This window comes from Podarcis muralis, chromosome 17 (assembly GCF_964188315.1).
Source record: "Podarcis muralis chromosome 17, rPodMur119.hap1.1, whole genome shotgun sequence".
Classification (NCBI taxonomy): domain Eukaryota; kingdom Metazoa; phylum Chordata; class Lepidosauria; order Squamata; family Lacertidae; genus Podarcis; species Podarcis muralis.
This window is the reverse complement of record NC_135671.1, coordinates 23,321,289-23,575,469: the sequence shown is the minus strand read 5'-3', so window position 1 is coordinate 23,575,469 and position 254,181 is coordinate 23,321,289. Positions and strand designations below refer to the sequence as shown.

The following is a 254,181-nucleotide window of genomic DNA, read 5'->3' as shown; positions in this document are numbered from 1 at the left end:
AAAACAACTGTAAGGGTATAAGAACTAAAAGACTCACAGTTAAAACAGCTATAAGAGGCTGCAGAGTAGAAGCCTCTCAAATAGAGGACAGTCACAGCATTAGAAACTGATGTGCAGATATGGTTAAAACAGACAATTAAAACAATGTGCAACAATAAATTTAGAAACAATGTGCAACAATAAACTATACCAGGGAGTTGACTCAGAGTCACCCATGGAACCGAGTTTGGGGATTTTCATGCCGGACTATTTTGAGTTGGGCGATGGTCTGCGCCTACAGATTTGTACACAGAATCTGGCAACCATCCAGATCTTCTTCTGATCTTTGCCTAACAGCAAAAGGTCAAATTTTTGCTTTTGCGGGAGGTCAGCGAGCCTCACCAGTAGGGGATCAATGAACTTACTACGTGCCTCTTCGTAAAAGGGACATTTAAAGAACAAGTGTTCTGGGCTTCCTATCTCTCCCAATGGACAGGTGCAAAGTCTCTGGGCATAAGGGACTTTTCTAAAGGCTCCATCCAGGACCGGCGAGGGAAGAGCCTCACGTCTGGAGAGTGTAAAGGCCCTTCTTGCATTTCTAGATACGAGAAAGAAGAGATATGCTGCCGGTGCGGATATGTATCTCTCGATTTCTCCAATTCTATAGTCGGGGCACTTTGCGCAGTCCTGTTGTCTCTCGGTATCTAATATTCTTTGCCTGACCGTGGCTTTTGCCTGGCCCAAGCCCAGACTTAGAAGGGCTTGAGGGGCAAAACCCAGTTTCTGGAGGGTGTTCAGAACTGCAGTCTGCCAGCCTGACTGGAATTGGTCGCAGAGGATCAGTGGGGTTATCCCTCGGGGGAGCAGATTCAATGTCAGCCATTTGTAGATTGATGTTAAACAAATGCTAGCCTCCACTCTCATCATCCCTGTTTCCAATCTCACCCATGCGTTTGAGACACATCTGGGGACTTGGAGGAGAGCTCTAAGAAGTCTAGATTGAACTCTCTCAAGGGGGTAGAAAGCAGAGGAAGGTGGACCCAAAAAGGAACCATACAGGAGTTGTGCCAAAGTTTTGGCCTTGTATAATTTTAGAGCTGTGGGAACGAAGAAGCCCCCTTGTGCTCTGAAGAATTTAAGAATACAATTTGCGTTTTTCCCCACTGAACTCCTGATGGAGTTTATGTGTAGTTTGTTGGTTCCTGAGGCCTGTACCACCATTCCTAGATACTTGTAGTTTGTGACTTGTTGTAATTTATGGCCTTGGAGTTCCCAGCTTCTAAGCTTTGGTTTTTCCCCAAAAGCGAGTATCTTGGTCTTTTGATAGTTGATTTTGAGACATTCAGATTCACAGTATGCTGCGAGCTTTCTTAGTGCTCTTTTGAGTCCAATGGGGGTTCTAGATAGAATTACCGCATCATTGGCATATAGCAGGACCGAAATATGCCGATTTGCAAGCTTCGGCAGATGGAGTTCTGAGTCATTGAGTGCAGATACTAAGTTATTTAGGTAGACATTAAATAGTAGAGGGGCCAATAGGCACCCTTGCCTGACTCCTTTGAAGGTTTTAATTGGGTCCGTTAGGTGTCCTAGGCGGCTGCACCTGACTCTTAAGAGCCGTGTTTGCGTTCAGTGCCTGAATTAAGAGCGTATAGTGAGGCCTGCCCTCCTGATTTGTAATTGTCAATGAGATGTTGTAGTGTTAGGCAGTGATCTGTTGTGGACCTTCCGCGTCTGAAGCCCGCTTGTTCTATTGCCAGGATATCTTCATTCTCTAGCCATTCTGTAAACTTATTAAGGAGGTGCTTTGCGTAGAGTTTACTGATCACACTTAATAGGCTAATCGGCCTATAATTCGCTGTGTCGCCTCTGTTGCCCTTTTTATAGATTGGAACTATTATGGCTGTTCCCCATTCCCTTGGGATGCGGCCAGTGTCATCTATATAGGTGAAGAGGGTGGCTAAGAAAGGTGCCCACCAATCCGCCTGTGCTTTTATCATTTCTGGCGTAATGCCGTCTGAGCCTGGGGCTTTGGCCATTTTCAGTTGGTTTATATATGATTTCAATTCAGTTACTGAAACAGGCGGCCATTTAGCCAGTTCTATATTATAATTCCGTAGTGGAGGTTCAGCGTCCTTGTACAAAGATTGGAAGAATGAGACCCACAGGCTAGGGGGAATTTGTGAGGTTAAGGGGGAAATAGCTTTATGGGTGCCAGAAGCTACCAGTTTCCAGAATAGTGTCTGATCTTTTGCTTTTGCCGCACTAATTAATTCTAGCCAACATTTTCTGGTATAGGCTTTCTTTTGGTGGAGTATTAGGTCTTCTTTTGGTGGAGTATTAGGTCTTTATACTCTTTTTTTTAGGGCACGGACAGCAAGATAGGCTTGATGTCTGACAGAATTTTCGGCTGTCAGGGCAGCTTTGTAAGCATTTTGCAGGGCTTTCTTTGCCTCAAAGCAGGTGTAATCAAACCAGGGTTTATTTGGTGTTATTGGTTTAGTTGGCCTTTCCTCTGTGGTATTAAAAAGATAGGGTTTTAATTGTTGGAGCAGGCTCTCATACTTGGAAACTGGGTCCTCAGGCCTAGGATTATCCCCAAAGCCAGTTAAAATAGTATGGAGTTTTTCAGAGGTTAGAATCTTCTTCAGTTTGGAGTCAAGTGCAGGGGTCCATTTGACTGGGCAACCAGGTCGCTCTAATGCGGTGATCTCTGCAGGGTATACTGTTCTCAGGAAGGGTGACTCGTTTAATGGAGACACCTGGAGGTGCAAAGGGAAATGGTCCCCCTCTACTCTGACATGTGATTTTCCCCCTCATCCACTGGCAGATTATTTACACAGCAGTTGCCTTCCAGACCATATTGGACACCCAATAGGTTTTATTTTTTTGTAAAGTGAATTCATGTGTACCATTTGGTTAACTTGAGCAAAGTGAGAGCACTATTAAGAAGCGAAAACACACATATATTAGCCAATTTCCTGCTCAACCTGCTAAATCTGTTGCATTCTGGGTTTTCTTTCCTTCATATTACAATATATCTAGATAAGACACAACAGGATTTGTATAGGCCTGAATCTGTTATCTAGGGGAAATTCCCACTAATATCTCTTCCTTCCTTTTGGGGAGAGCTTTCAGTTATTGCAGTGAGAGTCTTCCCCCCCCCCTTTTTTTTTTTTGCCGAGGTAAAGTTGGTGTCTAATATCCTCACAGGCATCTTCCTCAGCCGCTCAGTTTGCCCACTGAAATCCCTTCGCGTTTAAAACAACACGTTTTGATGAACAATGGAAAGAACCCACCTACTGAATAAACATAAGGAATGAAATTCGCTTTTGCTCTTCTCATGGGCTCCTTACGACATGGCACTGATTTTGCAAAATAGCATGGGAAAGTTCACCAGCTTTTGTTCTGTCCTTTGCAGGACTTCTACCATAAACAAAACCCTGCCTGTAGAGTTATATGTTCCTATTTTCTTTTCCTATGAAGCTTTTCTCATTAACCTATAGGTACTTCAAGACTGACTGTCCATTTCCTCCCTCAAAACTTCCCTCCAAAAGCAACAGGTTCTGAGGCTCTAGAAACAAGCGGTTTTGTGTCAGTGTAGCCCAGAAACCCCTATTTTGGACATAGTTATCTGCATAATATTTGAGACAGGAGAGTGGGGAGGAGTTGCTCCCCACAAGGCTTGCCCTACTCCTCCCCACCTAATATTTTTTTCTCTCTTTCTAAAATTTAACTTGTAGAACATAGTTCATCCCCTCATCACAATATGCCCCCCTATTAATTTACCCCCCCCCCTCCACCTGGCCTGCATATATTGCTGTGTAGAACCACATATATGTGAAAGGATGTGTGAAAATTCATATATTTTAGCTCTGGGCAGCAAGAATTAGACAAGTGTACAAATTTGTGTGTGTGACAAATTCCAGAGGGGCCATCCTGTTAGGCTGCATTGGATTGCATTGGATTGTTTTGAAAGTCATTGCACCATGAGGTGGGAAAAAAGACGCTCTCCGTCCTGTCCTGTATTTTGCCAGAACAAAGATGCCAACCTCAAATGCTTAGGAAAGCAGTGTCTACTGCTGCAGCAAACTGCTGGGAGAGGACAAGAAAAGGCACTATGGGACTCAGTAATTTTAGATGACTTAATGGTCTTATCCGACAGGTGCTCTTTAGAAGGTGATGCATGGGGATTTTTTCCCAGCCTCAACTGTTTGCTAAGCATTTGTTCTGATTTGTTTGCAAAGAGGTTAGACAATGTTTCAATCAGTTGATGTCCAACCGCTTTCCAGTGCCTTTTCCCATGTTACCACAAAATAACCTGGGCATTGGAAAGGTGTGTTTGTGGCCGCCAAGCGCCAAATCAGCTGGAATTGCACAAGCTGAATTTGCTGGTATGCAATTGAATCCCACCCCAAAATAGGAACAAGTCTTTGCTGCATTTAATAGTAATAGTAGTTAGTAGTAGTAGTAGTAGTAGTAGAACAATTTATTACCTACCTTGCTGTGGTCTCAACCACTGAGCCTCTTGGGCTTGCCGATCGTAAGATCGGCAGTTCGAATCCGTGCGATGGGATGAGCTCCCGTTGCTCTGTCACTGCTCCTAGCAGTTCACCTAGCAGTTCGAAAGTACGTCAAAGTGCAAGTAGATAAATAGGTACCGCTGCGGCGGGAAAGCAAACAGCGTTTCCATGCGCTTTGGCTTCCATCATGGTGTCCCGTTGCACCAGAAATGGTTTAGTCCTGCTGGCCACATGACCCGGAAAAAGCTGTCTGCAGACAAACGCTGGCTCCCTTGGCCTGAAAGCAGAAATGGGCACCACACCCCATAGTTGAATTTGACTGGACTTAACCGTCTGGGGGTCCTTTACCTTGCCCACCCTTCACCCAAAGGTAATTTTTTTTACAAAAGAGTCACATTTTAAAAAGGTTTGGGATGTTGATCAGGTCAACCAAAGGGCTGGTTAAAAAGGAACATTTTTGCCTGGCACCTAAAGGTGTTTAATGAAGGTGCCAGGTGAACCTCCCTGAGGAGAAACAAAAAAAATTCCTTCCAGTAGCACCTTAAAGACCAACTAAGTTAGTTCTTGGTATGAGCTTTCGTGTGCATGCACACTTCTTCAGATACACTGAAACAGAAGTTGCCAGATCCTTCTATATAGTGAGAAGGTGGGGAGGGGTATTACTCAGAAGGGTGGTGGGAATGGGTGATTGGCAGATAGCTGTGATGAGCCTGTTGACGACTCTTAACGACTGCAATAGGTCTTACAGGAAAAAGCAAGGGGTGAAAAGGTGAAAAATGGCTTTGTCATGTATAATGAGATAAGAATCCAATGTCTTTGTTCAGACCAGGTCTCTCCATGGTTTTAAGTTTGGTAACTCCCTGGGGAGAGCATTCTACAGATGGGGAGCCACTGCAGAGAAGGCCCTGTTCTCATGTTGCCACCCTCCAGACCTCTTGAGGAGGAGGCACATAAAGGAGGGCCTCGGAAGATGATCTCAGGAACCGGCTAGGTTCATACGGAAAGAGGCAGTCCTGAAGTATTGCGGTCCTGTGGGTTTCTGTGACCTGTTTCCGTGGAAGGCAGCAAAATGTGATTTCTGGAGCTGTGTAAATCTGAATGTCAGTTGCCTTCCCCACCCCTTCCCCTCGGCTTTCTAACCAAATCACCTCAAAATGCCAACTATTAGTCAAATCTCATTACTTCCAAATGATAGAAGAGAAGCATCTATGCAGGATTTACTGGGCTTTGGATCGACCTTGAACTTTAATTAATGTGTGTGACTCATCAGCCACCAAATTAGTAATTCTCTCTAAAAGATCTCAGAATTTGCCCTTGTAGTTCCAGCCTTGAAATTTCCCAGACGTGCCACATGAAGGAGGTCTATCGTTTGACCTATCTGTTTATTATATGCATGCAAATTTGAGGTTTAGGTGGGGTGGGTGTACATCGGAAACCATAAAGTCAGTTTTGCAACTGGGCACATCGCAAGAACTTGATGTGCCAGTGAATTGTTGTGTACAGAGGTGGCCATTCGAACCAAGAACAATGTTGAGACATTAATCAAGGAAGTGCCAGGAGAGCATAAATGAACGGTTTCCAAACCAAACATTCCTTATTTTTGCATTAAAACGGGAGAGGGAAGAATGAGAAGGGAAGGACGACGTGTTTCGCCGTTATACAGAGCTGAGTTCAAATTCCAGCCTTGAAATGACACACAGCATATTTCCAAAGCTAAGTGGCTTCCGGCTCTTATTCACAGCCGGCTGCAGGACAACCAAAAGCAGTAGCTGGAACCACACAGTTATGAAAAAAAAGCAGTATTTTGGCTAAGAAACAAATAAGGGCAGCCTAGGTTTTCTGAGCACAGCTTTTCTCCCCACCCCTTTTTTTTCTTTTGCAAAATGTCCTCCCCCAATTTACTCACCCTTTACATGGCAAAGGCCCTTACCCCTCCAACATTTCTCTGATGAAAATCAGGAGGTCCTATTCTATTATTATTATTATTATTATTATACCTCACCCATTTGACTGGGTTGTCCCAGCCACTATGGGCGGCTTCCAACACATATAAAAACATAAGAAAACATTAAACATTTTTTTAAAAAAACTTCCCTATACAGAGCTGCCTTCAGATGTCTTCTAAGAGTCGTATAGTTACTTATCTCTGGTTCGGGAGTCACATAGTTCCATGACCGATTAAAATAGGGACATCCCTTCCATGCCCCCCAACATTTCTCCGATGAAAATCGGGACGTCCTAAGGAAAAGCGGGACATTCTGGGATCAAATCAGAAACCGGGATCCTGTAAATGCGGGGCTGCTCCTGGGAAATAGGGGCACTTGGAGGGTCTGCAGGCAATGTGTCCTTTTCCTCCACCATGACACTGATGTAATACAAGGGTTGCCAGTACAGTGGTACCTCTGGTTGCGAACGGGATCCATTCCGGAGTCCCGTTCGCAACATGAAAACAGCGTAACCCGCAGCAGCGTGTCTGCGCACGCGCAGGTTGCAATTTTGCGCTTCTGCGCTTGCGCGAGCAGCGAATACTGGAAGTAACCCGTTCCGGTACTTCCAGGTTGCCGCAGGACGTAACCTGAAAGAACGTAACATGAAGCAAATGTAGCATGAGGTATGATTATGATGCTCACAGGTGCCACCAAAACATCCTATGGTGCCTGCAAAGGGTCTCCAGAAATTTCCAGTTCTGTGTCATGCTCCTACTGGATTCATTTTGTGATATGCCACCCCCCCCTCCACTCCCCCACATGACAGCCATTTTGTGACTGGCACCCATAGCACTTTTTTTTTTCTTTTTCCAAAATTCCAAGTGTTGCCACTGGTCAAAAAAGCTTACCAAACCCTGATGCAGTGCCAGATTTACGTACAGTGGTACTTTGGGTTACAGACGCTTCAGGTTACAGATGCTTCAGGTTACAGATGCTTCAGGTTACAGACTCCGCTAACCCAGAAATAGTACCACGGGTTAAGAACTTTGCTTGAGGATGAGAACAGAAATTGCGCGGCAGCAGTGCGGCGGCTGTGGGAGGCCCCATTAGCTAAAGTGGTGCTTCAGGTTAAGAACAGTTTCAGGTTAAGAACGGACCTCCAGAACAAATTAAGTTCTTAATCCAAGGTACCACTGTATAAGCTAAAAAATATATAGCTTGGGGCCCCACTCTCTTGGGGGCCCCCAAAAAAATTAAAGGAAAAAAACAACTGGATGTATATTTCCAAAATACAGTGGTACCTCGGTTTACGAACTTAATCCGTTCCGGACGTCCGTTCTTAAACCGAAACCATTCTTAAACCGAGGTGCGATTTCCCTAATGGGACCTCACACCGCCGGTGCCCTTCCACCATTCGGCTTCCATTCTTAGACTGAGGTAAAATTTGCAAACCAGGACACTACTTCCAGTTTTGCAGAGTTTGTAAACCGAATCGTTCGTAAACAGGGCTGTTCTTAAACCGAGGTACCACTGTATAAGGTAAAAAATAAAACCTGTATACAGCAACAGTGTTTTGTGTTGTGTAGGCTCCTATGATGTACGTCATGGGCCCCGCCTGCTAGCCTGCTCCCTAAAATATCACTGGTTTGCTCATTTCTGTATATAGGGTGCCTAGGTTCTGCATGTGCAAATGACTTTAGATATCTATGAGGTCCATAAATTATCATATAGCATATATTCAACACAAAAAACAGCAACAATTTGTTGTTGACAAAGGACAGCTGGACATACAAAGGACCCCATTACCTTCAGTAGAATAGAATAGAATAGAATAGAATAGAATAGAATAGAATAGAATAGAATAGAATAGAATATTTTTCCCCAGCCACTCTGGGTGGCTTCCAACAGAGTATTAAAATACAGTGGTCTGCTAAACATTAAAAAGCTTCCCTAAAGAGGGCTGCCTTCAGATGTCTTCTAAAAGTCTGGTAGTTCTTCTTCTCTTTGACATCTGGTGGGAGGGCATTCCACAGGGTGGGTGCCACTACCGAGAAGGCCCTCTGCCTGGTTCCCTGTAACTTGGCTTTTCGCGGTGAGGGAACCACCAAAAGGCGCTCAGCGCTGGACCTCAGTGTCCAGGCTGGATGATGGGGGTGGAGACGCTCCTTCAGGTATACTGGGCTGAGGCCATTTAGGGCTTTAAAGGTCAGCGCCAACACTTTGAATTGTGCTTGGAAATGTACTGGGAGCCAATGGAGGTCTTTCATGACCGGTGTTATGTGGCCTTGGCGGCCGCTCCAAGTCACCAGTCTAGCTGCCGCATTCTGGATTAGTTGTAGTTTCCAGGTCACCTTCAAAGGTAGCCCCACGTAGAGCGCATTGCAGTAGTCCAGTAGCTTAGGGCCTCATCAAACCTAAATCCAGCCCTGCCCTGATGCAACATATGGACCAGGCACTCGATATCAAAACTGGCTCAATTTGACTGGGCTCCATTTTTGCTACCTGCCACCACTATGCTACCTCCCTGGCCAACAATTTCTGCAGGGCCAAAGGTTCCCCATCGCTGGTATAACCCAGTTGGTCTTATTATTCTTCCATTCTTTATCACCTTCTCCTCCTTCTTGGCTGCGAGCAAGAGTGAGCAAACGCCTTGTAAACTGTCCATCTTTATTTCCTCTTAGACATACTGAGGAATACTTGCTTTTTTTTTTTTGCCCTGGGGAAACTTGGACAACTTTGCTGTACAGAAATAGGATTCTAGGGCACAAGCATTTCTCCGAGCTCTCGAAAAATCTGCCTTTTGTTCTCTTGTGGCTTTTGGCATTTGTTACTGTTTCCAAAGCAGGATATGCATAACGCCGAACCAAACTTAGCTTCTTTTAACTTCTCGGAGGAGATAGTAACAGGAGGAAATGAGCTGGGGTAAACCTCTTGGGTCCTCTTGAATTATGCCGTGCAAATGGAGCATCGCATGTGGGTGTCGATCCTGCAAATTCAACCCACCTCCCCGCCAAAATGCAGTTTATGGGTTTGCAAAGCTTTATTCTACATTCATCTAAGGGCAGGTTCCCAAGCAGAATAGTGCATAGTTGTGGATTCTCACAACTGTTTACTTCCCCAAAAGCAAAAACTTCCATTACAAAGATTGACTTATTCACCGGACTAACTTACATTCTGATGGCTGAAAAAAACAACCACTCATAGGAAAGATTACCTGTTGTGCAAAAATTCTCCTCTGGAGTACTTGCAATTTTTTAAAGAAAATAACAACCCCTTTAAACAACACAACATCAATCTTCTTGAAAATAGAGATATGCTCACTGAAACAGACTGCTGTCCATTAATAAATTGTATGTAAATTTAGTAGAAGACACTCCAGACGATTTTTAACGCTCTTATTTAGCAGATCATTATAATAATTCGGCGACTTCACAGCTCAATATTCTCGTGCTTACACAGAAATAAGTCCCACTGTGTTCAGTGGGGTTTATTCATTAGTAAGCATGTTCAGGAGTCCAGCCTTTGGCTTCGATCCTATATCCACTTATCTGGAAGTAAGTTCCACTGCATACAGTAGGACTTAAGGTAAAGGGACCCCTGACCGTTAGGTCCAGTCACGGACGACTCTGGGGTTGCGGCGCTCATCTCACTTTACCAGCTGAGGGAGCCGGCGTACAGCTTCCGGGTCATGTGGCCAGCATGACTAGGCCGCTTCTGGCAAACCAGAGCAGCGCACGGAAACGCCGTTTACCTTCCCGGCGAACGGTACCTATTTATCTACTTGCACTTTGACGTGCTTTTGAACTGCTAGGTTGGCAGGAGCAGGGACCGAGCAACGGGAGCTCACCCCGTTGCGGGGATTCAAACCGCCGACCTTCTGATCGGCAAATCCTAGGCTCTGTGGTTTAACCCACAGTGCCACCCGTGTCCCAAGCATCTGGGTACAGTAGGACTTACTTCGGTGTAAATGTACATGGGATTGCACTTTTAATGTGTATTTAACCTCCCAGCGTCATTGTAGCATCAGAGAATACTATTGACCTAAAAGGAAAAATGGAATTGATCTTCTGAATCACCTCCATCACTAAGGGAGGAAGAGGTGTGTGGTGGGTGCGGTGTGCCTTGGGTGTCATCCCTGGGGGGGGGGTGACATCACCGCCCCCAGGAGCACAGCATGTGTGCCACTCCAGGTGCCAGAGCAGCTAGCGCTGCCTCTGACCTCCATGTCCCCAAAACATCATGTTGGAGCAGTTTATAGACACATCTGTTTGGGAGAAATATATCTGAGATTTGCTGCTCTGCCCAGCCTACAATTCAGGTGAATTGCTGCCCACCCACCCACCCCAAAGCAGACATAAATATCCAGAGAAAATAAAACCAACCCTCGCCAAATTAACAGCTTAATTATGCTCACCCAAAGCCAACCAGTGCTGCTTAGAAACATCTGACAGCTCTTTGCTTATCACATGTGAGCTCAGTTCTCAGCTGGAAATGTAGCTGGGGAAGAAACTGAGAGGAGGGGAAATGGGATGGGAAATCTGTGAAAAGAGCATGACTGGCTGACTGGAACAATGAACAAGACCCTCCATGCTGCAACATTTTGTTGCAGCTCTTTGTCTCCTTTGCTAATCTCTTGAGCGTGGGTAGGCAAACTAAGGACCAGTCGCCTTCTAAATCTGGCCCATGGACGGTCCGAGAATCAGCGTGTTTTTACATGAGTAGAATGTGTCCTTTTATTTAAAATGCATCTCTGGGTAATTTGTGGGCCATAGGAATTCGTTCATTTTTTTTTTCTTTTCCAAAATATAGTCCGGCCCCCCAGAAGGGCATCTTTGCTACATTGCTTTTGTTTGTTTTTTAAATATTTTATTAAATTTTCTTTCAAATAGCCAGAAATTTACAGAAATAAAAAGTAAAAAGTAAAGAAAAGAAAAGAAAAAAAAGAATGCATAAACACCAACTTTCCAAAGTACTTTAACCGTTCCAATCGGACTTCCCCACATCTTCCAAATCCTGCGTTCTTTGCAATTAAAACATCAGCAATTTGTTACCTTATTTCATGTCTTACTGTATCTTTCAAATACTATGTTTCTAAATGTAAAATACTGTATCTCAGTTATTTGTACCTTAAAAATAAACATAGTATGGTTACTTCATGTTGTCCACCTCATCTTTCTTATAACTTAGTTTCCAATTCACCTATTCAAGTTGCTGAAGCAAGAGTTTCCTAATCGTACACATTCTTAACATTCATACAACTTATAATGTTTTTGCAAATAGTCCTTAAATTTTTTCCAGTCCTCCTCCATTATTTCCTCTCCCAAATCTCGGATTCTGCCAGTCATTTCAGCCAGTTCCATGTAGTCCATCAACTGCGTCTGCCATTCTTCCAGCGTGGGTAAATCTGGTGTCTTCCAATGCTTTGCGATGAGAATTCTTGCTGCTGTAGTAGCATACATAAACAAAGTTCTATCCTTCTTTAACACTTTCTGGTCTACCATGCCCAGGAGGAAGGCCTCTGGTTTCTTGGGAAAGGTATACCTAAATACCTTTTTTAGCTCATTGTATATCATTTCCCAGAAGGCCTTCACTTTTGGGCAGGTCCACCAGAGGTGAAAGAATGTCCCTTCAGCCTCCTTACATTTCCAGCATTTATTGTCAGATTTGCTACATTGCTTTTGAAACAGCGTGAATGCTGATCTTACTTCTAAGGTGATCTTTCAGGAAGCAGCGCATCAAACCACCCTCCCCTCCCTCCCTTAGCCCTTAAAAAATCAATCTCGCACCCCCACCCACCCACTTTTCCCTCTCAGGTAGCTGAAAAGCTAAGAACTGCTAAGTATGGTGCCAGCTTTGCTTCTTACAGAACCTGACCATCAATGAGAGCCCTGGGGGATTCCAGATCAGGTTCTGGAGACTCGAATGACCCCCGAGAACCCAGAAGTTAGCCATTATAAACAGATAAATCAAGAAAACAAAAGGATTTCCCCCCCCCTCTACCACACCCTAAAAGCCTTTTATGGGGGCCTGAAAGTTTGAATAGTATCTCTGGGAGTAATTAGAAGAGGAGGTGGACTGGCACATTTTCACATACCACACATAGGCGGAGGGGCTTGTTATTCTCTTAATTCTTCCTATTAGAGGATGTCCCTATTGTTTCTGACAGCGCTGGCCGTGACCTGCTGGGGGTTCTCAAAGTGCAGTCCTCTTTCCCGCTCCCCAGAGCCGCAGATAAGTGTTTAGATGTAAGAGATGGATGGAGCTCGCAGAGAGCCTCTCGAATCCTGCTGATGCATAATGCCTTTAAGATCCTGCCTTTCCCCATCCTAATCTACAGAGGAAACAGGAAAAAGGAACTTAAAACTCCCTTTGCTTGCTCAGACAGCCACAGAGTTTTGTTCTAGCCCACTCTCGGTCTTGCAGTTAACTTGTTGCTTCCTGGGCCGGCGAGCATCGCTCTGACGATGCAAGCGAAGAGCAACGACTAAGGGTTCTTTTACCACTGAAAGGGGCATCTGTTATTCCGTGAACTGGATGGATATACTTGGCAAAGCAGGGACTGTTTTGCCACTTCTGGTTTTCTGCGGGTTCAGCTTCATGCTTTCAGGTAAGGCTCCTTCAGTTACTCGGGAGGGTCTGTCAGAGGATGTCAGTGAATTTCTGTAATGCACCAAGGAAGGGTCAGATTGCAAAATCCTTCTCCCTTGTCTCTTTTGATCCTGGAATCGTCTGTTCATTTTGTTCCAGAGAAGTCACCCGGCTGTGTGCAGCTTGTTATGACAGACTCCTGCCTGTCACATTATTATTTTTTTGAGAATTTGTTGCGGAGAGGGTGCAGGCAGATAACTTTGCAGGTGTTTGCTTGAGTCCAATATACATTGAGTCCAATATACAATATACAATATACAATATACATTAGATTGGTGTAATAAATCTTTTCGATAATGGTGATATTGATGGCGATAATGCGACTGTTCCTAACTCGGTTCAGAAGTAGCACATCAACCGTCTGAGAATTTGCTGAGAAAAGGACTCCCAATTTTGTTCCCCGGGGCGCTTTGCAAATAAATTTGACACACCTACAATATCAGGGTGTTTTTTTACTTATGAAATCTCTCATTACATCCCTTTCACTTAGCGAATCTAGGCACTAATGGGGTGAAACATTGTTGTGATAGATGCATTTAATGTGAGTGCTTACATTACAAACGGATTGAAATCGCTGCTTAATGGCAGAGTTAGCATCCATTGTTTATATAGATTTGTGAGAACGGCAAAGTATGGCATTTATTATAATTAGTGCTTGGCAATTAAACGCAAGCTTTTAATGCCTGGAGATGTTTTGCTACTTCAGTCAAAGATGATAGTGATACTTAAAATGAGAAAATGTAGCTCGTTCCTTTTCCTTTTACCTTTTCTCTGTTTATCACAAGTATTGCTCACTTCCCTTATCTCCAGGCAGTCTTTCTACACAGCAACATTAAGGCTGTAATCCTAAACAAACTTGAGATGGGACCAATTTTATACTCACTTAGGAGTAAGTCCCATTGAATTCAATGTGGCTTTTTAAAGGAGCTGTTTATAGGGATGCACTGTAAGGAAAACTTTGCGAAGCAAGGCAAGTGGAATAAGAAAAGTAGAGCGAAACTTGTGATAACTAGCATGTTGACTTGGGTGGTCTGGGTTCAAATCCTCCATAGCCATGGATTCACTGAATGAGTTTATCCAATACATTTTTACTTACCTCACTGGTCCATCCGTACAATCGGAATAAGAGGAGCCCATTGCACAGTATGCTTGGGAGGGGAAATAAGAAGGGGAGGGAGCAGTTTTTTTCACACGCCATCACTTATTGCTAATCATTTACACTGGAGGGTTGATGCCCAAATCATTGCCGTGTTTATGATATTTCTATTATGTTCTAGTCCCCTTTGTTAAAAAGAATACTTGCGCGTTGGTTCAGGAAATTTGAAAACTAGGTTGTAAAACATGCTATAAAAAAAAAAGTTTGTGAATGAGTCTAGAGTTCAGCTCCAAAAACTTTCTATTCAGTTCTTCTGGGAGCAGCAAAATCTGTATGTGATGAGCTGCTAGAACAGCCCTTCTCTAACTTGGCGCCCTCTAGATTTTGTTGGACTCCAATGGTCAGGGATGTAGGAATTTGTGGCACCAGGCGGGCAAAGGCTTTAGAGTACTAGAACATCATCCCCACATTAGCTTCATTGAGCGTCAAGCACTTGAAGAGAAAATACGGCAGAAGAGTCCATAACAAATGCTAACCTTCATACCTGTCTGAATACACAGTGGTTCCACAAGTATGGTCTTTCTGTAAATATCTGTACAATGGGTACAATCCAAGAGAAAATGAGATGAATTTCAGCCCGTTAAAAATCAACAGGTTTAAATATGCCCGGCTCTTAGCTTGCAGCTTGCTTGGTGATTCACAAATGAGTTAGGAGATCCTGCATCTAGAGAGGCCTCAAATTTATTCAGGCTAAAAAGTTGCTATTGAACAGACGAGAAAGCAGAAATTGTAGGATGCTTTGTGTCGTATTAGGTGGTATGTTAAAACGTTATAGATGACCAGCTGCCAGCATACAGAAATCCCATATGTCTGAACAGAGGTAAGTTTTGGAGAAAGGAAGTGCACTTTTTGAGACTCCATGGACAAGAGTGGTCAACTTCCACCAGGGAGAGCTGGGTTCGAGTCCTGCTCAGCAGCCATGAGGTTCATTGTATGACCTTGGCCAATCACTGTGACTTTCTCTCAGCCACCAGGGGTAGTGTGGTGATAAAAGCAGGGGGGAGGACACACCCCATTTTCCCCACTCGGTCCTCTTTGGAATAAATGGAGCTTTATTTAGGTTTTTTAAGTGAACTTAGCACACCTGCAGCTCTTTATATAAAACAACAACAACAGCTACTGTACCCCTTCTGTCCCCCCCCCCCAGTGAGAATCTTTTCTCTTGTATGATGAGCAGCTGCCCTGAAGATACTTATTTTGGTAATTGTCCCATTGGCTCTTGTCCTTGAAACCTCAACATTTAGCCCTTAAAATTACATAGGCATAGGTGGGAATGGGAGAGGAATGAAGGCAAGGAGAAACCCTAGCGCTGAAAACCCGCCAATCCACAAAGCTCAGCTGCTTTAGGTGTGTTATGTAGCCACACCCATCTCAATAGATCTGTCAGCTTTCCCGCTTTTGTTCAAGTGTGATATCATGTTTCCTGGGGCGAGCCGTGGAAGACAATGCGAATACGCCTTCCTTTAGATACAACAGGCGGAGTCCAGGAAAACAGTATTGACATTCCCCCTGAGCAGGAGAGGCAGGAGAGTCAATGGCAGAGCTTTTAAAACTCGCTTAACCTTGCCCCCAAGTGGTGGTGGGGAAGGAAAGAAGGGAGGAGGTCTGTTGCGGGTGTTGCCACAGCCGAGAAGGCGAAAATCAACTCCACCCTTGTTCCAAGGTGGGGACAAGGCCTCTGAGCACGGCTGCCAAAGAAATTGCTTTCCCTCCCTTTCCTTGTGTAACCCCATAGATCTGCCAAAAAAACTGCTGCTGTAGGCAATACACGAAGGAATGTATTCCCCATTCCGACATAGGTGTAACTCCGATAAACAAAAATGCCCTTAAATGACTTGTGAAAGCAACAGAATGCAAAATCTACCAGCATAGGTAAAGGTAAAGGGACCCCTGACCATTAGGTCCAGTCACGGACGACTCTGGGGTTGCGGCACTCATCTCGCTTTATTGGCCGAGGGAGCCGGCGTACAGCTTCCAGGTGGCCAGCATGACTAAGCCGCTTCTGGTGAACCAGAGCAGCACACAGAAACGCCGTTTACCTTCCCACTGGAGTGGTACCTATTTATCTACTTGCACTTTGACGTGCTTTCGAACTGCTAGGTTGCCAGGAGCAGGGACCGAGCAATGGGAGCTCACCCCATCGCGGGGATTCGAACCGCCGACCTTCTGATCAGCAAGTCCTAGGCTCTGTGATTTAACCCACAGCGCCACCCACGTCGTGGTTTAAACTCCGTATGCCACGACATGTAGCAATATTATTATTATTACTAGGGTTTCTTATCACACTATAAAGCTGTGTTGGAAATTAGCCAGGTGCCAGGCGCATTTTGCACCTGGCTGTTGACCACTTGCAACCAAGTGAAGTTGCCTGGGTGCCAGGATAGTGCCTGATGTCTCCACCATCTGGAGGTGCATGCCTGGGGTTCCTTGGATCGGGACCGTTTCCACATGCAGTCAAACCTCAGTTGCTGGACGTAATCCATTCCAGAAGACCGTTTGGCTTCCGAAATGTTCGACAATCGAGGCGCGGCTTCCGATTGCTTGCAAGAGCTTCCTGTACTCAAGCGGAAGCTGCGTCGGGTGTTCGGCTTCCGAAAAACATTCAAAAACCAGAGCATTTACTTCCAGGTTTTCTGCGTTCGGGAGCCGAAACGTACCAAAACGGAGGCATTTGGGAACCAAGGTTTGACTGTACCAGCAAAACATCCTGCAGAATTCTATCGGTTATATTTTATTGGCACAATCCGAATGAATTTTGAATACAGTGGTACCTCGGGTTACATACGCTTCAGATTACATATGCTTCAGGTTACAGACTCCGCTAACCCGGAAATAGTGCTTCAGTTTAAGAACTTTGCTTCTGGATGAGAACAGAAACCGTGCTCCGGCGGCGGCAGCAGGAGGCCCCATTAGCTAAAGTGGTGCTTCAGGTTAAGAACAGTTTCAGGTTAAGAACGGACCTCCAGAACAAATTAAGTACTTAACCTGAGGTACCACTGTATTGAGAAATACAACTTTCGAGCCGTCCGGCCTCAAAATGGCAATGAGGCATTCCGTTTTGGCAACCCTAACCCTGGTTTAAGGAGCCATTTGGCGCCTAGCTTATATATCTGAGTTTCTAACCCTGCCATAAAGTCCCATGAGGTTCCAAGGAAGGTTACAACAATATAAATATACATTTTAAAATCAGTTTAAAAATGTACACACACACACAAATAATAATCAGAAGAAGAGAGTGTGGCTTAAAAATACCTTTCTTGAGTGTCCCAGGCTAAGCGAAAGAGGTGGGTATTCAGCATACGACAAAAACTATGCAATTGCATTACTAGGCACAGCTCTGTGAAAAAAGAAATTCCACAGCTTAGGGGCTGCCACAGAGACCGCCCTCTGCCAACCTCAACCCCCTCTCACATTTCAACAACATTTGCTTCCTATATTTGATAGTGGTGGGAGAATTAGCAAGGCAAGGAACCAGAAGTTGTGACTAAGCAAACACAGTTACACTTTAGCCATCTTCATAAATAAATTATGTGAAGGCAAAAGGTAAAGGTAAAGGTAAAGGTAAAAGACCCCTGGACAGTTAAGTCCAGTCAAAGGCGACTATGGGGTTGCGGCGCTCATCTCGCTTTCAGGCCGAGGGAGCTGGCGTTTGTCCACAGACAGCTTTCCGGGTCATGTGGCTGGCATGACTAAACTGCTTCTGGCGCAACGGGATGCCATTATGGAAACCGGAGCTCATGGAAACACTGTTTACCTTCCCGCTGAAGTGGTACCTATTTATCTACTCGCACTGGCATGCTTTTGGACTGCTAGGTTGACAGGAGCTGGGACAGAGCAACGGGAGCTCACCCTGTCATAGGGATTCGAAGTGCCAATCTTCTGATCAGCAAGCCCAAGTGGCTCAGTGGGCAGTCATGTCCCATGCATTGGATATATGGGCCTCTGTACGTGCAGCTCTTTGTGCATAGGCTTTTGTATAAGTCTTGCACCATTGGTGCTCCAGCTTCCACTGAATATTTCATGTACAGAAAGGTCTGTATTAACAGAGTTCCCCTGCTCAGTTGTCCACACTCAACACACAGCTGTTGGGGGGCAGGAAAGCCACGCAACACCAGGGAAAGGCGGACCCATGGTGCATTGCATGTCAGCTCCCTCGGACAATTAACACAACAAGGCAGCTTATCTTTCAGCCTGATCTTAAACCTACTTACAGAGAAGTACAGTATACACCACTGTGTTCACCAAGACTTACTTCCTAGTAAATGTGCATAGCATTGTAGCCTTAGACAAAACAACAGCAGTCCCAGCAAACAGACTGGGCAAACTATGACTGATAGACACCTTTGCACAATATATTCATATTGCATACCATATTTTATAATGGTACAGTGGTACCTCGGGTTACATACGCTTCAGGTTACAAACACTTCAGGTTACAGACTCCGCTAACCCAGAAATAGTGCTTCAGGTTAAGAACTTTGCTTCAGGAGGAGAACAGAAATCGTGTGGTGGCGGCGAGGCAGCAGCGGGAGGCCCCATTAGCTAAAGTGGTGCTTCAGGTTAAGTACGGACCTCTGGAACGAATTAAGTACTTAACCTGAGGTACCACTGTATGCCATTTTTAAAAAATAGTCTGCAATGTTTTCTCTCCTCAGAAAACGTTAAATACGTTTTTCGAAATCTCCACATGTCACAAGGCTATTGGACAAGCAATTTTCTCTTAATTTTGGGTCAGGGTCATACAAGCACCGCAACCCCATGGGTAGGGGGGTTCAAACAAGATGTTAGTAAATTTAACGAATGCATGGTGGGGGGATCACAGAGCTGCATGACCCTAGGCCTTCTCTCACCAGGCACAATAAGAAAGCCCCCCAACGGCTGCCCACACATATGGTTAACACCCAAAGGGAATCTGTGTGTGAAATTATGCACACACCCTCCAAATGCATGATGGGTGGGGGCACCGCTAGCCTACGTGGTTCCTCAAGCCCCCTCATGCGTTCTTTCGATGCATGGTGTGCAGTTTTTGATGGTGGCTTGACACCTCCTCCCTTGGGTAGGTAGCAAGGTGTATTGTCTTGCTTGCTTCAAAATGTGGTAAGCTAACCCTACTGCATTTGGTAGACCACCCTGCATATTCTGTTGGGTGGAGCCCAGGACATATTGTCCACAGCCCTAACCTCCTGAGGGACACGGGTGGTGCTGTGTTCTCAACCACCGAGCCTCTTGGGCTTCCCAATCAGAAGGTCGGCAGTTCGAATCCCCGCAACGGGGTGAACGCCCATTGCTCTGTCCCAGCTCCTGCCAACCTAGCAGTCCTAAAGCATGCCAGTGCAAGTAGATAAGTAGGTACCCTGCAGAGGGAAGGTAAATGGCATTTCTGTGCGCTCTGGTTTCCGTTACAGTGTTCCGTTGCACCAGAAGCGGTTTAGTCATGCTGGCCACATGACCCAGAAAGTTGTCTGTGGACAAACGCCAGCTCCCTCGGCCTATAGAGAGAGATGAGCGTGAACCCCAGAGTCGTCCGCAACTGGACCTAACAGTACCTTTACCCCTTTGAAATACAGTTTGATGGGCGTTTCCCCTTTCAAACTGGTTAATCTTAAAGGTGTGTCACACAGGACACCTTAAAGCTGTTAACACGGGATTCCCAAAATGGGAAATGATTATTCCCCTCCCCTAAACATTCCTGTATCGAAATTGATTTTGCTTGTAACTTACTTAAAACCTTGATCCTTATCACCTAAGTGGTGATACGTTACAAAAACCAAACCTTTGACTGGACTTAACTGTCCAGGGGTCCTTTACCTTTACCTTTTTACCTCCTGACAGCACCACTGCAGGTACAGGTTGATTCAGCTCAGTGCTATTTTTCTAGAAAAAGAGGGGCCGGAACCAGTGGCGTCGTCTGGGGAAGGCCAGTGAGGCAGTGGCCAGGGGTACATTTGTAGGGGCATATTTTACTCTTTGCTGCCCTGCCAGCCCCACGCCACTTTGCAATGCCACAGGGCTGGCTGAGGAGGATGCGACAAGCATGTGCCCTCCCTCATCTGGGCGTATGCCTGTTGCAACCTCCTCCCACAGCCTTTCAGCATCACAAGGCAGTGTGAGTGTGTCCTTTGGGTGCATGTGAGTTCTGCTCACCAAGGCCTGCGGGCGGGAAGGGGCGCAGCGCAGCCCCACTTGGTGGTGGGGAGCTGGCGGCAGCATGGCGTGGGCACGGGCTCCATTCACCCTCCACACTCTGAGCCCTGCCACCTGGATACGCGCACCCCCCTGGGCGCATGGTAGGTGCCCACAATGCCCACATGCCACTGGGCAAAACTCACTACAATCACTTTGCTTGTTCTCTTATAATGGCAACGGTGCCCACCTGAGAGGTGACGGAAATGCATTCAGGTGAGTTCCAGGTGAAAAGAAGGCCTGATTGGTCTCTTCAGTGGACAGCAACCATATGAGAATAATCATACTCCAATTTTCTGGATCATGGATTGGCTATATTATCTACATATTGACAAAGTGGCAGAAGAATACCTTTTTCAGATTGGCTCAGACAACTGTATCTGTTGGGGGGATTTGAATATTCACTGAGGGGGTTCTCAACCAGCCCATGCAAGAGTTTCTTTTCAAGTAATAGTAGTAGTAGTAGTAATAATAATAATAATAATAATAATAATAATAATAATAATAATTATTATTATTATTATTATTTATTATTTCTACCCCGCTCATCTGGCTGGGTTTCCCCAGCCACTCTGGGCAGCTTCCAACAGAAGATTAAAAATACATTAAACCATCAGTCATTAAAAACTTCCCTAAACAGGGCTGCCTTCAGGTGTCTTCTAAATGTTATGTATTTGTTTATTTCTTTGACATCTGGTGGGAGGGCGTTCCACAGGGCGGGTGCCACTACCGAGAAGGCCCTCTGCCTGGTTCCCTGTAACTTGGCTTCTCACAGTGAGGGAACTGCCAGAAGGCCCTCGGCACTGGACCTCAGTGTCCGGGCAGAACGAAGGGGGTGGAGATGCTCCTTCAGGTATACAGGGCCAAAGCCATCAGTTCAGCGCCAACACTTTGAATTAAGCTCAGAAACGTACTGTGAGCCAATGCAAGTCTTTCAAGACAGGTGTTATATGGTTTTGGCGGCCACTCCCAGGCACCAGTCTAGCTGCCGCATTGTGGATTAGTTGTAGTTTCCGGGTCACCTTCAAAGGTAGCCCCACGTAGAGCACATTGCAGTAGTCCAAGCGGGAGATAACCAGAGCATGCACCACTCTGGTGAGACAGTGCGCAGGCAGATAGGGTCTCAGCCTGCGTACCAGATGGAGCTGGTATACAGCTGCCCTGGACACAGATTTGACCTGTGCCTCCATGGACAGTTGCAAGTCCAAAATGACTCCCAGGCTGCGCACCTGGTCCTTCAGGGGCACAGTTGCCCCATTCAGGACCAGGGAGTCCTAAATCTCACTGGTTACTCAGTTTTGTGGCCTTCCAGTGCCTTAATTGTGGTGCTACAGCAAAAATGCCTGGTAGGTCTCCCTACACAACAATACATGTGTATTTTACATGGAAAAGTTAATGTGAATTATTGTCTTGCGTTGATTTTATATGCATGCCAAGATTGGGAGTATCATGCCCAAGTTCAAACAATTTTATCCATGAAAATAGGGGTGGGGGGCCTGTGACCCTCCATATGTTGGACTACATGTCCCATCAGTCCCAGCCGGCATGGCCTGTGGTTTGGAATGATGGGATTTGTAGTGCAACAACATTTACTTGAACATGAACTGATACTTCAAAAAGTGACAGAAACCCTCCCCTCTCAGTGACACCCGTGAGACTCAGGCCAGTCACTTTTAGATAAAGTAATGCATAACAATCATTCTCAAAAGTAGCCACGTCGATTTCCGGTAACAATTCCACAGCACCGCAACACAAAAGAACCTAAAAGCCTAGAAAGCAAAACAGCACCAAGAGAGGAAAAATATAGCAGGGCAAAAGGAACTAAGAGCAAAAGGAACTGCTGTTTGCAACTTTGCTCTACTTTGCAAAATCAAGAGGCTACACAAGAGGTGAACTAAATAGGGGACTGTTTCAATGGGGGAAAATAATAATTTAAAAGCCCCGTCTGTTATCTCTCTTGGAAAGTACACGGTGAGTTGTAATCTGTTCCGCCTTCCATACGAAGCTGATAGGGAGGAAATGTGCAGTTAGAAAGGAAACTTAATGATTATTCTGCGAAAACATGTCAACAGTTTCTTAGGCAGCATGATTGTGTTCCATAATTTTATTTTGTGAGTTGCACGTGCACGCACGCACGCGCACACACACACACATGTTTTTTATTCTGGTTGGGATATTTTCTGAGCTTAAGCTATTTTCACACTGGAGGCAAATTGGTAAACATATGGGCAATGCTCTCCGTTATAAATAGGGAATACTGCTTGACCAAGCATTGGCAGTTTGTCCCTGGTATTCAAATAGAAGGGCATAGGCATGGTTCTCTCATTTGGTCTTCAGCATTACCTGCCGACAAAGTGAACTGGTGTGTGAATCAATCGGCGAGGTTTTCTGTGACCGAATGCCTCAGCTCTGCCAATCCCAAATATGGTACTTCCTAGGAAAGTGAGCAGAACATGTGGACGTACTGAGACAGAAAATCTCTTTGGGTGGGAGACATTTTTGTGTGTTCTGGAACTGGAAGACAGTAAGAGTGGCAAATTATACTTGGAGAAGCAAGCGGTTTTCATGAAGCGCCACAATATGCGTGGAACATGGAACCCCAACAAGAGGATCAAGGTCAAAGTTCTAAAACTGGATAATGGCCTTGAATCTAGGTATTCAGTGAACTGGGTTTACAAGGACAAGGTATAGTGTGTGTGTGTGTGTGTGTGTGTGTGTGTGTGTGCGCGCCTCATAAAAAGGGACACGGGTGGCGCTGTGGTCTAAACCACTGAGCCTCTTGGGCTTGCTGATTGGAAGGTTGGCGGTTCGAATCCCTGTGACAGGGTGAGCTCCCGTTGCTCGGTCCCAGCTCCAGCCAACCTAGCAGTTTGAAAGCACACTAGTGCAAGTAGACAAATAGGTACCACTGTGGCAAAAAGGTAAACGGCATTTCCATGCGCTCTGGTTTCCATCACGGAGTCCCATTACACCAGAAGCGGTTTAGTCCTGCTGGCCGCATGACCCAGAAAGCTGTCTGTTGACAAATGCTGGCTCTCTCAGCCTGAAAGCAAGATAAGCGCCGCAACCCCATAGTCGCCTTCAACTAGACTTAACCATCCAGGGGTCCTTTACCTTTACCTTTTACCTCATAAAATTGTCTGATCAGGTAAGATGTGTAGCTGTGGCATTATTTCAAGTATGATTCCAGTATTATTATCAAGCTGAGGTGCAAACCCTCCGAGTGTCCCTGTATTCCAGGAATAGCCTCAGATTTACAGAAGCCACCCCGGTTTCTGATTTGATCCCAGGATGTCACGCTTTTCCTTAGGACATCTCTATTTTCATCAGAGAAATTTTGGAGGATATGGAGGTGGTTGGACTCTTTCATTCAAATCCTTGTTCCACAAGTGGCAAATTGTCTTCATAGAGAGGTAAAAGGACAGAAATAACATCTGGTATCAAAGGTCTGTTTGAAGGAGACACAGAGGAGCTTCAGCGTTTTGCAGACAGTTGCCTCCCAGCTTTCCATATGGGTTTGTTCTGAATTCAGGTCATTTTGCTCCATGTTCCTGATAAAATCCCAACACTCAAAACATATGATAAATGAATGTGTAGGACACCAAGTGACGTGTCTGAGCTTGCTAGCTGGCTGAAGTGAAATCAAAGTATTAAAGCAAGAATGCTGCCTTGGAAGCCCCCAAAAGTGATGTTAACTTTCCCACGGGCATTGAGCATTTGAAGCAAGCTTTTTAAGTGTGTGGAGTCTGGAGCAGGAGAGATACCCACAATGCACTTCAGTGCTCTCGGGTCAACATATTTTAATCAAGTGCGTTAAAACAGCTGCCTGCTAAACAGCTGTGTCATGTGCACAAATATATACAGTTGTACCGATTTGCAAACGTTCTTTGCAAACCGAATATCTGACATGGCTTCCACAGCTTCCGATTGGCTGCAGGAGCTTCCTGCATTCACTTAGAAGCTGTGCCTTGGTTTCTGAACATTTCGGAAGTCGAACGGACTTCCGGAACAGATTCCGTTCGACTTCCAAGGTACCACTGTATTTCAGCTTTAGCTGTTTGCAGCATGGCTATACAATGATTGGGAAAGTTTCAACTCTTGAAGGTTTTTTTTGTTTTTGTTTTTTGCCTGAGATGCAATTCAGAAGGGCACACTGACCCTGTAAGAAAGGAATGAAATGTTTTATTGGAAGGTGGACTATGGTTACATTAACGAGGTGTTAACTGTGCTTACAAAGAACCATTTGCACACTGTAGGGTTCATTTTAGAGGCTCGCACCAGGGCGCTCCTCACATCGTTGCAGCTCGACCTATCCCTGGGGGGCGGGGGAAGCCAGCTAGCAATGTGGCACACAGGAACTCCCCAGCTTTGGCCAAATGCAGCAAGAGCCGGGGAGCTCCCCAATCGTTGCCACTCATCCGAGGGCAGGGAAGAAGAGAGGTAATGCCACATGCTGGAACACCTCCCTCTCGGCAGCAGAAGCAGCCGGACTAGCCGATTGGAAGGTCGGCGGTTTGAATCCCCGCGACAGAGTGAGCTCCTGTGGCTCTGTCCCAGCTCCTGCCAACCTAGCAGTTTGAAAGCACACCAGTGCAAGTAAATAAATAGGTACCGCTGCAGCGAGAAGGTAAACGGTGTTTCCGTGCGCTCAGGTTTGCATCACAGTGTCCCATTGCATCAGAAGTGGTTTAGTTCTGCTGGCCACGTGACCCGGAAAGCTGTCTGTGGACAAATGCTGGCTCCCTCTGCCTGAAAGCGAGATGAGCATCCCAACCCCATAGTTGTCTTTGGCTGGACTTGACCGTCCAGGGGTCCTTTACCTTTTACCTTTTTTCCCTTTCAGATGCCACAAGGGCAAATATATTGAATCTTCCCCTTTCATTTGCTAATCCATCCTGAATTTGCCCCGTTGCTAGTAAATAGTAGGAATAAACCAGCAGCAAAGAAGACATGACTTCAATAAAAGAAGTATTTCCATTAACGTATGATGAGAGGCATTTCTTTCGGCGATCATTTCTCTAGAAAGTATTAATATATTAATTGACTATGCATGTTCTTTTCCAAAGGCTTTCTTTGTCCATTAGGTAATGCATAGCTATCTGTTCAAAGAGTGTGATTGTGAGAATCTCATTGGGAGTGGCCAGGATAAGTGTGTTTCAATGTGCTTCATCCTACCCCAGTGGAAAAATGCTGATACATAAATGTGCCCTGCTCCCTTTGATAGAGAGCCAAAGTGCACATGTTAAAAACCTACAGTAAGCCCTGGCTTTCTTCATATTCTGCATCTTAGAGCATTACTTCTATAACTCAGGAAGCTCTTTGAGAACTTGACCACATTTAGTAGGCCTATGGAGGGTCCTGCATATGCAGATTGCAGCTCACATAAAGGTGAAACCAAAGAGTAATCACATACTTTACTACCCAGTGCATTCAAAATCACATATTAGCTGGAAGCACACTTGACATACCTTGCTGGGGCAGAGCAGGATCTCTCCAGAAACAACCTCAATTAACACAGACATTGCAGCAGAAGCCGGCTGTGCACAGCGCTGATTGGCAAGTACCTGTGATGTTCTCAAGAAAGTTTCACCAGCACTGGAGCCGTTTGGCAGCTCGGTTAGAGAAGGACTGTGCTTTGAAATTTAATAACAAACTTTCCCCTTTCTTTGCCAGGTAATGTGGAAGGAGCATTTGACTTGATACTGATCAATTCCCTCCCTACCGTGGCTGATTCAGAGACGTCGCTGACCTGCATCACCTCGAGATGGCGTTCTCGGGACTCGATCACCATTGGGAGAGACTATGAGGCCTTGATGGGCCAGCACCCGTACCCCCTGGCCGTGGCTGAAGACGAGGCGAGAGGGGCAGCCAAGAAAGTGGTATGGCCAAGGGAAAAATCCGGCGAAAGCATTGGAGCGTATTTCTGTGAAGGAAAATTCAAAGAGAAAGCGATGAGGGTACATACGATGAAGATGCAACAAACAGGTACCTTATGCATTTGCAAAAAAAGGTGTGTCATGCTTGAAAATAGACTCTAAATAGATAACCGTAGTTACCCATGGGCAAATATTAATTCTAAATAGGATAAGGTGCTTCTCATGGTTCTTTTGAAGAGCGCCAGTTTAGCTTTGGCCTGGGAATGGTGCATTTTATCAAGGGCTAGAGGCCTAGCCTTGACTGCTAGCCCATAGCTCAGTTGGTTAGATCATGGTGCTGGTAACACCAAGGTTGCAGGTTTGATCCCCATATGGGGCACCTGCATATTCCTGCAAGCTTATTTCCCTGAATTTGCATATTCAGATTTGCTGGACCGAGTCAGAAACAGTGCTGGAGCATCTAACAGTCTGAACAAAGAGGTGTAGACCTAGGCTCTCCTCTAAAACAGAGAGACCGAGAATTTGAACTTTAAATTTGTAGCTGAGAGACTGAGAGACAGGGAAGGACATACCTTCTAACATTTCTCCAGTGAAAATAGGGAAATCCTAAGGAAAAGTGGGACCTTCCTTTTGCAAATCAGACGGATAATACACAGTCCTCCTCTACTCAGAAATTAGTTCAATTGAGTCAAATGGGGCTTACTCCCAGGTAAGTGGCAAAAGAATTGCAGCCTGAGTATTGGAAGACCAGACAAATCTTTAGACCGAGTCATCCCTAGACATTAAATTACGGGAGCTAGCAATCTTATGCAAATGGACGTGATCAACACAAGCTCATCAAAGGTCCATGATAAATTAAAAGTTTTGAAGTAGAAGAGTTCTGAAACTTCCTGGAACCCTTGACAAAACGAAGTAGCTGGAAACCCTTTTCAGTTGTTGGAGTATTGTGAAAAGCTTTGTTTCTGTGCTCCTTTGAAAGTTTTGGGCATGTTTCGGCATGGACTGCATACTACGTTAATTATATATATATTTTTCAAAAGGACACCAGCCCATCCTCCAGATTTTTTATCAGAGCAGACAAAGCTTTCCTTGTTAATTTTCTCGAAACAGACAAGGAATTGTGTGTATAGCTGAATGTCTTAATGTTTAGGACCAAAATAGAACCTCAGAATGATCTCGCTCTTCTAGCCTGAAAAAGACATTTTGCCATGTGTTCCAGGGGCCGTTTGTCACACATCTGTTTTCTCCCCAGTAGAGTCTTCTGTGTTATATGTCCTTCCCTTGGCTGTTCAGCAAAAAAAAAATGTAAATTAATTGTACTTTGGAAGCGACATGTCGTTGATTTGATTTAGCCCCATCATGTCAGCCAAAACCAGGCCAGCTTATCCCAAGTTTGCAAAGTGTGGAAAGTCCTATTCGGGCACTCCCGTGATGAGGGACAAGGAGATCCACACACCCTTTTTGTCATCCTTCTCTGCAAGAAGGTGGGATCACATTGGTAGCGAGGAGCACTGAATACTTCCGCAGGTTCCTTGCACGATGGTTCCAAACATCTGCCTCCAGCTCATTGATGAGCAAATATGATAATAAAAAAGAAAATCACAAACTGATTGTCAGGGGACTGCCATCGGAACAGGGAAGGGAAGCAGAGGGGCAGTTGGGTTACAGGGAACCTCCGAAAATCTTGCAGTGGGGAAGAGGGGAAGGGACCAGAGGATGCTGGTGGGAGCCCCAGCGCCGCACCTTGTCAGTCTGAGGGTGGGGAAAGCCACACCTCCGGGGTAAAGGACGGGAAAGGGCTAGAGGATGCTGCTCAGCACCGCTCCTGGCCAAGCCAGCCAGGAGGGAAGCACGCCTCTTCCGTCGCCCACCCTGTGCAGAGGTGTAAAACGCAAAGAAGCAAGGAAAAGGCTGGGGGTGACTAAGCTATTATGTTGGAGGAAGACCCGGAAACGACCACTCCTGGATTCTGCTAGCGATTGAGGCAGACATGAACTTGTGGTTCTGCACTGTAAATAGCTTTGCACCAAAATAAAACCTGTAAAAAACAGGTCGGAGTCCAGACTGGTTACTCGCGAGCAACCACCATTGCCATCTGACACTGATGAAGAAACGTGTAGACTTAAGACTGGGAGAACGGAAAACTGGGAGAGACCAAAATTGACACCTGTGCCCAGCCCTAGTTGGTGGTGATGGAAAAAGGCATCTTTGCCCATTATCCCAGAGAACAGCTGCTACTCAGAGTGGATAACAATTCATGTCCCTCCAATAACTCACTCACTCAATCTTTATTACGGTCCAGAGACCCAACAAATCATTACAAAACAATACACAATTCATACAGCCTACCTCCAGGTTAAACAAGCATTTTGTTTAGAATATAGGGCTCATTTGATCTTGCAACCACCGATAAAAACTTTGCCACTGTTAATGTTCTAACATTTGTCCGGTCTTTCAGTAGGAACCTGACATAGTGAGCTTCTGATTGTCCAGGGAAAGGTACCAGCAAGGGTAATATCAGTTCAGCCCTGGCTTGCTCATATTTTGCACAATGCAACAAAATATGTTTTATGGAATCAATGTCTTGAGCACACGAGCAAAGTCTGTCCTGGTAGGGAACTCCTCTCAACCTGCCATCCAACACTGCAGAAGGAAAGACATTTAGTCTGGCTTTGGTAAAAAGCCTTCGATAGTTTGGTACTGTCAGGTTTTTAATGTAAGATGTTAACTTAAAGACATACCCATATTGAACTCCTACTGCCAGCAGACTACAGACTGCGTGTGATCGAGATTGCAAGTCACTGTGTGCATTACTTCAATAACAGCAGGTGCATTTGAAATAAATAGAGGCGGCAAAGAAACTGCTTCTGAAATAAGCAGGGGTGTTTTGGGACCACCGTTTCAAGGCAAGGGGAGGAGTAATGGTTGGGAAAGCCAACTCCAGCGAAACTTCATTATGTGTGGAAGTGCTTGTGTATATACCTCAAGGAACCTTTGTATCCTTGGCCAAGATGCTAATCGACATGTGATGCAAACAGCCCTCTGCTCCAAAGCCCAGTTATTGTTCCTCTCTGAATAGTGAGTTCCAGGCCATTTGTAAACTAATGAATTAACTCAAATATAGGCCACGAGCTAAAAATACGTTGGAACAGAGCCCACTAAAGAAGGTGGATTCCTTTCCAGTCCAACAATACTGTGAACCCAAGAGTTCGCAGATAAACTAAACAACACCTACAAAAGGACTAGGGCTTTGGGGTGGCTGGGTTGGTGGGTGGGACTCAAGGAAGCCCAAAAGAAACATGTTTTATTCCAAAGTAATTTTTTTGTTAAAAAAACTAACTAACTCCAAACAGCCTTCATAGATGAACCCTGCAAGGTTGGCTTGTGGAATCATTTGCAACAAACTTGTTTATCTTTTCTGCTGATCACTGCCAAAGTATTCATTGTTGTTATGCTTCCGCCCCCTGCCCCCCTTTCTGGAGGGTTTATATGAGTTTCCAAAAGAGAGAGCAAGCTATGAATTTAGTTGCCCCATCTTTTCACATTTAAATTGCTCCCTCAGTATATCACATTTCCATCTTCTGTTCTGAAGAACTAGCAAAGAGGTAAAGTTTATTAGAGCGAATCCACATTTCATTCAAACCTTCCCCCCCCCCTTTATTTTTTCATTTTAGCTACCTTTCTTCCAGTGGCTTTAACCATTACCACAAACCGCGGAGAACCTGTTGACATTCCCTTCATCAGAAAGGTTGTTAAGGAAGAAGATGCAGTTATCTATAAAAATGGTATCTACCTTTTTTCTGCTTTTATGGTTAACACGTAAGCACCTGTGTTGATATGACGCAGGGTTCAGTCTATGATCTGAGAAGACTCTTAGGTGGCCTCTTATTAAGAGTTCCTCAGGTGTCATCAGGTGTGGGGAAGGAGCAGGTGTATTGAAAATGATGAATTATGAGTGCATGTCTTAGAAAGGAGAGGCACTCCTTTGTTGGGGAAGTGTCTGAAATGAGCCTCTTATCTCTCTTGATATCTTGATTGTTGCTAGTTGAATGTGTGCTCTTGAAAAGTTTATCTTATGGGAAGTCTCGTGTTTGAGGTATGAGGCACCCTGAAGTCCTTCAGAGAGTCCTCACTCCTCTCCTTTAACCTGGCAAGTCCTTTTCCTCCGTCGATCTTCTCGTCAGTTATGTTTTTATGGGCTCTTCTCTCCACTACAGGTTCTTTCATATCTTCTGTCCTCAGGCATGAAGTCCCAGAAGTGCTAAAAGTGTCCTTGCAGAATGACCAGACTCAAGATTCAGCGGTGTATTCTGTCAGATACATAGGAGGAAGCCACTTCACTTCAGCTTATACTAGGCTGATAGTAAGAAGTAAGATTTGATTCACTTCTTCTTAAGTTAAAACTACAGACAGAAAGCCTTGGACTTGTGCACACAGAGGGCCTTCTTGGTAGTGGCGCCTGTGCAATGCCCTCCCATCAGATGTCAAGGAAATAAACAACTATCTGACTTTTAGAAGACATCTGAAGGGAAGTTTTTAATGTTTGATGTTTTATCACTATTATTATTATTATTATTCTGTTGGGAGCTGCCCAGAGTGGTTGGGGAAACCCAGCCAGATAGGCGGGGTATAAATAAATTATTATTATTATTATTATTATTATTATTATTATTATTATTATTATTACACAAAGAGTTGGATCAGGACTTAGTCGTGCTTAGAGCAGACCCACTGAAATTAACGGGGCTGACATTTAGTTACGAGCAAAGTTGTGTGTTTATTTATTTAATTCAACATTTAAACTTCCCTTCGTCCGATCCGAATCCCAGGGCGATTTGGTTAAATACTAGTTAAAACACAGCAAGGTAGAAACAATGAAGCGACACCCCAGAATTTAAAGGGAAAGGGGAAATAATGAATAATGATTCTCCAGCTGCTGCTATAGCCTTTGTAATAATGGTAGTAGGTTGGCGCTGTGGGTTAGGACCTTGCCTAGGACTTGCCAATCAGAAGGTTGGCGGTTCGAATCCCTGCGAGGGGGTGAGCTCCTATTGCTCGGTCCCTGCTCCTGCCAACCTAGCAGTTCGAAAGCATGTCAAAGTGCAAGTAGATAAATAGGTACTGCTCCGGCGGTAAGGTAAACGGAGTTTCCATGCACTGCTCTGGTTTGCCAGAAGCGGCTTAGTCATGCTGGCCACATGACCCGGAAGCTGTACGCCGGCTCCCTCGGCCAATAAAGTGAGATGAGCGCCGCAACCCCAGATTCAGCCACGACTGGACCTAATGGTCAGGGGTACCTTTATCTTTATATGTATCTTTCTTAGATGGAGAGCTGGAGGAATGTAGAACTGGTACGCTGCCAGGTGAGGGAAATAGGGTACAGGTGGGTCCGATTTTGTAACTTGCCTGGCAAAGGAGCAAGTGATGGTTTGCAGAAAAAAGCTGAAACGTCAGAGTTCTCTTTTTATTTTTACCGAAACCGTGTAGCAGGGGAGGCACAACTGTTAGTTAGAATAAAAACAAGGCCAAGTTTAAATGGACAGGAAAAACCATGCTTGCTGGTTTGTTCTCTCATGTGTTTTTTCAATTTGTATGCCATTCCCCCCCCCCCAGTAAATAGACCCAAAGTCACACATGTTTAGGGGGGGAGCACAGCTGTAAACAGTTCCGAAGGAAACGTACGTGTAAGGAACTGTTCTTTCTGAATGCTTAATCAATATTTAAAAACAAACAGCAGAAGACAACGGGGTTGATCTCAGAACACATCAACACCATAAATTTAAAACACATTTAAAAGCACTCCTAGCAGAGGAGGAAACAGCAGCGCTTGGTGGTGCTGTAGAAGCTTTTACATGAGACACCTGTTTAAAAAAACCACACACACACACACACACACACACACACACACACACACAGCGCTGTATTTGGCTCAGGATCTCCGTATTATTTCCCTCACTGACTCTTATACTTTTCCACGAAGGGTGTGCCTCTCAGAAATGGGGACCTGACTGTAGCTCTCACTGCCCAGAGTGCAAGAACAACGGCATCTGCCATGAAGATACTGGGGAGTGCATTTGCCCCCCTGGATTCATGGGGAAAACGTGCGAAAAGGGTAAGAGACGTCGAAACATTCAAAAACGAAAGCATACGCTGCAGATAAAATCTTCCTTTCTTAAAAGTACAGTGGCACCTTGGTTCTCAAGCTTAATCCGTTCCAGAAGTCTGTTCCAAAGCCAAAGCATTCCAAACCCAAGGCGCGCTTTCCCATAGAAAGTAATGCAAAACGCATTAATCCGTTCCAGACTTTCTAAAAACAACCCCTAAAACAGCAATTTAACATGAATTTTGCTATCTATATGAGACCATTGATCCGTAAAATGAAAGCAATGAGCGATGTGCTGCAGCCACACAAGCAATCCATCAGTAGCTGAACTGGGTTCCACACAGTCACGAAAACAAAACAAAAAGAGCCGCAAAAACGGAAACACAAAATAAATAGCAAAAACAAACAGGCCTCAGTGTAACACTCAAAACAGAAGTGTGGCACTCAAAACGGAGCACATTCTGCTTCCAAAAAAAGTTTGCAAACCGGAACACTTGCTTCCGGGTTTGCAGTGTTTGGGTTCCAAGTTATTTGAGTACCAAGGCGTTTGAGAACCAAGGGACCACTGTACAATACATTTATTCCAACAGGTAGAACATTAACCTTCAGCCGTTCCAAATGTTTATGACCAGGCATAGGCAAACTCGGCCCCTACAACTCCCATCAACTCCCATCAACTCCCATCATCCCTAGCTAACAGGACCAGTGGTCAGGGATGATGGGAATTGTAGTCCCAAAACATCTGGAGGGTCGAGTTTGCCTATGCCTGGTCATGCCCTACTTGACAAAGTGTTCGTTATGGAAATTACTGAGTTCCACATTTCATTCATGCATTCGCCTGGTTTGCGAGTCATGGTAAACCGTAAACTGTCCTTACCATGAAGCAGCAGTGAACTGGTGCATGCTGCTCAGTTGAATCTGCCCCTCTCCTACATGTGGTGCAAAGTCAGGGCCGGCCCACCCATGAGGCAAGGTGAGGCAAGTGCCTTGGGCAGCAGGGTTCATGGGGCAGCAGATCCAGCCTCTGAGGAATGCATTGCCTGCTGCTGTGACATATGCCTTGGAGGCCAGATTGGCTGCCTCATTGGCCACCATGACAGCTCTACAGTGGCCTCTTGACGAATCTGAGGCGCTGCTGGTCTCCTTCCGCCATTTTGTACCTGATGTAGATCCTTATTCCTGCTTTGTTTGTGATGTAGATCTTTGTTCCACCCTTGTTCCTGATGTAGATCTCTACTTGCCCTCTCTTCTCTGGTTGGGGAGGGAAGCGGGCACCATTTTGGTGTTCGTCTCAGGCACCAAAATGTATTGAACTGGCCCTGTGCACTATGAAGAAACAAGCCAGTTAGCCCAGAGATGAAAGGAAGACCAAGTTCCCGCCAGAGAGGAATGGCAGACCAAACTGATGGGCTTTGCGGAGATGGCGAAAATGACTGGAAAAATCAGAAACCAGGAAGACCAGAATTTCAATAAAGAAGGGGGGGGGGATTTATAACTTACCTTGCAGAGTCTTAAGAGGGATACTTCATTGGTCTGACACTTTTCTTCTCCATTTACAGCTTGTGGAGAAAACAAATTTGGCAAGGCTTGCCAAGAGAGCTGTAAAGAAAAGTCAGGTTGCAAATCTTTTATGTTTTGCCTGCCTGACCCATACGGCTGTTCATGTGCCTCAGGGTGGAACGGACTGCAGTGTGATGAAGGTAAAATCATATACACGCTTTTACACTGGTGATGTGTGAAGGTGTTGGGGGGGCAGTGGGAGTCACTTAAAAGCAGACTGTGGGCCAGATTGCTAGGTTTTTTTGTCAGAAATTCAGAAACCAACAAGCCTGCTATCCCAGCTATCCCCGCCTGGTTAGCCCTCTAAAAACTCTGATAAAGGTAAAGGTAAAGGTACCCCTGCTCATACGGGCCAGTCTTGACAGACTCTAGGGTTGTGCGCCCATCTCACTCTATAGGCCGGGGGCCAGCGCTGTCCGCAGACACTTCCGGGTCACGTGGCCAGCGTGACAAGCTGCATCTGGCGAGCCAGCGCAGCACACGGAACGCCGTTTACCTTCCCGCTAGTAAGCGGTCCCTATTTATCTACTTGCACCTGGGGGTGCTTTTGAACTGCTAGGTTGGCAGGCGCTGGGACCGAGCAGCGGGAGCGCACCCCGCCGCGGGGATTCGAACCGCCGACCTTTTGATCGGCAAGCCCTAGGTGCTGAGGCTTTAACCCACAGCGCCACCCGCGTCCCTAAAAACTCTGATACCCCATAATTAAATACAATATACTCCCATAGAGACTACCTTACACTGCGTTTAAAACCAAAATCGGATTTGAATAGAAACTGTTTCTCAGGCGACTAGTCCTAGTCTTTATAACCCTGTACCTTCTTCCAGAACACAGAAGCTGAAAGAGATCATTTCCAGGGTGCACGCTATCCTGCACTATCTCTGCAGCTTTCTTATGGCACCTGGAAGCATAGATTTGATCCAAGGCGCTCATCTCGCTTTCAGGCCAAGGGAGCTGGCGTTTGTCCACAGACAGCTTTCCGGGTCATGTGGCCAGCAGGACTAAACTGCTTCTGGCGCAACAGGACACTGTGACGGAAGCCAGTGCGCACAGTAACACCATTTACCTTCCCGCCGCAGCAGTACCTATTTATCTACTTGCACTGGTGTGCTTTCAAACTGCTAGGTTGGCAGGAGCTGGGACAGAACAACGGGAGCTCAGCCCATTGCGGGGATTCAAACACCAACCTTATGATCAGCAAGCCCAAGAGGCTCAGTGGTTTAGACCACAGCACTACCCGCGTCCCCAGTACACACAGAAATGCTCAAAGCAGATAACTCTAACAATCTGATGCAGTCACCTGATTCATGAAATCCAGAATGATCCTTGTATCTGATGCCACACGGTTAATTCTTATCCCGCCTGTGTGTTCTTGCAGGTTGTAAGCCCGGTTTTTATGGGCCCGACTGCAAAGTGAAGTGCAACGGCTGCAGCAACCGGGGAACGTGCGACAGCTTTAAGGGCTGCATCTGCCACGTGGGTTGGCACGGTCTGGAATGTGAAAAAGAAGGTAAAGCAAAGGTAACACTGTAGTGCAACAAAAGTCTTTTGTGCTTCGTACTAAGGTTGTTATCTCTCTCTCTCTTTTTGCCAAGACTTGCTTGCCATAGCTCAGTGGCAGAGAACATGCTAATAGCCTCCAGCATTTCTCCGATGAAAATAGGGATGTCCTACACTAATCAATAGTAATAATAATAATAATAATTTTATTATTTATACCCCATCCACCTGACTGGGTTGCTCCAGCCACTGGGTGGCTTCCAACATATATAAAAACATAATAAAACATTAAACGTTAAAAACTTCTCAATACAGGGCTGCCTTTGGATGTCTTCTAAAGGCTGTATAGTTAGTTATTTCCTTGGCTCAGGGGTTGCAGAATTCTGTACTCTCCAACAGGGATGTCCTAGACTAGACTATTATTATTATTATTATTATTATTATTATTATTATTATTATTAATACCCCACCCATCTGACTGGGTTGCCCCAGCCACTCTGGACAGCTTCCAATCTATATAAAAACATCATAAAACATTTTTTAAAATCTTCCCTATACAGGGTTGCCTTCAGATGTCTTCTGAAAGTTGTATTTCCTTGGCTCGGGGGTCACATAATTCCATGCCCTCCAACATTTCTCTGATGAAAATAGGGACATACTAAGGAAAAGTAGGATACTCTGAGATCAAAGAAGAAACTTGGATGGCTTCTGTAAATCTGGGACTGTCCCTGGAAAATAGGGACACTTGGAGGGTCAGCTATCATAAGTTGATTAATCCAGTTAAACCTATCAACCCTGGTTTCTTAGCTTCCTGGTTGGAAATAGGAAAGTGTGTTTTCCCCCAAACTGAGCCAGGGATACCAGGCCAGACCCCTTCTATCTCTGGCGAGAATGAACAACCTACATAGCATGCTGTAAATTCTTTTATCTCCCTCACACACAGGTGCAGCAGATGAATCACCCGAGATAAAGAACTTGCCTGGTGCTGTGGAGCTCAATGCCGGTTCGGAGTTCAAATCTAGCTGCATAGCTACCGGCAAGCCACTTCCTACAAAAGAAGAAATTAAACTGATAAAAAAAGATGGGGCGGTCCTTAAAGTAAGTTGCTGATCGGTTCCCTCTTTTGAGTGTGCAGGAGTTGTATTATTATTATTATTATTATTATTATTATTATTATTATTATTATTATTATTATTATTTATTAGTGTACTGCCCCATACCCATAGATCTTAGGGTGGTTCACAACATAAAATTACTATATAAAAAAACACAAATTACATAATAAAAATTAAAGCTCATCCTGCACTTTTAATAACGGCATGGAAAAGAGGATTTCAGCAGATGTAACTATTAAAAGTGTGGTAGCCCTATCCTACAGCATAGCGATTCCTCAGATACTGTGACCAAATAAACAAGATATCCTTTTAAGTGCATTACTAAGCCCTCAGTTGATAGGCAACATTCAAAGGCTCCATTTGCTTTTGAATGACACTTCCCACCCCACCCCCAAAATAGGATGAAACCAATTTGAACAGCAGCAAAATTCACCTAAATGAAATTTCTAGGTGAATTTTTGGAGCGACCTGCTTGGTCAAAATATCTAAGGAATGTCAAGGAAGGCAAAAGAAGAAGAAAAAAGAAAGAGGTTTCAGTAAATCCAGTGAACTGTTATGAGTGAGGTCTGCACATGTTTAATTTAAATAATTTGTTTCTATTGTTTGCTGTTTTAGCCTACCCAAGTGGCAAATAGAAACCAGTCAGAAGTTACAGAAGCCACATTTCATGTTGAAAAAGTCCAGCCTTCTGATTCTGGAACGTGGGTCTACATTGTTGAGACAGTGGCAGGCATGGTGGAACAACCTTTCCAAGTCACAGTTAAAGGTAAAGATAAGCGTCTGACTTCAGACTTGACTACACCAAAATATCTCACCCAAATCAGTGCGGCCTAAGTATGCACTTAAATGATGTTGATTGCAATAAAAAGGTAAAGGTAAAGAACCCCTGACAGTTAAGTCCAGTCGTGAACGACTCTGGGGTTGCAGTGCTCATCTCGCTTTACTGGCCGAGGGAGCCGGCGTACAGCTTCATGTGGCCAGCATGACTAAGCCACTTCTGGCAAAACCAGAGCAGTGTACGGAAATGCCATTTACCTTCCCTACTTGCACTTTGAGGACTAAACTGCTTCTGGTGCAACAGGACACTGTGATGGAAGCCAGTGCGCACAGTAACACCATTTACCTTCCCGCCGCAACAGTACCTATTTATCTACTTGCACTGGTGTGCTTTCAAACTGCTAGGTTGGCAGGAGCTGGGACCGAGCAACAGGAGCTCACCCCATTGCGGGGATTCGAACCACCGACCTTCCGATTGGCAAGCCCTAGGCTCAGTGGTTTAGACCACAGTGCCACCCATGTCCCATCACTGATTGCAATAGGCATGCATTAATTAATGGGTTGGTAAATCTTTGTTGATACTCCACGGTGATACACCCTTAAGAGTCAGGTGCCGTTCCTCTGAGGGCAAGTCATGAGTTTTGCTGAAATGTTGATTTGAAGTAGAAAATGCCCTAAAAGAGGAGGGAGGAATTTCCCCCAGAATCCAGTCTGGTAAACACTATATGACTTTGGTGCTTGGTTTCCCATACTAATGAGAATGCCCAGAAGCAGTGGCCTCTGGAAATAATTTCAGTTGTCAAGGAAACCAAAGAACTGAGAAAGCAGTCAGCTAAATCTGACAGATGTAAATATCCACAGATCTTAAAGGCCCTTTGAGTTTTGCCTGCATAACAGGAGGACAAAATGAGTCACTGGCAACGAAGATCAACAACAGTCACCCAACATTGACTTTAGTACAGTTTTCGGTTAGAGAAGAACAGTAGCTTTCGACCAAACGACATGGAGCGGATTGCTGTCAGGGAGTCCCATCAACTGTAGGGAGACTTGATTTTCTTTGGAAAGAAAAATGGAATGAGTATGAGAAAGGGAATGGGGAGACAGAGGGAGGAGAACTTTGCCTGAAAAGGAGGATGGGCAATCAATTCGGCCATGATGGCCAATGGGAAGTAAATGACACTGTCTCTTAGCTGTGGTGGCATTAGTCACGTGACCGAAATCGAGAACGCCCTAAAATGCATCGCCAAACCTGGTGCTTGAAACCAGAGAGGTCTCTTATCCATGGTGGCTGATGTCTGTTGGGTGTAAGGCAGGAGGTCAACAGTAGGTGGCGACTGAGCCAAAGAGAGGCAGAGCCAACTATAGACCAGTCTCCACTGCTCACTAATGTCACCCGTTTCAAGAGCTGTTTCATAAGTTACCGTTTCTGATGGGGAAACTAATCACTCTGCCTTGTAATGTATGAATAACAGGTTTCTGTAGATTCCATACTAGGGGCTCACTTTCTGAAAGGATGTATCAGGACAAAATGACATGAGGATTACTCCCTACAAGGCAGAGCAGCAGAATAAATATAATAATCATATTCCTCCATTGCATGCCTCCTGATAATTCAGGAGACACAAAAAAAAAGCTTCATTACTATTTTTGCTGCTGTTTAAACAATTCATCTTCTTGACCAGTTCTTCCCATGCCTCAAAAAGCTCCAACACTGGTAGAAAGAGGACATAATTTTCTCCTCATTGATACGAATGCTGATATATATAGCGGGGATGGACCGATTGTCTCAACGCAGCTTCTCTACAAAACCGCCAAATTTCAGTGGAAGACCTTGGAAGGTAAGTGTTTATCACAAGAGTTTCTGCTTCTTCATATAGGCCACATGTAGGTGCTACCATCGTTTTATTTTCCCCAAAACAATCTGGACACTTTGGTCAGTAGCTTCTGATCATCATGGCTGCTCGCTACTTCCAGGATCCTGTCTTCAGCCACCAGTTGTGGGGGGACAAAAACTGGAAAGGGGGTTAGGGCACTCATTTCCTGCTTGTGAGCTTTCCAAAATCATCTGTTTGACCACTGAAGACAAGACACTGATGTGTCAAAGTTCTTCTTACAGTTCCATGAAGGAGAATTTTAGCAGAGGTTCTTCAGTCCCTCACCAGCCTACAATTCCCAGGATTCTTTAGGGAAAGCCATGACAGCGGTCTACCTAAACGGCCTCAGTCCAGTATACCTAAAGGAGCATCTCCACCTCCATCGTTCTGCCCGGACACTGAGGTCCAGCACCAAGGGCCTTCTGGCGGTTCCCTAAAATGCGAAAAGCCAAGTTACAGGGAGCCAGGCAGAGGGCCTTCTCAGTAGTGGCAACCGCCCTGTGGAACGCCCTCCCATCAGATGTCAAAGAGAAAAATAACTACCAAACTTTTAGAAGACATCTGAAGGCAGCCCTGTTTAGGGAAGCTTTTAATGTTTAATAGGTTATTGTATTTTAGTGTTTTGTTGGAAGCTGCCCAGAGTGGCTGGGGAAACCCAGCCAGATGGGCGGGGTAAAGGTAAAGGGTAAAGGGACCCCTGATCACTAGGTCCAGTCGTGACCGACTCTGGGGTTGCGGCGCTCATTTCGCTTTATTGGCCAAGGGAGCCGGCATACAGGTTCCGGTTCATGTGGCCAGCATGACTAAGCCGCTTCTGGCAAACCAGAGCAGTGCATGGAAACGCCATTTACCTTCCCGCCAGAGCAGTACCTATTTATCTACTTGCACTTTGATGTGCTTTCGAACTGCTAGGTTGGCAGGAGCAGGGACCAAGCAACGGGAGCTCACCCCGTTGCGGGGATTCGAACCGCCGACCTTCTGATCGGCAAGTCCTAGGCTCTGTGGTTTAACCCACAGCGCCACCCGCATCCCTGATGGGCGGGGTATAAATATATTATTATTATTATTATTATTATTATTATTATTATTATTATACCACAGACACGGGCTTTGCAGTGTTAAAATGCTGATGCAGTTAACCCTGGTTCGGGTGGTGGGCCAATGGTTAGCATCACACGTCGGTACACTGTTTGTGTTTAGCAGAGTGCTCGCAGTTGATGCGCCGCCTTGCCTTGGTTGAGGTTGCCTTGGGGCCGCGCCACGCGACCCCGCTGTGTGTGCATGCCCTGCAGCATGCGTGCATGACGTCAGCATGCCCCATGGTGTGCTGACGTCACTCACGTATGTCGGGGGGTCATGCTGACATGTTGTGCAGACACCGCGGGGGTGTGCCGACATCATGCACGTGTGCCTTCTGCTGTGTTCTGAATTCAGGTCGGGGTGCTGTTGTTTATTAGAGAGAGTCAAAGGCAGTGTGGTGTAGTGGTTAAGAGCAATGGACTTGTAATCTGGTGAACCGGGTTCGCTTCCCCACTGCTCCACATGCAGCTGCTGGGTGGCCTTGGGCTAGGCACACTTCTCTGAAGTCTCTCAGCCTCACTCACCTCACAGAGTGCTGTTGTGGGGGAGGAAGGGAAAGGAGATTGTTAGCCGCTTTGAGACTCCTTAAGGGGAGTGAAAGGTGGGATACCAAGTCCAAACTCCTCCTCCTCCTCCTCCTCCTCCTCCTCCTCCTCCTCCTCCTCCTCCTCTTCGTATTATATCTTTATTCATCACAATACATCCAAAACTGTCTCAACACGGTTGCAATTAAAGCACAAAACTTGTATTGAATCCCACAAAGGCGCTGCTTGTGGTGTGTCTCCAGTCCTACCTCTGGGCAAATAGGTTTTTCCATTGTTTCCCAGAGCATTAAAATCTTTAAAATGCAGAGTCCAAACAGAAAAATCCCGATAACACTTTACTGAGCAACCTAGTTGAGAAGAAAGGAGCAAAGAGGTTTTGTCTTTCTTACATCAGGTCCTGTACGTAGCAGGGAGACATATGACCAAACATACAGAGGAAAACTCCCTCAGAACTACACAGCCAACCAGAACACGTGCTCCTCAGTAAACATAACGCAACCTTTGAGCAAAAGAAGTATGTTTGTTTACAACTCTATCTTCCCTTATTCCTTAGCAGTGCGTGTAATTCCGTTGTTGTTCCTCCTTTCAAATGCAGTCACTGAAAGGATCTGGAAGTTAAGCGATCTGGAACCCAAAACAGAATATTCCTTCTGTGTCCGGCTGACTCGCAGAGGAGAAAAGGGCGTCGGGCATCCTGGGCCAGAGGCCAGTTTCACTACAGCTGCTGTTGGTATGCAGAACTTTTTCATAAAGGTGTTAAGTTGTGGGTGAACATATCAGACAACACAACGATTCTTCAAACAGCTCTTGTTTATTCACAGGCCAGGACAGAACTGAACTGAAGGGTTCAGTCAGCCTGCTTATATAGAGCTCCAGTACAACGCTACTGTAACAACTTTCAATTGTATCCAATCACTGAACGTCACTTTCGATCCCTTATTTGCATAACTATCTACAGTATCCCCCTGCTGGCCCAGGGTGAGAACTTCAGTACATAACAAAAGGGGATGCTCACTATCTTACAACTGTCTTCCTACCTGTGGCTACATTGTGCGCATGTACAGTGGTACCTTGGTTCCCGAACGGCTTAGTTGTCAAACAAATCGGCTTCCGAATTCCGCAAACCAGGAAGTGAGTGTTTCGGTTGTTTTTTGGAAGCCGAATGTCCGGCGTGGCTTCGAATTGAGTGCAGGAAGTTCCTGCAGCCAATAGGAAGCCGCGCCTTGGTTTTGGAATGGCTCCAGGAGTTGAACAGATGTCTGGAATGGATTCTGTTCAAGAACCAAGGTACCACTGTATAGCCAGTTGCTTTTTTTTCAGCCAGAGCTCACTGAACTCAGCTCTGGCACCTCTCAGGTGGGCGCAACTGCTATTCTGAGAGAACAAGGGAGAAAGCTCATGGTGAGCTCTGGCACCCCTTTTTCTAGAAAAATAGCACTGTGCATAGCCATTTGCATGTGGAAAAGGTATTTATCTAAAAGCGATAAATTGAGCATTCTGGTGTGTGTTTTTAAAGTAAAAATAACAATAATTTGAATTAGAGCCATTAAAGAGTACATTATATACAATCTCACTCTTTGTTACTGTGCCCTAGTGGCGCATCATGCTAAGTCAAACTGGTTTTGACCTATGAAGCCTTAAATGGCTCAGGACCGCAATACCTCAAGGACCGCCTCTTTCCATATGAACCTACCTGGACCCTGAGATCATCTTCAGAGGTCCGGAGGGTGGCAACACGAGAGCAGGGCCTTCTCTGCAGTGGCTCCCCATCTGTGGGATGCTCTCCCTGGGGAAGTTCGCCTGGTGCCTTCACTATACACCTTTAGGCGCCAGGCAAAAACGTTCCTTTTTAACTAGTCCTTTGGTTGATCTTACTGACATCCAATACCCTTTTAGAATGTGGCCCCTTTTGGAGGTTTTTTATTGGGTTGTTGTTTTTAATTTGATTTTATATATTGTGATCTTATTTGTGAACCACCCTGAGACCTCCAGGTATAGGACAGTGTATAAATTATAATAATAATAATAACATCCAGGTGTGCAAGCTCCTGGGGAGGAGATTGTGACAACTTTGCACCTCCTTCATCACTTTGCAGCTGTACAGAGCTGACCCGTGGCTTGGCTTAGAGTGTCATCCAAAACAAGCTTGTGGTTGCGCATTCTCCAGACTAACCAATGAGCTGCATTATTTCCTTGACATCTGAAGGGAGGGCATTCCACAGGGCAGGCACCACCACCAAGAAGGCCCTCTGCCTGGTTCCCTGTAGCTTCACTTCTCGCAGGGAGGGAACCACCAGAAGGCCCTCGGAGCTGGACCTCAGTGTCCGGGATGGACAATGGGGGCGGAGATGCTCCTTCAGGTATACTGGGCCGAGGCTGGGTAGTGGTGGGTAGTGGTGGTTATCTTAAATAAAAATAAATATCCATGATAGCTCAATGGGCTCTCAGAGGCTAAATGCTAGGGACACAGAGGAGGCCCTCCTCACTTTGCTACTGTGCTTTCTGGAAACCCCTGGGTGGCCATAGTGAGGAACAAGATGGCGGACCACAAAGGACTCTTGGCATCATCTTGGCAGGTTCTTCTTTTGCTCTGAGGGGTTCCAAAGACATTAACATTCCTTCTCACCACTCTCCAAAGGCCTTCCTCCGCCAAGGGGCCTCTCCCTCGTTCCTAAAGGCACAACGGCGCTGACCTTCTCTTGGCAGCCGGTGGGGCAGCAGGTGGGAGAGGACGTCCAACTCGAAGTGGAATGTAAGAGCGTGGATGATAAGAACGGGGGTGTCCCCCCGACCCATCAGCTTGGGAGAAACATGTCCGCCCTGGTCATCGACAATCTAGAGCCCAGGCGCCACTACAAGTGTCGAGTCCGCGTGAACAGCAAGTCCGAAGGAGAATGGAGCGACTATCTGGACGCGTGGACCTTCAGTGACCGTGAGTGAAGCGAGAGTCTAACAAGCCCACTTTGGATGACCTAGCAGGCCTCATTTGTAATTTGTACAGCATGGTCCACCCCAGGGCTGGGGAACCTCCTTTGCTCCTGGCGTTGTGGATTCCAGCTCCCATCAGCCTCAGCCAAAATGGTCAATGGGTCAGGGAGGTCAAATGGCTCAGGACCGTCATACCTCAAGGACCGCCTCTCTCCATAGGAACCTCCCTGGACCCTGAAATCATCCTCTGAGGCCCTTCTTTGTGTGTCTCCTCCACGTGAGGTCCCGAGGGTGGCAACACAAGAATGGGGCCTTCTCTGTGGTGGCTCCCCATTTGTGGAATGTCCTCCCCAGGGAGGCTCACCGTTCCTCTTCAACCAGGCCTTGGGTTGATTACATCCAAGACCCTTTTAAAATGTGTTGTGGAAGTGGGGAGAGGGAGGTCGTAGGTTTGTTTTTGTTTTTATTATGTATGTTTTGTGGGTTGCCCCCCCCCCCCTGTATTTTTATGTTGTGAACAAGCCATGAGATCTCATAATAACTGAGTGCCTGATGACACCTTGTGGCAGCAAAAGGCATTTCACCCTCTTCACTTCGTTCATCTTGATTTCCACCACTAAAACTTATTTCAGGGATTTACGGAGTTCATTATTGCATTTCCTCACCAGGGCCAATACTATTCCCTAACTTCTAAATCTGTCAGTTGATTAAAGGATTCTTAGGTACTTTTAGTTCATTATTAACCTGCCTTTTAAATCCACCAATCAATGCAGCTTAAATAACTTTGCATACTGCCAAAACCTCAGCGGAGGGGAGGAGGGTTTTCGGTTTTTGTTTTTTTTTAAAGCGACACTGATTTATCGAAAGCATTTTAAAAACTCTTTTCTTTAGCTTAAGAAGGTCCAAGAGAAGCTCACAAAATTATTTAGTAGGGCTTGCATCTACAAAGCATTTTATTCTAGAATCAGTGGAGACTGTACGCTTGTTTTTGTCTACATAGTCCACACACAATGTAGAGCTATTGCATTATTATTATTATTATTTTGCCCCTGAAAAGCATTTCCTGAGAAACTGGTTTCTTTCCTGGAACAATTGGTTCTGCGTTTCAGACTAATTCTGCATTAGCCCAGATGTGAAACAGGCTAACACTTTACCTGCAAAACATTTGGGGGGGGGGTATTATCCCACATGAAGTTCTTGAAGATGTGTCAGAGTGCTTGCTGAAATCATCAGTTGAACATGCTGCATCCATTAAAAGTTAAAGAGAGGAACATGGTGTAAGATGCAGCTCAGGGAGCTGCGGATTAAGGAGTGCATCAATAGAAATGGCAGAACAACCCCTCCAAAAATAAAGATAAAATCTTTTGCAAGCTAGGGCTCATAGTATTTTAACAGACTGAAATCAGGGGCACCAACTATAGGGGGCAGAAGGGGCTTCACTCACCTTAATATTTGTGGGCAGGGGGCTGAGCCTCCCCAATATTGAGGGGGGGGTGCACCCATCCCCCTCTGCAGGGGGGAATGCTCACGCACCGGCCAGGGGTGGGATGCTCAGAGGGGTGCATGATGTCATGTGTATGATGTCACACAACTCCGGGTCCCCTCAATGGGGGGGACAAGTCAGCACCCCTGGCTGCAATCCTATGCACACTTCCTCAGAAGTAAGTCCCACTTATAAGTCTGGTACCTCGGTTCTTGAACGTCTCCGTTGACAAACGTTTCAGAACCCGAACGCCGAAAACCCGGAAGTAAATGCTTCCATTTTCGAATGTGCCTCAGAAGCCGAACGGCTTCCACTGCGTGTTTTTCAATTTTCTCAATTGCAGTTGCAGACCGCCCTTTGCACCTCAGTTTTCAAACATTTCAGAATTCAAATGGTCTTCCAGAATGGATTACGTTCGAGAACCAAGGTGCCACTGTATACTATTTTATTTGTTGTTGCCAATTTTTGAACTCACAAGGCCATCCTGTCCGGCTCAAATCCTGATTCATTGCGAGTGATGAAAACAACTCCACGTGACTTTTCGTAGCGGGTGAGCAGAGTGATGCGAAACGGAAGCTAATACGTTTGTTTCTTTGCTAGAACGTCCCCCTGCACCTGATAACTTCACAATTATAAATGTCACCGATTCCTCGGCTGTCATCTCTTGGTCGACTGCGGTAGGGCATTCCATCTCCTCCATCATCCTCAGCTACAAAGGCCGTGGCAAGACAGAGCACAACCACATCGATGTCACCATAAAAAACACCACCATTACCCAGTACCATCTCAAGGGTCTTGAACCAAACACTGAATATGTGGTTCAGATAAGGGCACAGAACAACGTTGGGCCAAGCGATAATCTTTCGGCTGAGCTGAAAACCCTCCCAGAAATGAAAGGTTAGTTTTAGCAGAGATCAGAGTATCTCATGTACCGAGCAAGTTTGCACATGTTTATTCCAAATGAATTGAGTCCCAGCAAAAGCTGCAAAATGCATGCTGTGGTTGATAGGATTTCCATGGTGATGCTTTAACTGCTGTTGTTTTGCCATTTGTGTGTATGTGGCTTATGTATAATTTGTGTGTATGTGGCTTATGTATAATTAGGACATTATAGACCCTCATTTCCCACGAGCAAAACTCCACTCATGTGAATGGAGGGAAACTCCTCTGCAGAACTTTTATCAAACTTTGCTGCCTGTGGTCTGCAGTTATGCTCTCAGTACCGATGCTTTCTAGAGCAGGCAATTGGAAATAGAATATTGTCAGCACTAGATACAAGGACAGGGTGTAAGAAACACAAGTTAAAGAACTACAGGAAAATTATGCTGTCAGGGTGAATGCGGTGTTAGGACCCACTTCTGCCAAAATGGATTATAAACCACAATCCAGAGAACCTAAAGTCCATTGAAGCATGTGAATGAGTCCCTTACATCCCTCTGGTTTCATAAAGGCGTCTAGCTTTAATTAGCTAGCACCAATATTCCCCTGCCTTTGATTTTATGCCTGTAAAATTTGGGTTCTAGTATTTGTCGACTAGGTCTGAATTCAACTTTTGATTTTTTATTTTATTTTAATGCATATAGTTCCGACAGTTCCATTTGAGCACAAAGGAGGGAGAATGCTACTGATTGCTATCTTGGGCTCTGCGGGGATGACCTGCCTGACAATTCTGCTGGCCTTTTTCATCATGCTACAGCTAAAGCGTGCAAACTTCCAGCGGCGAATGGCCCAGGCCTTCCAAAACGTGGTTGTAAGTCCTTTGGTTTTCCTTGAGGATAGATCTGCAAATGAGGCATTAAGCGAAGAGTAAACGTGGGTGGCACTGTGGTCTAAACCACAGAGCCTAGGGCTTGCTGATCAGAAGGTTGGTGGTTCGAATCCCCAACGATGGGGTGAGCTCCCGTTGCTCGGTCCCAGCTCCTGCCCACCTAGCAGTTCGAAAGCACGTCAAAGTGCAAGTAGATAAATAGGTACCACTCCAGCGGGAAGGTAAATGGCGTTTCCGTGCACTGCTCTGGTTCGCCAGAAGCGGCTTAGTCATGCTGGCCACATGACCCAGAAAGCTGTCTTTGGACAAACGCCGGCTCCCTTGGCATATAGAGTGAGATGAGCGTGCAACCCCAGAGTCGTCCACGACTGGACCTAAGGGTCAGGGGGTACCTTTACCTTTACCCCTTTCAAATACAGTTTGATGAGCATTTCCCATTTCAAATTGGTTAATCTTAAAGGTGTCACACAGAACTGTTAACACAGGACTCCTAAAATGGGCAATGATTATTCCCCTCCCCTAAGCATTCCTGTATCGAAATTGGTTTTGCTTGTAACTTACTTAAAACCTTGATTGTTACCCTAAGTGGTGATACTTTACAAAAACCAAACCCACTGACAGATCACCAGATGGGTGGGCTGCGGCTAGTAAAAATTAGGGGGAATTATACCAATTCATGCAGATATAATAAAAGTAACCAGATATAACAGGATTATATCCTGCAATGCAGGTTCATATTATCCCTGGAAAATCTGTGCCTACTTTCCTTCGGTCAGTTAAATTGACTATATGTTTATGGGTGCTTTTAAGCCAAGGAAAACCTATTCTGCTGCACACCAATACAAGTGTTGTTGTTTTTTAACTCATTTTAGAGAAACTTCATCTTCACAGAACAACACCACTTCTCACAACAAGATTACATAAATATGCTTTTAATGCATCCCGTTCTGAGTTGTTGTCTTCTTCTGTACCAACCACTAAATAGTGTTTGCCTAACTTTCCCCCCCAGAGAGATGAGCCGGCTGTGCAGTTCAATTCAGGAACTCTTACTCTGAGCCGGAAAGCCAAAAATAGCCCAGAACCCACAATCTACCCAGTTCTGGAGTGGAATGACATCAAATTTCAGGATGTGATTGGAGAAGGCAACTTTGGCCAAGTTCTCAAAGCACGAATCAAGAAGGATGGCTTGCGAATGGATGCAGCCATTAAAAGGATGAAGGGTGAGTCTTTGCGGGAGCCTCTTAAGGCAGCAAATCTGTAGGAGAGATTTGCAGGTTGCTAATACCTGGCCTCGAATCATGGTCTTTTAAATGTTGGCTTAACAGGCCAACCGTATTATATGCAAAAGCGTGTAACAGAGCCTGGATGCAGTTCTTTTTTTAAAAAGTGGGAATGAGCAGAGAAGCAGTAGGGTCAGGATCTGCCTTTGTTTTTGTTTTTTAGGACAATTTATTAATTTTCCAAAAAGATAACATCAAAAATAAACATAAAACAACAATATATAAAGGAAAAGAAAAAACCATCATAATCAAAAAAATTAAACCATAATTTTTGCTTGACTTTCCTCCCCTCCCCCTCTTAGTTTCATTGTTTAATAATTGTTCATGCACGTTCATGCAAAATAATCCATTTTTTAGACCTTGTTCATCTTAATACAAGTGAGTCTTTCAAAGTTATACTAACATAAAAATCTATACACAAAGCTTAAAAACTGGGCATCAAACCTTTACCCCCTTTTTTATTATTCAAAGTCCTCTTTCTGTCTGTAGGGTCAGGATCTGCTTAACCATTTCCCTGTGAGGATATTGTTTGACATAGCGGGCTCTCCAACAGCTGAAAATCCACATTTTCCAAATACGTTTTGTCCATCGTTAATGGGAATGCAAATTTAAACTTAAGAAAAATCAACATGCCACCATTCCAGCAGGAACATCATATGGTTCTCCCCTTCCAAAAAAATGGAAGGCGCAAGTAACATACAAGGAGGATCAAGGGAGAGTGTGGATGAGCCCAGCGTCAAACAATTCTTAACCCACGCTTTCTAGCGAATCTTCCCCATCACTTTCCTTACTGTAGGAAGTCCACTTGGGGAGAGGGGTATTGTGCAAGAGGGTAAACCTGAACTTCCAGGCATGTGACCAAATCTCACCTGGAAGCACATTTTAAAAAATACCGTATTTTTCGCTCTATAGGACGCACCCAACCATAGGCCGCACCTTGTTTTAGAGGGGGAGAACAAGAAAAAAAATTCTCCCCCTCGCTGCTCAGCACCCCTTCAGCAAAGCGGCAGGAGAAATGGAGCCCCTTCCATTTCTCCTCCCGCTTGGCTGAAGGGTCGCTGCGCAGCTCTCCCTCTCTGCTGAAGCCAGGAGATTCTTGCTCTCCCGGCTTCAGCAAAAGGAACCTGAAGCCTCCGGAGTGCAGAGGGAGCCCTCCCTCTGTGCTTCGGAGGCTTCGCGTTGCTATCGCTGAAGCCAAGGAGCCTGCATTCGCTCCATAGGATGCACACACATTTCCTCTTAATTTTTGGAGGGGGAAAAGTGTGTCCCATAGAGCAAAAAATATGGTAAATTATTATGACATACGGTTTTGTGGGCTAAAGCCCATTTCATCAGGTGCATTAAACAAACACATGGTAAAGATTGTAGGAGTAACTGATGCACAGCACTTTCTTTTTTAATTTGCAGAATATGCCTCCAAGGATGATCACAGAGATTTTGCTGGGGAACTGGAAGTACTTTGTAAACTTGGACATCATCCCAACATCATAAACCTTTTGGGAGCATGCGAACACCGAGGTACAATGCTTTTCTTTTTCAGTTTTGTTAAGAGTTTTCAACATACAGTAGTACCTCGCAAGACGAATGCCTCGCAAGACAAAAAACTCACAAGACAAAAGGGTTTTTTGTTTTTTGAGCTGCTTCGCAAGACGATTTTCCCTATGGGCTTGCTTCGCAAGACGGAAACGTCTTGCAAGTTTGTTTCCTTTTTCTTAACACCGTTAATACAGTTGCGACTTGACTTCGAGGAGCAACTCATAGCACGCAGTGTGGTAGCCTTTTTTGAGGTTTTTGAAGACTTTGGTGATTTTTGAAGCTTTTCCAAAACTTTTCCGACACCGTGCTTCGCAGGACGAAAAAAATCGCAAGACGAAAAAACTCACGGAACGAATTAATTTTGTCTTGCGAGGCACCACTGTACGAGACAATAAAACCCCAACTAGTTTAAAAATGATTTTAAAAATACAGAAAAAGAAGTAGGATAAAAGAGGGAAACAGAAAAGGAAGAAAAAGGGGGAAAGAGACATAAAACAACAACAACAACAACAACAACAACAACAACAACAACAACAACAACAACGGTGTGTGGGGGTGTATGCGTGTGGGGGTGTGGGGGTGTGTGTACACACAGAGCCCTCAATCACAATTATAACTTAATTTTCAATCTACATTCTGAATCTTCCCAGCTCTCACCTGTTACAATGCTTCCCTGTAGGTGTTTGTTTTAAAGTTCTGTGGCTACAACTGTTTTAAAACATATTCAAAATAAGATCAGCTGGAATTTGTGCACAGGTAAACATGTTGCACAATTTTTAAAACACAAAAAAGCACACACACACACACACACACACATATTCCTGTTTGATGATGTACTTTAGTCACCACACACACACAGGCATCTCTTCCAGAATATGAAAGCACAGATTTTCGAGAAGAATCCTTTCTCTCTGGTGAGGACCCGAAAACTGTCACTTCCCAAAGTAGGAAAGGCTCTTTCTCAACCAGTTGTGCTTCTGAGAGTGGCGAGATGCATAGCCTATACACCTCTGATGCAGAATGCCTTGGGTGGACAGGATCATATGGAACGAGGCAGTCCTCCAGATATCCTGGCCTCAAGCCTTTGACGGCTTTGTAAGAAAGAAGCATCCCTTTGGATGCTGCCCAGCAATGAACTGGGAGTGTTGCGGCTTTTTGCCCTGTTTTAAAGTTTCAGCCAGTGCAGGTAAAAAAAAAGAAAGAGTAAAGGTAAAGGACCCCTGGACAGTTAAGTCCAGTCAAAGGTGACAATGGGGTTGCGGCGCTCATCTCGCTTTCAGGCCAAGGGAGCTGGCATTTGTCCACAGACAGCTTTCGGGTCATGTGGCCAGCAGGACTAAACCGCTTCTGGCACAACAGAACACCACGACGGAAACCAGAGCGCATGGAAATGCCATTTACCTTCCCATTGCAGTGGTACCTATTTATCTACTTGCACTGGCGTGCTTTCGAACTGTTAGGTTGGCAGGAGCTGGGAAAGAGCAATGGGAGCTCACACCGTTGTACGGATTCAAACCACTGACCTTCTGATCAGCAAGCCCGAGAGGCTCAGTGGTTTAGACCACAGCGCCACCTGCATCCTTTCAGCCAGTACAAAGTGGGATTGGCTCACTTCCGCAGTTGTGGGCCATTGGAGGTACATTTCTCCAGTACTCCAACATCTGCACTGACTCCCTGTTCCAATGTGAGCACAGGCTGTCTTGGCTGCCTCAGGATTAGCACTTGGAGAATTAGTTTCATTTAATACCTAGGGTAGGGAATCTGCTAGGTTCCTACTCTCATCATCCCCCAGCTGGCATGGCCAATGGGTTGACAAGAGTGGTACTGAATTATCTCTGTTATAAAATATGGAATAGCATTTCCCAGAGTAGAATGAGTCAAGAAGACTTGACTTGCTTTTGCCATTTCCTTAGTACAGACTGGGTACAGTGGTACCTTGGTTCTCAAACCTAATCCATTCTGGAGGTCCGTTCCAAAACCAAAGCGTTCCAAAACCAGGGCACACTTTCCCATAGAAAGTAATGCAAAATGGATTAATCCATTCCAGACTTTTAAAAACAACCCGAATAACAGCAATTCAACATGAATTTTACTATCTAACGAGACCATTGGTCCATAAAATGAAAGCAATAATCAATGTACTTTACTATAAAATAAACAGTATTGTAGATGATAAAAATATAAATTTAATTTTTTTTCTTACCTGCACTGATGATAGTCATTGTTTGGATGGGAGGCTTTTATCCATTTCCACAGTCACAGAATCAATCAATAAATCCACCAATCAGTAGCTGAACTGGGTTTCACACAGTCGCAGAAACAAATTAACCGAGAAAGCCTCAAAAACAAAAAACACATAGTAAATAGCAAAAACAAAAGCACCAAATATAATCTCCAAATATCTCCTCAGAACACTGCAATCAGAAATGGAAGGCTTGAATTACAATGGGGGGACACAAATTAGCAGCGCGGCAGTAAAAATGGAAGCTCGGGACTCAAAACGGAGCACGTTCGGCTTCTGGTAAAAAGTTCGAAAACTGGAACTACTTCCAGTTTTGCAGCGTTCGGGTTCCAAGTTGTTCGAAATCCGAGGTACCACTGTATTGGAAACACCAAAGGCAAGAGAAGTTGTGGGTAGGATAGGATTTGCATTAGAGCCTTTCATCCTGCAGGGATAGCATAGAGAGAACTGACAATCTTTGGTCAGCTTCATTTGGGGCTGGGGTGAGGAGGGGGTAAATGCTCTGAGGCCCCCCAAACCCTTCAAGAAGCCCTGCTCCCAAGACTCCTAAATTTGGAAGGCCAACATTTTTTGCACAGGCTCTCTGAACTTCTCGCTGTTTTATGCCAGGGTACCTCTACCTCGCCATCGAATATGCTCCCCACGGAAACCTGCTAGACTTCTTGAGGAAGAGCAGGGTCTTAGAGACCGACCCGGCCTTTGCCATTGCCAACAGCACAGCCTCCACACTGTCCTCGCAGCAGCTACTGCACTTTGCAGCGGATGTGGCCCGAGGGATGGACTACCTGAGTCAAAAACAGGTAGGCTGCTTCGTTTCATTTTGCTAATGCAAGTTATTTACTGAGTCTTCCACTAGGGTTGCCACCCATCTTGTGTAATATTTCAATGTAAAAATGCTATCATGGAATCGATATAGGATAGATGAATCAAGACAGGATACAGTTTTGCTGATTCTCCCTCTGTCTCTCTGCCCCATACTCTCCAACACTTTGAAGCCCAAATCCAGGACGCCATCTTGCCGGACGCCATCTTGCTGTGTTTCTTTGTCGCAAGAACATGGTGCCCATTTTGCACCGTGCTCCCCGCACTCGAAAAAAGTGCTTTTTAATGCACAGCACCCACAAATGTGACTTGGGGGGCACTGCACGAATTCACATGCAGGGGGGGGACACTTTTTGAGGCAGGGAATTGTGCCACGAAATCACCTGAGATCATGGGAACCCAAATGGCCAACGTGCTCTTGCGATAAAAAATGGGTTGTCCCAGTCTGGGACACTAGCAAGGTATGCAGTCCCCCCCCCCACCCCGTTCTGCCCTGTATTTTGCCAGACCAAAGGTAGCAACCCTATCAGTGACAGGGGTGGGGGAGTCTGTTGACCTACTTCCTAGGTGCACTTATGCGGTGGGGCACTGTCACCTCCCGCCAGAGCCCCCCGACGGGAACTGCTTGGCCGGTAGATTCCCGGCTCCCCTCTGACAGCCGGCGAGATCAAATACTGCCTGCCTGCCTGCCTAATTGGCCAATCACACGCAGGCGTATGGATTGTAACCTGAGGAAGGGAGGGCCTGACTGAGCCTGCAAGTTTTACTCAAGTCTGGCCCCCATGCATTTGAATGGCCTGCCTCTTCCCCTACAACAGGCATAGGCAAACTTGGCCCTGCAGATGTTTTGGGACTACAACTCCCATCATCCCTAGCTAACAGGACCAGTGGTCAGGGATGATGGGAACTGTACAGTCATACCTCGGGTTACAGACACTTCGGGTTGCACAATTTCGGGTTGCGCACCGCACTGAACTCAGAAGTACCGGAACAGGTTAGTTCCAGGTTTTGGTGCTTGCGCATGCACAGAAGTGCCGAATCGCAAGCCGCGCGTGCACAAACACGGAGCTGCGGGTTGCGGCCGTGCTTCCCGCATGAATCACGTTCACAACCCAAGCATCCACTGTAGTCTCAAAACATCTGGAGGGCCGAGTTTGCCTATGCCTGCCCTACAACAACCACACCTCTCATCATCCCTGACCATTGGGCCAAGCTGTCTAGGGTTGGTGGCAGTTGGAGTTCAGCAATATTTGGAGGGCAATATTTGGAGGGCTACAGGTTCTGCGACCCCATAATTACCAGCCAAAAGCCCGTGAAGTATGCACAGGGCTTAAGTTGCAATAAGCCTTTGTGATGTGTGATGCACACATCAGAAAGATAGGACAAACATTTTCTATTTTGGGAAGAGAGAGAAAAAGCAATAATGTTTTTGTTTCCTTTAGTTTATCCACCGGGATCTGGCAGCAAGGAACATCTTGGTTGGAGAAAACTATGTTGCGAAAATAGCAGATTTTGGACTGTCTAGAGGCCAAGAGGTTTATGTTAAAAAGACAATGGTAAGAAAGACCAAAATAAATGTGTCAGCTATGTTTCATGTGCAGAGGTAACAACTGCCCTTTGATATTACCTGTATAAAAATGAAATTCCTCTTCGGAAGCGGCAGAAATTAAAAATGGAGCTTCCTATAACATCTGAGAGGACAAAGGCCTCAGTTCTATTGAAACCACTGGGACTTAACCCTAAAGTCTAGTTGTTTAGGACTGAGACATTGGACAATTAAGGAGGAAGTTTTCAGCTTTTGTTATTTGTAGATTTCACCCATTAAGAGTTGGAGAACCAGCTGCTACCATTGACAAAAGTTGAGATGAGTTTTGCATTTGCACAAACCTCAGAGTTCATTAGTGCAGGAGCAAGATCAAAGTGCAAACTTCATAATGTACAGATTTGAAAACCTTCACCAGTGCCACTCTAGATGCATCCCTGGTTCTCTTGAGTGTGGGGGAACAACAACAAACAAACAAAAAACACGGGGGAAGGATCCATCAATTTTAGGGCAGGGAGCCAGTCCGCAAAGGGCTGCTTACAAAGAGGTCTAACTATTGAAATGAAGGGGAAAGCCATTCTGGGTTAGGGAACTCTGGTAATGCATCAGAACAGAACTGTTGTGAGAGGCTGTAACACCATTCTAAACTCATTGTTTTAGGGAAGGCTTCCAGTGCGATGGATGGCGATTGAGTCCCTAAATTACAGCGTGTATACCTCAAACAGTGATGTGTAAGTGACTCTTTATGTAGGTAGTTTCTGACTCTGTAATGCTAGGATTTAAAGTGACCTTTAGTAATGCAGATGCATTGGAAAGGTGGGATAAAAATTCTTAAATAGATTTGTAACAATACAGTGGTACCTCAGGTTAAGTACTTAATTCGTTCCGGAAGTCCGTACTTAACCTGAAACTGTTCTTAACCTGAAGCACCACTTTAGCTAATGGGGCCTCCTGCTGCTGCCGCACCACCGGAGCACGATTTCTGTTCTCATCCTGAAGCAAAGTTCTTAACCTGAAGCACTATTTCTGGGTTAGCGGAGTCTGTAACCTGAAGCGTATGTAACCTGAGGTACCACCGTACAGTGGTACCTTGGGCTAAGAACTTACCGTATTTTTTGCACTATAAGACACACTTTTCCCCTCCTAAAAAGTAAGGGGAAATGTGTGTGTGTGTCTTATGGAGCGAATGCAGGCTTCGTGTTACTTCTGCTGAAGAGGGATAGATCCCTCTTGCTCTCCTGGCTTCAGGGATAGCCTCCTGAGCAGAGCTTCACCCCGGTATGGCTCCCCTTCGTCACATACACAGCCCAACAAGACAATGACAAGAATCCACCAACAACATACGAATCAATATGGCTAACCCAATTCAAACACACACACACACACACACATATACACACACACACACCACTCACACACGAAAACAAAGTTCAGCACAGCCAATCATGAACAAACAACCGCACCCTAGGCCAACCACAATTTCTCTCACCACCAAAGGAACACAAGCGAATAGCAAAGAGAACCCACACATATATTAAGCAAAATAGAAATATCGCCTCCCTACCCCACCCCCACCCCCCCGGCCCCCTCCACCTCTTCTCCACTTTTTTCTTCCTAATGTAACCCTAATGTCTCAACAAATGAAACTGACCTATGGAAAATGTAACATGAAAAAAGAGACATACCTTTGTAAACCAAGAAAACTTTAATAAAATGTTTAAAAATAATAATAATCTGCCTTCCATGGAATTCAAAATTGTAATGCAATAGAATGCAATTTAAAAAAAAATATGGATATTTAATGCGGACATGCCTCAGGTCACCCGATTGAAGCTTGTGGACCGCTAGCAGCCCACAAACCACAGTTTGGGAAGCCCTGCGTTAGAGGTTTTAAGCAGAGGCTGGTTGACGGGTCTATCTGAGATGCTGTAGCAATGGATTTTCTCCATTAGTGGATTAGAGGACCCTTGATGGAGAGGTCCTGTCCTGGTCTAGCATATGATGCAAATGGGAACATATATTCCAATGGTTACCTGGACATTCCATTGACTTGGCTGGGACCAACTACCATTGGTCTCCTCCTCTAGGATAGCATACAATGTTTGTCAACCCTCATGCTGACAGGATTGGGCAGCCAATGCAATCCCAATGGTTTTCAGAGCAATAGTTGAGCCTTAAATGCCATGCAAGCTCCCTGTATCAGCATGTTTAGAGAAAGGCAAAGGTTTTACATTTTAAGAAGCGATTGTCCAATTGTGTCCTTTTATTTCTATTACTTCTGCTTCATTTCTTTTAAAATAGATGTGTTCATGCCAGTTTAACTTGAAAAAAAACCAACTTATTTTCAAGCACATGGAGGTTTATTTCTGGTTTTGTATTTAGTTGTCTTCTTCATAATAAAAATAGGGAAGGGGGAGGCAAAATGAATGTTTTTTGTAATGGCGCATGTATCTTGGACCTGATTTTAGCTATAATAATTATAGGTGTGTGCCTGTTTATCTAGCACTAGATATTTTATAATACCCAGTCCTATATACAGTGGTACCTTGGTTTACAACCATAATCTGTTCTGGAAGTCCGTTTGTAAAACAAAAGAGGTTGTAACCCAAGGCATGCTTTCGCCAATGGGGCCTCCAAAAGAAATTTGTTCGTAATAAAAAAAATGCGTTGTAATCCAAAAAAAGGTTGCAAACTGGGACACACACTTCCTGATTTGATGTGTTTGTAACCCGAAACGTATGCAAACCAAAGTACCACTGTAAAATTGTTACAGCTTTTCTTTTTATTCTTTTCATAGGTGGTCATATGGCGTGCTATTATGGGAAATAGTTAGCTTAGGTAAGTAATGTGTGTGCTTTTAGCATTATTATTTTGGTTAAGAATATGAGAACAGCATAGCTGGATCAGACCAAGGGTACATTTTGTCCATTGCAGTAATTTCTTAGCTTATTTTAAAGATACACTGCCTTTGAACATGGAAGTTCAAGTTAGTTAGAATCGCTCAGTGGCATTGACTGACCTCTTCACTATGAAAGCCAGCAGGTCTTGGTACGTTTGAAAGGGTGAAACTTCATCATGCCAAAATGCAAGAAGCCCCAACTGTATTGGCATCCTGCTAGCTTTTGAAGACACACCTGTTTAGACAGGCACTACCTGGAGCTCTCTACCCGAGTCTCTGATTTAATTGCTGTGTTGTTTTATTGTTTTAATTATGGACTTTCATAATGTTTGTGTAATTGGTTTTTATACTTGAAAACCACTAAAGTCTGTGAGCACTATGTAAATTCTTAATAACACAGCTAAAGCCTTTGTGAGAGCTCTCAGCCATATATGATTGACAAAGTATAAAATGCAATGACAAAATGATACAAATCACTCATAATTCAAATCCATCAAACCTCAGTACCATCACTATCTCTGGGGGCAAGGAGTTGTGTAAGCAGATTATGTATTGTACAAAGTGTTTTCTTTGGTCAGTTCTGAAGCTACTGGGTGACCCTGATTGGCTTAACCCACAACTACATATAATATTTTTACCAAATACTGGCAAGCCTTCATACATTGTTACTGGGCTTGGTGCAACAGTTATTTAGACCATGCCTAGACTAATTACCTGTTGTGGTTTCACTGCTGATAACTGTCATGATCCGGTTCACGGGCAATCAAAGTCCTGGCTGGGGATGTTGGAACTGGGGGCAAGATGGCGGGGTGGGAGCAGAAATGGGAGTCCAGAAGCCAGGAATCAGGACGCCAAGAGTCTTGAGGGTCAGAGAGCCGGGAGTCAAGAAGCCAAGGGTCCAAGGATCAAGAAGCAAGGAGTCAAGGAACCAAATGCAGCAAGGCAGGGAACGTGTTGCTGTGGCAAAGAGCCGAAGGGAAATGCTGACCTTATATCCCTTCCCGGCTCTTGCCATCAGGTGCTGTGAGTTACCAATTGGCCTCACCTGTGGGGCCACACCTTGCCTCTTCAGAACAAACTTAGGAAGGCCCCAGGCCTGCAAAGTCCTACTGGCCACAGGGCCTGGCTCCTGCACGCACTCCTGACAATAATACTGTACTGGCCTGAATATAAGCCTCACTTTCCCCCCAATTTCTGACCGTGAAGTTGAAGTGCGGCTTATATTTGAGACCTTACGGTATGCAGCCAGGAACACAGGGCAAACAGCGCCAGGAGCGTGGCAAAGCGGCGCCCACCCTGTGCATAGTCCTCCGCCCCCTCCCTCAAGCATCCTTAGGACACTGACCTGTTGAATCTTGTGTTCTAGGAGGGACACCATATTGTGGGATGACTTGTGCAGAACTGTATGAGAAACTACCCCAAGGGTACAGACTGGAGAAGCCTCTCAACTGCGATGATGAGGTGTAAGTAACTCAATCTCACTGAATGCCCTTTCCCCCTGTGCCCTCTTTGGCTGACGACCTCTCTTAGAAAATGCATGTCATTGACAGGTGTTGAATATGGGGCAATTTGCTTTTGGTAAGTTAGGAGATGACTCCTAGAATTAATTATACTTTGACCAATTTAGTTTGGCAGAAGGAAGTTGCTAACCATGAAAGAAGTTGAAGTTCTAGAGTGATTACCCTGGAGCAGAAGCCACAATTTCACCTGTCAATTGGCCCTATAAAAATTGATTGTGTAAGAAATGCTTTGCTGTTTTGATAATCTCTCACTTAGGTCAAGAGAAAGCTTCGCTCCTTTCCCTACACACACCCGACCTGCTGTTTCTCTTGCTTTAAACCCTGTTGAAATGAATTGTGAGGGTTTAGTTTACATCTTCTTTTAATAACAAGGCCGTTTGTCCAGGAAAACCTCCCCCAGCCTCTTGCCATTTGTGTTTCTACTCCAGGGATATTGGAAAGCCTGACTTTTCTGCTTTTTGCTATCACAATCATCGCCTCCCGTTTTTAAATTTTGGGCTGCTTGCTGCGCATTTGTAATGGCTGCTTGCTGCGCTGTAATGCCGTTATTCTTCTTCTTCAGTTATGACCTAATGAGACAATGCTGGCGAGAAAAACCTTACGAGAGGCCATCATTTGCCCAAATACTTGTATCACTGAACAGAATGTTGGAAGAAAGAAAGGTAAAAGATGATCACGGTTGTCAGGTTGGGGTCCAAAAAGTATTACCAGCTCACGAGTTTGCTTGGTTGCCACTGTAAATCGTTCCCCTCTGGTCAGCTCCTGTCCCACATGAAAACTTTGCACGTGTTTGTTTGGCCATATTCACATATGATTCTTCGCATAAAATGTGATGAGTTATTTGGGTGTACAGTCGTACCTTGATGTTGAATGCCTTGCGACTCAAACGTTTTGGCTCCCAAACGCCGCAAGCCCAGAGGTGAGTGTTCTGGTTTGCGAACGTTTTTTGGAACCCGAATGTCTGAAGCAGCTTCCAGTTGAGTGCAGGAAGCTCCTGCAGCCAATCGGAAGCTGCGTCTTGGTTTTCAGATTCCATTCAAAAACCAAAGTATGACTGTACCTAGGGGTTGCTGTACATCACCAGGTTTTAAAGGAGACTTTTGTCAGGTGGTCTAACACTGGTCTGCAGCTAATAGCTTATGTCCTGACATAGGAGGGTCTGATCAGCAGGAGCATCAACAGTATCTTTTTAAAATAGGTTTGTTTTTTCAAGAGAAAGAGAAAGCATCAACTAGGGCTAGGATACCTGTCACCTGACAATTGTTGTTGTAGTCCACGATCAGGGTCGATGCAACTTGTTAACCAAACAACAGCTGAAGGTCCTGCAGTTCTGGCATAAACTGGTAGCCTAAAACTGTATTCGAGTCCTGTGACCAGTGCAACTCTTTGTGACGTATTAGGGATAAAAGGACACGATTTGGGCTTGGGAGCTGGATGTTATCTGCAACAGAGAAAATTTCTATGTGCTGCTGAGGGCAAAGAGAAAATATTGAGCCTATTCTTCTTAATTGTAATTCCAGACTTATGTGAATACAACCCTGTATGAGAAGTTTACCTATGCAGGCATTGACTGTTCTGCGGAAGAAGCTGCTTGAGATGGAAAATCTTCAGTTATTTATCGTTTTGAGCAACCTCAAAGGAAGATGAAATGTGCTGATGTACAAAACTGCATAGAACGCTTTCTGTACAATACCTTCTTAGCTATATACACACTTTTTGAGTGAGTCCTGAATCAGTATGCTGTAGGAATGTGTATGTATGTGTGTACATAGGTATGTTTGTGTGTTTATGTGTATTGTGTGCATGTGCACTATATATATCTATATAAATCTTTTGTCTGCCTATACATGCACTCACACACACGTACACTTTTTGGAAAGTGACTGAAATAAATACATTTTACATTTCATAGACTGTTGTGTATTTCCCCCCCTATAATGTTGGAATTTACTGCAAGCAATATAGTCACTCTGCATACTTAAACCTCTGCCAATCCTGTGAGCCACTGCAAGCAAAACACAAAACACGGTAGGAATGTAAAGGAGATAGTGATTTGTCATGTATATTTGTGTCGTAGTGTTCTTTCTGCACCATATTCTCAAATATTGTATATTTGCTTATTTTCTTATCAAATTTATATCATGTCCCTCCTCCTGAAGGAGTCCAGCGTGGCACACACATGAATAAGAAAAAAACCATTTAAACTTCTAAAAACAGTTTACAACTGCTTTAAAAGAATCATAGGTTATTTCAGGATTGGCCTTTAACAGCCATATGGGCTGTTTTTAGATTCTTCCTAAAAGTTAGTGAGAGACTTGCTCCAATCCAGCTTGGATGATCCAGTGTTGCTCTCCTAGGCTCATTGGACTAGCTAGCTAAATATTTTAAGTAGTGCTGTATGCTCATCTCAAGCTGATATATACAACTGAGAACTGGAACATGGACTTGACAGAAATTTCAGTAATGGACAGCCTTTGACTCTTTATTTAAAAATAAAAATTTTCACTGCTGCCTTTAATCTCTAATTGCAATTTAACCTACTTTGTTCCATAAGATTAACAAATAGATCAAAGCCATAAAGCAGTGACAGTGACAAATTGCTTACCTATGACCACCTATGCAACTGCTAGAGAGATCTGCTAACCAAATGAATGGACTGCATAATGTTTAACATTTGTTTTATTTATATCAGCTTTTTTGAGTTTTTATTTCAGCAGACAGTGACAGCCAGAAAACAACTTTTTTGCTTAGGACACACAGAAGTTTCATAAAAGGAAAATAAGTATAGGAGTCTTCATAAAAAGAAAGCAAGTACAGTATTCTTTCCAAACTGCCAAAATTGGGAAATGTTCGCTGTTTACATTAACAATTCTGACTAGCACAAAGCTCCCATAATCAACTCTAATATTATATTGAACAAAAATATCATAACCCTGAATAACATTAACATTAACCCAAACTTCCAGCAAAACTAACTAGTGCATATACTTATACTCTTTTGAATTAGGACAATAACAGGGGCAGAAAACTGTCTTTCACTAGGCAATGATGAAGAAAGGCTGTTGTTGCAAAGCATTAATATCTTCTGCCTTTAGTATCCTCTTTTACTTTCCAAAGCATAAGTTCCATACAAGCAGTTGCATCTTCACTACAGTCATGACCACCAACTAGAAAAAAATAACATTCATGAATATGCATAATATTTAAAAGATTAGAAAGTTGGTACTGAATATTTAACATTAATGGTTGTAGTAATAAACTCAAGTATTTGCATTTGTTTCCAAAATTACCCTCTTAAAAGAGCAAGTTTGGAAATTATCTTGAAGATAATGAATCGCTAAGGCAGTCTGTACACTATCTCCTCAAAGCACATTCTTTCCCTCAAAAGAATTCTGGGCACTAGTTTGCTCCTTGGAGCTGTAATTCTGGGATTACTGTAATTCTGCACTAAAGTACAATGCCCATAATTCTTTGAGGGAAAGAATGTGCAGCCAGATGGGTAGGATATAAATAATAAAATTATGGTTATTTCAAATGCGTACACAGCCTAAGTGTATTGAGGGTGGATAATAGTATAGAAAAAATGTCACAGTGTCACAGAAGAAACTTGAATAGGTTTCAAGGTTTCAGATTTCAGTCACACTACAATATGATCTAGATCTGTCACAGAATAGGACCTATACTCAACTAGATCAAAAGCTGCCAACTGGCAGCTGATACTGCTGGCACTTGAAGCAATCAGACACCTTTCACTCCAAAGTATTGGTTTTGTAAGGAAAAGCAGAGGAAAGTTTACAGATGCAAGAAACAGGTAGTACACATTTTATCGCTACATCACTTTTGGATTTTTAAAAATAAGCATTTGTATGCAAGGCTATGGCCGAACATACGTGTTCCATAACAGTAGATCATTCACTATTTAGAACTTCATGTGTGATTGGAGCTCGTCAGATAATAAGAATTTGTTTGTGCAGCAAAATACACTTCAGGGCCTAATACTGAAAAATAGCATAGCCTGTAAAACAAGCGCTAGATAGGCTTTGAATATCTTCTCTAGGGCTCCAAAAGGGGCAACTCAGAAGGTACAGATAGCCTTTGGCCTTCCCAATGTTGTGAGACTCACTCCCATCATTCGTCTAGCTGATTGAGCTAAAGAGAGTTGTAGTACAACAGCATCTGGAGGGCCACAAGTTCCCCACTCCAGCTCTGAATCCTGAAGAAAGGCTTTTGAACTCCTGATGACTCCAGCATTACATCGTAATGGAGCAACTGTATGCATTAGTTTTCTGTAGCTGTAACCCCACAAGATTTAAAAAGACAACATGCATTATGTATTGGTGAATAACTCAATTCAAGAACATGTATCAATCATACAAAATACACCCAATGTTTGGAGACCATCTATTTAGAACAGGTGAAGATGCTTTAATAGCATGACAGCGCTGCAGGTGAGCACAGATTTATACAAACTAGACATGAAACCACCAATACTATTGCAATTTTAGCAGTGTAGCTCTTGAAAATGATGAGAGGATTGAAAGCTGTCTTCTGAGTGCTATTTGTTCTAACAGTACATATTCTCTGTGCATTCTTCCACTTTCTAGCTCAACTTATGAATCCTACAAGAAGTTTATGTGTAATCCCATACCTCTGTAGTCTTAATTTACATTTAAGATCTTAAAATCACAGAGGAAACCAGCTAACTTACCCTCTGCTACGGCATGCCTCTGGCCAAGTTTTAAATATGTAGTATCTGTGTGATTAGTTTTAATGATACCTGAGGAAGGCACATGCCACTAGTTTCTTGAATTAAGGAAAAGAGGACAGCTTGTGAATCTCTTCTAATACACAGCCTATACTATTTAATTCTTGTGAACTTACAGCTGATTCTTAGATACACATGCTCATAACTTAAAAGAAGCAATTGAGATATTATTAGCATATGTGAATAGGCACCAGAGACCTGACATCACAGGGAGAACTTTCATGTCATTCAATATCAGCTCAGAGACAGTTATTTTCAATCCAGTCAGTTCACACACTCAGCTTCCAGTGATCAAACAAGGCACATGACCAATCCAATCCTTATTTTGGGAAACCTGGATCGAACTGGAAAGTCTGAGTGACAACATAGGTATTGCTTGCTTCTTGGTTCTTCTCCATTAACTGTAAAATACACTGTCATTTTCACCAGGTCTTACCATTATCTTGAATAATTCTTTGGAGATAATCAGCCATTAGATTTCTAAGTGCTCTTTTATGAGGCAGGCCTAAACGATGAGGAAAAACTACAGATGTATCCACAATCTTATTATGAAACAGCTGGAAAAGAAACAAAGCTGGATGATTCAGTGACACTTCAAACTGGATTGTGTCTTGCCTCCTAAAATATTCTTGTGGTTAAAAAACACACTATCGCTTCAGTTAAAGCTTTAAGACTCTGATGTTGGGAAAGATTGAGGGCACAAGGAGAAGGGGATGACAGAGGACGAGATAGTTGGATAGTGTTCTCGAAGCTACCAGCATGAATTTGACCAAACTGTGGGAGGCAGTGGAAAGACAGGAGTGCCTGGCGTGCTCTGGTCCATGGGGTCACGAAGAGTCGGACACGACTAAACAACAACAACAAAAACCATATCACATTAACTTTTTCACATAGGGGCCTCTGAGCCACAGCAATGCCATTGGGAAGTGGTGAAAAGGCTGCAGCTACTTTGTGGCACCATTGCCATGTCTCTCCAGTAGCACAGCATCCAATGGCTGGGAAGCCCTGGCCATTCTGAGGGCGAGAGGGCAAGGTACTCTCACAAGGGTTTGGATTTTGGCCCATTTGGAAACTAGATTTGGGGGAAGGTTATAAAAGGCATCATACTACGCATCCTAGCCTCTTTCCTGGCTAGCAAGCTACACAACCCATCCTCCCATTCTCTGTAACATGTTTACCATAGCAGTTCTTTCTCAGAGCATAGTTAAACTATAGAATTTACTGCAGCAATATACCGTGATGGTGACTAGCTTTGCTTATTTTAAAAAATTAGTCAAATTCATCAAGTATACAGCCACCCATCAATGGCTATTATTCATGATGACTATATGCCTGCATGTCACCTCTAGGACTAGAGGCTTATGAATATCAGTTGCTGGGGAACAACAACTGGTCAATTTCAGGATATACACCTAGTGCCAAAACCTGCTGAAATCTGTAATCAATAAAGTTATGGCTTCTTTAAATTTCAATACTCCTATCCTGTTTTATTGCAATTCATGTTAGATCTATCCCTCACCCACACCACACCAGTGAACCTGGACCCGCAAAGGAGAGAGTTGTTGTCCTCATGTTCCCAGAGGCAGTGGGTTAATCACTGTGGGAAACAGAATGCTGCGCTAGATGGTATAAATCCAGCAGGGCACTTCTGTGTGCAGTATTAGACAGTACACAGAAGTTAAACCTGAACAGGTTTTAAGCAAAACATTTCAAATCATTATAAATATATTATCATTCTGTATAATATACCTTAAGAGCAAACAAATCACTCTCTAAACTATGTCCAATTAAAATTGTGTCTGCACTAAACAAGTTTAACAATATTGCCTGCACGTCCCGAATTGATGTTACAGTATTCTTCATGTCTTCTGCCGTCACTCCAGAAAACCTAAAGCAAATCAGAGTGTCAAGGGAAGTAAAACAATAGGGAGACATGAATATTTTAGAAATACCAGATTCACTTATCCCACAACTGATACAACTGAAGAATTTTTATTTTCCTTTTGGAATGAAAAATTTAGGGAAGGAATCAGACCATGACAAAGTAATAACATTATCCGTCTATTATTTGTCTCAATCCTATTCTCTGCTGGTATTTTGCACATATTTTACCTACACTTAATTATTACTTATAAAATTCAATTAAAAAATAGCAATAAGTAACTTAACTCCAGAGCCCTGATGCACTTCTTATAGAAATACTACAGCAAAAAGCAGTGATGCTATACAAGTAGCCCATGGGTTATATATCACTGACAGCATTCACATGCAATGCTAATCAAAAATCCTGTCTTAATGAGCCAAGTTATGCACAAGGACAGCCTCCTTCTCCCTTTTATGCACGCAGCTGATAAAAGTTGGATTTAAGCACTTAAATAATAGCTTATCATTTACACGTGAAGATTAGAATTAAAATTTTTGGCTTCAAAACAACTGAAGATATTAAGCCAAACACAGCTTCATAACCTAGTTGATTTGAAGCCATTTGCCATTACACTTCGGAAGCTACGCTTTAAGGTATGCTTAATATCTTGGGTTGATTAGAAACAATTAATTATACCTTAGGTTCACATGATTAAGAATTAAAACCTGGCTTGTTCAGCTGCTCACACAAAGGGAGGAGTGAAGCAAATGCAAAGGAGCCCTATTGCACTCATATGTAGCTCATGCAGAGCCTGACCTATTCTCAGGATTTCTGGTTTTCTGTTGAGTGTAAACACAGTTACTTATCTTTAAACACTTGATGTTTTGGTGTTTGAATAAGACACATACCTATTATTAAAATCTATTATTTCATTATCAGGCTTAACAAACGTGTCATAGATGACATGAAGTGAAGGATCAACTACTGTCACTCTGGAGAGTTCCAATCCACGTGTTGTGTAACACTAGAAGAGAAATGTGTTAAATAGAATTTTCCACAATTAAGTTTAGTTCCTGATTATGTTCTGAATAAACTGAAATGAAAACTAATGTAATTTTGAAATGGTGGAGATAGGTGAACACATCTTTGCTACTTTGTAAACATATTTTTTACACTGAAAATCATCGCAGTGCATGGTGTAGGTATATACTAGAAACTTTAAAATATAAAAGTAACATTTTTCTCTGGGAAATTCCTAGAAATTCCTGTCAGCTTTTATGATAAAAGATATTTTCAATTCATCAGTTACCTCTTAGTAAGCTACTTGATTACCCAAAAGATTATACTGTTAATTTACAATGGAAGTTCTACGTCAAGTTTTATAAGTAATTTCTTACACTGAAATAAAAATACACATGTAGCTGCATGTAAAAATGTGTACTTGTTTTTGCTAAATGGTCCTATATTTCCTATACATCCTGCACTTTCTATATCTAGAGAAGGAATGAACAAAAACAAAAACCCACTAATATCCAACTCCCAGAGAAGTATATTGCCAGCATTACATATTTTATTTAATTTCAAAATATTTTAAAAGTTTTTAACCCATGCTTCATCATGTAGCAACACCAGGGTTAGATACAATCAGAATAAAAACCACGAAAATAATTCCCAATTACAATTCAGGAGAGCAACAAAAGCAGGTGCATTTTATGGGGCAGTTTTTCCTTCTCAAGTCAGTCTGTCCTGTCTGATCTACATTTCTCAACTGAAGAGAGTAACATCCAGTGCCTTTTTTCAGCCGGAACTCAGTTCTAGCACCTCTCAGAAGGGTGCCACTGCCATTCTAAGAGAATAAGGGAGGCATTCAGGGTGAGTTCCGGCACCTCTTTTTCTAGAAAAATAGCACAGGTAACATCTGTCCTTAAGTTATACTGCTAGGAAAACACAATTGCACTTTAAATTGCATTTTTTAAAGGATCCTAACTTAGCATACCATTTCACAGTCTAACGCAAATACACCATGATTTCCATCAAGTGGAGGTGGTTTGATGAAAGTCTTCACAAAGCCATCTATATTTTCTTTTCTGCCATCATGAACATGGAGCTACAAAGCACCAAGGAATATTCAAATTAGTCTGAGAAGTGACGTATTTTCAGTAACTTTTAATTAAGTTACCATACCATTTCCAACTTCCCTTTTCTGGAAATTCACCTTAGAAATTTACTAAGTATCATTTGGAAGTTTATACGCTATTTTGTCAGACACTTGATTATTGGTTGATGTTAAAGAATATGAAGTTGAAATCCTCAGCGTTCATTATCTGCTTTTTAAATTTTAAATGCTACTACTTCATGCATTTCAAATGTTCGTTTTCCCCACACAGTAACCAAGATGAGGGAGGCAAAAAAATTAAATAGAAGACCACAATCTAAACCTTAATACAGAAAGCAAAACAATTACAGCATCTGCCACTGGTCCATCAAGATACAGATTGTTTTAATATCAGGACCAAGTCCCAGAAAGTGTAAACTAAAGTGTCCCTTAGCATATTCAATACTAATTTATTACTTATCTGCTTTTCTCTCACAAATTTAAATTTAAGGAAATGAGGACAGGCTTGAGCCCCAACACTTTTTTAGAACCAGTCCCATCTTGTTTTCTAGCATATTATGCTATCATGAGAACAGAATTCCTAAAAACAAATTAAAAATCTACGCCTATTCTCATCTACCTTTTAAGAACTTCAGAAATGCATACATTTTTGTCTCTCTGCCAAAGACTACACTTACACCAATATTCAGTTCAGGAAACTGCTTCTAGGGCCAAGAAAAAATTCAGAGCACACACTACACCCGGGCAGCCCAACTTTTCATACCAAGTGAGCCACCAGAGTACTTTGACATGGAACCTGCAGGTGGCATACTGCGGGGGCGGGAAACAAGGCCGACATTTGACACCCACCTCCTTCCCAAAGCTGGGAAAGCACTAACTGGGCTCTGGGAAGCAGGCAGGACGACTCTAGGACCCTGTCAAAGCCTCCTTCCCAAAGCCCAGAGCCTCGCTTACCCAGCTTTGGGAATGCAATGGGAGGGCTGCATCACAGGGTGTGTGTGTCAAATGTTGCCAAGGGCCACACAAAAAAGACATCAAGGGCTCCATGTGGCCCTTGAGCTGCACATTGGACCACCCTGCTCTACACAAAAGAGGGTTGGAGCTTCTTGGAAGGAAACCTGGTCACCTATTTTGCTCTAGTTCTGCTAAGATAACAAGACTAGCAGAACAGCTATAGCTGGAATTCAAGAGGAGATTTTGAAACACTTTGTCTTTCATACTCGACCCCTGTCAATCCCTCTCTATATAGACAGCCAATCAGTGGCTATAGGCAGGTTGCTGCAAGCAAAAGCTAAAACAAAATCCTGAGAAATATATATGCTGTGAAAAGTCTGAGTATACACAAAATATCAGGTGCTATAACAATAATTAAACAACAAACCAACAACACCAGAACTGGCCACATTTTATGTTTATGAGTATCTCCAGGCTTGGTTATTCACTTTAGTTTGTTCATTGTCTTGTTGGTTTATGAGGTTTTATACTCATTCTAGTAAAATTGTTCTTTATATTCATAAGCCAGTTCTGGTGTTGTTGGTCTGTTGTGAAAAGTTTGAGGACAGCAACTGGAGAGTACTCTCACCTTTGCAACCTGGCATCCAGGAGATCCTACCACTCCTTCGCAACAACTGTAACGTGTTTCCAAACCACCCGGAACTGTTACAGGGTAAGTAATAGGAAGTAGATGAGTAATTTCAAATCAATTCTTATCCTAAAAATTAAAATTTTGATCGACTGTACTGTGAACTATCAGTTATCTTCTTACCATGACTTGGTTCACACATCACAATCAAATAATTAAAATAAACAATGGTTTAATGTGAACAAACAAGTTGATGCACACTGCTGAAATCGAAAAAAAAATTCCCTTCACTGCTGTCAGGAAACATACCATACTTTGGTTTTGGATCATGGTTTGTTTGGAGAAAGAAACTACAACCCCAGGTTTTGACAATACAACAGTTTGTTTCCTGGCAGCAGTAATACTGAGGGATGTGTAAAGCGCCCATAATTTTAGCAGCATACACCAATACACTTTTCATTCACATTAAACAATAATTTATTTTAAACATGCAAACCAGAACACTATGGGAACAGCTCTGCTTAAAAATATATATCAGTTTAACAAAACCAAGTTGAATTCCGAGGATCAAATATACATGCACTGAAGAAAGGGATACTGAATTGGATTTCTAACTATCCAAAGAAATTATAGTTTTATTACAAATGTGTGTCAGTTTCTCTCAAGATTGTAGCTATACTGAGAATATGAAACAACAACCTTATCACCCATCATGTATTTTACTAAAAAGAGCAGGAAAATGGAGGTGAGGTACTGTACAAAGTCAAGCATAAATAGCTGAATATAATTTATTAGTTTTAACTACACTACCTACATGGGCTCTTTTGGGGGTGGTGACAGTCCTGGCATGCTAAATCACCATTTAGGAAAGTTGGAACAAGCATCAGACCTGGATGTTCCTTCCTCAGATGCCAACTTTGGTTTAATTTAATCACTATCACAGCATCAGTTTTGTTAGATCTGAAATGGGGCACTGTGTTGTGATGTTGGTTTACTAAGCATAATATTAAAATCAATCCCAGTTTAAGATCCCGGCTACTAAAATACTAAGTCACAGTTCTCTGTATTGTTATATATTGAAACAGGCATGAAAAACCATGTGTGACAGGAAGTGGTGAGAAGAACACAGACCCAATGTTTGCTTCTTGCTTAAGAACATTACACCACAAATTAGTGCAAAGTCTGTATCTAATGGTAAGTGATTGGCGGCTTAATAAGGAAAAATGCAAGCAAAACTGTTTTTAATCCCTTCATTGTTAATCAAAATTTAACTTGCTGGCCCTGCTTCAGTGGATATTACCTGAGTAGTCTCAATCTCACCGGCATGTCCAGTATATGTCTGGGGAGACAGGAGTTTATCCTTACCTTTATGTCTTAATACTCTACCAGAATGGTAACTGCATTCTTCTTTCCGAACATGCCTTCCTGATGAAGTTACAGTATATATTTCTCCGCATCGACAACAAATTCTTCTGGAAGCTGTAACCAGTAACACAATCCAGTAGTAAGCCAGAATTGAGACCTGCAAGATGTTCATCTGCACTTACCCCCAGAAACCATTTTAATCACCAGAGACAACTGCAAAAAATCTAATGAATTTGGTTCTCATTCACATTATCAAGCAGCAGAATTGCTACTACTAGCGTAATTACTGATCAAAATAGTAAAGCTTTGGTAGGAGTAATTCAGATATATTCCAATTATGCATGGAACAGATGGATAATCACCCAAACAATATTAATTAAGTTGTTAAATTGATAGTTCAGGAGCAGAAAAAAGGTAGTTATCCTTCAAGCTTTATTAACCAGGATGACTTGATTCACAGTACTGGCAATGAGCGACACTTACAAGCATTTTATTGTAGCACATTGTGGATGAAATCTTATGTTGGAAGGCATTTTTTGAACAATATAGGAAGATTTTTCTGATGAGTGTCAATTTTTCATTCCATTCTCACTTACTCACAGTCAGATAAAGCTGCTTTTATGGCGCCACTGCATAGTATAGCACTGCCAGGTTTCTCAGGATTTGGTTCAGGGAAGCCATTTTCCTTCAACTGTTCATCAGTCAAAGCATATTCTTTTAGAAGTTTATAGAGAGTAATTCCTGTAAAATCTTAATCACCCCAACAAAACAGTTAAAAAACTCTGAAGAGCTGTCATTCAGACATTATAACTGTCAGAATTATTTTCAGATTCAACTTATAGGTAGTCAGTAGCAGCTAGTTTTCTTTGGTTAAGTTTATATATGCTGTGAAACTTTACAAATTCATCCTAAATATATGCCTTTTGTCATAGCATTTATTAAATTTATATACAACCTTTCATTCAAAGATCTCAGCACAGTTCACAGCATAAAAATACAAAAAAAGAAAAATACATAATAAAAACAAGAATAAAAACATTTTGAAAGCACTGAATTTTTTTCATTACTTTTCATTTTCATTATAAGCAAGTAATCAAAGAGTATTAGAACTAGAAAAAAGTAGCTTTTTATATTATAAGTACTTCAGTTGTGAAAGAATTTTAATACTTTGTGCAAATTTTTCAAAATACAGTAATAGTTTTATTTTACCATTTTTTTCTTCTTTTCTAAAGCCAGTTGAAGTAGTGCATTTATTGTCTGAGGGCTGGCCTATACAAAATAAAATCACAGATGTCTCACATTGTTAATGTGAACTTATTTCTACAAACAAACATTGTATGTAATTTAAATGTACTTAGAAGAGAAATAAAATTGGTCCATTGTAACTACCAGTTTTCCCTTCCCACAGCATTGGAACTTACCATCTGCTGACACACTGCTATGATCCCTCAATTTTTTAAGCTTGTTCACAGCTATGTTCAAGTATATATTTTTACTACCACAACGGTCATATATTGCCTTTTCTTCTATCAATGCCTACATTAAAAAGAAAAGTGTGTATGATATATACTGTAAATTGCACATCTACCCTGTACTCCCCCCCCCCCGCCCCGCAATGGAACAGAGTATGTAATGGGGAAGAGCATCCAAACAAATAATAATAGTAATAATATGGTGCCCTTCTGACTGGGTTGCCTCAGCCACTCTGAGCTGCTCCCAACAGACTATTAAAAACACAATAAAACACCAAACATTAAAAACTTCCCTAAAGAGGGCTGCCTTCGGATGTCCTTTTTAGTGGCTCTGTTTTTATACGTAAGCGACTTTAAGTCCTATCATGGAAAAAGGTAGGATATAAATAAATATATAATAATATATTATTTATATCCTGCCTTTCCCCCTGATATATATATAGAGAAAAAGTGGCATTTAAAGTTCAGTGGCCACAACTCAAGAGATCCTTTTCAGTTGCACCAGACAATTTAATGTTTTCATTCCCTCCATCACAAACTGCTTTTAAAGGTCTTCTGGTTTTCATCAGTGGCTTTCTGTGTGGCACTGCTGTGGGTGCTTGCATGCAGTTTGAGAAACAAGTTCAACACTCCACTAGTGATGTACTGTAAATAGTCCTATAGTTTTGCACCACATTAAGTGTTTAACTGTGATGGTCTCACAACAGATTCAGAGATAAGTATAATCACCATATCCGCTTCAATTTAAATTCAGAATTTATTTTAAATCAGATTCTTTTTTGAAATCAATTATTTTCATTCAAGAAGATTGTGTTAGTTGATTTCCTGTTATCTCCAATTTAGGTTTCTTTTGTTAAATATGCAGCAACAATTTAATAATATATAATGATTCTTAGCCTTTTTATTACTAAGGAATGTTTATTTTTCAAATACTGTTTGGAAATAGGAATATTGATGGGTGACAGATACATTTAGTAAAGTAATTAAATATTAATAATTAACTTTTACTTTTTAGGACAAATCCATAATGAATACAGAAAGTCCCCATCACTTCTGCCCATAAAAAAGGAAGATCTTCTAAATTTGCCCAGTCAGACCAATAGGTTAATAGAAAAGAGTGGAAGCATCTGTAATCAAAGGAATTATTACCAGATTAAACCTTCAGCCATTGGCAATTTTCAAAGGGCTTATTAATATACCATATTGGCCCAAATATAAGCCACACCCGAATATAAGCCGCACCTTTAAAATTGGAGGGAAAAAGAAAAAAATACACAAATATAAGCCACTCCATTCCTCACTGCTCCTGGCTGCATACTGGGAGCAGCGAGGAATGGAGCTGTGTTGCTGGCGGCCTTTCCCCTTCCTCCCCGGCCTTGGGGGAGAGGATGGAGGAATACGCGCTGGGCGGCGCTGCTTTGCCGCGCTCCTGGCTGCATATCGTCAAGTCGCGAATATAAGCCACACTTTTTAAATTTTCACAGTTGGAATTTGGGAGAAACATGAGGCTTATATTCAGGCCAATACAGTACCAGTTAACACTGCAAACTTATGTATGTTCACCTAGAAACAAGTCCCATTATGGTCAAAGGGACTTTCACCCCAGTAAATAGGTTTAGGATTGCAGCCTAAAACTGCAGTACACTGCAGGATTCATTGGGAGCATAAGTCCAACCAAAATTAATGGCATTTACTCTTGAGTATACACACACAGGATCACACTGTATGTTATGTTTGCAACAAAGCACTCAGCACTTATTTCACATATCCACAATTCATATAACTGCCATAAAAAATAAATTACATTGGTTTTTAAAACTACTGCAGACCTTGTCAAAAGCTTCATTGACTGTTGCACAATCTTTCAAGAATTCTTCAAAAAAAAAATTGACATATCGTTGCCTTGTGTCATGTGGTACTTTGGATCCCAGCTCCACAATCACAGGAGGCCTTCTCCGACTTGATGCCTGAAATGTTAACTTATATTTAACTTACTACATGCATGAATTGAAATAACGTTCCTAAACTTATTGAAAGGTATTGTTTTGGGTAAAAGAAAAGGATTCTAAATCACTGAAAAGACTTCTGAACAAATACCTTATTATAGCTACAAACTCTTCTCCCTCAAATCCTATCCCCAAAATTGCAAGAGTATGGCAAAGTCAGAATATTTTTCAACAGCAAACTATCTCTCTAAATATACTGTATTGTGGTGGTTTCTTAACACTTTAAATCCCATTGGCTGCATTCCCTCTTTGCCAGCCCATCAAGGTCAGCAGAGCCAAAAATGAGTCCTGGCCTACTCTCACACACATGCAAACATGGACATGGGCATACACCCACCCACACACCCATTGACCTGGCTCAAATTCGAATGAAATCATAGTTAAAATAAGCACTGTTTACTATTGAGCACACAGGAATGGAGGATTATCCCTACACAGATAAACAACCTACATACCAAAAGTGTTCATACTAGAATTAGGCTTGAACACAGTCTTCAGTTTATGTCAAAGTCTAAACAACACATTGCAGTGAAGAGAAGGGGCTGTAGACTGGATGGGAAAGCCCTATTGGCCACCTTCAACCTACAAACCACCTCTGCTTTGATTTTGAAATTTTAGATTTTAAAATTTAATTGATTTTTATATTTAAAAAATACTATTAGGACATCACCATTTCAATCTAGATTTGTATGGCATGTTATGCACTGGTTTCCCATATGTCCCCCAATAACTTCTTAATAAATTTGACTATAAACCCAGAAGCCTTTTACTCTATTTTAACACAAAGGAAAATATGAAATACCTTAATTGGCTTGGGAGTATTTTTTTTTACAGGATAATTGGAAAGTCTACATGGCACTGATGTTAATGCATTTCCAGGAAGTAGTACATTCACTTGGCCAGTGCTTGTTCCAACAGGCTGAACTTCAAACACATTTAAACAAACTGAAACAGACAAATATTGTGTAGTTTAAAGCTTCATTTGTAAATGCACTTCACATAGCCAAACTATCTTCTTAAACTTTATCTGGAAGCTGAATGATTACAGTAAATGCCAGAGTGACCATTAAGGCAGTCAAATGGGATGAACAGCTTTTGTGTGGTGACCATTCCTTGCCACAGGTATGACAGACAATACGACCTGTCATGTGATCACCTGAGCTCCCTGAAGGTTTCCATGCTGCTGGTTGATAATACCAGCCTTCCAACAGCTTGCTGAATATGTGTACCAGCATTTATTTTACATATAACAGCAATTACTGGTACATAAAGCAATATATCCCAAAACCATCCCTTAAAAAAGGTAAAGGGACCCGACCATTAGGTCCAGTCGTGGCCGACTCTGGGGCTGCGGCGCTCATCTCGCTTTATTGGCCGAGGGAGCCGGCGTACAGCTTCCTGGTCATGTGGCCAGCATGACTAAGCCGCTTCTGGCAAACCAGAGCAGCGCACAGAAACGCTGTTTACCTTTCCGCCGGAGCAGTACCTATTTATCTACTTGCACTTTGACGTGCTTTCAAACTGCTAGGTTGGCAGGAGCAGGGACCGAGCAACGGGAGCTCATCCCTTACACATCACTAATTCTATCAGAGACACTAAAGGGAAAAAACAAATCCAGTTCTGCTTTGGAGAAAACAGGTACAGTGGTACCTCGGGTTAAATACTTAATTCGTTCCTGAGGTCTGTTCTTAACCTGAAACTGTTCTTAACCTGAAGCACCACTTTAGCTAATGGGGCCTCCTGCTGCTGCCGCACCGCCGGAGCCCGATTTCTGTTCTTATCCTGAAGCAAAGTTCTTAACCCAAGGTACCATTTCTGGGTTAGCGGAGTGTGTAACCTGAAGCGTATGTAACCTGAAGCGTATGTAACCCGAGGTACCACTGTTTTGATGAAACCTGATCTGAATCAGAAACCTAGGAACAATCAACTACTCATTCTCTACATACCCTGCTGTTGGTTTCTTGGTCTGGGGGACTGGGAAGCAAATTAAAGCTAAATTTTATGAGATCTTGTTTTAACTCAAACAAACCATCATATGAAACTAAATAAATATCAAAAGTGTAATATACTACTTAGTCATACCTATGGGGCCCATGCTTTGAATCTGAGTAGCTGGTATTACAGATGCAGTTCTCTTTGGGCCGCAAGTTGCAGCAACAAAAGCTTGACCACTTTTAACAGCAGTTGTTATTTGTGTTGCTTGTTGCTGTGCTTTCAGTATTCTGGAATGACAAGTCCGCTGTGGAAGAGGTGCTTTTAAAGGCACAATTATTTCTTTAGTGGTATTAACCTGGTGAGTATTGAAGAATGAACAATGAACAACTGTTTCCCACACCACGGGCTGTATCTAATGATACTCCTACTCACAGTAGACCCAGTGAAATTAATTAAACATGACTAAGTTAATTTCAATAGGTTGACACCACTTATTTGCCATTAACCTATATCCATGTTTACATAATGAAATACTAGCAAATATTTCCCCAAACTGCTAGATTGAAACTCACATCAAATTTTGCAGTGTGTGCAATTCTTCTCTTCTGTCCAGGAAGCATACTTGTCTTCAAATCTAAGTTTACGTCTGTTTGCGCTGCAAGGGCCTGCTTTTTTTAAAGAAAGGAAAATAGCCATACACAAACTGCAAAAACTATCAAGATTGTTGTTTCTAAATTATAACATTACAACAAATTACGGTTTGTTTTCATGATACTGCAGTTCTGTAATGAACTCTGGCTTCCTGAAACTTAAAAAAAGACTTTCAGAGGATGGAAATCCAAAGGCAATCTTTAATATTACAAAAAACCTTCATTTAACAAAAAAGTACTACTTTCCCCCCTAGCTATTAGCTGGAATTTTATCATCTGTTAATTTCAGATTCTCACCAAGTGAATATGCATTGATACACCAAAAAAAAGTGCTGAATGGTCAGAAAAAAGATTGAGGAAGCGAGCCAAAGAGGAAGTCCTCTGGCTCGCTCCTCTGTTTAAAGGGCCCGGCCACGCCCCCCCCCCCCCCCGTCAGTGGGTTGGCTGGCCGGGCTCTGACGTGGCTGGGATCCCCCAGGCAACGGGGGACATAGTCCCCCGCCCCCGGTGGGGAGTGGGTGGCCACACGGTCCACCGCAACTCCTCCCCACTGGGAAGTGGAACAGATTTTCAGATTCTCACCAAGTGAATATGCATTGATACACCAAAAAAAAAGTGCTGAATGGTCAGGGAAAAAAATTAAATAGAAAACAATTTGTGTCTGCCTTTACAAGGAGGAAGGTATAAACTGAGAAAAGCAAAAATACCTGCTTTGCTAATCTTTCCTTTTGTGCTTCATGTTCAACAAACTCATTGAAAATTCTCCGACATTCTTCCATAGTATCATCTGATTCAGAAAGTTCATTATCCTCTTCAACGTCATCTTCTTCGGAAGAGTCTAATACTATTATCTCATTTTCTTTGGCATCCATTTTCATAGTTTTATCAGTACAATTTTCACCAGTTTTTTCGACAAATGTATCCCCACTCAAAACTGGAACACAGCTTCGTTTAATAGGCAATGCATTGCTTTTCCCATGTAGCTGAATACTCCATTTCCCAAAAGGTATTGGATCTTTTTTAGAGCTTTCTTGTAGTGCTGTAACTCTATCTTTTGTACTGCCTCTAGAATATAGGTTAGTCTGAGTTTTGTTTTTCAGCAAAGTTTTATGATTACTAACCTCCTCAGTCATATTGCATGCTTTAACAGAAGTAACATTCAGTGACTCCTCCTTCAAAGTTTCTTTGTTCATTTCAAACTTCATCTGAGGAGATACATTATTGCCTTTAGTAGCAGGGTAATATTTTGTCCAAAGTTTGCTTCCTACATTCAAAGCACTCGCTTTGACATCTGCTAAATAAGCACTTTCTGCTGCTGAAATTTTTATTTTACTTTTATTTCCATCACTTTGATTCACACTATGCAGGCCAACAGTGACTTCTGATCTTTCTCCCTCTAAATTTTTTAAAATATCTGATGTTCCAGAGTTCTGAACAGTTTCTAAATTAGCTCCAAAACTCATTTCATTTACTTCCCTATTCCACTTTTTATAGGTCTTGCTTATTCTTGGTTTCTTTGATACATTCATTGGTGGGGCATCTATTATAAGCATATCATCATCTGATTCCTGGAGTTTTATTGGTGAAGAACTTACTGATCTCTTCCTTGGGGATCTGAATCTATTTTCACCTGGAAAAGTTTTTATAGATGCTTGTAAATCTCTACAATGAGAGACTTTAAAATGTTTAGAGTGGCATGTGTCATTTTTATCTACTTCCTTCAAAGAAGACCCGAGACCTGCAGAATAATTGAGTAATGGGTCATATTCAAGATCTGTAGCTGGACAGCTATGGTCAAGAATATATTTACTGGACCTTTTAGATTCTTTTGAGATTGAAATGGTATTATTTTTTATTTCTACAGGACTATTACAGGCATCACCTTCATCAGAGAAAGATTTATTTCCTTTGTTGTGATTGGTTGCAAAAATCACATTATTTTTGAAATCTTGCACCCAGTCGTAACAGAATAGTTTCTTCTGCTCTTCAACTTCAGTCTTGAGTGACTGAATTGCTTTGTTGATCATTTCTAATTCTTGGATATTTTTATCAAGACCTGTTGATTAGAAGAAAGTTTTATAAATACCGTAGCCTTAGGTTATACACTAATATTTCAATTATATGTAAACAGAGCATTAAAGAATACAATTACAGAACTTAGCCCAAACTCCTAGTTCTGTCATCAGCTATTTTTGAAGGGCATTGGAATACTTTATTGCTTTAAAGCGACACACGATACAAAAACCCAGCACATCTAAACCATGTGCATTGTTTCTAAGAATTACTCAACAAAGACATTGTGAAGGAGCCAAAGTGAATGCATTTTAGGGGTGCCTAAAGAAACCATATTCCAAATCACCTGAAAAATAATCCCATGGCAACACAGGAACACAGAAATAAGAACTACCAAAAAAAGGTAAAAAGACTGTTAGCACAACACCAGGGCCGGATTTAGGTTTGACGAGGCCCTAAGCTACTGAAGGTAATTTTTATGTCTAGCTGTCCTTTGTCAACAACAAATTGTCACTGGTTTTTCGTGTTGAATATATGCTATGGTAATTTATAAGTATCTAAAGCCATTTGCACATGCAGAATGTAGGCACCCTATATACAGAAATGAGCAAACCAGTGATATTTCAGGGAGCCCGCTAGCCCATGACTTACATCATAGGAGCCTACACAACACAAAACACTGCTGCTGTATGTAAGTTTTATTTATTTTTTATCTTATATTTTGGAAATGTACATCCAGTTGTTGTTTTGTCCCTTTAAATTTTTTGGAGTCCTATAAAGCTTGTTTAGCTCACACGTAAATCCGGCACTGCACAACACAGATGCCGGTAATAAAAAAAGGGCCTATTTTCAGTCTCATTTCTCTGAGAGGAGACACAAAGCAAGGAATATCGCTTTTTAAAAGCGCGGGCTGGGATGACAAGCCTTGATATTTTATCCGGCTCGTGGGGAAGAGGCGGGGAAACCGTTGTGGGGAAAAGGCTCGGGAGCGCGCGGTCTGGTGTGAAGGACCCCCGGAGGCGGCGGCGTGAAGTAAAAGGTTTAATGCCGCCGTCCACACGCGCCAGCACCTGCTCCCCTCCCTCACCCTGCGCGGAAGAGCCGCTCAGAGGCCGCGGCTGAGGGACCGGCGGCTCCCCTTGAAGGCGGCGCCGAAGGGCATCGTGTCTGTACTGGCAGTGGGGCCGCCGACACCCGCGAGCGTCGAAGGGGCAAGGGAGGCTCCTGAAGAAACCCGCCGAGGGGAGCATCCCGCCTTTTCCCGCCTCCCACCACGCCGCCGGAGAAAAGGCGCGCAACGCTCCCGCGAAGCGTTGCAAAACCGTTGGAGGGGGCGGGGCGAGGCCACGCGCTGCTGCTACTGAAGCCCCGCCCCTTTTCTTGCTTGCTTGCTGCTGCTCCTCCTCATTCCGCAAAGGCACCTCCTGATATTTAAATAAGGAGAAAAACGACAGCCCCACCCACTTTCGGGGCGTGGCTTTTGCAACGGTCCCCCGAGAGCGGTTAAGGCACGTTGCTTCTGATTAAGCCTGCCTGAGGTAGCGGGGGGGGGGCCCCGCGCATGCGCCCTACTGGGTTTATTCTGGCTGGGCGTTTCTGCCAAGGGTCTCGGTTCCTTGTTTTTGGTGCTGTGTTGTTCTATATAGCTTGGGAATTGTGGTTGGCTAGAGGCGCTGGGAGTTGTAGTTCGCTTTCGTTCTGGGTAATGTCAGGGCAGGCCTCTTTGGTCAGGGAAAAATAAAGGACATAATATGAGACCCCCCTAAATACATAGTGTGGGGTAATCTGCCTCGTATAGCTAACGTGCTTCTATCTAATTAATGCATGAAGGAGATAACACCATAGAATAAGCTGTCCTGCCAGGCTTACCTGTGCAAAACATGGCTTCCCCCCAAAAAATCCTGGTAAGTAGCAGTGGCGTAGCGTGGGGGGTGCAGGGGGGGCCGGGCGCACCGGGCGCAACATCTGGGGTTAGGGCAAATCCACAGGTTAGGGGGCGCAAATCCACGGGTTAGGGGGCGCAAATTACTTGCCTTGCCCCGGGTGCTGACAACCCACGCTACGCCACTGGTAAGTAGCATGTTTAGGGTGCTGAGAGTTTTTAGGAAATCCTATTTCCCTCACAGAGCCACAATTCCCAGAGTTCACTGGGAAGAGAGATTGTTAAACCCCTCAGAATTCTTTGGGGAAACTATGTTTAAGGTGGTAGAATACTGTGTTTCATTATGCATATTAAAGTTCATTTGCTCAATGTGTGTGGTTGAAGTGGGTCTAAGGTTTTGCTGTTGATTAGTTGATTGCCCCCCCCCCCTGTGTTTGCTTATGTCTGTGTTGAGCAGGTGAATTTATAGAGAATTACATGGGGGAGGACTTGTAACTGCACTGGTGTGTGCAACATGTAGTAAGAAACATGCAGTGGAATTTGGTTGCAGCATTACGTTGTGTGTTTTATGCCATCCATTTGGATGGGTATGCACTTGTGGCCTTATTGTTGCTGGGAGTAGTAACCTGAGTTGGCTTCCAAGGAACAACTGGGAGCCTTAAAGTGCTCCTGATTGTTCTCTGGCAAGGGAAGCTTGCTGGCCATGCTTCTTGTAACTGCTGATCAGCCAACTGGCGGTGACAGCTAGCCTGCAGCGACCATCTGCATTATTCCAGTTACAGATGGGTAGCCGTGTTGGTCTGCCATAGTCAAAACAAAAAAAATTCCTTCCAGTAGCACCTTAAAGACCAACTAAGTTAGTTCTTGGTATGAGAAGTGTGCATGCACACGAAAGCTCATACCAAGAACTAACTTAGTTGGTCTTTAAGGTGCTACTGGAAGGAATTTTTTTTGTTTCATCTGCATTATGGCATTCCCCTAAGGGAACTCTATCACAGCCGATCCCAGCAGGCTTCCTGTAAGCGCTGAACATTTTGGATGTTATTTCCGTGGACGATCAGAACCACACAGAGGGTTTCTCGCTTGCTGCATACCCAGCCTCCTTGCTTTTAATCACATCCTTTTTTACTGGCATGTCAGAAAAAGCTTCAGTAGTTAATTTTTTGTAGGTTAGGTTGCTGAACAAGCCCGGTAGAAAAGTTATGAACTCCACATAGGGGAGACCCAATACTAATGCTGTCTTTCAGGAAAGAATGCCTTGCTGATTACATAAATTTCAGGATGCATGGAAAGAGGTTTCCTATAGCTCCATACCGTATTACTCCCAAACCCCACAGAATCCTGTTTTATTCCCAGGATCAGTTAACACCAGCAAGGGGACCTAGCTGTCTGTCCTCACCACCATATTTAGTGACTTCTGCATTAGTCTGGCTGAAAATAGCCATCAAGTCTACATCTTAATGTAGGGGAGACGAGAGTTCATTCATATAGTTGATTTATTGTACAGAAAATTTATTCATGTAACGTAACCTTATGTGGCTTTTGCCGTGGCTAGTGATTCAAAGCTTTATTTATTTTCCCACATCATAATATGAAACTATTCCAATGTCTCTTGGGAGTATGTACTTTCTTACACCACTTTTTTCTCACTAAGCTCAGCTATCAATACCGTTCCAGCACGCCTTCAGACCCCTGTAGTCCCAACTTCCTTGTTGGTTTTCTCCTCACTTCAGAATCTCAGTATTTCTCTTTCTCTGAATTTTGTACGGAGCAGCCAACTGTGAAGGTAGTAATCCAGATTTCTTTCCTTCTTTTTCAAGAATCATCGTCAACATCAGGATTTAACCTTGTGGTGGTGGCGGCGGCGGTGCTGGTGGTGCTTCTGGGCCACTAGGTGGGGGTGGGGGAGCAGCTCCAGGCTCGCTTGGTGGAGGTGGTGCTGCTGGGCCACCAGGTGGTGGCGGGGGTGCAGCTCCAGGCTCGCTTGGTGGAGGTGGTGGTGGTGCTGCAGCTCCAGGCTCGCTTGGTGGAGGTGGTGGTGGTGCTGCTGGGCCACCAGGTGGAGGCGGGGGTGCAGCTCCAGGCTCACTTGGTGGAGGTGGTACTGCTGGGCCACTAGGTGGTGGTGGTGGTGCTGCTGGCTCATTTGGTGGCGGTGCTGCTGCTGGTGCACTTGGAGGTGGTGCTTCAGTTGATGGGGCTTGAGAGGGTGTCACTGTTCCAGATGGTTCTGTCTCTCTAAGCCTGATTGACTCTAGAGTGCGGGCTGATTCATCAGAAAATGATGACACCTCATCTACTGAGTGTACAACAGGATCAAATGTTAGCATCCTTGAGGGTTTAGTCACCGAGGGGCTCCGTCCTACTGGTCTTGGTCCGGACTCGTTCCATATCAAGCTCTCAGTTCTAGAGACTGCAGATTCGGTTCGATAGGGTTGGAAAAAGGATGGCCCAAATAGTGCTTGATTTTCAGAAGAAGTAAATGAGAGCTCTGTGTAACTGGAATGCAAAGAGGGGGTGTTGATTTTGTGTTTGCTGTTTCTAAGGATCTCAGGGCTGCGTCACTCGAAATACCTTCCCACATGGAAGACACCCCCATGCACAGCATGTCCTATGTAGGTTTCTCCACAATGCAGAGCATTTGCCTGCAACCTGCATGGTCATCTGACACACAGTTGCTTTACCAAGCCACTTCCATGTGGAGATGGCAGCATGCAGGCATATTAGGGGAGATGCGAGAAATGTATGTTAAAAAGGGACAGGCAGCTTTTTGCCCCTAGTGGCAGGGCCCTGCCTCTCTTTAATATCAGAGCAAGAACATATAGGACCTATAAGTATAAAGTTGCAAGATGGAGTGTTCCCATTCCAAGATTTGAGTCAGTTAATCGTGTATTCCGCCTTCCGGGATACTCCATTCCATTGCTCTACCTCCCCTGCCCCTATAGCAGTTAGCCAGTGTTCTGCGCCCACTGAGCATGTTCTGTCTTGACTGAGTTGTTTTGCCTCTTCTACTACAAATTAGGTTTTTTTGTGGGGTTTTTTTAAAAACACTTCTTTAAACCTTTGGATTCCCCCAAGCCTACTGATGCCTTTCTCTTGTGTGTGGATGATGCCATTTTGGCTACACAAGGAACCACATTTAGATAATGTGTTGACTATTAATACAGAATATATAGATGGATCGTTAGAATTCATCATTTGTGTGATGGGAAGACTTACCTAATTCTTTTGCTACATTGGTATATAGTCATACCACAAAGCATTGTAAGCAATATTAAAACACACAGAGTTGCTGAGGATACAGCCAACAGTATCTGTTCCCGGGGTCGGGGTCTTTCTTCTTCTTTGGAGACAAGTTGTATGCGCTTCTCAATCTCTGCATTGTCTGAAACTTAAGGCAGGGCAGTTGTTTAAAATTAATCAAATGGAAACAGCTGTTTACCTTTAAATCCACTAAATTGCTTACCAAATTCTGTATGAAAAGAAGTCAATGTGTGATCAGCAAGAATTAAAACCATACATTTTAACTTTATCAAGCATTTATTTTTTTTTGCTAAATGATGGAAAAAGAAAAAGATGTGGGACCAAGCATTTTGTTGTTGTTAAATTAACTGAATTACAAGTATCAACAGATTCATCGGCATAGCAATGAATGAACAAATGAATGGAAACCAATTATTCACTATATAAGTAAGTTATCATCATCAAGCTCTGAATATATTTTTTTAAATATATGTTGAAAACTGCTTATTGTACATCTTTGTATAGGTCAGTTTTATCTGCAGTTGTTGTCATTGTTGCCTTTGTTGTTATACTGTAGATTTTCTGAAGCCAGCCCAGACTGGGGGGAAAAAAAAATCCTGAAAGATTTATCTTATAGTGGTTCTCCAAGCAATGGGTATTCCACTATGGGGGAGCAATCCAAAAACACTTTTGTGCATGCATTTGCCATTTGGACTTGGTGCACAGATGTCATAAAGAGAAGTGTATTCTTGGTTTATCTGAGAGATCTTGACAGCACGTGTTGAAAATATATGGGCAGGGCTGCAGGAATCCTAGATACCTGATCCTCTGGATAGAAAATTCCCAGGGATTTGAAAAAGTAACCCAGTTTACATGTCACAGTCTACCAGGGGTCACTAACATTTTTTGACTAGCGGGCAGATTTTGAACTTTGAGAGAGTGTTAGAGTACCTACCAGTCACAAAATGACTGCCATGGAGGGGGCATGGCATAACAAAATTAGAGAGACAATCACTCCCAACAACTTTATGCACCTACAATGGGAAGTCAGCTATGTCTTAATGGTTCCTAATTATGGAGATTATACACACTCACTGATGCTGTTGTTGTCTAGTAACAACAGAGAGCGTTCCTCAATACAGTGGAACCTCGGTCGTCGAATGCTTCGGAAGCTGAATGCTTCGGTTTTTGAATGCCAACAACCTGGAAGTGAATACTTCCATTTTCGAACACGCATCGGAAGTCGAACAGCTTCTGAGGCGCGTTTCTCCATTTTTTCAATGGGTTTTGCCGACCGGCAATTGCGCCTCAGTTGTCAAACATTTCAGAAGTCGAACGGTCTTCCAGAACAGATTACGTTACCCTAACCACACCACTCTCATTTCACAGAAATCATTTAGAACGTACCTGCACAATTTGCCCCTTATCTTTCTTTCTAGGAGAACTTGAGGCCTTTTTTTTTTTTTTTTGGTTATTGAAAACTCAGTCTGGGGCACCTGCTCAGTGACACATCACTGCGGGTCACAGGCTGGTGACCCCTGCAAGTAATCCATAGTTGATGTTTAACTGTGAATGTGCTGATCTGGTTTAGCATCATGTTTGATGTAGGGATGGGTTCTTTTGCTTTAAGAAATCATTATCACTAAAAGAAGCAGCAGCAGTGGCTACAGATCATAGTTTGTTTGAGGCAAAACATACCACAATTTCTAGGCCAGAAATAAAGCTAAGTCAAGGCTGGATCCTTGAAAATTTAACTATTTTTCAGCTCTAAATATAGGCAATACAAAATGTTCATCTCTTGTGCAAATGTTATGTAAGGTAAGATCATATGGCAATTTCAGGTTTCACCCCTGCTAAATTGTGTCCTTACTTGGTACCGGTTGGAAAAAGAGATCTTTTACTGGACTTCTGTCAAAATCTTCATTAAACATTCGTCCTATAATAAAAGTTAAGAATGCAGTTCAATGAAAAACAAATATTTAATTTGTGCAATACTTCTTATGTACATAGTTCAAGCATAGCTAATGGACTGTCCATTATGTCCAAGCCAGGGATCATGGTTTCTTTCTTCAAACAAATTGGTCAATAATTCACAGCTAACCTTTAAATATGGTTTATAATGACATGCAAATGCGGTCAGTGTCAACTCTTTTTACTGATTCCTGAAAATCCACAGGAATCTTCCCAAAGGGGGCATGGGGCAAAGTATATACAGGCAACCCTTCATTTATGTGGGGGTTAAGTTCCAAGGCACCACATGCTTAAGTAAAATCACATATAATTGAAACACCATTGAAAAAGCCTGCAAACACCCCATTCCACTTCCACCCCATTCTCCCCCCTTTTGTGACTTTTTTGACCACTTCCGGGCTTTGATGTGATAAGTGTTAGAAACTGAGATATGAAAGCTAGGAGCTAATTGACACCATAAACTTAGGTTATGGGCGCAACAATGGAATGTCTAGGCGTGCTTTTTTATAGCAAGAATACAAAGCTGAAAATGAATGAACTGCAGCTAAAATATTATGTTCATTTTTCACATGGTCTAGTCCTTCCCCTGCCCACCCCCTAATGTTCTTAAGAGGCTCTCTTCTCCAATCTTCAGAGAATAGCTGGAAGTTGGGAGGCAGAAAAAGGTCCTCCTTTCCTTCCACTCTGCAGTTTTAATCTGAAATCTTAGGCACAGGACTGTGCCCAAAGCTCAGAAACTGCTCGCACTTAGGAAATTCCCTGTTGCAAAATGCGCCTAGAACAATGGGAGTTTCAAACACTGGATGTGATGTGTGGTCGCACACATATCGAATGCACATAAATGGGGGGTTGCCCGTACCCCAAATAAATAATACATAGCAAGCATCAGAGATTAGGCCTAGGTGTTCTGGTAGCTTTGGTAACTGAACAATAGTGAGACCTAAGTAGATATGGCCTCTGAAGAATTATTTGTACGGTTGGATCACATGGAAGTTTCTCCACAGCTAACTGTGCCCTTACCTGGTACCGGATGAAAAAGGACATCTTCTGGTTGATTTTTATAAACATCTTCATTCTTTGGTGGTACTATAATAAAAGTTAAGAAATATGTGATTCGGTTAAAAAAATAAATCAGATTCCTTGTTCACTAATTTCTTATGAACATAGGTCATGGGTAGTTAATGAACTGGCTTTGTACTATGTCCAAATTTGGGACCGTGGTTTGTTTTGCTCAAACAAATCACAATCAGTAATCCAAACTTGTTTGTCTGAGATTGTGGTTTGTCTGAAACAAAACAAAACAAATCCCCAATTGATTCATAAAGGTAAGTGGTCTCTATCTCTAGACTGCAGTTGTAGAGGGTAGGTGGGAAGAAAGGGCAGTAACTGAATGGGCCCCTCCTCCATGCTTTTCCCTCTAAGAGGAAAAAAAAAGACCGCTATGGGAAGAGTTAAAACTCTCCCCTCAGGGCAGGAATTAATATGCCACACTCTCACTGCAGGTGGAGATTCCAGTCAGGAAGGGGTTAAGCCCACCCACTCCATATATGGTAGGTAAATTTGGGGTGTGCAGCCCACAGCAGCCCTAGAGACAGGTAAGTGAGGCACTGGGCCTTGGGAAGGAGCTGTGAGAGCCCTGGCAGGGTCCTAAAGTCCTCCTTCCTCCTTTCTAAAGGCCAGGTAGCACTTTCTCAACTTTGGGAAGGAGGTAGAAGGGCTATAGGACCCTACCAGAGCCTCACACCTCCCTCCCCAAACCCAGTGCCTCACTTACCTAGCTTTGGGAAGGCTGTGTGTGGTCAAATTTTGGCTTTGCTCCACCCCCCCCTCCTGCTGCATGACAAGACAGTGTGCAGTCTATGGGTTCTGTGTCCACTTGGTATAAAAAAGAGAAGCAAAGCAGCCCAGAACTATGTGTTCACAGTAAACCAGTGTTTTCATTATCCATGGTTTACTGTGACATGCAAATGAGTCACTATCAACTCTTCAGAATTTAAATTGGTTCCTGAAAATCTAGTGATGGCTCCCTGAAAATGTAAATATAGGCCATGAAAATGCACTTTTTGTGCAAACCAGTAACTATGGTTTATCATGACATGCAAATATGATATGCAAGGTTGGACCACATGGGATTTCCAGGTTTCATCACCACTAACTGTTCTTACGTGGTATTGGATGGAAAAGGTGATCAATGGATAGACTTTTGTCAACATCTTCATTATCTTGTAATCCAACATCTTCATGATTCTGTGGCCCTATAGTAAAGTTAAGAACTGTGCAATTCAATTAAAATTAAGCAATCACTTAAAAATAAGCAATCCTTTTTTTCCCTAGTTAATGAACTGGCTTAGTATTATGTCTTAACTGGGGATTATGGTTTCTTTTACTGATGAATGATCAGTAGTCTAAGAATAAATATCAGCTACAGATTGTAGTTTGTTTGAGGCAAAACAGACCACAGTTCCCAGCTCAGACATAAAGCTAAGCCACAGATGTTGTTTTGTTTCTCTCGCATACTAGCAGAGAAGAATAAAGTGGCCCAGACCCAACAAATACATTGCCAACATTTTTCAGCAGTAATACCCATTCCTGAAAACCCAGTGATGGCTCCATGAAAAATTACATGTTTTTTTTCCAGTCCTAGATATGGGCAATACAAAATGCACATACATAATGTGGGTTCACACACAAATTTCAGTTTTAAGCACTGCTGAACTATGTCCTTACCTGCTACTCAATAGAAAAAGACACCTCTGGATGGATGTTTGTCAACTTCTTCATTATCCCATACTTCTGTAACAAAGTTGCAGAAGTATGCAATATATTTGAATGCACCCACCGCTTTCTTTGTCCATTGTTTTGTTATGTACGTACAGTAAGCCCACAACTTTCCTGGGGTTCCAGGAAAAATGCCTTTGGCAATCCCACCTGCCACTGAACCCGGTGCATTTTGACTATATGCAATTTTGTCTTTAGGCATGATCCCCAGAACATAACCCCCACGTAATTTGCAGGCTTACTGTAGTTATTCGTTTTCTAAGTGCAGACACAGCCCTCTTCCCAGTGTGAAGAACAACGACTTTGGCAGCACTCTCCTTATTGTATAGTTTGGCTGTGCAAATTCCAACATCAGCCATGAAAGACATAGATCAAGGAGAATGAACAGCTGGAGCCTTGTTGTAATTAAAACCGTGCCATTATTATTCATTGGTACAGAAGTGTAGAGTTTTGCTGCTCATGGCTGCGCAGCATGCAGAAGCAAACACTTGAAGTAAGAAAGAGGGGTTCTTTTGATTGGGAGCTACACTGAAGACCAGATGGAGCATCTGTTACCACTGCCTACTCCATATGAAAATGGAGGTCCGCCATTTTCCAGAACTAGCTGTTTCCTAGTTCTGCTGGATCTCTCAGTGGCCTTTGATACCATTGACCATGACATCCTTCTGAACTGTCTAGAGGAGCTGGGGACACTGTTATACATTGACTTTATCCCTTGCAACTTGTTCATGCATTGTGAATTTATACATATCTTCTATCCATTTGTTGAAGAGAGCCACATTTTTTTCCTTCCAGTTCATCAATACTAGTCTTTTTTCCATACTGCCCCTTAGTTAGATTCCAAGTACTGGGAATATAATTCAAAAGGATATTTTCCTCTGCAAATTTAATGTTTTTCCGTACAGTTGCATTAATCATTTCTGCTACCCTCTCCCAAAAATATACCAATGTGGGACATTGTATGAACATAAGTTTTAAAGAAGCATTATCGTCTCCAGCAGCTAGATGTCTTAGATAGCCCTTTCCTAACTCCAGTAAATTCAAAATATAATTTTTTTGTACGAGTCTTAGTCTAAGGTCCAGAAACACCCTTGTTATAGAACTTAGCACAGTTTCCCTTTGCTTGGTTGAGACTGACATCCCTAATACATTATTCCATTCATCCCTTAATATCTGCATATCAAACTGGTTTGCTGGATAAACATTTTCATAAGGTGACAGTGGGGTATTTTTTTGTTACATAAGTGTTGATCAGATGTTTTAATAACTCTGGGCCTCTGAGGCTGTAAAAGTTGCTGGTCTTCTGCCTTATAATTCTTTTTATTTTTAATAAAGAATAATAAAAAAGTTTACCTTCCATTATAGAAATCTTATGTACAGCAGGGTGTATGATGATGTGCTTCGTACTTCCTTCCTCCTCTTTCTCGTTCGCTTTCTTCTCATGATTTATCCGAATAATAACTTTATGTTTCTCTAGATAAATGAGGTACATTTAAAAAAAATCACTTTATTCAATTATGGTTGAAAGAGCAGAAGCCTGCTATGAATTCTTCATCCAAACCCAACATCAGGCCTTTAAACAATACTCTGAGACAGTAGTCTTCAGTTTTTCCAGACCTTGTGTCTACCTTTAACCCAAACATGAATTTGAGGACCCATTTCTTAATGTTATACCATATACTTGTAGGTTTGTTAGTGCTAGTGTTGCAACCCACGCCTTAGATCAGGCCATGCTCTGGCAGTGGGTCCCAACCCAGCAATTGAAGACCAATACTCTTATGAGTGGGGTTGGGAACCTTTGGCCCTCCAGGAGTTGCCAAGCGACAACTCCCATCAGCTCCAGCTCACAGTTGTAGTTGTAGTACAGCAACATCTGGGGAGCCAAAGATTTCCCCAGCCCGACTCTAAGATAATTATAGAACAGGTTTATATGTTTCAAATGGATTACTCTTAGGTCATGATATTAATATCCATCAGAGGTCTGCTTGAGGCCACAGAAACCAGTGGACTGAAGGATGACTAACTTCTGTGCTAGATTCAGCCCATTATGGGTACATGGAACCTCCAGATTTAGATATACCAATGAATCTCAGTGGCTGAGGAATGACAGCAGGGAAGGGCAACTGCCTTCATGGTCTCACATGTGGGCTTTCTAAAGGAATCAGGGTGGTCACTGTGAGAAGTGGATTTGCTGGCCTACATCCTGGTCCTGAACCGGTGGGTTGCAAACTGATCCAAGGTGAGCTGCAATAGGAGCACTACCACCATGCAAGTATACAGTGGTGCCTCGCAAGACGAAAAGAATCCGTTCCGCGATTCTCTTCGTCTAGCGGTTTTTTCGTCTTGCGAAGCAAGCCCATTGACAGCTTAGCGGATTAGCGCTACAGTGGTCTAGCGGCTTTTTGCGATCAGCTGTTAAGCGGGTTATCAGCGGAACAGCTGATAGGCGGCTTAGCGGCTTAGGAAAAGGGGGGGCGGAAAAAACCCGCGGGGACGCGCAAGATTTTTTCGTCTTGCGAAGCAAGCCCATAGGGAAATTCGTTTTGCGAAGCGCCTCCAAAATGGAAAACCCTTTCGTCTAGCGGGTTTTCCGTCTTGCGAGGCGTTCGTCTTGCGGGGCACCACTGTATGCTTAAAATATTTAAGAAGTGGGTCCATAAATGCAAGTTTGGGTTAAATGTGGGTCCTGGGTCTGTAAAGGTTGAAGGCATACCTGGCCTATATGGAACTATGGTCAGATCCACCAGGGTTCTTCTCATATTCTTAACATGACTACAGATGGAGACAAAAGGCAAATAATAGCCGTGGACAGGAAGACAAGGTATCCAGCCACCAACACACCCCAAATCGCTGAATTTTTTTGCCAGTAGAGCGGTGTCAGAAATTAAAGGGGCAGGAGCTTAAAATATTCAACAAAGTACACCAAACATAACAGAGAACAGAAGAGTCAGGCTGAAGAGAGGTTCTGAGTAACACCCTACAGTGATTATTGTCTGAGCTAGTCACTTTCATCCTCCCCCCTCGGCTGGCCGTTGTTTGTGGTTTTGCAGCACAATAAAGGTAAAGGATAAGGGGTGCCTGACCATTAGGTCCAGTCGTGACCGACTCTGGGGTTGTGGCGCTCATCTCGCTTTATTGGCCGAGGGAGCCGGTGTACAGCTTCCAGGTCATGTGGCCAGCATAACTAAGCCGCTTCTGGCGAAACCAGAGCAGCACACGGAAACACCATTTACCTTCCCGCCGGAGCGGTACCTATTGATCTACTTGCACTTTGACGTGCTTTTGAACTGCTAGGTTGGCAGGAGCAGGGACCGAGCAACGGGAGCTCACCCCGTCGCGGGGATTCGAACCGCCTACCTTTTGATCGGCAAGCCCTAGGCTCTGTGGTTTAACCCACAGCGCCACCCACGTCCCTATTTGCAGCACAATAGTAGTGTACAACAAGCATCATGTTCTTATATGTGGCATATAGCTTTCAAAGAGATAATACCTTTAGTAGCTCCTGCAAATATTGATGATGATAAAAAGATAAACAGTAGCAGATTCATAAGGGAAACTGTCCAACGTCTCAAATCATTCTTCTGGGCGAGTCTCACTCTTTCCCTGCTGGAATCATTCATGTTGCATGCTGTAGTATCTCATTATGACATCACCGTGCCCTTTAACCTCACAATGAACCAGCTGGAGAAGAATGGAAGATTGGGCATTTTGCAGAGTTAATGCAAACACATCTAACTTGGATCAATTTCCAAACTACCCAGAATTCTGGTGAGAGGGGGATGTGCTGTAAATGTGCAGCGCGAGCACAGTTTAAGTGTACAAAAAATCCCTGAAGGACAGAATAAAGTAAGGTTTATGAAGGGTGTGGTTTGAGGTGAGGGTGTGTGGCTGAGGCCAAGAAGTCTTCTGGGGGCCAGACAGAGTGTCCTGGGGTGGCCTGAGGTTCAACTCTGACCACAGGCAGTGTTGTCAAAAGTATAATGGCTCAAGCTTCCTTGGAAATAATTGCTTCTGTTCATCCAGGCATTTGGCTCTGAATTGGGTGATAATCCAAGTATGTATTGCTATTCATCTTTTACTAGCGTAGGGTAGAATTAGTCCGTATGTTACTGAAGGACGAGCGCTTTCAGTCAATTGTTATTTTAGCTTTTCGGTACGCTTTATTTTTTGTTACCATTTATGCTTTAATAATTGTATTGCTCTGAGACATTTTTGTACCAAGTGATGAATAAATGCAAATAACAGCAATAACAACAACAGTAATATTTTCTTCCTTCCAGTGTTTGTCTGCTGCTTGTGATAAGGTAAAGGATTCTGCATAAGCTCACAGCTACTCTTCTTTTTAATACTGTTACCCATTTCCGGAGCTGATCCCAAGCATTTAAATGTCTTCTAGAGCTGTGCTTTGGGAAATCCTAGTCAAAATAAAGCCTTTCAGAGAAGTGGGGCAGGGAGGGGAGGAACAGGATGAGGAAACAGGTGTATACAAAGAGGCAAGGAAAGGAGAAAAGTGAAAAATGAAGGGGGAAGGGAAACAAAATGATTTAGGGTGTGGGGTAGAAATAGTGAGTGGGAAACAGGAAAAAGAGGCCAAGAAGGAAAAGCAAGGTCTGGGTCAAAAAAGGATATTTAAATCAACTTTTTTTGGAAAGGTCAGAAAAGAGAGAGAATTGTGTGGAAAGAAGGCACGACAGGATTAGAAAAGAATGGAAGTGCTCAGATAACTTAATGGGAGAAAAGGAAATAATGAATGACTGTGAGGTACTGAGATAGTTTTTAAAATGCAAGGGAGGAGAGGAAGAAAGGAAAAAGAGAAACATTTGTCACACTGAAGCATTTGGCTAAGAAGGCATTGACTGACATTTGTTTAGCAAACCCTGCTTTAAACACCACCACCACCCAGACTACCACCATGGGGTAGATAGAGTGCAGGGGCAAATACAAGAGAGCCATCTCCCTATCTATAAAATAAAATGTTACAGGGATTGGGGGAAAGTGAAGGCAGGAAAATGACACTCTTAAACCTAAAGCAAAAACAAAAGTAATTTGTACGCCCTGCTATAAATACCCAGCCCACCAATTGTCTGCACAAGGCAGACCTATTGCTGAGGGTTGCTTCAGATCCAGTCCTTGCCTGGCAGCAGCTGCTGAAGGATGCCAGCTTGGCTGGGAAGAAAAGAACAAGGGACTTGGGGGGGGGGGAGAAGCCAAGCAGCCACCCCCCTGTACCACGTTAGTTAGCCCAGCAATGCCTCAGCCCAAGGATGGAAACAGAATATTATTGTAAGCCAACCTGTGCAGTGTCATGGTTAGTGTCAGACAAGGACTGGGGAGACCAGGGTTCAAATCCCCATCAAATCACTGGGCATAGCTGTCAACCTTCCCTTTTTTTTGTGGGAAATTCCCTTATTCCAGCGCCGTTTCCTGCTGCTATCCCAGATTGTTAGATATCCCATAGACTGTCCCCGGACAGGTGAGGCTGCTGATCCCTTATTTTCAAATCTGAAAGTTGACAGCTATGTAACTGGGTGACCTTGGGCTAGGGTAGTTGTGAGAATAATATAGGGAGCAGGAGAGGCAGGCAATGTAACCGAAGGAGCTGGCTGAGCTGCCCTGGAATGATGCATAAGGAAGCTGGAACGATTTGTCCCTCTTGCTTTCTTTGGTCTGGAGCTAAATTACCTATTACACGTTCTGTGCCTTTAGCTACATCCTGGAATGCAGCAAATAAAAAAGTATTTCCCCTTCGCCATACAGACTATAGTTCAGCCACTAATATCTTGCTCCTTTGAGAGCCGGTGTGGTGTAGTGGTTCAGAGCGGTGGACTCGTAATCTGGTGCACCGGGTTTGATTCCCCGCTCCTCCACATGCAGCTGCTGGGTAACCTTGGGCCAGTCACACTTCTTTGAAGTCTCTCAGCCTCACTCACCTCACAGAGCATTTGTTGTGGGGGAGGAAGGGAAAGGAGAATGTTAGCCGCTTTGAGACTCCTTCAGGTAGTGATAAAGCGGGATATCAAATCCAAACTCCTCATCTTCTTCTTCTTCCTTGGGCAGAGGCATCATGCAGTTACTAACATCCTACAGAAAGGGCTTCTTATGCGGCGGTGCAACCTTTCTGGATCGCATCCATCTCCTGGAACCTTCTTGTTTAGGGATGCAGGCTGAGCTCTGGGGATGCCTCCGTGCGCGACACCGAGATGCAGACCTCATAGATGCGGAAGGTGGCAAAGGCGCCAGCCACAATGCAGCAAATGCCCACGATGTACCACCAGTTGAAGGCACCAAAGGAAACCCCATTTAAAATGCAGTAGATACCGAAAGCGACGGCAGCAATGACAGAGATTATCTGTAGGCAAACAGGTGGGTCACTTCCTCTCTCTTGCATAGCCAGGTCAGCAAGTTAAGTCTTTTCCAAGCTGAAATGATCGATGATTCTGAAAGGGGGGGTGTGCCCCCCCCACAAAACAGGCACCTGGGTTCTGTATTGTTTTTTTAAAAAACGTTGCTGAGAGAAGTGAAGTCTGTCTACTGTGGTGTGCTCATGGTGTGCGCAATATATATTAGTACTTGGCCAGAAGGATTAAGGTTCTGTAGGCATCTTATCCTAATTTCCAATTATGTTAAGTGGTCCACAATCCATCTGATTCCATTAAGCATCTTAGAATGCACAATACCTTAATTTATTTGGTGGGAATAAGATGCACATAAAAACTTGGGTAGCAGAGGGTGGGGAAAATCAGCAAAACTGCTTTGTTGCTCCCATCTTCGACACTGGAGGCTTCTCCTTGGGGAAAACATCTGCGGGACTTCAGTGGTAGTTTAACTATGATATTAGCGTCATTTAAGTTAGGGAAGCCCAGACTTCCATAACAGAAGTGAAAGCCATGATTAGCTTACTACGCTGATGCTGGTAAGATGCTCCTAGAAGCTCCCATTTTTATTTTTTTAAGTGTTGGTGCTGACCTTTAAAGCCCTAAACGGCCTCGGTCCAGTATATCTGAAGGAGCGTCTCCACCCCCATCGTTCTACCGAGAGCCTTCTGGCGGTTCCCTCACTGCGAGAAGCCAAGTTACAGGGAACCAGGCAGAGGGCCTTCTCAGTAGTGGCGCCCTCCCTGTGGAACACCCTCCCACCAGATGTCAAAGAGAACAACTACTCCCAGACTTTTAGAAGACATCTGAAGGCAGCCATATTTAGGGAAGCTTTTAATGTTTAATGTATTACAGTATTTTAATATTTTTTTGGAAGCCGCCCAGAGTGGCTGGGGAAGCCCAGCCAGATGGGTGGGGTATAAATAATAAATTATTATTATTATTATTATTATTATTATTATTATTATTATTTTCATATCCCAAGCCTTCAGGTGCTGGGTATGGTTCCCTCCTCCCCATTTCATCCCCACAACACCTCTGCGAGGCAAGCTGGGCTCAGACAGTGACTGGCTCAGTGAGGTTTCCAGGCTGAGTTTCTTGGGGATTTGAACCTCGTCCAATACTAATCACACTGGCTCTCCAACCAATCTATGCAATAATATGCCTGTTCAGGTCAGCTGTCCTTCTAGGACAGGGAGAGAACATGCAGCAGTATCTTACAATGGAGGTAACTTGTGGGTTGACCCTGATTTTAGGTTCTGAATGTGCATTCTAGGGTATGCTCTGTTCACACAGGGGCCAGAGAGACTGGTTGACGCTAGCTCATCACACATGGAGTTATATATCCATAACTCCCTTGCTGCACAGTGCTGCTAGGGAACGTGAGTAATGGCAGATTAACTACTTTCAAACTCCTTGCACTCCATTGCTGATTCAGTGGTACCTCGGGTTACACACCCCACTAAGCCAGAGATAGTGCTTCAGGTTAAGAACTTTGCTTCAGGATAAGAACAGAAATCGGACTCTGGCGGCGCGGTGGCAGCAGGAGGCCCCATTAGCTAAAGTGGTGCTTCGGGTTAAGAACAGTTTCAGGTTAAGTACGGACCTCCGGAACGAATTAAGTACTTAACCCAAGGTACCACTGTACTTTCTTTTGATAAGCTCCTGAGTTTCTTGGACCAGTTTGAAAAGTACTGCAACAGTTGAGGAGGCTCATCATTTTGTTCACAGCATGAATGAATCTAGCTAGCTGGGTTAGATCCAGACTTAAGTCATATGCAGAGTAAGCCCACTGGAACAATGAGACTTAAGTTACTCATAACTTAAGCCACATTGGTTTTAATTAGTCTACTTTAAATACGACAACGTCTTGGATCTAAACTGCTCTTTTTACTGCCGGGCTGTTCAAGACATAAATCAGGGCCAGCAGATTCCAAGAAAAATGTCCGACTCCAAACCTTTTTCGACATTTTTAATTAAAGTAAAAAGGTAAAGGTACCCCTGACCATTAGGTCCAGTCACAGGCAACTCTGGGGTTGCGCGCTCATCTCACTCTATGATGCAGAACACCTGTGGGGTTGTGCTGTATTTCAGTTGCTTAAAAGCATGAATTATAATCGATGCAACTTTATATCGTTTTGTAAAACTCATTTTATTTCATTGACAGCATTGGTCTCATCATACAGTTGAACTCTTAATTTAATCACACACATAACTAAAATATTCTGCAAATGCATTGACTTTGACACTGCTAAAGCCCACAGTGGTAGAATTTGATCGGTTGATGGGGCAGAAAAAGAACGATGTAATCTAACCAATTACTTGCTGAAAAACGTTAACCCTAAAAACACTACAAAACAAACCATAGTCTTTGTCTAAATTAGTGGAGGGGAAACTTCCACATACCATCACAGACCAGTTAAGACACATTAACTGTGCTCCTTGGGAAACTGTTCTGACATAAAACTAGACCCACTTCAAAGCAGGGACACCTGAACAGTCAAAAAGAAGCAGCATTATTTGTCAGTTTCTAATATCTGGTTTTTGCTGGGTTCTCAAAACAGAGTTGGGAATGCATGACAGATGGAGTTTCTATGCCTGGGTTTAATAAACTGTTGAAATCTCAGGCCAGCCATGTTTTATTCAAAACTTCAGAAGGAGAAAATCAGTTCATAGTGGCCACCAGATGTTTTGCCCTACAACTCCCATGATTCCTGATCACTGACCATGTTGCTAGGAGCGGTAGACCTAAACATCTGGAGGGGACCAGTTTAGGGAAAGGCAGCTGCAAAGCATATGTACTCACCTTTCACTGTCCGTAAAATAGAATGCTCCCAAAAATATTTTATCATCATCAGGGTGAGCTGTTTAAGATCCAGACTTAGCAGCATTGTTACCTTCTGTAGATTACCGTATTTTTTGCTCTATAAGACTCACTTTTTCCCTCCTAAAAAGTAAAGGGAAATGTGTGTGTGTCTTATGGAGCGAATGCAGGCTGCGCAGCTATCCCAGAAGCCAGAACAGCAAGAGGGATTGCTGCTTTCACTACGCAGCAATCCCTCTTGCTGTTCTGGCTTCCGAGATTCAGAATATTTTTTTTCTTGTTTTCCTCCTCCAAAAACTAGGTGCATCTTGTGGTCTGGTGCGTTTTATAGAGCGAAAAATATGGCAATCTGTGAACAGGGACCCCAGGGCCTCTCTGATAAACTCCCATCAGCTTTATCCTGTATCCTGGGACATTAACCATTGTGAAATTCAACAGATCTCTGGCCAGTTTGCAGGCTTTGAACCCTCGTTTCTATGGACTACTTTTGAAAAGCTGAGCTTCCAGTGCATCTTCTACCACTATGAACCATGGAGAGCAACAGTCAATCCCACCCACCCAGAGTAGTGGCTTAGAATTTGGCTGCTTCATGCCTTACAAAGCAACTCTGTGAAATGAGACAATAGTGCTTCACCAAATTGTATTAAAGCTGTCCTGATGCCTCAACGCTCTTCCAAAATCTTACCCAGAGTGGTTCCAATCAACCCAATCAAGGTCCCTGTTATTCAATTCCCCTGGGATTACATGTTAAAATAAATTCTAAATGCCAGGTTATTGAAAGAGACAGACACAAAGAATTTCGTCCTCAAAACATAAAGGTGCCATCCGCTGGCATGGTGCCATGGGCGCTAGGTTCAGGAAGTTGAGTATCCAAAACATTGCTTAACATGTGGAAGTTGTCAGATTGCTCTGATCCTGAAAATTCTTGAAATAGCAGAAAGTTAAACCAGTAAAGTGTTGTTGTTTTTTAAATGGAAACAGTAATCTTTACCACTTAAATCCTGAGTGGTAGAAGTGGGGTAGCTCATTCACTGTGTTGTGTTTAAATGTACAATGTTCTTGTCAGGATTGAGGTTAGGGGAAACTGGTTCTTACCAGTTTGCGGTAGAAACCACCTCTACCTAACAGTGATGAGATTTGCCTTTGTGACATCACAAATCCATTCCCGTAGCACTTATTAGAAACCTTCATTTTTAAATAGAAAAAAAAAATACATTGATATTGTGATTCAAAACTTCACATTTTTGTGTTAACTGTAAAAGTTGGTATTCAGACCATATGGGAACAAAAACATGTGCATATCAAAAATAACTTCGTGCAGATTCCCAACATCTTTCGGTGCACATTATGCTGCAAGGTTAATATGCTGCCTTGTCCCATCAATATTTTTAAATCTTCACCTCCTGTGGGATTAGTTTCCAAATTATTGATTTTCAAAAAGTCAAAGAATTACCAATTAGTCAAAGGACAAATAAATTCCAATGCTATTTATATGATCAAAGACTGGACTAAATTCCACAGAAGGCACATGGCAAATTCTACATTTCGTTTTCTAAATTGCGTCTCTAAAACTGTGTCAGTAAACACTGGTTAATAGGCTTAGCCGTGGATATCTCTTGGCTGTTTGCTGATGTCACCAATATCAATTTCACTGGCTAAGATTGGGTGACAATTCATCTGTTTACTAAGCTTTGGAGGGAGGGTATTTTATCAGACACCAGACAAAATGGAATGAGTCTAACATCATCATCTTAATCGTTATTCTTGCAACATTCAGTCATTATTCTTGCAACATTCAACAAGGAGTTTGTTTTTCATATTACGAGAAGGGATAAAATTAGGAATGAAGGACAGCAATCGGAAGAACAAGACATGGACGTAACCACTCCAGCCAGCCACACATGCAACCTATCAACTACAGATCTCTTGCACATACAAAGTGCATCGCTTTTTAACAAGCACTGGGATGCTGCCTTAAAGCCATGCTACTTTTATCATTTCCTCAAACAAAGGTCTCCTTTCCCCCACTCAACATTGAAACCAGTATCACAATCACACCAACCACCAATTTCCTGGTAAGTGAAGTGTCAAGAAAGAAAACAAACGTTTTAGTAGAAAAATAATTGAGGCACAGTGGCATTTCGAAGCATTTGCCAGGTCATCTTGAGTAAGGTAAAAGAAGATATAGAAAGCTGCATAGGTGATCACGACATGTACTATGGTCTCATAGTGTAGCTCTCACTGAATCACTATAACTGCAGTTCAGAGGTGGGAGCCAGCTCTCTGAAAATGCCCTACAAGTCACTGATTTCAATAAACATGGTGCAGTTGAGTGACGCTTATAGAGCTAACAAATTGGAATTCTTTTATCTCTCTGTCACTCAGAAGTTGTCACTGCCTTCCTTTTTTAAAACAACAACAATAATAATAATTCTCCCTAAGTCAGGAACACGAATTTGTGGCACTCCATATGTTGGACTACAAATCCCATCAGCTCCAGCCAGTCAAGGATGTTGGCAATTGTAGTCCAATACCTTATAGAGGGCCACAGGTTCCCCATACCTGCGCTTTTTGTTTCCTTAGTGGACTCTGCGTGCACACACAAACTGTGCCTTCCAAATTCTGAAATGTATTACAGTTGTACCTTGGATCCTGAAGGCCTTGCAAGTCCAACGTTCTGGAAGTGAGTGTTCCAGTTTGCGAGTGTTCTTTGGAACCCGAACGTCCAATACGGCTTCCAATTGGCTGCAGGAGCTTCCTGCAGCCAATCAGAAGCCACGCCTTGGATGCCAAACGTTTTGGAAGTCGAACAGGCTTCCAGAACAACTTCCGAGGTACCACTGTATTTAATCCATGAATCTCATGCATCAGAACATTCTCTATGACCTCCTTCCAGAAGCTACAATTGCTACTCACTAGCACGAGCTGGGAAACAACTTTTTATAGTGTGTGTGTGTGTGTGTGTGTGTGTGTGTGTGTAAGATTTGGCATTTCTTTTCCTGGTTTGAGTGAGCCTTTTGCCACGGGTAAAGGAGAGAGAAAGCCCCCACAGTTTTTATCTGGGATCTCAGGACTGTGATGATAATTGCAAGTGGTTTCAGGACTGAGTTAAGGTCTGTAGGTATCAATCCTAGAGAGCTGTATGTAACACAGGCAAGAAGAGCACACAACTCATGGTGTTTTGAAAGTCACCACCTTTCTAAGGCATGACAGTTTCAAGTGGAAAAAACCAGTTTGTCTGTTCCACTAGGCAATTGGCCACTTCCCTACCTGAGCTCTGGAAAACAAAGATTGATGCCTAAAGTATCAATCTCAGTTTCTGGTGTGTGTGTGTATAAAATGCACATCATCTCTTTTCCCCCTTTTAGGCAAAAAACAGGCTGAGAGTTACTTTCTAAGCTGATTTGGAAAAGGGAGCCAGATGCTCTGCTGAGGTCTTTAACATGTACTGTACCCGACAACAATGTATTTATAACTACAGTTTAACAATAGTTGGTTTTGAAAGTACACCGAGAGACCAAACTTGCAGTAAAGCTTTAAGAGCAGGAAGGTGGACGGAATCGAATTGTAGTCTGACGAGTTCCTCCTCACTCATTCAGGGAATACGGAAAAAAGAATCATTTTGTCCTTTCTTTCCAAGTCATCCACATCATTCCAAGGAGGTGCTGAGCAGCATTTTTAGGGTTAAGAGCATACACAACTGTGGGAAGGTGTCTGTGGAAGCAATAAACTTCTGTCCCTGAAGGTTCCTGCTTTTTAAGGATGAAAGGAGGCAAGTTTTCCCTCTGAGGGCTGGCGTGTCCTCTAGGTCTTCTTTAGTTAGCAGGAAATTGTGTTTTTCGTTCATTCAACAGTGGTTCTTCAATGACACATCCGGGCTGTCATCTCTTTCTGTAAAACAATGGAAGCAGTTAAAGTCACAAGTCGCTCCTTTAACATATCATAAATCTGGGCAGGTTTTTGACACCAGCAGCAGTTATTCTGTGCATCTCTACAGTGCTGGGGAGCCAAGCAGCAGGGCATCTGCTGTCCATAGAGAAGGCACCATGTTCAATTCTCAGCATCTCCAGGAAGACTTGGGAAAGATTCCCATCAGAAATCCTGGAGAAGTGTTTCTAGACTGTGTCAACAAGTAGAGGAGAGTCTCAGGCCTGGGGGGTGAAACACAAATATGCTCAAAAAAAGTTCCCCAATCCCATGCTGAGCTAAATGGACCAATGATCCGGCAAGGGGCAGCCATTTCAGGCGGGGGTTCTGTTTCCGGCAGTGTGGTGTAGTGGTTAAGAGCGGTGGACTCGTAATCTGGTGAACCGGGTTTGATTCCCCGCTCCTCCACATGCAGCTGCTGGGTGACCTTGGGCCAGTCACACTTCTCTGAAGTCTCTCAGCCTCACTCACCTCACAGAGTGTTTGTTGTGGGGGAGAAAGGGAAAGGAGATTGTCAGCCGCTTTGAGACTCCTTCGGGTAGTGATAAAGTGGGATATCAAATCCAAACTCCTCCTCCTCACATGCATTATCAGAGAGCATATAAGCGCCCCCTGCCCCATTACGCCCTGCCCCACTCCCATTCTGCATTCTTCCGGGTCAAAAAGGACCTGTGAACAGGCCAAAAAAAGTCACCACCTGTATAAAGCAGCTTCATAACATTCTGTGTTTGTCTTCTCTCTGCCATCTTCAAGGGCAGTATCGGGAACCAGCAAATTCTGGTGCTATTCTTTTATCATTCTGACAGCTTTAATGGGTTGCTTAATTTCCTAATTTTCTGCATCCTACCTTAAAACAAGGAAATTAGCTGCACAGATATCAGGCAAAAAGCAGTTCAAGATCATACAATGGGATTCCTATAATGCCTGTAACCCCTCATTGGAAGTTAGTTTTCCATCAGGGAGTGGCAGCTGATGGAACTGCAGTCAAATGGAATGGGATACACCTTAAGTGGGATAAACCATAGGTGACAAATAAAGAAATTGTATTGTACAAGTCAGGCAAATAAAATCTGAATTCTGCTGTTTGCACTCCCCATTTTGAATTCAAATTAAAAGCCAGCTTCTAATCTAACCTTAAACGGGTGAATTTTAGGGCCTTGGTTGTGACCTGCAATTCCCCAGCTGAGGCTGGGAAGGAAGAGGAATTCTTGAATTGGCACCGTTTCTTAGAGGGCTTTATGCGAGGCTAGGGCTGTGCAGAACAAAGGCACAGGGACATGGGAAATTGCCCTAATGCAAGTTTGATCATTGGGCCGTCTATCTAACTCAGTAATAATGTCTACATTATTAGTCTGTGGATCTGGCAGAGGACATTCCAGGGCATGCCTAGAGATGCTGGGAATAATACCTAAGACCTTCTACCTGCTCTACTACTGATCTATGGACCAGCTGAGGCCAGCAGCAGCCCAATAAACGTCCTGTATTTGCTGCTTGAACAGGACTTCAAAAACAAAGCGGTCGCCAAATACTCCCTGATGTCATGGCTGGTGCGCTTGAGCTTAGCTTGGTGGATCTACAAGTTGCGCAGGTCTGGTTTACAATGTCTGAAGACTTAGGAAAACAGGGGAAACAATGTATTTTGCCTTGTAACCACCACAATACTAATGTAAGGTCACAGAGCTGCTTCTTACAGGTAGCAGTGGTATTAATATATGACTCCTAATTCTTTCCCCCATGCAGTGGGGAGAAAAACTAATAAAACCAAGCTGGTCCTCAAAAGACACATATCAAGAGTCAAAAGCCAGGGTTATGTCTCTGTGAGGAGCATAGCTGTCAACTTACAGAATTGAAAATAAGGGACCAGCAGCCTCGAAAATAAGGGACCAGCAGCCAAAATAAGGGATTTTCCTAGCACAGGTATGTTCAACTTCTGAGCCCCTCCAAGCCAAAGGCAGAAAGCCCAGCCAGCGGCTAAACAAAGCCTCAAGCGGTGATTCCCACAGCACAGCAACCCAGCAAAGGGGATGCAGCAAGGAAAACCACCGTCACCTCTCCGCTGGGAAGCGCTGAGCAAAGGAAAGTCCCTAGGCAACGCGGCTGACTTGATTGGCACAAGGCATGCAAGCTCCACCCCCCCAGTTGTTCTTAGACTCCTTATTGGGTGAGCAATGTAGCCAAGCAACACAGCTGGAGCCTCCCTCCTCCCTGCCTGGCAGGGAGGGAGGGAGAGGAGCTGCTTCCTTTGAAACCTGGGAAATTTAAAGGACATCATAAGGGACAGCAGCGGGACACGGTGCTAGGATAAGGGAGTTTCCCGCCAAATAAGGGATGGTTGACAGCTATGGTGGGGAGTTCCACAGTTCATATTTGCAGAAAGTGCAAAAACTGGAATTGTTACTGCAAATAGGAAGCGACCGAGTGCGGGATTTCTGAGGAATAGTCGACAGACTTGCCGAATGATACTTTCTGATCAGGGGTCAGTAACCTAAGGCCCATGGGCCGGAAGCAGCCCGCAGAGGTCGTTTGACCAGCCCACAAGCTGCCCCCGAACTGAGTCGCCCGCTGCGCTAAACCGGTGCAGTGTGTTGCTGAAAATCGCACCTGCGCAGACGCTGAAAATCACGATCCGACCCATGGAGGGATCTCTGCGGGACTGATCCAGCCCAGGCAAGATAAACCTTGCTGACCCCTGCTTTCTGATGGTTCTCAAATGGACAAAACAGATTCAAGCATCAGCTCCTGTTTGTGTTATTTTGACTTCTAGCCACTAAGCGGCGCCAAGCCTATTGCTGTGGCTGGGAGATGAAACTTGATGCGGGACTATTTTTAACGGTACAGCCTTCCAAAGAGAGATGAATTACAGGTGGTTACTTGCCCACTTTTCCAAATTCCCTGTTTGATTCAAAGGTGCAGATGCATCCTGAAGGAGGATGTTGGAATTAAACACATCTGCTCCACAAAACAGCTTTTGGACCACTCCCGGCCTTCTCTCCCAATCATTAAAAGATGACCCTCTGTGAGCTTCTCTGTTCTGAAATACCCTGGGAATACAAACAGGAGAATATCTGGAAAACACTGGTCCTGCAAAATAGCTTTTGCCTCACTCACTCCAGATCCTATCCTCAGACAGTCCCAGGCTCAAATGTTTACGATCAAAGTACTCCTAACTGGTTATCCCAAGCTCTGAAATGGGAAAATAAACACACACAAACTAAGATTCCTATCTGGTTCTGTATCTGGGTTAAACAAATGCTGTCTCAGGTGTATTTTTAAGATGTAGGCATCTTAAATCCTTGAGTTTGTAAAGGTTTGAGTAATTAACCTATGGTCTTGGTGGCGCTGGGGTTAAACCACAGAGCCTAGGACTTGCCGATCAGAAGGTTGGCGGTTCGAATCTCTGCGACGGGGTGAGCTCCCGTTGCTCGGTCCAAGCTCCTGCCCACCTAGCAGTTCGAAAGCATGTCAAAGTGCAAGTAGATTAATAGGTACCTCTCCGGCGGGAAGGTAAACGGCGTTTCCGTGCGCTGCTCTGGTTCGCCAGAAGCGGCTTAGTCATGCTGGCCACATGACCTGGAAGCTGTATGCTGGCTCCCTTGGCCAATAAAGCGAGATGAGCGCCGCAACCCCAGAGTCGGTCACGACTGGACCAAATGGTCAGGGGTCCCTTTACCTTTTAAACTCTGGGGGGTGGGGTGGGGAGTATTATTGTTTTTTGTTACTATAGTAAGGCATTTTGTGTTTTTATCTTGTAAGCCGCTCTGTGATCTTGGGATAAAGGGAGGTACAGAAATTTAATTAATTATCATCTCTCCCTTTGCTGCAAGTGCACTAAAGGGCCATGCCAAAGTACCCCTCTCTTTTACAGCTTCTGAGAGCTGATTTATGTAGAATGAGATGAATTTTCTGCCTGTGCAACCATTGCCTAGGAACCAAGTGTAATGGTGTGAGTCTATTTTTTTTTTTAAAGATGATTAAAAAATGGCCTAGACAGCAAAGCTGTCATTCACCACTAAGTCATTCTGATACATGAGTGTCTTCTCTGTAGTTTTTATGCCTATAAAATGGGGAAACATCATCTACCACTTCAGGTGTGAAGGGTGGGTCTTGATCCCATCCTCCAGAGCATCTGGCTTCATATCTCAGCATTTTGCCATAGCTTAGGCTTCCGCAAGCTGGTACCCTCCTCACATTTTAGTTGCAACTCACATATGTGGGACACACATGGTCTACAGCATGGGTAGGCAAACCAAGGCCCGGGGGCCAGACCCGGCCCAATCGCCTTCTGAATCTGGCCTGCGAACGGACCAGGAATCTGAGTTTTTACATGAGTAGAATGTGTCCTTTTATTTAAAATGCATCTCTGGGTTATTTGTGGGGCCTGCCTGGTGTTTTTACAAGAGTAGAATGTGTCCTTTTATTCAAAATGCATCTCTGGGTTATTTGTGGGGCACAAGAATTCGTTCATTTTTTTTCTTTCCAAAATATAGTCCGGCCCCCCACAAGGTCTAAGGGACAGTGGACTGGCCCCCTGCTGAAAAAGTTTGCTGACCCCTGGTCTACAGCAGTCTTATCTTCCTACAAGGCATGCCCAGAGAATCGGGGTGTTCTCTCCTAATGAGCGAAAGCGAGCCATCTGGAAACGAGACAGAGCATCCGCAATGCTGTTACTAACGGCAGGTATAAATTTGGCCGAGACATACAAATTTAGCCGCAAGAAAGGACAAAAGACCGCAAGAGAGCAGCCACCCTGGGAGACCGTGATGAGTGTTTGTCTAGGACTGAAACCACTGCCTGGTTGTCCGTCCAAAAGCAGACCCTGTGGTCTTTGAACTGCTCAGCCCATAGATGGATTGCCACTACAACGGGGAAAAATTCTAAGAATGTTAAATCCCACAGTATAGGTGTACCCTGCCACGATGAAGGCCACTGCTGCGCGCACCACTGACCTCTGAAGTAGGCGCCAAATCCCAAGTGTGGTGGTTAGGCATTGGTAGGGGTATTATTATGCAGATGAGTCAGGGGGGAGGAGCGCTATCACCTCCCCCAAATATTTAAGGGTAGTCCGATAAAGGACTCCGGGGGGCGTTGCCTTGTCCGAAACCTATGGAGGCTAGGGCCTAAAGCGCGCTCCCGGGCGGTGACCCCTCGGGGAGCGCCTAGGGATGTGCATCTCAGGGGCTCCCCCTGTTGGTGTTAACCCTTTCCGGTTCTATGCCGGATAGTCTGATAGGACCAATGCCTAAAAGCCAATACCGCTCTTACCTGTAACCAATAAAGTTGTGGCCATTTTTTGCCCATCAACCTAAATTCTGGTGTCCAGTGTCTTTATTTACTCCAACTGGGGGTGGGGGAGGGATCGCCACGCAAGGCATGCCCAGAGAATCGGGGGGTCCTCTCCCAGCCCCACCTGAAGATGCCAGGGGTCTAACGTGGGGCCTTCTGCATAAGAAACAGATGCTCTTCAGCTGGAAACATCTGAATTGGAAGCAGACTAAAAAGCTGCAACGCAACAAGATGACTCAACGGTCTAAGCAAACCCGTGAGCCTACGCAGACCTAAATGAAAAGACTCTGTGGGCTTGTGAATGTTTGCAATTTCAAAACAGAAGCAGATTTCTCCTCCTCGTTTAAATCATTCCGTGCCCATAAAGGCCAATCAACAAAGGCACCAACACAAAGCCGTTTGCTAAGTGAAAAACAAACATGACACTCTCACATAATTCCAAATGCCAGCACTGCAAAATTACAGTCCCATATTTAAACATCCAATTAATTATGAAAGCAACGTGGACGTGAGGCAAAGCAAACCTGCGCACAGATTTTCAACGTGCACGGAAATAAGCAGCTGCCTTGGTATTTAGCCATCAAGAAATGCAAAATGTTCCCTTTTTAATTATATACTTGTTGCAACCTGAACTGAGCTCTCCTTAGATCTATGAACATGGCAAACGAAGATTTAATGGAGAAGATTCCTGCAAAAGTCTGAAGGAAATGCTGCTCATTTCCTTGGATGGAGGACAATAGGGACACGGGTGGCGCTGTGGGTTAAACCACAGAGCCTAGGACTTGCCGATCAGAAGGTCGGCGGTTCAAATCCCCGTGACGGGGTGAGTTCCCGTTGCTCAGTCCCTGCTCCTGCCAACCTAGCAGTTCGAAAGCACGTCAAAGAGCAAGTAGATAAATAGGTACCACTCTGGCGGGAAGGTAAACGGCGTTTCCGTGCGCTGCTCTGGTTCGCCAGAAGTGGCTTAGTCATGCTGGCCACATGACCCGGAAGCTGTACACCGGCTCCCTCGGCCAATAAAGCGAGATGAGCGCTGCAACCCCAGAGTCGGTCACGACTGGACCTAATGGTCAGGGGTCCCTTTACCTTTACCTAGGACGATATAGACTGGGTGTGGAAAAACTTTGGCTCTCTAGATGTTGTTGAACTATGACTCCCAAAACCTAGGGCCATTGGCCATGCTTCTGGGGCTGACAGGAATTGTAGTTCTGCAAGATATGGAGAGCCAAAGTTCCTCACACCTGATATAGAGGGGTGTGTGTGTAGAAAGTAGCCTACTGTATGAAGGTAAAATCTCAGGCATGCAACCTCTGGACCGTTGCTCAGAATGGCATTTGGCTCTGGGACTAAAAGTGACTCCCCAATAGTAACACGAGCAGCCACTCTCTGTGGCTCTTTGCAATTCCCTGCAACTCTGAGCAATATTCAACTGAATTAGTGCAGTTACGGTAGAATTACCTCCACGAACCAACCCCTAAATATGCTCCAAAACAGATTTAGGGGGAGCGCTGGGAGATTTCACCTTGCCCAACGCTACGATGGACTTTGTATTTGCATATTTTATTATTGATGTATTTCTTTCCCCTAATTTCTCCAAGCACACACGTCAACTGAGGGAGGTGGGTAGCACAAAATGTGGCGATTACTCCTATTTATAAACATAGAATCAGTATCTGGCTGAACTGAGGCTCGAGTTGTGCGCAGCTCATGTGCTATAACCGCAGCACTGCCCCCAAAACCTTGCAGAACCGGTCAGCAAGACTCTCAGCACGATGATGCTCTTCCTCCATCGATCCATGTCCCTGTTAGCATTTTCCACCTCTTCCCTTCACCTGCGAGCTCCGTCCATAATCTCATGGTCTCCCCCCCCCCCCCATCCATGCAACACATATCTTTGATATGGAGATTACTTAACAGAATATACACACCCCTTGACTGTATGAACAACTCAAAGAGTGTTCAAAGAAACCTCTCAATCAAGCCATCATAATCATCACATTCCAATAATTAACGCCGGAAGGCAGAATGCACCAATAATGCTAAAAATAATGAAATGAACTTAATTTTTTTTAGAAAAAATATCTCACAAACAAGAGGTGAGGGAATTACAGTCACGGCTTGGAGACTGTGGACTCTCTTTGCTTGGCGGTTTTTCTGAGCAGAAGTTGGATGGCCATAATAAAATTAATAATTTATACCCCGCCCATCTGGCTAGGTTTCCCCAGCCACTCTGGGCGGCTTCCAACAAAGATTAAAAATACATTAAAATGTCAAACACAAAAAAAAACTTCCTTGAACAGGGCTGCCTTCAGATGTCCTCTTAATGTCAGGTAGTTGTTTATTTCCTTAACATCTGATGGGAGGCGTTCCACAAGGTGGGTGCCACTACTGAGAAGGCCCTCTGCCTGGTTCCCTGTAACCTCACTTCTTGCAGAGAGGGAACCGCCAGAAGGCCCTTGGAGCTGGACCTCAGTGTCCGGGCAGAACGATGAGGGTCTGTCCTGGATGCTTTAGCTGAGATTCATGCATTGTGGGGGGGGGGTGGACTGGATGACCCTGGGGGTCCCTTCCAACTCTACAATTCTGTGATTCACAGTTGGAAGTCAAAGGCACACAGAGCATGCCTGAAGTTTTCTGAAACTCACTGGGCTCAGTAAAACTTACTTCTGTTCACTGGGAAGCTCCCTTTGTGAATCCTGCCTCCCCACTTTGTAATTGCTCAACAAGCACTAGGAAATCCATAGAGACAACAATCCTGTTCTTTATTTATTCTCTCTCTCTCTCCCGTCCTTTTCTAGGAGGGGATGGGAGAGCCTCTTAGAAACAAAAGGGAAAAACCAGGACTAAATGAGTGAGCGACAAGTTAATAATTGAGCAGTATTTAGCATTGCATAAAAAAGATTAACCTTGCCGGGTCAGTTTCATGGGTATGGAGGGACACACTTGGAACAGTTTCGTTCTTAAAATACTGGCTTGTACTACGCAAATACTAATATTTTGAGACTTCCCAGGACTTGAGCGACAATGTGCCTCTCTCATGAAATGGCTTGCCTCAGAGGATGAGGTCTAGTGGGTGTTTAGACTTGCATATACCTCTCCCCCCCCCCCGCAAATGCCCCCTGAACCTTGAGATAAAGTTTCAAAGTACGCATTGGGTACATAAACTTGGGTGTACATTCTCAGGCCCTTTGCAACCACGTGTAGATTTCCACATAGCTAGAAGGTCCAACAAACAGGTGATGTAGTTGTTTGTTTACTTTATATTCTTAATCAAATATAAAAAGTTAGCTGCTTGGTAGCGTCTTGCTTTGGCAAGGAAAAACCAGAATCTGCTTTCGAAACACTCCTTGCTCTTTATTATGAATGATTTTTCTTACTCCCCCGAAATGCAGCTCCATTACATTAATTAAACTTAGCAAAGCAATCAACTACAACCTGTAGATTGTGCAATTGTAGCTGGATTCGGTTAAAAGCCAACACACAGCCGTGCGCTCACAGGGGGGAAATTATTCATGCCGTACTTAAGCAATATGATGTGCAAGCTTTCTTACACAGATGGATTGGAGGGGTGGAGAGACAAACAGGACCCTTCTGGGTTGAATGAAAAATCGATCTTGATAACTCCCAGCAGGATCAATCCAATTCTGGAAAGACTTACAAGTCCCAGGGGAACTGAAATTACATCCGAGGCATGGGTCAGTGCCATGACTTCCCTTCACAACAAAATACACCAAGGAAACTGACAGAAAACTGGTAGGGCTGGTAGAAAACTGGTAGGGCTCTATTGGGCCAGGAGATCTGCAGGATAACATAATCTGGAAAGCCAACAAAAACAGATCTTTGGTTTCTTCATTCTGCCCCGGAACTGCAGAACTGAAGAGAGACTCATTCTCACTTCTGCCACCAGTGAGAAATCAAGGTCCATGTTGAGTGGAAGACTGGCCTGACCAAAACCCTTGACCAAGGAAGGAGCAGCTGCCCCTGTTGGCTTTGCATTTCCCTCCGTGGCTAATAAATAAATAAAGCACTAAACACTTACCAAAGGCTCCAGTTCCTTGCGGTCTATGAGGGCGAGCTCCGTCACGAAATAATAAAAGTGCTTGTAACAGGTGTTGACGTGGGCCTCAGCCCCCATGATGATAATGCGGTCAAAGTGGTGGATGTAGACGTGGACAAAGACCCGGAAGAGCCGGCACAAGATCTTCTTGCAGATCTGAAGGAAGTTCTTTGGGAACGGCACGCCTGGGAACGGAAAAGGAGAGGGGGTTGAGATCTCCCACCCTGTCATGATGGCGGTTGTTGTAAGTATAGGGAGGGTGATCCGATGCACGCAGCGAAAAGAGGAAGCTCAACGCTGCGCACAGGGAATAAACAGCCCCTCAACAGTCACTCATAAAATTGCAACACCAAATTATCCCCAACGACTGAGGGGTACCCAATCAGATTTGTGGCCATCTATACTAACCCACCCAGCAAAAGAGGGATGTCTTGGTTGCCCCCACCGCAACCTGTGCTCTCCATGAAGGAGAACCCGCTTTGCCAACTGGGCACCCAGAGATCTCCACGCGGTCACAACTGGACCTGCGCCAGTCGCAAAATGCGCCTGGCATCTGGCTAGTTTTGAACACTGCTTCTATAACAAAGAGGACAGTGCTCCTTCAGAAGTAAATCAGTCGCAAAGCACAACCTGTTCTCCAGAACAGCCTACATTATTGATTTGATTTCAGTCTATTTATTTGATTTGTATAGTGTCCTTCATCATAAGATCTCAGTGTGGTTCACAGAATAAAATACAAGATAAAGACAAGTAAATAAGTAAAGCAAAACAATTTATATTTGGGTAATTTACCTTTTCCCGCTTATTTGTTTATTATTATTATTATTGTTATTTAAATTTGTATACTGCCCACAGATCCCACAACATAATGGCTCCATTCTTCCCATTGTTAAAAATCTACACTGGCAAATAGCCCATATGCACTTAATAATTCCTGGTGCGTTGTTGCAAAATAATAATCATGATTTTAAAAAGACTTAAAAGTGGCTGAAGACGAAGACGAAAACTTATACGATAATCTCCAACAGCGGAGACCGATTTTAACAAAAGCAGTCACAGTGGGCAGACAAAGAAGGATAAAGACATTAAATTAGATCACTGAGCTGCTGTCATTATTGGGAGAAGAAAAGATGCTTGGTGGAATTTCTGAGCTAGCAGCTACTTGCTGAAATAGAAGAAAAGAATTTACTCCTGGATGAAGTAACTGGCTGTAGTTCAAGCAGCACCACTGACTCAGTCAAGATCCAGTCTCTGAACAAAGGAGAATGACAGAAAGATTCGGTTAACCTGGAGTTTACAATCCTGGGGGGGCTCCAGCTATATTCCGCCCCCCACCCCCTTCACAAATTGCCAAGTTATTACACAACAGATTTGCAAGCTTTCCAGCCACGCACTTCAGGCTCCTAAAATATCCTCCTCGCAGATGTGGTGGCAGGTCTGGAAAGAACCTGAAGCTGATCTGATTCAACTTCCAGCCCTACGGCTGGAGAGCTCATGCAAGCTGAATCCCATTCACGCTGCCGCAATAACTCCTGTACTGAGTTGCGCACGTGTATGCATGCGTTTGTACAAGTCCGGACCTTTTCTAGGATGGACAACAATCTAGAGCATGGGTAGGAAAACGAAGGCCCAGGGGCCGGATCTGGCCCAATTGCCTTCTAAATCCAGCCGACGGTCCAGGAATCCGCGTGTTTTTACATGAGTAGAATGTGTCCTTTTATTCAAAATGCATCTCTGGGTTATTTGTGTGGCATAGGAATTCAGTCCGGCCCCCCACAAGGTCTGAGATAAGATAAGATATTTATTATTTATATCCCGCCCATCTGGCTGGGTCCCCCCAGCCACTCTGGGCGGCCTCCAACAAAACACTAAAATACAATAACCTATTAAACATTAAAAGCTTCCCTAAACAGGGCTGCCTTTAGATGTCTTCTACAAGTTTGGTAGTTATTTTTCTCTTGGACACCTGGTGGGAGGGCGTTCCACAGGGAGGGCGCCACTACCGAGAAGGGCCTCTGCCTGGTTCCCTGTAACTTCTCGCAATAAGGGAACCGCCAGAAGGCCCTCAGCGCTGGACCTCAGTGTCCGGGCAGAACGATGGAGGTGGAGACGCTCCTTCAGGTATATTGGGCTGAGGCCGTTTAGGGCTTTAAAGGTCAGCACCAACACTTTGAATTGTGCTCGGAAAGGTACTGGGAGCCAGTGTAGGTCTTTCAAGACCGGTGTTATATGGTCTCGGCGGCCGCTCTCAGTCACCAGTCTAGCTGCTGCATTCTGGATTAATTGTAGTTTCCAGGTCACCTTCAAAAGTAGCTCCACATAGAGCGCATTGCAGTAGTCCAAGCAAGAGATAACCAGAGCATGCACCACTCTGGCGAGACAGTCCGCGGGCAGGTAGGGTCTCAGCCTGCGTACCAGATGGAGCTGATAAACAGCTGCCCTGGACACAGAATTGACCTGTGCCTCCATGGACAGCTGTGAGTCAAGAATGACTCCCAGGCTGCGCACCTGGTCCTTCAGGGGCACAGTTACCCCATTCAGGACCAGGGAGTCTTCCACACCTGCCCGCCTCCTGTCCCCCCAAAACAGTACTTCTCTCTTGTCAGGATTCAACCTCTATCTATTAACCGCCATCCATCCTTCATCCAGGACAGTGGACCGGCTCCCTGCTGAAAAGGTTTGCTGGCCCCTGATCTAGAGGGTGGGCAGAAAGTAAAGTTTCAATGTTCCATAGATGTCTTAAGAGCTGATGTACACATTATGGATGGGGCTTTAATTGCTCTCCAGGCACAAAATGGAATGTTCAGCGTGGTAAAAAAACACACAACCAGTTTAGCAGTGGTTGTGAGTTTCTGGGAATGGGCCATAGGCAGGTCCTAGAAAATCAGAGAGCGCTGCCCTTGTGCATATTGTGATACACAGCTTCCCGTGCTCTTTGTGTAGTTTAACCTCTGGTTTACTAGTGTTGGAGAGCTCTGCAGCAACCTAATGCTTGAGATAGGCAGGAGTGCTACCATGGAACAAGTGCACTGATCTACAGACATAAAACAAATTCACGCCCAGGCGTCTTCCAAAAACCCAACCCAAACCCCAAAAGCCCCATGGCGATCGGCAAATGGTAACGGAGCCAGCATCGTGAAATCTGGAAGCCCCTAGTCATGAACCGGCACATGGGTGGTGGATACAGATTCAGTCATTCTGACTCAAGGAACAAGGCAGTTGAGCAGCTTGGCAGCTGTATCCATGACTGAGCAGCCCTTTTTAGGATCCATTCTGCTCACCCCAAAAAGGGGGAGGGGCTAGAAAAGGTGCCCTAAACATAGTCTGCCTCCCCTTTTCCCCGTCTGGATTACCGCGCCCAATGGGGTCATCACCTAGCGGTCGTAAAAGACAATTGCCCACCCGGAAATCAATGTCCCCACTGTGGAAGGACGTGTGGATCCAGAATTGGCTTCCACAATCACTTACGGACTCACTGTTAAATCTGTGTTTATGGAAGACAATCTTACTCGGCTACGAGGGATCGCCAAAGAAGAAAGAAGAATACACATGGCTTTCTAAAGAGTGGGGACATAGCCATGGTTACGGTGGGGGGCTAGTCAGTTTTTTTGCCCCGGGTGAAGTCTCAAGACGGGCGCCATTGAGGCTCCCACCCTGTTTGTGTTTTTATGCAAATGTGCATGGGGGCGCCAAATTGGGTCTTTGACCTGGGTGAAATGAAGCCTAGTTTCATCCCTGGGTGGGGCATAAGACCTGGGTCTAAAACAGGGGTTCCCAACCTTTTTTATCGCCATGCCCCACCTAAGCATCTCTAAAATCCTGATGCCCCTCCCCCCGTGACATATTATTCTTATTATTCAAAAAGTGAATTCCTAATCATATGGAGGAAGCCTAAAAGGCCATTAACTTTGTCTGAACAAGCTTCCAAATCACCCCCCTTAAAAATGAAATTGTCCCCCTGTGGAGCGTGTGCCCCACGTTGGGAACCACGGGTCCACCACTGGGAAACCCTTGTGATATTATTTATTATTATTATTATTATTATTATTATTATTATTATTATTATTATTAATTTATATACTGCCGTATACCCAGAGATCTCAGGGCGGTTCATAGAACAAAAGCAAAATATAAAACCACAAAATATATAACCAAAATAAAAACAACCACCCAAGAAAAGCTGATGTTATAAAGTTAGCATAAATTAAGATCTACTTCTAAAGACACCCTGAGGACTCATTACATTATTATTTTTTTGGTATGGATTATTATCCTGATCCATCCATCGTTTTTCCGTTACGGAGAAGGGCGATTCATTCGTTCGGTTTTCTTTACCAAATCACAGAGCGCCCTCACCTCTAATGGAGAAATTATATGCCGTCAGCTGTGATAAACACCAGCTCAGCAAAGGACTGTGAAAAGCAGTTCTAACGGCCTTAAAGCACAGAGAGCCGCTGTCAACTCGTGGAGCAGTCCTTCATTTGCGCTGCTCACATCTCTCTCTTGAAAAGCTCCCCTTTCAAAGCAGATTTTCACAAGGTGATATATGTTATCCCTTGGGGCCAAGCTTGACATCTGGAGCACAGCAGGAGATGGGCAAATTTGTTTCTCAGTACAGTGGTACCTTGGTTCGCAAACACCTTGGTACTCAAACAACTTGGAACCCAAACACTGCAAACCCGGAAGTAAGCGTTCCAGTTTGCAATCTGTCCCTATTGCCTCGAACTTGGTCTCATTCCCACTATTTGCCACAGTTCCTCAGATTCCCTTTTTGAGGACATGACAGAGATCTGTCCTATATTTTCTGAAGCTTCTCTGCAATTTCCTTTCCCTCTTTTACCGTGCCTTATCAAGAAAAGGGGGGAGAGGAGAGAGAGATAATCATGCAAGCAGAAGTCATTTGAAATTATTTCTAGCTAGTCCATAGCACCTGAAAAGCTGCAAGCTAAAACCACAAACATTTTTTAAACCACCCGTGCTATTTTAAAATAGTCACTTTTCTAGGTGCTGCCTATCCTTGGGCATTCAAAGCACTAATGGATCAGGGTTTGCATATGCACCAACAAGTTTAAGCAGAGATCAGAATTTGGCAGCCAAGAAAGAAAATGCACCAAGCACATTGCCCCAGAATTTGAAAATTTGGAATAACTGAAGATCAGAGCAATTGCCGGCCTGCAATTCTTTTTTTTATGGAGTAACTGTGTTCTTCCCTTACATACAGCTGGCTACATGAAGCTCAATGCGCAGGCACATTAAGCTACACAAATATCAATACCATCGTTGCCCTTCCTCCTAAAAACACAGAAATAGAGAGAGAGGAAGGGAGAAAGGAGTTCAAGAATTAGATGTACAGTGGTAAGGTAAAGGTAAAGGGAACCCTGACCATTAGGTCCAGTCGTGGCCAACTCTGGGGTTGCGGTGCTCATCTCGCTTTATTGGCTGAGGGAGCCGGCGTACAGCTTCCGGGTCATGTGGCCAGCATGAGTAAGCTGCTTCTGGTGAACCAGAGCAGCACACGGAAATGCCGTTTACCTTCCCACTGGAGCAGTACCTATTTATCTACTTACACTTTTGACGTGCTTTCGAACTGCTAGGTTGGCAGGAGCAGGGACCGAGCAATGGGAGCTCACCCCATCGCGGGGATTTGAACAGCCGACCTTCTGATCGGCAAGTCCTAGGCTCTGTGGTTTAACCCACAGCACCACCCGCGTCCCATGTACAGTGGTACCTCGGGTTAAGTACTTAATTCGTTCCAGAGGTCCGTTCTTAACCTGAAACTGTTCTTAACCTGAAGCACCACTTTAGCTAATAGGGCCTCCTGCTGCTGCTGCGTCGCCGGAGCACGATTTCTGTTCTTATCCTGAAGCAAAGTTCTTAACCTGAGGTACTATTTCTGGGTTAGCGGAGTGTGTAACCTGAAGCGTATGTAACCTGAAGCGTATGTAACCCGAGGTACCACTGTACACCGTTATGTCCGAGATTTGTTTAACACATGCTCTCTCCAAAGCCTACCAGGTACAGAGAATTTATGGCCAGCAAAGCAAGAAACATTTTCAAGAGGTGAGGAATGGGAAAACAATCTGTTAAGAAAAAGGAAAGCCTTGTCTCTGATTCTGGGAACTTTTCATATGGTTTCTGAAGTCTCAGTAATTGTTTGTATGCTATACTGTTACATTTCAGTGGCTTAACTGGATTTTATTTTATTGGATATTTTCAAATTTGCTTTTCTCGGCTGCAAAGCAGGCCATAATAATAATAATAATAATAATAATAATAATAATAATAATAATAATTTATTTATACCCCGCCCATCTGGCTGGGTTTCCCCAGCCACTCTGAGCGGCTTCCAACTGAATACTAAAAACAATACAGCATTTGACATTAAAAACTTCCCTAAAGAGGGCTGTCTTCCGTTGTCTTTTAAAACTAAAATAGTTGTTTATTGCCTTGACATCTGCTGGGAGGGCATTCCACAGGGCAGGCGATGTATTGAAAAGGACTTTTGGAACTGCTTTTCTATTCCTGGAATTTTTCCTCCATGACTTGTATTTCCCAATACTGTTTGACCCAACAGACCAAGGGTACTTTTTGGGGAACCACCCCTCACTTTGAAAATATGAACAAAGAGCCCTCAGTTGTATTGGGTCAAATGTATTCTTGCAAAGAAAATACCCTCAGCCTGAGTGGTTGCATCCAGTGGAGGCCCATTTAAATTAATGGACCTGATATATGGTATATTGTACCCTATATTTTGCATGCCATCGTTACTTGGCCAATATCATAGGGCACGTTTACAGATTATGCAACAATGCCTTAATATTGCATGGGATCTTCCCACACGGTCCGTTTCCTGTACAATAAATGCACATTCTCTGCACACAATTAACAGGTTTTCCCTTGAATTAATGTTCCGTTGCAGAGATAGCTGTCAGCAGACTTTATTCTGCAAAGGCAAAGGAAAGACCAGAGCAACCAATCTCTTTCCTGTACATTTATAAGCAGAAATGAAGCCCAGTGGAACCAAAACATGGAAGGAAAGCATGCGCTGGGGGGGCGGGGAGAAAAGAAACCCTACTCTGTCATTTCCAAATCTAATTGCAACAGTCTTTTACTGCTGGATAATTACAAACCAAAGGCCTTTAAAGCATCCGCTTTCCAAAATGTTTGCATTTTTACCTGCCAAAGAGTCGTTATTGCTTCCTGACAATAAAGAGACCAACCTGACGCCCATTTCCTTTAGGCGACTTTGCATTCTCAGGAAAACAGAAATGGATCCCCCAACCTAAACAGCAAATCAACAGAGATTGTAATTCTGAGCACATTTACTGTGCAAATCAGTTCCTAAGGAAGTCCCATGGAAAACAACGCTGCTTTTTTCCTTCCTGGTTCCCGGCCATACAGGTTTCTTTTTTGCAAAACCTATTTTTTTAAATGCAACAAATAATTGGGATGCAGCAAATATGTAGGCATTACAGCAAACACCGTAACTTATAAGAGTGGGATTACATTGAAGCAACAGAACAGCACATTATGAATATCTACATATTTATGGGGTTATTCATATCATGTGCTATGAATGGTGGAAAATCTTTCTGTTTCTTAGCTGGAAGGAATACAATCTGAATACAAAAAATACCAATAACCAGACAGTGTTTTTATTCTGATGAAGAAACCTAGACACCTTTTCAAAGCCTCACAATAGCTTTGCTTGGATCCTGTCTAGACTTTCATTAACTGCACAAAACATACATAAGCTCCCTAAACCACAAAGATGTACAATGATGTCTTCTCATTCACACCTGGGGGAATATTTGAAAGAAAGCCTTTTGCCCCCCAGAGGTGAGGAATAATGATGTTCCTAGTTTGCACCAATTTCATTTCCTTCCTCGGGGGAAGTTTTGGATTAGCACTGAAGCCCCGCCCATTTCTGAACCATGAAACATTGGTGGCACTCTGCCAATCTCACTGACCTGTCTCCTTCACAGATGTGTTGAGGCTGAGCTGCCAAGACATTGCTCCAGCACGCAGCCCATTTTTGCAAATAACTCTGTCCCAAGCTGGGCTCTCTGCAGATTTGACACACACCACAATTGCCTCATTACGTAAATCCTGTTCAGAATACCACAACACACACATAACTGGCTGTGAAGTAACATAACATTATAAATAATAAAACTGTAATCGTCATATCAAAAAATTACAAAGCACAGTTTGTGGTGGCAATAACATATCATATTACTACAGTGGTACCTCAGGTTAAGTACTTAATTCGTTCCGGAGGTCCGTTCTTAACCTGAAACTGTTCTTAACCTGAAGCACCACTTTAGCTAATGGGGCCTCCTGCTGCCGCCGCGCCACCAAAGCACGATTTCTGTTCTCATCCTGAAGCAAAGTTCTTAACCTGAAGCACTATTTCTGGGTTAGTGGAGTCTGTAACCTGAAGCATATGTAACCCGAGGTACCACTGTATTAGCCTTCTATATGTTTTTATTGTCGTAAAGTCCAAGGATAGTCAAACGAAAAGTGTAACAAACAAATGCGAAGGCAAGTTCGTTTTTTACACTTTTAAGACAGGACGATGCAGAAGGAAGATATCAGTATGAAATGGCATTGCCAACAGGAACTGTACATTGTAATCGTTGGACTTGACAATCTTTGGACTTGACTATCCTTGGACTTTAAATCAGTAAAAACCCTCACTTAAAAACATCTATGGGAAGCCTGTAAGAAATACCCCTCACACTCACAGCCCAGAAGTTCTGAAGAAGTGTGCATGCACATGAAAGCTTATACCCAGAACAAACTTAGTTGGTCTCTAAGATGCTACTGGACAATTGTTTTAATTGTTTTACTTATTTCGGCTGCGTCAGACCAACACAGCTACCTACCTGAATCTAGAACCCAAAAATTGACATTCACAGATATATATATCTATCTATCTGTGAATGTCACAGATATATATATATATAAAATGAGGCAAGGACTTTGGCCAAATGCTGCACTAACACAAAAGTCGCAATCGCCAAATTTGGGACTTGCCCTGGAAAGGGATTTCATTATTTTTCGTATCCCACGAGTTCATTATTTCAGTGAGCTATAAATCCCTCAAGAGAGTGTCACAACGAATTCTCTAGCTGTCCTCAATTTAGCTGTCAAATCTCCTCCCGTGGGCCATACTGGGAGAGCGTCTAACCTCATCATCCCCATTGCCTGGTCAAATAAATATTTAAAAATGGCCTTGGCAATCTGTGTAACTTAAACAAGGCTAGAGATACGAGAAGTTCTCTGGTTATTTAGAATAATTCAGTACCTTCACTGAGTATATCTGAACAATTTTGCAGCAGAAATGTGTGGTCTGACTTCGCGTGTGTCGGAGAAGGCAAGTTTAATGTTTAATCAGTCTTTTTTTAAAAAAAAATTAAAAGGAGGGGAGGGGAAGGAAAGGGCTACCATTTTTAAAACAATGCCTCTGTGTTCAGAATCTGAACTCTGATCTGCATTTGTGAGTTACTGCCTCAAGCCACGGAAGCCAGATGGGTTGTTTTATAGGTATCTCTAGCACCCTTAAGACGCGGGTGGCGCTGTGGTCTAAACCACTGAGCCTCTTGGGCTTGGCGATCAGAAGGTTGGTGGTTCGAATCCCCGCGACGAGGTGAGCTCCTGTTGCTCAGTCCCAGCTCCTGCCAACCTAGCAATTCGAAAGCACGTCAAAGTGCAAGTAGATAAATAGGTACCACTGTGGCAGGAAGGTAAACGACGTTTCCGTGCGCTGCTCTGGTTTTGCCAGAAGCAGCTTAGTCCTGCTGGCCAGATGACCCGGAAAACTCTCTGCGGACAAATGTCGGCTCCCTCGGCCAGTAAAGCAAAATGAGCGCCGCAACCCCAGAGTTGTTTGCAACTGGACTTAACTGTCAGGGCTCCTTTACCTTTAGTAGCCTTAAGACCATTTTGCAGCTCGGTGTTTATCCTTGAGATTAGGGGAGGGGAAGTAGAACTTTGCCAGCTAGGTGCTAAAACAAGCAAACACATCTGCTACAGCCTGTTGGTAGAATTCAACAGATGGATTTTGGGGATGATAGTCTTTGAATGCCACCTTACAGTCTATCACACCGAAACATACCACTGTTCCAAATGTTTTGGGCCATGATTATGCTGACTTCCTTTTAGACTTGCTTCACTGCAGAAATTTCCTACTCCTGATTCTACCGTGTAAGAATAATTGGAATCACAAGACGGTTGCCGACAGCTGCAATGATTTCCTATCAACTTCGCCGAGCCCAGGTGAAATATGTGATTACTATGCATTGATCTCCCAGTGGTCTGTCCGCATTGCAATTTATTTAATTGCTCCCCGCTCCTCCCCCTTTCTTTGCCAATTCTTCTTGGCCCTTATTATGGTAACGCGCCATAAAACTTCGACTGGCTATAGGTCAACCTTCAACATTGCCACGCTTGCAAAACAGCATCGATACTAAAAAAAGACATCACTGTAATCAGACTCTATCGAAAGGATAAGAAAACGGTAGCTAAACCTGGAGAGGATCCAACGCCCTGGCCTTCCTCGACAAAACGGCTGAAACAAATGCTTCAAAATTAAATGCATTTAAATGTATGTGGAAAATATGGGTGCAACAGCAATTGAAGCAGTTTAGAACAGGGGTCAGCAACCTTTTTCAGCCATGGGCAGGTCCACCGTCCCTCAGACCTTGTGGGAGGCCAGACTATATTTTGAAAAAAATAATGAACGAATTCCTATGCCCCACAAAAAACCCAGAGATGATAAAAGCACACATTCTACTCTTGTAATAACACCAGTCAGGCCCCACAAATAACCCAGAGATGCATTTTAAATAAATGGACACATTCTACTCATGTAAAAACACGCTGATTCCCAGATTGTCCGAGGGCCAGATTGAGAAGGTGATTGGACCAGATCCGCCCCCCAGGCCTTAGGCTGCCTACCCCTGGTTTAGGAGGAATTGTTGGGTCACTGACCAACTTTATCCTGCAGGTCTCTTTTTGAATGATTTGTGGTGCTTATTTTTCAAAATACAATATGCATTTTCCAACATAATCCCAGGGACCTTTGCGGGGACTGGAGGAAAAAACTATCGTATGGAACTATCTTATCTATTAATAGCAGTGGGGTCTGGTTGCAAAGAAATGAGACCTCTAAGGATAAGACATTTTCAATTTAGACCACAGGAACCACATGTAATATTCACAAACTGTTGAAGAATGCACACAGACCTAACAGGAAATGACCTCTCCACACACATGCCAGTCCTTGACCACATCCCCCAAATCTTCGCCTCTACATACACAACCCCTTATTTTGATGGAGCAGGAACGGGAGTGCAGAAATCAAGGAGCCAAGGGTCCGAGGATCAGGAAGCAAGGAGTCACAAAGTCAGGGGTCTGAGGCATAGCTGTCAACTTTCAGATTTGAAAATAAGGGAACAGCAGCCTTGAAAATAAGGGACCAGCAGCCTCACCTGTCCCGGGGACAGTCTACGGGATATCTAACAATCCGGGATAGCATCGGGAAGCAGGGGCAAACGGCGCTGGAATAAGGGAATTTCCCGCAAAAAAAAGGGAAGGTTGCCAGCTATGGTCTGAGGATCAGGAAGCAAGGTGTCACGAAGTCAGGGGTCTGAGGATCAGGAAGCAAGGAGTCATGAAGTCAGGGATCCGAGGATCAGGAAGCAAGGAGTCAAGTAGCCAAACGCAGTAAGGCAGGGAACGTGTTGCTGTGGCAAAGAGCCGAAGGGAAATGCTGACCTTATATCCCTTCCCGGCTCTTGCCACCAGGTGCTGTGAGTTATCAATCGGCCTCACCTGTGCAGCCGTGCATTGCCTCTTCAGAACAAACTTAGGAAGGCCCCAGTCCTGCAAAGTCCTACTGGTCACAGGGCCTGGCTCCTGCACATACTTTCTGACAACGACATCCTTGGGAAAAGGGCTGCTAATTGTAATCTTGCTAGAGTTGGAAGACAATTAGGAGTGAACAGATGATTCTTGGGCATGCTGGAAAAAGCCTGCCCTGCAGCATCAGCAGAAGGAATGCAAGTATGACATTATGTGCCCAAAGAGGTAATTAATTAAGCGCTTGGATTTCAACTAGCTCATTTCAGTTAGTTGAACTGAAGTTCTGCGCTTTATATTTCCTCTTGAGAGAGCTTGTAAGATTTATTTCTGCTTCACAAAATTGGCTGAAATGAAGATGATTACCCCTCTCTATTTCTTTATGTATTAATAAAAAGTATTTCTATACTGACCTATCGCAAAATGCATCACACTATAAAACATCATTTAATTTTGTTAAAAAACAAGCAAATAGATAAACCAGGCATCCCCAAACTCGGCCCTCCAGCTGTTTTGGGACTACAACTCCCATGATCCCTAGCTAACAGGACCAGTGATCAGGGATGATGGGAATTGTAGTCCCAAAACAGCTGGAGGGCTGAATTTGGGGGTGCCTGAGATAAACTATGCCTTATGCGGAATGGTTGAAGGAGCTGGGCATGTTTAGCCTGGAAAAGCGGAGAGTGAGCCGAGATATGATAGGCACCTTCAAATATCTGTCACATGGAAGAGGGAGCAAGCTTGTTTTCTCCCGCTCCGGAGGGCAGGACTCGAACCCATGGCTTCAAGTTACAAGAAAGGAGATTCTGACTAAACATACGGAAGAACTTTCTGACAGTAAGGGCTGTTTGACAGTGGAACGGTCTCCCTTGGGAGGTTGTGGACTCTCCTTCCTGAGAAGTTTTTAAGCAGAGATTGGATGGCGATCTGTCATGGACGCTTTAGCTGAGATTCCTGCATCGCAGGGGGCCGGAGTAGACCAGGGTTTCCCAAACTTAGAGGTCTCCAGTTGTTTTTGGACTGCAACTCCCATCAGCCCTAGCCCGCAGGACCCATGGTCAGGGCTGAATTGTTAAAACCAAAGTTAAAACAATAACCATCTAATTGTGTTCACAGTCAGTATGAGAAGAAGCAATGGTCTCTAGGGGAAGAAACAGAACAAAGAATGTACAGAGTGACACGGGGAAATAACTAAAGACACCTCAAACACACAAAATAGCTGTGTTTCAGCATAGAGAAAACCAAATTCATAAACCGACTCAGCTTCAAGGAACGTTTGTTCATCTTTATCAACTGACTGCCAATGTAATTTGTGCTCTTACCTCTGCTGCCTCCCCGCCTCCCATCCCATAAATATTTATTCCAATATCTAATGTTCTCATCAATAAACCAACACTCTTCGGCTGCAATCCGAAAACACGCTCAGCCGTGAGTAAGCTGCATTGAAGGCCACGGAATTTACTTTCGAGTAAACGTGAATAGGTTTGCGCTGCTAGTGAGACAGCACAAGAAACTGCCAAGCGATCAGAAAACAATACAACCAAGCAATTAGGCACCCTGTTCTAAATTGCTTCTTCTTTTCACAATACAGTAAAAGAAGCAAACTAATATGCAAGAAATGAACAAAGGAAGTAAAGAATGAACAGAAAAAGGGACTACAAGATCCTCCCTCATCAATATATCTTAACTTTCTAAATGTCAACTTTTTGATAAGCCCTTGATCAAATCCTCAAGGTTATTATCACACTGGTCACTTTTCGCTTGGAAACTTAAAAAGAATCTTCTTTTCCTTCTTCATACACAAGCAGGATCTGCCTATATAGAATGAATGGAAGGAGGTTGACAACGTGTGTATTAACTGCTGAGTTCTCATAATCACAGGGGAAGCTGGCATCCAGTCTGGCAGATGACAGAAAAGATAAGAAGTAAACCCTTCATTTCCACATTCTAAAGGAAGATTCCCACCCACTTCCTACCCATCCTGGTTTTTTTCCAAATGCACCATCACTTGTTTTAATGTTTCCAGCTCACATGCATATGGCAGCAATGCCATTGCCAAAATTACTAGTAAATATAGGGTTCATTCAAATAACCGATTGCTGGTTGTCAGATTTTTTAACACGGGTGCCTTTCCCTTTCCCTGTTAGATGTAGAGAAAACAATTAAAACATCATAATCTCTCCCCCACCCCAAACACCACACACACACACACACACACACACACACACACACACACTCTAACAGACTTTAAGACAAGTAGTAACTTGCAAAAAGGAGAAAAGCTGGGTACCAACTCATGGCAGACATTTCCCTTTATACCTCTGGCATGATCTAAAACAAACATTTGGGAAGGTGATCAAGCTGTTTTTGGACTGCATTAGACGACAGGGAGGAGTTGCATGTCTGAACATTCCCTCCTGGGAAAACAGGCTTCACAATACGCAGAAAACAATGTGAGAGCCTTTCTGTCTAATATCTAGTTTTCTATATGCAGTGGGTTATGAGACTTTCTGAAAATTCCCATGTAGAGTTTATCTGCATGGATCCTCCCCCCTCCATATCCCCATCTTTCTGCTTTGGCTGCCCTGACATGGTAGTTCATTCTGTTTTCATGATTTCCCCTTAATTGTTAAGTTCATATATCTGAGCTTTCACGTGACGCAATAGTGGAAGCTCAGGGCTCATTTCTGTGGTACTTGCTTCCGGTGGGGAAATTCGCTTGCAAACAATATGGAAATGGGTGCTGAACTTGTACAATATTCCACTATACAGTGGTACCTTAGTTTTCGAACATAATCAGCTCCGGAAGTCTGTTCAAGTTCTGAAACGTTCAAAAACTGAAAGCCTCAAAACACAAGCCTCAGTACGGAAAACTCAAAACGGAAGCCGTGTTTCTTGTTCGACTTCCGAGGCACGTTCGAAAACTGAGGCACTTCCGGGTTTTCGGCGTACGAGTTCTGAAACATTTGACTACAGAAGCGTTCAAAAACCAAGGTACCACTGATTCCAAAAGTGGCTTTTATCAGTTCAGGGGTTGCAAATGGACTACTAGGTCATCTGTTCCGTTTCGCAACCTCCCAAAGCAAATTTCAGCGCCATCCCTCTCGCTTTAACCACAGATAAATGTTGTGTCAGCAGCAATATTGGCATTTAGCAGGAAGGCAGAAGACAAAAACCACAGGTTCCAAAGGTCAGATTTTAACCGCAGTTTTGACTCATGTGCTTGCAACAGGCTCAGCTCTCTTTGTTTACAAAACACAGCCTTGGAGATCTCGGGTCCGAATCACTGCCCAGCAACAGGATGCAGGGGAACTCGAATTCCTATCATCTCTCATCATTGGCAAACCTGCCTGGAGCTGATGGGAGCAACACCTGCAGGGCCACCCAGTCAAAAACCCGCAAAAATGCACGCAATACTGTTTCTACCTCCTGCTCAGCTCCTGTTTGCATCAGCTTAGGGCTCGTCCACTTGTTGCGTGCTGAGAAAGCATGGGTTCGAGTGGTTTCCCACTTGCCCCACTTTCAGGTACGGGTCCAAGCAGGCTTGCCTTTGCCCTGCCCATTTTCCCTGGAAAAAACGGCTCTTAGGATAAATATTGGAACAAGCAAACATCTGCAGAGAACACAATTTCCATTTGCTCTGATTTGGCGCCAAACTACAGGCTTTCCCCGGGGGAAAGCAGTGGGGCAAATGGAAACGTAGATCTGCCCTTATCCTGTCCCACATTAATCCTGCTCACATTTCACTGGATGCCAGGATTGGACACCCTTCCCTCCCAGCGGCATCCATTGATTTGGATGAAGGGGGTGTCCACATAGTTTGATGGCATTGTCTCCTTTTTCAGATGCTGCAGCCATTTGTGGCAGGCGCCAGTGACACAAGCTTGCACGACCCCTGCACTCTCCTCGTTTCAAGGGATCCCCGATCTGGGGGCGGGGGGGGGGGAGTACTACTGTTATCAGGACGGCAAAGCATTCAAACTCCAAGCCGTCACTGCAGGGGCCAGGTTCCCTGTCCAAGATCCCCAAATCTAACATTTGCTGCCAACGCAAGGCTGCTTGGGGGGCTTCACACAACCCACTCCCGTTTTACGAGTTCCTTTAAAAAGCTCATATAACCCTGTCAAAACACTGAGACATTAAGAGATGCTACCCAGACGGGATTGATGCTAATCTTCTTAAGTTGCCTAGAATTGCGACCAGCGATGACGGAGGAAGCCTAATGAAGCTCAGAGCTCAAAACAATGCATCATTATTAGCAATTCAGAGGAGCGGCCAAATGCCATGCCTTGATGAGGTCAAACTGCACAGAAATCACTAACAAAATAGCTGCAATTTAGACAGAGCTTCCAGTCGTCGTCTTTGCAAGCTGATTATCGTGCCAAGACTGGTTTCATGATAAAATATTCAGCTGATACAGAGTCTTATAAAACAGCTACAGGGTTTTTTTGTTTTGTTTTTTTGGTGGTTGTTTTTAAATGTGTTTAGCTTTAAAGCTTTCGTTTAAAAGCCACTCTGGGCGGCTCTACACTTTCAAGCTGTGCCCCTGAAGGACCAGCTGTGCAGCCTGGGAGCCATTTTGAACTCATAGATGTCCATGGCGGTCAATTCTGTGTCCAGGGCAGCTGTCTACCAGCTCCATCTGGTACGCAGGCTGAGACCCTACCTGCCTGCGCACTGTCTTGCCAGAGTGGTGCATGCTCTGGTTATCTCCTGCTTGGACTACTGCAGTGCGCTCTACGTGGGGCTATCTTTGAAGATGACCCGGAGACTACAACTAATCCAGAATGCGGCAACTAGACTGGTGACTGGGAGCGGCTGCTGAGACCACATAACACCGGTCCTGAAAGACCTACATTGGCTCCCAGTATGTTTCCGAGCACAATTCAAAGTGTTGGTGCTGACCTTTAAAGCCCTAAATGGCTTGTCCCAGTATACCTGAAGGAGCGTCTCCACCCCCATCATTCAACCCAGACACTGAGGTCCTCCTACAAGGGTCTTCTGGTGGTTCCCTCACTGTGAGAAGTGAGGTTACAGGGAACCAGGCAGAGGGCCTTCTCAGTAGTGGCACCCTCCTTGTGGAACACCCTCTCTTCAGATGTCAAGGGGAAAAAACAACCATACAACTTTTAGAAGCCATCTGAAGGCCATCAGGAAGTTTTTAACTTTTGATGTTTTATTATTTTTTATATCTGTTGGATGCCGCCCAGAGTGGCTGGGGGCAACCCAGTCAGATGGACAGAGTATACCGTATTTTTAAATCTATAAGACACACTTTTTCCCCTCCAAAAATTAAGGGGAAATGTGTGTGTCTTATGGAGCGAATGCAGGCTCCTTGGCTTCAGCGATAGCAACGTGAAGCCTCCGAAGCACAGAGGGAGCGCTCCCTCCGCGCTCTGGAGGCTTCGGGTTCCTTTTGCTGAAGCCAGGAGAGCGAGAGGGATCGGTGCGCACCAATCCCTCTCGCTCTCCTGGCTTCACTTCGCTGGAGAGGCGCTGCACAGCTTTCCCTCTCTGCACAGCGTCCCTTCAGCGAAGCGGGAGGAGAAATGGAAGGGGCTCCATTTCTCCTGCCGCTTCGCTGAAGGGGTGCTGAGCAGAGAGGGGGAGAATTTTTTTCCTCTTGTTCTCCCCCTCTAAAACTAGGTGCGTCCTATGGTCGGGTGCGTCCTATAGAGCGAAAAATATGGTAAATAATAAAATAATTGTTGTTGTCATTTAGTTTCATTTAAGTTGTGCAGGGTAGCAGTCATACTGTGGTTCAAATCCCGACTCCACCTTGAAGCCGATCATGCTTTTGAAAGCAAGTAACACTAAACATGTCAGAGCTCAAGTAGATCTGTTGGACAGATGCAGACATGCGAACGTTACAAGAAGCATGGCAGTTTCTAGTAACTTAAGTTTGAGCATCTCTCCAAAGCCACGACCTGTCGTTCTTTGTGAGTCAAGTCCATGTCGTTCTGCAGATACAGGTCCTTCCTGGGTCAACAGATACAGGTCCTTTCTGGGTCAGTCCTCAAGGAATCACCTCGGGATTTCACTTCACAACATAATGCCTCAAGGCTCACAACCTTACCTCCACCCCCCTCAAAAAAAACACCCGCAAGCACATGAATACACACCAGGGTAGATAAAAATCAATGAGATATATATATAAATTTATATATATAATCCATTATAAACGGATTTTTAAAAAAATTAAATCGGATTGTTTTGATTTAAATCTGATTTTTTAAATAAAATGCTTTTAGAAAGGAAAAATCTTTCTAAAGACCGTTTTCTATCTAAGTTACATTATAGTCCGAAGGCTATTCAACAGGAAATAAGGATTTGTTTTAAATTTTTCATGTGTGCTAAAACTTAAGTCTTAAGTTTTGTTTTTTAAAACAAAAAAACACAACAAAACACGATTAACCGCATCAGTTAACAAACATGGATACATATGCTATAATGTTATTTCTTTAGTTAAATAAATTGTTCAAATTGTTACTACTGATTATTTTCCTCCTTCTAGTAAAGTACAGCAGAAAAGTTGTCCAGATATAAACATAACTTATTAAACCTCACAATCATTTCATAATTACCTGTCTATGTATTTCTAATAGCATAACCAAATCAGTCATTTTTTATATAGCTGTAAAAACTACTCAGAACATTATTATTCCAAAAATGAAACCTTCCTCTGGTTGTAAATATTAAGATTATGCCAGCAAGAATGAGTCTTTCTGGAAAAACAATGATTTAAATCAAGTCTTACTGACTATTTGATTTACATCGAATCCACCCTGATTGTACTGTTGATATGCAAGCCACACACTAGAACAGGGATGGGGAATCTGTGGCTCCTCCAGATGTTGTGGGTTTCCAACTTCTGTCAGCTCCTAATCAGCATGGTTTGCAGGATGGTGGAGTTTGTTGTTTAGCAACATCTAGGGGGAAAGTGGGTTCCCCATCCCAGCATCGAAAGGAATCCATTCTTATCAACAAAGATGCGCTTTCCAAAACTCCCACGGATGTTTGGAAGAAGCTGATTCTTTCAACTTATGAAAGTGCCTTCGGTATCAAAGCATTCTTTCGGGTTTCCTGGTGTGACAGCTTATTTTAAGTAGCCGTGTGGGGTTTGGGGTCTGTATTTATGTGAAACAAATGGATAGCGTACTGTAAGAGATGGGTTCTCTGCGTGGTTTTTGAAAGGGCCCAGCCAGTCGTGAACAAGTAGGCCCTAAAACTGATTTAAGGGGCCCTGCAGCATCCTGTTTCTCCAATTATCAACAGGCAAGATCCTCTAAGGCAGTGTTCCCCAACCTTGGGCCTCCAGCTGTTTTTGGACTACAATTCCCATCATCCTTGACCACTGGTCTTGCTAGCGAGGGATGATGGGAGTTGTAGTCCAATAACAGCTGGAGGCCCAAGGTTGGGGAACACTGCTCTAAGGCAGGCATGGCCAAACTTGGCCCTTCAGCTGTTTGGGGACTACAATTCCCATCATCCCTGAACACTGGTCCTGTTAGCTAGGGATGATAGGAGTTGTAGTCCCAAAACAGCTGGAGGGCCAAGTCTGGCCATGCCTGCTCTAAGGTCTCTAGCTTTACAGGTGACCATGCAAAATGGGGGTGGCTACCCAAGGGACGCGGGTGGCGCTGTGGGTTAAACCACAGAGCCTAGGACTTGCCGATCAGAAGGTCAGTGGTTTGAATCCCCACGACGGGGTGAGCTGCCATTGCTCGGTCCCTGCTCCTGCCAACCTAGCAGTTTGAAAGGACCTAATGCTCAGTGGTCCCTTTACCTTTACCTTTGCCCCAGGTTTGCCCCCAACATCTGGTGCAAGCATGACCTGCAAAGAGCCTCTTTCACTCTCCTGGTCACCCATGAGAACTAAGAATCAGAACTTTCAATATTTCCTAGACAGTGGGGAAGTGTTTTAGCCTCAATATCAAAGGTATCAATTGGCCTTAAACTAAAAAAAATTAGGATGTGTTTTAATTTATTTCCTGATTTGATGTTAGCCAGTCAGAGCCCGGTTTTGACTGGGGAGGGCGGGGTATAAATTATTATTATTATTATTATTATTATTATTATTATTATTATTATTATTATTCTCAGGGGTTTTTTGAACAGAAACTCACAGGAACTGAGTTCCCCTACCTATTTTTAAAATTAAATAATTGACCCCCCCCCCAGAATATACACCCAATGCTTGAGCGAAAAATCCATTTATATCTGTAACCCAATAAAATTGTGGCCATTTCTAAACCAGATCACCATCTGCTTGAGTTTCTTAATCACATCTTACATTTAGCCCAGGAGCATTGGCACTGCGATTGGGCATGAACCGCTTCGTGGTAAGTTCCTCCATCTTTTTTTCAAGAAAAAAGCACTGCTTATACTACCAAAAAAAAACCCCATATTCGGAATTTACTGGACTCCTTTACGTTTGTATAAAAAAAGGACTATCTAAGGTAGCTTTCTGCTGGAGAAGGGGCAAGGAAAGTGCCCCTTCGAAACAAATGCTTGTACAATGTTCTATACTTACTAAGTGTTGGGAGAAATTGTTGAGCTGTATGATTCTACAGAGGAAGTTAAACTTCCAGCAGAGAATATTCTTTTTAATTATATACCTATTGTATGGAAGTTAATGGCACAATGAAAATGGATTCTACGTGCCCTAATGGTGGCCAATTGACGAACTGGAAGAATAAAGATATGATATTAATCAACGGATTGACAATTCGACAACACTCGCAATTTTCTGAACAGACTGCTTACAGATGGAGACTTTACTTGGATAAATACATTTTGGATAAATGACATTTGGAACAAGTCTATACAAAATATAGTAAGCTATTAATATCTACATACATTAGTGGCCAAAACTGTGGAAACTTTTTGGGGAAAAGTGTATTTCCAAGGTTTGATGGCTCATAACACCATTTATTTATCTTTTGGACTAATGCCATAAAAATATATCTCAATGGAGAAATAGTTTAATGAAGAATGTAATGCAACAAAGTTTGTCCAATTATCTGTATTCTATCAAAAGTTATAGCCAAATAACCAGAAAAGGGAGTGTTTATAGAAAGCCAATCAGGTGTCATCTTGTTTTTGGCAATGATGGCTCATAACACCACCTTTTTTTTTTTTTTTGGAGTAATACCATAAAATTATATATCAATGGTTATGGTATTTCACAAAAAAAAAAAAGTGGTGTTATGAGCTATCAAACCTCGGAAATACACTTTTCCCAAAAGGTTACCACAGTTTTGGCCACTAGTGTATGCATTACAATAATCACATATACTGTATATTTATATAAGAATTTTTGAGAATATATTACATTGTATTTTTTTATTTCTTTTTAATGTATCTTCATAATTGAAATTGTGCTTTTTTAAAATCACACACCTAAGTATTGTATCCAAGGAAGTGGGTTGAGGGGGGGGGGGCAGATGAGATTAGATTCACCCCTTGCTTTCTTTTAGGCCTAGATATGAACCAAAACAACCCAAAGCACATTCCAGACAAGACAAGGTTGCTATAGGTGAGTGCCCTGTTCCGTTTTAAAACTCCCAGCTGTGCTGAAAATGCCCTAAATTAAATGCACACAGGTTAATTATCTTTAATGGCAAAAATTATGCTGAAACAGAAGTGTTCCTGGCTTCAAATCTTGGAAGGTTTGTGGCACAAGGCCCTTAGGATGGGGTGGGAAGGGGGAGGAGAAGGGGATTTATCCAGGTGAGGGTCCTTTCATAAATTCAGAAATGATGAGGAAAAGGTGCAGTTGGCAAAGCTGGACCTTTGATGCAATTCTAAAAAGGGGAAAGACTCTGACAGATCCAGAACTGGTAACCATATACCGTATAATGGGGCAATTTTACAGCCAGTATTTTCTACGTACTGGAAGTAAACTGCTACCTTTCTTTCTTTCTTTCTTTCTTTCTTTCTTTCTTTCTTTCTTTCTTTCTCTGGCTGTCGATGTGGCATATGTGACTAACAGATATCTGCTGGCAGGCAAGCTTGCAAACATTCATTGCAGACTTCTAACTCTTGTGGTCTTCCCTTTGGAAGGAGGATGGCTTCAGGTTCGTTTGCCATGTGCCGCTATCCACAAACCCCGGCCAGCCAAAATGGCACGTTACGGCCTGCTAATTACGTGAATCTGGCACGTCGATTGGGGCATTTCCTAGCAACTGCTTGGTGCTTGCTTCTGGGTTCCCACTGCACCAGTTGCAAAGAAAAAAAGCAAGTGAAAGGATACCTCTCTGTATTAAACCCTTGGCTCCGATGCAGCAAGTTTGTCAGCCCAGAGCAGAAACACTTCAACAAGAAACTGCCTGCCTCTGCACCCCACTGTTACCTCTCTTGCTGGCTGAGGCATAGGATACTGGTTTCCACAGCGCATCTGGACGGGCAAGGAAAAGAAATTGTATTCTTTGCAAGGAAAGGCACTTCACACATGCCCAGAGCTACTCAGCAGTAGGTGCCAGAATTTTTGCAAGTGAAAACCTAAGGTAAAGGTAAAGGGACCCCTGACCATTAGGTCCAGTCATGACCGACTCTGGGGTTGCGGCGCTCATCTCGCTTTAATGGCCGAGGGAGCCAGCGCACAGCTTCCGGGTCATGTGGCCAGTATGACTAAGCCGCTTCTGGCGAACCAGAGCAGCACATGGAAACGCTGTTTACCTTCCCGCCGGAGCGGTACCTATTTATCTACTCGCACTTTGACGTGCTTTCAAACTGCTAGGTTGGCAGGAGCCGGGACGCGGGTGGCACTGTGGGTTAAACCACAGAGCCTAGGACTTGCCAATCAGAAGGAGCCGGGACCGAGCAACGGGAGCTCACCCCATGGTGGGTGTTCGAACCGCCGACCTTCTGATTGGCAAGTCCTAGGCTCTGTGGTTTAACCCACAGTGCCACCCGCGTCCCTCTAAGTGAAAACCTACCCTGTCCTTAATTCAAAAATACAGTGGTACCTTGGCAGTCGAACGGCTTGGCTCCCGAACAAATCGACTCGCAAACGCCACAAACCCAGATGTGAGTGTTTCGGTTTGCGAATGGTTTTTGGAAGCCGAAGGTCTGAAGCTCCTGCAGCCGATTGGAATTCGCGCCTTGGTTTTTGAACTGTTTTGGGAGTCAAATGGATTAAATTTGAGAACCAAGGCACTGCTGTACCCATTTTTGGCTTGCACACATTCTCCACAGCTATGGCGTAAAAGAACAATGACTTCTGAGGTGCTATAGCAAAAGCCAGTGCTTAAAAATGACTCATACTATGGGTGTGCATTGGCTCTGTACATGAGCTAAATACTGAGGAAAACGGGGATGATTCTGGGTTTTATTTTCCCTAAGTCGAAACACGATGACAAGAGACCCTCCTGGTCATATCAGGGACCCCACAAAGCCTTGTGCCTCTGTGTTTCACTACGTTCCTATGTTTCCTGACACCCACTGAGCTTGCAAGAAGCGAATCTTGTCTAAAGCGCTGCCTGCAGATTATGGAATTCATCTGTGCAAGGCTAGAGCACCAATTAAACATGAAAGGGTGACGCGGTATAAAATGAAGCGGGGTGTTTGCCATTTGCCAGATGGTGGGACGTGGAAGAAAGCAGTCGGCTGGGCTGCTGAAATTAGCTCTTCTGCTGTAGCTCCATCCCTCGTGTTTTTAACCTCTGGCATCTGCAGAGCTGCGCTATCTTGTTCCTCTTCCAGCAGGCACTCAATTGTCAGCCGAGACAAGCGCCCATTAAATTTACATAGGTCTGGCAAAAGTGATCCCCAGGCGCAAGGAAATAGCAGGCAAACTGGTTCAGCAAGAGGGAGCCGTTTCTTTGCAACCCCCCATTGCACATATGCCTTCCTCACAACGTCTTCTCTATTCTTCCTCATGGAGTTCGTTGCAAAAGACGACCCTGTTCCCACGCCAGCAGTTTGGCAGCAGAAGATCTTCAGCCATTCCTTTCTGCCTTCACCCAGCAGGTTTTGGGGTGTTTTGTTTAGGTGACAAATGAGTTTAACGGTTTCAGAGCCTTCTCTGAATTACCATTTTAAGGGGGGGCTTGTCTCGTGTTGAGACAAAAATCTGCTCCCCAATTTTGTGTGACAAAATTCACCCTATACCAAAGGGGAGAGGGGCAAACATTCGGAGCCTTTGAGGGCAACGGCACACGAAAGCTCATACCAATAACAAACTTAGTTGGTCTCCAAGGTGCTACTGGAAGGAATTTTTTTATTTTGTTTCGACTAAGGCAGACCAACACGGCTACCTACCTGTAACTAACACTCTAATGGCATTAAGTTTGCATTCAAATAGCTGTTGACTCCATTTCCTGACACTTCCCTGTTTGCTTCCATATTCTGTTGGAGCTTTCGCACAAGTATAAAAGCCACCTGTGGAAATCTAATGGAATAGCACTCATTTCCATGGAATAATAAACAAAGTAAGATAAATCTTGTGTTAAATGCAAATGGGTGGGGAAGCATTGCAATCTGTTGGAAGTGGCTACTTTCATGGAAAAAATCCCACCAGTAACAATGCTATGTTAAGCTGTAATGGCAGTCCCAGGTGCTGGTTTGCACCCAAATTTAGGGGCCCAGGGCACTCGTTTGATGGTCAATAGCAGGACTTTTTTCCAGGAAGAACTTACAGGAACTCAGTTCTGGCACTTCTCAGGTGGTTTCCAACCAGTGGGGCTTCCTGGTGGCACTCGAGGGTACACAGTACCGGCGCGCACACCCCAATGTTAAAAGTGTTGCGCTTCATGGTGAATTCCAGCATCATTTTTTCTAGAAAAATAGCTATGATCACTGCATGAAGAGGGAGGGACCTACTGTGTTTTTTTTCCATACGGGAAAACCGTTTGCGTCAGAACAGCTGCCATGCAGGAGGATGAATCACTGACAAATGTTGAGGTGCAGCATTTGCAAAAAGGCACATGGGCATTGATAAAACACACACTTGCTAGTTGTTATGTGAAGGAGAGCGGCTTCTTGTCTCTTAATTCAGTTAGGGTGGTAAGCAGGCTCGAACTTTCCAAAAGGAAATTTTTAATCGGCTCCAGTTCTTTACTTATCTGACACACATCTATATTTTCAGTTTAGCAAAGTAAAATTTGGTCCACTAACTCCAGACAGCTCACGTGAGGCTGCTGGGGGAAGTTAACTGTAATTAGACATAATGATTAAATAGTGTTGCGACATCTGGCCTTAACAAATGCTTGTTTCATATAACAGGGTGGAGGGTAGAATGAGAGCATATAGCTTCTTGTTCCAAGACAGGACATATGGAACTTGGATACAATGAGAGGGAGACAGAAGGTGTTCTCTTGATTCTTCGGAACAGGCTCCTCGCAAATATAAGGCGCTGACAGAAACTGCTTCAGGGACAAGACAACGCAGCCTGGCATTGTTAGCTATCAAAATGCACAAAGGCTTCAGTGTTGATTGGTGAGCCCAAAGACAGTGTGCGGGTTGAACCGTCATGAATACCATCCTTGATCAAGGGAACAAAAGGAGTCAAACAGCTGTAAGGAATGTCCAAGAAAAACAGACTCCTCCCACAGCAGAAGATGGTGTGGGAATGTCCAGGGAGGCAGGAGAGGATATATTGTTTATTAATATCCTTCCTAACTTGCGTTAGCAAGTGTCTTTACTTAGCAGAGTTTTGCATTCCCCTTTTAAACGCACAGCGGGTAGCTGGTTGCAGGCTTGCTTAAGCCTCTCAATATTAGGTTCCTGGTAAGTTCCCATATATCCCTCTTAAAAGAATAGACACGCCACAATCTTGTATAAAGTATATAAAGGTAGTTTACTCACATTCTGTTCACAGTTGGATCGCAGAAGGCAGACTTAGTTATAAAGTATGTACATGTAGATCACGGGGCACTGCTGAGATTTTAAAGCCCAAAGTCCACCACTGCTGAAATTGCAACTTTATTATGAGTGTTCCCGTTAGTTCAGGGTTCGGGAACCGCAGGCTGAGGAGCTAAATCCAGCCTTCCAGACCTCTACGTCTGGTTCTAGGGAGGCCAAACATCCTCCCCGGACACACCATCTTTTCAACAGCCACACCTCATTGCCCTTGCTTCATACCTTCCTCAAGTGTTTTGGCCTGGCCTGAAATGTGTCCTGGATTCAGTGGAGGATAAAGAGCTGGGAATGTGCACAGCAAGTACCCTTCTGGCGCTGTGGTCTAAACCACTGAGCCTCTTGGGCTTGCCGATCAGAAGGTCGGCGGTTCGAATCCCCGCGACGGGGTGAGCTCCCATTGCTCTGTCCCAGCTCCTGCCAACCTAGCAGTTTGAAAGCAGGCCAGTGCAAGTAGATAAATAGGTACCACTGTGGCAGGAAGGTAAACGGCATTTCTGTGCACTCTGGTTTCCGTTCCGGTGTCCTGTTGCACCAGAAGCGGTTTAGTGCTGCTGGCCACCTGACCCGAAAAGCTGTCTGCGGACAAACACTGGCTCCCTCAGCCTGAAAGCAAGATGAATGCCACAACCCCATAGTCAAGTTTGACTGGACTTAACCGTCCAGGGGTCCTTTACCTTTACCTTTTTACCTACCCTTCTGCACAAGAAGCCCACTTCCATGGCATCAACTCCAGCCAAGGGAGTGTCCTTCTGGCAGTCACTTTGCCTCCAGATATTTAGTTCCTGGGGCAACATATTGCTCCTAGTTCACATAACAAAGGAGGCACTTAATAGACCTGGCTGTTTACCTAACGGAAGAAAATGGTTTGGCCATTTTAACTGTCTTCTTTTCCAGGTTCCAACTTTATAGGGGTAATCCCCGAGATCACCCAATCCCATAATACTATCCATCATAAGGCACAGAAGAATGGGGGGGGGGCAGCTATTTGTCCAAACAGGCTTGTGCTTTCCCTGAAATTGTTTCCCACCCCTTTGCAACAGACTCTTTAACCAAAGCCCTACTTAACTGCGTTTCTTGAAATCCTCCTCTAAATACCGTGCATGGATGCATGCAAAATTAAAGAGGGTGGCTTTAATAAGATTAACCCAGAAAACATCTACGGCTTCTGTGAATTCCTCGCTGGCTTTCCTTCTGCAAAGTCCATTCGCTAATGGAGCACAAATCCAGAAAACAAACACACACACATGCTTCCCTAAAAGAATCGAATTAGGGGGTGTTGCATTGAAACACCACGCAGCATCAAATTGCAATTCACTGTTAACAACTAGGCACCCAGCCATACAACTAGATCCTTAAAAGTTACCATGTTGACCCATTTGTGATAGACAGTCTGGGGAAGTCCTTGCCTCTCACACCATCCGCTGCAACGGGGGTGGAGGAAGTCCCTTTCCAGAGACAAAGGAGCTGCCACATCCATGAAAAGAGGAACAGGGACAGGTGAAGCAAACGGGCCTCAGGGACAGGTCACCTGCTTTACATACAGAAGGTCCAGCATCAAATCTCCAGAAACTCCTGCATGGACAGCTCCTGCCATTCCGTGTAGGGAACACTGAGCTAGATGGAACTACAGTGGTACCTCGGTTTAAGAAACATAATCTGTTCCGGAAGTCCAGTTCTCAAACCAAAACCGTTCTAAAACCGAGGCATGCTTTCCCTAATGAGGCCTCCTGCCGCCAGTGCCCTTCCACCATTCGGCTTCTGTTCTTAGACCGAGGTAAAGTTCTCAAACCGGGACACTATTTCAGGTTTTGCGGAGTTAGTAAACCAAATTGTTCTTAAACCGGACTGTTCTTAAACCGAGGTACTACTGTATTGGTCTGGTTCTTTAGGCTTTGCAAACCCCACCACACGGTTATTGTTTCACCCTCCAAATTGCAGATTGAAAAGAGCACCGCTGGGTGGGCTTTGCAAGGTGTGGGGAGACTTGGAAACCCACTAGAGGTTCAAAAAGGACTCCTGCTGTTTTCTCATGCCCCACTGGGCAAGGCTCGCCACAGGGGCAGGTTCAACCCTCACACGCCACTCCCGGTAGTCATTTCTCATGAATACCTTTTTCAAGCGTTAGAAACTCAAGATATACAATAAGCTAGGCACCCCCATGGCTCCTCAAACCAAGGGTGCAGTTGTCAAAATGGAATGTCTCGTTGCCGCATCGGCCACAAGGTCCCCATTCCTGATTGATGAGGCACATTTGGTAACAATTTGTCCATTTTATAATTCCCAAGGCCAACGCCCCACAGAGAACTTTACGGCCACTTCCTTGGTATAAGACTTTGAGGACCAATTTGGCAGGTTCTGCCACCCCATCACCCTGGCCGCAACTACTATGGCATCCAAAATGACGCCATGCCAGGTCATGGGTCAAATATTTCCATGCCAAGCCCTCTCCTTCCTAAAAAAAAAGGCATACCCTTCTGAGGATACAGGAGGGGCACCCTTCCTGTCAACACCTTTCTGGTCATCCCCACATTGAGCTCAAGTGAAATCAGGAATTACAGTGGTACCTCGGTTTAAGAACAGCCCTGTTTACAAATAATTCGGTTTACGAACTCTGCAAAACTGGAAGTAGTGTCCCGATTTGCGAATTTTACCTCGGTCTAAGAATGGAAGCTGAATGGTGGAAGGGCACTGGCGGCGGGAGGCCTCATTAGGGAAAGTGCACCTCAGTTTGAGAACGGTTTCGGTTTAAGAACGGACTTCCAGAACGGATTAAGTTCGTAAACCAAGGTACCACTGTAAGTCCATTATCTGAAACTCTCACCAGCCTTTAGCTCTTTGCACTTGCAACAGCAGGGCTGTGCTTGTGAAAGGAACACCGACAGTATTCTCCCGCAAGATAAACAGGACTTTCATTTACTCAAAGAAAGAAATGATTAACAAGTGACTTGATCACTTCTAGGAAATGATTTATAATAAGTTGGGGGTGAGGGGAATGATGAAAGTAGCTTTTCTGAAAAAACCAGAAGCTTTTCTTTTAGGTATAACTGATGGAGAAGTACCTAGTGAACAATGGGGAAAAAGTTATTTATGTATGTATGGGGAAAAGGAGGAATTTGAGAAGGAAGTGCTGAAAAGGTTTTCACCAAATCCAATAAAACTTGTTTCAGTTTAGATTTTTTTAAAAAACCAAGATGGGGAAAAGGCGTGTTCTTTGTGATTTTGCAAAACATACTCATTAACTGAGGTACTACCTGATGCTCACTTAACTTCCTAGTTTTCAAATGACGGAAGGTTTTTACAGGTATTTCTGAGCACTTGGGAGTCAAAAGAAAGTAATTCAAAGCAGCTGTTGTTGAGATGTTTCATTCCACTCGAATCCGCTCGGCAGAGCCAGACAGAGGATGATGACAGGTGGGTGTCCTGTCCCCCAAAAAAACATAAATCCTGGCTAGGCCCATGCTACAGACATGTCTTTTAAAATAGTGGCACTCTTGTTCCCGCTTGCCCAAGGCTGATGCAGGAACTCCTTCCCCTAGCTATTACTGCTGCCTTCAGAGATGAAACAGACTCGAGGGAAGAGGAAGCTGGCAGGAGATCATGTATTGATTTCTTTGTTCTTGGCTTTTGTCCTGGAACAAGACGGAGCAGGCTGGGAAAGATACAGTTCCTTAAAGCTACTCGTTCTGAAAGGGGCAGCGAGGAATCAATCTCTCACAAAGACACTACAGGGATTTAGGAACAAAACGAAGCAGGCAATTGCTTATGGAGACCGCAAATAATATTCCGGAAAATGTTCCTTCTTGCGTAGAGATACGCACACCTGCTTATCTTGAGCATCTTAAGTATGGCAAACAACTAGGAAATTCACTACAAAATAGTTCAGGCACATATAGAGGAATTGCTGCTGCCCCTTATAGGCCCACATTCAGCACATGTGGGGCCTTTGCCCCGTTCGTTAATAATAATAATAAATAATACATTTTATTTATACCCTGCCCTCCCCGGCCAGAGCCAGGCTCGGGACGGCTAACACCAGTAAAATTACAATAAAAACATAATACACAAAAAAACCACCAATTTAAAATACAGGTTAAAATGCAATTTAAAATGCAGCCCCATTTTAAAAGTCGCCCATAGATTAAAACCGTAAGGGGAGGGAAACATAAGGGTCAGACTGAGTCCAAACTAAAGGCCAGGCGGAACAGCTCTGTCTTGCAGGCCCTGTGGAAAGATGTCAAGTCCCGCAGGGCCCTAGTCTCTTGTGACAGGGTGTTCCACCAAGTTGGGGCCAGTACTGAAAAGGCCCTGGCCCTAGCTGAGACCAATCTAACCACCTTGCAACTTCCCGCCGGGCTCCCAAGACTTGTGGATAGCTTCCGACCCCTCTGCGCACTGACCCCTCTCGCTCTTCATGCTTCAGCGAAAGCCTGCATTCGCCCCATAGGACGCACACACATTTCCCCTTCATTTTTGGAGGGGGAAAAGTGTGTCTTATAGGGCGAAAAATAAGGTAGTTCTCAAATGTTTTTGGCTCCCAAAAGCCGCAAACCTGGAAGTGACTGTTCCAGTTTGCAAACTATTTTTGGAACCTGAACGTCTGACAGGGCTTCCGCGGCTTCCGATTGGCTGCAGGAGCCTCCTGCAGCCAATCTGAAGCCACACTTCGATTTCCGAACATTTTGGAAGTCGAAGGGACTTCCAGAACGCATTCTGGTCGACTTCCGAGGTACAACTGTACTGAGACAAATCAAAATGTCCCCCAAAGCATGGCAAATGTTTAAGTTCTCCATACGTCCTTATCAACCAAGACCTTACACCAGCTTTTTAGAACTCTGCAGGCCAACTGTGACAGGACTTCAGGCAACCCATCTGTCGCTTGTGTCGTGTCAGTGACATCACATGACCAATAGGTATGTTGCCCCCCCCCCCAAACCATCGAAATTCCTCACATGCCTCTCCTTCGAAGCCATGCTTCTTTAGGCCTTGCAAACCCCACCACACGGTTATTCCAACATCCAAATTGCCGATTGGAAAGAGCTCCGCTGGGTGGGATTTGAAAGGTGTGGGGAGACTTGGAAACCCAACAAAGGTTCAAATAAGGGATGTGCGAGGGATTTTGAAGAGTAGGCCGATGGTTTAGCCAGACACCATATCCGACAAGTCTTAAGAGGAACCTGTTGTGTGGCATGCGATTCTTAAGACACAAGTGTAAACTTACCTACACTAGTAGGGAATATGTCCTCGTTGTTGATTTGCACCTCAATCCAGTCCATCAAAAGATTCATATACTGGGGTGCTGGCAACGCCGTAGGTTTCTTGTACTTCAGATCGTCCTGCCACCGATATTCGTATTTTGGGCCCCCCGACATCACAGGGCAGGTCCTCTCCGTGCAGAACTCACAGATAGTTCCATAGATCAAGTTGATCCTGTTGAAAAAGTCCACCACGTGAACTGCTACCCAGTCATTTAGATCTTCTCCACCAGGCAGCTGCACAGCTGCTTTCAGGTCCACCCCAGAGTTCAGCGAGGCCTGCGCTCGTTTGTGGAGCTCAAATCTCTGGGTCCCAGGTTCAAATTTCCGTTTGGGGCGGAACGTCTTGTCCTTGTTAAAAACTTGTTTGAGTGCAATGGACATGTCTTACAGTCTTCAAGTTTCCTTATAGCAAACAATCAGGCACTAGAATACCCTGGTATATCCAAGGTAAAAGTGGATTTCAACAGCGGCAGGAGGTCCTTTGGTCCACTAGCTCTTCCTGCTGAAAGTTCTCCCGGGAGACTTCATGGTCCTGAAAGTTCAGAGACAAAACGTGAATGAATAAAATCTGCAAGTTGGTGGTAAATTTGACATCCACTCATTTGCTTTTTGTTGGCTTTTACCTTTACCTGCAAGTCTACCAGGGTAAAAGTGTTGTTACTTAATAGGTTTATGCAGAGTTACACCCATATCAAGAAGCCACTTCAGATAGCCAGACAAGCTTCAGTCTCTTCTCCCCACCCCTTTTCAATTAAACTGAGCTTTACTTGAGGACTGCCGGTATTTTCATCCCATATATGCGGGTGGCGCTGTGGGTTAAACCACAGAGCCTAGGACTTGCCAATCAGAAGGTTGGCGGTTCAAATCCCCACAACAGGGTGAGCTCCCGTTGCTCGGTCCCTGCTCCTGCCAACCTAGCAGTTCAAAAGCACGTCAAAGTGCAAGTAGATAAATAGGTACTGCTCCAGCGGGAAGGTAAATGGCGTTTCCGTGTGCTGCTCTGGTTCGCCAGAAGCAGCTTAGTCATGCTGGCCACATGACCTGGAAATGTACACCGGCTCCCTCAGCCAATAAAGTGATATGAGCGGCGCAACCCCAGAGTCGGTCACGCCTGGACCTAATGGTCAGGGGTCCCATTACCTTTACCTTTACTACTTGAGGGCTGCCGGTATTTCTGTCCCATATATGCTACCTCACTGCATCCCAAGGATGCCAAAAGGTGGCTTGCATATCAACAGTACAATCAGGGTGGATTTGATTTAAATCAAATCGATTTAAATCACGAGTCAGCAAGACTTGATTTAAATCATTAGTTAGTAAGACTTGATTAAAATCTTTTTTTCTTTTTCTTTTAAAGAAAGACTCATTCTTGCTGGTATAATCTTAATATTTACAACCAGAGGAAGGTTTCATTTTTGGAATAATAATAAATGTTCAGAGTAGTTTTTAGAGTTATATCAAAAATTACTGATTTGGTTATACTATTAGAAATACATAGACAGATAATTATGAAATGATTGTGAGGTTTAATAACTGTTTATATTTGGACAACATTTCCGCTGTACCTTATTGGAAGGAGAAAAATATTCATTTCCTTGATAAAAATTTAAACAATTTATTTAACTAAAACAATAACATCATAGCATATGTATCCATGTTTGTTAACTGATGTGGTTAAAAGTTTGTTTGTTTGTTTGTTTTTAAAAAAAGTTAAAACAAATCCTTATTTCCTGATGAACAGCCTTTGGACTATAAAGTAACTTAAACAGAAAACTATCTTTAGAAAGATTTTTCCTCCGAAAGCCTTTTATTTAAAAAATCTGATTTAAATAAAAAAAAAATCCGATTTAAAGAAAAAAAAATCTGATTTAAATAAATTTTTAGAAAACCACACTGATTTTTATTCACCCTGAGCACAATTAAGAAATGGAGAGACAAGAGGCTGACTCTGTTATACTGCCCATTTACAGACTGGAAAACAGCTATAAAAATAAGGACAATAAAAATAAGCCAGAAATTACAGTGTCTCCCTTTTCCAATGCATCCTGACACATTAAACACAGTAAGAACTGCTAATCGATATCTCATTATGTCACAGGAATGGCCCCCGTAGTGACTGCTAGCCCCGTAGTGACTGCCACCAACGTTAATTTTTTGTTTTCATTTCAGGAGGTGGTGCAAGAGAGGCGTCTTTGCAACATCCGAGCCTTGCACATATAGCAATTTTGGTTTTGATGCAGGTATGGTTTGGAGATTTCACCCATGGCAACAGGGGATGGTCTGCTGAGGAGTGTCAACAGCACTGAAAGGGAGAAACTGGAAAATAGCAGCAGCCGGTTTCATGCAACTTCCTGGCTTGTCCACTCACTGCTTCTTAGTTTGTGATTTGCCTAGACTTAAAGACTTTCAATAAAGGGACGTGGGTGGCGCTGTGGGTTAAACCACAGAGCCTAGGACTTGCCGATCAGAAGGTCGGCGGTTCAAATCCCGCGACGGGGTGAGCTCCCGTTGCTCGGTCCCTGCTCCTGCCAACCTAGCAGTTCAAAAGCATGTAAAAGTGCAAGTAGATAAATAGGTACCACTCTGGCGGGAAGGTAAACGGCTCTGGTTCGCCAGAAATGACTTAGTCCTGCTGGCCACATGACCTGGAAGCTGTATGCCGGCTCCCTCAGCCAATAAAGCGAGATAACTGCTGCAACCCCAGAGTCGGTCATGACTGGACCTAATGGTCAGGGGTCCCTTTACCTTTACCTAAAGACTTCCAACATGTTCCATGTTCTCTTCTAAATCAGTTGGTGTGGCAAGGCTGTTGGGTCACTGCTCTGCATAAACTCAAAGTACATATTCAACACTACAACGATGTGTTTTAGGGGAAAGCTGTATTTCGATAAAAAGGTTCCCTACTGTTACTCATCTTCTCACCCAAGAAACTGATAAACTTCTGAGGACTGGAAAATTGTTGGACTGGAAAGATCTCAACTGCTTTTATCAAAACAACAGCTGTGGAAAAGGCACATGAGAACCATTCAGTTAGAAAACTGCACCCCTCCTCTCTTTCCTCCTTGTGTAGAAAAGTATTTTTAAAAGTCCACGATCATCTGACTTTCATGGGATTCTGTGGTGACCCAAAGCCTCTGAGATCATTCCAAAGGCTTTCTGCGGTCATCTGCGATCAGGTTTTCAACTCAGGAAGCAACACAGAAACAACGCCTTTCTTCTGAAAATGCCATGAATGCCCCACTCCGCCTTCCTCTGTGCAAACTTGGGGTCCAACTGACAGTGTTCCCCAGATAATTCCTCAAACTTGGGAAACATACTTGGCTGCAAGCTAAAGTCTGCAATCAATTAACGTAACGAGAGAGGAGAAAGGGAATATAACGAAGGGCATTCGACTGGGTTTTGTGTGTGCCAACATCACTAAAACCATGGGGTCAAAACAGTTTCACCAGGTCCTCGCCAAGGAAATTGGTGCCACAGTTTTTATGGTCCCTAACTAGGATCCTGAGATCTGAGAGCTGGACCATAAAGAAGGCTGATCACTGAAAAATTGATGCTTTTGAATTATGGTGCTGGAGGAGACTCTTGAGAGTCCCATGGACTGCAAGAAGATCAAACCTATCCATTCTGAAGGAAATCAGCCCTGAGTGCTCACTGGAAGGATAGATCCTGAAGCTGAGGCTCCAAGACTTTGGCCACCTCATGAGAAGAGAAGACTCCCTGGAAAAGACCCTGATGTTGGGAAAGACTGAGGGCACAAGGAAAAGGGGACGACAGAGGAGGAGATGGTTGGACAGTGTTCTCGAAGCTACCTGCATGACTTTGACCAAACTGCGGGAGTCAGTGGAAGACAGGAGTGGCTGGCGTGCTCTGGTCCATGGGGTCACGAAGAGTTGGACACGTCTAAACGACTAAACAACAACAACTAGGATCCTTTGCAACTGCTTCCAACTATCTCAGTGCGGTCAGGAAAAGTTGTGGGGTTTGCATGTTCCCGCCTCTCTAAGATGCCAAGAATTCTTGCATTGTTCCAGCACAAACACTGCTCCTGATCTATGCAGAACCTTACTGCCAGCCTACAGGACCTAATCAGTCACCTCTTCCTTCTTTGCATGCCAGCTTTGTTTCAATGTCTCTCAGATGGTGGAATGCTCTCCCTAGGGAAGTCCGCCTGGTGCCTTCATTATATAGCTTAAGGCGCTAGGTGGAAATGTTTCTCTGCAACCATGCCTTGGGCTGGTTAGCATCCTATCTGAATGTGTTTGGCTGATTAAACATCCATTTGAATGTGTTTGTGTTCTTGTTTTTATTATGTACAGTGGTACCTTGGTTTACGAACTTAATCCATTCTGGAAGTCCGTTCTTAAACCAAAGCATTCTTAAACCAAGGTGCGCTTTCCCATAGCAGCGGGGGACTCAATTTACAAATGGAACACACTCAACAGGAAGCGAAACATGTTCTTAAACTAAGGCAAAGTTCACAAACCAAAGCAAGGTACCACTGTAACCTTTCCTCTACCATCACTGGAGATTCAGAAGCACATAGTGAACATGCTAGAGAGGGACAGGAGCAACAATTATGCCAAGCTGCACAGACCGTAAAACAATATATGCCATTATTCAAACAAACCATGTACGACCTGGCACCTCCTTCCTCTGCCAATAAAAGACTGCTATTGTGGTGGCACGTGTATTGCTTGGCGAATGAGCTTGAGTCAGTTTCGAGAGGGATAAATTAAGACCTTTTGTGCTAGACGTTTAAGCCCCGTTCAACATTCCATTAAGAGGGGCAGAACAGATGAGACATTCAAGGATTCAGCCAACAACAGCCCCCACCCCTTGACAGATAAGAATTTCTTGCCAAAGTAATGTTTGCTTCTTAACCCTTTGTTCGTAGCCCACTTTGCCTCCCATTTAAAACCAGATGAGATAGAAGGTTTCTCCTAGCTTTGAAGTTTTGGAAAATGCAGATGGAAGGCACCACAATGGCATAGACAACATATAATAAGCACTGCACAGCTGACCAGAAAGTGGGATGGTTTTACCAATCAGAAACAGCAAGAAGTGGGCTTTTGGGGTGGGTGGGTGGGCTCCAGAGCCAATAAAAAAAGGAAGCAGTCAGCCAATAGGCAAGTGTGGGCAACACAGACGTCTCGGAAGGGTTGTGCTAGCTGTGTTACTCAAACTATTTGCGACGCACCGATCTGAGCGCTTTGTATGACTGAAGGAGGAGGAGAGCAGGCCAAGGCAAGGAACAGCATTCTGTCCAACCATTATCCCACACTTTCCACTGCACGTTCCTGCCAATTTCCCTATCGGAAAATTGATATTTTGGGGGACTAGATTTGTCGGGCAAAAGCTCCAAATCTGCTTGGATTGCACAACCTGGATTTGCTGGCATGCGGTAAAATCCCGCCTCGAAATCATTCTTTTTAAGCTGGAGGTGCTGCAAATCTGCTATATATACGCAGCGCTCATTAAAGAAACTTTGAGAGAGGAAGTGCAGAAAGCAACGCTCCGCTGGTTCAACGCTTCCTCTGACAGCTTTTGTCAAAGAGAAACGGTATCTCATAGTTCAAAGGAATCCCTCTTAAGCTTTTACAGCTCGAGTCTGGATTGAGAACAGCGCTGGTTCCCCTGAGGGAGTATCTTAAAATACTTTGTCCTCCACGGCTGGGTTACTCTTGAGGGGCTGCAGTGTCATAATTGGCACGAGGTGTTGGCTGCAGTAATCCTGCACTTCACACACACAAAAACCGAGCTTCCCAGCAGTTCCCACGGGGATAGGGTTCGTCTCAAATCCTAGCGACCATCATTGCAGTGAGAGAATGTTTCTCAAGTGCTGATAGACCCCATGACCTGTAATGTTTGGAAGAAAGGCACAGAAAGAGACTGTGCAATGAATCCAGTCTCCGATACAAGTTTGCTCAACGTCCGTTCCCCAACAAAATTCTCCCAAAACCCACTTCGGAGCGCTAACCTACAATTAGTTGTGTACAGACTTGTCATTTTTGCCGGAGTAACCTACTATTAAGTTGGGAGAAAATAATCTAAATATATCCACTTCCCACAACACGGATGTAAAACACGGCATCAGATTTGGCAGTCCCTAAGCCGCCTTGACACAATACCTTTTTTTTTGGTGAGGTTTCCGGAGGATTCTGACATGATGCAATCTTAATCTGAACAAGCAGGTTTGTAAAAAGGGGACGTTTGGCGTGGGAAAGAGGGCGCAAGGTAGTGCAAGCTTAAGTTATACAGTACCTTAACAGTATTGTTGAAAAGAAATACTTTCTCTTCAACTGTCTGTTATGGTTATTGTTATCAAGCCAGAACCAGAATAGCCAGGAAGGGCCCCAAGATGCTCTCCTTCCTGCTACAAATCCATATTCCAAAGCCAAATGACAGATGACTCTTCCTTCAGCGCTGGGAACAGTACAAATGTCCTCAGATGCCCCTGATGAAAGCAGCAAGGTCGGTACAGAGATGCAGGACAAGAACTGCGACACAAACAGCTTCATTCTCCAGCAGACGGGTTTGCTCAGGGAACTGAGGAGGAGCAACTGGTTTGCGGGCAGTTGCTTCACCCTGCCTAAAGATAGGGCCGGCACTGAGAACAGCCTCCAAAATGTTACTCAGCACGGCTGAGCAACATTTACCTTTGCCAATTAAAAAACAGCCCTCATCAATTAACTACCTTTTTACTCTACCAACCAAAGTCATCTATTCTGAGCTTCTAAAAAAAATTATTACAGTCATTTCGAAGCCGCATGCTTTGTGAAACCTGGATTTCATCAGAATGGTAATATAATTGCTTAGCCTTGGTAATCTAGAAAAATGCAACCGGTGTTGCTGATAGTAGTACGACTCAAGCAACACGTTGGCGACTAATATACACACAATAATTAAAAATCTGAGAAAAATACAGAGTCTTGAACTTATAATGTCTGATGTCAATAGATTTTTTCAAATGCCATTGCGAAACAGGTGCAAAACGCCGGCACCCTGTCTACAACTTCACTAGCATCTCTCGGTATTGTGAACAACACCGAACTTAAGTTTTGTTGGTATCTTCATGAACTTACTTAAAAAGGTAAAGAAAACAAAAGACTGAGTTAAGCATTTGAAAAATCTATTGAAATCAGACTTTGTAAGTTCATCTTAGACTGGGTAGTTCGCAAGTTTCTGTGGCTTTGCACAAGACTTTGTATTTTTCTCAGAAGATTGGCAAAGAATGTATAACTATTTTGGTAATTATTGTGTGTACAGTGGTGCCTCGCAAGACGAATGCCTCGCAAGACAAAAAAGTCGCTAGACAAAAGGGTTTTTTGTTTTTTGAGCTGCTTCGCAAGATGATTTTCCCTATGGGCTTGCTTCGCAAGACGGAAACGTCTTACAAGTTTGTTTCCTTTTTCTTAACACCGTTAATACAGTTGCGACTTGACTTTGAGGAGCAACTCATAGAACGCAGTGTGGTAGTCTTTTTTGAGGTTTTTAAAGACTGGTGGTTTTTGAAGCTTTTCCAAAACTTTCCCGACACTGTGCTTCGCAAGACGAAAAAAATCGCAAGACGACAAAACTCGCAGAACGAATTAATTTCGTCTTGGGAGGCACCACTGTATACTAGTCGCCAACGTGTTGCATGAGTCATACTAGCCTTGGTAATCTGGCATTCCAATATGGAGCTGGGCTACTTTTGGTTGTTAGCCTTCCCAGATGTAATGTGTACATCTGTGTGTTTAGAATCACAGACTCTTAAATCTGTATAATCAAACAGTGTAGTCTGCTCAAATACAGATTAATTAAAAAAAGAAAAGAAAAGCCCATTCAAGTTCCAATAACCCCCCCCTAAAGAAACCCACAATCAAAGAAACCTCTACCACAAAACAGACTTAGAATACCTGATCTCACACAAACCAATTCCTTTCATCCTTGTTTATCACCACATTCCAGAGTACGTGACTAATAACTTAGAGGATGATTCAGTTATATGGCTTATTTATCAGCCACAACCTCCTTTTATCCTCTGCAATCAGCACTTGGCCAGATCTACTCAATTTGTGTCTGGATTAGTCCATACCTCCTTTTTCTTTTAACACACGCAAATCACATGATCCTCCATGGCTCTCCGACTCACTCGATCACGTCGCTTGGCGCTTATGCTGTTCCCCAACTCCCACACTTCCATGTGCAAGACTCTGCACGCTGGGACTCCTCACACAGGGGCAGGTAACGTATTTATGACAGCATGGGGAAAAAATTCCCAGAAGTGGCAACCATAAGCTCTCTACCCCAGCAGACAGCTCTTTTTCCCGGTCCTGAAATTGGCACAGTGCTACTCTCAGTTGCAAACTTGCAATGTGCCTCAAATAACACAATTGCCGTTAGCCTGTGCATACACAGAGGCAATACAACTGCACGAGACTTAGATCTAGGAAGACTTTCCCGAAACGAGAAATCCGAGAGGTGGGGAGGTTGGAAACAACTCTTGGATACCAGGCCTTGAGTCGCACAGATAGGATTTCCTGGTTCTGGGCTGCTGCAGACCTGCATGCCACATCCTTTGATAGGCCCAGAACAATATCGACAAACGAGCAAGGAGATTTCAACACAAGATCGCCGCCGGGTAATAAGTAACCCTACCCGTTTGGTTTTGATCCGCCACATCCCTCTGCCAGCTTCATCGCACTAATTCTCCTATTAATGGGAAGATGAAATGAAGCAGTTTCACACCACCGGGGCATGAAAAATACCGAAGGAAGCATTCAAGTTGTCATCTTCTTAAACTGTGACACGGGTTTGGTTTCCAGAACGCTATCGCATGTCGACACCGATACCAAGCGAGAAGCCTTGCCTAATCCAGGGATAGCAACGCAAGCAACGTAACAGGCTGTATGTAACTATGTAAATTCTTTTTAAACATGATTCAACAGATCGTATCAAAATATATGGTTCTATAGACCAACTTATCATATAAACGAAACGTATTATGGGAAATTAAAGTCCAGCAGATTGATCAGGAAATACAATTATCCTGGAATCCTTGTCTTATTTTCTGCATGTGCCATTCTTCCAAGTTCTTTGCCTGATACCTGCATACAAGGAACACTAGTATTCTTAAAAGCATCTTCAGTAAACAAATTTCTGGGGGTACGCATACCCGTAAACATTTTGTGAATCTTTGCACTTTTGTCCATTTACTGTATTTATTTTTCCCAATTTGAACTATAAAATGGCGGTTTTCTTGAGTACCCCTAAACACTTTAAGGAAGAAAAAGCACTGGGTATAGCAATACATTGTCCAAAACCATTTTGAAGTCCATATCATGATATCAGTTTCATAATTTTTGACTTGGCAGTACACAGTGGTACCTCTGGTTAAGAACTTAGTTCGTTCCGGAGGTCTGTTCTTAACCCGAAACCGTTCTTAACCTGAGGCATGCTTTCGCTAATGGGGCCTCCCACGGCCACCATGCCGCGTGCTGTTTCAGGTTACATACGCTTCAGGTTACAGACTCCGCTAACACAGAAATAGTACCTCGGGTTAAGAACTTTGCTTCAGGTTGAGAACAGAAATCGTGCTTCGGTGGCGCGGCGGCAGCGGGAGGCCCCATTAGCTAAAGTGGTGCTTCAGGTTAAGAACAGACTTCCAGAACGAATTACTGTATTTTTCGCTCTATAAGGCGCACCAGACCACAAGACGCACCTAGTTTTTGGAGGAGGAAAACAAGAAAAAAATATATTCTGAATCTCAGAAGCCAGAACAGCAAGAGGGATCGCTGCGCAGTGAAAGCAGCAATCCTCTTGCTGTTCTGGCTTCTGTGATAGCTATGCAGCCTGCATTCGCTCCATAAGACGCACACACATTTCCCCTTACTTTTTAGGAGGGAAAAAGTGAGTCTTATAGAGCAAAAAATACAGCAGGTTCTTAACCCGAGGTACCACTGTATTGCCCGATCCACCACTGTTGATCTCTCCTCACAATGAACAGGCACAGGTGGGCATGCTTTGAGGCCACACTCAGCTCAGGCAGGATGATACTTATTATGCTTTGGCATCTCAAGGGCCAAAGGTTCCCCCATCTCGGCCCTCGAAGACTCTCCACAGCTGAGGTTCAACGTGGAAATAATATTTGCAATGGGCTATTTTATCCACAGGTGGATTTTAAAACGGTTTTTTAAAAAATCCCCGGGGCATGTTAAGGGGCCGTTATCTGAAAGCAGCTTTCAGCAGTTGCGTTCTTCCCCAAACAACTGCCTATTCCTGCTGTTCCTGCACTAATCTAAAAATCCTGGCATGTCTTAAGTGGAAGCTTATCTCGGATCATTAAAAACAGTACATTGTGCAGCAGGCTTTAACAAGGATGCCCGGAAGCATGGGTGACACAAAAGACACACACACAACTTGCTTTGTAATCGGAACGGAGGGTTTGTATGCAACAAGAACATTATAAAACAGTGACAAGTTTCAGCGGAGATCAACTCCGTCTATGAAGAAGCCGAACGCTGCAATCCCAGAAAGAGCGGCAGCAACTGCTGACACAATCCCTTAAGTTCAATAATTAGCTGGAAGCAATTCTAAACTAAGCACTTCCAGTAAAAAGGCTGGGCTCTTCAGCAGCTTCTAAAAAACCAGAACAACCTGGCATTGGTTAAGAAGTCCACATTCTCCAGAACCCAGTGCAAGGATTTCATTTGCTTTTCCAAGCCATCGGGGGGAAAAACACACACCTGACCTTCAAGATTGCTAGTTACCATCGGAAATCTGGGAGAACTGGTCTCCAATATTATTATTATTAGTGTTAATTTGAATGTTTTACATTTGTTTTATTGTGCTTTTAAATTTTGTAAGCCATCCTGGGAATTTTATTGAAAGACTGGGTGCAACTCCCTAAAATATAAAACACCGTTTTTAATAGCATAAGTTACTCTCATTTCATAGCATTTTTAGTGTGTATGTGTGTTGTTATACTATACATTGGTTTTTGAAAGCCCTTTTGCACTCCTGAGTAGCCTTTAGAATTTAATATAAAGGAAGTGAATGGAAATGAAACTTCTGAGTCAAATTTCTAGGTCTTTTGGCTCAATAGGTAAAGGTAAAGGGACCCCTGACCATTAGGTCCCGTCATGGCCGACTCTGGGGTTGCGGAGCTCATCTCGCTTTATTGGCCGAGGAAGCCAGCGTACAGCTTCTGGGTCATGTGGCCAGCATGACTAAGCCGCTGCTGGCGAACCAGAGCAGCACACGGAAACGCCGTTTACCTTCCCGCCGGAGCAGTACCTATTTATCTACTTGCACTTTGACGTGCTTTTGAACTGCTAGTTTGGCAAGAGCAGGGACCGAGCAACGGGAGCTCACCCCATCGCGGGAATTCGAACCGTGACCTTCTGATCGGCAAGCCCTAGGCTCAGTGGTTTAACCCACAGTGCCACCCGCGTCCTGTGAATTATTTGGCTCAATAACTGGACTGGAAAAACCTCATCCTCGTCTTGATTAATATTATTCCACTGTTCCTTACACAGAGCAGTTTACTGGCTGTCCATGAGTTATACAACAGTGAGGGAGGGAGAAAAACTTTTTAATAATTTTATTAATTCTATAAATGTTGCTTCTTACTTGCCTTCGCTGAAACTTGATCCAGCCACCATCTCTACCAGCCTCTCTGATATTGCCAACAAGCCCAGACAGTGGTTAAAGGCTGCTGGCACTGTTCCTGCCAAAGTCTACATCAACTACAAGGGGGAAAATGACGCCTGTGGGTATGATTAACGAGGATCATATCTGAATATTGGCATGCTAGTAAACTTGTTGCCAAACGAATTTGCTGCTTTGAATTAGGACGCTTTTTTGGGAGATGGTTTTGTTATGGCGGCTGTGCTATTGGGTTATCCTGCGTTCCCTTGTTGTCTCCTCGATAGTCCCCAACAGATTTTGCAACAATTGGGCTAGATCCAGAGGGAAACAGCCATGGCTTTGCAAACGATATTGCCAATAAACGCTGCACATGCCGTCTGCAACGGAGGCCGCATCTATTCAAGGCAGCCGAGCCTCTATAAATTAGCCTATCAGTTTGGTGCATCTAAATTTTACTAGCCTGCTTTATGCCGTTAGCCATTTGCTGACCTGGCCATGGTTTGGACAGTTATCTAAAAATCTCCAGTCATCTGCAAGAGGCAGGATGGAAGCCAAGAAGTGGCACTTAATCTCGTCTGCAAGAGCATAATAATAAATGTTGTGATTGTGGCAGATGGGCGTGGAAATAGTACTCAAAATCCATACAGAAATCCAAATAAGACATTTGTGTGTGTGTGTGTTTTAAGTGCAGCGCTTATGAAGGCGAACCTGAAAATATGCATGAAATGGCTGCAGGATCCAACCCCTCTCTCGGTTGAGGGGGGGTGAAGGGAAGTTGCCAATTAATTTATTCCAAAGGGAATAAATTATACAAGGCAAGGGTACGCAGAGAAGTTTGGATAATGTCCACGTTTTTCAAACAGTACAGAGCTTAAATTCTATAGATGCGGAATCTGAGTATCTTTTGTGTTATATATTTATTTACTTAAAGCGTAAGTCATACAAATGGCAGAGAGTCAAAAGCAGTATTAAGCAGGGCTGGGCAATGTATCAATACATTGTCCAAAATAGGTTTGAAGTCCACCATTATGATAACGGTTTCATCATATCTGACATGGCGATATATCGCAAAATCACAATGTGTGCATGTGCTATGTAAAAAAATATATATTGTGATATGGGAAAGCGTGTTCTCCTTCATGGAGAGCACGGGTTGTGGTGGGATTAACCAGACACACCCCGTTGCTGGGCAAGTTGGTTTGGTTGGCCCACTGTGTGACTGGACTCCTTGGGTTGCTGGGGAGAGTGTGATGTTGCTATTATTGATTGACAGCTTGGGTTGAAATATATTCCCTGCATGCAGCGTTGAGCGTTCTCTTTTTCGCTTTGCGCATCGGATCACCCGCCCACCCTCCCTTAATTTTGGGGACTTTGTTGCGCTTGACCTTGCTATGCCTGTCATGGGGTCGTCTGCTTTTGGGGCAGGGGCCTGGTAGGAGTTTTGTCCATTTGGCTGATTGGCTGGTGCCATTTGGTTTTTGCCTACTGCGTAGCAAATCGTCATAACTTGTAAGGTTGCGGTTAGGCATTTGTTTATAGAAAAAATGGTTGGTGGAGGGGTATGGATTGGCTGTGCCTGCCCCTCCAAATGCTGCTGCTGCAAGGGAATTCCAGTAAAGGAATCCAGGGGCTCACCATGCTTTTGTCCGCATCCCTGTCACTTTGTATTTTAATAAAGTTGTGGCCAAAATTATATCGAAATTTATCGGTATATTGCGATGTTTAGCAGGTGATATATCACGATGCTGAAAAACAGCTTATCGCCCCAGCCCTAGTGTTAAGTATCTTCTACCACCATTTTTGTCCCTGAAAAGGAAAACTTCTTCCCTGGATGCGATGAGAAAACAAACTCCCTGCTTTGCATCCTGAGGACTACAATACAAACTTCAAACCTTAGGGGGGTGAAGTTTCATGAGAGTGCTCAGAATTCTACAATGCTCACCATGCCACAAATATTTCTGTGAAACCTTCCCTGTGGGCCTACGGACACAACTTTTGAGGGAGACAAGGAACCACAAGGTGAAACTGGTTTTATTTTGTAATTCAGACAAATCCATAAAGTGCAGCAGTTTTCAGGCGTGTGAATGAAAATTATCGCAGGTCCTTTTTCTTGTAGTGATGTTAAGCATTTCCAAGGCTTCGTGTGGTCTAAAACAAAGGGCTGGTCACCACTTCTAGTTTGTTACGCACAGTGCTATTTTTCCTAGAAAAATAGGTGCAGGAACTCACAATGAACACCTCCCTTGTTCTCTTAGCATGGCAATGGTGCCCACCTGAGAGGTGAGTTCTGGCTGAAAAAAAGTCCTTGTTACATAGAACCACCTTCAAGAACTTATAAGAGATTAAGGAAAGGAGGACCTGGCAACTTGGACCGAGCTTCCCATAACATGTAGTGTCCAGCTTGGATTTGATTTAAATCAAATCAATTTAAATCACAATTAAAACACAACTAGTCAGTAAGACTTGATTTAAATCATCTTTTTTGCAGAAAGACTCATTCTTGCTGGTATAATCTTAATATTTACAACCAGAGGAAGGTTTCATTTTTGGAATAATAAATGTTCGGAGTAGTTTTAACAGTTATATAAAAAATTACTGATTTGGTTATACAGTGGTACCTCGGGTTAAGTACTTAATTCGTTCTGGAGGTCAGTTCTTAACCTGAAACTGTTCTTAACCTGAAGCATCACTTCAGCTAATGGGGCCTCCCGGTGCTGCTGCGCCGCCGCTGCACAATTTCTGTTCTCATCCTGAAGCAAAGTTCTAGCATACATGAAAAACTTAAAACAAATCCTTATTTCCTGATGAATAGCCTTTGGACTTTAAGGTAGCTTAAATAGAAAACTATCTTTAAAAATATTTTTCCTCCGAAAGCATTTTATTTTAAAAATCTGATTTAATTTTTTTTATCATTGATTTTTATCCACCCTGGTAGTGTCAGAGTCTTCAAGGGCTGAGGACCAGACAGTGTGATGCCTGGTCCTCCTGCATTACTGAAAAACTAACTGGAAGTCCACAAACAGCAAAGGCCAAAAGGCAGCGATCCAAGGGCAGGTTTGAGCTTGACATTGCCCCATCCCTTCATTTCAGCTACAGAAACAGCTCAGGATGCTTGTCTTGCAGGGGGGTCCCTGGTGCAGGCAATTTCTGGGATCCTGCAAACTGAACTTCAGCAGAAAGATGACTTTGTGGGGAAATCTGTCACATAACAATTGTGATTGCCAAAGTACCATTTAGCCAGGCGGAGAGATAACTAGGCTTCATCTGAACAGCATCTTCCCAGACAGAAAAGAAAAGAGTGCTTAGAATTAGTCTTGGCAAAAGAGCAGCTTGGGAACCCCAGACTCACATAAATGTAAAAGGATTAAGAGAAGACCTTTGCTCCAAGTCTCCATTTCTCACATTTTTTCCCTATCCTTTATTGGCCTTTTAGGCTTTAATTTTTAAGGGGGAAAGGCACTTTATGGCTTTTTCACTCAGCTACAGACATAAACCACCTAAAAGCTTATTACCTGCTCCTGAAACGGTTAAAAAAAACCAGCACACTTTTAAAGAAGTAAAAAAAGTATTGCTTTTCACATCCATCACCAAAGCCCAACCTGCCCTACCCGATAAAAGAAAGAATGTTGTTTAATTGGGCTTTTGTACGGCCCTAAAGTGCATAGCTGTGTTCCACTCCAATTAGATTTTTTTTCTTCCCTCCTGAAGCTAGGTCTCTGGATTTGATCTTGGAAAGGCACCTCCTTGAAGTTATACGAGGGGGAAAGGAGCCTCTCAACTTCCTAAAAGCAGGCAGGGATACAGCAGACCACTTGAACTCAAGCCAAGAGCATCAACTGCAAAGCAAAAACCAATAAGCGAGGAAAGCTTACATTTGTGGAACTAATTAAGCTAAGTTGCTGCTTTGGGGTTTGGTTTTTATTTTTAAAAAAGAACATTCCATTGATTATGTGGACAGCAAGGTGTTTGACCCTAATGGAATGGGGGAGCCAGTCTGCCTGCACTGGATACTGGAGGAGGATAATATTTACTCCAATTAACTACACGGGTTACAAGCAATGCACTTTGACTCCCAAGAGCGGCCTTCTAATGCTCACTAGTTTATAAAGTAACAGTTCCAACCCTTAACAGATTTCTGTAGTCTTTCAGGTAAAAAGGTAAAGGATCCCTGGACGGTTAAGTCCAGTCAAAGGCGGCTATGGGGTTGCAGCGCTCATCTTGCTTTCAGGCCGAGGGAGCTGCTGTTTGTCCACACACAGCTTTCCAGGTGATGTGGCCGGCATGACTAAACAGCTTCTGGCGCAACGGAACACTGTGACGGAAACCAAAGTGCACAGAAATGCCGTTTACCTTCTCGCCACAATGGTGCCTATTAATCTACTTGCACTGGTGTGCTTTCAAACTGCTAGGTTGGCAGGAGCTGGGACAGAACAACGGGAGCTCACCCTGACACGGGGATTCAACCCGCCAACCTTCTGATCGGCAAGCCCAAGAGGCTCAGTGGTTTAGACCACAGCACAACCCGCTGTAGTCCCTAGCAGCAGCCCACAATTCCACTGCCTCATGGTGAGCCTTAGCTTTCCTCCTCAGCTTGCGGACATAGCTTAGTGACAGGGTAGCTGCTTTCCAGGTTCAATTTCTAGCCTCTCTAGGTAGACCCACCTCTGAAATCTTGGTGATCTGCTGCAAATTAGTGTGGACAATAATCAGCTAGATGGAGAATAAAAGTAAAGGTAAAGGGACACCTGACCATTAGGTCCAGTCGTGGCCGACTCTGGGGTTGCGCACTCATCTCGCTTTACTGGCCAAGGGAGCCAGTGTACAGCTTCCGGGTCATGTGGCCAGCATGACTAAGCCGCTTCTGGCAAACCAGAGCAGCGCATGGAAACACCATTTACCTTCCCACCGGAGCAGTACCTATTTATCTACTTGCACTTTGACGTGCTTTCGAACTGCTAGGCGGGCAGGAGCAGGGACCGAGCAACAGGAGCTCACCCCGTAGCGGGGATTCGAACCGCCAACCTTCTTATCAGCAAGTCCTAGGCTCTGTGGTTTAACCCACAGCGCCACCCGCATCCCAGATGGAGAATAGCAGTTCCTAATGTATGTTCCCCAAGATAGGACGCACTGCAAGCCAGAGAGGAAAACAGGAGCCTGCAATTTGGGTATTTGAAGTGCCTCAGCACCTAACGGACCCAAATAACCCTATGGAGAATCTTGGAATCGTAGAGTTGGAAGGGACCATGAAGATTCATGTCCAACAGGTAGATCGTGATCTAGCAGTAGATCACTGGACATCTGTGGTAGATCACTGGCTGCCCCCAACAAAAGCTCAACAACTTAGACTTAACCCCCCCCCAAAGGGGGTAGATCACTGCCAGTTTTTAACTCTGTGAGTAGATCACAGTCTCTTGGGAGTTGGCCAGCCCTGATCCAGTCTAACCCCCTACAATGCGGGAATCTTTTGCCCCATTTGGGGCCAGAACCCTGAGATTAAGAGTCTCGTGTTCCGCCAACTGAAGAGGGCAGGAATCGCCTCTGTTCGTTGTTCCTGGCTCCACTGTTGGGACAATCCAGCAAATAATTCCAGACTCCAAAATGTGGAGCTGGAGATTGTCCCAGATCTCGCGCAGAGACAGATGTCCCGTGCCAGGAGGCAGGCTGGGTCTTGCCTACCGCAAGGATCCGTCTTGGCTAGGAAGGCAAATCAAGATTTGTGGGCCTAAATAAAATGTTGGTATCAGGTCAAGGGGCGACATCAGCAGATGGGGCACAGGTGATAACCTCAGTGGGTGGGTGCCCACGGTGGAAGCCCAGAGAACCGATTCCTCAAATGGTATTTTATTTCCAGTGACTGTTCTGCACAAACACGGCAATCACAGGTGGGAAATTTATGGGCTGCTCCAGAGCACGGCATAATAATTAAAAAGCTGTCAAGAGCAAAATGTAAATATAAATGACACTATAATCCTACACATTTACATAATCTGACACTTTCTTCAACAGAACTTAGTATGTAGTAAAAATCGTTCAGGACCACAGCTTAAAGGTATAATCCTATAAATGTTTATTTAAAAGTAATTCCTACCAAGTTCCATCTCTGCAGTAAATGCAACTTAAATCGCATTTGTCCAAATACACTTGCAGCCCATTTCCTAAAAAGAACTGTTTTGAGAACTGACAGCTTTTAATGGCGCCATGCTCTTTTTATTGTAATTATTTGTATGTTTGAAACAAGACTTTTTAATATCTTTATGTAGTTTTAATTCTGCTAATGTTTAATTGTTTTTAATTATTGTTTTTTCTGTGTTTATACTGATTCTTGTTTTTATCTGTAAGCTGCCTTGTAATATATAATAGTAACAACAACAACAACTAATAAACCTGGCAACTGTTACAGATGAAAATAGAACCATAGGGAGCTCAGAAGTCAAAATTCTGACTGAGGTCTTGTTACTGTATTAGCAGCAGATTTCAAAATCTAACATTTTGGGCTTGGGAACTTCTTTCATCTGGGAACAGGCACTAGACTAATCCGGAAGGATATCAGAAACTCTGTGGGACTACAGCCATTTGGATGGTGTCAGCTCTGAAACTGTCAAGATACAAAACAAGTTTGAGTTCAGAGTGAAGGTTTGCAGGGGTCAGCAAACTTTTTCAGCCCGGGGCTGGTCCACTGTCCCTCAGACCTTGTGGGGGGGCCAAACTATATTTTGGGAGAAAAAAATGAATGAATTCCTATGCCCCACAAATAACCCAGAGATGCATTTTAAATAAAAGGACACATTCTACTCATGTAAAATCATGCTGATTCCCAGATTTAGAAGGCAACTGGCCCGGATCTGGCCCTCGGGCCTTAGTTTGAGTACCCATGGTTCAGAGTAATTGCACATGCAGAATCAGCACATCTGATCTCCAAACAGCTCCAAGCATGCTTAATTTTTAGAAGGACGGGGACAGACCTCTTAATTTTTTCTTTTTTTAAAAAAAAATATAGTAAGACTTTTCAACTGTACAACTTAGCATGTAAAATGCAGCAGACTGAAACTTAAGGGCAAAGTCATCATCAGTGGAAACTGCAACAACAAAGCAACCATTTATGTTTTAAATTCCTTATCTCCTCCCACCGACTCCATAAGGAAGGAAGAAATTAGCAATTCCACCTGCTAACCTAGAAACACAGGCTTCTTTTTTAACTTCACTATCTTCAATGGCATTTTAACTCCATTTGCCTTAATTGCGGTGGGATCACAGTGCCATTGCAATGAAGGAAACAATGTGAATGTCCTTCCCAGGAGGGACCTACAGCATCTCCTTTGTTGCCTCACTGTCCCCTCCGTGTGCAGGAGCGGTTTAAGGTTAGCTTGGTTTTATAAGGTTAGCTCAGCTTTACAGGCCAGCTGCTATATTATCCTGCACAGCAGATAACAAGCGCAGGAGACGCAAAGGAGCGGCTACTCTTTCTTTTAAAGGAGAAGGCAGAGATTTCGAAGTTCACAATGCACACGCTGCCACGGCTTTCATCAGAAGCAGCTGCATGAAAAATAAATGGCACACTTCCGCCTTTCCGCACACTGCTCCGAGCCGTCAGATGAGCGTGCAAACCAAACAAACCCTGATTCAAGCTGCCCACACCTCCGCTTCTTCTTTTTAAATTTCTTAATAAATGATACAGAACATTGAAATAAAATAAACAAACAAATACTAAAACAAAATTAAAATGAAGGAAATACATGTACACCCTACACTGAAAACATAAACCCTACGTACCCCCGTGACTTTCCTCCACCACGACTCGACTTCCTTTAGCTCAAGTTTAAATACTATCATTGCATTCTTTGGATAATATAATCTCTTGTAGCCATTTATAATTATTGTTCTCGCTTGTACTTTACATACCTAATCCACACATATCAACCTATTCTTTTTAGAGCAGTGTTTTTCCATATACAGTGGTACCTCTGGTTACGTACTTAATTCCTTCCAGAGGTCTGTTCTTAACCTGAAACTGTTCTTAACCTGAAGCACCACTTTAGCTAATGGGGCCTCCTGCTGCCACCGCACCGCCACTGCGCGATTTCTGTTCTCATCCTGAAGCAAAGTTCTTAACCCGAGGTACTATTTCTGGGTTAGCGGAGTCTGTAACCTGAAGCAACTGTAACCCAAGGTACCAATGTACTCCTCAAAGCAAACCAAACAAACCCTGGCTCAAGCTGGCCACGCCTCTTCTTCACACTCAGAGGTACCAACATGAGGAGAAGATTTGTGGCGTATGTGACCCTATTACACGCACATGATGTGTGTGTGTGTGTATAGCACGAGAACACCAGGAAGAGCCAAGGGGCAGAGCTGAAAGCAGCTGCAGCTACAGAGCAGCTTCAATGGCTGGCAGCTCCTCCTCTCCAGTGCTCAACCACCACAACCACCTCCTCCTCCTCCTGCCGCAGGGCTGCTTCCTCCCCTCTCCTTCCCCTCCGCGGCAGGAGTAAGGGAAGAGGAAGCCACCAGCCACTGCTGCTGCGCCACACACGGCTCTGTGGTCAACCTCATCCTTCCCCTGCTGCCGCCACTGGCCCAGGGCAGCTGGCCCAATCCTTCCCCTCCACAGCAGGAGCAGGACGAACCACCAGTCACTGAATCCACGCCCTACTCAGCTTTGCGCTTGGCCTCCTCTGCCCCCGATTGTTCTCAACATTGGGGGGGGGGGAATATTTTATAGGGGGGCGAAGGGATCTGGGCCCCTTAGAGTTGGTGCCGATGTTGCCACTGGCTCTTGCCTCTCATTCCTCCTCTGGTTGAGGATAGCGCCTCGTTGCTTGAGATGGAAGGATGCTGGAAGGTTTCTGTGTCAGACATCTGGCTAGAGGGCGTTTCGGTTAACTTTCCCGAAATAGAGCTAGCAGTGAAATAAACATCTGTTTTGGTACTTTAACTTTTGTACATTTTGAAGTTGCTGTTGTGTTGTGTTGTTGTTATATTCATACCCCACCCATCTGGCTTGCTTTCCTCAGCCACTCTGGGCGGCTTCCAGCAGAATTTAAAAGCATAATAAAACGTTTAAAAATTCCCGGCACAGCGCTGTCTTCAGGTGTCTTGTAAAAGTTGTGTAGCTCTTAATCTCCTTGACATCTGATGGGAAGGCATTCCACAAGGAGAGTGCTAATAATAGTAATAATAATTTGTAATAATATTGTATGGTTTTGAATCTTTCCCAATTTTATGGCAACCTGCTTTGTTTTCTTGTTTTTTAAAAAAATCAAGCGGTGTATACGCTTCACGAAATTAAAAAATAAGCCCAATTACCAGACTAGACTGTGAGCCTCAACCAGCAGCCTTCATCGGGCTGGTATGCTTGTCTCATTTGCAAACGTGAGCTTGTGGCACGACTGAGAAACATGCAAACAGCCTCTTTTTTTAACGTTGCACTGTCTTTGCCCGAAGCTGACAGCAGCTACCTGCAGACGATCTAGGTATGAATCATCGGCGTCTGAAGATGGAAGAAGGCACACCTGGATACCTTGCAGCCCTTTCTAACTTATTTGGCACAAACAATGCCTTTCCTTTGGGATGAGTCAAAACCCATAGACCAAGAGCACATGAATTTTACACCGGAGGGCACGGAGAGACTCAAACTAGACCCAAATCTTAAAACTCTCAAACCGCTGCAAACGAACCAGTGCGGTCGAAAGCATCAGACTGAATACATTGACTTCAGGCCAGCTTTAGAAACATACAATATTGCAACATCCGACCCTGTCTATGCTAAGTCAGGGTCCCAATCCATCCAGCTCAATATTGACTGACAGCACCTCTCTGGCAGTGTTAGAAACTCAGGTATCTAAGCTAAGCGCCAAATGGCTCCTTAAACCAAGGTTGCGGTCACCTTGTTGCCATTTGGGGGCGAGACGGCTCGAAAGTTTTATTTTTCAAACGTTGGACTGACTGTGGTTGGTTCTCACTTGAACCTCTGGCTAGTTCCGATGAAAATCTTGAACCAGGCATCTTCACCTGGCTGCAAAGCGCACCTGGCACCCGGGGTATTTCGAACACTGGGGCTGCCCAGGGGTGAGAAAATGAACCTATCTTCCTAGGGTGCTTGGAAGGTTGGCGGTTCAAATCCCTGTGTCAACGTCCAGTTCATGGGCAATCAAAATCCCGGCAGCGGACATCGGGACTGGGGGCAAGATGGCGGGGTGGGAGCAGGAACGGGGTTCCAGAAGCCAGGTTTCAGGAAGCCAAGGGTCCAAGGGTCAGGAAGCAAGGAGTCACGAAGTCAGGGGTCCAAGGATCAAGAAGCAGGGAGTCAACAAGCCGAGGTTCAAGGATCAGGAAGCAAGAAGCCTAAGGCAGGAAGCGTGTTGCTGTGGCAAAGAGCTGAAGGGAAATGCTGACCTTATAACCCTTCCCAGCTCTTGCCACCAGGTGCTGTGAGTTACCAGTTGGCCTCACCTGTGAAGCCGCGCCTTGCCTCTTCAGAACAAACTTAGGAAGGCCCCAGTCCTGCAAAGTCCTATTGGTCACAGGGCCTGGCTCCTGCACGCACACCTGACACCCTGCAACTGAGTAAGCTCCTGTTGCTCTGTCCCAGCTCCTGCCAACCTAGCAGTTTGAAAGCACGCCAGTGGAAGTAGATAAATAAGTACCACTGTGGCAGGAAGGTAAACGGCGTTTCAGTGTGCTCTGGCTTCCGTCACAGTGTCCTGTTGCACCAGAAGTGGTTTAGTCCTGCTGGCCACATGACCTGGAAAGCTGTCTGTGGACAAACGCAGGCTCCCTTGGACTGAAAGAGAGATGAACACCATAGTTGCCTCTGAAACCGTCCAAGGGTCCTTTACCTTTACCTTTACACTCCCATTAACAGCACACATAGAGGCTGTGATTTTAAAAGCAACAGGAGATGTAAAGCCACGTTTGACATGGAGCATAACATGCAATTTCTTTTACCTTCTGGTTTTTAATTTATGCAATTATCATTGTTAGGCATCATGTGCAGTTTGTTTCCCATGTGTCACTAGCTGCAGGTGCAGCTTTCCACCCCACGCTCCGCTGTTGTCGCACATCCCATTCCAATGCCACAAAACTATCTTGAATCACTTATTCTGCAGCCAACTTCCAACCACTTCCTTCATCAATAAAGGCGGAGAGGGCGGGGGATCAATTACCAAGGACTAACAACCCGTGTAAATATCACCGGGACCAACATAAGTGGCGACAGCCCTGCATTTACTGTTCCTTAATTTTAATATTCATGTCTTAGCGACAGAAACGTTACCTGTTTGTGACATTTTTAGATGCCTTCCCAAGGGTATGGTGCTTAAGGCAACGTTTTTTTAAAAAAGGATTTTAAAGAGTCGACATGTAAAACACACACGCTCTTCGCTAATTTAACAGTAAGGCGTTTCAATCTACAGTTGGCATCCGTCTGGCTTAAGAGACAGTGGAGTGAGTCTCTGGGGGGTGAAGCCAAACTGCCAGGGAATCGCAGCGCCAGCTGTGGTTGCAAAGATCAGGAACTTGTAAAGGGCTGGCTCCTGTATTGTTTTTGCTGCATCAGTAGCACTGAAGTGACCCCTCTGGGCAGTGTGTATGGAGCTCCTGGGGCGCCCAGACAACAAGAGCCCACACTCTCGGCCTCGCTGGTGTGGTCCAAAGGAAAGCAGAGCAATATGTTTGGCACCAGCTTGGCTGTTGCTGCAAGTTGGAGTACAAGGCGCCATCTTAGGGACTCCCACTTTGTGTAGGGCTTACTCCTTAACCTTTTCTTCTCCAGAATATGCCCCTCGTAAGGTAGCGGTTGCAGATATTTCCTCAGGATTTACTCCTGAAGCCTCATGAATCGGGATAGCTGCAAGGGTCAGGGTCGGAGTTTTCCACCTCCCAGATGGGCTACTTTTCCAGGTGCATCAATAATAAGAATAAGAATAATTTATTATTTATACCCCACCTATCTGGCTGGGCCCCCCCAGCCACTGTGGGCAGCCTCCAACAGAATACCAAGATACAACAGTTCATCAAACCTTGAAAGCTTCCCTAAACAGGGCTGCCTTCAGATGTCTTCTAAAAGTCTGGTAGTTGTTTTTCTCTTTGACATCTGGTGGGAGGGTGTTCCACAGGGCAGGTGCCACCACCGAGAAGGCCCTCTGCCTGGTTCCCTGTAACTTGGCTTCTCTCAGAGAGGGAACTGCCAGAAGGCCCTCGGTGCTGGACCTCAGCGTCCGGGCAAAACGATGGGGGTGGAGACACTCCTTCAGGTATACAGGGCCGAGGCCGTTTAGGGCTTTAAAGGTCAGCACCAACAGTGAATTGTGCTTGAAATTATTGAACTTGGATGGTTGGAACGACATCCCCGACGGATAAAAGGTTCCGATTCCTCTACCACCTTGCTACATAGCCATAAAGGGGGATTGATGTATGAGGACTGGGCAATACAATCTACTGGGAAGTCTGTGTTTGGATGTCATATTGCTTTATATTAAATAAAAAGTAAAGGTAAAGGTACCCCTGCCCGTACGGGCCAGTCGTGTCTGACTCTAGGGTTGTGCGCCCATCTCACTTAAGAGGCCGGGGGCCAGCACTGTCCGGAGACACTTCTGGGTCACGTGGCCAGCGTGACGAAGCTGCTCTGGCGAGCCAGCACCAACGCAGCACACGGAAACGCCATTTACCTTCCCGCTATAAAGCGGTACCTATTTATCTACTTGCACTTAGGGGTGCTTTCGAACTGCTAGGTGGGCAGGAGCTGGGACCAAAAGACGGGAGCTCACCCTGCCGCGGGGATTCGAACCACCGACCATGCGATCGGCAAGTCCTAGGCACTGAGGTTTTACCCACAGCGCCACCTGCATCCCTTTCTTATATTAAATAGCGGTGGCTAAAAACGTTGTCAATTTCTAACAGCAATAACTCTTTTACATTGCATGTTATATAAAATAGAACTGACCATTCTGTGTAATAACAAAAAAAATGGGAACAAAATTATGGAGTTCTTGTCTCCATTCTAATGCCCCAGACCTCATTTAATAAGTTATCGGACAGTTTTAGGTTTTAAGGCTTTTTAAGAATGTTGTCTCTCGGGACGTAAGGATGTGCCTTACACCAAGTCAAACTGTTTGCCCATCTATTTATTCGAAGTAATTTATATTCCACGCTTCCACAGAGCGCCGCACAATAAAAACAACAACAACAACAAACAGAGCAGGTCAGCACAGCTATCCCAATATCTATTTGGCCAATTAAAAAGAAGTTTTAATCACCCTCCTAAGAAGAAGCAGAACGAACCAGCAAATGAACCTGGGACTTTTTGCATGCAGTGCTTGGGCTCTGCAACTAATCTAAAAGTCCCTATTGGTTTTGGTCAGCCACGATCCTATTAGCCAAATCAATGCAAACCTTCTTCCTTGTATGAACAGCTGACCCACTCAAGTAGCTACTAGCCTGGACACATAGCAAAGCGTGTTCTCCTTCATGGAGAGCACACGTTGCGGTGGGGGCCGCCAGGACACTCCAAAGTTGTGGGCGGGCTAATTGATCGTTGGCCACTGATGCGATTGGGCTTCCCTTGTCGTTGGGAAGAAGTTAATGTTGCCATTTGTTGATTGACAGCCAGAAATGCTAAAACTCCTTGCACAAGGCTAGGGCTTCCTCTTTTCGCCCGTGCATCGGATTGCCCGTTCCTCCCTCCCTATATTTAGGGTTGTTCGCTTTGACCTTGCTATGCCTGTCATGGGGTCGTCTGCTCTTGGGGCAGGGGCCCGGTAGGAATTTTGTCCATCTGGCTGATTGGCTGGGGCCATTTGGCTTTTGCCTACTGTGCAGCAAATCTTCACAACTTGTAAGGTTGTGGTTAGGCATTGGTTTATGGTTTGGTTGGTTGAGGGGCATGGATTGGCTGTGCCTGCCCCTCTAATGCTGCTGCTGCAAGGGATTCCGTTAAAGGAATCGGGGGCTAACTATTGCTTGTCCACCCTGTCAAGGGGGCTCAAGCCACTGCACGAGCTCCTGGCTGCATTTGGGGTGGGCTGAGGGCAGGTTCCCTGCTCCGTCGCTAGCCCCAAGTGTATTCCCCTTTTCTGACTTTCGCAGGTGTGTGGAATGTCAGACTGTCCCCCACGGTGGGGGCAGCTAATCGCAACCAATGCCTAAGCAACCACTCACATGTTTGTATTTTAATAAAGTTGTGGCCAAAATTATGCCAAAAACCTTAAACAAAAATATTGGTGTGATGTGTGAGTTATTGGGGTGGCCCTGGGGCCCTCGACACGCAAGGGTTTATTTTTGTTCTGATCTTTCATCCTCTGGGAACAACATGCTAGGAAACTCTGATAATCTAATAAAGCGCCTAGTTGGGAGCCTGTATTCTCTCAGGGATATATATCTGGCATGCTCATACAACATCATCATAACTAAATTATTATGATTTTTTTCCCTCTACTCCTCTTCCCCCAATACCTTCCCCTGCTGGAAATTTTTAAGAAAACAGACTGCCGTCCAGATGCTGTTAATTGGTGCAAACAGCAGAGCATCTAGAATCCCACACAGATGTCTAGCCCTCCTCCAGTTATGTTGCGATAAGCTCCGTTGAGTGCTAATTTTATTGGCGTCCAAGATGACCACTTTGCAGATACGGCAATGGGGGACCAGCTGCCTAGCGACAAGCGATTTACAACGTGCTCAAACAGATGGCAGGAAAACGCGAGGGCAGCGAGACACACGGCAACACACACCTGTGCAAAAGCATTTGGGTCTTGTCCAATTCCACACCTTCCCCCCAAAGGGGGTATCTGATTCTTCCAGGTTTCTAAAGCTATATTTAAGATGCATTTTTTTAAAAATGCAGACTTGTTTTACTGTATTTTTCCATGTATAAGACTAGGGTTTTTTTTATCAAAAAAAAAAAATGGTTTAAAATTGGGGCTTGTCTTATACATGGGTAGTGCTAAGGGATGTTTTCTTAATTTTGGAGTCCCTAAAAATAGGAAGCATCTTATACATGGGGACATCTTATACACGGAAAAATACGGTACATCTCAAAGCTTTATTAATAATAAATATCTGAAAGATCTTCCATATTACAGTTGTACCTTGGATGCTGAACGCCTTGCAAGTCGAAATGACTGTTCCGGTTTGTGAACTATTTTTGGAAGCCAAACATCCGACGAGGCTTCCAATTGGCTGCAGGAGCTTCCTGCAGCCAATCAGAAGCCGCACTTTGGTTTCCGAACGTTTTGGAAGTCGAAAAGACTTCCAGAATGGATTCCATTCAGCTTCCAAGATACGACTGTACTTAAATCATGAACAGCCACTTCCCAATACTTCAGCATGACTGAGAAACGACTCAATAACGACTCAGCACCACTTTGCAAAGTTTAGCGTTACGATAATGGGAACAAAATTTGCCGGCAATCCCTAATACTTGGTAGCCCATTCTTGCCTCCATCAATGGACTTCCATAAACAGATTGCACACGGACCAAGGGGCATGTATACTTGCAGGGCCACCCCAAGACTTTTTGCTGCCTGAAGCAGAATAGCAAACGTCTCCCCTTTTCCCCATGAGTCAAGGTGAGGAATATTCAAGACCAGTCAAGACCTGACACACCAAATCCGACAAGCCACCTCTTTGTGACGGAAAAAAATATGCAATAATAAATCACATAATAGGTTTTCTGCACTTCTGTGATGCCTCATCCTTCCAAATGGTAAGGCCACGCTCCCAAGGGCTGCCCCCAGGGGATGGCAATGCTGGACATTTGCCAAGCCCCCCCAAACTGCAGAGGACTCCTTGCCCCAACAGTGCTTCCATTGCCACTTTGAACCAAATATCAAAGATCAGACCAGCCTCAAAGAATTCCCAGTTTCCAAGTCCTTTCTGGTCTAGGTTAGAGGGGGACCATATGGGTTAAACCACAGAGCTTAGGACTTGCCGATCAGAAGGTCGGCAGTTCGAATCCCCACAACGGGGTGAGCTCCTGTTGCTCAGTCCCAGCTCCTGCCCACCTAGCAGTTCGAAAGCACGTCAAGTGCAAGTAGATAAACAGGTACCGCTCCGGCGGGAAGGTAAACGGCATTTCTGTGCGCTGCTCTGGTTCGCCAGAAGCGGCTTAGTCATGCTGGCCACATGACCCGGAAGCTGTACGCCGGCTCCCTTGGCCAGTAAAGCGAGATGAGCACTGCAACCCCAGAGTCGGTCACGACTGGACCTAATGGTCAGGGGTCCCTTTACCTTTACTGAGGGTATTGGACCACAGACCCCCTCCCCAAAAAAAAACCCTGGAGACAGCGTTGCCGATATTGAGCAAGGCACAGACATCTTTATGCACCAGGTGGACAATGAGCTGGTTGGGAGCAACCGTTTTTCGATTACGGCCTGGGTTATAAGCTCCAGATAAGGTCACAAGCATTATTCTGACCTCTGTTAGGTGAGTAACCTCCCTGAAACTATTCAGCCATTAAAATCGTGGTGTGTGTGTTTTAACGATCTGACCCATTTGGCTCTCTTTTAATGCCTGGGACGATGTGATGTGGCCCAGCAGCGACATACTTAAGTAATCCTGTTTCACCATATGGCCCTAGTCATGTGTAATGACCCAAGTCAGCTGGCCGCTTAATTTGCCCTAGTTATCTTTCTGAGCCAACAGACAACAAGATGCTCTGCAAATAGGCGCTGTGGGATTTAACAAGGGAGACTATCTTCCCGCAACTGTTGGCGTTACTCAACTTGTAGCATAACACACATTCATGGGAATGAATAAATGTCAAACATGAGCAGATGGGATGTACAAAAGACGCTTCATAGTCTTATTACTGTGATTATTATTTCAGGAAACATAATTTACAAGAGATGCTATATCAAAACACAAAAGGGCAGAGTGCTCTTGGTTGGCCACTGTGAGAACAGGATACAGGAATGGCTGGACCACTGGCCTCATCCAGAAGGTTCTCCACATGTTCTGAAGAGTTCCCCCATGGCTCAGATACAGAGGAATCTTTAGTAATTTTCCTCCCCATATTTGCTATAATGCTATCGTCTTTTCCACTAGGATTATATGCCAATGTTCCTAAACTACTTCTATTCCGATGGCTTCTCTTTATTTTTCCAGTTCATTTGCCACAACGATTTGAGCCAGCATTGGCAAACCGCTCATTAGTTTTCTGCACATTTCCCCCCAGCAGGTCCCTTGGAATTATTTAACAGTCAGACTTGTAGGTTAAACAAAAAATCAATCCCAATTACCTCTTTGATCATTACAGGAAAACACTTTGCACTGCTGTCTTATATGCATAAAGTCTGTATTCTCTGCCTGATATTGCCTGTTCATGCCTATTGCGTTAGCATTATTTTTAATAAAAAAAACCCCAACTTTGGGATGCAATAACACTGTAGTGAGAAATTATTAAAATATCCTTTAAAAGCTACATCAAACGCATATTATTCATTTTATGAATGCGATTGTACAATCAATTCTGTGAAATTATTCATTCACAAGTCTTTCTATATTTGTCCTTGCAGGGCAATACAATATAAAAATGAAAGGTGTTTGCATGAATTGGTAAGATTCTGAGCTGTAGGAAATATAATAATAAGCACAGAGACACATGTTACTAATTTTAAGGCGAGAAATTCAATTTCAAGTGGCATAAATGGCCTGAGCAACGATTCCAGAAGATCTTCCACATCTAGTAGTTGTTTCAAGTTTTGAACACAGAACTTTTAAACACAGAAAAAACTATCATAAAAAACAATTAAACATTAACAGAATTAAAACTACACACATACATTAAAAAGTCTTGTTTCAAACATACAAATAATTACAATAAAAACAGCACAGCGCCATGAAAAGCCGTCAGTTCTCAAAACAGTGGATCCACAGGTCTTTTTAGGAAATGGGCTGCAAGTGTATTTGGACAAATGTGATTTAAGTTGCATTTACTGCGGAGATCGAACTCAGTAGGAATTACTTTTAAATAAACATTTACAGTGGTACCTCTGGTTACGTACCGAATTCGTTCCGGAGGTCCGTTCTTAACCTGAAACTGTTCTTAACCTGAAGCACCACTTTAGCTAATAGGGCCTCCTGCTGCTGCCACGCCACAAGAGAATGATTTCAGTTCTCATCCTGAAGCAAAGTTCTTAACCCGAGGTACTATTTCTGGGTTAGCAGAGTCTGTAACCTGAAGCGTATGTAACCCGAAGTACCACTGTATAGGATTATACCTTTAAACTGCCGTCCTGAACGCTTTTTGCTACATACTAAGTTCTGTTGAAGAAAGTGTCAGATTATGTAAATGTGTAGGATTATAGTGTCATTTATATTTACATTTTGCTCTTGACAGGTTTTTAATTATTATGCCGTGCTCTGGAGCAGCCCATAAATTTCCCACCTGTGATTGCAGTGTTTGTGCAGAACAGTCACTGGAAATAAAATACCATTTGAGGAATCGGTTCTCTGGGCTTCCACACGTGGGCACCCACCCATTGAGGTTATCACCTGTGCCCCACTTGCTGATGTCGCCCCTTGACCTGATACCGACATTTTATTTAGGCCTACAAATCTTGATTTGCCTTCCTAGCCAAGACGGATCCTTGCAGTAGGCAAGACCCAGCCTGCCTCCTGGCACGGGACATCTGCCTCTGCGCGAGATCTGGGACAATCCACATTTTGGAGATTGGAATTATTTGCTGGATTGTCCCAACAGTGGAGCCAGTGAGAACAAACAAAGGCGATTCCTGCCCTCTTCAGTTGGAGGAACGCGTAACTCTTAATCTCAGGGGAACCATTTTTTAGGGGAACCATAGTTGGAGGGATCCAGTGATCTACCAGTGATCTACCACTAATGTCTAGTGATCTACTGGTGGATCATGATCTACCTGCTGGACATGCCTGGACTAGATGAATCCTTGTGGTTCCTTCCAACTCCACAATTCCAAGATTCTCCATAGAACTGTTTGGAGATCAGATGTGCTGATTCTGTGTGTGCAATCACTCTGAAGCATGGGTAGGCAAACTAAGGCCCGGGGGCCAGATCCGGCCCAATTGCCTTCTCAATCTGGCCCACAGACAGTCCGGGAATCAGCGTGTTTTTACATGAGTAGAATGTGTCCTTTTATTTAAAAATGCATCTCTGGGTTATTTGTGGGGCTTAGGAATTCGTTCATTAGTTCATTCGTTCATCAGAATTTGTTCATATTTTTTTTGTCAAAATAATCCAGCCCCCCACAAGGTCTGAGGGACAGTGGACCAGCCCCCTGCTGAAAAAGTTTGCTGAACCCTGGTCTATACAACACTCACACGTATATCCATGGGGAAGGCAAGCTAAGGAAAGTTTTCAGAGACTATAATTTAACAGGAACTTGCAAAGCATGTGCAGAGCCATAGTAATCTGGTGATTTAGTATTGTTCCTTGACACAGAACATATACTTTGCATGCAGAATGTTCCAGGTTCAATTCCTGGCATTTTTGGCTAAAGCAATCAGGTAGGAGGACCATGGAACATCCTCCGTAAAACTCACAGCCTCTGCGCATCAGAGAAGATTATGGATCATGACAATTTTCAAGAATTTCTTCTTCCTTCTTATATACAGTGGTACCTCGGGTTAAGTACTTAATTCGTTCCGGAGGTCCGTTCTTAACCTGAAACTGTTCTTAACCTGAAGGACTACTTTAGCTAATGGGAGCTCCCGCTGCCACTGCACCGCCGGAGCACGATTTCTGTTCCTATCCTGAAGCAAAGTTCTTAACCCGAGGTACTATTTCTGGGTTAGCGGAGTCTGTAACCTGAAGCGTCTCTAACCTGAAGCGTCTGTAACCCGAGGTACCACTGTATATATATAAAAAGCACAGCACAAATAATTCAAACGCTGGCTCCTTTAGTCATAACTCTGGATAGAAAAACACTCTCACTTAAACAACAGTAATTATCCTCGTCACAAATGCCGGAGGCGATGCAGCACAAATTAAGAGCGCTGTCTGGGTCATTCTGTCTAGTATACGTCTTCCTTATATACTAATGCTTAGCATGCTCTTAATCACCCGACCCATATAGCTGTGCACAGTCATCATGAAACAGAAGAAGTCATTATGTCACTCTTGGGTAGCATCCAACCTGCGCATGTGCTTGCAATGGAGGGAATTAAAATACCTGTAAGTGAGAATTTGAGGAATGGAAAAGGGGATTTTCAGCACTGTTTGCAAGTCCAGTGGTGTCCAAACTTTTTTCAAAGAGGGTCAGATTTGATGAAGTGCCGTGAGGGCCGCCCAAAGGGCCAACCAAAGTTGTTGACCTTTTTAGTAGGATTGAAGTTGTTGGGGGTTTTTTAGGATTGAATTTGTTGAGGGGTTTTTTAAGATTGAAGTTTTTTTTTAGGATTTTACCCCAGAAAGTAAACTGCCACAGGGGCCAGATTAAACCAACCAGCGGGCCAAATTAGGCCCCCGAAATGGACTTTGGACATGCCTGCAGTAGCCCAATTGAGAAAGCTGGCTCCCCATAGTTAAATGCTCCACTGGGCCAAATTTAGAAACCGCACTTGCACAGCTCTCATCCATCTGTTTTGAGGAGACACGGACTTAGCATGAATCTGTATAAATCCCCTTAATATTGATTTGTTTCCTGCTCTAAGCGCTCCTAAGGACAAAAATGAACCCCCTTCCGCTTGGGAAGGAAGACATTTGGTGAATCGGTGCGTCTAATCCTATTTCCCACCAGACTGCTGAGCTGGTTGAATTTACCCAACGTCTTGTGCCCAATGGCGGCAGACTGTGGAACGAAAGGTTTTAAAGCAGCAAATTGATGACAACACCGGTATAACAAAAATGAAATCATGGTATTGTTGAGTTGGAAGGGACCCCAACGGTCATCGAGTCCAACCCCCTGCAATGCAGGAATCTCAGCTGAAGCGTCCAGAATAGATGACCATCCAACCTCTGCTTAAAAACCTCCAAGGAAGGAAGGTCCACAACCTCCCAAGGGAGACTGTTCCACTGTCGAACACCTCTTCCGTATGTTTAGTCAGAATCTCCTTTCTTGTAACTTGAAGCCATGGGTTCGAGTCCTACCCTCCAGAGCAGAAGAAAACAAGCTTGTTCCCTCTTCCATGCGACAGCCCTTGAGATATCTGAAGATGCTTTCCTATCTCCTCTCAGTCTCCTCTTTTCCAGGCTAAACATAGCCAGCTCCTTCGACCGTTCCTCACAAGACTCCAGGTTTCCAGACCCTTGATCATCTAGGTTGCCCTCCTCTGCACACCTTCCAGCTTGTCAACATCCTTCTTAAATTATGCTGCCCAGAACTGGACACAGTATTCCAGGTGTGGCCTGACCGAGGCAGAATAGAGTGGTTCTATGACTTTCCTTGATGTGAAAATCATCATGATGGACACAGGGTGACCGTTGCTTCTGGCGTTACATTTCTCTGCGGATACTTTGAAAACATGTATGGAGAAACGGGGAGAAAATGGCCAAAGATGCACCAGGAAGGAATGCGATGGACAACTTGCACGTTGTTCCAAGGACTCTTTGTCGCTTGCACATTTCAAGCTAGGACCCAGCCCTTTTGAAATTAAAGCATATTCCAAAATTAAACTCAAGGGAGCTGCAGAAAAAGTGAGCCATTCATGTTCCTTTTTTATCACATCTCCTCTTGCCTAAATTCATGATTAAGTGGATATTAGCATAGACTGAGGAATCACAGACTGTACTTTAGTATTGGTCCAGGCACCCGCAAACTTGGCCCTCCAGATGTTTTGAAACTACAATTCCCATCATCCCTGACCACTTATCCTGTTAGCTAGGGATCATGGGAGTTGTAGTCCCAAAACATCTGGAGGGCCGAGTTTGGGGGTGCCTGCTATAGTCCCTTGTTTCAACACCCTTGTCTCTCCAAACTCCAGTTCTGAAGATTATACTTCCATAAAGCTGGACTACGGACTCTCAGCACACTCCCCAAACTAGAATTCCCAAGCTTCTTTAGGGGAAGCCAGGACACTTGAGCTGATATAAAACTGCTGTTTCTATCTTATTTCTATCTTTATTTTTTCTATCTCTCTACCTTCATCAAGGTGCTCAAGATAACATGGTTATCCCCCCCCCACCAACCCATCGCCCAATGTTATCCTCACAACAAAAATCGTGAGGTGGGTTAGGCTGAGAAAGTATAAATAGCACACTGAGAGCCAGTGTGGTGTAGTGGTTAAGAGCAGTAGACTCGTAATCTGGGGAACCGGGTTCGCGTCTCCGCTCCTCCACATGCAGCTGCTGGGTGACCTTGGGCCAGTCACACTTCTCTGAAGTCTCTCAGCCCCACTCACCTCACAGAGTGTTTGTTGTGCGGGAGGAAGGGAAAGGAGAATGTTAGCCGCATTGAGACTCCTTCGGGTAGTGATAAAGCGGGATATCAAATCCAAACTCTTCTTCTTCTTCTTCTTCAATATTGCCCACTGAGCTTCATGGCTGAGTAAAGGTTCTACTTGGAAGTAAAATTCACCAGCCCCAGTTCAAAGTGAATACACATCACTCCATAAGCATAACCTACTAAGGATCTACAGTAAGCCACTGTTGAGTTCCCAACTCCCATTAGCCCCAGGAAGCATGGCCAACTGTCAGAGATTATGGGTGCTATAGTACATGGTTAGGCAAACTAAGGCCTGGGGGCCAGATCCGGCCCAATCGCCTTCTCAATCCGGCCTGTGGACGGTCTGGGAATCAGCGTGTTTTTACATGAGTAGAATGTGCCCTTTTATTTAAAATGCATCTCTGGGTTATTTCTGGGGCATAGGAATTTGTTCATTTCCCCCAAAAAAATTTAGTCCGGCCCCCCACAAGGTCTGAGGGACAGTGGACTGGCCTCCTGCTGAAAACGTCTGCTGGCCCCTGCTGTAGTGTAACAACTTCTGGAGGGACGCAAGTTCCTCACCCACGCTTCAGCCAGACCTATAGGTAAAAAAGGTAAAGGTAAAGGGACCCCTGACCATTAGGTCCAGTTGTGACCGACTCTGGGGTTGCGGTGCTCATCTCGCTTTATTGGCTGAGGGAGCTGGCGTACAGCTTCTGGGTCATGTGGCCAGCATTACTAAGCTGCTTCTGGCAAACCAGAGCAGCGCACGGAAACGCTGTTTACCTTCCCGCCGAAGTGGTACCTATTTATCTACTTGCACTTAGACGTGCTTTCGAACTGCTAGGTTGGCAGGAGCAAGGACCGAGCAACGGGCGCTCACCCCGTCACAGGGATTCGAACCACCAACCTTCTGATTGGCAAGTCCTAGGCCCTGTGGTTTAACCCACAGCGCCACCCGCGTCCCTAGACTTATAGGACCTTATGTTAAATCCCGGTTAACTGAGTCTCACTTGAGATTAATGCACAAGCAACTATAAGCAGAGAAAAGACCAGCCCAGGCAGGGATTTAAATTATGCCCTCCAAGTTTTATTAAATTATACCCACCCTAATTCCTGTTTGAAGAGTTGCTAAGTTGACACCACTTAGGCAGCTGGGGCAATGCAGTAGGAAATGAAGCAGTTTTCGCTTTTTGACCAGTAACAGAAACCTGAAAAGTTAAGTCTACAACAGAGATAACTCACAGTCAAATGGGCTCCCTTAGTGGCTTGTGATACAACAATAACCTAAGTGCATGTAGAAAAAACAGAACAGCCTCTTACAACTCAAGTGCCAAAGACAAGAAAATAGGAAGTTATTAACTGGCTGGGGACCAAACATTGCTTTAAAAATAAAATAGGAAATTGAGACCTCAGTACCTGAAGGAATAGCTGTTACCACCTCAGTCTGCCCCATGTCAATAAATAAAAAATGGAGGTATTTTCCCATGAGCTATCCAAGGGCATTTAAGGTAACCAGAGAAAAACCCTTTGCAGTAGTGATCTTTTGCCAATCCCGCTCATCAAAGGTCCATCTTGCCACCATTTTACTTTCTCTTTGGTACCAGGAAAACAGTTCCTTGTTCTCCCAGTCATCTGGGTTTTATTCTAACCTGTTGTCTTATTGACCACTTTAGTGGGATTTTAAGATTAATTTTATTGTTATTTTAGTGTTCTCATCAACCGGGAACAGTTTGCCTGAATAACAGTATTATAAAAGTATAAACTAAACAACGAATAAACAAATAAGGACCTTTTAAGGATGTAGACATATGAGATGGGAAATCTCTTCAGATTTTAGGAAAGAGCTAATGCTGAACTCTTGTTTATTTTCTAATTCTAAGGCGGCACTGGAAATTAATTTAAAATATTATAAACAGAAAGAAGAGAAAACGAAAATGTGCTCTCTCTCTCTCCCCTCTCCTAGGAAGGGCTATGGTCCACTTGAAACTTTGCTAAGTTTTCTGTAAGAAGGTAGTAAAAAACAAAACAAAACAAAACCTCATATTTTAATTAAAACTCATTGAACGAAACTGAAAGCAACCAAATCATGTTCCTCAAAGGCATTTGGAATCTTGATGGGGGGGAAATTCATATCATGATTAATACTAATGTCTCATGTTGAATGAATTCAGGATGGCAGATTTTTATAGGTGTTCCGAAATATATTTAAAGAGACTCCAGGAAGATAAGGTAGTTACAGCCATTGGTTCATCATGGGCTTCACTACTGGTGGGAACGGCTTAAGCGTTTGTCTGGTGCTGGTGCTCTCCGGCAAACTCGCCCAATCCAGCCCACTTTCCAAATGCCCTGTGCTCCACACCCGGTGGAACCAAATGATCCAGACCAACTTGAACCACCTCTGCAGGACGGCCGGGCAATTCCCTCTGCAATGCATATCTGAGACAACGGACTTCAGGTTCCCTCTGAAAGCTCTCAACGCTCTGGAGAGCGAAGGCGCCGTCATCATCGTCCGCGAGGTTCTCCAGCAGAGCCTCAACGTTCTCGGCAAAGACCATCCTTGGGGCGCCTGGAACGCGACGTGTCTTGAATCCTTGCAAAGCGACCTTTACCAGCAAACCAAACAGCTGGAGGCGTGCGCAAAAGACACGCAGGGAGGAAAACTGGCAAACTATGCCAACGGGGCATCATCTCCTTCGCCCATAAAAGTCAAGCGATACTTTCAAAGAATGAACAGTTTCCTAGCCGCCAACCAACAGAGTCGCTGCGCCTGGGAGCTGGTCCACCTAGAACTGAAAGGCTGCTTTCTGTTCATAACCCAGCTTCTCAACAAGCTAAAGGAGTAAGGTAATAATATTATTTAAGTAATATTTTCATATACCTTGGCGTAAGAGCTTGGGGGAGTGCGGGGAGAATGCTAAGGTTAGGGGAACGCTGTATTTATTTATTTATTTATAGTTAAGAATATTCTCATATGATGCTAAACACAGGGGAACTCTGTCAGAGAAGTCCCACTGAAATGAACAGAACTGGTCAACAGGGATGAATTGGAATCCCATTAAGTTGGAAGGATCTTATAGGTAACCTATAACAGAAGTTCCTGGTAACCTATATCGACATATTAACACCCCAAAACCTCAAGTATGCTATTTGGGAACTAGCCAGGAGCGGTTGTAGCATCCGTCTAAAAAAACAGCTAAAGAAGTCTCATTTTCATTAAAAAAATGTGAATTGATGACTGCATAGTATACCAGATATTGCAGCGTGAAGATGAAAGAAAATCTAGTTTTAATCTACAGGTGGGAATAAGCAATTAAAAATTTAGCAACATATAATTAAAATCAAATCCAGTATCCTGAATGTGTATGGTTCCCTTCTTTCGCTTAAATCTTAGTATTTACTCATGTGTAGGGTACATTTCAACATGAAAGGTCACTGCTAGTGTAGAAAGAACAAATACTTTTTGGGTTTAATTACAGATAAAAATCTGTAATTTTAAATCAGCTTTTAAAAAAATTAAGACAGATTTTGTTTTTAAAAAAATATATTATAGTGTGTCTATTTCAAAATATATATAAGGAGTCTTAAGTGAAATTCTGAATGTAGAACAAATGTGCTGAAGCCTACAATTACAAAAGACTGAATCATTACTGTTTACCGAACACCACATTATGAATTATTGTTATTATTAAAATATAAGCTAGTGAAGGAAGGGGAGAGGCAGCAAATTAAGGTTCCAATATCAGCAGTGCCATCTAAACTGGCTAGGTGAACCTCCCTGCCTTTAAGTACACAACACACACACACAAGCCAGTAGTCCTTGTTTTCCTGGGTGATGGATGGAGCGAGAATGCGCTTTCCTCCAACTCAGGGCAACTGGGAGTAAAGAAGGAGTAAACGGATGCTCTGAAAGATTCATAGAAAACATGGGATCTAACCCACACCGTCTACATCCGTGGTTCCCAACGTGGGGCACACACACCACAGGGGGACAATTCAATTTTTAAGGGGGGCAATTTGAGAATGAGTTATTAACAGTCAATGGCCTTTTAGGCTTCTTCCATGTGAAGAGGAGTTCACTTTTTGAATAAGAAGAATTATATGTCACGGGGGTGGGGAAATGAGGATTTTAGAGATGCTTAGTTGGGGCACAGTCAAAAAATGGTTAGGAACCACTGGTCTACCTGATCTGAACATGATCCCTCAGACACAAGCTGGGGAGTTTTGCTTCAAACGGAGGCGAAAGAGAAATATTTTCCCATTCTCTCCCGATATCCCTTAGTTTCTTACATCCCCACCACATATGTAGGAAGGTCCCCTCTGCTTCTTGGCATTTCCAACACATTTTAGATCCCTTTTTAATACATTTTAACCAATTCACTCAGGATGCGGTACTATTGTTTTACCTATTTTTTCCATTATTTGATTGATTGATTGATTGAACTTATATACCATCCCATACCCGGACGTCTCAGGGTGGTTCACAGCAAAGATCAAAATAAAAACCACAATATATATATAATGAAAATAAAAACAACCACCCAATAACACACATCCCACCCCCTAAAAAAGAGCCACATTTTAAAAGGCAATGGTGACTTTCTCTTCGTTCTGGACGTTTCTGAACACCTGCAGCCAAATCCTGTGCATTTTGCTCAGAGTAAATCCAACCATGTTTGGAGAGGGGTCTTTCTTCCCAGACAAAGCAGCCCAGGATTGGAAGCTTAGCCTTAGAATCTTAGAATTGCAGAGTTGGACTGGACGCAACAAAACAACCACACCACAAACTGGCTTATAAGTATAAAATCAAATTTACTAGAATAATAGCTAGAATAGAGATAGACTTGTAACCATTCAAGCAACAAGCTTACTAAGGTGCCATGTGTAAAACAAAGCCTGGAGATGCTGTAAACATGGAGTGGATAAATGTACAGCGGTACCTCGGGTTAAGTACCTAATTCGTTCTGGAGGTCCGTTCTTAACCTGAAACTGTCCTTAACCTGAAGCACCACTTTAGCTAATGGGGCCTCCTGCTGCTGCCCTGCTGCCAGAACACGATTTCTGTTCTCATCCTGAAGCAAAGTTCTTAACCCAAGGTAATATTTCTGGGTTAGCGGAGTTAGTAACCTGAAGCGTATGTAACCTGAAGCGTATGTAACCCAAGGTACCACTGTACAACTGTGTCTTAACAAGTTATATGTGCAATCAATAAACGTTATACAGACTGGATAAATGGGCCATTCAACAAGTAGCATAAGTCCAATCACAGAACGGCAACCCCATGGCGCCACAATGGCAAGGGTAGCACACTGGAGAATATGAAAAAGTTTCTCAAAGCTGTTTTTCAAAGATTGAACTGGACGAGATTTTCTTCAATGGGTCTTGAGTTGGAAACACAAAGCCGTAGGCATGGATCAATCACAGGAAGGCAAATCAAAGCCATCACCCTGGTGAGAATAACGCAAGTGGGCAAAAGGAGACCTGTTGTCTGGATATATTACAGGTTTCGCTACACCCTTGTTAAGATACAGCTGTACATTTATCCACTCCATGTTTACAGCATCTCCAGGCTTTGTTTTGCTCATGGGACCTCAGTATGTTTGTTGCTTGAATGGTTACAAGTCTATCTCTATTCTAGTAAATTTGGTTTTATACTTATAAGCCAGTTTGTGGTGTTGTTGTTTTGTTGCATTATTATTACTGTCACCACATTTGATACTTTGTGTATATACTTTGCAGAGTTGGAGTGGACGACCAGGTTCATCTAGTTCATGTGTAGGCAAACTAAGGTCCGGGATCCGGATCCGTCCCAATCGCCTTCTCAATCCGGCCCAGGAATCAGCGTGTTTTTACATGAGTAGAATGTGTGCTTTTATTTAAATTGCATCTCTGGGTTATTTGTGGGGCAGACGAATTCGTTCATCCCCCCCACAAAAAAAATATAGTTCAGCACCCCGACAAGGTCTGAGGGACAGTGGAAACATGCTGATTCCCGGACCGTCCGCGGGCCGGATTAAGAAGGTGATTGGGCCGCATCCGGCCCCCGGGCCTTAGGTTGTCTACCCCTGATCTAGTTCAACCCTCTGCAATGCAGGACTCTTTTGCCCATTGTGGGGCTCCAACCATCAAATGCATGTGAACAGGGGGTCGTCACAAACAAATCTGCCTCTTTTTCCTAAGCAGGCTTAATTCTGCTCTGCAAAAGGCATGTCGGTTGCAAGAGCAAAGGTTTAACGATTAAGCTCCTTGGTTATACTAAAGGCTGTATTTAGTTGCAAACCATTATGCGAAAGCAATCAGTTGGCATGCGTGCTTATCCAGCAAATATAGGAATTGCAAAATGGGAAACCTGATTTAAGGCTAAAGTCTAAATCATGTCTTTTCCCTTGGGATCTTTCAGATCACATTTAAAAAAATAAATGATTCAAAAATCTTTCCACTGTCCTATATACCATATTATTGTACGGTTTCCTGTTCTTTAAAGTATTAGTTTTGTATTTGCGTTATTCTTGGCATTTTTAAAAGCATTGTTTAAAAATATATACAGTCAGACCTCGGGTTACAGCCGCTTCAGGTTGCGTTTTTTCGGGTTGCAGACAGCCAAAACCCAAAAGTACCGGAACGCGTTACTTCCGGGTTTCGGCGGTCGCGCATGCGCAGAACTGCTAAATCATGCTTTGCGCATGCGCAGAAGCGCCAAATCGTGACCTGCGTGTGCGCAGATGCGGGTTGCGAAAGCTGCAGGTTGCAAACGTGCATCCCGCACGGATCACGTTCGCAACCCGAGCGTCCACTGTGTAATGATAATATGTGATATTTATAGAGAACAATTGTTCAAAGCACTTCACGTAACTTACACCAGGGTTGCAGCATTGGACAACTGCTGCGTGTGAAGACCTCCCAAAGAAAGACACAGTTGACACCAATATTAGGTAAAGGTACCCCTGCCCGTACGGGCCAGTCTTGACAGACTCTAGGGTTGTGCGCTCATCTCACTCTATAGGCCGGGAGCCAGCGCTGTCCGCAGACACTTCCGGGTCACGTGGCCAGCGTGACAAGCTGCATCTGGCGAGCCAGCGCAGCACACGGAAACGCTGTTTACCTTCCCGCTAGTAAGCGGTCCCTATTTATCTACTTGCACCTGGGGGTGCTTTCGAACTGCTAGGTTGGCAGGCGCTGGGACCGAGCGACGGGAGCGCACCCCTCCGCAGGGATTCGAACCGCCAACCTTTCGATCGGCAATTCCTAGGCGCTGAGGCTTTAACCCACAACGCCACCCGCGTCCCTGACACCAATATTAGTTCAAGGTTATTGGCATAATTTTGGGCACAGCTTTATTGATTACAGAATGTGAGTGGTTTGCTTAGGCACTGGTACGACTAGCTGTGCCGACACCTCCGGCAGGGCAGCACTGACAACTGGACACCAGCGAAAGTCAGTAAGGGTAAACATACTGGGGGAGCATTGGTCCGACCACAGATGCAACCTCACCCCAAAATGCTCCCAGGTGCTCTGCCATGGCCATAACCCCTAGAAGGGAATCGGACAAAAGCATGGCGAGCCCCTGGATTCCTTTAACGGAATACCCTATCACACATTGGGAGGGGCAGGAATGACAACCTCTCCTACCCTCCACATTGTGGCCAGCATGACTAAGCCGCTTCTGGCAAACCAGAGCAGCGCACGGAAATGCCATTTACCTTCCCGCTGGAGCGGTACCTATTTATCTACTTGCACATTGACATGTTATCAAACTGCTAGGTTGGCAAGAGCAGGGACCGAGCAACAGGAGCTCACCCCGTCGTGGGGATTTGAACCGCCAACCTTCTGATCAGCAAGCCCTAGGCTCTGTGGTTTAACCCACAGCACCACCCACATCCCTAGCAAGGTCATAATGGACCCTAAATATAGGGAGGGTGGGCGGGTGATCCGGTGCACGAGGCGAAAAAGAGGAAGCTCAGTGCAACATGCAGCGGTATATATAGGTATATATAGGTCCCTCGGTTAATGCACGATCCCATTGGCCAGAATTACCCCAGCAACCGAGGGACCCAATTGGGTTGTTGTGGCTATCCAAACAATCCCGCCCACACAAACGGTGGTCAGTCTTAGCGATCTCACCGCAACGCATGTCCTCCATGAAGAGGACACGATATATCAAAAGCATAGCTTGGAGCTGTCGTTTTCATTTAATTGTAAAAAGCAGTTGCGATGAGGCCCGAAACAGGTTTGGGTTTAGCCCTTTCCTCTCATGCCATGGCCCCAATGAACGCCCCCCTGCCCCCCCCAAAAAGCTGTCATTTGGCATGGGAGGAAATCCTCCATAACTTTTGCAACAGCTTCGTCGAGATACAAAAGCAACCACCTTTTTATTGAGTGTTGGGTTGAGAACCCCAAAGGCCAACTACCTTGCTTGTGACTAAGAAGGAGAAGATTGCACTCCTGGCTTCTGCAGACCACCAGAACTTCTATACTGAAGCGACGTCCAAATGTTCACTGGGTACCTTAGTTGAGCTTTCCACAGATGGCTTCAGAGATAATACAAAGCAGTGTGGATAAAAATCATAGATTTTAAAAAATATATATTTAAAAAATCGGATTTTTTTTTTAATCAGGGTGGTAAAAATAAATGATTTTTTAAATTTAAATTGGATTTTTTAAATAAAATGCTTTTGGAGGAAAAAATCTTTCTAAAGATAGTTTTCTATTTAAGTTACATTATAGTCCAAAGGCTATTCATCAGGAAATAAAGATTTGTTTTAAGTTAGACCACTCAGTCTAAGTTTTTTAAAAAACAAAAACAAAAAACGTTTAACCACATCAGTTAACAAACAAGGATACATATGCGATGTTATCATTTTAGTTACCGTATTTTTCGCTCTATAAGACGCACCAGACCACAAGACGCACCTAGTTTTTGGAGGAGGAAAACAAGAAAAAAATATTCTGAATCTCAGAAGCCAGAACAGCAAGAGGGATCGCTGCGCAGTGAAAGCAGCAATCCCTCTTGCTGTTCTGGCTTCTGGGATAGCTGCGCAGCCTGCATTCGCTCCATAAGACGCACACACATTTCCCCTTACTTTTTAGGAGGGGAAAAGTGAGTCTTATAGAGCAAAAATTACGGTAAATAAATTGTTTAAATTGTTACTAAATGATTATTTTTCTCCTTCCAATAAAGTACAGCAGAAAAGTGTCGCCCCCCCCCCCCCGTGTCTCAGTGGTGGGGTGCACATTTTTATTCTTATTTATATATAATTATTATTATGTCTGTCTGTCTCTCTCTATAAAAGCCATCTCTTTTACGCTTATGAATACTGAGAGCACCAGGCCGGCCAGTTATGGACAGAGAACGCTGAATTTAAGCAAGAAGAAAAGCTGTTCTTACAGTGTTCGAAATCTGCCAGGCGCTGGGCGATTTTTGCACCCGGCCATCGGCCACTCGCCAAGAGAAGATGCCCGGGTGCCAAGATGGTGCCGGACGCCTCCACCATCTGGAGTCGCACGCCTGGGGATCCTTGGGTCTGGACTGTCTTCACACACTAGCAACACACCCTGTAGAATTCTTTCCATTATATTTCATCTGCACCATCAGAACGAATTTCAGGAACCCGAAAGTCATTGTCAGGGAACTGCCATCGGCTCAGGGGCGAGAGGGGGAAAGCCGGATGGATTACAGAGAGCCCCCAAAGATTGTGGGAAGCAGCACCTCTTCAGAAGAGGAGAGTAAGCATGCCTCTAGTGGAGAGGAGATGCAGGGCTCGGAGGAGGTGAGGTGGTGCCAGGGCACCTTGCCTGAGCAAAGCAGGGAGGAGAAAGGTCCTCCGTTACCCACGCCCTCCCTGCGCAGTAGGCTTCCGCGCAGAGAGGGGAGGCGCAGACTGGGCGTCAAGAAACTACTCTGCTGGGGAAGGTTTAAGGACCGCCCACTCTCAGATTCTGCCAGTGAATGAGCGAGCCACGGAATAGTGACGCTCTGCATGGTGAAGGTTTTTTGACACCAATAACAAGGCTTTACAGCCGACCAGGGAGGCATTTGCCTGCTTGCTCTCGAGTAACCAACCTATACCTCTTACAGTCATAGTGAAAAATACTACTTTCCAGCCGTCTTGCCCCAAAATGGCAACTAGACGTTCCGTTTTGGCAACTGCAGCCCTGGTTTAAGGAGCCATTTGGCGCCTAGCTCATATATCTGAGTTTCTAACACTGTGTCCATATGGTCGTTATTCTCAATTCACTGAAATAACAGCACTAACGCAAAAAATCCCCCACCTTTTCTTTTCCCCAGGAACAGGTGAAAGAAGCCCTTGCTCATCGATTTGTTACAAGTGACCTCAACCAGGATACAGACACTGAAACCCATGTCCACAACATTCAGGGAGCAACAATTGTGACCAGCTTCACCAATTCTACTTTTTTTGCTGCCGCTGCTAATTCCACCAGCTTTGCATTTACAGATGAAAAACAAAAAAACAGGCAGATGTGTTGGTCAACCAAATCATCCTCTGTGCCATTTGTTTATTAATTATGTGCGGGCATTAAGCATTTTTATAGCACTTCTAATATGCACAGCGCTTTAAGAATCCTTGGCTAAACTGAGTCTCACATGCAAAAATCACAACGCTGGAAAAACTGTGAAGCCAGCCACTGCCTCTATATAGCTCCATCCTTATTTCAGACATTGTGATATATCAGTATATCGCAATGTTTAGCTGGTGATATACCACAATGTTGAGAAACAGGTATTAGCCAGGCACAATAGAATCATAATTTAGAAAGGCAGCCACAATCCACAGAACACAAGGGCTTTGTTTTGCTCCAGATTGTTCAGTAAGTCTCCTGGTGTTACAGGGATTTTCTTCCCTTTAATTCTGTAGACATCTAGCCAAACGCACAATTTGCCTTCAGTCTAAACTTAATACAGCTTCGCAACAACCCATCTGATCAGGAGAACCACACGACATTATTTCGTATTTCGACGTTTCGCTCCAATCAAAGAGCTGGACCTGTTTTACTAAATATCTGTAATTTAAACTTGATGAAGCAGAGAAGTATAATTTCATTTGACGCTTGCTTCATTTTTTAAAACTTATCCAAGTCAGGGATTTGTTAAGTTTTGGAATGACTCACAGCTGGGTGGAGTTTTGTTGTGGGAGAGAAGATGCTGAGAAAGAAGGAAAAGGCAATTTGGGCACTTTTCAATTCTGAGCAAAGAAAACAAGTTAGTAGATCCATCTCCTACGAGACACTGGGAATCACAGCGATGTTTCAATATGCCCACCGACAGACAACATGCCAGTGAAGCAGCAGGCAGGACCGAACTCTCTGCTCATCTTCAGAGGTCTTCTTCATCAGCAGGAATGAACCACACACCTCGTCCATCTTCGCACATCGCCCTGTGAAACAGCCTTGCGGACCAAATTGGACCCCCTTGCGGGCTAAGGCCCTCCGTGTGCTACATCCCTGGTTTATTTAACGAATTGTACGTCCCATTAGGTTGAAACAGAACCTCTAAGCAGTTTACAAGAAATAGTAAAAATACCTTTAAAAAATGACAAAAATTAAAAACATTTTCAGATACTTAAAACCAGTAACCAAAGAGCTTAAAACACAATCAACAACTACATGTCTGGATAGGCCTGCCCAAACCAAAATGTTTTAAGGAGGTGCCCCAAAAGAGAACAGCAAAGGCATCTGCCTAATGTCAATAAAGGGATGCGCGTGGCGCTGTGGGTTAAACCTAGGACTTGCCGATCAGAAGGTCGGCGGTTCGAATCCCCGCAACGGGGTGAGCTCCCGTTGCTCGGTCCCTGCTCCTGCCAACCTAGCAGTTCGAAAGCACGTCAAAGTGCAAGTAGATAAATAGGTACCGCTCCAGTGGGAAAGTAAACGGTGTTTCTGTGTGCTGCTCTGCTTCGCCAGAAGCGGCTTAGTCATGCTGGCCACATGACCTGGAAGCTGTACGCCGGCTCCCTTGGCCAATAAAGCGAGATGAGCGCCGCAACCCCAGAGTCGGCCATGACTGGACCTAATGGTCAGCGGTCCCTTTACCTTTACCTAATGTCAATAGGCAAGGAGTTCCTAAGTTTACATTGTGCCACAAATACACACACACACACAACGAGCATTATGCGGCACCAGTTTATCAGATCCAGTGGGCTACACTCTGACCCAAACCAGCCAAATTATTTTATTATTACAGTCATACCTTTTGTTACGTTTGCTTCATGTTACGTCTTTTCAGGTTGCGTCCCACAGCGACCCAGAAGTACCGGAAAGGGTTACTTCCGGGTTTCGCCGCTCGCGCATGTGCAGAAGCGCAAAATGATGTCACGCGCATGTGCAGAAGCGGCAAATCGCAACCTGCGCGTGAGCAGCTGTGGGTTGCGTTCCTTTCATGTTGCGAACGGGCCTCCGGAACGGATCCCGTTCGCAACCAGAGGTACCACTGTATTATTTATTACATTTGTACGTATAACCAACAAGGGAAGGGATTGCAATCCCCCTGCCTGCAGTCCACCCATCATATCACCTGCACGAAGGGTGGGACTGATGGATATTGGAGACAGCCACACGGTTGTCATGGAGAACACAAAGTCGTGTGATGCCCCAATGGCAGCCTCTACATGGGATGCTGAAGTTAACCAGAGCCATTGTCCTGGGGTTCTCCCAACAAACACCACGCCAGAATATTGGATAAAAAGGACCCCTGACCATTAGGTCCAGTCGTGGCTGACTCTGGGGTTGCGGCGCTCATCTCGCTTTATTGGCTGAGGGAGCCGGCGTACAGCTTCCTGGTCATGTGGCCAGCATGACTAAGCCGCTTCTGGTGAACCAGAGCAGCGCATGGAAATGCCGTTTACCTTCCCACCAGAGCGGTACCTATTTATCTACTTGCATTTTGACGTGCTTTCGAACTGCTAGGTTGGCAGGAGCAGGGAATGAGCAATGGGAGCTCACCCCGTTGCGGGGATTTGAACCGCCGACCTTCTGATTGGCAAGTCCAAGGCTCTATGGTTTAACCCACAGCGCCACCTGTGTGCCAGAATATTGGATAGGCCAATGCTTTTCCTGAAGGGCTACCAAGAGGATACAGTCAGGGGTGCTAGGATCACATCACTTTCCCATCCACAGCCTAGCGACCGAGCGGCATCTCCTCAAGGGCTGGACTCGACATCTCCCGTTCCTGCCCTCTGAAGCTCGAATTTGGCACTCACCCTGCCCCGGGATCGAACCCACTCTACTGCTGAACTAAATCCCTTCCCCATGAACTGGTTCGCTTTGGAGGTGTCATCTGAAGTTAAGTAGGGCATGTTTTAGAAACAGACTTCCACATGCAGCTAGGGTCAACAGGGAAGCAAATTTCTAACTCAAGGGTCCATGGGCACAACTGAAAGAAGGAGAAACTGCCTGCAACGCACACACGCTGCACCAAATGTGGGTGCAATGAAAGGACTCTGTGGGCCCAGACATTCCAGCTTTATTTTATTATCATTGATTAAATTTGCAGGCCACCTTCCATCCATAGATCTCAGGGCGGTTCAGAACACAAAAGCACAAGTTAAAAAAAGAAAAACACAAAATAGGTAATAATAACAGGACTAAAAGCAAAAACTCCCCTCCCACAAGACATTTAATCAGCCCAAGGCCTGGCTGAAGAGGAACGCTTGGCCTGGCACCTAGAGGTACCAGCCAAACTTCCCAGGAGAGAAAATTGCACAAACAGGGAGCCACTGGAGAAAAGGCCCTGTTCTCGTGTTGCCACCCTTCGGACCTCTCATGGAAGGGCCTCAGATTAGGGTCTGGGTCGGTTCATATGGAGAGGGGCAGTCCTTGAGGCACTGCAGTCCTGAGCCGTTTAAGGCTTTAAGTGTCAAAACCAGCACTTTGAATTGGGCCCAGAATCTAACTGGCAGCCAGTGCAGTGGGACCAGGATCGGTGTAATATGCTCAAACCGTCTTGCAAGCAACCTGGCCGCTGAATTCTGCACTAGCTGAAGTTTTGTCTTCTACATATAATGCATTGCAGTAATCTAACCTTGAGGTTGCCAGAGCGTAGACAACAGTACTTAGGCTGTCCCTGTCCAGAGAGGGGTGCAGCTGGGCCACCAACCAAAGCTGGTGGAAGGCTTGATAATGAACTGAGCAGGCAAGTGTGAGGTTCCTCTGTCCAACTCAGCTGTCAGGGCTGCATGGATCCTGTCCAAAAAGCTGTAACTGGGCTTCCTCTGCAAGATCAGTTTGATTACTGCTTTCTGTAGAAAGCTCTACTCATGCAAAGACACTGGATCAGGAGTGTTTGAAACTCAATATATATAATCTAATCACCAAATAGGCACCTTTTTTTTGCTGTGGATTATTATTATTATTTTCAATTCAATAACACTTTATATTTTAAAGAACAAATCTCAAAGCAGTTTACAACACCATCCAATAAAACAATCCAGAATAAAAGAGAGTCAAGCTTCAAGGAAAATAGTTCAGATCCTTCTCCAAGTGATATTTTTGCTTTCCCAAGTCGCCAACCAGAGATTCCCCAGGTGGTCACCATCGGACCCACACCAGCCGCAAAACGCGCCTGGCTAATTTCTAACACTGTCCAGGATCGGTGCCAACCAAACTGTTGATTACGAATACTGAGTGCGGTGGTTGGGAGGGGGTTGAAATCTCCACCCGGCCCCGGTTTTTCGTTTTGAGGGGTGCAGAGAGAAGTGAGATTACGCAGCAGCAAACAACAACAACAGTATCAGCAAGTGATGTTTTCGAAAGAACTAATATGGGTTAATTAGCTTTGCACGCCTGCAATGTATATATAGCATTACGACACAGCTTGTCACATCCGCTCTGGGAGAAATTCAGACTCCTGCGTAGGCTAGTCAAAGGCCTGTAATGACCACTCGTTTTTCAATTCCACATTTTCGCAATTAAAAGCAATTGCCACCGGACACCCATGATTACAGAGAGGTCCCCGGGTGCCCTATTTGTTTCGCCCTCGCTGGAAAAAAAACAAGGATGTGGCCTGCCCCACGACCTGCCCAGCAAGAACAACAACAAGGCAACTCACCTTCCACATTTGCCAGGCTTTAGTCGGAAACCCGTTGAGCTGAACCGGCCTCCTGGACTGCTTTTCTGACATGCAAACGGGCGCCTGGGATCGACTCAGCCGTGGCGCTTGCAGCCTCCAGTTTACATAATAACCGTGTGTCACTTCCATTTGTAATGAGCTTTGCCCGAGAGGTGACAAACAGGTCACCAATCCCTGGGCTTCGGCTCTGGGCCTTTTCCCCCCTCTCGCACCCGGAAACAAAGGGAGGGGGCTTCCATTTTGAGATTCCCGCCTTGTGGCTGCACAGAGGCGATGGGCGAAGAGCTGTTGCGAAAAGGCCTTCTTCCCCGGCCCTTTTGTCAGATAACAGAGACACCCTTGCGGGACACTCACGTTTCCGGCTTTCCCCTCCCTCCAAAAATACAAATCCAACCTACTTTGAAGCGGCAAACCCGGAATAACCAGTCCCCCTCGAGGCAGCAAAATCAGAGCTCCCTTAAAAGCACCAGGCAAATCCCTTAAGCAGGGAATAAACAGACAGCACACTTGGCCACTTGGGATTTCGGCTCTGCACAAATCCATATGTTTACTTTCTTCCCCTTCCTTACCGAATGTGGTTCAATGCATACTTCAGCTTTTCAAAACTATCCATCCTCAGGGTTTCCTTTTTTAAAAAAACCACACGGTTGCTTCCAAAAAGGGTCCTCCTTTCTGCTCTCTTCATCTCCAGATATCTGACTTTTAAACAATAGGATAAACAAAAGCCCTTTGTTTCTGTGGGTGACTGGTGTGTGTGTATGTGAGTGTTTTAAGAGAATGCTAGGAATCTTTGAATGGGGTGCAGGAAGAAAATAAAAAAGGGGGCTGCTGCATCCTCTGTGTGCCTGCTGTTTAAAATAAAGAAAAATCAGAGAAGGAAGAGCGAGGGAAACTTTTCTCCCCACCCCCCCACCCCCAATGCAATAAAGGGAGAGGCTAGAAATCCAGATGTTTGACAGAAGACCCAGAACAGCTCCCTGACAACAAATCTCCAGCTTCCCCAGCGGAGGAGAAAGGAATCTTAACTGCAACTCGTGGAATGTGGTTGTGTCACTAAATTGCATGTGGGTTGTGTTTCTCTCCCTCCCCCCCCCCCCGCAAAAAAGTAAAAAGTCCAAGCAACAACCAGTTGAATGGAATTGCACAACAAAAGCCACAACAGGCGTTGCTATTTCCCCTTTTCCCCAAATATCACCAAGAGCTGGATCCCCCCCCCCCTTCTTAACACGCACATATATCGATCTGCTTCAAGTCGCAATTTTTTTCTTCCACGCGCACTTTTCTCGAAAACTCCTTCCAGCCAAAGGCAGCGGAGCCAAAAGGGCAAGAGGCGAGCGCATGACTGCAACGAGGCAAGAAAGAACTTCATTTTTTGTGGTCGCTGTTGCTACAGGGTCTTAATTCAAACCACCGTGCAATCGCTCCGAGAAGGGGGGAGGAAAAGGGAACAGAAGGCACGAGCTCTTTGGCGGGGGTGGGGGGGAGAAGAGGTCGGGAATGCCCAGCCCTTGGATCATTGAAATTGCACCACTGGAGAGGGGCGCATTGCTGCACGCTCTCCTCGCGAGTAAAGTTCCAAAGTCACCTCCCGAGTGAAAAACATGCAGAGAGAGGATGGAGCTGGGGTGGGCACACCGGCCGCTCCTGCCCTACGACCCACTTACCCCTCCATCCAACGCTTACTCGGGAGTAAATAAACACACACACACAGCACCGAGCAGCCGTGGGACTCGCTTCCCGGGGGGAACGAGTTGGGCTCTGGCTTGCATTTTGGCTGCAAGCGGAGGAACGGGGGGGGAGGCGCGCCAAGTTTGCGCGCACGCACACATTGTTGCACAATTCAAGATGCGCAGCTTTCTCCTCCACGCACGTCCACCCCCACCCCCCATCTCTCTCCTTCCATTCCACTTGGGATCTTAAGCGATCCCAAGTGGAAAGCGGAGGAGGAAGGGTTGGTTGGGCGGCAGCCCCCTCCCAAATAAAGCGACCCACGTCTCCCGGGGGGTTTACCTTGTAAGCCCGCTGGCGGCTGCCTGCGATGGTTTCTCCTGGCGCTCCCTTCTTTCTTTGCGCACCCGCAAATCCAAGGCTTTGCGGACGGGTGGAAACACAAAAAAGAAAAAGCGCACGCCGAGTCGGTTCCAAAAGAGGGGGATCTGGCCCTGGGAAGGCGGGAGGAGGGGAGGGATCTATTGCACGGGGCCAGGGGGCATGGCGCTCTCCGATCGCCGTGCCTCGGGCGGAGGAGCCGGAGAAGAGCCGCTGCTGCTGCCGCGCCGACGTCCACCCTCGCCCGGGACTCGGGCGGCCCTGGCGGCTGAGCAGGGAAAGGGCCGAGGCGCAACCCCTGGCGGACGCGGACGCGCGCTGCAGCCCGAGCCTTGCAAGCGCCGGGGGCGGCCCGGGGAGCGTGGCTAAAGTCCCGTCCCTGAACGGAAAGCATGGAGTGAGAGCTCTAGTAGTGTGGGATTGGAAAGCGGGGAGGGGCATGATGTGCGTAGCAGCTGCGCACCCCCCTCCCTAAATCAGGTGAATAAATAAAAATACAGTATTCAAAAGCAGTGCTCCCCCCCCTAAAAAAATGTTTAAAGGTACTCTCATTATCCTACTCATATTGAAATATTGCCTCTCGCAGTGCCGGATTTACGCATAAGCTAAAGAAGCTATAGGTCAGGGCCCCACTCTCTTGGGGGCCCCCCAAAAAATCAAAGGAAAAAACAACGGGATGTACATTTCCAAAATATAAGGTAAATAAATAAATAAAATAAAACCTATATACAGCAACAGAATAATAATAATAATAATAATAATAATAATAATAATAATAATTTATTATTTGTACCCCGCCCATCTGGCTGGGTTTCCCCAGCCACTCTGGGCAGCTTCCATATAAACCAAAAATACACTAAAATATCACACATTAAAAACTTCCCTGAAGCCTTAAGATGTCTTCTGAATGTCAGGTAGTTGTTTATCGCTTTGACATCTGATAGGAGGGCGTTCCACAGGGCGGGCGCCACTACCGAGAAGGCCCTCTGCCTGGTTCCCTGTAGCTTTGCTTCTCGCAATGAGGGAACCGCCAGAAGGCCCTCGGCGCTGGACCTCAGCGTCCGGGCAGAACGATGGGGGTGGAGACACTCCTTCAGGTATGATGTAAGTCAGGCACAGGCAAACTCTGGCCCTCCAGATGTTCGGGACTACAACTCCCATCGTCCCTGACCACTGGTCCTGTTAGCTAGGGGTGATGGGAATGGTAGTCCAAAACATCAGGAGGGCCGGAGTTTGCCTATGCCTGATGTAAGTAACGGGCCCTGCCTGCTAGCCTGCTCTCTAAAATATCACTTCTTAATTGTATTTCAGTTCAACTTTGATAAAATACATGTTTTGTTATGTGCAAATGGCTTTAGATACCTATCAGGTCCATAAATTACCATATAGCATATATCCAACACAAAAAAACAGTGACAATTTGCTGTTGACAAAGGACAGCTGGACATATAAAGGGCCCCATTACCTTCAGTAGCTGAGGGCCTCATCAAACCTAAATCTGACCCTGACAATGAGGCCAAACTTAGATCCGCGAAATGTTTAGAGGTATGCGTACCCCCAGGAAAATAGCACTGCTCAAAAGTATAAATGGGCACAGGAAAACTGCACTGGAGGGGGGAAAGAGAGAGGAGGAAGCCCTGAAAAGGTTTTCAACAAATGCAAGGAAACTTGTTATAGTTTAGATTTACAAAATAATAATAATTTGAGATTTAAAAAAGTGCCTAGGTTCCAGCTCCCTGGGTTTCCAAGCACCCACAAAATTCCCCATGAAGGGCCACCCACAACTTTCTGCGCCAGGGCCATGCACGCTGCAGGGCCCCGGGCCCCCATGGTCGCGGGGGCCAAGCTGGCACTCCTGAAAGAAGGTGTATAATTTTAAAGAGAAAAAAGAAACACTGCAGGAAATGCTAATTTTTCGATTATTTTTCAAAGGACTGAAAGTTTTGACAGATTTTTTCTGAGCGCTGGGGGGGTCCAAAGAAAGTAATTTAGCACAACTGTTGCTGAGACATTTCATTCTGAATCTGCTGGACAGAGCCAGACAGAGGGTGGTGACGGGTTGACAGATGGGCACCCTGCCCCCCCAACATAAATCCTGGCTACTCCGATCTGTGGGGTCATCTAGTCCAACCCTCTCCAATGTAGGAATTTTTTTTGCCCAGTGTGGAGCTCTCGAACCCACGACCCTGAGATTTGGATACCCTGGTCCAAAAGTCAGCGATGGGAGCATGTGGGAGCTGGAGAAATTGGCAATGTTTACGCAGCCTTGCTCTGTAGAGAGAGGAATTTCTATGCAATAATCTCCATTCCTCTAAGGAACTCTTCTTTGGGAGTAAAGCAGGACAGAAATTGAAAATAATATTATTATTTTTATTCGTAGACTAGGCTGAGACCAAGGCCAGAACTCACTAGAACTCAGTTCTGGCACCTCTCAGGTGGGCGCCATTGCCATTATAAGAGAATAAGGGAGGTGTTCATGGTGAGTTCTGGAACCTCTTTTTCTATAAAAATAGCACTGGCTAAGACATAAGAGTCACACCCAACCCAATTCTCCTCCTTTCAGGCAAGGATTTCCCCTTGCCTGTTTAGACCTTTAAACCTCCCCCTTAAATAAATTCAGACAGGACTCAAATTTTGGTTTGGTTTTTGGCAGAATTTAGGCCACAACTTTATTGATTACAGAAAGTGACTGGTTGCATAGGCTCTGATTCGACTAGCTCCCTGCCATGCAGGTAGCGCTGACCCAGGGTTCCAGCATAGGTCAGCCAAGGGTGAACACCTGGATAAGCAGAAAGCCAGGAACAGGCTATCTCCGCCACCAAAATGCCCCCATGGATTCAGCCACGGGCACAACCCCCTCTCAGGGGTTGACCAAACCATCAAGTCCCTGGATTCCTTTAACAGAATACCCTTCACACAGGGATGGCGAGAACATTCTCCCATCCCTATCACCTGAACCAGACCAGAGCCTATCTGCAACCTTACAAGTTGTGACGGTTTGCTACACGGCAGGCGAAACCCAAATGGCAACAGCCAATCAGCCAAGTGGGGAAAATTCCTGCCGTGCCCCTGTCCCAAGGACAGACGACACACGACGGCATAGCAAGGTCAAACGCAAAGCCCTAAATATAGGGAGAGGTGGGAGGGTGTTCCGATGCACGCACCGAAAGAGGAAGCTCTGAGGCACATGCATAGGTATATCTAGATCCCTTGAACCGTTTAGCCTGCGTCCCATTGGCCTGATTGAACCCTGCATCAAGGGACCTACCAATCGGGTATTGTGACTATCCAAACGTACCCACCCACAACACAGGGTTAGGTTGCCAGGTCTCACCGCAACACGTGCCCTCTTTAAGGGAGGACCCAATTTGTGCAACAGAACTTCCCCTCCCAACCCTCCAGAGCGGGGTGGAGTGGGGGAATAACACTCCTGCAAATGGCATCATTGCTTCTGTGGTGGAAATAAACAAGTCCCAAGGTTGCCCTTGCCTCCATTCCTGCGCCTCTGCACTGCTGTTTATTGTCACAAGGGTTGTTAAGTGATAGCAAGTGGTCCAAGGTGGGTGACCAACACCTCAGATAATAATCCCTTGTCACCGCCGTTCTATGGGCTTGCATCATCAAATAATGACGGGTGGCTTACAGATAATCTGTTTACTGAAAACATTCTTCCTGATTTGCTCAGAGGGAAATACCTGTGAGAAGGGAGTATACGGTAATGCAGAACCAGAACTAAAATAACGGGGGCAGAGAGCCAGTTCTGGATGCTTCCAGGAGGGACAATTCACTACACAAGGGGCAGCCTAGCATGGTGTCCTCCATATTGTAATTTCGTTGTCCCCGAGAGGGGGCAATGACAATAAAGATATTTTATTTTATTGTTACACCTCACATCTTCCGTCACCATTGGCATTGCTATCTGGGGCTGATAGGATTTTGAGTCAAATACTGTATCATCTGGAGCAGTGGTCAGCAAACTTTTTCAGCAGGGGGCCGGTCCACTGTCCCTCAGACCTTGTGGGGGCTGGACTATATTTTGGGGAGGAAAATGAACACATTCCTATGCCCCACAAATAACCCAGAGATGCATTTAAAATAAAAGGGCACGTTCTACTCATGTAAAAACACGCTGATTCCCAGACCGTCCGCGGGCCGGATTTAGAAGGCGATTGGGCCAGATCTGGCCCCCGGGCCTTAGTTTGCCTACCCATGATCTGGAGGGTACTGCATTCACTTATCCCTGCATTGCGCATGCCCTCCGACTTTGTCATCCCCAAAACAGGGACATGCTTGGATGCAAATAGAATCCAGGATGGGCTTCTGCGATTCCAGGATGTGCCACTTAAAATGGAACAGTTGCGGGGAGTATGCATTATTCTGACATGAAGCCTGGTATGGGTTGCAAGCCTAGTAAATGTTATTCTAACTAAAGTTAAGTAAACTCAGTCCTGTAAAAATGAGCAAGTCACTAAGGTCCCCATAGGTTTCCCGGATGTCAAGGCATAGAACAGACTCCCAACACTTCTTCAATGAAAATAGAGACATCGTATTCAATAATAAATTATTATCATTGTTATTTATTTTCTTTATACCTCACCCGTCTGACTGGATTGCCCCAGACACTCTGGGCAGCTTCCCACGTATATAACACATACTAAAACATTAAACATTAAAAGAACTTCCCCATACAGGGGTGCCTTCAGATGTTATCTATTTGGCTCAGGGGTCGCATAGCTCCATACCCTCCAACATTTCTCTGATGAAAAGAGAGGCACGTCCTAAGGAAAAGCGGGACATTCCAAGATCAAATCAGAAACCAGGACTCCTCCTGTAAATCCAGGACTATCCCTGGAAAATAGGTAAATTTTGGAGGGTGTGATAGAATCTGGTTCTGGAAATGGAAGCAAGCAAGACCTGGTCTTAAACAGAAGCCTGGGGTGAAGAAATTAAGTCAGTGAAGTTTTCCCCACTACCTGCCTGCAGGCTTGGAAAAAACCTTCATTTGCTAAGTTTCTGGATGACAGGCTGCCATTAAAGGGACAGGAACAGAGCCAGTAAAACAAACAAAAGCTAAAGGAGTTGGCTCTTGCTGACTCAGAATTTAAGCAATATTATAATGTTTGATGGCGAATGAAAGGCTGCAGCTCAGAGATAGTGTGGTACAGAACAGGATTATGCTACTATTAGTTTATGAGGGATGCAAGCTATCGTGCTTATTTTTCACTGTTTCACTATCGAAGAAGTGAACCCAGCACTCCTACACTTCCAACAGCTGGGGCTGATGTTTGTGGTCAAAGATGTATTGAAGCAAACATCAAAGCAGTTTCTTGGAGTGGAGCTACTCCATCTCGATTCAAAGCCAAAATGGGAGTGTGGATCAAAAGAGATTTTCAACCAGTGTTTTAATTACAAGCGGTTATCAGTGCTATGTACCCAAAATGCCAAGATAAAGAAACATCACCAAGAAGTGAATTAAAAAATCAGTTCATGTCTTATTTGTGGACTCCAAAAGACAACAGGCTTATTTCTCTCTCCAGAGAAGTGGTTTGCTGAAAATGAAGCCAAGGAGACCAAGCAAGCAGGGATTATAAGCATCCCAGATGCTTAGAAAGTGAATTTTAATCTGTTAGTATTTTAACTTTTATATGGTTTTAAGCATGGTTGAAAATTTCTTGTGATTTTATTGTTTTACCTTTTTTTAAAAAACTACTTTGAGGGTTTGTTTGATCGTTCTTTTACCATCAAGTTGTGTACAAATTTTATGAAACAAATAAGCAAATAAATGTTTAATTTTGATGCTCCTCAGTTCATATTCTTCAGTGCAAAACAAAGACTGATTTGCTGCCTTTACTACCATGTTGGATGCATGTTATGTGTCCTTAACACGCTTGATCAGCTTTTGGATCAAGATTTCCAACACTTGTCCTGCAGACGTCCTCCAGCATGCTTCATCAACCACAGCTCCTCAGAATACCAGAGAACAAGGCCATCTTCATAGAACCAGACAGCACACTTGGGAGCAATCATTTTAATGGCCCTACACACCTTGCTGTTCCTCAGTAAAACAACATCTCTTGTTGTACCTGTCCTGTTTATCACATGCCAGCTAGGAAATTCTCAGGAGTCATCAGAAATCCATCAAGATCCATCACGCTCAAAGTCCTTGCACATATTGTTTTGCAAGAAAGTGATATATAATTATAATTAAACGAAGTCAATAAAACAAGCGAGAAAACAAAATCTCAGCATAAGGCTGATTGACCCTGTGGTTCCTTTGGCCACTGACTCCAGCCAAACTTCTGAAGAGCAAATATTCATACGGTTAGTGGGTTTTTTCCTAGGAAAAAAACAACGGAGCCATGAAGTTGCTTCAGTAAGTTTAACATTTGGGGGGAAAGGTGCCAGTACTGCATACCTTTGAATACCCCCAGGGGGAAAAACCACTTGCCAAAACCCACCTCAGGAGTCGGAACTGAGTACCTGTGAGTTCCCCCTGAAAAATGAAGCCCTACATACAGTGTCCTTTGGGGTATATGCCTGTGTTACCAGTCTAAGCCATGCACTACTCTGTAGAGTCTGGCTAGCTCTCTGTCCCCCAGAACATCAATGCCTTTTCCCCAAGATTTGGAGAGAGGAACATCTAAACCTCAAATCGCTGTGGGGAACTTAGAAAACTGGCAAACATACTGACTCAACACCACACAGACTTCCCTTCTGCCTCATACAAACCCAGTTGGAGGGGGAAGTGTCCAAACTATTTTTTAAAACATACACACACCCCTGGTGTTTTTAATAATGGTTTCATTTTTCTCTATGTGGGAGCTTTAAAAATTCAAAGCACTCAGTAATCCATAGTCCCCGCTCATAAATTTATGAGATGGTCACAACCTCCTCAGCTTGTTTGCATTACAATATATTTTCTAATGAAAACCAACTTCCCATAAGAAGGGAAAACACAACCATATATATGATTCCAGTGGGAAAATCCTTTAAACCTGAACAGGAAGGAAACTGCCTGGGCTCCAAAGGCATTTCATACCGTTCTAAGACAATTGCCTCTAAAGCCAATAAGCTTTCATAGGGGTAATAAGCCGAAGAAAGGGTTATTTAAGGCATCCTGTAGATTTAGAAAGCAGGGATATTTACCTTTTGTACACTGCAAAGGAAATCTTAAAAACAACATTGTGGAAGAATTAACGAGTGAAGCAATCTCTGCACTCGAACAGCGGGTTGGCTGCTTTCAGTCACTTTTTAAAGGCATGCATGGGTCAAGATCTCTTAGGTATAATTCATCTTTGTTAAGCACTATGGAGTATGGCTGCTTGCCCAAGAACATAAGGCCCTTGCTGGATCAGAGGAAGGTCTGAGTGGTCTAGCATTCTTTGCAAGATTCCTTCTTCTTCGGCAATCACTCGTAACCGAGTAAGATTTGTCTTCCATGAACACAGTTTTAACGGTGAGTCCGTAAGTGACTGTGGAGGCCAATTCTGGATCCACATGTCCTTCCACAGTGGGGACATAGGCTTCCGGGTGGGAGTTGATCACGTTGAGGTTTTGCCAAGCATGCCTTCCTCTTAGCTCGTTTCTCCCTTTTTGTCCTGAGTTCGAGCATCTTCAAAGCCCATGACACCTTCGGTAAAGGCTGTTCTCCAATTGGAGCACTCGCAGGCCAGTGTTTCCCAGTTGTCGGTGTTTATACTACATTTTTTAAGATTTGCCTTGAGAGAGTCTTTAAGCATCTTTTGTTGACCACCAGCATTATGCTTTCCATTTTAAGTTCAGATTACATACAGTGGTACCTTGGGTTACAGACGCTTCAGGTTACAGACACTTCAGGTTACAGACTCCGCTAACCCAGAAATAGTACCTCGGGTTAAGAACTTTGCTTCAGGATGAGAACAGAAATCACGCAGTGGCGGCGGGAGGCCCCATTAGCTAACGTGTTACCTCTGGTTAAGAACAGCTTCAGGTTAAGAACGGAGCTCCAGAACGAATTAAATTCTTAACCCGAGATACCACTTTAATTGCTTTGGAAGACGTTAATCAGGCATCCGAGCAAGATTCCAGGGAGTTACTAACTAGCTGTTTGAAAATGGTCACTGATCTATTGCTCACTCACAATATACCTTCTGCCTGCCCTTTATTCTTCCTTCCAAATCGGAAACATTGAATAATCTCAAGACTTCTTCACCCTAAGATCCAGCAGTCTAAGCCATCCTCTTCAAACGTACTAAGCAACAAGTGCCAGCCACGAAACACATACACAAAAGATTAAAAAAGGCTGCCTCTGTGCTAAATACGGAAGCTCAAATATTTGTTTCTGAGAACAAAATTGAAGCTTGACTGCAACATCTCCCGCCTACTGTTGAGGTTTTCAGAGACAGGCTTTGACACGAGATCCAAATCCCCTTTCCCAATTTCCCCCCTAATGTAGGGTTGCCATATTTCAAAAAGTGAAAATCTGGACACAAAAGTTCTTGATAGGTTTTTTGGGGTGTGTGTGTTGTGTTGTTGAGGTCTGCCCCCCCCTCTAAATCTTCCCGATGTTTTTACCAATTTTCAGAAATTCCCTCATATAACAGGGCTTTCTTTTATTATCATAAGCAAATCAAGAGATTCTCTTGGAAAGCACCCTTTGCTTTATTATGTCATTGTGAGTTTTGTTTTGGTGGTGGTTGTTTTCTCAGCTGACTCTTTCACAAAACGTCACGAGAATAATGTGGTTCAACCCCATTAGTCATTTCATAGTTATTACAGTAACACAGAGACACACTAACTTGAAGTGCAGAAAAACAGTATTTCCATTTGCCCCATCCATATGAGCATACCAGAAAAGAACAGGCATTGGGTAACACAGACTGGTATTCAAAGCTCCGCTGAGAGAAATTCCAGTACCCACTCTTCTGCAGAGGCAAACAGAATTATTTTTCACTCAATGACAGAATGGTCGCTTTTGTTCTGCATTCTGAATCAGGGCCCTGCCCCTCCACCACCAGTTTCAAAACAAGTAGGGCACCCATGGTTTGCTTTACAGAGAGCAGCACAAGATGGCGACAGCCGCAGTTCCCTGGACTGTGGACCTGCTTCGTGTCAAATACCTAAAACAGCATATAAAGATTTCCAGGAAGGTAGAACCTTAACTGAGGGACGCAGGTGGCGCTGTGGGTTAAACCACTGAGCCTCTTGGGCTTGCTGATCAGAAGGTTGGTGGTTCGAATCCCCGTGATGGGGTGAGCACCCATTGCTTGGTCCCTGCTCCTGCCAATCTAGCAGTTCGAAAACACGAAGTGCAAGTAGATAAATAGGTACTGCTCCGGTGGGAAGGTAAACGGCATTTCCGTGCGCTGCTCTGGTTCACCAGAAGCGGCTGTCATGCTGGCCACATGACCCAGAAGCTGTACACCAGCTCCCTTGGACAATAAAGTGAGATGAGCACCGCAACCCCAGAGTCGTCCGCGACTGGACCTAATAGTCAGGAATCTCTTTACCTAGAACCTTAACTAACCCTTGCCTTGTAATTCCTGCGAGTACAAAGAAAGGCAGTAGGCCCACTGATTCCTAAATGTAGGAGCATGCAGATGCAGCTTTCAAAATACCACTCATCCCTTCCTCTTAAAGGATAATACTTGCACATTCATAGATCAGCTGTCTCCAATGCCTACTCTATTCTTTTAAAACTATGTTTGTATTGTGCTTCTGCACTCTGGCCCAGAGTGGCTAGGAGGGGAAGCAGCAAGCAGAGGGAAGGAGGAAAGCAGATGGATGGACCAAGAGAGGAGGGGAGGCAGGGCAGAGCCAACCCCAATGGCAGAGGAAGTCACTGGCAGAGAGCTAAAGGCGACAAAAAGCAAACTTTTCAAGTTTCTGGTCCATGGTCTCTCCCTGCTTCAGAGCCGACAATGCACCTCCTTGCCAAAGACTAGGTTCACCTCCGAAAATAAGAATCTGCCTTATGCTGAGTGAAAACCATTGGTCCACCAAGGACCAGTATTGTCCCTGTACTGGTTGGCACAGCTCTTTGGGGTTTGAAGCCGGAGTCTTTTCTCAGTCCTAGCTGGAGACAGCAGGGGCTGGAGCTGGAACCACGTGCATGGAAACCTTTGTTTCTCTCCAAACAGCCTACGAGAGGAAGCCAAAGGGAGGAGTTGAGCAAGCACGCTGCCATGTCAATCGTGTCTACTCCAGAGTATGACCTACTGAGTTGAATAGGGATTACTCTCAGCAGGATTGCAGCCTTTGGAAAATTGGGTTCAGAGGGCATGTATGTTTTTTTTAAATTTATTTTTATTCAAAATTATAACACATATTATCCAAAAACATCATCCTTGTTTCCACCCCCATTTTTCCTCCCTCCCCCCCCTACAAAACCCACCCACCCCCACCCCCTGACTTCCCTCCATTCCAGTCTCTGGTTTCTCTAAGAATGCTGTTTTCTGCATGTTACAAAGTTGTAGAGATCCTCAAACTATTTAGCTGATTATCAATAAAAAGTTTGTGAATGTTTATTCAAAACCTGCCAAGGAGTCCAGTTCGCTTTGTTGCGTCTTCAGATACTTTGTAAAGGGTTCCAATCATCCTTAAAGTCAGTTATCCTTGTCCCGTAGCTTATGTCAGTTTTGCCAGTTCTGCATAGTCCATCAATTTTTCTTGCCATGATTCTTTAGTTGGGGTTTCTTCAGTCTTCCATCCTTGTGCTACCAGAACTCTCACGGCTGTGTTGCTTTTAAACTAACGCCCGTCACAGAACATATATCAGAAAAGCACACAATTGTTCTCAAAATCTGGCAGCACCTCCTGCTATTTGTCAAAAATGCAAGTCTTTCTACAGCCTGTAGTGCATGGGTAGGGAACCTCAGGCTCAGGGACTGTGTGTGGCCCTCCAGGTCTCTCTAACCGGCCCTGAGCACTCTCCCCAGGCCAGACCCTTCACTGGTCATGATTTCCACCAAAAATGTTTCCACCTGGCTAGGATGCAACCTTGAACTTTGATAGTGCCTTCTGAACAATGGCAACTTGTGCATTCATCGCCCTGTCTCCTTTTGCCTCTAGCTTTGCCCCCCCCCACCACTGGAAATGTGGCCCCCTGCTCCTGCTGCAGCATAACCCCATGGCGTGGTTGCATTTTGATGCATTGGAAAGCAGCACGATGCCTGTGAAGATGCACATCATATTCCCCTTTACTGGTGCATTTAAAAAGCACTGTGGAGCTGTACCAACCCACATTTTTAAGAATCTTCAAAGTGCCATCATGTTCCTGCACGCGAGTATAGAAAGGCCAGCCAAAAAGAAGTGAACGAAAACCGGGCTTGCTCTTTTCAGCTACAGCCACTGCTATGTTAAGATCGCCCTCTGCTGCTCAGCCCAGGTCTATATTCACATTACAAAGTGATTTAAAAGACTCCCCCCCCCCCCCCTTGGTCTGCGGGAAGACAGAAAAAGACAAACTGAGTTTCGCCAAACAAAAACATCTAACAATGCCACATAACCTGAGGATCACGTCAAAGAGTGGTTTAACAGACTATTTTAATTTCAAACTATGCCAAGATACCTAACCCAGAGTGGTCCTCTCACCTTTATAGTTAGAAACTGAATTGTCAAGTTTGAAGGGACCTCAAGGATCATCTAGCCCAATTTCCAAACATACATACTGTTCTACATATTTGAGGTGAGCTATGGCTTTTCTGTGAAGGACTATGAACTGTGTAAGGAACACCGTCCTCAGAGACAGACAATGATTCAAATGAAGGACTTAGGATTTGCACACATTACCCAACATTGAGCATCTCATTTTCTGGATGGATCATTCTATCAACTGCCTTCAGTTATATGCTAGCAAAATGCCTGTTTTGGTGCCAGGTCAGTGTGCTGTGGGAGAGCATGTTTCTACAGGGATCCCTGTGGGGTGCAGTGCACCTCTGAGTGCCGGGTACACAGAGACGCATGATGCACGTTTGCAAAAACCATTAGTAAGGCCAGGCCAGAGAATAGAAAGGCAGTTCATCCTCCCTGTACAACTAGGATTAGAGAAGGAATCAGTTTTAAATGGATCTAACACCAGAATTTGGCAGTTCCAACCCAACTGAACTTTACTGTCTTCCGATTGCCTCCTTATGTCTAAGACACCTGCCCATTATGGTAAAAAAAATTTTTAAACAACCTTGCTAATCATATGCAAAATAATATGCTAAGTCTGTTTTACCAATTTCTGCAGTAAACTCAGAAGCAACGAGCAGAAAGAGACCATTGTGTTCCAACTGGTTTATTAAATCAAAGATGAACATTTCATTAACTATACAAAAAGAAAGTGGGTTAGCAGATAATCTTTTATGTCGTTCTTACCCTCCCCTCTTTCCCACTCTTGGTCAAAGCTAAGCTCTGTTGTAGGGGTAGCCAACCTGGTGCCCTCCAGAGCTTATTGGACTCCCATCAGTTCCCAGTCTGCATGACTAATGGTCAGGAATTACAGGAGTCCTTCAACCTCTGAAGTGACCCATGTTGGCTCCCCCTGCTCTGTTGAATAATTTGATCATCAAACAGACAGGTACGTTCAGTTTCAATGCACAGAGTTTACTGTATCTGAAATGCAAACAAATTACTTGCCCAGTGCTTAAAAGGTATATATACTAGCCCACAACAAGAGAATAGAAGTAATAAATATTTACAAATTTTTGAATTTAAATGAAAAAGAATGATGCATTACTAGATTTTACTACCATTTAAAGCTGCCTCAAGCTGATGAACTGCCATGATAGGAGTTCAGAAATATAAACATAAAACTGAGCCAAAGCCAGCAGCTTGGCAGCTGCAAAAAGTAGCTTGAATTCCATCCCAAAAATATGAAATATCATCACTACTAGGTACAAGACAGGTTTGTATAATATAATCATATAGTTTCAAATGGGTGCAATAGATGTTGTCAGACAGTTGCCTCTGCTCTTTGACGCTTCGTTTTTGTCTTTTCCCCTCTTGGCTGCACCACTATTTGGAGCCTGAGTATACCGTGCCACAGTGGAAATGCCGTCCACAAACTTTGTCTTGTAGAGCACATTTGCATTGTTGAACATACCATCCTTCAGCGATACCACAATGAACTAGGAACCGAAAAAGCACATTGTTAAGCATACGTTTGAAACAGTTAACTTCCTTTTGTAATATGAAATGAAGTTATCGGTGGAATGCAACAGTATCTAACTGCAGTCCTCTCATGAACAGCTAAAATCTGCCCAAGCGCTATTGTTCAGCCCGGACACTGAAGCCAAGCTCCGAGGACCTCCTGGCAGTTCCCTCACTGTGAGAAGTGAAGCTACAGGGAACCAGGCAGAGGGGCCTTCTCGGTAGTCACGCTTGCCCTGTGGAACGTCCTCCCCAGATTTCAAGGAGATAAATAACTATACGACTTTTAGAAGACATCTGAAGGCAGCCCTGTTTAGGGAAGTTTTTAATGTTTGATGATTTATAGTGTTTTTAATATTCTGTGAGAATCTCCATTTATTCCTCTTACTTTTATAGAAAGAATGAGCAACCGAGACAGAGATGAACAAATGTACAGTACACCTGATAAGAGAGAGAACTGGAGCCCTTCCAAGACCCAGAAGCATATGTTCAGAAGATACTCTGTGAAAATTACACTCATTGTTACTAGCTTCTTACTTGGGAATGCCTGAAGTGGGTTCGAAGCATATGTCCAATATTCTGGGTGTGTGACAGATCAAGGGCTGCATCTACTTCATCCAAGATGTAAATTGGAGCTGGCTTGAAGAGAAGCATGGCTAATATCAAAGATAAAGCCACAAGAGACCTGAAACGCAAAACAAAAATAGAGAACCAGACACACCCAGGTTTTATATGTGAATACCTGTATCCCTAGTTTCAATAACGGACGCTCTTTTTTTATGTTTCTGGAATAGAAGTACTTAATGAATACTTCACAATACTTCTGTCTTTGAGATTAATGCAAAGTGACACAGCTAGGTCTTGAAAATTTTGAGTTAAACAACAACAACATGTTAACCTCAAGTGCATAAACAGTTTAGACGCACAAAAGATTTCAGTTTAAATCTTGTTACATTTGTTTGTCACTGTACTAAAAGAATCTTAAAACAACTTAGCAAGATAAAATACAAATGAATAACATCAAAAAGATTCAAAACATTTTATGATACGTAATATCTAAAATACTCATTCAGTTACACAATAAAGTCTTACCATCAGCCACAAAAAGAATACCTGACCAAGTGAAAATGCCTTAGGCTGCTGTCAAAAAATTGAAATTGACAATACCTGGTATGCTTCATTGAGGAAAGCATTTCAGAGAAGGGGCCAAAACTGAAAGGGTCTGTTCCACATGCCCATCCTGTGTACTTCCCTCAGGTGAAGCACCAGGAGAAAGGGCCTCTGAAGAAGACTGCAGAATTCGGGGAAGTTCATACGAGGAGATGAAGCCCTTGAGGTATTGGGGTTCTGAGCTACACAACACTTTACTGGACAAAATCATTGCTTTGAATTGAACTCAGAAATTAATCGGTAGCCAGAGCAGTTGGACCAATTTTAATGAGTGCAGGTTATGCACTTACTGGTAAACAGCAAGTAAGCATTAGTATGCATCCCATCTTCCCCGTCTCTCCAAATTAGGGAAGGAGAGTCAGCAGCCCTTGGACCACCTCGACACAACCACAAGGATTCCGAAGTGGACCTATTCCCAAGAAAGTGAATATTCCCAAGGAACCTAATAATCAGGTGAGCTCATTTTGGGCTAGTCAAATTTGACAGTTTGCTCCCTCCTCTGGCCAGTATTTTTCTCCAAAACCAAGTTCACGCACCACTCTCCATTCCCCATACTGTAGACACCAGAATAAAGAGCCTCAGAAATTCCAGACCATAGCTGAGGCCTGTACCTTCCCCACTGTTATACCTCTATAGACATTTCCACACATAAAAATATTTATTAGCTTAATGGAGGCCGAGCCCACAGTTGCGTTTTTAAACCTTCTGACAGATTTCTCAGCAGCTATTTTAGTTTAGCTACCCAACTCCTATTGTTCTTTTATTATTTCCTATTGTTATGTGCTGATGTGGTTGCTCGAGAGCAAACAGGCAAGACTCCAACCTGTCTTTTCCAGGCTTTATTATCTGTACAAAACTATTTACAATGCAGAGCGTTGCAAGTCCATGTCTGCTCAGTCGCTAGCACAATCTGGGAGTGGGTGGTCCTTATACCTTCCCCAGCATAAGTCGTGTGACCCCCACCCTTCTCCTCCCCTCTCTGCGCGCAAACCTACCGCGCAGAATGCTCCGCTTTGCTCAGGCTCAGTGTTGAGGCTCGCGCCTGCACAAAAGCACTAAATCACGCTTTGCATGTATGCAGAAGCACCGAATGGCAACCTGCACATGCGCAGACGTGGTGCTGTGGGTTGCGCACGTGTCTCCCACACGGATCACGTTCGCAACTCGAGCGCCCACTGTATTAAGAACATCTCACCATTTTTTCACTGAACTCGTGAAACTTAACAAGGTCAGTATCCAGACTATTACACAGAACAATGTATCATAAAAAACAATGGATATCACTGTGGTATAGGACAAGGATGGGAAAGGGTGGACAGAAGGCAATTTAATGGTTGTCTTTGATTTTGTGCTATGTTTGCGTTTATAAATATATATATATATATATCACACTAACCTTTGGCCCCCACTTAATTCAGTTAAATTTTCCTTCCAGGTGTTCCCCAAAGCAACTTTGAACTCGAGACCATCTAGGACAGTTTGGCCTTCAGGAGGAGACAGCATAGCATTGGACCCAGGCAGAAGCATTGAGAAAATTGAGCCAAAGTCTTTGTTTACCTGGGAAATTGAATGCAACCATCATATTTTTAGAAGTTCTTTTGAGTTAAGACCGAGACCTGAATCATGGCTTCCATTTCTAGCACACAGCAATTCCATAGGCAACAAAGGTCTTTTTTTTGCCACTCATTTTGCTTGATGGGACTTTTGTGCATCTCAAGTAATAGTTAAATGGACAATGGATTTTGGTTAATCCATTAAAAAAAGACCCATGAAATTAAGTTTATTCTTGAGCCCATGTACAGAAGAATTATCAAACTAAAGAGACCTACCTTCTGCCAGGCAACATTTAAAGCTTCATTTTTCTTTTGGTCAAGCTCCACAATTGTCGCAAGAATTTTAGACTTGTCATTCTCAACAATTCTTTTCTTCTTCATCAAGTCATTGTACTAGAAACAGACAAGATTGAAAATCATGTGACTTGGCATGGGGCAGATTAGGTTGTAGAACTTGGCAGTTTTCTTTTATTTTTAGGGTGTGTTTGAACAATTTCACAAAAGCAAGGTAAAGAAGGTGCTTGTAGGGTCAGGGACTTTAGTGCTTTGTGGAGTTGTCAGTATTTATTTGGCAGTGTGGAAGCATGAACCAATGCTGCAGAAGCTTGATACTACACTGATAGTTTGGAACAAAAAGCAGAATCCTTCTAATATATACCAGTAACAGCCTCTTTTGCCTGTACAGTGGAACCTCGGGTTAAGTACTTAATTTGTTCCAGAGGTCCATTCTTAACCTGAAACTGTTCTTAACCTGAAGCACCACTTTAGCTAATGGGGCCTCCTGCTGGCGCTGCGCCACCGGAACACGATTTCTGTTCTCATCCTGAAGCAAAGTTCTTAACCTGAAGCACTATTTCTGGGTTAGCGGAGTCTGTAACCTGAAGCGTATGTAACCCGAGGTACCACTGTACTGCCTTTTTTGCTGCCATTGGCTGACCTGCTCTGATGTCACAGAAGATCTCTCTTTGCAGCAGTGTCACAGCCCCTCTTGCCATTGGCTGCATTTTTCCATATCATATGGGCTGGCCATTCTGGCACCAGGCACCTGAATGCTTTAAGCAGCTGAGGAAAAAACCTGCTAATAATTATAGCTCATTAACAGGAAGCCTGAATGACTCCTTTAAGAATGTTATGGAGGTCTTTTGCTTGAAGTACACAGAAAAACACTGGGCAGTATCCAACTAAAACATTCCATCAGCACAAGGATTTCGGCTTGCTCAATGGAAAACTCCCCTCTCTGCCCTTGACACTCTCCTCCGCTACATACCCTCTAAATTTACTCTAGGGGCTCTCTCAACTCTCTGGAGCAGATCTGGGGAGAGCGTGAGGCAGGTGCTGCACAAATGAAAATCATCGTGCTGACAGGACATGTTAGATATTGCCCGCTTTCTGCATAGTCAGGCACCTAAAGCCATCCAGTTTGTTGTTCACTATCTAAACACGCTGCTTCCACATTAGGGTAGGTTAACGCAGGATATGGTATGGCTGTGTACACAGTAACTGGGAGGTGGCAGGTGGAAAGAGTGGAGTGAAAGGGACTTAACTCTTTCTTCTGCCTCTGTAAGCATGTTCATAGCTCTCATGTTGACATTCCTGCCCAACTTCTCTTTCTTTTCCTGCAATTTATGAAGTCTCTGGCCAGCTTCTTTTGGATTGTTAGTTTTGAAATCGTAAGCTGTGTTTGGTTGGCCAAAAAGGTTTTTCTCTGAAGCTATCCATTCATAGTCATTCAGCATTTTGGCAACCTGTAAAAAAACAAAAAAACAGTTTAGAACTTTTATAGAGTAATATTCATCTACCCCCCCCCAGGGTTTCTGTAACTCTTAGCACAGCAATTCCAAACTGTATGATGTGGGAAGCCACAAAATCTTCAAGTAGAAAACTTATTGGGTTCAGCATTGATATTGTGTTTCATCTTTGGTACGAAAGTTTATCTTGCAATGACAGGAGGAAATCTGTCAGGGAAGCTTCTGTTTGGGATATTAATCTTGCATTTGCTAGTAGGATCACAATGTTTTTGCAGCCACATCAATAGATAAAGGAAGCCAAACAATGGTAATGGGAGATGAACAAACAATGCACTCCTTTGGCTTACTCAGCAGTCATTACAGTGGTGCCTCGCAAGACGAAATTAATCCGTTCTGCGAGTCTCGTCGTCTTGTGGTTTTTTCGTCTTGCGAAGCACGGCTATTAGCGGCTTAGCGGCTATTAACGGCTTAGCGGCTTAAAGAAAAAGGAAACAAACTCGCAAGAACTCGCAAGACGTTTCATCTTGCGAAGCAAGCCCATAGGGAAATTCGTCTTGCGGAACGACTCAAATAACGGAAAACCCTTTCGTCTAGCGAGTTTTCCGTCTTGCGAGTTTTCCGTCTTGCGGGGCACCACTGTACATCTCTTAGAATTTATCTCTGCCCACAATATGCATATTTTAAATTCAAACACAGTTAAAAGTATCAGAAGTAGGGATCTTACTCACTGGTGAGGAAGTAGATATGTTAACATACCTTTGCAGAGGCATCAGAAGCCTCCTCCTTGTGTTTGCTGACATTGTGTTCCAGCTCCTTGATCTTAAGCTGTGCCTTGTTATTTTGTTCTTTATATTTCACAACCTCTGTAGATTTCGCTTTGATTTCTTTATCCTGGGCCATCACCACTGCTTTCTGCTTAGCCAGTTCCTCTTGGGCGTTCTTTACGGATTCCTGAACAGCAAAGGAGACAATTATCTCCCCACACTGATTAAAATTAAATGTGGACTGGAAATATTTAAAGTAGTAAGTTTTAACATATTAAAACTCAAAACAAAAAAAGCATTCACAATTTAAATCACCCTCAAGATGTGATTCAAGAGACAAAACGGAATGCCAACAGAGAGACTTGGCAAACACAAAATGGGACTTGCCAGCATAGTATTTTAGGATACTCTGGAGTATTGACTCATCTGCCCCTCTTTTCTTAAAGCTTGAGAGTTCAAGAAGACATGCCAGGTTGCCTCTTTCATTAAATCAGAATGACAAGACTTACCTTGTTTTTTGCTACCTCGGCTGAAATGACCTCAATCTGCTCTTGGAACAATTTTATAGCTTCATTCACCGCCTCAATCTGTTGCGTATAAGAGTTTTGTTCCCGTTTTAGCTCTTCAAGTTCCAGTGCTAGAGCTTCAGCTTCCTGAACAAAGCAAGCAAACAACAACACCCATTATGGCTGCAGTTCTTTGGGAGCAAGCCCCACTGAACGCAGTGGGACTTGCTCCTGCCAAAGCATTCGTGTTATCTGTGCTACACGGATAGCACTTGCTTGGTATTAATCTAATGCAATTATGCACACTAGACTCTCAAGGTGGGTTGGACAGATGTTTTCCAAGGTTCTCTTTACGGTAGAAAGCTTTCCAAAATCCAACTGTCTTCTAAGGACCACCTAAGTGCCTCCCCCACAATGTTATTTAGTTTGGGAACAATCACAAGTTTCAGTTAATTTCAAGACTATTTAAATGTTTGGGCACCATTACACTGTTGTTAAAAGTTTTACCTGCTCCTTTTCTTTCATCTTTTTGCTGGAAGCATCAGCTTTTTTTTTGGCTCCATCAAGCTTCTGCTGGGCATTTTTCAACTCTTTCTCCCTTTCTGCTTCAGCATTTTTCATTTTGTTTTCCAGCACTTTGAGCTTTTCCTCTGCTTTTTTCTGAACCTCTTTTGTTTTCTTTAAAGTCTCCTCACTTTCCTCTGAAAAGGAAGAGGCTGCTGATCACAAACTTCTGGGCAGAAAGATTTTACAGCAATTCTGTTTGAAGCAAAAAATCCCCCCTCCCCCAAGGAAACTTTGAGAGAAAATGAAATGTTCCTTTTGTAAAGGCATTGACATATTTTCAAAGTTAAAAATGCTGTCATCTTTAAAGTAATATGACAGCCTTGTAATGCCTACTGATAAAGACGAAGGCTCAGCCAGTGGTGTAGTGTGGTTTTCTGGCGCCCGGGGCAGGTATGTGCACACACCATGGGGGGGGGGCATGGAGGGTGAATGGAGCCCATCACGCCAGCTCAGCTCTCGCCGAAGCAATACCTGTCCTGTGCCACTTTGTGAGGCTGGGATCTGATCTGAATGATTTGCCTGGCTACCACAGATGTCAAGCACCAGTGACTAAATGTAAAATGCACTTTGCGGAAAGCTACTGGAGATTAGGGACGCAGGTGGCGCTGTGGGTTAAACCACAGAGCCTAGGACTTGCCGATCAGAAGGTTGACGGTTCGAATCCCCGCGATGGGGTGAGCTTCCATTGTTTGGTCCCTGCTCCTGCCAACCTAGCAGTTTGAAAGCACATCAAAGTGCAAGTAGATAAATAGGTACCGCTCTGGTGGGAAGGTAAACGGCGTTTCCAGGTGCTGCTCTGGTTTGCCAGAAGCGGCTTAGTCCTGCTGGCCACATGACCCAGAAGTACACTGGCTTCCTCGGCCAATAAAGCGAGATGAGCGCTGCAACCCCAGAGTCGGCCATGACTGGACCTAATGGTCAGGGGTCCTTTTACTTTAACCTTACTGGAGATTAAAGATGCTAATTCTCCTTTGGAGAAAGATAAACATTAAACACTGGCAAGAAATACAAAAAGTTACCAAATTACCACATTGACTTAATTTACCTTTTAAAACAATTATTATTTTTAAAAAGTCATTTCCCTCGCTAAGCAACCGGCTTGCAGACTCTAACCCAAAGTAACAGTACATACAGCCAACAGTACATGTACAGCCAGTACATACATACGCTATCACCATTTTCTTCTCACCTATTGTATTTTTCAATGTATTCAATTCTTCCTGCTGTTTGTAATAGGAACTTTGCTGCAACTTGGTTTGCAATAGTTCTGCTTCTTCAGATTTGATCTCCCATTGCTGCTTCAGCTGACGATACCTTAAAAAAATTAAACATTTTAGAAACAACAACCAGTGCTTCACCCAAGTATTTTATATAAAAGGTAAAGGTACCCCTGACTGTTAGGTCCAGTCACGGATGACTCTGGGGTTGCGCACTCATCTCTCTCTATAGGCCAAGGGAGCCAGCGTTTGCCCACAGACAGCTTCTGGGTCATGTGGCCAGCATGACTACGCCGCTTCTGGCGAACCAGAGCAGTGCATGGAAATGTCGTTTACCTCCTCGCTGGAGCAATATCTATTTATCTACTTGCACTTTGACGTGCTTTTGAACTGCTACTGCTAGGTGGGCAGGAGCTGGGAGTGAACAATGGGAGCTCACCCTGTGGCGGGGATTTGAACTGCCAACCTTCTGATCAGCAAGCCCTAGGCTCTGTGGTTTAGACCACAGCGCCACCTGCGTCCCCAAATATTTTATATACAAGTACCTTTAAAAGCAATTGAACTGGGTAGCAGCAATACTTTCTAATGATTTTTTATTTAACTGCATTTGCATCTTGTCTTTTCCTCCAAGGAACTCAAGGTAGTGTACACAGTCCTGTCCCTCTCATTTTATCATATAACAAGCATAACAAATGTCTTGTGATAATTGTTATATTTCTGTAGTACAGATGTCACACAAAATTAGTCAACTGTATCTTTAATTGGTGCGGAAGTAGCATTACTACAAGCCAGCTTGTACCAAATATCTGTAGAAGTTTAAGCTTCTATACATCGTTTTTTATCTATTTTTCTATATCATCGTTTTTCACAGATTTTTAGCTAGGAAAAAAGACCCAGTTCTTCCCGTGAAATACAGCATTACAAAACATTCATACTGCTTTAAGTGAGGAAAACTTCTTCAGGTTTCTATACAAAAGTAAGTACTGGCAATGCATACTTTTCAGCAGTCCCCTGCAGACTTTCTAATTCCTTCCCTATTGACTGCAATTCAGCCTCCTTTGCTTTCAATTCCTGTTGCACATCTTTTACTTCTTGAAGCTTGGACAAAACCGAAGCAGATTGTGGTCGTGCACCTGGTTCATGAAAGAAGAAAGACGTAAACAGCTGCTTGAATGAAGACCCATGAATACATAAGCTACACAAGCACAATCTAGTCGCTCCACAGCTGCGTATGATGAATTCAATTGGTTGAAAAGCGTTGCCTTTGGAATAATGTCAGGTGACACAAACGCTCTCTCTGCAGGGTGAAATTTGTGATTCTGCACCAAGTGATCCACATGTATTGTTAGAAATATTATTTGTTACCTGCTCTTCACGCTCAAGTCCCAGGGCAGGTTATAATGATTAAAGCACAATATTAAAAACCATTTAAAACAATTTGCAGTCACAGAAAATATACATCTCAAGTGTCAAAAGCCAGGGTAAACAGTGTGTACAAACACATCCGTCCATTATAACAGAGAGATAAAACTAGAAATGCAGTCTTTAGCAAGCAAACAAATGAATCCACATTCAGTATAGCCAAACAAAAAGAAAACAAAAAATCAGTTATAGCTGTGCAATATGAAATAAAAGGCAGCAATTACCTCCACTCAGAGTGCCTTGAGGATCAAAGGTATCTCCATCAAGGGTGACCGTTTTTGTCATTATCCTTTTGTCAAAGGTAACTCTCTTGGCATTGTCCATGTTATCGCAAACCAGAGTGCCTCCAAAAACGTATTCCATTGCCTTTTGAATTTCAGATTCATACCCCACCAGACTAAGGGCCAGATGGACACTGTCTTCACCAACCTAACGTCCGAAAGAAAAAAGAATAAACACGGCACAGAGAAAAAGAGAACAAATAGCATTAGAAACAGTGAGACTCAAAGACTTGCTCTCCCCTATTCATCCAATCCAAAAGTGGGTCACTGGGGGGAAGAATCACTTTGCTAGCTTCCTGGGAGGTAGGTCATTGGTGCTTATGAGGGAGGAAAACAAGGCAGCAGGGAGATTGGTACCATGCAGATGCAGCAGCAGAACTAGCCTGAACTCCTATTGATGCATTTACACTGTGCAGAGCTGCCCACCACCTCACCTCTCCTGGGAAGCCAAGTCTAGAAGCTCACGCCCCCCCCCCAGCTGTTTCTGTCTGAATGACTGTATAACAGAAATATTGATTGAATTGTGACGGTTGCCCCGTGATTTCTCACCAACCCACTGCTCAGACAGAGACCACCTGCTTGCTTTTTTTTTTTTTTTTTAGGATTTTACCCCAGGAAATAAACTGCCACAGATAATAACAGTGAAATAATTCATTAGTAGCATACTGGGGAAAAGTCCATAAAATTATTTAAGAACATACCAAGGTTTTAGCTGCTCTGATAGCTTCTTTCTCAACAAACCTCGCTGAAATTTTGTTCAGTGGAATAATGGTATAGCGACGCTTCAGTTCACCCTTTTCCAGCAATTTTTTCCCAGTAAGCTAACAGAAGAAAACAAAAACAAAAAAATCACACTTACATACTAACCCATTTAACTCATAGCTAGTGCTGAGTTAATAACAGATTGCAGCAGTAATAAATTACAACTTCTGAAAGGTAGAATAGCTTTATAGGTTTAATTTCTAACTCACACCTAGCTTATGTTTCAAACTGTATGAAGCTCATGTTAGACAAGCTTTAGTTGTGCATCTGAGTCTTAAGATATGAATAAGGCCATAAAGTTTGTGAATGAGACAGACCCAATTTCAAACAGGTGCCTCATGCGGGTACACTGTTGAGTGCTAGGACTGGCAGTACTTTGCTGTCTAGTGTATACCTGCTGCCACATCTAGGGTCTTTTGTGTAGAAAACCCCTTTAAAAAGCCTGGATATTTTCTTTTAATTTATCCTACTGAGAAACATACCTCGGTGTCCACCACAACATTGTAGAGTCGACCCCCAGCAACTACTTCTAGTGCTGTTGCTGTAGAGATATCTTTCACCGTAATCAGAGATGCAACAAGGCCTTTCACTTGATCTCGGTTCCAGTTCTTTTCTGGATCTCTTAAAATGAACAACAACCGTCAGTCGTAATTTGGCTGCTGTTAAATATTATGAGTCAATTGAAATGTATTGCTTGAGAACAACATAAAGGGGGGGGGGGAATGGCTGACTAGCTATTGATGCTCTGACAACAGAGATAATTATGCAATGATTTACGATAGCCAGGATGAATCCTGGCATCACACTCTCCCTTTGAAGATAGGGAGATTAATTGGCATGAACCTCACTTACCTCTGAAAGCAGTCGTTCGTCACATGGAGACAAAGAATTGTTACTGGATGTGGAGGAACGTCTCAGAGACTCTGCATAATAGTCCTTAAGACATCAGGTCAGCAAAACCTACCGTCTTTTAACTCTTTTTGAGATTGGAACTTATTACACCCGAGGTGATCTAATTGCCTATTAACACTCAGCCAATTTTTAATATTTTGAATAACCCTAATGGGCAGATGGAGCATTGGAAGTCCTTTCCACTTCTTTCGTTTATCTCTTTTTTACGATCTTTTAATGATCTTTAGCTTTTGTCCATTTTTGTTTGAGTTTGTTTAGGTTATATTTTGTTCTTTGATGTCCTCTATGTTGGGTAGAGGAGGAAGGTGATGAATGACTGATGAAGGACCCTGTGGGAGAGGCAGGGAAGGGAAGAACTCCCAGGGTGGGAGGCTACAAGAAATGGAAGCTCCCAGGTGAGAGCTGGGAAGACCACCCCCTTTTGTGGGTAGTAAGGATTAAGACTCTTTATATAGACTCTTTATATAGAGGGCTCTTTATTGTCTCCCCCCCCCCCTTTCCCCTCCTACCTTCTTTGGTTTCCCCCGCCCCGTCTCTTCTGTTTTGCTTCTTTTCTTCTCTACCTTTATTTAGATTAGTTAATTTTTATTGTATGTTGAAAGCTTTTATTAAAAATTCAGATAAAAAAAACAAAGGAAAAAGGGGGGAAGGCATAATGCAACAAATGTGCTACTAAAAGAAGTATATAAATAATGTTCTTGACTAATTAATAGCTTCCAGACTGAAGCACTGCAATTCTATCCAAAATCAGAATATTTTTTTCTCAGTTTCCATGTTTGAAAATAGGACATTTTAATGGAACAGATGAGTCTGTAGTTTTACCTGTACTCAAAGCGTAGGTTGGGGAACTTGCTCATTAACTTTTCATAGGACTCTCTCAAGCGGTTAACCACGCGGGACAACTCCCTTTGTTTTTCCAAGAGGGTCTCTTCTTTTTTCTCTGGAACCACCAAGAAATAATTTATATATATAAAAAAAGAACCCAGTTTACATAACTTCAAAATGAAGCCGATTAGGAGGAAATGCACAGCCCATATCTAACTAAAATAATACAACACCCAAAATGTGCGAAACTGGTAGGAGCATTGATTTAGGTGCCACAAATTACTAGGGGGGATTTTAAACATAGGCACAAGATGTAGGTGGCCCATGTCCCATGTGACTGCATTTTAAACTCATGGCACATGTTAGCATGTGCTAACGCATATGCATGAACATTAGCGTGCCTGCACTCTTCTATGTCTGGCTCACATCCTGTCCAACTTTGGCAGTTCACCAAAAGTCTGCTTGATAGCAGTTTCTTAAATACACACCTGTGCATGACAAGCAAAAGCCTCGTTGAATTTCACAAGCAATTCTGTGCTACCTCCTTTCTCAGTGGTATCCAGACATTAACTTCTAGATTCACACCTCCATAAATTGTTTCCTCATTCCTTCTACTCCCAACCGTTTTCGCCATTCAATCACCTAGTCCTAAGCTAACCTTCATAGTTGAGTTTCTTCATTTCATTTTCTAGTTTCTCTTTCTGCCTTTTGACAGCTTCAAAGGTGTCTTGATCTTTCTTGTAGCCAGCATCCATTTTTTTCACTTCAGCTTGTTTGGTCTTTAGTTCTTGTTGAGCATGCTTCAGCTTCATCTGAGCCTGCAAGGAAAATTCAAAAGTCTAGGAACCTTGCTTATATGGAAGCATTCTCTCGCCTTGCCATGAACATGAAGTTATTAGTCAGGCTTTTTACACTAGAACCACTAAATATAGGCTGCAAACTTACACAAGCTTTATTCAGAAGCATCAGTGAAGCTTACGGCCAAGACATATGCATGATTGGGCTGGAGTGTTTAGGATTTTTTGTTGGGGTGGGGGCTGTTACTATTGTATCTTTATTTCATATCTTATGATTTATTTATGCAGAAATTGTTTGATTTGACTGGGTATGTATTTTTTAATGTTTTATTTATTTATGACTACTTTTGTTATGCTTGTAATCAAGCGCTTTTTAAAAAAAATGTTGTAAGATGCATTTAGCATGGTTTTAACTTTGGAAAGGTGGCATGCAAATAAAGTGATTGATTATAATCTGCTTAAAAAAGCAGTTGTTCCATTACATTGCTTTAACAAAAAATGTGATGGCAGGTCCAGAGTGAAAAATAGGGATAAGACAATATATTTTGCCTGATAAGAAGACTTTCTCCACAGTAGGATATGAAATATTTGTAACATTTAACATCACTATCATATAACAGCATATGCAGAAGTTTGATAATCATTTCTGCCCCGTGTTCACACGCTTCTACTTCTTTTCAGGAGCTGTTTAGTTTGCACTGTTTTCCAAAACGGAGAAAAGTATTTTCCCCTCTTTCAATTTTGTTAACTTTTCAACATATCATACAATCTATCTATCTAGGCCTCTATCACCATTTTATTTTATCCTAGCTCTTACCTAGGAGAGCATCACCCTTTCTTAGCCTCCCACCCTGTGTCTTAAATAGGCCCCTTTATCTTCTGTCCATCACCTTCTAATACACATCCTCATTTATCCCTAATATAAATCTTCCTATATTTAACCATACATATGAGTAATACTGATAAACAGCTATCAAGAATTGAAAAACGCTAAAAGGAAGTAAGATAGAAGAAAAATAAAAGAGGTACTTTTGCTTCTCTATCTGCCATACATCTACATCTACTCAAATTATTTAGCATCTGCACTCCAGAATAGTATTTTCCAAAATGAGTTGGATTGGAAAAGTGCTCGAAGTAGGAATTGGCTTTTAAGAAAAAGTCACCTCTGTCACTAGCAGAGGTGAATGCAGGATGCTTGTTTATTGTTGCTTTTGCCTTCATAGAAGTCACTGCCCTCCTAAGCTGCAATCCTACAGACGTTCATAACACAATATATTTGTCATTTTAAAGGCTAAGGCAGGTTTCCTCAACCTGGGCCCTCCAGATGTTTGGAGAGAATTCCCATCATCCCTGACCACTGATCCTGCTAGCCAGGGATCATGGGAGTTGTAGGCCAAAAACATCTGGAGGGCTGAGGTTGAGGAAGCCTGGGCTAGGGATTCCCACCCTCTCCAAAAGATGCAAAGACAGATTCTTACTCGTTTTGCTTCTGTTTCTGCTTTGCTCATATCGTTTTTGCAAGCCATTATCTGTCCAGCAAAAGTAGCATCTTCCCCATCTTCATTGCTGGACAGACCAGCTGATACAGCATTGAAGTGCTGCTGGGCTGCAGTCAAAGCCTCCATCTCTTTATTATTTGCCTCCTGTAGAGCACTCAGTGCATCTGTAATCTTATTTACCTCTTTTTCCTTCGAGACTAAAGCTTTAGAGTCCTACAAGAAAATGTAAAATTGTATACAAATTGTAAGCACACAGAAGCCCACAAAAATTAGATGCAATTGACCAGGAAAAGTTCATCAAACTTTTTTTTTTTTTTTAAAGGCACTTACCCTACCAAATCTACTTCAGTCACATTTAATCTTACATGGACTGGATCCAAAGAACTGCACAATTCGTCCACAAATTTTGGTAGGGCACCAAGGAAGAATTTGTGATTGACAAGACCCTGACCCCCATCTTCAAAGTACCCGTGCATAAGTCCTACTGGTTTCAATGGGGAATTGTAATTGTTCACAGGGCAACAGCCTTTTAAGGAAACAAATACAACTGAACATGTGCAGGATTGCACTGTTTGATTCCCAGCCTAGTGCCCTGCCTCTGTGGGACACAATATCTGCAATCATGAAGCAGTCCCAGCTCCCTTATGTTACCTTTATAAATGTTAAGATATATTTCTATGACACAAGTACTTGTAGAAGTACATAATGCATATTACCAAAATGTACGAGAGTAAACAGATTGGGGGTGCACATGAGAATGTAAGGGAAAGGAGAAGACAAGAGTGTATAATTTGCTTACCTCTTCCATGCATTTAACCAGCCCTTTACGCTTTTCTTCTTCACTTTGCAAGTTTTGCTTTTTGATGTCAAGCGTGCTTTGCACTTTAGTATCTGTTCTCTGAACTTCTGCAAGAGCTTCTTCTAGTGAATGGAGTACACCACTAAATTCCTGCAAATATTTTAAAGTATCAATCGTTAACTTGCGTGTTTTGTGTATTTGCAAGTGTGCTGAGAAGAGGAAAAATGGTTCTTTGTTAAGGATCTCTGAAGCAAATGCAGACCACCAGTGGAGAAAGGCTGAATTTTATGAAGCAAAATGGCTTCACATGCACACAAGGGTACAGAACTGCTCCAACAATTAAACAATTCCTCCTTTGCACAATAGACAAGCAAACAATAATCAAGCCTTAACATAGAATACTAACCAAACAACCAATAACTCCTTGCTTTTTACCAGGCAAAATACCAGATGACAGAATCCCCACTTCTTGCCATAGGGAGCCCCAGCGGTAGTAGAGTAGGTAAATAAATATGGGGAAAGCAAAATGTCACTTAGAGAAGGATCTGAATTATTTTCCTTGAAGCTTGAATTTGTTTTATTCTGGATTGTTTTATTTGATGTTTTAATGTGTTGTAAACCGCTTTGAATTTTTTTTCTTTAAAATATGTGGTATAAAAATGAAATGAAAAATAATTTCCACAGCAAAAAAAGAAAAAAGAAAGAAAGAAAAAGAGAGAAATAAGAGAGGTGTACCTAGACATTCCCTTGTGGTAACCATAACCTAGGTTTAAGGTACCATTTGGTGATTAGCTTATACAGTGGTACCTCGGGTTAAGTACTTAATTCGTTCTGGAGGTCCGTACTTAACCTGAAACTGTTCTTAACCTGAAGCACCACTTTAGCTAATGGGGCCTCCTGCTGCCGGAGTGCAATTTCTGTTCTCATCCTGAAGCAAAGTTCTTAACCTGAAGCACTATTTCTGGGTTAGCGGAGTCTGTAACCTGAAGCGTATGTAACCTGAGGTACCACTGTATATCTGAGTTTCTAACACTGGATCTCGGTCCATACAGCGATGCAAGACCTGCAACAGTGTAGGTCTGCTTCAAAGCTCCCCCTTCCTTGCTCAAGCTCTATGGTTTTTTCTGCTCCATGCAGGAGACACTTAATGACTCAGCTACCTGTACCTGACATGATTATAGCACTACCTTCACCTGGGTCTGGGAATCCCATGATCCAGGCCAGCAATCAACCCACAGCTGGGCCATCTCCAAGAATAAGAGTGTTTCTGCAAGCACTTAAGTCAGCATTAAATGAAGGGTTAATTGCACAAGGCCACCTACACCTCCTCTCCTTGATTACAATTCTTCCACATTTCCACTGCAATCTCTTTTTAGAAAGTTCATCTGGTATGGATAGTAGATATAATGTCAGAAAGTAGAAAGGAATGGGAAAGTAATAGGCTGTGTCAGCAACTTTTATTCTTAGAGGGCCATCAAATTCCCACCCCGCTAAGAGATGCATTTTTAAAAAATGCATTATTTGATGCTAACAGCTTTGCTTGGTGAATATCTCTGTACCAACTGTGCTATAAACAAGTGCATACTTTGCTTTATACAAATGGTTCCATTTCTAGCCAAACAGTGTTCACAGCATCATGCTTTAGGACAGGATTCGCTGAAAAAATTGTCAGCTTCAACTTCCAAAATTATCTTCTATGTCTCCTGTAAGCACCAAGACTATAAAAAGGTTTCTTATCTTGATATCCTCTTGCCTCAAATTCAACCATCCAATTTCTTTAATCCCAGTTATCTAAGATACCTTCAGTGGAAAGGCCATCAGGGAACTCATACCAAAAGCTCTACTTCTGATGTACAACATCTGAGTTATTCAGCTAACCAAATAGTGCAGGTTTCTTATCAAGTGTTACGCCTTTAAATGTAATTTCCAAGTGATATGGAAATGGTCAATATAATGTACTTCACATGTTGGAATTCTCTGTTTAATCCAGACACAAAAAACTTTTTAAAAATGTGCTTAATACAAGAAATAATGGCAGCAGTTTAGTTGGTCTTACTTTATCCCTTTTCTTTTCCATTTCGGCTATTTCTGCGCCAAGTTCCTTCACTTTCTTCTCATTCTCAAGCATCTCTTCCTGGACTTTTACAATGTTCCCTTCCATTTCCTTTAGCACATCACCAGCACGTGCCTTGGTTTCTTCAGCCAACACAAACTGATATGCAACGTACAGATGACTCAGGTGTTCAATCTCTCTCATGACCTTTTGGTATTCCAAGTAGGAGGATCGTTCCTGGAAAGGACAAACAGAAATATAAGCCATAACCAGAAATAACAGCTATGATGAAACATCGTAATTAGATTAGAAAACATGGCCAACACATTTGTTTAAACAGAAGTTCTATTTTTTAAAAAACCTACAAATTACTGGATTCCAAGAATATATTTCTGCAATGCATATTGAGAATGTAAGAATTTCAGAGGAAAACTAGAAAAATGAAGCACATTCACTAAAACCATTATGAATAGTAAGAAAGTGATGCAGTTTGCAAACTAGTTCATGTCAAGGAAAGGTCTACAATATCGTCTCATTTCCAGGCCTCATTTTCCCGCAACAGGGTGCACTCCTGTTGTTTGGTCTCAGCTTCTGCCAACCTAGCAGTTCAAAAGCATGTCAAACTGCAAGTAAATAAATAGGTACCGTTCTGGCGGGAAGGTAAATGGCATTTCTGTGCACTGCTCTGGTTTTGCCAGAAGTGGCTTAGTCATGCTGGCCACATGACCCGGAAAAACTGTCTGTTTACGAACTCCAGCTCCCTCGGCTAGTAAAGGGGGATGAGCACCGCAACCCCAGAGTCGTTCACGGCTGGACGTAACTGTCAGGGGTCCTTTACCTTTAAACATGCCTTGGTTTGCAATGTAAAACATTTTTTTCATTTTAAACGGGAAATACCTCTTTCAGTTTCTGCAAGGTGGGTGTGATTTCTTCCTCCAAAATCTGTGAACAAAGTACAGAATGAACAATTTTGAATTTCCCAAATGCTCCCAATCATACTTTCAGTGGATGGGACATCTGCAATGGACTTTGAAAAATTAAATTAAAAATGGAAGAGTAAATAAAACCAAATCGGTCATTAAGGAAACAGACAGACAGGACCAGAGTCAAAGCTCATTTCATTCCTCTTAATCTATGCCTTGAGGAACTTTAGCAGCCATCCATATCTGAAAAGCAAGCTTCCCAAAATAAATAAAAATCTATTATAAAAATCTAGTACCGTGCAAATTTCTTTAAGTTTTGCCTCTTTTTTCTCAATGGTTTTCTGAGCAGCTATTTTCTTGCATTCATACATCCTAGTGCCAGCTGCTTCTTCAATCATAGCCAAAATCTAGAACAAAAAACTGTTATTGCAATCTCAATATTCCAAAATGAATAAAGGAAACACTAATGAAAAAGCTCCAGCATTCATACCTCTGGAGGCTTCATATTCAGAACTTTGGTAATCCGCCCCTAATACAGAATGAAAATCAATCAGTAACATCTCATGTAATTTTAAGATCTCATTTTTATTACTTATTAGCATCAAGATACATAGCAGACTTTTAATGTTTGTGTCAAAGAACCACTGACCTAAAAATAGCAAATATTGGGCAGATTTCAGGGAAGTGGAGGTGGAATGCATGAAGTTACAGGCAAGAATAGTATTCTGAACCAAGCAGTGTCATCATCAGTCCTTACAAGAATTAAGAACTGGAAAGATTGAGAGTCCCTGGCAGAGGACACATCAATTCATTAACTGGTTGATTCCATAACTATTTTGCATTATTTTAGATTTACCTTTAATGTATCAGCTGTTTTTTGTGTTAACTGGGGCCTTTACTGCTTCTATTGTATATTGCCTTGAGACAACTGTGTAAAAGGTGATTAATCACAATAATAATAATAAAACATGCAGCCCAGAGAGGACTTCCTCAGAATCCGCAAGATCCCATTCCATTTTTAAAAAACAGCTGGAGATCTGCTGGACCCTAATCATGCTCATCCCAACAGATCTAGCCTTAGGACTGCACCCTAGTTATTTTTTAAAAGACTGAGTTCCTGCCTGCTAAAAAAACCAAGACAACAAGAAGATAAGTGATTATATTTATGACAATATATGCTTACCTGCATAATAAGAAAGTGAGGGTTATTGACATTCAGTCCAACAGAGCAGAAGAGATCTTGTACTCGAGCATTACTTGCATTCACACCATTGATTAGATATTTATTTCTGCCTCCAATCACCACCTTGAGAAGAAACAAGGGTTCATTATATACCAAAGCATAATTTTGCTTCTAGTCTGATGTTACAGTATTCAAGCATCTAGACTGCTTGGCACGTGCAGCTACATATGCCAAAAACAAATAAACAAAGGATTTCAGAATATACTTTTACAGAGCCTAACTATTGCTCACCTGCCTTGTGACTGTAATCTCATCATGAATCTCAAACCCGAATGGACTCTGCTTCTTGTCAAAATTATCAAAAGTGATTGATACTGTAGCCTTGGTAATCCCAGCTTGGCCATTTTTGTAAACCAGATCTTGCAAGTTAGAAGCTCGCACCTGAAAAACATTAAAAGGGCAATAATTTTCAATTGATAACAAAAGTGCATGCTTAGGCTACAGGGTTGTGTCTAAAACACTTAGTTGGAAGGTAACTGTTTTGGCCATCATTCACAATGTTTACACAAGATTAAGGAGAGAAACACACTTTAAAAAATAATAATCAATCTTATGATGAAATTTGTGGGAAGTTTTATATATTGCTCAAAAAAAGTCTATAAAATGGTTTAGCATTGCATGTTGGATAATTCCAATGAGTATTTGTCCTAACTCCCACAGTGAATTGGAATACAAAAAATCAGATGTGACTGAGAATTATGTCTATTGGTGCTGTAATTTTACTGAAGAATCCAGCCAATATTTGTATAGTTTTAAGTGAGTGATCCACAAACAACCTGAACTGCCACAAGTGCAAATTAGAATTGAGTTTTAGGTTCTATCTCAAACAGTTCATAGGCAAACATACAGGACAAGTTTCAGTAAGTGCTGCTGCCAGAATGGACTTGTACCCCTAGCTAGTCATAATTATAATCAGTACAAAATTCTGTGTTTAGTTATACATGGAGTAAAGACAGGTTAAGGACAAAATACCCTGCCTGTTTTTGTTTTCCTTCAGATTGCACTGTCAGTGGGCAGGGTTGTAGTTTAGTGACAGAGCATCTGCTTTGTATGTAGAAGGTCCAAGAGTTGAATCCCCAGAGTGGGCTGGAAGAGATTCCCTGCCTGAAATTCTGCACTCAGTGTATGCCGAGTCATCACCATTCCACCACAGTAAAATAGGCAATTATTTGTTTAGTTTTCCTCTAATCAGAAGAATGCGTAATATTCTAGCATTTGTTACAAACACTTTAAGCTCACCAAAGAATAAGGAATGGAAATATTGATGCCAGTAGATGTCTAAGGCACTCACCTGTGATAGATTGGTAATGCCCAATAAGAAACAGATGGAGTCCAGGATGTTTGATTTGCCACTTCCATTTAAGCCAGTAATAGCATTGAACAATGGGTCAAAGTCATTCACTTCTGTCCGTTGAGCGTAAGACTTAAACCCCTCGAGCACAATTGATTTTACGTACATTTTGATTGCTCTCCCTGGAGATTCCAAGCAAACCTACTGTTTAACCTGTGAAAGAAAGCATTTGATTCATAATTGTATTTTAAGTCATAATTCTGTGAGTTACAAACATGCATACTTTATGGATCCTACCCAGATGCTTAGAAATCTGAAGTAACAGTGAATTCTAATCAGCTTTAGTATTTTAACTTTCTGTATATTTCCCATTTTTCTTTAATTTATTGTTTTTACCTTTTTGTAAACCACTTGAAGGTTTTTCACAATCAAGCAGTGTATAAATTTTATGAAATAAATAAAGTAAGAATCTATTGGGCACAATGCAGCAAGTGACAAGCATGAGATGGCAAGCATTGCAATCACACTGGGACTTAACTTTACAGTAATGTTGCACAGGAGAAATCAACACACACTGCAACTAATTTGAGATTTATGCAGCAAGGTCGGTTTCCCTGCCTTTCAAAAAGCATTTTTACGTTGCTCTCTATGTACTAGAGAGCGGGGTAGGGACATCCTCAGAGCATGCTCATTATCCAATAGGTTTCCTTGCTGCTGAGCCACCTAAGGGATTATTGTTTTGCTGTTTTGATTTACCGGTACTTATTTTTATCCTGTACAGTGGTGCCTCGCAAGACGAAATTAATTCGTTCCGCAAGTTTTGTCGTCTTGCGATTTTTCCGTCTTGCGAAGCACGGTTTCCCATAGGAATGCATTGAAAATTAATTAATGCGTTCCTATGGAAACCGACTTCAGACCAGGTCCGGGGACAGTCTGTCCCCCGACCTCTTCTGAAAGCTGGGAGGGGGGGGGGACCAAGGGCTTTTCTTCCCACCCCCAGCATTTTAAAAAACCCTGGGACAGCGGGGGACTTCTCCGCTGTCCGGGGCGATCTTAAAATGCTGGCGGGCGGGAGCGAAGCCTCCGCTGTCCCGGGGTTTTTTAAAATGCTTTTTTAAATGGGGACTTCTCCGCTGTCCCGGGGCGATTTAAAAGCCCCCGGGAAGGCAGGTAGGGGGACAAAGACTTTTGCCCCCCGCCGGCCTTCAGAAGAGGTCCAGGACCTCTTCTGAAGGCGGGCGGGGTGCGAAAGTCTTTGCTCCCCCCCGCCTGCCTTCAAAAGCTGTCCGGGACAGTGGAGAAACACGCTGTGTTTCTCCGCTCTCCCGGGAAGGCAGGCAGGGGGGAGCAAAGACTTTCGCCCCCCGCCGGCCTTCAGAAGAGGTCCAGGACCTCTTCTGAAGGCGGGAGGGGGGCGAAAGTCTTTGCTCCCCCCGCCTGCCTTCAAAAGCCCTCTGGGACAGCGGAGAAGGGCGCTGCGTTTCTCCGCTCTCCCGGGAAGGCAGGCAGGGGGGAGCAAAGACTTTCGCCCCCCGCCAGCCTTCAGAAGAGGTCCAGGACCTCTTCTGAAGGGCGGGGGGCGAAAGTCTATGCTCCCCCCCGCCTGCCTTCAAAAGCCCTCCGGGACAGCGGAGAAAGGCGCTGCGTTTCTCTGCTCTCCCGGGAAGGCAGGCAGGGGGGAGCAAAGACATTCGCCCCCCGCCGGCCTTCAGAAGAGGTCCAGGACCTCTTCTGAAGGCGGGCGGGGGGCAAAAGTCTATGCTCCCCCCCCCGCCTGCCTTCAAAAGCCATCCGGGACAGCGGAGAAACACGCTGCGTTTCTCCGCTCTCCCGGGAAGGCAGGCAGGGGGGAGCAAAGACATTCGCCCCCCGCCGGCCTTCAGAAGAGGTGCTGGACCTCTTCTGAAGGCCGGCGGGGGGCGAAAGTCTTTGCTCCCCCCCTGCCTTCAAAAGCCGTCTGGGATAGCGGAGAAACGAAGGCTGGCGGCGGGAGGAGGTCTCTCCGCCCGCCGCCAGCCTTCGGAGGAGGTCCAAGGACAGTGGGGAAGACGCGCTGTGCTTCCCCGCTGTCCCGGAGATTTCCCTATGGGCTTTCGTCTTGCGAAGGAAGCCCATAGGGAAATTCGTTTTGCGAAGCGCTTCCAAAACGGAAAACCCTTTCGTCTAGCGGGTTTTCCGTCTTGCGAGGCGTTCGTCTTGCGGGGCATCACTGTATTTTATTCTGTGAACTGCCATGAGATTTTATGAAGGGTGGTATATAAATCTAATAAATACAACAATAACATTTAATGAAGCTGTCACCTGTGCAGAGGCTGCACTGCAGGTTCCAAGTCAGACCGAAGCCAGTTTGAGGTGAAATGCCTCAAACAGCTGCCTATCACAGGAAACTGTGGGCCTATGGATCGTTGCCATTTGTACCCAAGCCCCAAGTGCCGCAATTCAAGAGAAATCGTTTTTGTTCTGCGCTGAGGTGTCGTAGATCTGCTGGTGCTTTGCCGCATTTCATGGGTGTTTGGGTTCTCAGGCAGACGTTCTCATCCCATACAATCAGAGAGTTGGAAGGGACCCTGAGGATCATCTAGTCCAACCCCCTCCAGTGCAGGAATATGCAGCTGTCCCATCCAAGGACAGAACCTGCAACCTTGGTGTTGTCAGCGCAACGCTCCAACCGAGCTACCCACCTTCAGAGCGATACTACACGCTCTTTCTCTATCTTAGGTGTGCTTAGGATTGCAGCTTCAATCCAAGCCACAGAGGTGGCACTCATAAATGAGAGCCAACCAGCCATGCCACCGTAGCCAGGATTTTATTTTTTTTTGAGGTTGGCAGCATGGGTGAAGCCAGGATTTATTATTTGGAGGGACAACATTGATGTAGCCAGGAGTTCTTATGGGGGGGGAGAGCCCTGAGACTTCCAGGTATACGGAGGTATATAAATTCAGTAAGTACTACTAATAATGTAGTCAGGAGTTATTATTTTTTGGGGGGAGCAGCATGGGTATAGCCAGGAGTTATCATTTTGTGGGGGAGGGGGAGCCCTGAGACTTCCAGGTATAGGGTGGTATATAAATCCAATAATAACAATAAGAATAATGTAGCCAGGAGTTATTATGGGGGGGCAGAATGGGCATAGCCAGAATTTATTGGGGGGCAGCATAGATGTAGCCAGGATTTATTTTGGGGGGCAGGATGGGCGTAGCCAGGATTTATTATTTGGAGGGGCAGCATGGGTGTAACCAGGACCTATTATTTGAGGGAGCAGCATAGGCATAGCCAGAATTTATTTGGGGGGCGCAGCATGGATGTAGCCAGGATTTATTTTGGGGGGCAGGATGGGCATAGTCAGGATTTATTTTGGGGAGGCAGGATGGGCGTAGCCGGGACTTTTATTGGGTGGGCAGAACCTCAGGTTTGTATTGATTTTGATTGGTTTGGGGGCCCTGCGCTACACCCGTGGGGGGGGGGGCAGGACACAGAACCGAGTTATCTGGGACAGAAACAGCCAGTTAGTTTTTTATTTATTTTTGTATTAAATTAAAGACAGGGCTGATCGCAGCAGGACAAATCCCCGCATCCGTTCCCTTACTTGGTTTACCCCGCAACCCTGTCACACGCCGGAGCGCCCTTCATAGATGCGCGTCACGATGGTCGCCCGACACGGATGTCCCTCCGCAGTTCACACGACACAGGCACACACGCCGTGTCCGCGCGCGCAAACATGAGGCGGCCGTTTTCAAGTTGCACTTATTGTTATTATTATTATTACACATTCGGCGTGAGGTAATCTCTGTGTATTCCGGCTCCTCGGAAAGCAGAGGAGCCGCGAGTCTTACCTGAGGCGACGGCGGTTTCTTCTTCCCCGCGCTTGAATTTCGGCGCGAGCGCGGGGGTCCTTCCCCCTTCCGCCTCGCGAGACGTTCTTAGACAAAGCTGTCCAACTCGATGCCTGGTTTGTTTTCGTTTGTTTTTCCCCACCCCTGGAGACAACGGCGCAGGCGCTGTGAGCACAGCCCTACCCTCGCCGCTCGTGATTGGATGGAGGCGCCCGGGTGTTGGGTATAAAAAGGCGCGGAAGCCTCGCTGATGCTCATTTCTTGCTGCGGGGAGAAAGGGTGGAGGTTGGGCGCAAGTGGGGTTAGAATAGCTTCTGCTAGGAAGCCAGAGCTCTAGGGTTTGGTTCTAGATTATAATGCTTTAGCAAATTAAATAAGGAGGGTCATCTAGCCCTTGCAATGCAGGAATATTCAGCTGCCCCATATGGGGATTGAAACTGCGACCGTGGTGATATCAGCACTATACTTTCCGGTTCTGAGCGAATACAGGGATTTTTTCCCCCTCCCCTTGTTCTTGCTTGATAAATTTGTTTCAGCAAGGAGTAAACTAGAGGCTTGCTGGGGTTTTAATTTTTTGCAGGCTCTCTATAAGTAGTAGCTCCTGCCTCCAGTATTGAGTTTTTTTCTTCCCTTTTCTGCACTTGCTGTTCTGATTTTTTAAAGAAATACTTAATGAGGGAATAGGGGACTGGAACTTGGGAGTCATTGCTTCAATAGCTTAAAAATGCTTCATCTCAAGAAGGAAGGGCGGGGTCGGGTTGTGGTGGCGTTTGAAGATTTGCAACTTCTGAAATAAAAATAAGCTTCATGGTTTTGGGAGGATGTTACATTAAATTAAAAGTACAGCAATAACCATATAAGAATGCAGGATTTTCCCCTACCCTTTCCTATTCCGTTTGAAGCCAAGCCAAATCAGATTAGTTTTCAGCAAGGAGAGTAAAATAGAGGTTTGCTTTTTTTTGCAGACTCTGGAAAGTGTAGGAGCTTCTACCTCCAGTTTTCAGGTTTCCCCCCAATTTTTCTGCCCTGACAATCCTGAAGGAGACTATTAAGAAAAATTTAATGAGAGAATAGGGAGATAGAACTTGGGAGTTGTTGGTTTGATACCTTAAATACTTTAAAAGCTGTCTTGGGAATTACAGCAACTATGTTTTTTTCCCTATATTTCAACATTTGTTCTATTCACTACTCAAGGTTGTGTTTGTTTTTTAAACAAACTGCAGATAACAATAGCAGCTTGTTTTCTTTGGGATCGCCTCCTGGAGCAATGTCAATTTTACTACCACGAGTAGGATGATGGGTTTTCTGAAATTCTATAGCTACTAGAGAACTTAAACTGGTTTGATGTGAATTGCATGCCTTGGGCCTAAAACCTATAAAATCAAAGGTCTATAGCTGTAAAGGAAAAATGAGGGGGAGGGAAAAGGATAAAAGCAAGCTCTGGTCTGGTGCCAGTTGCTGGTTTCAGCTGTATGGGAAACCTGCAGGAAAAGTTGGGAAGGTATATAACCATCTATATAGCTGGTTGGGACATTCTTTAAGTAACCCATGAATACCCCACACAAGAATTGGGTAGCCTTACCTGTAGGGAACTTAATTCATTGGAGCAAAGCAGCCTTGAAGCCTTAAAAAGACCTAGCTGAAAAGCGAAAAAAATGATTGGAAGGGGGGGGGTGAGCTTTTAAAATTGTAGTTTAAGGCTGGCTGCTGTGTGGTCATGCAGCTGCAGGAAATAATGCAACCTTAACAGCCTTGTAAATAGATGAAAATATCTTTTTGTAAGAGGCAAGAGGGCTCCAGCCGAACATTCTTGGGCAGATTATACACAAAATTAAAAAGCAGGATAATACCATTTAGAGCATTCATTTTTGTGCTTGATAGTGAAAAGCTGCTGTAAACCTGATCTACCTCCCTCCCTTTTGAATCCCACCCAACTTTTTGTTAGCTGGGGATGAAAGCAGAACAGAAAAAACAAAATTATTCAAGCAAACTTTTAAGTTGGAATATTTCTGGCTGCAGTCAAGTACTCCTTTAATCTTAGCCCTTAGAAGCATCCAAGCCAATGCAGCTTTTAAACCAGTATCTGAAGCAGCTTCACCCAGTTTTTGAAGTACTCAGGTTTTGTTTTGGGGTGAGTGGGACCAGCCTCCCAAAAGTAGAGATTGACAATAATACATTAAAACTCTTAACTATACTGGGGGAAAAATACTTACTTTTACCACCATCTTAAGTTGGAAGCTACGAGATTGGGAAGAAAGTAATGTTTTGTTATTTTTAAAGTCATGAATTGCTATACTTGTCCTTGGAAAAGGCAATATAAACTTGTTACCCAGCTGTTGGGACAAACAAGCTGATTGCATGGGTGGGGTCTGTGATGCAATTTATCACAACCCCCCCTGCATTTTGGTTCCACCAGCAAATGAAAAAGGTTTTTGCTAGCTTCGAAGAAAACTTTAAAGCAATTCTTAACAGAGATACTACATAAAGTACCTGTGCTAAAAATTAAAAATGCCATGTTGGGTACCCTTGTTCAGATATTACGACTCGTAGCTTCTCACGTCAGTTTTATATTCCTATACAGAAAGTGCCATGCACACTGATGATGCTCTACAGTTTTAAATCTCCGGCATCAAATATTGCATGCGGTAGTATTTACTTTTAACCCCTTCAAGGAAGCCTAATGACCTCGCTTGTATATATATTTTAAAAGGTTTGTCCCTCTGCAAAGTGTAACCCACCCACACTTGAGTGTCCGTAAGGTCAGTAGTAATGGGAGACTGAAATGAAGTGTTAGGTGCAAATTAGATGCCCAGCTGGAATGGAAGCTTCAGGTAACATAGTTGCTCAGGTGAGCAGGTGGAATAGCTATTCTCTTTTTTCTCGGTTGCAGCCTAGTTGCAAAGGCTGTTGATTGGGCAGCTGTGTAGCAGCCCTTCCTGGTGGCCTGAGGCAGACCAAAGTTGAGCTTTTTTGAAAATCAAGTGTTATGGGGAGCTGCCCATGGCCCCCTCTGCCTGTCCCCCCCCCTACCCTGCTTAGCTACACTTCTGTGATTGGGTGACCGGGGAAGGTTGCCTTGTGAGCATTCACCTTGTGATGATAGGTGTGGCAATATACCAAAGTTACTGCTCTCTAGAACGAGTGTTGGTATGGCTTGTCCCCTGTATGGCATGTCTCAAGTTGGAGAAAGACAAAACTCTGGATGCCAATCACCAAAGACTTCTGAAGCTCCCTTTGTGTGCGCATGGCAATGTTTTTTTAGGCTTAAGCTCAGGAGTTACTAGCACTGATATCGTTTGTCTCCTGTATGGCATGTCAAATGTTGGAAGAAATTGCATTCTTCTCCAATAGCTGGCTTTTTTTTTTCCTAACTTCAAATTTTCTGGAGTCTGAATGTAGCCATGGGCTCCACCTGTTTTGCCAGGTTCTGAGGAGCGTGACAAAGCTCTTCACCCCACTGCTTTGCGTTCCTATAGGGAGGGCTGCCTGTATAGCAGGGTTGCAAACTACTTTCTGTAAGACTGCTACTCTTGAACACAAAGGACATGCTTGAGCATTGTTTCACAGTACAACCAAGACACAGAACTTTACTTCCGAAAGCTTCTTGGCAGGGCCTTCTTAAGCATATCCAGTGCAAAGCTCCTTCCGGTGCCCCCCCTTTCCCAGAGTTTTAGGGAGGGTGGCGGGGCTGGAGGAGGCGGGCAGTGGCTGGGTGGCAGCTCCTCCGGTGGGGAAGAGGCGGAGGCTGGATGCTTCGTGCAGCTGTGGCCGCAGCAGATGGAGGCTCCGGAGGAAGCGGGTGAGGGCTGTGAATGATGCCGGGAGGTGCCGCATCTAGCCCTCTGCCTCTTACCTGGCACCACTAACCTCTGGGCAAGGTGCCTCTGCTTCTAGGGACAAATGTGCTCCTTCCACAAGCTCCTTAAGGTGAGGAGGCAGGAGTAGCAGGCGATGAATGCCACTCTCCTCCATGTGGGTCTGTATCTGCTGCCCTCCTTCCAATCGGCTGCCCTGGCCCTTACGGGGCTGAGCCCCATCCCCGGTCCTTTCCTATCAAGCTTCCCATGCAGGAACTGTAGTTGCAATTCAAGAAATCCTGCCCGGTGCCTCAATGGCAGGTCCCTCAAGTTCTTCTGTTTGCAGTGTAGAAAAAGGTAACTTGTTAGCTACTGTTAACAACTGTTCCAAAATGATACTCTAGTTCCCAACCAATCGGAAATGCTCTTTGGACTCTTGCTGCATGTACATTCATATTCCATTGGGTGGAACCCCCTTCAGAGACAATCCATTTGTCCATTGAAACTAACACTCCCTTTGATGGATTGCCATTCTTTTTAAGATCTGCCTTCTCCAATGTGTATTATGTAGTTCATTCTTCAAAATTGGCATGGCTTTTTGAAGATTAGAGATCATGCAGATGGTGTCATCTGCATATAGATTTAATAAATGCTCTTCACCCCTTTCCCTATTGACCCCTGATAACATGGGTTATGATCCAGTTCCGCGGCTGGTGGCTCCTGGGAAACTGTGAAGGGGACTTTGAGATGGGGCAACTCTGGTTTTGTGTCCCTTCCATTTTGAAGTAAGGGATGAGTCCATGTCGTTCATAGACGTGCTGGCTTTGTTGAAGTCATTGTAGCAAAACCATATATATGACTTGACACTGCTTTGGGAATTAAACCAAGGTTCAATAGTTAACATTCAAAAGATTGACTTGGATAAACTTCTAGATGAATTAAAACATTTTAATGTTTTTATTTTGAAATCTTTGAAGAGAATATTTTAGTTTTCTGTTACATTGCTTTGACTTTCTTCAACCGCTTTGAGATTTTTCCTAAAATAAAGTGGTATAGAAATAAAACAAAAAAATTTGTGTCATGTGCATTTTCCAAGCATGGGATTTACAGTCTCTCCATCTAGCTTCTAAACGACTGTATTTTCCTTACTTTCCAGAGCTTGGCCTCTTGCAGCTGTGAGGCCATGCGTTGAAGTTTGACATTTAAGTCATGTCTGCTATTGGGCTGGAGTATTGTTTACAAGGGGGTTGGGAGAGGTTGATTTGCCTGGCTGGCTTTTAGGAGCCAGGATGGGCAAGAATTAAGGAGACACGTAGTTGGTTTCACCCATCCAAGAAAGCCTCTTCACACCCTCACTGGCAACAGGTGGAAGTTGAACCCATCCAACTAGACTAAACGGAACACAGGAATCTCCCGGCTCCACTATCACGGTGCTGGACCCTTCCCTCTTTCTGAATTTTACCTGGAAAAAACTTGTGAAGTCATTGCAGGAGGTCTTATGGTCCTCATCAGACCCCCGATGGCAAAGGTGGTTCTGTTAGACTATGAACCACCTGAAAAAGTTTCCTGGGGCTGTTTCCCCAAATACGATCACTATTTCTGCAGTCTTGCCAAGGCTTTTTCAGAACGGAACTTCCTCAAGAACTGAGGTGGTGTCCCTTGTTATGGGGCATGTTGGAATTGAAAAGTCAGCACAGATCAAACCCAGGCTGAGGGGGCGTTCTCCTCTCCAGTCCTCTGCATATAGATTCAATAAATGCTATTCACCCCTTTCCCTGTTGACCCCTGATACATGGGTTATGCTGCAGTGCCGCGGCTGGTGGCTCCAGGGAAACTGAAGGGGACTTTGAGATGGGGAAACTCTGGTTTCGTGTCCCTTTCATTTTGAAGCAAGAGATGAGTCCATGTCGTTCATACACGTGCTGGCTTTGTTGAAGTTAATAGTAGTAAAACCATATATATGACTTGACACTGCTTTGGGAATTCAACCAAGGTTCAGAAGTTAATATTCAAAAGATTGACTTGGATAAACATAGATTAATTAAAACATTTTAATGTTTATATTTTGAAATCTTTGAAGATAATATTTTAGTTTTCTGTTACGTTGCTTTGACTTTCTTCAACCGCTTGGAGATTTTCCCTAAAAATATAAACTGGCGTAGAAATAAAACAAAAACAATTATAGTCACATGCATTTTCCGAGCATGGGCTTACAGTCTCTCCATCTAGCTTCTAAACGACCGTATATTCTTAACTTTCCAGAGCTCGCCTCCTGCAGCTGTGAGGCCATGCCGGGAAGTTTGACATTTTAGTCATGTCTGCTATTGGGCTAGAGTATTGTTTACAATGGGGTTGGGAGAGGTTAGCCTGGGTGGCTAAGGACAGAGATAGAAGTTCTTCCTGTTCTGTTTCCTTCATGAGCTGGTGACAGAAGCAGCAGATCACTCCTGCCCCTCTCACCCTTGAGTACTCCTTGCTTCCCTTGACAGCAAAGGATTAGGCGAGTTGTCCTTGTCTAGTTGCTTGCAGTTACTGTCTTGTTTCAAGATCCAATAGCCTGTACGCTCCGCTCTTTAGTAGGGTTGTGTAGCAGGAAGGCTGAGCCCAGTGGAGCACAAATGGTGTGGAGAAAGCATTGGCTGCTCCTTGGAAGAACAGCCATCGTTTATGCCTCCTCAGTTGTGGCCCAGCAAGGATGATGTTTCCTTTGCTGTGATCCCTTTTCTTCCCCACCTCCAGTAGTGCCCTATATGCAGGAAAGGTGTGTAGGTGAGAGGATGAACTGCTCCTTCATAACCCCTTGCTGATGCTGCCCCAGCCCCCCAGAGAGAAAGGGGGGGGGGCGTGCGAGCAGGCATTGCACGAATGTAATTCTGAACACACATTCTTGGAACCCGGACACATCCCTGGGGGAGCATCTCCCAAGAATGAAAACACGCTTATGAGGTTGTAAAGTCTTCAAATGGCCAAGGACAAGGAAAACCTTTTTAGGTTGAATTGTGCCATTTTAGACAGTTGTTAAAAAGAAACCTTTTTTATTCAGTTTACAGATTCAGCACGTGCAAGACCATGTGTTGGTGCTGTATCTTTGGTTTTGCATCTTAGAATTTATATGGAAATTGTTTCCATTTGGTTGTGTACTTTTTGATGTTTTTATCATTTGACTTTTGTGTTTGTAATTGTGTAAGCCATCTGTTGTACACGGCCTTGAGCATGGTCCCAACTATGGCAAGGCTGCATACCAATAAAATGTGGGTGATTCTGGATTCCAGCACTAGCCAATTTAGCAATGTTCACAGTGAATTCTAAAAGGCATTGCTTTACGTCAAATGAAGTCTGTACTTAACTAGATAACTCCCATGTGAACATTAGCCAATCGCATGAGAATTCCTGTAAAACTCTAGAATTTGGTTACGAAACAACCAAATTTAAAAACATAATTTAAAAACAGAACAGGCCTTATGTGAGCTATATAAAGCTTTAAATGTCTTGTTGTTTAGTCATGTCCGACTCTTTGTTGGTAGCTTCAAGAACACTATCCAACCATCTCGTCTTCTGTCGTCCCATTTTCCTGGTCGCTGAATCTTTCCCAACATCAGGACGCCAAATGTCAAAGGTGGTTCTGTTAGACTACGAACCACCTGAAAGAGTTTCCTGGTGCTGTTTTCCAAAAAAGGATCACTGTTCTTTCTGCAATGTTGCCAAGGCTTTTCAGAACAGAACTTCCTCAAGGACTGAGGTGGTGTCCCTTGTTATGGGGCATGTTGGAATTGAAGTCATCATAGATCAAACCCGGCCTGAGGGGACGTTCTCTCCAGTCCATGTGAACAGAGACTCAAAATTCGCTATCCACATACTCACTGGATATATACGCGAACCTCTGTAATTGATGCAACCCCCCCCCCCATTTTTCCTCCCAGGCACATCTCGAAAAATACAGAACAAGTTAGGAATAGTTGGGGATTAACAAAAAGACTAGTAAAACTTGACAACAAGGCAAAGGAATAAACGAACAGCAATACCTCTGAAAGTTAATATTTGTCAAAAACGATTAAATCAATTTCAAAACAAGTTTTGGACCATTTGGGCAGCTTCTGCTTCCAAGGCTGCAGTTAACGCCCAGGGTTTGGTTTCCTACCCAGTAGAAGAGGCCTGGCAGTCGCTAGATGTAGCTGTAGGATGTCCGGGCCCTGCCCTAGGCCTGGTGGAGAGAGGCAGGGGGCAGGTCCCACAAGACCCACAGCGGGTGGTGTTTTGTCCTGGGGCAACCAGGGATCATAGATCAGGGAGATCTCATCGCTCTGAGCCGACCTGAAGGGCTGGCTGGTAGGATGACCGCAATTCCCCCAGGTTGGAGCAGGGGGCTCCCCTACTGTACTGCCCCCTTCTCTGAACTACTGCAATTGAGGCCCCCTTGCTCTCGCTGGCTCCTCCTTCTGGGCACATTTTTCAGACACACCCCCCCCCCCAGAGTCCTGGTTCATGCCCTCATCCCACCACTGAGGCATCAACTCCCAAAGGGATGATGAGCTCCTTTGTGGCCCCTTTGGTGGCAGCCCCTCCCCCAGGGCAGCCTGGCTTTATTAATTTATATTGATGTAAAGATTTTCTTGGTTTACAAAAGTATGTACAATATCTCTTTCTGACAAGTAACATTTTTTTGCAGATCCGTGTCATTTCTTGAGACTGAAAAGGGGGAAAGAGATGGGGGGAAAAGGTGAGTGGGGGTGGGGTAGTGATGTTTCTATTTCACTTAATATATGTGGGGTTTGGTGTCAGCGTTGCTTGTCCAAGTTCTCTGCTGTTACCAGGCAGGCTTTATACAGTTTCCCCCAGCAGCTGGTGCTCACCCAAGATGGGGCAGTGGGTATTCCCACCATTCCCTGCCCGCCCCCAAGTTCCTGGTCCCCTGCAGTACATTTACTGCTTGCCCTCTAATACACCCTCTCTTGGGTCTTATCCACACTTGATCCTGGCCTCCTTTATCCAGCCATCCATTGTTTTTTGTGTCTGGGCACTTTGCCCACAAAACCCAATCTTTACTCTAAAGGTCCATTTGAGTTCCCCCACGGATTGCCATTTGCTCTGATGCAGCTTTAAAGAGCGGGTTTAATAACTGTCTCTTTATGCAGATGTGGGAAACACTTCCTCCTGGGCAGAACTGCTTTGGCCAGCCCATTGAGCCCATTGCCCGGCCTGGCTGGCTTTTAGGAGCCAGGATGGGCAAGAATCAAGGAGATATAGGTGGTTGTTTCTCTCACAAATTGCTTGCAGCAGATCTTGTGGTCCTCACCAGACCCCCAATGTCAAAGGTGGTTCTGTTAGACTACGAACCACCTCAAAGAGTTTCCTGGGGCTGTTTTCCAAAATACAATCATTGCTATTTCTGCAGTGTTGCTATTTCTGCAGCTTTTCAGTATGAAACTTCCTCAAGAACTGAGATGTTGCCCCTTGTTTCTTTCTTTGTTTTTTTTTTTTTGTGTGTGTGCTTCAAACCTTTTTGTAATGCAAAGAAGAGCTGACACAATAAAGGCCTGATTCCATTGTGGGTTCTTGTAAAAAGGGGGTGGGCCGCAGCAAAGTCCACACCCAGCCAGGCTTCCATCCCAGCCAGTTGTGCTGGTGGGCAAGGTAACCGCAGGAAAGGAACGGAAAGCGGAAACAAAATATACCACGTCACATACAAAGGGGAAGAGGAGATAAAAGGAAAATGCGGAAATGCTACATTTCTCTTCCATCTCTTCCCTGTATATATTTCTCCTGGTTGTAACATTGCCAGTATAACCCAGTAAACGTTTTCGGGATGAAAAAAGAAGGGTGCCTCAAGCAACAGTAATGAAGCCATGAAACAGATTGTGTGAGGAAGAGAGGAAGCTGGTCCTGTTGCTCTTGCAGCTGAAATACTCCAGGGGCGCCTCTTGTGCACAGCAGACTCTTTAGCGCATGCCTCCTCCTGACGCCTGTCTCTGCGCCGTTCACTTCTACTGTGTGTTGGCCGGAGGACGTCTCCCAGGGTGGGCATCCCTTCATCAGCCAAGATGCCCATCTGGCACTGCCCTGCAATGGCTCAGAGCAGCAGGCCCAAGTTGCCTCCCTAGCAAGGTGGGAATGGAGAGATGGGTTTCATCCGGCGCTCGGTCCCAGTCTTCCTCCCGTTCAGAACCAACCAGAACGAAGTCAGTTGTTGACATATTCAGGATGGACAGCAGGAAGGGCTCCTTCTCCAAGGCTAGACATCGCTCCCACTAGACGTAGTGTCAGCAAGCCACCTGGGTGCCTTGAAAGGCAGACTGAACCAAGGCAGGGAGGAGGAGGCCCTCTGTGGCCACAGGGCATGCTGGCTGTGGGCTCCCCGTGGAAGGAGAAGAGCCACCAGGGCTCTTAAGAGTAGCCGCAGGGAGGGTCTCCCACCCCAGGGACACCCTGCATAAGGCCCTTGGGTAGCCACAGGGGGCAGGTGTTGCCCCTTGTTATGGGGCATGTTGGAATTGAAAAGTCAAGACAGATCAACCCCAGGCTGAGGGGACGTTCTCTCCAGTCCATGTGAACAGACACTCAAAATTCGCTAGCCACATACTCACTGGATATGTACCCAAAACACTGTAATTGATGCAAACCTCCCCCCCCCCCCCCAGTTTTCCTCCCAGGCGCATCCCGCAAAAATGCCTTACAAAGCAAGTTTAAAACAGTTGGGGATTTACAAAAAGACTAGTAAAACTTGACGACAAGGCAAAAGAATCAACGAACAGCAATACCTCTGAAAGTTAATATTTGTTGCAAAGAATTAAATCAATTTTTAAACAGTTTTGGGCCATTTGGGCAGCTTCAGCTTCCAAGACTGCAGTTAATTTCCAGGGTGTGCTACCCAGTAGCCTGGGTGGCTAAGGACAGAGATAGAAGTAACATACCAAAGAGTGGATGGGGCAGCATTTGACCCCTGGGCCTGAAGCTCACCATCCCTCCTCCTTGTTCTTCATCCTCTTGTTCTTCCTGTTTCCTTCATGAGCTGGTGACAGAAGCAGCAGATCACTCCTGCCCCTCTCCTTGTTTCCCTTGACAGCAAAGGATGAGGTGAGTTGTCCTTGGCTTGTTCCTTGCAGTTGCTCTCTTGTTCTGAGATCCACCTGCCTGTTAAACTGAAGACTGACGAGTAACTCTTTTCCTTACGCCATCCCATGCTTTTGAGGCTGTTGCCGGCAGATCCTCTGCTGATCACGACTTCCTTGCATCAGCAGAGGCTCCCAAGGGACGCTTTGTGCCTTGGACACAGCAGATGGAGGCTCCGGGTGTGGTGGAGGCGGGTGAGGGCTGTGATACCGGGAGGTGCCGCATCCAGCCTCAACCTCTTACCTGGCACCACTAGCCTCCGGGCAAGGTGTCCTTGCTTCTAGGGACAAATGTGCTCCTTCCACAAACTCCTTAAGGTGAGGAGGAGGCAGGAGTGGCAGGCGATGAATGCCACCCTCTTTGTGGGTCTGTATCTGCTGCCCTCCTTCCAATCGGCTGCCCTGGCCCTTACAGGTCTGAGCCCCAGCCCTGGTCCTTTCCTATCAAGCTTCCCATGCAGGAACTGTACTTGCAATTCAAGAAATCCTTGCTGGTGCCTCAGTGGCAGGTCCCCAAAGTTCTTCTGTTTGCAGTGTAGAAAAAGGTAACTTGTTAGCTACTGTTAACAACTGTTCCAAAATGATAACACCAGTTCCCAACCAATCAGAAATGCTCTTTGGACTCTTGCTGCATGTACATTCATATTCCATGGGGCGGCAGCCCCTTCAGAGATTTGTCCATTGAGACTAATACTCCCTTTGATGTATTACCATTCTTTTTAAGACCTGCCTTCTCTAATGTGTATTACGAAGTTCGTTCTTCAAAATTGGCATGGCTTTTTGAGGATTAGAGATCATGCAGATGGTGTCTTCTGCGTATACATTCAATAAATGCTCTTCACCCCTTTCCCTATTGGCCCATAATACATGGGTTACGATGCAGTTCCGCGGCTGGTGGCTCCAGGGAAACTCTGAAGGGGACTTTGCAATGGGACAACTTCTGTTTCGTGTCCCTTCCCTTTTGAAGTAAGGGATGAGTCCGTGTCGTTCATAGACATGCTGGCTTTGTTGAAGCCATAGTAGCAAAACCATATATATGACTTGACACTGCTTTGGGAATTCAACCAAGGTTCAGAATTTGACATTCAAAAGATTGACTTGGATAAACATAAATTGAAGATGAATTAAAGATGAATTAAAACATTTTAATCTAATGTTTTTATTTTGAAATCTTTTAAGAGAATATTTTAGTTTTCTGTTACGTTGCTTTGACTTTCTTCAACCACTTTGAGATTTTTCCTAAAATAAAGTGGTATAGAAATAAAACAAAAAAAAAAATAGTCACGTGCATTTTCCAAGCATGGGCTTACAGTCTCTCCATCTAGCTTCTAAACGACTATTTTCCTTACTTTCCAGAGCTCGGCCTCCTGCAGCTGTGAGGACATGCCATGAAGTTTGACATTTTAGTCATGTCTGCTATTGGGCTAGAGTAGTGTTTACAAGGGGGTTGGGAGAGGTTCATTTGCAGCAGATCTCGCGGTCCTCGACAGACCCCAAATGTCAAAGGTGGTTCTGTTAGACTACGAACCACCTGAAAGAGTTTCCTGGGGCTGTTTTCCAAAATATGATCACTGCTATTCCTGCAGTGTTGCCAAGGCTTTTCAGGATGGAACTCTGGGCCTGAAGCTCACCATCCCTTGTACTTGTTCTTCATCTTGTTGTTCTTCCTGTTAGCTTCATCACCTGGTGACAGAAGCAGCAGATCACTCCTGCCCCGCTCACTCTTGCGTGCTCCTTGCTTCCCTTGACAGCAAAGGATTAGGCGAGTTGTCCTTGTCTTGTTGCTTGCAGTTACTGTCTTGTTCCAAGATCCAGTAGCCCATACGTTCCGCTCTTCAGTAGGGTTGTGGAGCAGTAAGACCGAGCCCAGTGGAGGACAAATAGTGTGGAGAAAGCATTGGCTGCTCCTTGGAAGAAGAACAGCCATCGTTATGCCTGCTCAGTTCCGGCCCAGCAAGGATGATGTTTCCTTTGCTGTAATCCCCTCTCTCCCCCCCCCCCCCAGTAGTGCACTATGCAGGAAGCATGGTTTAGATTTTGTTGTAAGCGATGGTGTTTTCTGGTCACATCTGTTTGGATTCTGTGGCGGAAGCAGTCGATGTACAAGTCGTGTGGTATTGCGTCCATCAGGAGGGGTCCATGTGGAGTCCCTTTTTGTGTAACACTTTTTCGGTGGTAGTTGGTGGTCAGTGTTCTGTTGGGAAGGTGGTTGTTGTTCTCCAGTGGGTTGAGAGGTGTTGTGTTGTGAAGTTGTTGCTTGTTCTGCTTTGTCTTGTTGTGTGTGTTGAAAATACTCCTTCAGGCGTAAACGGCGGAAAAATGCTTCCAAGTCCCCGCAGAACTGAATCGTGTGGGGATTTGGCAGGGCAGAATGACAGTCCACGTGAAAGGACTGATTCCTCAGCTGGGCTGAGTGCTTGCTGTGAGAGACTGACAATATTGTTGATCTTGTTTTGATTAGTAGCCTGTAGGTTGGAAAGGTTAGAGAGTTTCTTGTTTTTCTGTTTTTTCAGTAGCTCCAGTTGAGAGTGGTAAATGTTTTGTTTTTCCTTTTGGAACTCTTGCCAAGCTTGGTGGTTCCTGATAGAGTTGTCCAATACAAGGAGTTCCTCCTTTATTAGCTTCTGTTTAGAGTAGAGAACGCTGATCAGGTGTATGAGTAGCTTCTTAGAGAAAGTGTTGCATAGTTTTCTTGCATATTCAGTGGGATACGTGGATTGTAGAGGGTTCTTAATTCTAAGACCCTTGGGTATAATGTCCAGGTTCTTGCATTTAGTAAGAAAGAAGATATCAGTCTGTACCTGTGCAAGTTTCTAATTTTTTCGTAAGTTGTTTGCAGGAAATCTCGTGGTCCTCAACAGACCCCCAATGTCAAAGGTGGTTCTGTTAGACTATGAACCACCTGAAAGGGTTTCCTGGTGCTGTTTTCCAAAATATGATCACGGCTATTCTGCAGTGTTGCCAAGGCTTTTCAGGATGGAACTTCCTCAAGAACTGAGGTGGTGTCCTTTGTTATGGGGCATGTTGGAATTGAAAAGTCAACACAGATCAAACCCAGGCTGAGGGGCCGTTCTCCTCTCCAGTCCATGTGAACCGAGACTCAAAATTCGCTATCCACATACTCATTGGCTGTGTACCTGAACCACTGTAATTGATGCAACTACCCCCCCCTGGGCCGGTTTTCCTCCCAGGCACATCTCGCAAAAATACCTTACAAAACAAGTTGAAAATAGTTGGGGATTTACAAAAAGACTAGTAAAACTTGACGACAAGGCAAAAGAATCAACGAACAGCAATACCTCTGAAAGTTAATATTTGTTGAAAATGATTCAATCAGTTTTTAAACACCTTTGGGTCAGTTGGGCAGCTTCGGCTTCCAAGGCTGCAGTTAACTCCCAGGGTGTCCTACCCAGTAGAAGAGGCTGTTGCCAGTGACTTCCTTGCATCAGCAGAGGCTCCCAAGGGAGGCTTCGTGCCGCGGTGGCCACAGCAGATGGAGGCTCCGGGTGTGGTGGAGGCGGGTGAGGGCTCTGAGTGATGCCGGGAGGTGCCGCATCCAGCCTCCGCCGCTTACCTGGCACCACTAGCCTCTGGGCAAGATGCCCCTGCTTCTAGGGACAAATGTGCTCCTTCCACAAACTCCTTAAGGTGAGGAGGAGGCAGGAGTGGCAGGCGATGAATGCCACCCTCTTTGTGGGTCTGTATCTGCTGCCCCCTTCCAATCAGCTGCCCTGGCCCTTACGGGGCTGAGCCCCAGCCCTGGTCCTTTCCTATGAAGCTTCCCATGCAGGAACTGTACTTGCAATTCAAGAAATCCTTGCTGATGCCTAAGTGGCAGGTCCCCCAAGTTCTTCTGTTTGCGCATTAGAAACAGGTAACTTGTTAGCTACTGTTATCAACTGTTCCAAAATGATACTCTAGTTCCCAACCAATCGGAAATGCTCTTTGGACTCTTGCTGCATGTACATTCATATTCCATAGGGTGGAACCCCCTTCAGAGACAATCCATTTGTCCATTGAGACTAATACTCCCTTTGATGTGTGATTCATGATGTCCAGAGGAGGAGGTGGCTGATTTGGCGGGTGCATAGATGGAGCGGTAGTGTTGACTCGGTGGGAGTTAGGTGGGTTTAAGGTGGGCATCTGAGGTCTCGCATTTGGTTGCGGTCGGTGGCTCTGGGGTGGTTGAGACGGAGGTATTTGCGGGCCATAGGATGCAGAAGACGCTTGTGGGGCATAGGGTGTAGGAGGCTGGCTTCCATATCCCTGGGCTATATTAGGATGGGATGGGAAAGGGGCATAGGTGGTTTTCTCATAGGGAGGTCTGAATTCCTGCCCGCCATAGCCTCCTGCATTGAGATATGGGCAGAACCTTTTGATGTGCCCCTCCTCTTGGCAATTATACCATCCTCCTGTGGTGGGCCCCCATGGTCTAGGAGTTAGGGGGTCCTCCCCCCCGGACCCCCTTTTCTCGTTTGGTACCCCTACCCCGGTAGGAGTTGGGTTCCATACTCAAAGCTAACATGTGTTCACTCTCCTGCTTGGGCTCCTTTTGTTTCCTCTCGTCCCAGGAGTTGTATACAGACTTAGCTATTGACAGGATCTCACTTATGCTTTTCCCGTCGTAACTGATTTGGGGGTTGAGAGCCTTTCTAATGTCTGGGTTAGCTTGGTCTTTAAAGAAGCCCTTTACAATAACTTCCTGTTGGGTGTTTTCCAGGTCTATCCCTCCCCATGTTTTAATAGCTGATATCAGCCTGGTGTAGTAATCTGAGGGATGTACGTTCGGTCCCTGTAACACTGTTTGGACCTTTGTCCAATTGACTGTGTGCTGACCAGCAGCTTTTATGCCGTCCAATATGGCTTTTTTGAATAAATTCAAACACCAGGTCCCGTCCGTGGTGTTGTAGTCCCAAGACGGTTCGTTCCTTAAGATCTGGGTTGTGAGCGCTTCTACCCCTGCTGGTCGGTTTGCCTGGTAATCCGGGAGTTCCAGCGCCTCTCCCGCTTTGGCTAGGATGTCTGCCTTTTCTGCTTCATTAAAGAGGGCGTTTAGTAGGACATGGATGTCTGCCCAGGTGGGTTTATGAGTAGAGAAGATGGCGCTGACTTGGCGGTGGCACTTGTCTGGGTGATCTCTCAAGGAAGGCATTTGGTTTGACCATGTAACTAGGTCTGCTGTGTAAAAGGGTTGGTGTGTGTATACCATCCGGGGGCCCCCATTGGGATCTAGAGGTGGAATTGGTAGAACCCTTAATGGCATTTGAACCCCTGTCTGGTTAGAGGTTCCCGGTGGCTCTGTGGATTCATCTGATAGAATGGAGTCTTCTGGGGTGGCGCCTTCCTTGCCTTAGATTGCTAGCGAGTAAGTACATGGCTCGTGCCCCCTGCTGCTCCTTCCCTTGATTCCATGTCACTATCTGCATTGTTGTTTGGGGCGGATGGTGTCCCCCCTTGATAGTAGAAGGGAATCAGGGCTCGCTCGATGGAATCGTCTGCGGGGTGTCCCTCGTGGGGGGGGGGGCAAAGGCTGCTTTCCGGGATTTAGTGGGTAGCTGCAAAGAGGGGGCTCCTTTGGGAGCTTGAAGTAATCCTCTGACGGCCTCGAAGGCGGTTAAATATTCTGACGGGGCTTCTGCTCCATCAGGTACTTACTTAGATGGTTTAAGCGATCTTTGTTCAAAGAGCCTCCTGTTGGCCAACATAGTTCTGGGTTTTGCGGAGGCAGTACTGGCGGGCCAGGATTCTCTGCAAAGGTCCTTTAATCTTTGTCTAGACAGTAGCTTGTGGCCAGATATTGACTTCCAAATAGGTCAAGACGAATTCAAGAGGGGAGTCAGGGGCCCCTTGCGATTGGCATGGCTTCCGTGAAGCCTTCCTCCTGGAGGGAGCCCGCTCCATTTTGGAAGCCTGGGTACCCATGTTTCTAATCCACGCGTGTCTGGGATAGAGAAGGGAGAAAGAGGGGGGTCGGTAAGGATTTTGGGTAACTTATATAGGGGTTTTCCTATGATTCTTCTATTTCTTGTTGCTTGGCAACTCCCTAGAGGTTTATCGAGCCCTAGCTATCAGGTTTCCTCCCCAGACCCTCTGCACTCGTTCTCTTTTCCTTTCTTATTCTCGGGGTGCTTCCCCACTCTGCCAAATCCTGCCCAGTTCCTCCCAGGCTATCCCTCCTGGCAACCTCCTACCTATCGTCACAGTCTTAAGGAAAAGGGACCTTACTGGATGCCCACGCAGTGCGGTGGCAGATGGGGCTACATGATATTCCCCTTTACTGGTGCATCTAAAAAGCACTGTGTACCAACCAACATTTTTAAGAAGTTTCAAAGTGCCATCGTGTTCCTGCCACCCAAAAAGTAGTGAACGAAAACCGGGCTTGCTCTTTTCAGCTACAGCTGCTGCTATGTTCAGATCGCCCTCTGCTGCTCCGCCCAGGTCTATATTCACATTACAAAATAATTTAAGACTTTCTCCCCCTTCTCCCCCCCCTATTTCCCCCCCCACAAAATTTGTAAAGACACAAACAAGTAAACAAAGAAACAAACATAAATCATAAATCATAGGGTTGTGTAGCAGGGAGGCCGAGCCCAGTGGAGCACAAATGGTGTGGAGAAAGCATTGGCTGTTCCTTGGAAGAAGAACAGCCATCGTTTATGCCTCCTCAGTTGTGGCCCAGCAAGGATGATGTTTCCTTTGCTGTAATCCCTTCTCTTCCCCACCTCCAGTAGTGCTCTCTATGCAGGAAAGGTGTGTAGGTGAGAGGATGAACTGCTCCTTCATAACCCCTTGCTGATGCTGCCCCAGCCCCCCAGAGAGAAAGGTGGGGCGTGCAAGCAGGCATTACATGAATGTAATTCTGAACACACATTCTTGGAAGCTGGACACACCATTGGGGGAGCATCTCCCAAGAATGAAAACACGCTTATGAGGTTGTAAAGTGTTCAACTGGCCAAGGACAAAGAAAACCCTTTTAGGCTGAATTGTGCTTTTTGGCCGTTGCTAAAAGCAAACATTTTTTGTTCAGTTTACATATTCAGCATGTGCAAGAGCACGTGTTGCTGTATCTTTGGTTTTGCATCTTCCGATTTATATGGAAATTGTTTCCATTTGGTTGTGTACTTTTTGATGTGTTTTTGTCGTTTGACTTTTGTGTTTGTAATTGTGTAAGCCCTCTGTTGAGCATGGTCCCAACTATGGCAAGGCTGCATACAAATAAAATGTGGATGATTCTGGATTCTAGCACTATTCAATTTAGCAATGTTCTCAGTGGATTCTAAAAGGCATTGCTTTACGTCAAATGAAGTCTGTACTTAACTAGATAACTCCCATGTGACCATTAGCCCAATCGCATGAGAATTACTACAAAACTCTAGAATTTGGTTACCAAACAACCAAACTTAAATACATAACAGGCCTGATGTGAGCTATATGAGGCTTTAAATGTCTTGTTGTTGTTTAGTCATGTCCGACTCTTTGTGACCCCATGGACCAGAGCACGCCAGACACTCCTGTCTTCCACTGACTCCCGCAGTTTGGTTAAACTCGTGTTGGTAGCTTCAAGAACACTGTCCAACCATCTCGTCCTCTGTCCCATTTTTCTTGTCCACTCAATCTTTCCCAACAGGGTCTTTTCCAGGGAGTCTCCTCATGAGGTGGCCAAAGTCTGGGAGCCTCAGCTTCAGGATCTGTCCTTCTAGTGAGCACTCAGGATTGATTTCCTTCAGAATGGAGGAAGTGGATCTTTTTGCAGTCCATGGGACTCTCAAAGAGTCTCCTCCAGCATCACATCAAATGTCTTAGCCTATCTGATATTGTGCCACGCCACAAAATAGAGATGTACAAAGCCTTTGACTATTTAGAATGGAAATGTCTGCGTACCTGAGTGCCTAGTTGAGGAGTCTCTTTTGGTAGTCATTGTTAATGGAGCAATTTGTGGATTGAGTCCACTAAGATTTCTTCCTGGAATAAATCTGGTTTGTTCTGAATTAACAATTGTGTATCATAAACGTTGAAGTAACTATGTTTCACTGGGCCATATTATTGTTGAGCATCACCCCCAAACATTTTTTCACTATAAAGGCACAGGCAGATTTAACCCATATTTAGCAATTGTACGTGGTTTGGTCCATTAAAATTGAATCTTGGCAAGTGGCTACCTTATAGAGAGGACTTTCTCTCCCCCCCCTCCAATTTTTTTATTGATTTTCCACAAAAAATTTAAACACACAAACAAGTAAACAAACAAACAAACAAAAATCATAACCTTATTAAGACTAATCTTATTAACATTGTTAAGTGACTTCCTTGTATCCCCCTGGTAGAATTTCAGTGTATAACATTTTAACAGTTTTCCAAAACCAGTATTCTTATAAAATTAACTTAAATCACTTAACATCTTTCTTTCCAATTCACCATAAAACATATTAATTCATCACATTACATATTTAAATCCTAAGCCTATCTGGTATTTGCAAGCTTTTCCAATTAATTTAACTTAACGTATTTAACTAAATAGTCCTTAAATTTGGTCCATTCTTGATGAGAGATTTCTTTCCACTGGTCAATTAGTTTTCCCCCGTATTGCCATTTTCTCTGATTTCAGCTTTAAAGTGCGGGTTTAATAACTGCTTCTTTATGCAGATCTGGGAAAGACTCCTTCCTGGGCAGAATGTGTCCTCTGTATTGCCCCCTGCCCTGACTACTACAATTGAGGCTCACTTCTTCTCCCAAGCTCCTCCTGAGCCCATTGCCCAGCCTGGCCTGGCTGGCTTTTAGGAGCCAGGATGGGCAAGGAGACAGGTTCACACCCTCAGAGGTAACAGGTGGAAGTTGATCCCATACAACTTGACTAGACGGAACAGTGGCATTCTCCTGTCCCTGCTTTCAGGCTGGGATCTTCCCTCTTTACGAATTTGTTGTTTAGTCTTGTCCAACTCTTTGTGACCCCATGGACCAGAGCACGCCAGGCTCTCCTGTCTTCCACTGCCTCCCACACAGCCCAATCATCTTGTCCTCTGTCGTCCCCTTCTCCTTGTGCCCTCCATCTTTCCCAGCATCAGGGTCTTTTCCAGGGAGTTTTCTCATGTGGTGACCAAAGTCTTGGAGCCTCAGCTTCAGGATCTGTCCTTCCAGTGAGCACTCAGGGCTGATTTCCTTCAGAATGGAGAGGTTTGATCTTCTTGCAGTCCATGGGACTCTCAAGAGTCCCCTCCAGCACCATAATTCAAAAGCACCAATTCTTCGGCGATCAGTCTTCTTTATGGTCCAGCTCTCACTTTCATACATCACTACTGGGAAAACCATAGTTGACTACCTTTGTCGGCAAGGTGATGTCTCTGCTTTTTAAGATGCTGTCTAGGTTGGTCATTGCTTTTCTCCCAAGAAGCAGGCGTCTTAATTTTGGGACTGCTGTCACCCCCTGCAGTGATCATGGAACCCAAGAAAGTCCCCAGTTTCTTCGTAAATAGCCAAATGTCAAAGGTGGAACCGCTTGAAAGAGTTTCCTGGTGCTGTTTTCCAAAATATGATCAGTGCTGTTTCTGCAGTGTTTCCAAGGCTTTTCAGAACAGAACTCCCTCAAGGACTGAGGTGTTGCTCCTTGTTATGGGGCATGTTGGAATTGAAAAGTCATCGCAGATCAAACCCAGGCTGAGGGGCCGTTCTCCTCTCCAGTCCATGTGAACAGACACTCAAAATTCGCTATCCACATACTCATTGGATATGTTCCTGAACCACTGTAATTGATACAGCTCCCCCCCCCCCCGCCGGTTTTCCTCCCAGGCACATCTCACAAAAATATCTTACAAAACAAGTTGTAAATAGTTGGGGATTTACAAAAAGACTAGTAAAACTTGACAACAAGGTAAAAGAATAAACAAACAGCAATACCTCTGAAAGTTAATATTTGTCAAAAACGATTAAATCAATTTCAAAACAAGTTTTGGACCATTTGGGCAGCTTTTGCTTCCAAGGCTGTAGTTAACGGCCAGGGTTGGGTTTCCTCCCCAGTAGAAGAGGCCTGGCAGTCGTTGGATGTAGCTGTAGGTTGTCAGGGCGCTGCCCTAGGCCTGGTGGAGAGAGGCAGGGGGCAGGTCCCACAAGACCCACAGCGGGTGGTGTTTTGTCCTGGGGCAACCAGGGATCATGGATCAGGGAGATCTTGCTCTGAGCTGACCAGAAGGGCTGGCTGGTAGGATGACCGCAATTCCCCCAGGCTGGAATGGGGGCTCCCCTACCATACTGCCCCCTTCTCTGAACTACTGCAATTGAGGCCCCCTTGCTCTCGCCGACTCCTCCTCCTGGGCACATTTCTCAGACCCCCCCCCTCAAGAGTCCTGGTTCATGCCCTCATCCCACCACTGAGGCATCAACTCCCAAAGGGATGATGAGCTCCTCTGTGGCTACTTTGGTGCCAGCCCCTCCCCCAGGGCAGCCTGGCTTTATTTATTTATATTGATGTAAAGATTTTCTTGGTTTACAAAAGTATGTACAATATCTTTTTCTGACAAGTAACATTTTTTGCACATCAGTGTCATTTCTTGAGACATTAGGAAGAAAAGGGGGAAAGAGATGGAGGGGGGGGAAAGGTAAGTGGGGGTGGGGTAGCGATGTTTCTATTTTACTTAATATATGTGGGGTTTGGTGTCAGCGTTGCTTGTCCAAGTTCTCTGCTGTTACCAGGCAGGCTTTATACAGTTTCCCCAGCAGCTGGTGCTCACCCAAGATGGGGCAGTGGGTATTCCTACCATTCCCTGCCTGCCCCCAGGTTCTTGGTCCCCTGCAGTACATTTACTGCTTGCCATCTAATCCACCCTCTCTTGGGTCTTAACCACACTTGATCCTGGCCTCCTTTATCCAGCCATCCATTGTTTTTTGTGTCTGGGCACTTTGCCCTAAAACCCAATCTTTACTCTAAAGGTCTATTTGAGTTCCCCCACGGATTGCCATTTGCTCTGATGCAGCTTTAAAGAGCGGGTTTAATAACTGCTTTCTCATGCAGATCTGGGAAAGACTTCCTCCTGGGCAGAACTGCATTGGCCAGTCCATAGAGCCCATTGCCCATCCTGGCCTGGCTGGCTTTTAGGAGCCAGGATGGGCAAGAATCAAGGAGATAGGTGGTTGGTTTCACTCACCCAAGCAAGCCTCTTCACACCCTCACAGATGTCTCTGCTTTTTAAGATGCTGTCTAGGTTGGTCATTGCTTTTCTCCCAAGAAGCAGGCGTCTTTTAATTTTGGGACAGCTGTCACCACCTGCAGTGACCATGGAACCCAAGAAAGTCCCCAGTTTTTTTGTAAATTGCTTGCAGCTGATCTTGTGGTCCTCACCAGACCCCCAGTGTCAAAGGTGGTTCTGTTAGACTACGAACCACCTGAAAGAGTTTCCTGGTGCTGTTTTCCAAAATACGACCACTGCTAATTCTGCAGTGCTGCAAATGCTTTTCAGAACGGAACTTCCTCAAGAACTGAGGTGGTGTCCCTTGTTACGGGGCATGTTGGAATTGAAAAGTCAACACAGATCAAACCCAGGCTGAGGGGCCTTTCTCCTCTCCAGTCCATGTGAACAGAGACTCAAAATTAGCTATCCACATACTCATTGGATATGTACGTGAACCACTGTAACCACAGACCCTGGCCCTTGCTTCACCCCACGATTAAATTAGTTTCCCCCCCTCATACCATATTGCCCCCTGCCCTGACTACTTCAATAGAGGTTCTCCCCAGCTCCTCCTTGGCACATTTTTCAGACCCCCCCCCAAAAGGGGGCTGGCCCACACCCTTGTCCCACCCTTGAAGTATCAACAGTACAGTATGATTTATTGCGGCCATTGGCCCATATCGAAAACAATGCATCGAAATTTATCCATAAACAATACAATTTAAACAGTTCCAAGTTAAAACACCCATATAAAACCAATTTTACTTCAGTTAAGTAAACACTATACACAATAAGCTCCCTCTATGTAAACCGCAATTCAAATCAATCAGATTTTGGGGGGTATGCGTCTTAGTTCTGGCACTTATTGATGGTTCTTAAGTTTAGCTAAGCTGTCAGAGTCATACAGTGATCCATTTCTCCTCTTTTGAAATAAAACATTAATCAAGTATCAAGGGATCTACTTGTATCTTCGTCGTTTAATAAGTATATTATTTGGGCTTCCTGAGGTCCGTCAGCAATTCTTGATAAATATGGGGCCAGAAACTTGGACCGTGAAGCCGAATGTAATGGACAACAGAAGATTATATGATATAACGATTCTATAGCTCCACTTTTACAGTCACAGAGGAGTGAGATCTGTCCCTTGGAGAGTCTGTTACCCAACACGTTTGATGGGAAAACATTGAATCTAGCCTTTATAAAGGCATACCTGTGCGTCACCACAGATAAGGTAGTTAAATAAGATGGAAGTTTCGTTGGTGGTGTTAAGCCAAGGTTTATCGGCGAACAGGTGCCACCACCTGTCGCAATATTAAATTGTAAATCCATCTCCTCTAATTTGTGAGTTATAATTCTCTTGGCAGAAATTAAATCCAATTTTAATAGTTCAGATGGAGATAGTCCTAGGGACACAAGTTTCCCCTGTATTATTTTTGCCCAGGGGCTAGGGAAGTCATCTCTCCAGAGACACTGTATCAAGTGGAGATTTGGAAGTTTATGCCATAATGCCAACCAGTAACAGAGGATGCATTTCCATAATGTGGTTTCTAGAGATGTAACATTTAGTTCCAGTCGTATAGCAGTATTGCTTACACTCCTGGGTAACTTTAGCAACCTTCTTAGAAGCTGGTTTTGGATTACCTCCAAATGGGTTAGATTAACAAAGGACCCCCATATTGGGATTGCATATGCTATTGTTGCAATCACCTTTGCCTTGAAAACTTTTAACACTGATGGAATATGGAAAGCCCCATCTGAAAAGAAAAAACGCAATAGCGCAAAGGAAAGGGCTTT

At 44.3% G+C, this 254,181-nt stretch overlaps 6 protein-coding genes across 13 annotated transcripts; 2 read left to right on the top strand and 4 right to left on the bottom strand.

The window, feature by feature from the left end:
- Positions 1–12,574: 12,574 nt before the first annotated feature.
- Positions 12,575–60,775, top strand: TEK (TEK receptor tyrosine kinase). Its single transcript, XM_077921116.1, has 23 exons — positions 12,575–13,037; positions 26,091–26,402; positions 29,968–30,078; positions 30,511–30,663; positions 32,274–32,405; positions 33,956–34,096; positions 35,333–35,464; positions 36,398–36,552; positions 37,185–37,335; positions 39,029–39,184; positions 41,441–41,575; positions 43,484–43,777; positions 45,857–46,153; positions 46,840–47,006; positions 48,034–48,244; positions 49,712–49,822; positions 52,692–52,882; positions 54,347–54,460; positions 55,108–55,178; positions 57,245–57,285; positions 58,713–58,809; positions 59,429–59,528; positions 60,387–60,775. Exons 1-23 carry the CDS (start codon positions 12,965–12,967, stop codon positions 60,459–60,461), a joined length of 3,420 nt encoding a protein of 1,139 aa, XP_077777242.1. The 5' UTR covers positions 12,575–12,964; the 3' UTR covers positions 60,462–60,775.
- A 752-nt stretch (positions 60,776–61,527) lies between these two features.
- On the bottom strand, positions 61,528–79,940 carry LOC114587440 (RNA exonuclease 1 homolog). Of its 5 annotated transcripts, none has more exons than XM_028711652.2 (16): positions 79,722–79,940; positions 77,329–78,677; positions 76,544–76,639; positions 76,119–76,326; positions 74,839–74,981; positions 73,860–73,997; positions 71,980–72,094; positions 71,768–71,827; positions 71,159–71,308; positions 70,559–70,672; positions 69,194–69,267; positions 67,492–67,602; positions 66,404–66,519; positions 65,381–65,519; positions 64,068–64,188; positions 61,528–62,033 (listed from the first exon to the last, which is right to left on the bottom strand). In XM_028711652.2, exons 1-16 carry the CDS (start codon positions 79,882–79,884, stop codon positions 61,942–61,944), a joined length of 3,189 nt encoding a protein of 1,062 aa, XP_028567485.2. In that variant the 5' UTR covers positions 79,885–79,940; the 3' UTR covers positions 61,528–61,941. The 5 variants fall into 5 exon arrangements, 4 of the variants coding, with proteins under 4 accessions (XP_028567485.2, XP_028567488.2, XP_028567486.2 ...); XM_028711655.2 differs by having other exon boundaries at positions 65,459–65,519; XM_028711653.2 differs by having other exon boundaries at positions 76,544–76,636.
- Positions 79,941–81,994: 2,054 nt separating this feature from the next.
- LOC114587441 (uncharacterized) lies at positions 81,995–93,445 on the bottom strand. Of its 2 annotated transcripts, XM_028711658.2 has the most exons (7): positions 91,999–93,445; positions 89,862–89,981; positions 87,896–87,985; positions 86,751–86,816; positions 85,630–85,695; positions 83,736–83,907; positions 81,995–83,015 (listed from the first exon to the last, which is right to left on the bottom strand). In XM_028711658.2, the coding sequence occupies exons 1-7, from the start codon at positions 92,126–92,128 to the stop codon at positions 82,358–82,360; spliced, it is 1,302 nt and encodes a 433-aa protein (XP_028567491.2). In that variant the 5' UTR covers positions 92,129–93,445; the 3' UTR covers positions 81,995–82,357. The 2 variants fall into 2 exon arrangements, with proteins under 2 accessions (XP_028567491.2, XP_028567493.2); XM_028711660.2 differs by lacking the exon at positions 87,896–87,985.
- Positions 93,446–97,009: 3,564 nt separating this feature from the next.
- MOB3B (MOB kinase activator 3B) lies at positions 97,010–193,147 on the bottom strand. 3 transcript variants are annotated; one of them, XM_028711671.2, is made up of 4 exons: positions 193,009–193,147; positions 141,920–142,488; positions 110,956–111,158; positions 97,010–101,597 (listed from the first exon to the last, which is right to left on the bottom strand). In XM_028711671.2, the coding sequence occupies exons 2-4, from the start codon at positions 142,335–142,337 to the stop codon at positions 101,568–101,570; spliced, it is 651 nt and encodes a 216-aa protein (XP_028567504.1). In that variant the 5' UTR covers positions 142,338–142,488; positions 193,009–193,147; the 3' UTR covers positions 97,010–101,567. The 3 variants fall into 3 exon arrangements, with proteins under 3 accessions (XP_028567504.1, XP_028567507.1, XP_028567505.1); XM_028711674.2 differs by having other exon boundaries at positions 141,924–142,488; XM_028711672.2 differs by lacking the exon at positions 193,009–193,147 and adding an exon at positions 190,978–191,143.
- Positions 178,172–178,762, top strand: IFNK (interferon kappa). The gene has a single exon (XM_028712981.2). The coding sequence runs from the start codon at positions 178,172–178,174 to the stop codon at positions 178,760–178,762; it is 591 nt and encodes a 196-aa protein (XP_028568814.2).
- A 12,143-nt stretch (positions 193,148–205,290) lies between the features above and the next one.
- On the bottom strand, positions 205,291–230,395 carry LOC114587500 (structural maintenance of chromosomes protein 2). The gene is given in 26 exon segments (XM_077920932.1): positions 205,291–206,021; positions 206,023–206,138; positions 206,698–206,845; positions 208,727–208,887; positions 209,160–209,276; positions 210,428–210,628; positions 211,388–211,582; positions 211,905–212,048; positions 212,409–212,602; positions 213,658–213,782; positions 214,683–214,818; positions 215,332–215,536; positions 216,090–216,209; positions 216,633–216,771; positions 217,885–218,002; positions 218,546–218,705; positions 220,163–220,396; positions 220,983–221,132; positions 223,039–223,272; positions 223,933–223,977; positions 224,255–224,365; positions 224,449–224,487; positions 225,142–225,264; positions 225,433–225,582; positions 226,493–226,705; positions 230,326–230,395. Coding segments are annotated over 25 exon segments (3,591 nt in total). The 5' UTR covers positions 226,661–226,705; positions 230,326–230,395; the 3' UTR covers positions 205,291–205,963.
- Positions 230,396–254,181: the final 23,786 nt, after the last annotated feature.

Coding starts and splice junctions, on each gene's coding strand:
- TEK (XM_077921116.1), top strand. CDS start 12,965: ATGGATATACTTGGCAAAGCAGGGACTGTTTTGCCACTTCTGGTTTTC. Junction 39,185..41,440: donor TCAGTGGAAGACCTTGGAAG/GTAAGTGTTTAT, acceptor TTTCAAATGCAG/TCACTGAAAGGATCTGGAAG. Junction 59,529..60,386: donor GAATGTTGGAAGAAAGAAAG/GTAAAAGATGAT, acceptor TTGTAATTCCAG/ACTTATGTGAATACAACCCT.
- LOC114587440 (XM_028711652.2), bottom strand. CDS start 79,884: ATGCTCCCCTCGGCGGGTTTCTTCAGGAGCCTCCCTTGCCCCTTCGAC. Junction 76,640..77,328: donor AGGAAAGATTAGCAAAGCAG/GTATTTTTGCTT, acceptor CTTTAAAAAAAG/CAGGCCCTTGCAGCGCAAAC. Junction 71,309..71,767: donor TAGAAAAGAAGAAAAAAATG/GTAAAATAAAAC, acceptor GGGGTGATTAAG/ATTTTACAGGAATTACTCTC.
- LOC114587441 (XM_028711658.2), bottom strand. CDS start 92,128: ATGAATGATTCCAGCAGGGAAAGAGTGAGACTCGCCCAGAAGAATGAT. Junction 89,982..91,998: donor ATTTGCAGGAGCTACTAAAG/GTATTATCTCTT, acceptor TCATTTATCTAG/AGAAACATAAAGTTATTATT. Junction 87,986..89,861: donor TAAGATTTCTATAATGGAAG/GTAAACTTTTTT, acceptor ACTTTACTATAG/GGCCACAGAATCATGAAGAT.
- MOB3B (XM_028711671.2), bottom strand. CDS start 142,337: ATGTCCATTGCACTCAAACAAGTTTTTAACAAGGACAAGACGTTCCGC. Junction 111,159..141,919: donor CATATTCCCTACTAGTGTAG/GTAAGTTTACAC, acceptor TTCCGTTCCCAG/GCGTGCCGTTCCCAAAGAAC. Junction 101,598..110,955: donor GCAAGGAACTGGAGCCTTTG/GTAAGTGTTTAG, acceptor ATTGTTTTACAG/AAAGAGATGACAGCCCGGAT.
- IFNK (XM_028712981.2), top strand. CDS start 178,172: ATGGGCTTCACTACTGGTGGGAACGGCTTAAGCGTTTGTCTGGTGCTG.